We start from the raw sequence: 276,075 nt of genomic DNA on the forward strand, positions 1-276,075 counted from the left end.
TAAGTACTGAGATACATCAGTGAACAAAAGCGAACAGGAAGTCTGGAAAGGTCCCTGACCCAGTCCCAGTGATTGCTACCAGGTGCCCCTTATCATAACGAACTATGTGTTGTGTAGAGCTCATTATAAAGAGGGAAGCAACAGTAGATTTGACACTGCATTTCCGGGACAGACACCCAGAGAGAGTTGACAGCTGCCAGATGGGACTCAAACCCTGTTTGGAAGATTCCTCATTCTGCCCAAGTGCCTCATTTTCATCACTGGAGACCTTTCTTTCTGCCTCGGTAGCCTTCTTCCCCTCTCTCTTCTTCCAGTGTGTCTGAGGTGAGTCCAACCTGTCTGCCTCCCAGGGGTCCTCTCCTGTCATAAAACAAAAGATGTTTCTCAAGTTGAGCTGAGCAGAAGCCAGCCCAGGTCTCTCTCAATGAAGTATACATGAGAACCCAAGGCCTGGGCTGGAAGGTACAGAAAGGTCTAGGGAGTCTAAGGACCTGGATCAGCAGCTCACCATGGACGTGCAAGGTGGTCAGCTTATGGAGCACATGCTGTAGCTCTCGGAAGGTGGGTCTGCGGGTAGCGAGGGGGATATCCCAAAGTCGGGGATCCCCCCGTTGCAGGGGTGCCCCATGGCCTCCGAAGAACAGGGACCGGCCAGAGCGGGGAGCACGCAGCAATATTGTCCCAGCCTCCCCCAGCGCTTTGGCCCAGACTGGCCCTGCCAGCAGGTCACGAACATCCTAGAGAAGAGAGTAACTCAGCCCCGTGCAGCTTCACTTGCTATTTCTAAATCTCCAACCCAAACACCGGCCCACAGATGACGTGTAAGGAATGGGACGCACAAGACAGTAGAGGGGAAGGAGAATGAGAGGACTCCTGGGGAGCCATCCCTAGTCTACCTTCACCTTCCCAGAAATAATGAAGACCAGAGGATACAGGCGTCAAGCTCCCCACTGTAACATTTGATGAAAGGGGACAAAAGGAGAGGAGCAGACCACCAGATCTGTGACACCTAACTCACCTTGTATAACGTGGCTTCATTATAGCGCCTCAGGTTGGCTCCAGCAGAGCGAGAAGCCCCACCCCGGGCATCGCGAATTCCCTGGGCTGTGCCCCGCTTGGCCCGCACTGTGTAGCGGTGAAAGGTTTTGTGGGTCACCACGTCTCTTCTGTAGACAACACAGACCCAGTGCTGGCAACTGGCCCGTACACCCAGGCTAACAGGACCCACTGCATCCTTATACCCCAGGCAGCACCCTCTCACCCTTGGAAAATGGCTCCAGCAAAGTGCCCAGCTGCAGCCATGAGCACCACGCAGTGTCTGGGACCTCCGTTTTGCAGGTTGTGTAGGAGTAGTTCGGGTTCTTGTTGGGGCACCTGGAAGATAGAGGGAGAACACAAACATGCCCATGGCACTCACTGACAGGAAGAAACCCAGTGCCAGTGCTGAGTGTCTTAATATGCATGATCTCATTTCCTACAACCATCCTGAGGCTTGTCTCCCAGTGTTCAGACAAGGAAATCTGAGGCTTATAGAGTACAGGTAGTCAAGATCAAGTGGTAGAACAATTCAAACCTAGATGGGTCTGTTTCCAAACTTAATTCCGTTACGCCTGACCCCCAGATTCAGGCCATGTCAAGCAAGACTGTGCTGTCACTGGTGAGACCCAATCCAACAGGAAGAAAAGTAAGAGATGGCCTGGGCTTAGGGGAGACCTAGGCTGAGTGTACAAAGGCTGTAGTTGGCTACACAACCCGGGTTGCCACTTGCCTGGCGAGGGCCTAGCACACAGCGATAGGCATAAAGAAACTGGCCCTGAGCGTTCTGGAAAAGAACCCGATGAGGGTGGAAGCCTTGGGGTCTGCTGGGCTTCTCAGACCCAGCCCTCTCCTCATCCGGTATCTGCAAGCTGTCCTCACTGGCTGAGTCTGAGTCCTCTGATCCTGAGATGCTGGAAAGATCTCCTGAAAACAACATGAGGTGCACAAGTTTGGTGTTCCATCTTTGGCCTTTCCTCAAGCTCCTAAACCTTCTTCCAACCCCATGTCCTACTCAACATGTCCTACCGGCCATCACCTGTGGAGCTCTGCTTTTCAAAATCCAGGGCAGACAGGCGAGGCTTTTCCTTGAGACGTTGCTTTAGGTTAAACCGATGCCAGTCAAGCTTATAATGTTCCCTCTGGTAGGAGGCAAAGAAAGAGGCTGAATGTGGAAATACGCCCTAGCCTGGCCCTTTGTGGTACACAAGACCAGTGATAGAATTCCAGGAAATATGACCAGGTAATACCAACTGCCTCAGTCAAAACATGGACCTTTATTAATTAAAGACACGTCACACGTCTCCCTCTCCTCACACCCCATGATACTTTTGCTTCCACCCCTTAGCTTTGCACCTCGCTTTCTACCTGTTCCTGGTGGTCGTGGAAGGTCTGGTCACAAGTAGAACAAAATAATTTCTCTGAAATATCCGGGAGACCCTGGAGTGGCTTTCTTTCTGGGCTTGCTCTCTCCCCTGAACATAAATAAGGGGAGGGTAATCAGAGGGGGAAAGGGAGTCCAAATCTGCAGTACCTGGAATTACATTCAGGGTCTGGTATACAAAGGAGAATACAAAAGAAAAAGATGGCACATCCTTTCCTTCAAAGAATTACAATCTGGGAATCATGAGATAAATGGCACAGTAGTCACTTTTCTCAGTAAAGCTATTATGTGAAACAGACATATATCAAACACGTTAACTAAAGGGATTGTTTAGAGTAATCCTGTAGAAAATAATTTTTGGTAACGTTAAAATTATTTTTAACTGCAAAAACCACTTCCCAAACGTCCATTTTTTAAGCTTACATTTCCAATTACAGTGTGGTTTGTTTCAAACTTCAAGAAAAACAGCCAGAGACAAATTAAGGTTGTAAAAATAAAAATAAGTAAATAATTGTTTTACAAATAAACAAATAAAAATTGTTTTACATTCATTAAGAACGACTGATTTGATTGGAAACCAGTTAAATTTGGCCGTATCTAGGAATTTTGAAGTTTTTTGCAGGCAGTGCTGTAAACACGACCAGACGTAAGAAATGACAAGAGCCTTGTTTGGAAACAATTCGGGGGGCCTGTGCGGGAAACAACCCGGAGATTGAGGGAATTGAAGATAAATTTTATCCTGTAGAAAGAGATGTCAGCAAGGGCTCTTAAACCGGGGAATATCAGTAAGAATGTGTTCCCTGGACGAGCAATAAGCTCTAGCCCGTCACGGTCCTCGTGGGTCCTCCCCAAACCTTCCCGGATACCTGGACAGGAAGCCCGCAGAGCCTGGGCCACAGCCTCCCCAGAAGGGCGGCTCACCAGGCTCAGGCCCTGAAGGACCGGAGCATCCGCGCTGAGGTCAAAGAGGGAAACCAACGCAGGAACCTGGGTTGCAGCTGAAATCGGCGACATGGCTGAGCAGAAATTCTTTAGGAGGACCTTCTGGAGCAGAAAGGGGGACAGAAACAGAGCTCCCCAGAGTGCGATCCTACCGCCCGGTCTCCTGCCTGCCTGACTTGGTCTCCCCACGCCGGAAGGCACCTCGGGCCTCAGTCTGGTACCAGGAATCCGCTCTGGGGATTAATACGTGACCCCAGGCCGCTTTCTCAAACCCACAGTCTCGAACCACATAGAGTGAAAGGGGAAGCATCCAACTCCCAAATCGAGTCCAGTAGAGCCAAAATCACTCAGGTTCCCTAAGCGACCGCTCCTCGATACCCGTGCGATGAGCTCCAGCAATGACTAAACCGCGTGCACTCGTCCGCGCCCTCAGAAGCGGCACCAAACGCCCCAGTGAGCCGAGCCGTACGCTCGTTTACAATTCCAAGCCCGGATTTCTGCAACACTACAACAATCTCGTCACTACGGCGCAGCGAAGGGGACAAACGGCGTCGTCCGGGCCTCAGCCCCGCCCCACATGGCGCGTACTATTGGTCCTCTGACGGTCCAAAACCCACCTTGAACCTTTAGTCCCGCCCACGAAGCCGAGAATTGGCCGTCGTGTCTCCACCCCCCATGCTCATTGGCCAGACTGACTGCGGGTGACAGTGAGTGGCAGGCGGCGGGCCTAGGGCTCCGGGTCCGGACGAACCCAGCGGAGCCGACCGAGCCCCTGGAGTCGCTCGGGTCACGGTTCCTGAGGTGAAACGCGAGATCGGTTACTGAACTCCCAAGGGCCGGGCCGGACCTGACGGGGGGGTTGCCCGCGGAGCCTTAAGTGAGCTCACGGCGAGTAACGGGGGACAGGGGCGCCGCGGGAGGGGCGAAGGCGCGCAGCCGGAATGTTTTGATGGCGGGGGCGCGCGGGCGGGGGCGCGCGCGGGCGGCGGGGCCGCGCGCGAGGTTGTCCGCTGTTGGGAGCCGAGCCTTTGGCCTGGTGCCGGGCGACCCTGGGGCGCTCTGGGCTCGGGTCCTGGCGGCTGGGTGTGGGGAGGCAACCCAGCCCACCTGGACGATCCGCTGTCGGACTGGCTCGATTCTTCCACCATCCGCAGGAACCCCTGAGCCCAGGCCCGGCCAGCCAGGGCTCCATGAGCCTGGGTCCACACTGACCCGGTGAGTGTTGAGTTCCCCGAGGGCTTGGTCAGCTCCTTTGGACCCAGGGCTCTCACTAACCCAGGGGGTCCCACTGGGATCCGGCTGGGTCGTGTTCCATGGCCCGAGAGTCTGCACCGACTGGGTGAGTGCTGTCTAGACATGCTTGGCTCTGGGGACCTAGGGACCCCACAGTTCACCCAGGATCTGGGTCTCCACTGACCCAGTCAGGATTTCCCATCCAGCTATGCCTGCCTTTAGTGCTAGGAAAGCAGGGGAAGACGTTGACCAGAAAGGTCCTTTTCAGGAAAGACTTTTCTTGGGTTTTGGATTTGGGGCTTTGAGGACCCTGAGAGGCCTAATTTCAGAGGCTGAGGAGGGGCATTGGAAGAACAGTCCAGAGGAGCTGCCTGACCTCGGGCCTGTACTGACTCAGTCTTGACAGGCTCAGCAAGCCACTTCTTGGGATTCTGGGGTTGGATGAGTGGCCTACGTATAGTAAACCCGAGGAAGGACACCTTGCCCAGTGCCTCTTCCCCAACACAGCTCCCTGCCCCATGCTTGGCCTCCTCTCACTGGAGGCTGGGTTGGTAGGAGGGCTGGGTTTCTTTCTCTCCCCACTCCCCTCTCTCTGGGGCCTGACACCTTCTCCTCCAGCAGCTGCGGAGCCTGGGCATCAAGGGCTGGAGTGGAGCAGACGCTGTCCATGGAGCTGGTAGGGCCATGTGCTTATCTCAAACCTTTGTTTACAAAGTGCTTCCGGACTGCTAGTCTCTTGGGAGACCTGGGTTTCTCCAGGAAGGAGAGGGAAGTCCCCTTAACTCCACTGCATAGAAGATGAAACAGCCCTCCCTGCCCCCCCTCCCCCAAAGCAGCAGAATCTTGCTTTAGTCCAGCCAGACCTCAGTAGACAACTCAGGAAAGGCTCTGGGAAGGCCTGAGCTCCCGGACCCTGAGCTTACTGCTCTCCTTTGGTAACTGCTCTTCTGCCTTTGAGCCGAGAAGACTGGGAGTAGAGACCAAGGCCAGGGATTCTTTCTCACTCTTTGTGGTCTAGTAGGCAGGGCAGCAGACAAGCAGCCCCTGGGTCTGAACTGGATCTCTTCATCATTACTGGCAGGTGGACAGAGTGGACAGGGGGCGGTGGTGATGGCGCAGTTTGACACTGAATACCAGCGCCTTGAGGCCTCCTACAGTGATTCACCCCCTGGGGAGGAGGACCTACTGGTGCACGTCCCTGAGGGGAGTAAATGTGAGTTCTCTGACCCCACAGCGCAGCCGGGGGGGGCGGGGGGTGGCCTGGGGAGAGAGCCGGTGGAGGAGCGCTGAGGAAGCAAGGGGCTCTGGTTCCTTCAGGGCTCTGACATCTCTGCTCCTGTATCCACAGCACCCTGGCACCACATCGAAAACCTTGACCTCTTCTTCTCTCGAATATCCTTTGTGTCTCTGCGTTGAAGCTCTGGGACCCTTAGCCCCTCTCTAAGCCAGGGCCTGGATGGGAAGTTGGGTGGGTTTGATTCTAATCCCCGGAAGGGAGATGGAACTTTTAAGGTTGAAAGAGGCTGGGAAAATAATGATCATTATGGATAATGATAACCCTGCATTTCCCAAGAGCTACGTGCCTTTCACTTGGTGGTGTCAGTTCATAAGGACCTTCTCTAAAGGAGATCTTTCTTTTTGATGGGACGCTAATAACTATAATAATTAATATCTTTTGATTTACTCTGTGTCAGCTCTGTGTTAAATACTTTACACCCATTATCTGATACCTAATAATCCTATGAGACAGGTGCTGTTTTTCCAAAGTACTACTGCAGACAAAAGTTGAGAGAGATTAAGTAAATTTGGCCAAAGGCTAGAAGGTCACAGAGCCAGGAGTTAAGTTCAGGCACATGAGCCCCAAAGTCTGTGCTCCTAATTGCTGTCTCTATCAACCACATTTTTCTTGACAATTATACGTTTATAATCTACACCAGAAGAATGGCTTCACTTGCATGCTCATCGGGGAGATCTTTGAGCTCATGTAAGTCTAAGAAGGGATGGTGATGTGGGAAAGGACTGCATCTTAGTCTTTCCTTTAGCTCAGCCCTGGCACCTGCAGGTGCAGCTCAGTTCCTGACTTGAAACCCTACAGACTAATTTTAGAGTTCAGGGACTAGGTGTGGCACCAAAATTTATAGTCTCATTTTTTCTTCTTCTTTTTTTTTTTTTAATCTTCCAAATCCTCTCTCCTCCACGAGGAGAACTCAAGACTTAATTATTTCGTCAGAGCCCGGATGGAATGGGCGTGGTTCAGTCAGGAGGTCTTAGACTTGTCGGCCACTTAAGAAAAGTGTGTGTTTGGGGCACCTGGGTGGCCCAGTGGGTTAAGCCTCTGCCTTGGGCTCAGGTCATGATCTCAGGGTCCTGGGATTGAGCCCCACATCGGGCTCTCTGCTCAGTGGGGAGCCTGCTTCCCCCTCTCTCTACCTTCCTCTCTGCCTACTTGTGATCTCTCTCTCTGTCAAATAAATAAATAAAATCTTAAAAAAAAAAAAAAAAAGGAAAGAAAAGTGTGTGTTGTGTTCTGCCTTAGTTAAACCTAGGAAGGCAGAACAAAATGCTTTCTAAAAAGAAAAACCCATATGGCCTTGCCAAAGAGGATGCGATTGGGAAACCCTCCTTCAATCAGAAAAGACTGTAAATCCCCTTAGGGCTTCTAAATACTATCTCAAAAGGAAATCAAGGATTGGGTAGCAGAGACCATAATCACAAGATCTTTGCGTGAGTCTAGTAAGTGGTGGCAGAGATTACTAAGCGGGAAGGAAAGCAGGTTAATTGTGTGACGCCCAAGGCTAAGAGCAAAAAGCAGGAGCTGGTTTGGACTGAAGACAGTTCCGGGGGCTGAGCCTCAGAGAGAGCCCACTGGGAGTTCTCCAGCCCCTGCTGGTCCCCAAAGGCTGCTCTCTAATCTTGTTCTGCTGCTTCCAGACTCTTACCTTTTCCCACACTATCTCACTGGTGCCTCTCTGACTCTTGGACCCTCGTCCCAATCCCCCAGGCAGTTCCTCTTTGTGGTTGCCTTCACCACCTTCCTGGTCAGCTGCGTGGACTACGACATCCTCTTTGCCAACAAGATGGTGAACCATAGTCTTCACCCGACCGAGCCCGTCAAGGTCACTCTGCCAGACGCCTTTTTGCCTGCCCAGGTCTGTAGTGCCAGGTAAGGGCCTCAGAGGACCTCAGAGCCAGAGTTCCACCAACAGGTGGGGAATGGAGCGGAGTGGGAGGCACATTCTTTCGAACACAGACTCGGCCTCGGTCTCGCCATCCTTCGGGATAGCATCCTGTCTGCCAAGACTCCTTAGGGGCCACTCCTCGTCCCCTTCCTTTCCCCAACAGGATTCAGGAAAATGGCTCCCTCATCACCATCCTGGTCATCGCGGGTGTGTTCTGGATCCATCGGCTTATCAAGTTCATCTACAACATTTGCTGCTACTGGGAGATCCACTCCTTCTACCTACACGCTCTGCGTATCCCCATGGTGAGACTGGGAAGTGGGGCTGTTCACGCTGCAGCCCAAGGTGCCCTCAGCGGCTGGGGCCAAGTGGGGCGGATCGCTGGGCCTTGGGCATCCCCCTCGTGGCCTGGTGGGTCCGGGAGCCTCCGCTTAAAGGCTCTCCCCAGCTCCACACAGGGTCTCACAGCTACTGCGGGGTGAGGAGGAGGAGTCCTGGGCCACAAGCCCACCTTCCCTGGCGGCCCTCTCTCCCACCCCGCAGTCCGCCCTCCCCTACTGCACGTGGCAGGAAGTACAGGCGCGCATCGTACAGACTCAGAAGGAGCACCAGATCTGCATCCACAAGCGCGAGCTGACCGAGCTGGACATCTACCACCGCATCCTCCGTTTCCAGAACTACATGGTCGCCCTGGTGAACAAGTCCCTCCTGCCTCTGCGCTTCCGCCTGCCAGGCCTGGGGGAGGCTGTCTTCTTCACACGCGGCCTCAAGTACAACTTCGAGCTGATCCTCTTCTGGGGCCCTGGCTCTCTGTTTCTCAATGAATGGAGCCTCAAGGCTGAGTACAAACGTGGGGGACAGCGGCTGGAGTTGGCCCAGCGCCTCAGCAACCGCATCCTGTGGATCGGCATTGCCAACTTCCTGCTGTGCCCCCTCATCCTCATCTGGCAGATCCTCTACGCCTTCTTCAGCTACGCCGAGGTACTGAAGCGGGAGCCCGGGGCCCTCGGGGCGCGCTGCTGGTCCCTCTATGGCCGCTGCTACCTCCGCCACTTCAACGAGCTGGAGCACGAGCTGCAGTCCCGCCTCAGCCGAGGCTACAAGCCCGCCTCCAAGTACATGAACTGCTTCCTGTCCCCGCTGCTGACGTTGCTGGCCAAGAATGGCGCCTTCTTTGCTGGCTCCATCCTGGCCGTGCTCATTGCCCTCACCATCTACGACGAAGACGTGTTGGCCGTGGAGCATGTCCTCACCACCGTCACACTCCTGGGGGTCACCGTGACCGTGTGCAGGTGCGGCCCAGGGTGGCAGGTGGGGCGTGGGGGGGTGGGAGCAAGCCGACTAGTGGCCCCTGGGAGAGGCGGCCCTCTCACTGTGGCCCCGACTTCCGCAGGTCCTTTATCCCAGACCAGCACATGGTGTTCTGCCCTGAGCAGCTGCTCCGCGTGATCCTCGCGCACATTCACTACATGCCTGACCACTGGCAGGGTAATGCCCACCGCTCGCAGACCCGGGACGAGTTTGCCCAGCTCTTCCAGTACAAGGCAGTGAGTGGAGTTGGGAGTTAGGGCCTGTTAGAGACCGGCTGATAGCTCGCTGGTGAGGGCTGGGATCCCGCCAGCTTTCTTGTGACCGCAGTCCCCTTCCTTCCAGGTGTTCATCTTGGAGGAACTGCTGAGTCCCATCGTCACGCCCCTCATCCTTATCTTCTGCCTGCGCCCACGGGCCCTGGAGATCATAGACTTCTTCCGCAATTTCACCGTGGAGGTTGTCGGTGTTGGGGATACCTGCTCCTTTGCTCAGATGGATGTTCGCCAGCACGGGCATCCCCAGGTACTGGGAGAGGATGGGCGCGGATGGCCAGAGGCAATGATGGGGCACACCGTGTCCTTGGGCAGACTGCAAAAAAGACACCGCTCTGAGCCAGCACATCTCGAAAAGGCGGCCCCGTTTCTGGCAGCCAGGCAGGCACCAGAGTACACACTGCTTGGGGAACTAGGAGCTTGGGCTGAATTTTAGCCTTCAGCTGGCACCTCTGGCCAAGTTTGCTTGAGAAAGTCACAAACCAAGCAACTTGGCCAGCATGAGGCTGCTCCTGGGGCGGGGGTCCGCCCCAGGGCCCTGGACGAGATGCCGCAGTCCTGCTCACAGTAGCCTCTTCTATACAGTGGCTGTCCGGTGGGCAGACAGAGGCCTCGGTGTACCAGCAAGCTGAGGACGGGAAGACAGAGCTGTCACTCATGCACTTCGCTATCACCAACCCTGGCTGGCAGCCACCACGTGAGAGCACCGCCTTCCTCGGCTTCCTCAAGGAGCAGGTTCAGCGGGACGGAGCAGCTGCCAGCCTCGCCCAAGGGGGTCTGCTTCCTGAAAATGCTCTCTTTACGTCCATCCAGTCTTTACAATCTGAGTCTGAGGTGTGTCCCTGGGGACTGGGAGGTGACGCTAGGCAGAGTGGACTCCTGGTGCTGGGAGTTGAGGACCAGGCCTGGGACCGAAGGGCCTACCCATTTGGTCAGTCTCCTTCTGTCGGTTCAGTCTGTGCCCTGGGGTTCTGACGTCCAGAATACTGAGGAACCCTGTGGCCTCCTTCTTGCCCTGGGAACCCTACCCACCACTTTCTTTCACAGCCACTGAGCCTTATTGCAAATGTGGTAGCTGGCTCATCCTGCCGGGGTCCCCCACTGCCCAGAGACCTGCAGGGCTCCAGGCACAGGGCCGAAGTCGCCTCTGCCCTGCGCTCTTTTTCCCCTCTGCACCCCGGTCAGGTGCCCACAGGCCGAGCTCCAAGCACCATGACAGGCTCTGGGTGAGTAGAGGTGGGCTGCAGTGGGAGGGCATGGCAGTAGTCCCCCAGGAGCCTCTGCGGGGCTCAGAAATGTTGATGGCCACTGTCTGTGTGTGCCGGATGGGACAGGCTGGACGCCAGGACAGCCAGCTCCGGGAGCAGTGTGTGGGAAGGACAGCTGCAGAGCCTGGTGCTGTCGGAGTATGCATCCACCGAGATGAGCCTGCACGCCCTCTACATGCACCAGGTGAGCCAGTGGGAAGGGGCAGAGCCCTGGAATCGAGGGGGCCGCCGACAGACAGAGGGGTTTAGGCGTGGAAAAGCAAGATGTGGGTTCAGAACCCTTCTCGGCCATTCCCCTTCTCTGATCTGCATTCCCGCATAGACGAGCTTATTGTCATCCGGGGCCTTTATACATTTGTTGTTTCCCTTACCAAGAGTCCACCTCCCTGAGCTAGGCAAATGGCTCCCTCCTTTATTCACGTGTCTGTTCTTACCTCTTCTGTGAGACTATCTGTGGTCATTCTGACCAAAAGAACCTCCCTTGGCCACCCTCCTGAATCTTCCTGCCTTATTTTTCTCCGTAGCATTTATCTGACATATTTGCACTTTTTTCCTTTTTTTATCTTATTGTCTCTAACTCCCTGCCTCCACCCTCCAGCATATAAAGCCATACAGAGGCTGGGACTTTTGTCTGTTTTGTTCACTGCTGTCTTCCCAGCATCTTGAAAGGGCACCTGGCACTTTCTTACATGTGCAGCCAATTCGTAATGGACTCAAATGACTAGGTTCCAGGGATCTGCAGAGAATTTAATCTGTAAGACGTCATATGTGTGGTACACACCATTAACATAGTTACTCTGGGTCGTTGATTCTCAGTGAGGTGGTGAAAATGGGAACTGGGGGATAGCAAGGTGGGGAGCAGTTGTTTCAGATATCCTATTCCCAACTAATGAGCCCCCCCAACCCCCTACCCCCACTTCTCAGCTCCACAAGCAGCAGGCCCAGGCCGAACCTGAGCGGCACGTGTGGCACCGCCGGGAGAGCGATGAGAGTGGGGAGAGTGCCCCTGAAGAGGGGGGAGAGGGTTCCCGGGCCTCCCAACCTATCCCCCGTTCGGCCAGCTATCCCTGTGCTGCAGCCCGGCCCGGAGCACCTGAGACCACCGCCCTGCAGGGGGGCTTCCAGAGGCGCTACGGGGGTATCACAGGTATCAGTGCAAGTCCGGGAGGGTAGAGAGCCTTCAGGGAAAGGTGGCTTTTTGGGGGGCCTCTTGGGGAGGAAGGAGGTCAGAGCGATCAGGCCCAAAGAGACTGAGCCTCACCTCACCCCAGACAGCCCCAGAACCTTTCTCCACATTTTTGTCTGTGCGCATTCTAAGAGTATGTTTACTTGTGTCTCTAGATCCTGGCACAGTACCCCGGGCTCCCTCTCACTTCTCACGGTTGCCTCTCGGAGGGTGGGCCGAAGACGGGCAGGCAGCCTCCAGGCACCCAGAGCCGGTGCCCGAGGAGGGCTCAGAGGATGAGCTGCCCCCTCAGGTGCACAAGGTAAGGGCTCCAGGACCAGACAATGACTACTACTGGAACTAGTAACTTCCAGGCCAAGATCAAAGCCTCCTGTGAAGGAAGGCAGACCTCTCCTACAGAGATACTGTTGGTCCCCCTCCAAAATACACTCCCCTTTCTTGCCTCACTTTCTCTGAAATCTGAGGCTTGGTTTTCCCTACGCTTTCCTTCCCAGGAATCAAGCTTTCATTTGCCTTTATCTCTGATAAAGACTTTTTTTGGTAAGCCGATAGCTGAAGATTATCTCCATTGCTAATGCTTTTCTCTCCACAGGTATAGACGAGGCTGAGGAGCGTCCCTATGTCCCAGGATGGTGGCCGCTGATGCCCCGCCATCCCATCCGCCCGCCACGGAGGGCTCCTCTGAGTGTTGCCTGGCTCCACGTGTGTGGTGTTTGTGTGTCTGTGCCTGGCCAAGGGAAATGCCAACGCTGGGCTTTCCACAGCCCCAGGAGAGAAATGGGGGGCCTAGGAACCAAGGCGCACAGGACTCTAGCCTCATCCCCAGGACCCCCCTTGGCTCAGAGTGTGGTGCTAGAAACTGGTCCCCAGCCCAGCCCCAGTACTGCCACCTTTGCACCCACCCCTGCAAGTCTCCAGAGGACTGCCCACCACAGAAGCTGCCAAGCAGGGAGAACCTGTGCCAACTGTGGAGTGGGGAGGTTGGGCCCCAGCCCTCAACCTCTGCAACCTCCCTCCCCGACCCCGAACAGAAGAGCAGCTCTGGCTGTGGCGCTTACCTCACCCCCAGTTCTCTCCCAGTGCTGCAGCCTGCTCGCCTCTCTCCCGCCTCCTGCACAGGACTGGCATGTGTGCCTCTCACTCCCGTTCTGTTTGCTTTGCTCCCATTCTGTTCAGCTTTTGCTTTGCATTGGTGCGGAGGCCCTGGCTCCCAGCTCCTCTCATGCTATCTTTTGACACTAAGAAAGGAAGGTTTCTAAACTGGCAGGAGCAGGATGGAAATTCTTTGCTGCCCTCTCCCAACTTTTAGGATGGGCTCCTGGGAGAAAGGCCATCCTGGCTCTCATTGCTGCTTAACGTACCCCTTACTGCCTGCACATAGGACGGGCTGGGCTGGTTGTGCCCTTGGCTGTCTACCTCCCAGCAGGAGAGCTCTGGCCTGCCTCCCGCTGTCCCCAACACAGGGACAGGCGTGACAGGAGGCTTAGGCCCTAGGCTTTGAGCTGCCGCATTGCATGCTGGGATCCAGCTCCTACTTTCCTCTCTACCCCTCGCCCAGGTGTAGTCAGCTGCGAGTGTGGTGAACTGTGCCGCCGAAGCTCACAGCGGAAGGCGTAGGAACTGTGTACAGCTTGATAACCCTTAATAAAAAAAGGGACTTTGACCAGGTCGCGGCTTGGTGTCTTGCACCTCTAGTTGTCTCTTCCTGCTAGGATTCTGGGAACAAGTGGGATGTGTGTGATTTTTTCTGATGGCTGGGGACCCGGTCGGGCCCTGTAGGAAAGTGGGGCTGTGCCGTCACTCGGATATAGCGAGCTGACTAGCAGAAGAGTCATTCCCCAGCCCTGCTTCCGTGGAGGTCAAAGTCTCTGGCTGGACGTGCGGTCAGATTTCGCGCCCTGAGCACGTGACTAAACCGGCTCCACCCCCGTGCATTGCCTCTCCCGCGTGCACCCTCTCCCTCCCACCCCTTCAGGGAGGTTGACCAATGGGGGCCCTACGTGAGGCGTGGAGCCGCCCTGGTGGGCCGGACGGCTGCGCGAGGGAGCCGCTCGCGGCTGAAGCCCAGCATTCCTCCCCGCATTCCTCCCCGCCCGGACTCGGCAAGAGGTTCCCGGGCTGCGAGCGAGGGGCGGACTGACGGGCGAAGACGGCGTGCGTGCCCTGCGTGAGTGCGTGGCGGCGGCGCGTGCGCGAAGAGTGGGTAGTGTGGCGGGGCCCACGTGTGTCCCTGCCTGAGACCCCCGCGGCTTGGCGCCCCTCGGCTCCATGACCCGAAACACCCCAGCGTCCGCGCTCCGCCCCGAGCAGCTGGTCCCGTTTGCCCTTCCTGCACTCCCCGCAGTCCCCACAGCCTCGGCCGGCGGCCACGCATCGCCATGGTGATCGTGGGCAACTACTGCGAGGCCGAGGGGCCTTTGGGGCCGGCCTGGGTGCAGGGTGGCCTGAGTCCTTGCTTCTTCTTCACTCTTACGCCCTCGATACTGATGGCCCTGGGGGCTCTGGCCTTGGTGCTAGCCCTGCCTTGCAAGAGCCGAGAGCGGCATGCTGGCGCCCGTGAGGTGTCCTGGAGCTCCGGGCCTCTTGTCGCTCCCTACGTACTGCAGCTGCTTCTGGCCACACTTCAGGTGGCCCTGCCGCTAGCCAGCCTGGTTGGCCGGGTGGGCACTGCCGGGGGCGCCCCGCTGCCAGGCTACCTACTGCTGGCTTCCATACTGGGGACTCTGGCCAGCGCCTGTGGCCTGGGGCTGCTTGTGGTGGAACGTAACCAGGCGTGGCAGAAGCTAGCTATGGGCATCTGGATCGAGTTCAGGCACAGCTTGGGTCTCCTGCTCCTCTGGACTGTGGCATTTACAGCTGAGAACTTGGCCCTTGTGTCATGGAACAGCCCACTGTGGTGGTGGGCACGGGCAGACTTGGGCCAGCAGGTAAGGGACCTCTTGGGGAGAGGAGAATCATGAGTGGCAAGGGCTGGGAAGAAGGATGATATGCCTGGACACAGTGTTCCACACTTTGGGATGCACCTAAGAAAGGGAAAAGGGGGAGGCCTCCTGGCCTGGCTGCTGATAGCCAGCTGGTGGGGTGTGTCTGTGCTGAGTCACTGTATATGTTTTTAAAGCTTCCCTGATGCTGGGTCCCTGACTTGGGTATGTGCCCTGTCCCAGTACCCAGCCCTGTTATAAGTGGTAACAAAGGCATTTTTGGCCTTCTTTGATGCTCTCCGGATACGTTTTTATTCTAGGTTCAGTTTAGCCTGTGGGTGCTGCGGTATGTGGTCTCTGGAGGGCTTTTTATCTTGGGACTCTGGGCCCCTGGACTTCGTCCCCAGTCCTATGCCTTGAAAATTAATGAAGATGATCAAGATGTAGAGAGGAGCGAGGTATACATGAATTTCTGAATCTTAGGGTCTGTCTTACTTTCATTGCCTGTCCTCATTGTTTCCCACCATGATATTTCTTTCCCAAATCTCAGTTTGTGCCCTGTGAGCCTTTCTGACCTCATTGGGGATCACTTGTGGGTCTGAGATAGCTGGGAGCTGTAATCCCATACCTTTTCCCCAGAGGGGTTCGCCTAGGGCACTTCTTTTTGACTTCTGAGCTCCCCGCCCCTACATGTTTCACTATCCTAGGTTCAGTCAACAGAGGCACCACCACGATCTACATGGCAAGACCTGGGCAGGAAGCTCCGCCTACTGAGTGGCTACCTGTGGCCTCAAGGGAGCCCAGTTCTGCAGTTCATTGTGCTCATCTGCCTGGGGCTCATGGGCTTGGAACGGGGACTGAACGTGTTGGTCCCCATCTTCTATAGGGACATAGGTGAGGGGACGAAGAAGTGCCAGCTCAATTTTCTGGTCCTTCATGGGCCACGTGCAAGGTGCAGGCCCTAACCTACAGAGGTGGGGCAGTGCTAGGAGTGGGAGGATGAGAAAGGGGCTGTGGCTGGTGCCTGGAACAGTTTCTCCTGAACAGAGTCCTCAGGGCTGGAATTGGGCTCTGACTTACTGTCTCCGTAGTGAACTTGCTGACTGAGAAGGCCCCTTGGAGCTCCCTGGCCTGGACCGTTACCGTCTATGTCATCCTCAAGTTCCTCCAGGGGGGTGGCACAGGCAGTACAGGTACAAGGGACCCTGCTGTCATCCTGGTTGGCACTGGCCTCTCCCCCTCTTCCTCCCCTAAGCACCCCTCCCCTGGCCTTTTGGTGGTCTCGGGTACCGGGGTACGGGGCTGATGGTGTTTGGCCCCCCAGCTCTACCGAGGCCTCCCCCGGCTCCCCCTAGGCTTCGTGAGCAACCTGCGCACGTTCCTGTGGATTCGGGTGCAGCAGTTCACGTCACGGCAGGTGGAGCTGCGCCTCTTCTCCCACCTGCACGAGCTGTCCCTGCGCTGGCACCTGGGGCGCCGCACCGGGGAGGTGCTGCGGATTGTGGACCGGGGCACATCCAGCGTCACGGGGCTGCTCAGGTGTCAGGAGGGCGGAAACGGAGTAAGGGGCGGCGGGGCTGGAGGAGCAGGCATGAAGGGGGCTGGCTGGAGAAAGCACCCAGCTTCACCTGCCTCTCCATCCTGCTTTATCCTTTTTTTTTTTTTTTAACTTTAAGACAAACATAGGTATGTTATCAAAGTAACACAACTAAACGGAGCAAGTATCTTATAAATTCTGCTCGCTCTTCCAGAGGTTCCCACCCCATCTAGGATGTTGGGTTCTGCTTTTGATACGTTGACATACGTATGTGCACAGCCTCACGGCCCTAACAGGGTGCTGGGGAGGGTTTTCCCAAAATGCATGGGATCACGACATAGGTGTCATTCTCAGAATTGCCTTATCAGCAAAACGGCAGGATGGCAGGATATCTATTCCTGTCCTGCATGAAGAGCCTCCTCGTTCATAACTGACCTGGCGCATCCTGTCCTTGGGGCCTGCTACCTGTTTATTTAGCCGTCCACTGGCTGAGGGGCAATTCAGCTTGCTTCTACTCTGTCACTGAGAAACAAAACCACAAGGAAACTCCGGGGGGCAGAGCGGCTGGCTCCCAGCCCCTAAACTTTCCTTTGTTGTCTGACTTGTCTCCTTAGCTACCTGGTGTTCAACATCCTCCCCACACTGGCTGACATCACCATTGGCATCATCTACTTCAGCATGTTCTTCAACGCCTGGTTTGGCCTCATTGTGTTCCTCTGCATGAGTCTTTATCTCAGTGAGTGCTGCCTGGGGGAAATGTCTCCCCGAAATGCTCCGGGGACTTCCTTGGGTGTGAGTCCTGCCCCTACTCAGCTGGCCCAGTGAGGGGAGGCTGTAGATGAGGGGACTCGAATCAACTCCGGCTGCTCCCTAGCGCGACGGACTGGCCTTCTCAGCCAGGAGAGCCATAGCTCGGCCTGGACAGAGGGCTGGGGAAGGGCAGCCTGGTCACCTTGTGAGTTCACATCACGGAGAAACCTCATCCATGTAACCAGATGCAGCCAGCCCCCAACAGCATTTTCACACACAAGGCCTTGTACAGGTTGCATGGGTGTCTTGGGCACAGCCCCTTTCCTCGGGGACCTAGGGCTCCCTTTGGTACCTGGGTCCCTAGTCACCGTTCGCGTGTATGTGGCAGGTGGCAGACATCCCCCTGTGGTCTCTGTTGTCGGGAGTGATGCCACGCTCTCTTCTTCCCCTTCCTCCCCCTCTTGTCACTCTGCAGTTGTGACCATCGTGGTCACCGAGTGGAGAACGAAGTTTCGACGTGCCATGAACACACAGGAGAACGCTACGCGGGCCCGAGCTGTGGATTCTTTGCTAAACTTTGAGACGGTAATGAAGGCCTTGGTGGTATTAGTGTGAGGCATGGAGGTGTGCGCCAGCGGGGCTGCCAGGGGACCTGGGGTCGGGGAGTGCAGTGGGGAGGGAGTGATGTTTCAAATGAGGACAGACAGACACCCAGCTGGCTCAGTCCGAAGAGCATGCGACTCAGTCTCGGGGTTGTGAGTTTGACCCCCACGTTGGGTGTAGAGAGTACTTAAATACAAGTAAAAGTTAAAAAAAAAAAAAAAAACGAGGTAGGAGGCAGTGGGAATGTGCAAGAAACGATCCAGGCTGCAGGCCGTGTTCAGGCAGCAGCCGTGTCTCACAAGAGTGGCTTGACTTCGTCAGGTGAAGTATTACAACGCGGAGGGTTACGAAGTGGACCGCTATCGAGAGGCCATCCTCAAGTACCAGGTGAGGATGCCCGCTGGACACCTGCTGAGAGCAGCGGCCCAGCCACGCAGAATTGCCAGGGCCAAGAGGAGGATAGCTTTGGGCTGAGAAAATGAGGTCAAAGTTGCCTGGGCTCAGTTTGGATTTGGTGAGAGTGCATATGTGACGTTCCGCTTCCCCCGAACCCCTATGTCATCGCCCCAGGATCTGGAGTGGAAGTCAACGGCTTCTCTGGTTCTACTGAATCAGACCCAGAACCTGGTGATCGGGCTTGGGCTCCTCGCTGGCTCCCTGCTTTGTGCATATTTTGTCAGCGAGCAGAAGCTACAGGTGAGGCCACTGTGCTGGGGACAGGGAAGAGAGGCCCAGGGCCTGTGTCTGGGCCCCCAGTGCCCGGGTGGGAAGCGGGCAGGATGACAGCCCGTAGGCGTCCCGTGACCCCATACTCCCCTCGGATCTCTGCAGGTCGGGGACTTCGTGCTGTTCGGCACCTACATCATCCAGCTGTACATGCCGCTCAACTGGTTTGGCACCTACTACAGGTAACTGACCTCCGACCCTGCCCCGTCTGGGGCGCTCACTGATATCCTCCGCTCCTCGGAGGGGCCCCAGCTGGCGCTGTTCTTGCAGGATGATCCAGACGAACTTCATCGACATGGAGAACATGTTCGACCTGCTGAAAGAGAAGGCAGAAGTGAGTGAAATGCAGGGAGTGGGGCGTGCAGGATGTGGGGGTCTGCACGGTGGCCCGCTGTCTCGGGGATACCAGACCTGTGGTGGCAGCACACACGGGCGGCACTCTCCTAGGTGAAGGACCTGCCTGGAGCAGGGCCCCTGCGCTTCCAGAGGGGCCAGATTGAGTTTGAGAACGTTCACTTCAGCTACTCCAGTGGGTGAGCCTGCCTTCTGCCATCTCCCGGCCCCTGTCCCATCGTCCGTTTACATGTGGCCAACCCAGCTTCTCACCCACCATTGCCTAGAAAGGGAGCCTGAGCTGGGGAGGGGCAGGGCCCAGGAGTAGCTCTGCCGGTGGAAGGGGTCACTGGGAGTGCCACAGGCCTGCTGACCATGCCCACCTTTCCTTGCAGGCGAGAGACCCTGCAGGATGTGTCCTTCACTGTCATGCCCGGACAGACACTGGCCCTGGTGAGAGAAGACCCGGGTATTGGCCCAGACTCCTTGAGTTAACCCACTCCCAGTGCTTCTGGAAGTTTGTGATCCAGGCAGTGGAATCCTGTCACGCAGGCCATAGGATCGAACGTAGCAGCCTCTATGGACACTGGCAGCTTCTTGGACAGTAAGCCTTAAGAGCCAGCAGTCCTAAACATGTCTTCCCTCTGTTTCCACTGCGCCAGGTGGGCCCGTCGGGAGCCGGGAAGAGCACGGTGTTGCGCCTGCTGTTTCGCTTCTACGACATCAGCTCCGGCTGCATCCGAATTGATGGGCAGGACATCTCCCAGGTAGGGTTCCCAGGGAGGAGACTGTGATTTAGGGGCCTGTGTGTGAAAGAAGGGCACTCTGGGGAGTGCTGGCCACTGTCCAGAGAGAGGATGTCACCCCTGCAAAAAGCTGCAGCTGGAGCCCTTGGCCTTCCTCGTGCTATGTGACCTCCCCAAATAAGGGAGTCCGGGCACACAGAGTGTCTTGTTTCTTCACAGACAGAGAAACAGACTCAGGGAGGTTGAGGGATTGGCCCATGCAGCTAGGATCTGGGGCGGTGGTGACAGGGTTCCTGTACCCCCTCCCATGTGCTTCCCCTCCTGCCCCACTAGTAGCCCCGCTCCCTCCAGGCCAGAGGGCAGGTGTGGGGCAGTCTCACAGCCTGGGGCATTTGGTCTCTTGGCTCCAGGTGACCCAGATCTCCCTCCGGTCTCACATTGGAGTCGTGCCCCAGGACACCGTCCTCTTCAACGACACCATTGCCAACAACATCCGCTATGGCTGCATCACTGCTGGGGACGAGGAGGTGATGGCGGCTGCTCAGGCTGCTGGCATCCATGAGGCCATCTTGAATTTCCCTGAAGGTGAGCTGCCCTGCAGAGAGAGCCCCTCCCCTGCCTGATTCAGCCCTACTCCTCCTTCTGACCTCTGCTCCATCCCTTCCTGCTCATCTGGTCACAGAAACCAAATGTAGCCTGTGTGACTTGAGGGAGGTGGGCGATGTTCACAGGATACGAGACACAGGTGGGCGAGCGGGGACTCAAGCTGAGTGGGGGAGAGAAGCAGCGCATTGCCATTGCTCGCACCATCCTCAAGGCTCCAGACATCATTCTGCTGGATGAGGTGAGGGCCCGAGGCTGCCTGCTCCCCTTCTTCCTTCCTGCCCTAGGCCCAGGCCGCTGCTATGGGGCAGTGTCCCATCACGGATAGATAGCGTGAATCCCTGCTTCATAGAGACATTTTACAGTTCTCAAATGCAGAGAAGGTCCTTATTGATTCCCAAGACCTCAGGTAACAGCTTGTATTCTCCTTCTATGGGGATTTTGGGAGGCAGGGCCAGGTTCACCCAGATCTTCTCTGTAGGCAACATCTGCACTGGACACATCTAACGAGAGAGCCATCCAAGCTTCTCTAGCCAAAGTCTGTGCCAATCGCACCACCATCGTAGTGGCGCACAGGTACGGGACCTGGGTGGTGGGTGGCGGGTGGTCACCTGTGTTGTGTACTGCCTAACTCAACTCTGATTCCTCAGGCTCTCAACTGTGGTCGACGCTGACCAGATCCTCGTCTTTAAGGATGGCTGCATTGTGGAGCGAGGACGGTAAGTGAGCCCGCACGACGAGCAAGGCAGGGCCTCTGAACAGGGCCCGAGGAAAAGATGAAATCCCAGGAGTGTTTCAGAGGGATCTCTCGGGCCAATCCCTCTCCTCTCTGTGGACTGGAGGTGAGGACTCTTAGGGTTAAGCGGGTAATAGGGACTTGCACTTTCCTCCTCACCTCAGGCACGAGGCCCTATTGTCCCGAGGCGGCATGTATGCAGACATGTGGCAGCTGCAGCAGCGTGGACAAGAAGAAGTTTCTGAGGACACCAGACCCCCAGAGTGAGGATAGTGACTAAAGCTGCGGCCACGTCCCTCCCAAAGGAGAACTCAGAGAAGAAGAAGATGTATCCCTTCTCCTGGCACATTTCATCCCAGTGAAGGGGTATGGTGCTAGCCATAGCAGAGGAAAAGAACCTTTCAGAAAAGCACTTTTTGGGGAAATAAAAGTGTGGACCATACTAGGATCATTGTGACTCTGGTGTGGGGTACTCTGGGGAGCCTCTACCGTTAGGTCAGGGCAGCATTCTTGATGGGACTCCTCTGGTTTCGGTTGGACAAGAGAAAGAAACACGCCACCTGGAGGTCTTAGTGACTGCCAAGATCCTTTATTCCTTCCAGGCCCCTCCTGGCCCCCTATACATGGGGGCAGCCTCATTGTAAAGGGGATGACAAAATGCAGGGGGCTGTACGGGGCCTGGCCAGCATTCGCCAAGGGCCCACCCACCGGACATTTCTAGCTGCTCTCTCCTGGGCAGCTGGAGAGGCCAGTGGGCCTTCTGCAGTCTCGGCTCCACACGCTGCTCCTCTGGACGCTCCCCGGAGGTGACGTCCTCATCTTCACTCCTGGCTGCTCCCAGCCTCCTCACCCTGTGTACCCTAGAGGTGTGGGGGCCAGAGTCCTCCTCAGCTGAGCCTCCCTCCCCAAGCCCAGGGCCCTAGCACAGGCTGCAGTTGGACGGCTTCAAGCTGCGGCTCTGGGCCTGGAGCAAGGAAAGGGGAAGGAAGGGAAGAAAGGGCATGGTGTCAAGGAAAGGAGGGCCGGTCCTCACTTCAGAGCCTAGTGTGGGCTGGAGTCACACCAAAAACGAAAGGATAACTACCATTCCCAAACTCTCTACCACTTGAAGAAAGCACACACACCCCCCACTCCCCTCCCGGCCAGCCCTGAGCTCTCCCCAGTCCTCATACCTGCTGCCGTCGGTATTCTGCCTCGCTGGCCGACAGGGCCTGTGCTAAAGCTAAGTCTTCTTCCTCCTGAGAACTGGGAGGGAGCAACAGCGCAAGTTGGAGGACAGTAATATCTAAAACACGAGCATCTGATCTGCTAGCATCCCTATGCTGAGCACTTCTGAGTATTCTCAGTCTTCACGTAACCCTACAAGGTAGGTAGCAGTTCTGTCCCATTTTAGAGAAAATCAAGAACCTTTATGGGTTCAAGAACTTGCCAAAGGTCGTAGAGTTAAAAAGCAGAATTTGGAGCCCAACTTCTTAATTATTACTCTCTGTGGGGTTGGAGTAGTCCCACCACAATCCCTCCAAACTGAGCCTTTGCCCACACCCCACCCTCTTTCACCACAGGAGGCACCTTGGGGCCTGGGGTTTGGTCTCTGCCAAGGACAGTTCCAGAGCTCTTTGCAGAGCCTCATCCTCACTCTGCAAAAAAGCAGAAAGACAACCAGTTGCCCTGGACTTTATTCTCCGTAGTGGGGGTTGCTTTGGTCCACTCAAGCTCCACCCAACTCACCAAGCCATTCTGCAGGGCAATCACTGGAGGGGCTGTCCAGGATGGGGACTGGGTTGTTGCTCTACGGCAGACATTCAAGAGGCTGAGATCAGAGATGAGAAGGGAAAAAAAGGGAGAGAAGAACCAGGCAGGCGTGCCTACCTGCTGGGAGAGGTAGATGAAGGCAATGTCCGACTTGGGCTGGGGACGGTGTTTGTAGAAGAAGCCAGACCTTGTGCTCTGGAGATGGCAGCAAGTCTGTAGGGAAGAGACACTCTTGACATGCCTCCAAGAACAGTCAGCTTGCATGCTCCTCCCAGGCCTTACCCAGGAGGTCAGGAGGGAAATTCTCCCAAACAGCCTGGAAAAATACGCATTTGAATAGGAAGCTAAAAGACTCCTCTAGCCAAAGGCAACAGGTTTGAAGCTCCCCAACTTGTAACGGTAGAGGCTGAGTCAGTTCCAAAAGGATGGGATGATTCCTAAAGGCAAGTACTGGACCTGGTTGCAATTACCCTGCCCGGCTGGTGGGGTGACTGTCCCCAGAGCAATCGTGGTCCAGTGGGTGACGGTGCTTGATGCAGAAATTTCGGCCACACCGCTCGCAGGTCAGTTTCATCATTTCTCGCTGTCGGCAGCCAGAGCGTTCGCACTTATTGGTGAAGATCTGAGGTGGAGAGGGAAGGTTTGTCTCTGCTAAGACTCTGACCTCGTTCTCCAATGCCATCGTTAAGAGCTGTTGCGGTTGGCAAGCATCCAAAGTCCCAGCTGAGTCATGGCTAACCCCTCTAACGCTTACCTTACGTTTTTGCTGTGCTGGATCTGAGCGACAGTCTCGGTCGATGTGCTCCCCCACAGCGCGGTCAGGGGGCTCCCCTCTGGCCACAGGCACAGGCGCATTACAGAGTGGGCATACAGGTACCTGGATATCCTAGAGTTAAGGAGCAGGGATCAGTCTGTGGCCCGCTCCCAGTCAAACCAAATCTCTGGTCCTGAAACAGTCTGCCCGAAAGAACCTGGATATACCCCCTATAAACACACAAGGAAACAATGTTTCCAGCACTGAGCCTCAGAAAAACAATAAAGGAGAGGAAATGGGAGACAGAGGGACTCCGGAGATATGCAAGCATCCTCCACCCGCCCCCTCCCACCCTCAGACCGCCCCCTCACCTTTTGGTAAGCAGATCCACAGTGATGCTGGGCGTAGGCCACATGGTCTGCGCAGAAGATGCCGGAGCAGGCGTCGCACTTGAGCGGCAGAAAATCTGCAGGGAGCAGGTCGGATTGCAGGTCCAGCGGGACCTCAGCGTCGTTCCCACTCACTCAGCCTTCCACTCAGGGGAAAGAAAAACGCCTCCCGGTCTGCAACCAACTGCACCCAGTCCTAGGCCACTCTCTCCTAAGCCACGCCCCCCTTGGCCACCGCCCCCCAACTTCGGTCCCCGCCCTCCTCCGGCACTGCCAGCCCCGGAGCCCACCCTTTGCCCCACCTGCAACTCCAAGCCCCTCTCGGCCCGGCCCCGCCCCTCTTGCGCTCCGCCCCTCACCCAAGCGCTGACAGCTCGGCTCGGAACAGTGAGCCCCGAGGTCCGGAAACTCCATCGCCGAGCCGGCCGGGACCTGCTGGCTGAAGAAGCGGTGCTGATCGTGTGGAGGGGTCTCTAGCTCCGGGTCCGGACCACGATCCCGCACTCCAGGGGGCTCCTGCCCCGCCCCTCCCTCTCCCCCTCCCTGCCGGGGCTACCGGAGCCTCAGCCCTTCCCGGCTAGCGACTCCCACTCCTCCCCCGGCGCGCGAGGGCGTGCTGACGTCATCGCGCAGGGCGGGCACGTCCCGCGCAGTCTCCGGGTGGCGGGAGGAGCCGCCCCTGCAGAGCCGAGTCCCGCCCTCCCCGGCCGGGTGAGGCGAGGATGTGGTCGTGCGCGGCTCGGGGCAGGAGGGCGCTGAGTAAGCTCCCGGACGGGCGAAAGCGCCGGCGAGGGCTTGGGTAGTTAGTATCTTGGGGAGGGAGGGTTGGGGGCTGGGGACTTTGCACAATCGGGTCCCGCGCCCGCTCCTCACGCTACCACTCTCGCCCTTTCGTCCACGGCGACGGCTTGCTCTTACTGCCCACGAACTGACGACTTCCATGTTGCCTCGAAGTGCAGATTTCTCCCCAGACCTGCGGATCCTTCCTCCGGGTTTACCTCAGATGCCCTTTCTGTAAGACTTCGCTGACCCTCCCCAGTCCGAGTTTGGAGCACCTGCTGTGTGATCTCCCCGATGGTGTACTGGCGCCCTTTATCGCCTTGTAATAAGCGGTTCACACACGCGCTCGTGAGTGTACGGGGCAGTGAGGGACCACCTCTATCTTGTTCTAGGTCCCCGACGCCCAGCGCAGTGCCTAGGATTCTGTGGTTTTGTTAGGTGGGTTTGATACAATTTCGGAAAATTGTTTTTGGAAGTAAAGTTGTTTTGATACGGGAATGAAGTAAGTTGGGTCGGGATGTCATCATCTCATCTGTCCTCACAGGTGAGAGAACTCAGTAGCTCAGCGGCTGAGGGGCCCCTGCGAGCTTGTTATTAAAAACATAGGAAGAAGCAACTGGATGATATATACCAAGACATGACTCACAGGGCAGTATATATCCATTTCAGATACCCCAGTCCAGGGTGGGCGCGTATTCTTTCAGTCAAAACCTGAAGGGTGAGTGGATGTTGGTTGGCTAGGTGAAGGCTGAAGGAGAAAGGAAGAGGGTGGAAGGAGATGGTATTCCAGGCAGAGGACTCAGCAGGAACAAAGAGCTCGAAATAAGACTGGGAATGAGGTCCTTCAGATGAGCTTTAAGAAAGCTTGGGGCTAGGGGACACCTGGGTGGCTCAGTGGATTAAGCCGATGCCTTCAGCTCAGGTTATGATCTTGGGTCCTGGGATCAAGCCCTGCATGGGGCTCTCTGCTCAGCGGGGAGCCTGCTTCCCTCTCTGCCTGACTCTCTGCCTACTTGTGATCTCTCTCTCTGTCAGATAAATAAATAAAATCCTTTAAAAAAAAAAAAAGAAAGAAAGCTTGGGGCTATACACAACTGATAAATTATTGAACACTACATCTAAAACTAGTGAGGTACTATATGTTGGCTAATATAACTAAAATTAAAATTTTAAAATTTAAATAGAAACAAATTTATTTAATTTAAATAAAAACAAAAAGAACGCTTGGGCATCTGGATCTTAGGTACAGAAAGCAGTCTGGCAGGAAGTGAAGCTGGCGAGCTAGCAGGAGACAAATTAGCTCTCATAGTGAAGGCCACAGCAGTATTGAGAATTTCAACATAAATATGACAAGAGACTAAAATATAGCTTTAAGCAGGGAAGTGACATGATCAGGGTTGTATTTGGGGAAATCACTCTGGGTTCAGCGTGGAGAACAAATCAGGGGAAGTATGAGATTGGAAAAAGGGAGATGGGGGGAGGTGGTGTAATCCAGACAAGAGATGATGATGGCCTGAACCAGAGTGGGGGCAATGCTTAGAATTAATGAGAGCTCAGTAGAGAGTTTAGATATGAGATAGGTATTTTAAAATAAGTAACTTTCCAGTGTATCACTAAAGGGATAAAATGGGGGTGGGGGAATTCTATTCCCAGAGCAATTATAAAGTACTTAAAAATTTTTTTAAAGAAAAATTCCAACCTTATCTGCAGGAAACACTTTGACTTACCTCCATGTAAAAGTTCAGCCAAACATTGGTTTAGTGTATGGAGCACCTTTGGCCATTCTTTAATGGAAATCCTGACAGCTGCTTCCCTCAACCCACCCTCATACCCTGGGGTGGCTCAGGACAGCAATGTTTCTGCCCTCCGGAAGATGATTGGTCTGGGAGTGATTACCTGACATGTACTAGGTATCTAAGTTTGTGTTCCCCTAAAAGCATAGCCTGAGACAAGGATTTGGGCACAGGCGGTTCACATGGGAGGAATTGTAGCCAAAAAGAGGGAGAGACAAGGAAGGAAGGAAAACCAATAAAGAATGTTATTGAGCTGGTTACCACCATGGTAATAGGAGCTCAGTTCCACTGGCAACCAGAGGAGAAACCACGCAGACTGCACCTCAGAATTGTCTTTCTAAAGGGCAGATGGGCGGGGGGGGGGGGGCAGACTCCTGTTTGCCACCAGCTGGGTGTTGCTGCCAGTGGTGGTAACTCTCCACGCCCACTTTGCCGAGCCTGTGCTCATGTGTGCAAGCTGAGCTACGGAGGCTTTACCTTGAGGCAGAGATGGCAAGGCTGGGCTTTGAGGTGGAAAGCCATTAGGGCTTCTGTGAACAGCGCAGCTGAGGTTATAGATGGACTGAGCAAATATGGCACAGGGCACTAGGAACATCTGCTATATTTGGCAATACTTGGCCAATCGTTTCTTTCCCAAAAATTTGGAATTGAGGTCAAGAGAATCAATGTTCAGAAAACCATGGGGCCTGTCACATAACCTATAGTTTGACCCTCTGCCATACTCCCATGCTCTCATACTGACTGGGTAACGGGAAAAGAGATTGTTATCTGCAATATTATGTTTTTACAGTGGGACACCGTGAGCCTCCTAAAAAGAGGTTGATCTTGTAGCTCACCTATATGGGCTTAAGTCATACAGCTGATTCTTTTGCCTCCTCCCAAGTCTACACTCTGACAAAACTGTGGCTAACTGCCATTACCCCTCATTTCACTTTGTTTTAAGACAGTTGTAAGTCATCCTGTTAGAGTCAGGGTATTTCTTAAGGCTTCGTCAGAATCTCTGATCACAATGAGAAGTCAGGCTGATGACATTGTGGAGGCTTCTGAGACAGGTCTACACATCAGGCCCTCTGCCATGGAATTTAGCTTTTGACCTTGGCCCTGTAGAAAGAACATGTTGAAGAGCTTGCCGTTTGTGAATTCCAAAACTCCGTATCTGTGAAATCCAGCCTCAGTTCGGTTAGATTTAAACTTATGAAATAGCTAATATATTTTTAAAAGATTTTATTTATTTATTTGACAGAGAGAAAGATCACAAGTAGGCAGAGAGGCAGGCAGAGAGAGAGGAAGGGAAGCAGGCTCCCTGCTGAGCAGAGAGCCCGGCTCAATAATCCAATCATGAGATCATGACCCGAGCTGAAGGCAGCGGCTTAACCCACCGAGCCACCCAGGCGCCCCTGAAATAGCTAATACTTGACTACTTTTTTTACACTTAAAAATTTTTCATATGGGGCAGCTGGCAGTTTTTCAACTGGCCAGCTCAGTTGGTAGAGTGTGCAACTCTTGATTTTGGGGTTGTGAGTTTGAGCCCCACGTTGGGTATAGAGATTACTTAAAAAAAATAAAATCTTTTGGGGCGCCTGGGTGGCTCAGTGGGTTAGAGCCTCTGCCTTCGGCTCAGGTCATAATCCCAGGGTCCCGGGATCGAGCCCCGCATTGGGCTCTCTGCTCAGCGGAGAGCCTGCTTCCTCCTCTCTCTCTGCCTGCCTCTCTGCCTACTTGTGATCTCTATCTGTCAAATAAATAAATAAAATCTTTAAAAAAAAATAAAATCTTTTAAAAATTTTTTGTATGATTTAGTTTAACCTAAGCAGCATACATCATGGGCAAGAATTGTTTTTCTCTGACCTTCTATCTAATTGTGAGCCTGCTGGGTTTTTGTACCAAGACATGAAGGCAAACAGTTACTGTCTGAGAGTATGGTCTAAGTCCACACACCTTAAAAACAGAGGTGCCAAATGTCTATGTACCTCTGCCCTTCAAACTTTTATTTTCTACTAATCGTATATAAGAAGAGGATATAGATAGGAAATAAGTTACGCTGCCATAACGGGGACTCAAAACCAGTGGCATAAATAAGAAAGAAGTTTAATTTCTTGTTTGTGTAATAATCCAAGGCTAGTATGGAAAAACCTCTCAAAGGCCCAGACACCTCCATTTTGTGCCCCCTTCATCCTAACCTGTTGCCTTTGTCCATGTGGTCCCAAGAGTCCTTGCTCCAGGCAGCAGAATGAAGGAGCGGAAAAGGAAGGCACACCAGTGATTTAGGGGTATGACCCTTTATTTGCATACATCACTTCTGGGCGCTTTGGATGGACTAGCACTAAGTCACAACAGTCATACCTAGCTCCATTGTGCTCATTCCCTCGCTAGGAAATGTAGTCCTCAGCTGGATGGTCACGTGCCCAGATCAAATTTCAATTATTATGTCAGTGAAGGACAACAGATATTAGGAAGAAGACTAGTGTCACAAGGGGGAAATAAACGACACATTTTATGTTACGTGGACCATCTTGAGCTTGAAGTACTAAAGCAGGGTGTGGGTTACTTAACGTCACAGAGCAGCCAAGATTGTAGAAGGCCTCTTACCTCACGTGGTTTGAGGATGAGAACGAGCTCCACTTGACCAGTCCCCTGTCGCAGCGCTCTCTGCTGGTTGTCTACCTAACAGCCTTTCCCAGCTTCCTCCTTGAGGACAAAACCATGATTTTAATCACCCTTGTGTTCTACTTGGATCCCTTTACAGCCTCTGGGATGAATCTTAAATGCCCTAAGTCAGTGTTTCTCAAACTTGTTAACCACTACCAACATTGAATACCCATTTTATAACTACATTTTATAAGCCAACACACTCTCAGAGGCCAAAACTGATACTTGACCTTATTATTAATGTTTGATTTACTCCAATATTCTATTGTTTCATTTTTTTAAAAAATCTCGTTGCCCATTCACTATGTTGATTTCTGCCCCCCCCCCCCAATTAATCGTTTGTAATCTTTGGTTCTGGGGAGAGGGGGAAGCCAAGCTGCTCTAAGCCAATTAAGTTGCCTTCATTCCGCTTGGTTAAAGCATATTACACAATTTGTAATCTGAAAGAAAAATTTATCCTTATCTCTAAAAAAACCCAAAATGATGATCATTCTCTTTAAAAAATATAATGCTAAAAACATAATGCTGGAGGTTTTCTAATAAACCTCATCTAGTGCTCTTGGAAATATAACTGTTGTTATATTTGGCTAACAATCCACTAGTGATAAAAGCACACTTTACACTTTATAGCATTGGGCTGTGGAAATTGATAAAGTGTTGTTCATACATAACTTCAAAGAAACATACATAGCCCTAAAGGCTTTTTTTTTTTTTTTTTTTTTTTTTTGCTTTGTGGAATGTTAATCAGTTTGTAACCAACCTAGTAATTTTGTTCATTTATTGATATACATTTCTTCCTTGAAAACTCCAACTCTTTTGTATTCTTTACCAGGCCCCTCATTCATGATTTAAATAAAACCTTTATATGCACATACTTTTTTTTTTTTAAAGATTTTATTTATTTGACAGAGAGAGAGAGAGAGAGAGAGCACAAGCAGGGGGAGCGACAGAGGGAGACTTCTGAAGGGGGGAGTCAGACACAGGGCTTGACTTCAGGATCCAGGATCATGACTTGAGCTAAAGCCAGACGTTTAACGGACTGAACTACCCAAGTACCCCACACATACTATCTATCCTTTTTTTTTTTTTTTTTTTTTTCTGGTCAGAGAGAGAGCACAAGCAGGGGGAGCAGCAGGCAGAGGGAGAAGCAGGCTCCCCGCTAAGCAAGGAGCCTGATGTAGGACTTGATCCCAGGACCGTGGGATTGTGATCTGAGCCAAAGGCAGACGCTTAACCAACTGAACCACCCAGGCCTCCCTTTCCTATCTATTCAGATGAGAATTTATTTCTGCTCTAAGCATTACCGGTGACATGCAGCATTTAGGAAGTCATTTTCTGACCATGAGTGGAGCCAAGCAGAGAGTACAAGCCAACATGTTGAAGACAGCAGAGAAGAGAGATCCAGGGTCATTGATAAATTCACTACCCTGAGCACCACATCTGGCCTTTCGGTATAGGAGAGTAAGTGTCCTTGTTAGCAAAGCCTTCCGACTCCTACAACCCAAAGCTTCCTCTGTGATGTACCTGTTATGGAAGATCATATTAATAAAAATGAACATTTGATTCCTTCATTTGGAACTTTCTGCTGGCGTATTGTCTACATAAGGTGTTGGCTGTGGTAGTGGCAGCAGAGGGATTTCTGAGCTCCCTAACCAACCTTATAGACTTGCCACTCACAGCTCTAGCAGGACTCGATATACTGACATTATAATCTATGCATTAATAGTCTGTTTACTTGCTTTTAATTTTAAATAAGTTCTAGGGCTTTATAAGTGCTTTTATTTTAAGATATAATCATCCAATTTTAAATCATCCTCTTTGGGGCACCTGGGTGGCTCAGTGGGTTAAAGCCTCTGCCTTTGGCTCAGGTCATGATCCCAGGGTCCCTGAGATGGAGCCCTGCTTCTCCCTCTCTCTCTGTCTGCCTCTCTGCCTACTTGTGATCTCTCTGTCAAATAAATAAATTTTAAAAAATTAAAAATAAAAATATCGTCCTCTTCATGTTAAATTATAATCACTTGGTTTTAAGAAACAATTTTTTCTCTCTACATTCATCTGTGGCTTTAGAATTGTAGGCTTTCAGTTTTTTGGAAACTTGTCTGGAGCAGACTAAACAAAGATAAACACTGTCTCTCTCCCTGCTCCCGCTCCACGGATGCTCAGATAACCAAAGGCTTAGAGAACCCTAAAAATAAAATCTTTGGAGCTCTTTCTTGGGACTTTGCCAAAATGTTTTAACCGTCCGAAGACTTACTTCAGACACCACAGAGACCACAAAAGGGAGGGAAGCTTTGGGTCTTCACTTTTCTCAGACAAGACATCTCCTAACTGATGGGTTACAGTCTAGATTAAGCTTTCCGCGTGGATCAGCAGCCGAGGAGCTTTGGAAGACTTATAGAGGATGTCGAACAGATCCAAGTAACCACTCCCTAACGCAGAGTTTGAATGTAGGGTCCTTGCTTCCTGAATAAAGGAATAAAGAAGAAATTCAACAACATTTCTACCTTGACGGAGCTGTGTCAGAAGGTATCAGTTAATAATCAAGCCCCACGTAAGTCTCTTTCATTGTAGCCCAACAAAGCCTACACAGACCCGATAAGCAGCTTTGTGCTTCAACTGCAAGAGTAACCAGTAACGGAGCAGGAGCCCCTTCCCTGGAACAGCAGGAATCATCTCCTCAGTAACTGAGCACATGGGGGCGGGGCCAAACACAACACCTCTTGTTTCAGGGTCAGCAGGTTTAAAGCAGACAAAGTTAAAGCGAGGATATCTCCAGCGCAATTAGACTCAAATACTAGCTAATGGTATCTGCTCTGTGGTCTTCCTCCTCCTCAATCAGCTCTCAGAGAACGAGGGCATGAAAAAATGGAAAGGAAAACTTACCTGTCCTGTCCTGCTCTTGCGCACCTGTTAGTTTCTTTAATCCCGCATGAAAACCTTTTGAAGGAGAGCTTAATGTGTTCCCATTTTGCAGAGAAGCCAGCTGAGTTTGAGAAGTTCGCTGCTTACGGAAATGGGATCTGGAGCCAGAGTTTTGTGATGCCTTGAGTCCCATGTTATCGCCTGATATAACATTGCCCCCCTGAAATCTACTCTTGTGGCCTTCTTAACAACTGAAAAGAGGAGTCTTAAGTGGTGTTTTCTCAGAGTGTTTGTGGGAAATCCCAAATCTCTCCATTGGTTATCAATAATCAAACACCCTGTCATAGCAAGGTATTTAAGTATCTAAGTGAGAACCAGGATGGGGGAGCTCTTTGGAACGGGCTTCAGATCCCAGGAGATCTGTAGAGCATCCCGACGGCTCTGTCTTCTCCCTGTCTCTGGTACTGTCGGTTGATGTCCTCAAGTGCCCTAGCTATCCTGTGAGCTAATCAGACTCCTACTTCAAATCATAGGACTTTATGGGTGGCACAATGATCTCATATATATATTTGGTTCACTCCACTAAATAATGCCATGGGTGTGCAGAAGGTGAATAACTAACCCATGATCTCTACCCCCAGCTGTTCAATGTCTAGTAGTAAAGACACACAAACAATGGATTCAAAGGGAAAAGCACCCCAATACAGTGGCTTTCAAACTTATTCAGTCTTAACTCACACCAGGAAATATATTTTACACCTCATCCCCGTATACAAAAGTATAAAATAAATGCTATTTAAGGTTCCCTAAATTGATTTCATGACCCACTAATTCATGAAAGTTTTAAAACCAGGCTCTCATGGGTGCACAGAGCCTACAGAACACAGAGAAGGGAGTCAGCAAGGCTCAGGAGCAGGGCCGGGGAGGGACAGTGAGAATTCTCCAGATGGACAAGAATCTAAAGGTGTTCCAGCCACAGGAAGGTCACAGGAAGGGCATCACAAATGTTACAGACTACCCTCACAAGTAAGGCATGGAGAAGACTGAGGCTAGGAAGGTGGAAAAGAGACTTTCTGTTAAATGCAGTAGATGGAACACACACGTTTGATGTTTGTTCCCTTCTCAAACTCCAGTAAAATAGTAATAAAGGAGTGAAGAGAGCTTAAGAAAGAATACATGGAGATATGATTTTTAAAAACCATCTTGACCATCCAACTCTTGGTTTTGGCTCAGGCTGTGATCGCAGGGCCGTTAGATCGAGCCCCACATCAGGCTCTGTGCTCAGCATGGAGTCTGTTGGAGATTCTCTCTCCCCAGGGTCTCTTTGGCAGCACATATACTAATATTGGAATGAGACAGAGATTAGCATGGCTCCTGAGCAAGGATGGCACACAAGTTCATGAAGCATTTTATATTTACCTATTTATTTTCAAATATTTTATTTATTTATTTGACACAGAGAGAGAGAGAGAGAGAGAGAGAGAGAGAGCAGGAACACAAGCAGAGGGAGTGGGAGAGGAAGAAGCAGGCTCCCCACTGAGCAGGGAGCCTGATGCAGGGCTCAATCCCAGAACCCCAGTACCATGACCCTAGCCCAAGGCAGATGCCTAACAACTGAGCCACCCAGGCACCCCAAACTGTTTCATGTTAAAGAAAAAAAAAAAAAAGACTGTCTCCTTCTGCTGCTCTCCACACCTTTCTCTCTCTAAAATAAACAGATAAGTCTTTAAAAAGAAAAAAATCTCAGGGAGGGCACTTCTGGCTGGCTCAGTCAGTGACTCTTGCTCTCAGGGTGATGAATTCAAGCCACAGGTTGGGAGCAGAGCCTACTTAAAAAAAAAAAAAAAAAAGAAAAAGAAAAAAAAAGAAAAGAAAAGAAAAAGAAAGGAAAAGCAAACATCTTGGAAAATGGAAAGGTTATAAAAGAGGGATGACAGGGAAACAAGCCAGTCTGGGCTTCAGGGCCTTGGAAAGGCTTGGGATGGGAAGTGCCAGTTAACTCTGAAGGGAAGATAGAAGGCTGGGGCTGAAAACAGAAGGAGGAGTTGAAGAGCTACATAAGCAGCAGTGGGATTCCCTGATCCCCTCCTCTGACCTGGGAAGCCAAGCAGGAGCATCATCAGTGCTCTGACTCCAACAGAAGGCAGGAGGTACACCCGCCTGAGAATAGACCAGGGGGACTCTGGGATACCCGTCTGCCGGGAGTCGGCTTCTCCCCCACCCCATAAGTAAATAAAAAATAAAAATAAAAATATAGTCACAGAATAAAAAATTTAGGAGGATGGTTGCAATGGAAAGTTGAGAAGATATTTTAGAAAGTAGAACAAAAAAAAGAAAAATAAATGGATAAATAGGAAAGAAAGATGATAAAATCTCAGTCTTGAAGGAGCCAGAGTTGGTCAGGGGGGGAAGTAGGGAACCGTATTCCTGACTGAGACACACAAAGGCCAAGGAGTGACTAATGAGAATGAGGGATTACAAATCCTTGTGCTGTGGTGAAATATCAGATTAGAGGGGGAAATGGGCGGAGACATGAGGCTGAATAGCCAGGTAGCTTTTGTGTTATTTTGAAACGTGTGCTTATAAACATTTAAAGACCTTGGTAAAAGTAGCCTTCAGACTCACACCTTAGTATTTTTTCCATACAGCCAAGGGCAGTATGATTTGGACCAATAGTTCTCAAGTGGGCGTGGCGGGGGGGGGGCGGAGCGCAGTTTTGCTATCAGGGACCATCTGTGAGAGTGGAGGGGAATGGGGGGGAGGGGACTATTGGCATTTAAAGGACGCTTTTATCCATTCTGGATAAACAGGACAGTCCCTATCACCACTGACCAAGAATTATGGGCTCGTAAGGTCAATCAGTAGTACAGTCAATAGTTGAGAAACCCTGATTTAGATGAAATGTAAAATTGGAACCATTCTGAGTGAGTTCAAATCCCAGCCCCTTCAGTATTTATTTTACATAAAACAAGCATTTATTTTTACAGAAAAATGCTCAACATTTTAAAAAGTAGTTTCTGAACACTTTTGAAAGACATACACACAGGGTGCTTGGGTGGCTCAGTGGGTTAAGCACCTGCCTTTGGCTTGAGTCCTGATCCCATGGTCCTGGGATTGAGGCCCATGTCAGGCCCCATGTTGGACTCCCTGCTCAGTGGGGAGTCTGCTTCTCCCTCTGTTCTTCTCCTCCCTCGACTTGCGCTCTCTCTCAAATAAATAAATAAAAGACACATATACACATAACTAAATGTAAAAAAGTAAGTTTAAAAAGCATGGATATTAAATATACACTATTATGTTAATATAATTTATTAAAATATAAAATTAATACATTTCAGAGTAAACACTAAACAGCAGTCCAAATTGAAATGTAGTGATAAATCATGGAAAATAAAATTATTTGCTCCTTTTAAAAATAGTGATCCCTTAAAGAAAATATATCAAGGTGTCACTGGTAAATTTTAAGTATATTTTGCGTGCAAATTTTTGGAGCTGCTGAAAAAGCACTTTCTGGTATGACACCACTCAAGAGAATGTGAGGAGATGAAGTTATAAATCTAACTTCAAATGCAGTTCTCTGACTTCCTTATTCAAATAATTTCATTTCTTGTTTGATAACTTTTTAAAAGTACAGTTGACACACAATGTTACATTAGTTGCAGGTGTACAACGTAGCGATTTCACAAGTGTATACATTTGACTGTGCTCACCACAAGTGTAAGGAGGAGATATTTTTGAGCCAATATTTTTGTTTCTTGAGATAGATGTGATGTTTTTCTTTTGATTTCTGGCAAGCTCTAGTTTTTGTTTCAAAAAACAAGCTTTTGATTTCTAGCCATCTTCTTTAATTTTATTGAATACAGAATGAGATTCTGATGCAGAGACTCAATATTAATTTTAATATTGTCTTGTTCTTAATTCTACTCATTTTGTTTTGTTTTTATTTGACAGAGAGGGAAAGAGAGAGCACAAGAAGGCAGAGTGGCAGGCAGAGGGAGAGGGAGAAGCAGGCTTCCCGCTGAGCAGGGCCTGAGCCAAAGGCAGACACCCAAGGACTGAGCCACCCAGGCACCCCAAGGTCTTTATTATTATTATTTTTTAATGTGTAGGTAATGTGTAGGTAAGCTTGGTATGGCAATTTTAAAATACATTCACAAATTCTTCATTACTTCTCCATTCACAAGTGGGAACTGGACTCAGTGACTTGCTTCTAACAATTCAAGACAGCAGAGGTGATAGTGTGTGACTTTTGACACTAGGTTATACAAAAAAGCATGTGGCTTCCTTCTTGGCTCTCTCTTGGATTACTTGCTCTAGGGAAGGTAGGTGTCTTGTGATCACACTCAACAGAAGAGGTTAGTGTGATAAGGAACAAGAAGTAATTGTGGTTTCTAGGCAACAGCTGCCTAAGGGCAGCAGATACCCTAGCCCCAGTCAAGCTTTCAGATGACTGCAGCCAGTGCACATCTTCAGGGCACCCTTGTAGGAAACTTTGAACCAGAACCACCCAGATACTCCCAGATCCTGATCCTCAGAAATAGTGTGAGATAATGTTTTACGCCACTAAGTTTTGGAGCACTTTGTTATGTGGAAATAGACAATCAATACACTTGGTGTTGACACTTTTTATTGATCTATGACATACAAATGGAAATGTATACAGGTGACTGAATTTTCACAACACTCCCGTATAACCAGCAGTAATACCTTATTTCCTGAACAGGAAATAAGATATTACCACTCTCAAGAAGACCCCTCCAGGGATGCCTGGGTGGCTCAGTCAGTTAAACCATGGCCTTCAGCTCAGGTTATGACCCCAGGGCCCTAGGATTGAGACTCGCATGGGGCTCCTCACTCAGCGGGGAGCCTGCTTCTCCCTCTCTGTCTGCCTGTCACTCTGCCTGCTTATGCTCTCTCTCTCTCTCTGACAAATAAATAAATAAAATCTTAAAAAAAAAAAAAGAAGACCCCTCCAGTTGCTTCTCCCCCACCCCCAAGGGTAGCCACTATCTTGACTTCTAACAATATAAATGTACTTTATAAAAATGGAATCATATAGTATGACTTTATTTGAAAGAGAGAGAGAGTGCACAAGTGGGAGGAGCACAGGGAGAGGGGAGAGAATCTCAAGCAGACTCCTCGATAAGTCTGACCCCAACACAGGGCTCAATTCCACAACCCTGAGATCAGGACCTGAGTCAAAACCAAGGGTCAGACACTCAACCAACTGTGCCACTCAGATGCCCCATACATATATCTTATACTTTTTTGTGTCTAGTTTCTTTTACTCAATATTTTATTTATGAGATCAACACATATTTTCATGCTTAATTATAGTTCATTCATTCTATCTGGTTGTCTGAATATACAGCATTTATCCACTGAATAACAAACTTCTGTGTGTTATAGTTATATGTATTCCTTCCTGACATTGTGCCGTTTCCTTTATCATTCTCTCTCTCTCTCTCTCTCTCTCTACACACACACACACACACACACACACACATCATACATTCACATACTCATTTATTCACATTCTAAATCATTTGATATGATTTGCAGAGAACATAACTCTTCTCCTTTAAAATCTTTAGACTGTCTAACCTAAATATAAGGATATTCTCTTATATAAACAAAGTGAATGTCAAGAAGTTTGATCTTGATGCAATATTTTATGTAATATACAATCCATTTTCAAATTCTACCAGTTGCCCCAAGAGTGTCCTTTATAGTAACTTTTTTTCTCCCACCTAGCCTAGGTGTAACTTTATAGTAACTTTTTTCTCCCACCTAGGATTCCAACCAAGACCATCTCTTGCATTTATTGTAATTTCTCTTTTGTCTCCTTTTTAATCTTGAACAGTTTCTTGGTTTTTCATTGTCTTGTATGAAATGGACAATTTTGAAGGGGATCAACTCATTTTTCACACTTAAAAAAATACTCTGAGATTTCTTTTTAACTTTATCCCATTTCTGCGGAGCCACTTTTTTTTTTTTTTTTTTTCCAATCAAGCACTAATACATATAACTGGATTTTTGTTCAAAATATTTAGTTGAGTTTCAATAGTTTGGTCAAAATTGTTTTTGAAATAATATGATATCTTGATAAAATCACAGAAGATCAAGTCAGTTGGGCAATCTTACTTTAAACTCAGAAAAGCCTTTAGCTCCAAAACAACAAATATGAACTTCTAAATCTAGGTCATTTTCATTGCCTTTGGCCTAGTCCAGGAACAAAGAGCTCGCAAGTCTATGTGAAGGTTACTTTAACTTAGCTACCATCTATGCTAGAAAAATAACAGACAAAGCCAAGGTATCTACTGGCAATGCGTCTGTACCAATCACCACAATCGATTTACATTGGCTGCTTCCAAAGTTCAAACACTTTTGTTTAGGTCAACATACATTTATTGAGCATCTAGTATGTGCCAGGCACTGTGCTAGGTTCTGGGAATATTCAGATGACTAAAATATAGTCCCTGCCTTCAAGAATAAGCATTATAGGGTGCCTGGGTGGCTCAGTGAATTAAGTGTCTGCCTTCAGGTTGGGTCATGATCTCAGGGTCCTGAGATCAAGCCCCACATCAGGCTCTCTGCTCAGCAGGAAGCCTGCTTCCCCCTCTCTCTGCCTGCCTCTCTGCCTGCTTGTGATCTCTGTCTGTCAAATAAATAAATGAAAATTTTTTAAAAAATGAGAATAAGCATTTCAGTGGAAGTTAGACATATACACATATACCTATATATCCTCTATACCACACTTGGATAGAGAAAATGAAGATTGCGTGTGATGCATGGAAAAACAGAAGTACACTGAGGTAACACTAGGAAAGCCAGTCTGATAATGGGGGGGCAGGTGACCTGAGACATCAGGGGAGTCTTCGTAGGTGGAGTATGACCTAAAGTTCATACTAAAAGACAAGTGAAGTGTTTGCCAGAGGGATAAGGTGTGTGTTTGTGTGCAGAGCAGGGGTGGAGGAGGGCAGTACAACCCAGCAGAGGGAAGGACAAACTGTTTGGAGTTTGATACTGTAGTGTAAAAAGCATGACAGGGCATACCCAGTGTTGGCCTCACTGAAATAAATTCCCTTCTCCTTCTCCCTCAAGATTTTATTTATTTATTTATTTGCCAGAAAGAACACAAGTAGAAGCAGCAGCAGGCCGAGGGAGAACAGGCTCCCTGCTGAGGAGGCTGCCGGATACGGGACTGGATCCCAGAACCCTGGGATCATGACATGAGCCGAAAGCAGATGCTTAACTGACTGAGCCATCCGGGTGCCCCCAAATAAATTCCCTTCTCGTTTTACCACCACCGCTGCTGCCACCCAAACAAAACAAAACAAAAAACAAAAAAGGCCAAGAGGGGGAAGGGGCATATCTCAGAGGTTTTTTAACCGTACCAGAAAGCTTGAATGAAAGTTTGTAGAAGGAGAGCCTTTGATCAATATTAAATAGCAGAAAGGTCATCAAATTTGTATTTTAAAATCATCTAGTCACATTTAGAGATATGAATTTCCATGGTGGATAGGAGTGTGAGCAGGGGGGCGACTGGGTGGCTCAGTCATTAAGCGTCTGCCTTCGGCTCAAGTTATGATCCCAGGGTCCTGGGATTAAGCCCCACATGTGGCTCCCTGCTCAGTGGGAAGCCTGCTTCTCCCTCTCCCACTGCCCCTGCTTGTATTCCCTCTCTCACTGTCTCTTTCTCTGTGTCAAATAAATAAATACAATCTTTAAAAAAAAAAAAAGAGTATGGAAAAGGAAATTGTCCTAGTATGTCAGGTAAGCGATGAGGAGGGTGTGACTCAGGGCTGTGGTACAAGTGACAGAATCAAGAAATAACTAGGACATCCAATTAGCTGCAACTGGTAATTGCATATGGAATTAGGGAGAGAAGTAGCCCTTTGTGGTTGGGGGTGCCAGCAAGCAAGACAGAAAATAAGCCTGTTTCAGGGAGTGGGGTGGCAGCGTGGAAAGAGTTTTCTGTATGCGGGGAAGAAAGCACCCATGGGATGTTCAAGTGAGGTGCGTCATTGGGAGTTCCAGGCATGGAGTTGAGCTAAGATGCAGAGGTCATCAGCATGGGAGTGGAAACTGAATGGGTGGACATGAGAAATTGCCCAGGCAGTGAGAAGCAAAATGAACCAGTGACACACTCAGTGACCACCAACATTTAAGGAAGCAGGAGGAGGAAGTCCAAGGAAACTAAAGTCAGCCATTGAAAGCAAAGCCATATGGTGATAGTCCTTCCGTGATGAAATTAACAGTTAATCCTTGATCACATGTACATGTACTCTGTTCTGCAATAACCCTTGACCAGAAAAACAAAATCTGCCCAGCACTGCTACTAATCAAATTCTTTTTGAAGACTTCATTTCTGCCCTCTCAAGTCCTATAGATCACCCTTCAGAGTAGGAAGGCAGCCAATGTGACTCAGCTCAGCTCCCCCTTCTTGGAACCTTCTCTGTTCCCTCCACAGTTCCCCATTGGACCATGTTGAACCTTCATCTCTGATGATCCTTTTCTGAGCGCACTGTAATTTGTCAGCTTGTCCATGAGCCCAGCAAGCCGTCCCTGGCAATATTCTAACCTGTGCAAGGCACGCTACATACAAGTATTACCTCTCTTGCTTCGGAAACGGGATTTCCAGTAATGCAGCCTAAAATTTAGTTTATGGCCAGCCACCTTACACCTTTAGCTGTCGGAATGTCTAGGTAACTAGAGCGCATGGCCCTTCCCTCCAGTGTAAATGTAACCTACTCCTTGCCCCAGCCTGTACTCTACAGGTGATTTTTGTTTAGCCTAAATTATAGGTTTCACATTTCTGCTCATTTTTCTTTCACTCATAGGAAAAGTTTTCTTGTCCCTTTCATCATGGGGCAGAAAATATCCAGGACACCTGTTAATGAAAAAAAAAAACAACTGTAGATAAACATGTAAGAACCACCAGACCAAGGTGAATGTCCAGATTTGACCCTCATGGAACTCTTAATCTATGATGAATGTTTTGATCCAACTGAGACTCCTGGCTTCATCTTCAGACTGTAAGTTTAAGGAGATGGGTTAAAGGTGAGATGTGTGGCAGCCAGTTGGTTCTATTTTTCTTCAATTTCCTATTTGTGGACTAAAACTGTTTTCCTATTCCCTTCTGAAACCTCCAGATGATTAAAAGTTCATGTTCCTTAGAGGCAGAGGACAGGGCCTCAGTCAACTCTAACAGATGATCTCCCAGGCAAAGGTGAAATAAGAGAGAAGGAAAATGACCCCACACACTTAGGAGAGACACGGCATATAAGTCAACCCCCAAAGTCAGGCAGCAAGACAGTCCCTCCAGATGAAGGCAGAAGAGGCCCTCTGCTCAGGTCAGGGTTTTCTCTAATATTGTTCTTCCCCACAAAGAGCAAGGACTGCTAAGTTCACTCTATGAAGCTGAGATAGTAGATTGGCTCTCTATGGCTCCCAAGTCCTTGGACATCTTCCCATTTGTGCCCTTTCAACTGACAGGGGCTTCCTGTTCCAGCACGACTGCTGGAGCCAAACTGCTTGACATCTAGATCCTGACTCCATTACTTACTAGGACTGTGGCCTTCAGGAAGTTAACTCATCTGTAAAATGGAGTTACAAATAGTACGTATCTCAAGATTATGAGGAAAAACATGACTTACTAAATATAAATCACTGGGCTGCCTGGGTGGCTCAGTCGGTTAAGTGTCCAACTCTTGGTTTCAGCTCAGGTCATGGTCGGAGGGTCCTGAGATACAGCCGTCAGACTCTGCGCTCAGAACAGTGAGCCTGAGATTCTTTCCTCCACCCCCTGTCCCTGCAGCCCCCCACCCCCTCCAGCTCCGCCATCCTAGCGCACTCTTAAAAAAAAACCAAAAAACCAAAAAACCCACAAAACATCAATCAGAAGAGTGCTGAGCACATATTATGCCTTCAGTTAGTGTAAGATATTATTCCTTCAGTGTACCTCAGCCTCAAATCAGCTTTGATATGGGCATTAGGTCCTATGTGTTTGGGTCCCCAGGATAGACAAATCATGCCAAGGGAGCGAATCGGTAACACATGGATGGGTAAGGACTTCTGAGGACGTTGTAGGCAGGCTTGTAAAGAACTGTTGCAGCCTTCAATTTCTACCGACTGGGAAGACAAGGCAGTTTCCTCCTGCATATACTTTATTCACACATGCTAAATCTCACTAAACGTATCACACTGTCAGGGAAGAGGACTAGGGGCAAGTTCAGGCTGTTGGGGGAATGCTTGCTTCTGGCCTTTTTTTGCACCAAGGTAAGTCTGTCACCAGGAGCAAGGGGGTTGGGGACACCGGGAGCAGTGAGGAGGGGGGAACAGAGCAGTGTGGGAGGCAGCTCCCAGTGAGGGAGGGAGGGAAGCAGGTAGGCAGGCAGGCAGGCAGGCAGCAGTTCTAGCCAACCAACACTTTATTTTTCCAGTCAACACCCACACAGATGTTACTGTCCACCTCCTGACCCTAACAGGGGGTCCCGTCACACTGGGACCATCTATGGCCCCCAGAGAGCGGTCTCTTTATTCCTTCCTAGGATAGTAGGAAAGCCCTTTGTCCCAACAGGACAGAGCTCCTGCTCACTAACGCAGCACTGGCACACATGCTGTAGGACTCCTGCTCTCCCCCCTCATCAGGGAAGGCCATGTTGAACTAGGACACCGGCGCAGCGGAGCTGACATGGGTGACAGTGGCCTAAGCGCATCACCACTGGCCTGACCCACCACCCCAGTGTTAGTCTGTACCACCCAGACAGGGGCCTCCCAAAAGCTTAGCCACGGCCTGCTGGGAAGGAGGAGCTGGCCAAGAGTGGGGATTGAGCTGCTGAGGACAGGACACAGCCAGGAAATAAAGCAGAGGGAAACATGGGACAGGAGAGAATGATAAAGTGCCCAAACTAAACCACCAGTGGGACACGAGGACAGAGCAGCACAGGTCCCTGAGGATAGGAGGAAAAAAGAAAGGGACAGACCACCAGGGCTTGAAGCATAGTGGAATGAGAAGAGAGATGAGGCAGGGAGGCAAGTGCAGGCTGTGGGAAGGACTTCCCTAGCCCTGTTCACATCCACTAACCCAAGTGTAAAATTATTTACAAACTTAAAACCAGTCCCAGGCACGGGCACCATACCAGGCCTGGGACAGCAGGCAGGCAGGCAGGCAGGCAGGCAGAGGGTGGACTGGCTACCATCTGACAGCCAGCTTCCCCACACATGACCTCTCCCTAGAGCAGGGAAGAGGAAACAGTGACGCCCCTAGCCAGGAAACCCTACTGTGCCTGCAACTCCTTCCCCCACGGCTCATGGCTCTGCCACGGCCTGAGCCTCTTGGTCTGACTGTACCAGAGACAGGGTGTCGGGCCCTAGGGATGCAGGGGGTGGAGCATCAGGGGCCTCTGAGGGTGTTTCTGGCCCCAAGCCCAGCTCAGCATTCAGCTGTTCCAGCTCCCCCTGATCCAGCAATTCGAAGTCCTCAGTGGTGAGTGCCTCCTCTTCCTCAGGGGCAGGAAGGGGCTGGGGCAAGTCCTGGGGAAGAGGTGGGAGCACTGAGGGGGAGGGGACCGGGTCACTTTCAGCAAGGCAAAGTAAGGGTGACAGGGTGCTCGGTGCAGTGGTGAGGTCACCACTCACTGCCTCCGGGCTCAGTGTCTCCACGGGTCCTCCAGGGGAGAGCTTCGCCCCATCTGTGGGAGAGCCCGCCCCATTGAAGTGCGTGTTCACAAAGTGAAGGGGGGATGAGAGCCGAAGCAAGGTTTCCTCGGCTACTACATCTTCCTCCTCCTCCTCCGAGTCCAGATCTTGCCTTGAAAGGGCCTGAGGGAGCCCCAGCAGGTCTTCAGCAGGAGGGGCTGGCTCTGTCTCCTCTCCTTCCCCCAGCTCCCGGCTTAGGGCCTCCTCTGGCTCACTCGGCAGGCTCTGCTGGTCCAAATCTGTGCCAGACACAAAGGGTCAGGAATGGGTGGATGGGCCTGCTGTTCTGAACCATCCCAAAAGGCAATTAGTTCAAGGAGGAGACTCAGGACATGGAATACTGGACCAGGCCTTGGATCTTAAAGTCTTTCAGAAGCTTTAAGTCACATTAGAGGATCAGTTCCCAGAAAAAAATCATTTATGGGGGTGACAACCAGAGAGCACAGCCAATAACCACAACAAAGAACAGGAAGATTGGAGGGGCAAAGGGCTTCTCATACCCTCGGAGACATCAGTTAGCTGTGGAGTTGTGGCCCGGGATACAGAGAAGCCACCACTCTCCAAGATAGAAGCCTCCTCGTCTGACAGCTCTGAGTCTGTAATGGCCAAAGCCAATGCTGTTTTCTTCACATCCACCTGCAGGAGAACCCGAATGACACAACAGGTGAGAAGATAAAAGACAGAATTTTTCAAAAGCACCACCCCCCACCGACTCCCACCCCCTTGAGGAGAAGCTGCTCCAATGCAGATTCTCCTCCAACCTTCTATTTGATATCCCATCTCCCTTGGACCTCACCACCGGGGAGAAGCCGGCCAGTTCCGCTTCACTTTCGCTCTCTGTCTCTGCCAGCGGCTCATCACCTCCGGGGGGTGCGTTCTTCCCCTGCCGCTCTAGAGAAACAAGAACAGCAGGTCAGTGACCAAGCAGAGACAGTGGTGGGGGATGAACACAGCCCAGAAACTGGAAAGTAAGTTCCAGGACATTTCATGAGCCATGCCCCCAATGCCCCCCTTGCAGGACCCCTCCTGGGTATGGGAGCCCCTTACTCTTCTTATCGTGTTTGTGATGCAGGGCGTCAGCTTCTGCCTTCATGCTATAGTCCAACTGCATGAGCAGGGGCTCCAGGCGGGTGTACATCCTCTGGATCAGCTCATGATAAACCACCAGGGGCCACAACAGGATGCTCAGCACTAGGGGGCAGAGGGTTCACTTAGAGCTCCTGAAATCTATTTCATAAGGGCCCCATTTAATCGGTTCCCAAAAAGAAAAGGCCGAAGGCTTTCTGGAGGCTGTACCAACCTCCTCCCTCCACATCTACTACTCTCCTCCCCAGACTACTCTTGCGCTATTACTAACACACCAGCACCCCCTGGAGATCTCCGTAAATGGATAACCAAACAGAGAGAGAGCACCACCCTCCCTTAGAGTCAGTCAGTCTCTTTGATTCAGTCCAGTAAGAGAGGAGAAGAGGGCTTCAAGAAAGGCAGGGGTTAAACCCTACTTACAGATAATGTAGGAAATCATAATCCCCGGAACATAGTGTCCCAGCACAGCCAGCACAGCACAGCCAGAACAAACTCGAGCACAGAACTGCAGAGAAGAGCAGAGGGTCTAAAAGGAATATGCCTCACTTATCTGGGCAAGAAACTGCTGCTCAGCTGATAGAAGGAGGGGTGTATGCCTTCTCAGGATGCAAGCATCCAGTCTAGTCAAGAGGATGCCGAAGACCACCAGTTCAAGAAGTTTACACTAGACATCACCAAACACCTATAATGCAAACTGTTCTGCCCTGACCAGAAACAGTGTAAGCACATCAAACACGTCTTCCCTGAAATGAGACTACTTCTGCACCAAGCTACCACCGGGGAAGGCTGCCTCAGAAAGGCTCCAGCCCTCTTCCTTCAGTGTCTAGCCAGGGATTTCACATTACCCCTCCCCGCCTCCCACCCGCCTCTATTTCCCCACAGTGCAGGAAACTGTTCTAGGGCGTGGAGATTACCTGAGCTGGATTCTGCCTCTTGTACTGCAGCAGCTCCTGCAGGTGAATCTGGAAGGTGAGCCAGCTCTCAGCCAGGTATCTGCACAACTCGGGCACACTCAGCAGGTGCGGCCGGGCGCCTGACCCCGCACCCTCACTGGGGAGACATGACATGACCCCTGGAGGCCTCAGACACCAGCTTCCTAGGCACTCAAATCCCTCTGAGAATGCCAATGAGTTCTTCACTCTGAACGAGCGGACAACCCCACCTCCCAAAGGGAGGCTGTTCTGATCTTGGGGAAGCAAAACCAAGAGTTTCCAACCCTCTGCCCCGTAAAGGAGCAGGTACCCAAACACATAAACAGGAACCCAGGACCAAACTTGTCGCCGGTCCATTTGCTACACTGGGGTCTGTGCCTGCAGAAGCTGCTGTGCACCGTGGTGACACTGGCACCAAAGCAAGATAAGGTTTGGGTATTTGTCTTTAAGAGGTGGCCTGCACTCACCTGTCAGAGTGTGGCTCCTCTGGAGATGACGCTATAAAGAGAGGAAGGAACTAGTTGAGTGGTAGGGCTCTGGGAGACACTCCCCGGGGAAGGAATAGCTGCCCCTACTCTGTATACCCAGAGCACTTTCTTCAGATGGCAGTTGCAGAAAAATTGCATCGTTATGGTTGTTTGTACTTGTATATCTGTTTCCTTTTTATTTTTTTTTTTAAGGATTTTTTAAAAAAAGATTTTATTTATTTATTTGACAGACACAGATCACAAGTAGGCAGAGAGGCAGCCAGAGCGAGAGAGGAGGAATCAGGCTCCCTGCTGAGCAGAGAGCCCGATGCGGGGCTTGATCCCAGGACCCTGAGATCATGACCTGAGCCGAAGGCAGAGGCTTAACCCACAGCCACCCAGGCGCCCGTTTCTTTCTTTAAACTCCATTCTTCTCTTCAAATATTTTATTTTTAAGTAACCTTTATATTCAACATGGGGCCCAAACTTAAAACCCCAAGATCAAGAGTCCCACGCTCTACCAACTGAGCCAATCAAGCACTCCAAACTTCACTCTTTCCAAACACGTTTTATTCATGTTTACATCCCAAGCAGCTCACACAGCCCGACATCTAATTGCTCCTAGAACACCTATTTAGTAGACCCACAGATAACAATAACAAAACAGAACCTAATACTCCCGTGATCCCCAAAACATGCAAAACTCTACCACAAACATAACAGTATTGACTCATTCAGTCTTCACCTCCTTGCTTAGTAAATTTTATCCTCCTTGTTTCATAAAAGAGAAAACTGTTAACAGAAACAGTCTGAGGTTAACAGAAATTGAGTGATTCTTACAAGGTCACATGCATGGCAAATGGCAGAAGCAACAAAACCCAGGTAATGTGGCTCTACAGTCCACACTCTTTAACTACTACACTCACTTAACACTGATTTGAGAGGGAAGAGGGAAATTCTCCATTTCGGGACTGGGGAAGTGGTGGTGCCTGGGAGCTGACTGCCTGCTGTCCATTTTCCCTCCCCTTTCAGCCCACCCAGCGGGGTCAGGCACAAAGCAAGTGCACGACGGGGCTTGCTGAATGAAGTTAACACTCACCTGAGATGTCAGGGAAGAAGCGAGGCTGCCAGAGATCCAGCAGAAAATAGGCCAAAAGTGAGACGCTGAGTAGGAAGAAGGGCCGGAGAGACGACGAAGACAGCAACCTTAGGAAGAAACAGGCACCTCGGCGGTGAGTGGGTGAGAGACTCACGCATCCATCGCCAAAGGCGGAAAAGCGCCCATTGATGGGGGAACGCGAACCTCCAGGCCTAACTCGAAACCCGAGACAGAGGACTGGGGCAACCCCGACGGACAACAGCCGGGGGAAGGGGGTCATTCCACCGGGGCAGGTGTCAACCCTGGGACCGTGAATGGTGCCCCGGGCCCCTCCCGCCCCCGCTCGCCCGCGCTGCCCGGCCCCGCCCCCTCCTCCTCCGCGGCCGTTACCAGAAGAGGCCGTTGAGAGCGGCCGCTGTGACCAGGCTGTGCAGCGGTTTCTCCCACACCAGCAGCCGCTGCGCTGCCGCCAGCACCGCCTCCCAGCCGCGGAGCCGCAGCCACAGCGTCGTGGCCAGGCGGCCCACCGCCTCGGCCGTGGCCGCCTCCTCCTCCGCCTCGCCGGTGGCCTCTCCCATGCCTAGGCTCAGACCCAGGCCCAGGCCGAGGCTCAGGCCCAACCCCGGGCCTCCACCCGCGCCGGTGTTACCACCGCCACCGCCGCTCGCCATGGCCCCGTCGCAGCCGCCGCCCGAGCCCGCGAGGAGCCAGGGCTGCGCGGCCGCCGCCGGGGGCGCGTCAGGCGGAAGGGGGCGCACGCCGCGGAGTGCGCAGCCGAGGCCGCCAAGGCCCGTCACGTGACGGCGGACGGCGGATCCCGTCACGTGACGCACCCTAACCGCCGGGATAGGGAGGCCCGCGCCTGCGCGTTGGAGGTTATCCGGGCGCCTGCTTCTGCGCGGGTGCGTGTTGTGGCTGCTGGAGTCGGGAGTCTCCGTCTGGTTGTTAAGGCACCCTCGTCCGTGGGGCCCGAAGGACTTTATCTCCGCGTTTCCGCACTGTGGCCCGTTTTCTTCTCCCTGTATAGGCAGGCGCCTAGAGAGTCGATACTCCCGATGTGATGCCGACCGAAGGGGCAGGAAGTGGGCTTCCAAATGCCTAGTGTCGCGGGTGGGATCTGCTTCTGCTCGGGAAGGGCGGCGGCTGTCCCATTACTCAGCCCTTGATTTACTGGTCCTCCCAGTTCCCTCCCCTCAGCGGATAAACAAACACCGGCGCGTGACTCGACCGACTCAAAAACAGCTTCACCTACTTCAAAAACTTGTTTCCTCCTCATCGCCTTCTGTAAACTTTACTGCTAGCGCGTATTGGAACTCTTTCCAATCCCTTGCTCAAACGGGAGATCGGGGTTGCGGGGTGAGTTTAAAAATAGAATCCTCTTTAGATGTTTATTTGAGGGAGCATAATACCATTTATTGAGGCTCACAACGTACCAGGTGCTTTATGATCCCTTGTGATCATTTAATTTCTGCAGTAACCCCACAAAATACGTAATTGGGTGTAGAATTCAAGCTAGTGAAAGGAAGGTATACAGCAAAGTTTCTCTGCCACCTTGACCACAGTGCACCCACTGTTTTTTTCTGTATTCTTTCCGATGTTTTGTATGTACATTGTTCTGAGTGTGTATATTTTTCAAAACACTCAGCAGCTACTCATCCTGCATTTTGGTTTTATTCACATTAATTATCTGCATTGCTACGAAAGGGTCATTCGGGCTTGTTCATCCTCGCATGGTTCTCCGGGAATTGTTCCTATTACCCAGACGAGGGGCTTAGCTCTGGGACTCTCCCGGGCTCGGGGCGACCAGGAGGAAGGCGAGCCCGGCTCCTCCGTGGGGGTCGGGGCTGGCGGCTGGGCCCAGCGTGGGGGCAGGAAGTGCCGGGCGCCGAGTCTCCCGCGACACCCCTGCGGCTAGTAAACGCGAGACCGACGCGCGGCGCGGTATTCTAGCTGCACACGCCTGGCAGCCGGGTCTACTCCGCACTGGGTAAGGTGAGCGCCCCGAGCCCCCCAGGCCCGCAACCGGAGCCCGGATCTCGGAGCCGGGAGCCCCGCCCGGGGCGGAACAGGAAGAGGCGCCCGCCAGCCCGGCCCCGCCTGCCGCCGCCGGCGCGAGGACCAGGGGCTGCGCTGGCCAAGGGCGGCGTTCTGCGCTGGGGAGGACGGCGGGCAGGCGAGGGCTCGGCGGCTCCCTCACCACGCGTCCCCTTCCACGTTCGTAGGGCGGCGAGTGGCGGCGCGATGGACCTGGCCGGGCTCCTGCTGGACGAAGAAGGCACCTTCTCCCTCACCGGCTTCCAGGACTTCACGGTGAGAGGGCGGCCCGCCCCCTCCGCGGCCTGTCGGTACTTGAGCTCGGACCCCGGGCGCTCGCCTGGGTACCCGTGTGGGGCTGCCACCTCGCCTGACCGCTGGGTCCGGAAGCCAGGCGGCAGCCGCTCGAGCCTTGCCTACTCGAGGCCCCGGCTCCTTGGGCCCCGAGGGAGAGCGCGGGGTATAGGAATGGAGATAGGGTTAGCCAGCCGGGGACTTGCACGGAGTACCTCTCCTGTGGAGCAGTCAGTGGCGGAGGATTCCTGCCCTCCCCTCTGCCATTTGTGATAGGCTACCCTTGGCATATAACCCGGACAACGGGGCGGGTTAGGGCGTGGGCCCCGCTAGCAGTGGGGTGAGCCTGCTGCCCCGCACCCCACTTCACCCTGAGCCAGGATCTCTATTGTTGCCTTGCCTGGCTTTCACGCTCCAGCACCTGCCGTTTCAGTTCCTCCCCGGGCACCAGAAACTGAGTGCTCGGATCCGAAGGAGACTGTACTATGGCTGGGACTGGGAAGCTGACTGCAGCTTGGAGGAACTCTCCAGCCCCGTGGCAGGTTAGTGTTGCGTGATTGGACAAGTGAGAAGCCTGAAGATGGGGTTGTCAGCAGTCACCAAAATGGGCAGGTGTGTACCCCATGAGCTACACCGTGTGGCCACTGCTAACTTACTGGTACCTGTTATAAGGACTGGCTTTCCAGTCACATTTTTTTCAGTCTAGATGAGTAGAAAACAGTGCTGTCTTACAAATTTATATCATTCTTGATTTGTATATGAGACACACATATGTATCCCAAATTCACAGGGTGTTTATTTCTCAGATGAGTGGGGCAAAAGACAAATCTAGGTGATTTCTTCAGGTGATCCAGAAATAAGCCTCCTTGCTGGAAGGAGCTGAAATGGGCCTTTTGTCTCAGCATGGGAGAATTTGGTCTACGTTGTTACTGTGGTCCTGTCTCTGAGGCTCAGATCATACAGATCAGACTTTTCTGCTGATAGCAGTGGAAACTGGGTGTGCTGGGAGGCAGGGTGGTAAGGGAGGAGTTGTTTTCCTACTCTGGCTTCCTTCTGCCTCCTGCAGACATTGCTGTGGAACTGCTCCAGAAGGCGGCCCCCAGCCCAATTCGCCGACTGCAGAAGAAATACGTAGCTCATGTGTCCCGGTGAGCCTAGAATTGAGGGGGACATGATGAGAGTGTTTGGGTCTTAAAGAGAGGGAAATGGTTATGTCTAAAGAGAAGATGTAAAGACCCAGGGATGCGCATCCTGAGTGGTGAGAGTGGAAAGACTGTTCGGGTTAATTAGGGATCTTTTCCATCACGCAGGGAGGCGTGCATCTCCCCATGTGCTATGATGCTTGCCTTGGTGTACATTGAGCGGCTCCGGCACCGAAACCCCGACTACCTACAGCACGTGTCATCTTCTGACTTGTTTCTGATCTCCATGGTAGGACGCCCCCTCCCCTTCATCTCCCTGGTGAGCCGGGAGCTGGGCGCCAGCTCTTCCCACTCCACTTCTGGTTCCTTTGCAGATGGTGGCCAGTAAGTACCTCTATGACGAAGGGGAGGAGGAGGAGGTATTCAACGATGAATGGGGAGCTGCAGGGGGTGTGGCCGTGCCCACTCTCAACGCCCTGGAGCGGGGCTTCCTGAGTGCCATGGTGAGTGGCCATTCTGTCTCTCACTCAGTTCCTCTGAGCTCATCTTATGTTCCTTTCATCCTCTGCTTTTCTCTGTCAGTGTTCTGTAGTTTCTTTGTTTCTCTTTTTGCCTCTTCTCCTTGTGTCTTTCCTTATTAGTGGCTTCCCTTCCCACCCTTCTGGACCAGCCACAGCCTTTGGAGGTTCCTGGCATGGTGAGGCCAAAAATGGAGCAGCCGCCGCCCCCCAGTTCCTCAGGCCCTACATGTTACATTCTGAGTCAGAGCTTATCTCATGGGGTTCTGATTATTTGTATCCAGACTTCTTCTGCCTCCTGACTCTGAGCTACCTACAGCCCAATCTTAGGATTATTTTCTCTCTTTTCCCTTAATGGAGGATGTTCTGTGAAACCAGATAATGTGGTGTTAAATGAGTTAATATATAAAAGCTCTCGGAACAGTGTAGCACATGGGAAGTGCCAAGTCAGTGTCTGCGGGAGCAGTGCTTGTAGCTGGTGCCGTGGTCCTGGTTGTTAAGTGACAGTGGCTCATCGCTGAAGCTTGCTTGGTGCCCTTGTCTTCCTCCCTGTAGGACTGGCATCTCTACACTGACCCTCGGGAGATCTTTGAGGTGCTGAGCTGGCTGGAGAGCTGGTAGGTTCTAGAGTTGGGCAGGGGGGCTCAAGGGATTTGAGGGGTTAGACCTCAATCATAAGTCGACGGTGGGGGTGGTCTGTGTAACTGGAGGGGGAGGGGGGAGACAGGAAAGAGGAGTGCCCAAGGTAGTGGTTCGTAAACCTGTCTGCCCTCTTTGTAATCACCTTGGGAATGGTGGGAGGCGCTTATTTAAAATACAGATCTCAGTGTCGTGCTCAGCTCCTGGATCGACAGGTAGACTAGGAATGTGCACGTGTAACAGGTTGCCCTGCGTGTCCTGGTGGCTGCCCAGGGGAATGAGGCCACCACCGAGGGCTGTGGAAGGGGTGTAGATGACCTCTGTCTTGCTCCCCTGCCCACAGTGTGGCTGCGCAGCAGGGGCGGCGGCGGGGCTGGTACACCTACACAGACCTGTGTGTGCTGCTGGAGCAGCCGGCCTGGCAGTTGGCCCTGGGCTCCCTCTGCCAGCGCCTGGCAAAGGTGAGGAGGGTTGGAAAGGACAGGGGCCGGGTGTGGGCTGGTGTGTAGGGCGGGATGAGCAAGTGCCGAAGGCCTCAGGAGATGGGGTTTGAGAGTATATGGTGAAAGAGAGCTCTGACTTGAGTAGACAAGCTAAGGGGTGGGCGCATTAAAGACAGAGTGGGTTTTGGGGAAGGGTGTTTGGGTACTGACTCTTCTTACTTTCCCGCAGCTGTCCTGCCTGTTGGCCATGGCGTATGTGAGCAGTGTGGCCTTGGCAGTGGCCTCAGTGGCCGTAATTCACCAGTCCTTGGGCCTGTCCTGCAGCCCTTCACCAGGCCCTCCAGATCTTGGATTGGCCTCCAGGAGCCTCTTGGAACCCTGCACACCTTCTTCCGTGCCGCAGTGCCTGCCATGTCCTATTAACATCTCCAGTGGCCAAGAAGGTGACGCAGGGCTGCGTTCACTGTGGGGCAGTCTCCTGACCTCACTGACTCCTCCATCAGTGCCTCCCCCAGACCCGCCTTCCCCTCCCACTCTTCTCCAGAATTGTCCCCTTTGCCGGAAGCTGCAGAGAGACTCCCCAAGCTGCCATGCCTGCCACCACGTGAACCGTACAGTTCCCACTGGGCCCCCCAAAGCTGGGTACCACTCCCATGGCCTGGCTCCACCCTGGCCCTGGAGCCCAGTGCCCCCGCTGCTCCCTCAGCCCCAGCAGTGTTCCCTCTTCAGTGTCATGGAACTAGCCCGTCTCAAGTCTTTCATTTTCCCAGGCTAGGCAGGCCTCCAGGGAATACATTAAGAGGATCTGGGAGTCCTTGAGAACCTGGAGGGGCAAAGCTTGATTTAGATCCTCTCCGCCTCTCTGGGTCCTCGGCTGGTCCCTGTCCTTCTAGGTGATGAAGCTTAAGGGGTTGTGGGGCAGAAAGACTGAAGGTCGCTCACTCTCCTAGACCTCAGCGGCTGGCTGTTTGCCCAGGGTGGTGAGGGTACCAGGGGAAGCTTTGGCTTGGTGACCAGGGCCATGTCACAACCAGCCAGAGAAGCCCCCATCTTTCTACCTCCCTGGGTTCTAGACTTGCTGTTGAGTTCCCTAGGAAGGAAGGGGAAAGTGGGGTGAGGGACGGAGGGGATGTTGACTGGCGGCCTGTGTGATGTCCCTGAAGCAGGAGAGCCAGGGACGGATAGGGCCAAGGTGGGATCTGCCAAGGGAAGGCAGGGGGAGGTGGGAAACCCTCTCCACACCCATTCCCTGGATGTGGCCTAAAGGAACCAGGGACTACTGACATCTTCAGCCTCACCCTTTTGTCTTCCAGCCTCTTCTTACTACTTTGCTCCTGGCCTTCACTCTCTTCCCGTTCTTCTTCTGGGTGTTCTTTTCACAGGCCACTCTGGCCACTGCTTTGTATCTGGGTTTTTCACGCTTTTGTAGAACTGAGGTTTCAATAAACAGTGTCAGTTGCATGGCCTGGATTCTTAATTCTGCGGCAGCCCTGGAAGAATCCCTCCTCCCCCCACCCCATATCTGGATTCTGAGCTTTTCTACTTCCTGAGCCCGTCATCTTGCAATTCATTCTTCCAGAAACCCATTTTATTTTATTTATTTATTTATTTATTTATTTATTTATTTATTTTTAAAGATTTTATTTATTTATTTGACAGAGAGAGATCACAGTAGACAGAGAGGCAGGCAGAGAGAGAGAGAGGGAAGCAGGCTCCCTGCTCAGGACTCGATCCCAGGACCCTGAGATCATGACCCGAGCCGAAGGCAGCGGCTTAACCCAGGTGCCCCCAGAAACCCATTTTAGAACTTCCCTGTTTGAGAGACGCCTGGGTGGCTCAGTGGGTTGGCAGTCTACTCTTGGTCTGGCTAGGGTCATGACCTCAGGTTTATGAGATTGAGCCCCACATCGGGCTCCATGCTCAGTGGGGAATCTGCTTGAGATTCTCTCTCCCTCTACTTCTGCCCTCCCCTGACTCAAATGTGTGTGCCTGCGTGCTCGCTCTCTCTCCCAAATAAATCTTAAAAAGGGGGGGGGGGTGCCTGGGTGGCTCAGTGGGTTAAAGCCTCTGCCTTCTGCTCAGGTCATGATCCCAGAGTCCTGGAATCGAGCCCCACATTGGGCTCTCTGCTCCGTGGGGAGCCTGCTTCCTCCTCTCTCTCTGCCTGCCTCTCTGCCTACTTGTGATCTCTGTCAAATAAATAAATAAAAATCTTAAAAAAAAACAACAAACTTCCTTGTTATTCAATGATTAGACTCCCATTTCAAAATTAACCCTCAACCCAGCTCCCAGCACCCTGGGGCCCCTAGTGCTGCTTGACTTGGGTGCTGTGGGGCACAGACGGTGACTCTGCCATGCCTGAGGTGGGCCCTGTCTGTCACAAGTTCTGGGGGTCCCCTATCGTGGTGGATCCTGAGAGGTCTAGGGAAGCGTCCTTGGGAAGCTCCAAGGACACCTCTCTCTATCCTGACTTCCGGTCTGTTTGGATGCATGGTGGTAGTTGGTGTTCTTAAGAGAAGTCCAAGGCTGGGTTATCCTTGGAAGAAGGAAAACCTTTCTGGCCCTTGGACAGGGTGTCCGGGACAGGTAGTACTGCCCGTTAGGGGAACTACCTCGAAACATGGAGCATTTTTTTGATGGAGGTAAACATCTGAAGGGATGTAACCTACATTCAGCTGAGCAGCCTGGAAAACTTCAGGCCCCTCCCTTACAAAGAATTCCCAAGACAACTTTTGAACCACCCCCTGCCCCAGGACCTCACATATATGAAAAGCCTGTTTATCTGAACCCAGACCTTTTTAACACGTAAACACCAAATTGTTTTTGCACATTTTGAGAAAGACTCCATTTGCCAGGAATGTACCTACATGTAAATGAAAACCGGACTTTGCTTTGTGCAGCACTTTGCCAAGAACCAGATCATGATTTTGGAACATCAGGTCACCCGCCATGGCGCAGCTTGTGGTACACCAGTGGCCAGGAAAGCAATATCAGTTGGCGTCATAGCTGCTGCATCCAGGTTGATGGTACATAGCGGGTGGGCAGTGGATACCATCGCCTTCTTGTTCAGCTGGGTCCCCCGCTTTCACATAGGAAATACCTACAATCAATCACCTTCATTTCTCCTTCCTGTTGGGGGTGGAAATGGTCTGGAGTTGTGGTCACTGTTGCCATGCACCGTGGAAGGATATTACTCATGCATTTCCTTCCCAGGCAGCCCTGGGGGCTGGGCCCCGGAAAGCTTGAAAACTGGGGTAGCAGTGATCTTTCCAAATCACTGCAAATTTCAGGGTTTCCAGTGAAAAAAGCCTCCAGTGAAAAACCTCCCCAGAATATTTTATAAGTCTTCTTCCCTCCCTCCCCCCGCCTTATCCTGCTTTGCAGAGCTTGGATTGAGATGGAGATTCTTGGGGGGAGGGGTCCAGAACGTGGCTCCCCAGTTAATGGGTGATGGAATTTGTACAAGAGCTGGGCAAAGGTGAAAGGACCTGTCCTGCCCCAAATCCCTCATCCCTTTGCTCCGCTTCACTGACCCTTTCACCCCCTCCCCACTCCAGGCAGCTAACTTCATCCAAACTCTGACCTCTTACACTCTCTACTTAACTCTGGCCCAGGGCAGCCAAGACAAGCAGCAAGCAGGGCAGCATGAGCCGATCATCCCCCCATCCCACCCAACTCCAGTCCATGGGCCTCCAGAATGCCCCGGTTCCCCTGCTGCTGCCGCCGCTGCTGCCGCCACCACCGCCTGATGTACAAAATCCCTCCTCTCACCCTTGGGCCTCTCAGTGTGGGCCTCCTCCCTGGGGCCTCAGCTGTCTTCTGGCTCTGCAGGTAGGCGCAGAAGTGCAAGAGCTGGTTCTGACTGAAGAGGCACTTGGTGGGGAGTAGGAGTGGCATGAGAAACCCTCCGGAAATAGGTATTTCTAACCCTTTTCTGAAGACCACCCTTCCCATTCCTCCCCCTGCAGCATATCTTGGTCCTGGCTTCTCTGCTCTGGGCCTCCCACCTGCTCCTGCTTCCAAGTCTCCCCCCCGGAGAACTCTCGTACTCCCCTGCCCAGCTCTTGGCCTCCAGCCTCTTTTCCTGTGGTGTGTCCACCACCCTGCAAGTCTGGATAGGCAGCAGGTGAGGGGAACTCCCTGGAGAGAAGGGGGCGTGTGTGTGTGTGTGTGTGTGTGTGTGTGTGTGTGTGTGTGTGTGTAGGTGTGTGTGTACTTGTGTGAGTGTAGGAGAGGCCTGAGAAGTTCTTTGAGCTGCCATGCTTTGCTAGACCTGCCAGGGCTGCTGTTCCTACAGGCTCCCTCTTGTCCAGGCTCCATCCTTAGAGTTCCTTGTCCCTGCTCTGGTGCTGACCAGCCAGAAGCTACCTCTGGCCATCCAGACACCTGGAAACTGTGAGCACAGAGCAAGGGCAAGGGGTGAGGGTGGGGTGGGGCTGCCAGTCGGAGCCTCCAGGTGTAGGTGGGTGCAGGATGGAGAGTGGGCAGTGAGGGGAACGGCTAGGCTCTGGAGTCTTGGAGCTGTGCCGAGCCCCAGCTAGGATGGCGGAATACTGGGGTTCTGTCCCACTTATTCTCTCCTCTCCATGCCCCCCACTTTTCCCAGCCTCCCTTGTGCTGCGCCTGTGTCGGGGGTCTGGCTGCCATGGCCTGGGGCTCTGGAACACTTCTCTCAGAGAGGTAAGTGCCTCGGGGTGGGGAAGAGGAGGGCTGCCCGTGCGTTGCCAAGATGGAGGAGGTTCTAGTTTCCAGTTGGTGGGGCCTGAGATGGTCTGGGGGAAGGAGCTGAGGCAGGGACCCACATCTGGAATTTGGAATTCAATAAGAAGTCCAGGTTGACATCAGAAAGGACCAATATCTACCATTTACATTGATGTGGATGGAACTCGAGGGGATTCTGCTAAGTGAAATAAGTCAAGCCGAGAAAGATAATATGGTTTAATTCATATGTGGAATATAAGAAATAGCACGGAGGACCATAGTGGAATAGAGGGAAAACTGAATGGGAAGAAACAAACCATGAGAGACTCTTGACTCTGGGAAACAAACTGAGGGTTTCAGGAGGGGTGGTGGGTGGGGGGTTGGGGGCTGGGGTAACTAGGGGATGGGCATTAAGGAGGAGGGACCATGATGGGATGGGCCATGGGTGTTATATGCAATTAATGAATCAATGAACAGGACATTGAAAACTAATGATATACTATATGTTGGCTAATTGCATTTAAATTAAAAAAAAAGAAGTAGTAGTAGTCCAGGCTGAGGTCAGCTCCACTGAGCAGAATGCTTCCTCTTTGTGCTTTTCTTGACTCCTCCAGGTGTCTGGGGCTGTGGTGGTATCCGGGCTGCTCCAAGGCACCCTGGGGCTGTTGGGGGGGCCTGGCCACTTGTTCCCCCACTGTGGACCTCTGGTGCTGGCTCCCAGCCTGATGGTGGCAGGCTTCTCTGCCCACAGGGAGGTGGCCCTCTTCTGCTCTACTCACTGGGGCCTGGCCTTACTGTACGTAATTCCTGACGGCATGGGGTGGTGGCCAGTGGGTTGTGCGGGCCTGGGGGTGGGCAGAGCAGCTGGCCCTCCTCCCCAACTCAGCAGCTGTCTGAGCAGGGCCGATCCTTCATGGATTTAGAATCCTGAGCTTTTTCTGGATTCATTTGGTCTCCCACTGACCCCTACTCCCCCACCAAGGTATCCACCTTCCTCTCTTCACTGGGGCCCCTTTAAGGGAATTCTACCTTTCCTACCTCCAATACCGCCCTCCCCCCAACAGGATACTTGCTTCCTCTTGCTCCTGAAGCTCCTTCTCTCTCCTAGGCTTATCCTGCTCGTGGTGGTCTGTTCTCAGCACCTGGCCTCCTGCCAGTTACCCCCCTGCCGCTGGAGGCCAGCTTCAAACTCTTCCCCTCAAGCTCCCATTCCCATCTTCCGGCTCCTCTCGGTATGTGGTGGTCTGGGGGAGGGCCAGTTGATGAGAGAAGGACTGGCATAGAACGCTTACTAAGCCTGCTATATCTTTGGCTTCTGCCTGCCCCTCAAGGCTGGCTTGGAAGGTTCTGGGTGGAGGGGCTCTTTCCTGTCTCAGTCTTGCCGCTCAGGTGCTGATGCCGGCGGCCTGTGTGTGGATCATTTCCGCCCTTCTGGGTCTGCACGTCATCCCCCTGGAGCTGTCTGCTTCCCTTGAGGTGCCATGGGTCTGGCTGCCTCACCCAGGTAGGTTTCCTCTTCGTCCTTCACTCTCTGACTCCAATAAAGGGTATATTTCTTCGGACTCGTGATTGAGTGAATTTCATTTGAGTTAAATCCTGTGTTTTCTCAAAACACGCAGGGGAGAGGAGTTGCCAGTCCGAGGAGCAGTGCTGGCCCCTCGTCACAGGTGTTTTGTTGTGTGTTAAGAGACATCTATAAGCCCACCACTCCCTATTGATACCCAATTGCCCAATTTATTCATTTGTTACCACCACCCTCCACAGGCATTTGGGTCAGCGACCTATGTATAAATATTGCTTTTGAGGCATTGTGCACAAATGCCATTCATTTGTCAACTTGATACATGTCTGTTGATTGCTGATTTTGTGCTGGACAGATGATAGGGCACATGGTGATGAATATAACAGACACAGTACCTATACTTATGAAGCTCTGTCTGCTGGGGGATGCAGATACTACTTAGTCATCCAAGCAAGTGTGAAATTGCATGTGGTACGTGTCACAGTGGGGAGGTATGTTGTGTAATGATAGCTTATAATGGAGAATCTGACTTTATCGGACAGATCAGGAAAAATATTCTTGAGGAAGTGATCTTTGAGCTGAGATGTGAGAGATGAATAGCAGCCAACAGGGTGAAGGCAAGGGAGAAGAGCATTCTAGGTAGGGAGAAGAGCCCATGCAAAGGCCCTGTGGTAGCCAGCCACACAGCAAGTACAAGGGCCTGAAACAAGGCCAGCGTATCTGGAGTGAAGGAAGTGAAGCAGAGTGCCGTGAGCGATGAAGCTTTGTAGACCATGGCAAAGGGATGAGTCTTTATCCTGAGTTTGTTGGTTTTGTCCTGACATTATCTTAAAAAATAATGGGCTCTCGAGGATTCTTGTGGCACAGAGCTTTGGAGGCAGGGGGATGCTCCAGACTTGAGTCTGGCCCCAAGGTGGCTCTCTTTCCCTCCCCAGCTGAGTGGGACTGGCCCTTGCTGACACCCAGGGCTCTGGCTGCGGGAATCTCCATGGCTTTGGCAGCCTCTGCCAGCTCCCTGGGCTGCTATGCCCTGTGTGGCCGACTGCTACAGTTGCCATCCCCACCTCCACATGCCTGCAGTCGCGGGCTGAGCCTGGAGGGTCTGGGCAGCGTGCTGGCTGGGCTGTTGGGGAGCCCTATGGGCACTGCCTCCAGCTTCCCCAACGTGGGCACAGTGAGTCTTATCCAGGTATGTGGGTGGGGGTGTGGGGGTGGGTGGGGGCGGGGGAGCTGGAGGTGGGGGCGAGGGGAGGAAACTCACACTGACTGGTTGCCATCTGTGTCCAGCGTTCTGTCAGGAACTCCATATCAATGATCTCATTTAGGGAGGTGCCTAGAAGTGGTAAGGGGCTAGGAGTGGGTGGAAGACACTAAGTCATCACCAAATTCCTTCTGTGCCTCAGGCACTGTACCCAGGCTGGGAGTCATATAAAGTCCCTGATCTCTTGGGCACTTCAGAGGGGGAGAGGCAGACAATTTAAGGAACAAAGTAAGATAGGCATGCCTGGGTGGCTCCCTATCCTGGTTAAGCGTCTGTCTTCAGCTCAGGTCTTGGTCCCAGGGTCCTGGGACTGAGTCCAGCATCAGGCTCCCTGTTCAGCAAAAAGTCTGCTTCTCTCTCTGCCCGCTGCTCCCCCTGCTTGTACTCTCTTTCTCTCTCTTTATGACAAATAAATACATAAAATCTTTTAAAAAAAGGAAAAAAGTAAGATAATTCTAGAGTGATATGTCCTATCAAGAAAACAAAGCATTTAAAAGTTTAAAATATTTTAAAAAGAAAAAGAAAGCAAAGCAGGGTAGTAGTGGGATAGCGGTTGAGAAAAGGAGAAGCCTTCAGGTAGAGTGCTTCTTGGGAGGGTCATGTTTGAGTTGGGTTCCAAATGATGAGAATGCGCCAGCTGGGTAAAACCCTTGGAGAGTCGAGGAAGAGGTGGTGTTTTCTGGCATCTCTTCTTCACCTAGGCTGGCTCTCGAAGAGTGGTATACTTGGTGGGACTGTTCTGCGTGGGGCTTGGGCTCTCCCCGAGGCTGGCCCAGCTCCTCACCGCCATCCCACTGCCTGTGCTTGGTGAGTGGATGTATCAGCAGGCCTGGTATTGAACCAGCACTGACCCTGCTCCCAGGACAGCCCAACTGGCTGGGTGTGGCTGGCCACCTCTCTTTCTGAACAGCATCCCCTGACATATTGATAGCTGTGTGTGTCAGCTGCCCTCATCCCCCCCACCCCCAACATGTTGATCTCTTGACCGGGCTTCTGGCATCATTGGAAAATGAGCCTTTTGGTCGTCCATCTCCATCACCACCTGCCCCACCCTGCAATCCTCTCTGCTATTCTAGCCCTTCCTAACCTCCTTAACTACTTCCTTACGAGACAGGTGGGGTGCTTGGGGTGACCCAGGCCGTGGTTCTGTCTGCTGGATTCTCCAGCTTCCACCTGGCTGATATTGACTCTGGGCGGAATGTCTTCATTGTTGGCTTTTCCATCTTCATGGCCCTGCTGCTGCCAAGATGGCTTCGAGAGGCCCCGGTCCTACTGAGTACAGGTGGGAGAAAGGAGAGGGCTGGGAAGGGGAGTTGGACGGGATTGGGAAACAAGAACTGGAGGCTTGGAGCTCTCCAGACTCCAGGTCCCACACCCTTTTCTGGGCTTTGGCGTAAATAGTTCATCCATTCGTTTAACAAACATTTATTGAGCATCAGACTACCCTCTTAGGAAACAAGGTGCCTCCAGATGTTGCAGTCCAGTGAAAGAGAGAAGACATGTACAGACATAGCAGGAACGGTTCAGATAAGGAGCTGGGTTGCTCGGCAGCAAAAGAGATAGTTTCTGTTTGAGATGATCCAACTTAAATTCTATGGAGAAAGTAACATTGAGCTGGTTTGACTTGAACATATTTAGTGAGAGGAAGCTCATTTCCGGTGGGGAACCATCATAAACAACGACTTAGAAGTAGGAAGACCTAGGGTATTTCCGGGGAGCAGCAAATACCTCAGTTGGTTAGTGCAGTCTAGCCAATAGCAGTGGCACTCAATTGAGGAGGATTTTGCCCCACAGGGAATACTCAGCAATATCCAGAGACATTTTTGGTTCTTACAAACAGAAGAGGGGATTGTTATTGGTATTTAGTGGCTAGAGGGGTTCTGCTAAATATCCCACAAGGCACAGGACAGGCCCCCTCAAACAAAGAATTATCTGGTCCCAAATGTCAGTAGTACTGAGGTTCAGAAAACCAGGCTAGAGCATAGAAGGTAAGAATTGGGAAGTAAGGGGCTCCTGGGTGGCTCAGTTGGTTAAGTGTCTGCCTTTGGCTCAAGTCCCAGTCCCAGTACCCTGGGATCGAGCCCCACATTGGGCTCCCTGCTCAGCAGCAAGTCTGTTTCTTCCTCTCCCTCTGCCTCTCTGCCTGCTTGTGTGAGATCTTTCTCTTAAATAAATACAATCTTAAAAAAAAAAAAAGCAGAAAGTAAGATTAGGGCTTTTATTTATCCATTTATTTATTTTAAAGATTTTTTTTTCAGTTAGAGAAAGAGGTTGCCAGTGGGGGGAGGGGCAGAGGGGGGGAGAGAAAAAGAGAGAGATTCTTCAAGCAGACTCCCCACTGAGCAGGGAGCCTGATGAGGGCTTGATCCCAGGACCCTGAGATCATGACTTGAGCTGAAACTAAGAGTCGGCCGCTTAAACAACTGAACCACCTCAGCACCCCAATGGCTGGGACTTCTAATACCTAACTTTCTGGATCTATCTGGAGGGCATGTGGGTACTCAGAATACAGGATGATGGACTGGGAACTTGTGAGAAGGGCCTAGGTGGGGGAAATAGAGAATAGTGGGACAAAGGTGAAGGAAGATGGGATAACAGTTCAGAAAGACCTGTCCTCAGCCCAAGACGTAGACTTAGATCTAGGAATATAAGACTCATTGACCCTGCACAGGATCAGAGTTCCCTTCCTGCCTGGCCCCAACCCTCTATAGGCTGGAGTCCCTTGGATGTGTTACTGCGCTCGGTGCTTACAGAGCCCATCTTCCTGGCAGGATTCTTGGGCTTCCTTTTAGAGAACACCATTCCTGGTAAGTTGAGGCCAGGCCCCAGCACAGTGGGGAGGAGCCAGGATGTTCTCTCTTCCTGGGTAGAGCAATAGCCTGACAAACCTTTCTTTTGCAGGCACAAGGCTTGAGCGAGGCCTAGGTCAAGGGCTGCAATCTCCTTTCACTGCCCAAGAGGCTCAGCTGCCTCAGAAGTCCAGAGAGAAGGCTGCCAAAGAGTATGAGCTTCCTTTCCCCACCCAAAACTTGCGTAACTGTATCCCCCAGCCCCTCCATTGCCTCTGCCCACTGCCTGAAGACCATGGGAATGAGGAAGGAGGGCCCTCTGAGCCAGGAGAGACAGCTGATTTGTTGCCTGGCTTTGCGGAGCAGTGTCCTGAGTCTAGCCAAGAGCTTGGGTCCCAGTGATTACCGGGAGTCCTACTCCTTCCCTGGTTAGTTTACCGTATCTCCCAGCTTGCTGGAGAGTCAGCTCCCAAGTTCTAATTTCTCCTGAGAAGAAGGTGTGTGTTTGCGCATGTGTGTGTGTGTCTATGAGAAATGGGCCCACCTAAAGGTCTCATTTCCCAATAAATGTGCTGCCCTTCCTTTTCTTAATTAGGCCTAATAACAACAACAAACATTAATTAGGCCTAACTTCCACGTTCCAGGCAAGGGCCACGGTTTAGTGGGCTGTGATCGAATGAATGAGATTCTGCATCTGAACTATCTATGGTCAAACCCCAGCCTTTGCTTAAAAAATATTTATTGAAGGCTTTCCATGTGCAAGGTTCTGGAACTACAGATGCGGATAACATAGGGTCCCTGCCCTCTTAGGGAACCTATCATTATAAAGACCTATGTAATTACTAACTAAAATCTAAGGTTAAGGCGGCCTGTAATAAAAATTAAAACAATGTTATGGAAGCCAAAAGGAAGAAAAAAAATATTTTTAAAAGACTTTATTTATTTATTTGACAGACAGAGATCACAAGTAGGCAGAGAGGCAGGCAGAGAGTGAGAGGGGGAAGCAGGCTCACCGCTGAGCTGGGAGCCGAATGTGGGGCTAAATCCCAGGACCCTGGGATCATGGCCTGAGGCAGAGGCTTTAACCCACTGAGCCACCCAGGCGCCCCAGAAAAAATTAATTCTAATTGTGGATAGAGGCAAACACAGGCTTTCTGAAAAAAGCAGCACCAATCGAGGCCCTGACGGAAGGAGGATTTTTGCTCCTGTAAAGTGGGCGGCGAAAGTATTTCAAGCTTAGGTATCCAGCTGGAGCAAAACCATAAATTGTGCAAAGCAGAAAATGAGTTGAGGGATTTCAAGTTTTTCTGTGGTGATGGAGCATAAATATGGGGCTAAAAGGAAGGAGAAATGAAGACAGGAGAAAGGATGAGGTCAAACGATGGGATTTATGCATTTAAGAAGGATCCTCTCTGAAACGGTTCGAGCGCTGGTGAGGACCAGAGAGATTATCTAGTGAAGTTCAACCTCCTTATTTTATTTATTTTTAAAATATCTATCTGTCGATCGATCTATTTATGGTGGGGGGAGGGGCAGAGGGAGAGGGCGCAGCAGACTCCCTGCTGAGCAAGGATCCGCGGGGCTGGATCCCAGGAACCTCAGATCGTGACCTGAGCTGAAGGCGGCCGCCTAACCGACGGAACTAGGCAGGCGCCCCTCATTAGATTTAAAACAAAACAAGCGGTTGGACAGGTAAGGGAGGGAAGTGATCTTAGTTTACTGACAAGTCCAAATCCAGACAGCCCTCTCCCGAACCTCCTCTGGCATTCTTTTTACTCCGCCAGCGCGACTTCGAGGGGCGCCCACCACCACCTCAGGTCCTATAGCAGCCGGCCAGTCCTGTTCCGGCTCCCCTAGGGCGCGGCGGACCCCCAGCTCTAAGACGTCAATCCGACCGCTCCGAGGGCCCAGATGCCCCGCCCACGTTGGGCCCGGGCCCCGCCCCTCTGTCCCGAAAGGCCTCTACCCTAGGCCTTTCGGTTTGCGCGGGCCAGCCCGCCGCGGGGAGGGCTGGAGCTCTCGCGGCCCCTCACGGTAGGTGGAGCGGGTTTCGAACCGGGGCCGGGACTCGGCCGGCGCCGGGCGGTGAGGGACCCCGGGGACCCTGCGCGGGCGAGCCAGCGGGGACCGGCGCTCGGCCTGAGAGCCGCCGCAGACCTCCGGGGGTGGGCGGGGCGCATGCGCCGCGCGTGCGCAGCCCGCCTTCCGGCGGCGAGGCGGGGTTTGTGAAGCTGCTTGGTGGTGGGGTCCTCGGTGCTGCAAAGGGACTGGTGGTCCGCTTTGTTACCCTCGAGGGGCTCGGAGTCGCGTCTCGGTGCGGCCGGTGCTGTCGAGGGCCGACGGCGAAGGCCCTCGCAGCGAGGCCGGATGGAAACTACGCCGCCAGGCGGGGCTCCTGGGGTGGGGCTGCGGTAAAGCGAGCGAGGGTTGGTCCCCACCAGAGGGCCGGGGCGTGGCCCCGTCTAGACGGTCGCTGGGGCCTTGCTGCCCTCTGCAGGATGACGGGGGAACTGCGCTGAGAGAGGAGCTCTGCCGAGGGGCGGAACTCTGTGCTGACCCGGGTTCTCCGGCGACCTGCTGCTGGCCCTCGACGCTCTCCCGCTTCATTCAAGAATAACGCACGGGCGAATCTAGTTATCGTGACAGTTAAAGGCGGCCTTGAAGGGGGAAAAATGAGATACAGAGGTCTTGGACTCAACAGGACGCGCTTTGTGGGAGCTGCCGACACCAGGTCTGGTGCTGAATGTTTTAGACCTTCCTATGGGGCCTGATCCTGAGCACAGTTTAAATTCCTGCCCCAAACAGGACAAAAAACAATCATGCTGTTTGAGGGTTTTGAGCTCCCAGGCTTTCCGAAGCGATGGGCCAGGATAATCAACCCAATATGGGGCACTCTTAAAAGACATACTGCAGAGCGCCTACAGAGGACAGAAGGGTTTGGCGGCTTCACTTGTTTACTTGCATTTGTGACCTTTCGCAAGGTGGAACTCTATAGTGACGGGGAGCTTACTCATTCCAAGATCCCCTCCCTGTGGTACCAGCCCGTGGGAAGGGACTGATGTCCCATCCTCCAAAGGCAAGGTTGTGAGGCTGCTGCGAATAAAAATCACAACATATACTTTTCACCCAGCTATTGACTGCACAAATTAAGTGTTGTTACAAGACCATGCATCAAAAACTAAGTTATGGTTGGAGGAACTAGGGCTTAGACCGTGATGGAAATGACTGGAGGAACAGAACCGTGTTAATCATGCGAATGAAATCCTAGAAATTTCACTATTTTCTTTATATTCTAAGGCACTCCCCTCACTTCCCTTTGTATTTATAGACTGAAGTGGTGAAGAAGTTGTATCACTCCCCACCAACAGGAAAAATGGTTGAATTTCCTGTACAGTAGCCATAGTTACTGAACATCTACTAGATTAAGACTACAAATTTAGTTGTTGAACCAGAAGAGTTGATTTCCAGAAGTTCTAGGGTGTGATGTCATTGAGGGCAGTACCTTGGGTTAGGGGTGTATGGGGGACGAGTGAAGCAGAAGTTAATTGTTTCCATCTCTGGGAAATGGTGTGCCTTGTTTTTATGTTTTTAGTCATCCAGATTCTTGAAATGGGATTTGGGGTTTTTTTGTTTGCTTCTGGACATAGAGTTTGTTAGCCTTTATTTGTGTGTCATTGATCCCTTTGAGAACTTGACAAATTTGGGGACCTCTTCCTCCCAAATGGTTATCTGTGTGTATGCACAGATTTTGCCTATAATTCCAGAGTGTTCACATGCATAGACTCTAGATTAAGAATCCCTGTCTCTGGGAATGTACGTATCTGTGTATATATAAATATTTAGATATCTATATTATATATTATTATATAATTATTATGTAATAACTATATATAATATTATATATTGTTATACATTGTTATATATTATTACATAATATATGTATTTTATATGTATTTGAAAATCTGAGACCTAGAGTTTCATTTCTAGATAATGATAAAATAATTTGAATTTGCTGCTCATGACACTTCCGACTTACGATGTTTTGTAAGACAAGAACTATTCTTTCTTTTCTAGAAGTTCTGGGAAAGGGTAGCATGGTGTATTTATTAGGAATGTGATAAAGAGACAAGAATGGCTTAGGTTCCCACCTGTTAGAAAGCAGAAATACCGAGACCAACATGCCAACGCTTAAACACTACAGAAGAAAGGTATTTTCATACCCTTTAGGAAGTTAATTTGAAAAATAACATAAAATTCTAATTAGATTTTAGTGGCCAAGAGATAGTAAGCTTATATGTGGGCTGGTTATATGTGGGGTAGGATATAGGGTGTGGGGGGGTAAGAGCTGGTTATATGTGGGGTAGGATATGTGTGTGTGTGGGGGGGTAAGATGCAAATGAATACCTTTTGTCTTATTAGGGAGGAATCCTTCACAAGGCTGATTTGCTGTAGCACTGTTTGTGTGGGGCCACTGTCCCCAGGCCTATAGTGTCCTGGGGTACTTCCCTAAATCCAGATTCTTCTGCAGATGGAGGAGCTGGAGGAAGGCCTACTGATGCAGCCGTGGGCCTGGCTACAACTTGCTGAGAACTCCCTCCTGGCCAAGGCGTATATCACCAGACAGGGGTATGCCTTGCTGGTTTCAGATCTCCAGCAGGTGTGGCATGAACAGGTGGACACTTGTGTGGTCAGCCAACGAGCCAAGGTAAGCATGAAGAGAAGTTCTGCTGCGGGAAGGTAGTAGATATCATTTCTGTCTTAGTGAAGGTCAAGGGTATGTTCACATCAGCCAGCTTGCTGACCTGTAGGTTGCCAAGGGATGAGGAATCATATTGGGACAATTCCAATGTCCTGCCCTTCTACCTAAAGCCCTGAGATCTCTCTCTCTCTTTCTTTTCTTCTCTCTCTCTCTCTCTTTCAAGATTTTATTTATTTATTAGGGAGAGAGAGAGGGAGAAGCAGACTCCCTGCTGAGCAGGGAGCCCAAGGAGGGAATCCATCCGAGGTCTGAGCCCAATAAGAGAATCTGTCCCAGGTTCCTGGGATCATGAGCCGAACCCAAGGCAGATGCTTAACCATCTGAGCCACTCAGGTGCCCCCCCCCCCCGGATCTTTCCATATTGTCTGTGTGTTCATTTTTGCACTGGTTACAGTACAGGGTAGGATGGTGAAGTAGGCCAGTCGCTCTCTGTTTTTGTTTTCTTCTTTCCTGTTCCCCTGTTTTTGTCTTCCCTTCCTCTCAAGCCCACTGTCTTCACTTTAGCCAGAAGTTCCTTTGCTGGGACTTAGGGGAAAGTCGGTTTCCTTTTTGCACCCTTACTCTGTCCAACTAGTGTTGTCTTTTTAGGAGCTGAACAAGCGGCTGACTGCCCCGCCTGCGGCTTTACTCTGTCATCTGGATGAGCTGCTCTGCCCGTTGTTGAAGGACACTGCTTGCCCCAGCAAAGTTAGCTTTGTCTGTGACCGCATGGGCGAGGCACTGATACTGCGGGTGCGCAGTGAGCTCTCAGGTCTTCCCTTTTATTGGAATTTCCACTGCATCCCAGCTAGCCCTTCGCTGGTGAGTGTAATTCAGTTGTGGAGTTGGGGAGGGGAATGCCACCTGCTTTGAGGTGACTCTTGGGTGCTCTTATTTTTTTTAGTTTGACATTTTTCTTTAACCAGAAAACTTTCCTTGCCCAGACAGAAGGCAAAACGGATTCTTGACTGGTACATCCTGTCTTTGCAAAGGGACCAGGCAAAGGTTTGGTTTACCTGCTTTATTGGGTATCTTTATTCATTACTTTATTTAATATTTATGAAGCATCTACTATGGGCTAATTGTTGGGTGTCCAGATCTAAAACAATATAGCCTATACCTAGAGTTCATCATCTAGTGAGAAGACAGACAGGGAATAGGTTAAAATATGGTAAATTCTTTGATTGTGGTAAACTTAGGATGATTAAAGGTCTGAAAAACCTTCTTGAAAAGAGAGGGTTTTTGTTTTGTTTTTTAGTGATGGGGAAAGAGGAGGTGGGAGGGGTAGAGGGAGAGAACAAATCTTTTTTTTTTTAATTCTTTTTAAAGATTTTATTTATTTATTTGACAGAGATCACAAGGAGGCAAAGAGGCAGACAGAGAGAGAGGAGGAAGCAGGCTCCCTGCTGAGCAGAGAGCCCTATGCAGGACTTGATCCTAGTACCCTGAGATCATGACCTGAGCTGAAGGCAGAGGCTTTAACCCACTGAGCCACCAAGGCACCCGGGAGAGAACAAATCTTAAGCAGGCTCCATGCCCTAAGAGAGCCCAACATGGGGCTCGATTCTCACAACGCTGAGATCACGACCTGAGCTGAAATCAAGAGTCAGACACTTAGCCAGCAGGGCCACCCAGGAGCCCCATTGAAGAGAGAGTTTCTGAGCTGAGTTTTGAAGATGAGTAGGAACTAACTGGGGGAAGATCAAGAGGTCATTCTAGGCTAGAGTGCATTTTGAGAGGTGGGGAGATGTATAAGTGTGGGACAAGTAGGGGAATTTCCTGACTGCAGGGAGTTGTGAGAAATGAGGTAGGCAGTGGCCAGATTTTGAGGGATTCTAATGAGTTTGGATTTTACCCTAAAGGCAATGGAGATTCACTGAAAAACTTCAAGCAGGGGTTTAGCATGATTCAATTCATAGTTTATTAACAATTCATAGTTCATTAATAGTTTATTAACAGCAACAGGATCGATAATACACCAGCATTAGATACCTTTCTGAACATTTCTTGTCACTGAATCCTCACGACTGTCCTGCAAAATAAGTAGTATTGTTCCGTCTCCAGAGTAGGAAGCTGAGGCTGAAGTCTCTCCAAAGTCATCCAACTGTTGATTTTAATTGTGTTTTTTGTGAAATTTTCCATCCTTGTGCTAGTCTACATCTTCTGCTCAAAAAACCTTGTCACTTTTTCTAAGCAACACCAGGGGGCGCTGTTCCCTCAATAATGCTTGTTGTGGGACCAACACCTCTTTGCTGCCACAACTAGTCTTTGCTGGTAGCCACAACTAGTCTCACTTTACATCACGCAGCCCTAGAAATTCAGAATAGTGAGACCGAGGACGTAGTTCTGCCAGGAGGCTGAGGGGCTCTAGTAGTTTTTTATTTGCCCCCAAAATAATAAAGTAAAGAATGATGATGTTGTCCCTGAGAATGATATATAAAAGGAAAGTTAGCCCTTCTAGGCAAATTCCTCTAGTTGGGAAGCCGCCATAAGAAAAGAAGCGTCAGTGTTTGGAGTGGAATGAGTCCTGGTTGGCCATGGGGAGAAGTGACCATTGGGTAGTTGGTGAACAATTAGACATTAAGGTAAAATAAAATACTATTAAAAAAAGAAGCATGCCAGCCCAGGGAAACCCCTGAGGCTGAGGAAGCTTTACAGGGAAAATGTTAGAGCCAGCGGACACGGTCAAGGATGTAGGCGGACACTATTTCGGGCTTGTGTGTGTGTCTGTGAGGTCACACAGTCCTAATTTTTGTTTGTTACTCATTCTTGTGATGGTTTTTATTTCATTTTTTTTTCAATGAGCAATTCATGCAAAAGGCAAACATTTCAAATAGAATTGAAGAAGGGTCTAGAGTGAAAAAATAGGTTCTTCTACTCTTCTCTCTAGTCCCTCATTTTCCTTATTTAAAGCAACTACTGATACCATCTTCTTGTGCATTCTTAAAGCCGTAAGTAGGTTCGTATGTACGCAAGTATGTATATATACTTACACCATCAAATACCTATCTGGGTGGACATGTGCCTTTTCATAAATGGCAACATGCCATCCACACTGCTGAGTAGCTTGCTCTTTTCACTTAATTAAAAGTGAAAACTTAAAAACTTAAAAACCGTAACATATTTAGAAAAGCTGCCTTAATATTCTTCACTGGTAACAGAGAGCTTTACTTGATGAATATATCAACATGTATTTAATTGACAGGCTACCGGTAGACACCTACGTTGTTTCCATTCTTTTGTTATTACACATAGTGACTATCCTTGTAATTTACTTTTCCTAAGTGTAGATGTTCGAGTCAATTCCCAGCCGCGGAATATAGCTGAAACAAGGAATGTTTGGGGGCACCTGACTGACTGGGTCGGAAGAACATGTGACTCTTGATCTTGGGGTCATGGGTTTGAGCCTCATATCCGGTATAGAAGTAGCTTAAATAAATAAATAAACTTAGAGGCGCCCGGGTGGCTCAGTGGGTTAAGCCTCTGCCTTCTGCTCAGGTCATGATCTCAGGGTCCTGGGATGGAGTCCCGCATCAGGCTCTCTGCTCAGCAGGGAGCCTGCTTCCTTCTCTCTCTGCCTGCCTCTCTGCCTACTGGTGATCTCTCTGTCAAATAAATAAATAAAATCTTAAAATAAATAAATAAATAAATAAATAGATTGATAGGTAAATAAATAAACTTAAATAAAAGGGAATATTAGTACCTTTAATCTTGGTCCTCTAATGCCAGATTGTCTTCCAGAAAGATTGCACATGTAAATTCCTACCAGTCACGCAGGAGAGTAGGAGAGTACCGCGGGTGGTGGGTTCACGCTAAGTTCTCAGGCTGTGCGGGACAGGATGGGATGGCTAAAGCCTCAGGTCTCTACTTTTCCACTTCCAGCCAGCTTCCTTCGTCCCTTCTTCCTCCTCACTGTTCTTCCTTGTAGCAGATGTCATTTCTTTGGTAGTGTTGCTGTTATCTTTCCTTTCCTAATGTAATTCTTGATATTCCAATTTTTGACTTTCAAATTTGGCCATTTTATAGTTTCTAGGAGTCACAGCCTCAGGTTTTTTTGTTTTGTTTTTTAATTTGTTTTGTTTGTTTGTTTGTTTTGTGGCAGGAAGAGCCCACGGGCTTTGGAGCCCGCAGGACTGAATTTGTCCTTCAGCTCCACCCCTTTGACTATTTGTGTTACCTGGGATAAGTCATTGCATTTTTATGAGGTTTGGCGTCATCATCTGTAAAGTGGAGATGCCAGTCCTCACCTTACTGCTGATTTTAATTGAGCTTTTAGATTAAAGCCAAGACCATACATAGTATTACTTAACTTTAGCATTATTGTGGCCCTTTGAGAGCAAATACTCTGACTCCCTAATTTTTCCTTGAAGAACCTAAGGACCATGAGAGCGCTTGGGATTAAGCCATTTTCACATCTGGGTGCTCCGAGAGTCGGGGCTAGAATCTAGATCTAATTCCCAGTCTGTTGCCCTTGTCGCTATATCCAAACCTGATAGAATAAATCTTGGGATTGCTAACAGCCATTTGGGTCTCCCGCCTCTGGCTTGTCTACGTTTCAATGGGAAATCTGCAGACGAGGGGGGGGGGTATGTTATAAATAGATTTCCTCTGGAAAAGATTGGAAACTCCTGCCTCCTTATCCATCACACTTCCTGACCTCCTTAACTGTTGTGAACTCTTCGGGGGCAGAAGCCTCATGGGGTCACAGTATGTGTTGGGCACACAGTAGGTATTTATTGAATTGACTTGTGAAACCACAACTCTTCATTGTCTTTAAATGAAGGGGTGAGGATCTTCCTCACCTCCCGAAGCACTTCAAGATTTTTCTTTGTAGTTTCTGTGGATTTGCTTTGAAACCCAGTACTTCAACCACAGGCATTGTCCGAACTAACTGATCTCTGATTTAAGTTAGTGTGTTAGTGGGCATCTAACTTTGAAATGAGTTATACTCCAGTGATTCAGAGTGACATAACCAATTCTATGAAATTACTTGAGAAGTTGAAATATTTAACTGCTATTTATTTATTTGGCTATATAGACATCGGAGTCTGATAAATAACTTCTGGCCTTACCATATTTAATTAGACATGACATTGATTAATAACTGTTTCTCATTCTGTTTCATGTTGTCAGATTTACCACCACTCAAAGAGATGTCTGTTAAGGTGGGCTCCCAGAGAGAGGCTGGTTGTCCCTTTAAGGAGTTTCTGTTATTTGAGGGCTGTCACCAGAGGGAAGGCAATGCTCCTTGGTTACCAACTTTGATTACTTTCAGCTCCCCGCTCCAAACACTGACTTGCTTTCATCTGAGGAGTCCCCTGTTTCTCCTCTTGATCTCCCCCAAACGGGATCAAACCTAACCAAACAATTCCTAGGAACGAGGGTTGGGTCTGGAGCAGGTGAATGTTCCCAAAGCAGATCTTTGGTCTCATTTTGAGCGGTACTTCCTGCTTATCCTCAGGATCTGAACTGAGGACCAGGGCCAGCTTGGGGTGTGCAGCATGATGGTGAGAAGTGACGGATGTTTACAACTACATTTGACTTCTGGTCTTCTACTCTGCATCAGTACCCCTGCATTGGCCGGGTCCTGGTGGTGGTGCAGAAGCTGCGGGCTCTAACCCTTACCACCCCCACCTCCCCCAATCTCTTCTCTTGTGCTCTGTCCTTAGAGAAGCCTGGGGGGTGGGCTGACGATGGCCAGTGCTGCCTGTTTTTCTAAAGTTCCATTGGAAACCCACCACCGTCATGTATTACATGTTGTCTGTGGTCGCTTTCCTGCTGCAGCAGTGGAGCTGAGCACTGTGACGGCCTCTATGGGCCCCAGAGCTGAAAATATTGACCCCCTGGCCCATGTGGAATGAGTTGCTGACCTCTGATCTTGGGCATTTCTTCATGGTGACTCCTTGGGCTCATCTCTTTGGGGGAAGGGAAAGGGACCCCCAGAGCCTCTACTAGTCACAAAGAGATGAATGATTCTAGTTACTTTCTTTGGCTAAGGCTTTTTTCTTTCTCAGGCTAGTGGACACCTTGTGCGGGTGGATTATTCTCTATAGTTATACGTTGTTACGTGAGAACACAGTCTCAGCGGCACAATGGTGTGCTCATGCTTGTGTCCTTCTTACCTTGGAAGACACCTAGGAGTGAGGTGTGCTGGCGAGTTTCTTCCTTCCTAGGCTGGCCTCTCGGGGACTGGCTGGTTTCTGTCCTGATGATCTCAGACTTTGTGACCTTCCTGGGAGCAGAGTGAAAGTCTGGGCTCATTCTGGGCTATCGTCAGCCCTGAACTGGCTCGTAATCAGTGTCTGGGTCTAATCCGAGACAGATTCCAAGGCTCTCTACTGTCTGTTGCTTTTTGTCTAATGTTATGCTCCAGCCAGCACACTCTGTTTTAGCCACGCCCACTTTCCTAAAGTTCTACTTGGATCTTCTGCTTTTGTCTCCTGCTCTGTGGAGAGTTGAAGCAACACCTTTCTCTTACCAACCTTTTAAAATCACCACCCCAGGCTGCCTCTCCACGTGTCCTCCTCTGTTCTTCCCACCCTTTTATCTAGGCTACAAAGAAAACCCTTGAACTTCTTTCACCTACCTATTTTGTTACTGTATTGTTACAGTCATGCCAATGGGTTCCTTGCTTATGAAATGGTAAGTTCCGGTGAAAACATTTATTTTGCAGTATTTTTCTAGTTCCTAAAACAGTGGGGAGTACTCCATGCCTGTTGGCTGATTGATATCTCTTGCATGAAAGGTCTCCCAGCATCTGATTCGTCCTCTCATGGGCATGAGTCTGACCTTGCAGTGCCAAGTGAGGGAGCTAGCAACCATGCTTCGTATGAAAGATCTAGAGATCCAGGACTACCAGGAGAGTGGGGCTGTGCTGAGCCGAGGTGAGAGGGCATTCTTTGGGGGTGTTGGGTGGGGAGTGGGACAGATGGTCAAAGGGACTCAGGAAAGGGGAGGGTCATCTGCATTAGAGGGGTACTTCCCCGAGGAGGTGGGGTGCTGGGTCCTGACCGTAACTGGAGACTTGATGCCGGTGACACTTCCCTCTGCCTCAAGGACCCGACTGGCACCCGAGTGACCCATAGATGCTGTAACCCATCCAGCCCTGCCCTGGGCAATGGCAAGGACAGACCTTGGAAAAGGGCCAACAGCTGTATAAAACTGGGGTGTGGGGGCAGGCAACACACACTTGGGACCTTCTGAAGCACAGTTCCAGCTTCAGAATAAAAATTCAGTTCGACCTTCGTCTTTGTGGCAGGAAGAACGCCTAGAGTGTACGCGCCACTGCACATGTCCTGTGTGGTGGATTGCCCTCTCCTCTGCCTCCTGTTCCCTCACATACTTTCATCCCTTCTCCCAGTGAACTCTGGGTGTTGCACGTGTTTGTGCTCCCTCCCCAGAAATCTTGGGCTCTTTTTCTTTTCCTTCTCACAGGCAGGAAACTCATCCTAAGACTAATATTTCTTTTCTGTATCCCTTCTTATTACAGATCGGTTGAAGACAGAGCCATTTGAAGAAAATTCCTTCTTGGAACAATTTATGGTAGAGGTAGAGTATATCACGATAAGGATTTCCTTTCCCCTTGCGCAGTTTTGCTTTATTTTCTCTTTCTAGGTGCCTGAGTACTGACTTGCATTTTGGGTGTTAGGTGGCTTGCATGCTTGGAAAACCTTTCTCTGGATAAGTTGCCTATAGAAAATCTGATAAAACTTGAGATGCCCATGGGGAAGATGGGGTGAAATAAGGGGCAAGAATATAAAAGGCAGAAGTGGGCTGGTCAACATTTGTAAAAACATCTCTCTGTTCACATCCCTAGGAATTTCATTTAGAATTCCCTAACCTTGGAAAGTTTGGTTGACCAGTTGATCCATTTTTGCTTGTTAAGATCTGATCGCAGGTCTGGATTATAGAATGGGGGGGCTAGTCATTATTATTGGTCTGGGCCCCTCCAGTATCCCACAGCAGAGGAAGGTGAAAAGCACAGGATTACCATTTGGGAACTGTCTTGTGGGCACAGTAGGCTGTGGAAAATCACAGTGTTTATACAAGGGGACTGGCAAAGGAATGAATGGGGAGTAGATAATTGTGGCCTGTCAGAAGCTTCTGCCTAGGTTTCCCTTCTAAGGATTAAGCTTGGCCAAAAGAAACATCTATTAAATGCCAAACAGGGGGAGTATTAATAATAGTGACCTTTGATAATACCAGTCAATATTGATCTTCTCCTTCTCTAACTCTTTTAGGACTTGTTGCTTGTACAGTTGGTACCTTAGCATTATTGCCCTTTTTTCTAATTATACATGTGACCCAAGTTGGTGCTTCACTATGTAAGCAAATAATGCTATTATAATATCGTGTTCTGTATAGATCATTCGTATTTCTGTCTTGCCATCTAGGCTACTTTGTAAATCCCTTGTGGACAAGGATTGTGACTCATATTTCTTTTGAATATGAAACTGATATTTTTCCCAGGGCTGGGCAGGAAGAAAGCAGGTGTTTTTGACTTGGAACCTTCTGTTCTGCCTCTGTACATTGGCCGAGCAAAGATGCCATCATGCTTCGGGGCTTAACACTAAGAACAAAAAAGGCAAGTTGAGTGCTGAGTCCATCTACTGAAGCAGTCTAACTCGGGAGAAGAAGAGAAGCTCACACTGTTACATCTTGAAGTAGAATAGATTTCAAGTCTTTATGGGGAAAGAGAGACCATTAAACCTAGACTTGCCACAGAGAGATTTCCTCGGCCATTTTTCTGTCAGATAGCTTCCTCTGTCTCTAAGTGTTCATATTAAGGAGGCTAACACAGGCTGGGGACGACATACTGATTCCCTGCCCCAGCCCCTTAGCTAAACAATGCAAGGCTTATTCTTAGCCCAGCAGAAGGTCCCTTCCTGATCCGGTGCCCACATACCCCTCTAGCTTGGTTTCTTGATATTTTTCATTATGAACTTTATGCTTTAAGTCACAGAGAATGACTTTGGATTGCCAAAATGCCTTCCTCTAGCCTTAACGTCTTGGCATGCATTGTTCCCTTTATCTATAACACCCAGTGCCCTGGCCTTATCTACCTTGTAATTTTCTATTAGTCTTTTAAGTGTGGGCTTTGACTTCTTTGGGAGACTTTTCCAGACTCTCCCTGTAAAGATAATCCTTCTTCCCTGCTGCTGTCCTACCTTGGTTCCTACCTCTGTTTTACCACTTATAACTGTGTGATAGATTCTGGTGTTTATATGTCTGTGAGACTGTGCCTTTCTCCTCTATTGATCTCTGAACGTTTTGGGGACAAGGACTGCATCGAATGCATTTCTATGTCCCCGGTGCCGAACAGACATAAGTCTGTCGAAGAAGATGTTGATAAACGTGTGCTGGGAACGGGGGGGTGAGGGGGATCTCATGAAAGTTGGGGAAATGTGGCCTGTGGATACAGTGCTGCTTGTGACCTCTGTATCTGGGGTCTTGGGTTCTTCTCCTGGTTTATTTTGCAGCTTTGGTTGAATCAGTGCTCCCAGAGCCTCTGTTTTCTCATTTGTCCAATTGGAAGCTCATCTCTTCCATGCTTTGGGGGCAGGGGTGGGGGCAGGACACAACCCTGCAGTTGTGGAATGAGAAAGCATACAGAAGCTCGGGGTAGCCCAGGAGGCGTATTGGTGTTTTGGAATCAATTACTTCATGAATACTGGTCTTCTAAGCCCTGGGTGGACCACACCCAAACCACAGAGACTTAGAGAATTTTATATATCTTCAAAGGATCTGAGAAACAGGTAGCTGTAGTTTTCCATTTCCTGGGTGAAGAAGGTGGGCCTCAGACAGGGTAGGTGACTTGCCTAAGGTCATGTTGCTGTAGCTGGACATTTAGGAGGAGGGATCATCCCTGTTCTGCCGCTCTAATGGGTCGTGTACACCAGTTAGAGGAGGGTTAAGGGCTAGGAGAGTGTGGCATACTCCCAATCTCGCAAGGACAGGATCACTGCACTGTCCTCCAGGATCACGGAGTGTCCCGCGTACCTGCTAGAACCAGCTTCCTCATGGGACTGCAGAATTTCTTATGGCCACTGCACCTTTTCAGTGACTTTGCTTGTCTGGGGTCCTACAAACAGGACACAGAAGGGTCATGGGGTCACCTAAGACAGCTGAAAGGATGTGCCATCAAAATAAGCAACATAGGAAGATAAACAAACCAGGGACAGAAAGCCTGGGACGAAGGTCCGGGGGGACGGGGGGGTGGAGCAGGGCTGATGTCAGAGGGGCCTCACGGTCAGTGCTGGGGTCTGTTTTTCCTGGTTCTAGGAGAGAGGCCATAGAGATAGGGCGCAGAGGGCAGTAGGACAGGGGGGATTCTAGGATACTAGGGCCAGCAAAAATATTTAAGGGTTGACCAGGGGTTATGTCTTCATATTTGGTTCTTTTGTTTTTCCTCCCCTGCCCCCCTAGCCTTGGATTTCGCATTTCCAGGGAGCCCAAGGGGGCCCATCGATGGTGGCCTGACTGGAGGGGGCGTCCTGGCAGTGTTCTTTGGGTCAGCTGGGAGGAGTGGCTGCTGGTGTGCTCTTCATAGAGGGAAGATCCCCACAGAGAGCATCTCCTAGGACTGGGGGTTGGGAGGCACTGTTCAGAGTGGGAGATGAGTCAAGGATTTGGGAATGATTCCTACATGGCCCAGGAACTGCGTGAGCAAAGTTTAGGAGGATGAGGCTGGTGTGGCCTTCTCTCACTCTGGTCCACTGGAGGGAGTTCCTTCCCCCAGCCCTGTCCCCGCCTCCCCCTCTCCATCTGGTTGCCATCAGGCTGTGCGGCTGCTGGCGGGCTCTTTATTTATTTATCCCAGTGTAATGGGGTGAGGAGGGAGCTGGCCTGAGGCTGGCATTCCGAGGCCATGCCACTGAGCCACAGGCGGTTGGCCTGGGTGTGTGAGTCACTGGGGCTGCGTGCTGCTCAAACCAGACGCGGCCAGGCTCAGGGACAGCAGGCAGCCCAAAATAGAGCCCCGCCCTCTGCAGCTGGCAACCTCTGGCCAGGAATCAGCCCTTGACACCAAAACCTGAGCAGTTGCATGAAGTTGGCTTCTTTAAGGGGCGGGGGTTGGGGTGGGCACTTCACAGCGAGATCCTCTCTGTCCCTGTCTTCAGAGGAAAGTATTGGGTCCGCCCGACACTCCCATTGCCGCGTGCCATTTAATCTGTTCAGTGTAATACCTTCACGAATTTTTACCGTGTACTTACAGTTATGTAACTATGGTGGACACTGATTTGCTGGGCGTCCTAAATGGTGCTCAGGCAGATACTTCTAGTTGGGAAGATATTCTTTTCTGCTCTTAGAAAGCTAGGGGTTTTATCAAAGCTGCCTGGGGAAAGAGGAGGAGTCATTTAACCTGGAGATTGCCTTCTGGTTGATTTCATCCATGGAGGACAGCTTCTGCTCGGTTTCCTCAGCTGGCGTCCCACGCTTCACCTGCCACTTCAATGTTAGTGTCACTCAAGACTGTGTCCTTCTCGCCTCGCTCTTCTCTCTCTGGGTCGTCTCATCCAGATCTCTCTTGGAACTGTCACTCGTATGCCACCGAGGGCCAATTTTCTATCTTCATTAGGCAGCCCACATTTCTTTCTGCACTTTTATTTGACTTCTACTTGGATATTCCACATTGTAGCACCCTACCCATGTCCAAAATAGACCCCCTACACCTCCCTACACCTCAGAAGAGATCGAATTGTCTTCCGGCATTCCTTATCTTGGGGAATCATACCCGTATCCATTCAGCTTTTGAAGCTGGGAACTTGGGAGGTACCTGCTTTTCTCTTTGTCCTGATTTCCAAAGCCTAACTCGTCAGCTGTCCCTTGAATCTGCTCTCCTCTCTTCTGGCATCCATTGCTAAGAGTAGCAGCTATCCCCCCCACCCCCCGGCCCACAACATTTTCTGGTTCTGGTCTGCCCTTCCAGCAGCCTCCTGACTTGTCACACGGTCAGTCCTTACTCCTCTTCCAGTCGAGTCTGTATTACAGCAGAGTGGTGTCTTTGAAACAGAAACTGCAAGCCGATTGCTTGGTCATTCAGTGGTTCCACCTCCTGGCATGGCACACGAGGTCGTTCATGCTTTGGTCCCCTTGCCCTCTGCAGCCTGATTCGTGGCCACTCTGGCACACGGAAGTCTTGATGCCCATACATCCCTTGACCAGTTTGCCTGGACTTCTCTTCCCTCTTGTGCTCGAGACAGACCCCTACTCAACTTTCCTGACTGCACAGACTTCATCCCTCTCGTGAGTTTTCCATGAGCGTTTTTCCTTTCCTCAGCCCTCTTCTTTCAGGCGCTGGCATACTCTCTTGCTGTTCCCAAAGCCTCCAGTACAGACCTCTGCCATAGCGTTTGGCATAAGCGAGGATATGGAAATGAAAAGGACGGATAGGGAGGCGGGAAAACTGAGTTGGCCCATCTACCCTCATTTAGGTTTTTTTTTCGTAAAGCTTGTGACTTCCTTCTCCTCAATGTTTTCTTAACGTGGCTTCCATACTATGAAACCCTTCTGCTTTTTTCCCTACTTCATTGGTTTGCTCCTTCTCAGAATCTCTTGCTGGTTCTTCTTCTCCCTTACCTTTTTTTTTTTTTTTAAGTAATCTCTACACCCAACACAGGGCTGAACTCACAGCCCTGACACCCCAGGATCAAGAGTCCCATGCTCCTTTGACTGAGGCAGCCGGGCACCCCTCCCTTACCTCTTAATGTGGGAGTGCCCCAGGATTCCGTCCTCGGTGCTCTTATCTTTTTTCACTTGAGTGATCTCAGGGAGTCCCCTGGCTTTCACTTCCGCCTTGTTGGCCAGTCCCGGATTTAATCTCTATTCTTAGACCTCGCCCCCAAACTCTGGACTGCCTGCGCAACATTTCCACATGGAAGTCCGATAGAATCTCAAACTCAGCATGTCCAAACCTGAACTTCTTCTTCTTCTTTTTTTTTTTTTTAATTTTTATTTATTTATTTATTTATTTATTTATTTAACAGACAGAGATCACAAGTAGGCGGAGAGGCAGGCAGAGAGAGAGGGGGAAGCAGGCTCCCCGCTCAGCAGAGAGCCCGATGCGGGGCCCCATCCCAGGACCCAGGGACCATGACCTGAGCCGGAGGCAGAGGCTTAACCCACTGAGCCACCCAGGCGCCCCCAAACCTGAACTTCTAATCTTACCCCCCAAATTTGCTGTTCCAACAACCTCCTCCCCTTTCAGCTGATGGAAACGTCACCCTTTCACTTGCCAGGGCCTCAGACCTTGGAGTCATCCTTGACTTCTGTCTTTCTCTCACACCCCGCATCTGGCCCATCAGGAAATCTTGTTTGCTCTGCCTTCAGAGTACACCCATAATTTCAACTCTGCTGCTGCCATTCTGGTCTGAGCCACAGCTGTCTCTTTCTTGCTTCATTGCAATAGTGTCTTTACTGATGTCCCTGCTGCTCCCTACGCGCCTTTCTGGCCCATTACCCACAGAGCAATCTTAATAAAACACAGATCGCATCGTGATACTCCCCTGCTCAACCTTCTTCATTGGCTTCACATTACACTTCTTGAGTAAAACCCAAAGGCCTTACGGTGGCCTACAAAGCCCTACGGGATCGGGACCTCATTACCTTCCTGCCCTCATCTACTGCTTTCTTCTTTTCTTCCCTGCGCCCGCAGGGGCTGCTTGCTGGTTTTCTAGCTCTCTAACACCACCTACCTTTGGTTCTTTCTGCTTCCTGTTTCCTCGGCCTGGAATGTTCTTTCTTCAGACACCTGTGTGGCCAACCCCCTCACTTCCTTTATTTCTGGATTAGTTCTCTATTGCTTTATAACCAATTACCCCCAAACGGCATGGTTTAAAACAACAAACGGTTGTGGAGGGCCAGGAATTTGCAAGCAGCTTTGCAAGGTGATTTGGGTTCCGGGTCTCTCGTGAAGTTGTAGTCAAGATGCTGGCTGGGAGGGGCGGAGAAATGACTTCCAGGCTCTCTCATATGGCTGTTGGCTGGAGGTGCCATTGCCCTGTCACAGGGCTGCTCCCATGACATGGTCCTGGCCTCCTCTGAAGCAGAAGATCCCAGAGATAGCCCAAGACCAAAATGGAAATGACAGCCTTTTTATAACCTAATCCCAGGAGTCACAGCACCTCACCCTCTTGCTGTAATCTTTCCGTTGGAAGTGAAGCACCAAGTTCCGGCCACACTCAAAGGGGAGGTTAACTAAGCTCTACTTCTTAAGGAGAGATGTGTCTAAAATACAGTATGCGGTTTTGTTCCAATGTCACCTTCACAATGGAGTTTACAGTGACTATCCTGTTTAAAACTGTAAGCCACATCCTTGCCCCTCAGCACACGGCTCTACTTGTAATTTTTTCCGTAGCACTCATCTTCCAACATATAGGAAAATTTCCTTATTTCCTTACATTCATCGTTCATGGTATCTTCCCCCACTGTTAGAACATGCAGGTGAGCAAGGACAAGGATGGGTATTTTGTGCCCTGGTTTATCCAAAGTGCATAGAACAGTGCCTCTGCACACAGTAGGCACTCAGTAAATACTTGTTGAGTGGATGAGGCCATCTTAACTTCCTTCTTCTCTTTATTTTCCAGATCTTACAAATAGGCTGTGAATTCATCACCTGTTGGTAGCCTAAGACCCAGATAGCCCTGGGGCAACTAGACGAGTAACCTAAGGAGAGAATTGCCTAAGGAGAGAATGTCAGATTGCCATTCTCCTAGCCGCCTGTTTAATGGGAGATAGTCCCAATTTGGGGATGAACTATAAGCCCTGAGTCTTTTTTTAAATTTAAAGATATTATTTATTTATTTGACACAGAGAGAGAGATCACAAGTAGCCAGAGAGGCAGGCAGTGGTGGAGGGGAAGCAGGCTCCCTGATGAGCAAAGAGCCCCATGCGGGGCTCGATTCCAGACCCTGAGATCATGACCTGAGCCGAAGGCAGAGGCATAACCCACTGAGCCACCCAGGTGCCCCAAACCTTGAATCTTTTATTCCTGAGAGCCCCCAAAGCCTCTCTTTTAGACCCAGTAAAGAAATTAGATATCTCAAAAACCAAAAGAAGGAGAGCCTACCAAAATCCTGGAAAGAACATTAGTCATACAGCCAAAAGCAAGTTAGTAAGTTTCCTCTTTCCTCACTCTTTCCTCTCCCTGGGCTCTTCCTCCACAGTTAGCAGGGCTGCCCAAGCCTGGTATTCAGTATGTCGAAGAAGATACAGGACTTGGTGTATGTTTCTTCCGTATCCCTCATGGGCATTGTAAAGCAGTGTAAGTCTCGGGGCGTGAGACTGTCCTGTCTTTCATCATGTACATCCGTTCTCCCGTCTAGAGAAAATTGCAGTGAATTCATTCTTCCCGGATTCAGCGTTGGACGTGTGTCCGGTGCCTGGTTCTGTGGACATACACGGGACGATAATACAATCACCAGAGCTCGCTGTGCTTGATGAATGATAGTAAGGGCCATAGTTGTGGAGTCATTGGAAAAACTCCCTGCAAAAGGCAGGACTTGATCTGGACTTTCATGTTGGTTTGGGGTTTTGCTAGGGAAATAGGTGGAAGGCATTTTAGCTGGGAAACACATGGGTGAAGGGTGTAAGTCATAATGAATGGGTGAGGATTAGCAGAAAATAGGTTAGCAAGATAAGAACTCGAGGCTAGTTTGTTTGGGGGCTTTAAATGCTGGGCTGGAAGTTTGGTAGTGTATTCTGAAGGTAAATGTATTTCAGCTTTTTTTCCCCACTGGGAATCCATTTATTTGCTATTTTCAGTGCAGTTATGAATATCTATCATTACATGCTGTGACTCTCAAACAGGCTCATCTCCCAAGAAGGAGCTGGGGTCTTCCTTCTTGCAGTTATTAATTACTGTTGTAGATAGTGGGAAGCCGTGGAAAGTTTTGGCTGGAGAATTGACATATGAAAGCGATCTTTGGGAAGATTAGGCTGTCGGTGGTATGCCTATGTGAGCAGAAGAATAGTGGTCCTATTGACAGACTAGGAAAACCATGGGTGGGGCTCAATTAAATCTAATCTTGGGCATACAAAGGAATGGTTTTCCTTATTTAAAGCACAAATCCACCAGTATTTGAGCTCTGGAATGAAGATCTCCAGGGAGGAAGGGATGGCTGCATGTATTTCTCAGCTACATTTCTTGGGAATTTTGCCTCCTCTTTGGGGTTTTTTCAGTGTGGTTCCTGTAGGCACCATTGAACCCCACTACCAGTGGCTACCACCTCTTTTCTTTTTGGCCCCAGAATATATTAAAAGGCCTCCTTATTGATTTTCCAATTATAGGGTATTATAGGGGCTTATACTTTCAAAAGAAAACTTATCAAAAACCTGAGGCAAACAAAAAGGAAATCAATATAAAAATACAAATGGGAGGGGCGCCTGGGTGGCTCAGTGGGTTAAACCTCTGCCTTGGGCTCAGGTCATGATCCCAGGGTCCTGGGATTGAGCCCCGCATCGGGCTTTTTGCTCAGCGGAGAGCCTGCTTCCCCCTCTCTCTCTACCTACCTCTCTGTCTACTTGTGATTTCTCTCTCTGTCAAATAAATAAATAAAATCTTTAAAAAAAAATACAAATGGGATAAAATTACTCATAGCCAAGAGATAGATTTCTGATTCTGGGAGTCCTGATAGTGAAGGACTTGATCAGCTTCCCAATTCTCATATCCTAAAAGCCTCAAAATCAAGTGTTACTCACACAGATGCCTCCAGGGGACAGACAGACGTACAATGTAGATATGTGGTCTGGGTGTAAGACAACAGAGATTTGTAGGGGTCTGTGGAAAACTGGATTGCGTATGCACCCTGTATCTAGATCCCGACAGGCTAGCACAGCTTACCAGACACTGTTCTGGGGGCTTGTATAGTTTACTTCATTGAAAGGAAGTTTCCAACTCCTGAAATGAAAGCTGGTTTTTATTTGTTTGCTTAGCTCCACTGAATCCACTATTAGTCTCTCATTTGGTTTCATTCTCATTTCCAGTTTGAGAAATCTGCTTAGTTCAGAATTGAGCTGTGAGGCAGTGATGACTGAGATCTTATTTCTGGCAAACATCTAGCCTCCTTCGGCCTGAACTGTAAGCTTCTACTACTTCTGGAGCATTTTTGCGAGATCCACATAGTTGAGTCTCTCTCTTCTTCCCCTGGTAGAGGAAGGGTTTCATAAAAGTCCATTCATTTCATTATGATGATTAAACAGTGCTCTAGTCTCTCTCTCTCTATATATAAAGATGGCTTCTATATAATCTGAGTTTGTTTAAAAATATAAGATGAAAGTCTTTTTCCCATACATTTTGGATTTAAATTGATTATAGGACCTACAAGTGGCAGTGCTCTGGGAAGTGATGACACAGTAGTGTTGAAGCTTTGGTTGAGAAAACCTATAGAAATGGAGAGGAGAAATATTTGAAATTACAAGAATGGACCTTTCTTTCTTTTCTTTTCTTTTTTTTTTTTTTTTTTTTTTGGCTGGGAAGAGCACAGAGAAAAGAACAAAAGTCCAGTGGATGAGATTTGGGGAACAATTCTCATTGGAAGGAGTCATAGGAGCCAGTGAAGGAAGTGCAAGCAGATAGGAGGAGAATCTGAACAGAGTAGAAATTAACCAAGAAAAGGGAACAGATGGTTAATCGCGCGTATCTGTGCATGTGCCAAACACAGTGGCTGGGTGCTTCATCTAACTTATAACTTTTAATCCTTACAGCAAACCTATGAGGTTGGTGGTCTTATTCTCATTTTAAAGATAAAGAAGCAGGGGCTCAAGGGCTAAGTAGTTTGTTTCAGGTCAGCTCACCCGATTTGCTCCTAGTTGTTTACTCAAGTCCCATGTTCTTCCCGCCACCTGGAGGTGACCCACAATGCCACATGTGGGAAAGAGGATGGGTGCCTGTCCGTCCGAAGAAAGACCATAGGCCATCTGTGATCTTGGACAGCATCTGCAAATTTGCAGGCAGCCAGAGAATCAGTTGATAAGGCAATGAAGACAATGAGTCTAGAACTCTCACCCAGAGAAGCTGCACGATGAAAAGGCAGTGACAGCCAGCTGCTGAGCTACCGGTGGCTTGAGCAAAGCCCCTTCTGAAGATGAAAAGATGCATGTGTGTCTGAAAGCAAAGGAGAAGCCACTGGAAAGGGACAGACTTAAGCTAGTGAAGAGACAACCATGTGAAAACAGGGAGCTGCGGAGCTGCATGTCCGGGGGGGGAGAAATAATCTTTCCTCTGAGAGTTGTAGATGGTGGGAAGGCATGGGTGATGTTTAGAAGCAGATGACTTGATTTCTGCCTGTTTCCATCCTCTTTCCCCAGGAGACGTAGCCTTTTCAGTTAAGAATTTTAAAGTCCTTCCCAAGGACATTTAGTTCTACTGACTTAAACAGAGAATTGGATGGTCCTGTGACTTTTGTGACTTTTCTGTTAAGGATGGAAGTAGCGAAACTGACAAGTAGAAGTATCAGCTGAAACTGACAAGTACAAGTATCAGCCATGTTCTTTGCCTCTTCTGAGCTCCCATGTCACTTTGTGTCTTTACTCCCTCACTTATCATAGCAGTACCTTGTAGGCAGGAAGTACACAGTAACCAGTGGTTGTAGCTTAAAGGCCTTGGCTTTGGAAGATTCTCTCACATTGGTAAATGTTGTCTCTGGTTATAGAAACAAAGAGGGAAGACAAAGGTATCAAATGATTTACCTTTAAGTTTTCCTGATGTGTCGGCTTCATAACTTTAGCTTTATCTCTGTTCTTTTATTATGGCCTTCCCTTTCTTTTGGACAGTGAGTCACACTGAAAAGTGAGAGACTGAGTCCCACAGATGAGCACGTTAGCTGTCTGATGTGTGCAGAACAAGACGTCAGGATTCACAGGCATCCTTATTATCTGCCTTAAGGGGCTCATCAAGGGAGAAATTGCCAGAAAGTCTCAGGAAGAATTTTTTCCCCCATTCTGTATGGGAGATCTTCACTGTATTTGATTTTGTACTTAGAAGTTTAAACTCTATGTGGATGGGACGTTTTAAGCACCATTGAGAATATTAAACGTTGTGGAATCATGCTGGAAAGTAAAAACATGGTTTCTGCCCTGGAAAGATGGACTTTTGGGGGAGATCAGACCACTGAAACTTACATATATGCAAAGGATTTTCCAAATACACAAACTCTGTGTTAGCACAGAGGGAGAAAAAATAGATTGATTTGGATGGGCTCTGGGCTCCGTAGCAGGCTAGTTTGGAAGAGGTACTTCTGGAAGAGGCGAATCTTGAGCTCAGAGTGTGAAAGGATTTTGTGTGGCTGCCGAGCTAGGTGTTTTATTCAGTTACACAATCTGAGAGGCTCTTCCTATGTGTGGTGGTTTGAGGGAATCCTTGAAAAGCTCCTTGCTTTCTGTTACTCCTACCCTGGAAGCCTGAGCAGCTCTGAGGCCATACAATGGAGAATCTTTGACCCCACAGAACCCCTTCCAGTTTGGTATGGGTGAAGCTAGGAATGGGGCGGAGCTTTGAGACAGGATGGCGGTACCCCTTGGTCTAAAGAAGGAATAACTGACAATGGTCTTAGCATTCAGTTTGCCCAGCCTCAGCAGCAGGGGGGAAGAACAGAGGGAAGTTGTGCAATTTAGTGGATACCAAAGGAGGGACACCTCAATACTCCCAGCAGAGTACTCTCTCCCATCTCCCCCCAGTTTTGGGCTAAGCTCTGATATTGAGGTAAATGAGAATCAATAGGAAACAGATGAGATTAGCTATCTACAGAAGCGACCTGTCCTCCTGTTTGTAAATATAGTGCTTATGAGATTCAGTTACAAGTCTTGACAAGGGCTGAGGTGAGTCCCTCAATGAAGGCAATTGTGGCATCTCAGATATATGTAGAGAAGATTAGGGCCATGGGATTTGAGGAGCTGGTAGGGACTTTATCAATCTAAGAATATATTGAACCTTTTTGTTGGGCTTTTGAGGAGATTAGGCCCCACAAAGACAAAAGAACTCTCGAGTAGACCGACAGTGGTAGATCTTGACACCAGGACCCAGGGCTCTGACCTTCTGGTCCAGTGTCACTCCATCATGCCCCATAGCCTTGCCACATGCTACACAGCCGCACTTGGAACTTTAGGTGGGCAGTAGGCAAGACTGAGACCCGTTTGTGAGCGTTACGGAGATTCCGCTTACGCAAGAGATGGAAAACCGGGTCCATGGCTAGAGAGCTCTGCCCTGAGGATGGCCTTCTCTCTTCCTCCACATCGCTTTCTTCCAACCTTTGGTCTTGCACACCTCTAGGCTCTTGTAAGCCATTCGAGAAAAACTGTTGTGTAATTATTTTATGAGGTCTGAGGAGGAGATGTACTAGCAGAGGGGAAGAGTGGTATAGAATTAAAAAATGAGAATGAAAGAGTGTCCATTTATCAATGTATCTAGCACGATGCCAAAGCAGTGATGTAGTAGGACAGGGATGAATGTCTAGTTTTCTCCACAGTATATAGGAACTCTCCCATAAAGTCATTTGCTATTTTCTCTGCCTTTTATTCTTCATCACTGATACAGCCCCAGCCTTATAACCCAATACACCAGCATTTTAATTTCTAAAGCGGTGTCCTGTGATTTTATTTAATTTTATTATTTTTTTTAATTTTATTTATTTATTTGACAGAGATCACAGGTAGGCAGAGAGGCAGGCAGAGAGAGGGAGGGGGAAGTAGGCTCTCAGCTGAGCAGAGAGCCTGATGCGGGGCTTGATCCCAGGACCCAGAGATCATGACCTGAGCTGAAGACAGAGGCTTAACCCTTAACTAAAGCATTAACAAATGCTTTAGTTAGCATTTGTCATTTATCCCTAACTGGACTAATGGAAACTGCACTGGGGACTCCAGACCTTTGGTAACCCGTACAAAGTACAGACTTCCTCTGAGATGCTGCTTGAACCGCTACTCGGGGGCTCTCCAGTCCATATACCTGTCTGTGTAACACCCCTGACATTGGATAGCGGGGCCTTCTCTAACCATCTTAGAGGATCAAGCTGGGTTAGAAGCAGTCAAGTAAGTACTCAGGTAGGGCTTACTGGAGGTCCTGCCTTTTGTTCAGTGCCCTACAAGGGCCCTACAACCCCTTTCGTTGAACCTAACACGAATACTAAGAAAACCTGCCATCAATTTTCGGGCTTTGCCCAGCTGGAGAAGCCCTTTGGGTGGTGAGTGGAGGTGTGGAAGTTCTGTCTTGGAGGGGGTCTCTGTCCGCACTCTCATAGTTTATAGTTTACTTGACTCCATCCGCCAGTGGACAAGAGACGGGTCGGCCCCTTTTGTGCTCTTCGTTTCCTCACACCCATTTTAGGAAACTGAGTGTCAGAAGACTTCCCGGAGTTCTGCTTACTGGGTCTAGAGAGCCCTCATTGCTCATGGTCCCAAGGATTGGTTCTAGCTACACCGACCCAGTCAGACCCACTTGGATCAGCCAGCAGTGGGATTCAGACCAGTAACCTGTCTCTCCTGCAACCGTTCCTCTTTCAGGCCTCAAAGCCCGAATCAAGTGACTCTTGTACCAGCCCCATATCAGGGCTCAGAATGTCCGTTTTCACTGTGTGTCCTCGTATATAAATATAGGTCTCTCTCGATGTAAAAAGTGAGAGAGTCTGTAAGTTGCCTTTTTTTTTTCTATACCCCCTTTCATGGGGCAAACTAATGAGATGCATATCATTAAAGACCCGATGTTTTGTGGGACGGAGCCTTTTAAACTGGATGTGCCTGGCTTAGTCATGGCAAATATTTACCAAAAAAAAAAAAAAAAAGGGACATACCATATAAAATTAGAGTTCTGAAAATAGTACTGAGAGAGGGAGAAAGAAAAAAAAGAAGGAAAAAAAAAAAAAAAAGAGCCAGGACAGAAAATACAGGCCAGTCTGTTTGGGGAAAAGGGAAAAAAGAGATAAAATGAGAGAAACCTCGGCAGTAAAAACAGCATCTTGGTAAACAGACTATAAAAAAAACTGTGACCTGCTTTCTGGCAGCCCTGGCGGCTGTCGAGCGGGCGAAGGTGGCAGAGCTGGCGTCTGTGTGGACACACGGTGCCCGGGGCGCACGGCTCCCCTGGCCGCGCGGGGCGTTAAATTTAGCCACATAATGATGGGCCTGAGGACAGCCTCTTGTTGACCACACCATAATTACTGCTTCGCTTTATGAATTTTATTTTGCTTATTCTGTTTCCTCCTTCTTTGGTGTGAAGGGGGCCTGGAGTGGGGGGGAGTCCCCCTCCCCTTCCTGGACAAATAAGTCTTCATAGAAACTTGGGTACCCGGGCCATCAGGGTAAAGAGAGCCACCCTTGATTAACCAGAAAGGGAGAAGGGTTTCTGGACCCCAAAGCTCTTGATTTTTAGATTGTGATTTAATGTCTGAGTGGAACCTGCTTAGCCCGGTTTCTCCCTGATTTCAGAGAAACTGTCCTGAAGTCGCTGGTCTTAAAAGGCACGTCCACGTGAATCTGGGAGGTTGACAACCTGACTCCGTTTAGAAAACCCCAGGAGGGAGGCTCCCAAGTGTTGTTGGGTTTTTTCCCTCTTTGGTCCGAGGCTCCCTTGGTAGCTACTTAGAAATTCAGTTTTGACAACATCTTGCGTAAAGAGATACATTGTTTTATGTAGATCTTGGTCTTGGTGATAACAGGGTTCTTGAAGCTGAGGATCTAATATAATCAACTCTGTTCAAGTAATACAAAAATACTTGTTTAGAATATTCTGTGAAAATCTCAAGTGTCATTCTTTGGGAGCACTTGACGCCGATCTTCTCGGTTTTAGAGTTAAAACAGCATAGTTTGCTAGAGCATCCCATGGCCTCTGTCAGAATGGTGCTCTGAGGCTTCTGGCTTTATCTGTAACTCTAGGGAAGGGCCAGGAGCCTGTGGTCTCAGACCCGAGGTACCACCCGAGGGGAGAGAGAGTAGGCTGTGGAGAGGGTGTCAGAGTGTCGCGTGGAGTAGGTATTGGGTCATTGGGGGTGACGTTCTTGAATGGTGACCTAGGCTGGCAGCTACCTATGGCCCCACAGTGGCCCTCCAGCTGAGGAAGTGGTGGAAAAGGAAAAGCAAACAGGGGTTGTGGTCAGGGTACCGGCTTGTCTGTCGCTGGCCAGGACTGTCTTGTTTGTGTGTGAGGGCCGGTTGGGCTCCTCCCGAAGCCAGGCAAGAACGTGTCAAGGAGAGGCTTCTTGCAGTTCTTGTTTTCCCAAAACAAAGGAAACTCCTTGCATTGCTGGAAGTCGCGTGCTTGGATGCTGAGTTTGTTACTGCCTGATAACCTGGCCGCCAACTCCTGCCCTCCTCTTCACCCCATGCAGCCAGCGGCTTAGCGGGGGAAGCTTCCTGTTCCTCCTCTGAGGCAGTGGATTCACACCCTATTGTACCCAGAAAGGGGGAAAGAAGGAAGAGGTAGCCTCCTGTCCCCAAACCCACCCTCTGCTCTTCCCATGGAACCTTCTAGAACAGTGCGTCTCAGAGTAATCTGGCACATGGTCTTACTGTGCATGACTGATGTGACAAGTTCAACAGTACATAGACCATTCTGTGCCCTGTTCACTGAGAGCAGTCTTATTGACCAAGTGTCCAGATGTCACGGTGATGTCAAATTGCAACGAGAGTTTGTAAATGCTTATTTTATTCAATTTCCACACTTCCCTCATCATGGGCTAGCTGCATAGAGTATATGGAGCAGCCCCAGTTTGCCGACCACACTTTGAATAGCAATGTTCTAGAACTGTAAGGCCCAGTGAGTTGGAGTTATTTCTTAAGGGACATAGAGGTCCTGAACCTGTTCGTGGGGAGGAATAGAATTTTTAAAAAAGATTTTATTTATTTATTTTGAGTAAGAGAGAGAGAGTATGAGCAGGAAGAGAGGCAGAGGCAGAGGGAGAGAGAATCTCCAGCAGATTTCACACTGAGCACAGAGCCCAGTGCAGGGCTGCGTCCCACAACTGTGTGATCCCAACCTGAGCCGAAGCTGAGAGTCTAACGCCCGACTGTCGGAGCCACCAGGTGAACCTGGAAAAAGGAATTCTCAAGGAAATTTCAGGCAGTAAGGAACAATATGATCTCAGTTGCCAGGTCATGCCAGGAGCTCCAGTGCTTGGGTGGAAGTTCGAACTGACTGATTAGAGGTTTCTTTCCTGGTGCCAAGGTTCGGTGATTTTCATGCTAAGTGGTATAGCCAAGAGGCGAAATTAACAGCCTGGATGATTTTCCTGCAGGGTGGTGATTCTAAGTCTTCAGTGGCAGCTCTAGATGACTTACTGAGGTAAAGAAAGAAAAGGAGGGGATGTTTTCCGTAGGGTTCAATTACCAGTCCGTCATTTTCGTCTAGATATGAGGTCTTTCTTATACAGATCGATCATGTGTTTGGTCAGCATTATCTTAGTCTTCTGTTAGGAGGCCACCAAATTGTTTCCAGAGGTTGAGAGATCTAGGATTGAGGAGAAAAGTAAATATTGGCAGAGTTGGTGGAATTCAAGTAAGAGATAAGGGCTGGGCCTTGGATTAGAACCGTGGGATATTGGCAGGGTCACTTGACAGGCCTAGTTGGAGAATGGGGGCTCACAGCCCAGGGCTGGAGGACAGCGGGGTGGAGGGGACTGGCCACGCAGTGAAAGGTTTGTCTTTGCCAGAAAGAGCAATAGGGCACTGAGAGAGAGGACTGTTTGGAAAGTAAGCCAGGAATTTAAAGGACTGGAGAATTTCCGGGAGAGGGGGAGTGGGAACCTGCTAGGTTCCATCCTTGCTGAAGGACAGAAGGAAGAGAAGTAAGCCCAGACTCACCTCTGTGCCTCTTCTCTTTTTAACACCCCACTCACCCCAGGGATCTGCAATCAGGAAAAGAAACCAGGTAGAAGCTGCTGATTAAATCTTATCACGTGTCCCTGCTTAAAACTCCTCGGTGGCTCCCTCTTGACCTTAGGATAAAGTCCAACCTCCTTAATAAAACCATTAAGGCCCTTTATGATCTGGTCTCTATTTACCTCCCCCAGCTTCATCTCCCACTCTTCTGCTAGGCCACACTCCCTCCTCATCCACACTTCTACCCTCTACCCTCCTTCCTAAATCTACACTCGAGGCACAGATCCCTGCTGTCAGTTCCCAGAGCCCTTTATTCTCTGTCTTATCTCTAGTCCTTGGCACATGGTGTTCCCTCTGGGAAGTCCCTGCCACCACCAGCAGACCTTTTCACCTGGATAACTCCTGTTCCTTGTCTGGATTTCAGCAGAGACATCACTTCCTCTGGGGAATTTTCCCTGGCCCTCTGAGTTCAATTTAGCTGCCTTTCTTGTGTGTCCCTTTATTTGCTCTCATAGGCCCTGTCACTCTGCATTATAATTATTTATCTGGCTCCCTGCTCCCCCTTACCCCCCCAGGGGTAAGTTCCCCAAGGGCAGGGATATTATCAGTGTTATTTAACTTGTTGTGGGTACTCAGTACATTTTGTGGTGTGTTACATATTCTGCAGAGACATTTTGCTTTTGTTGTTTAATTTCATTCTCTTTTAACTAGCAAGTGAAATGAGCAGACTTTATTGAGAAAAATTCAACACAAATATGTCAATCACCTACTCAGATAAAAAGAAGACACAAATCGACATAATTATTATTATTATTTTTCTTTACTCCACTAGGGCTGCTTCCAGGTAAAGAGGAATAATGGCTTAGTTCAGAGAAATTAAGAGGTGCAGTGTCCCGCAAGTAATTGCTATTGAAACCAGAGCCTCATCCTTTCACTTTCTAGCATAGAGCTTTTCTTCCTGCTATTATTTCTAATGAAATATATTTGAGAAGAGAGGCTACTCAGAGAGGAAAAAAGCACTCCTGTAACTCTTCTTTAATCTGCCCCCTGCCCCCCTGCCAAAATACAGGGCCAAGCATCAAACTGAATTACCATCACATCGCAGGGCAAGGAAAAGCATCAGGACTGTGAGACATGGAAATGTCTCTGAGACACAGTTGGAGGGGAATCCTCAGTCTTGGAGAAGGATCTGAGAAACACTGATCTTCTTCGGCTGCCAAAATGTTTTCCTCGGGGCTGCCTTGAGAACGGGACAGTCTAGTGGGGTGAGGACAGAGCTGGGGGGCCTGGGGAGACCCTTGCTGGCCCTCTTCCAACTCTGGCCATTTCTCAGCCACTGAGCCAGTGAGGTGGATGAGCTAGAACATTTCAGGCTGCCTCTCAGCCCTTTCTAATTCTTCAGCTCCTGGGAGCTGGAAGGAACGGGTATCGCCCGGATCAGCGGAAGCCTAGTCTGTAGGCAGAGCTGGCCACAAGGCCAGGTTCAAAATTACTCCTGTGTCCTGGCCTTGGGGCAGGGAAGAGCATGGCCTGGGTTCTCTCACCAACAGGGACCAGTAAATTCGAGCCATAAGGGGACCCAGACGCTCTTTGTCCAGCAATGTTTTCCCAGTGTCTCCTGGGGAGTGATTCAGGGCCAAGGTGACAGTGGGTTTGGAGCCCAGATGAAAGGATCGCAGGGACCACAAGACAAGATCCCTTGTGTGGTGGCCGGCTAGAAAGAGGAGGGAGGGAGTGTGTGTGGAGGTCAGTGACGCAACTCTCCTGGCTTGCAGGGACGGAGGAGAAGGCTCGCGGTGTGTCTCCTTATAAAGAGGCCCTCACCACATGAAGCAGGGGAGAAGGTGGTCCCACAGTGAGTCACCCAGGAAGGGACGCTGTGTGCCCAGAGCTCAGAAGAGAGGACTTGTGGATTTCCCACTCTTTCCTTCTATGATTTTAGGCGTCATATGGTTGCTTTAGCCATTCGGGCCGTGCTGCTTCCCGTCCGGCCTTCTAACCTAGTCCTTCTCCTCACTCTGCACTGTCCCTGACATGCCTGGGTTTTAATCTTATCAATTTTTTCTTGATTTCTGTAGTTGGGTTTTTTCTTGCTTTTTTTAAAACTCTGAAGTTTGATCTCTGCTGATTTCAAGAAACCCCAACCATACCCCAACCATTGTATTTGCCTTTGAGAAGATAGCTGAGCAGTTCTTTGCCAAGCGCGGTTGTTCCTAGATTGTGTTTGCTCTCCCTCTTATCTTCAACCAAGGCAGGTATCATATCCTGGACTGGAATCTGAAGGGATTCGAGGGGGGGGCCCTGGATCCAATTGCCCCTCAGTTGAAAGCAGCTCTCGTCTGGCCTTTATTGAGGTCTGGGACTGCACAGTGCTCTGGGGAGTGTCCCTGTAATCAGCCAGCCACCAGCCCCACACTGCCTTGTAATAAAGCACTCTATATTTGTTCTGTTTATAGTCTCCTCTGTAATAATGCCACAGCCCTCACTGCTCTCTTTCTTTGGGGAGATTTTCTGGGTAATAGAAAATTTTGAAATGTTAAAGAGGGTTATAGACTCTGAAAATGTTTTTATCTAGGATGTGTCTCAGGTTGGGAAGACGCCCGGGAAGGCCGGGCAACCAGTGAGCTCTCGTGGGGAGGAGCGTGTTGTGGTGAGCATGGTGTGTGTGTGTGTGTGTGTGTGTGTGTGTGTGTGTGTGTGTAAGGCACTGTGGCTTTAGGGCCCATGCATGTGGAGGGGGGTGTGTGGGAGCAGCCATGGGTGCGTGCTCTGTGGTCACGGAAGGTGTGGAGCGCGCTGCCCTCATGCCGGTGGCGAGTGGAGAGCGTGGTTGGGAGTGGGGTGGGCCGTGTGCAGGAGGGGCCCATGCAGGGATGGAAACCCCTGTTTTTTCAAGTTTCAAAACTGTCAGGTATGGAGGATGCCGAGACCTAGGAGTGGGGCCTCAGGATGGAACATTCCATTCATTCTTTGAGCTGTCTCCCCTTTCCTCTGGTCCCCAGCTACAGGCTTCTGCCATCCTGTCCTTCTCCTCCTCCCACTTCCTTGTGTCTTTCTCTGTTAGCTGGGAAGAAGGCAGAGACAGAGGGTTAGGAGAGGGGGTGAACTGTAGGCCGCCTTGGTCTAGGTTGGCGAGAGCGGGCCGGACGTTCCAGGCTGCGGACTTCAAAGTTGACCTGTGTGATGAGTCCTGGGAGCTGTCCTCACCAGGGCTCCTGCTAACAATTCCGATTCCTCCTTTTTCCCTCCCAAGTCTCTACCTCTGCCCACCCCCACCCCCCGGATTCTATAAATACTTTATTATATGGCACTAGTAAAACTTCAAGTATTTCTTTTTATTAGAGCTACATAATATGGTAATTGTGTGACAGAACACAGCTCCCGTGCGCGGTCCCCACCCGCTTCCTAGGTGTGGCTTCTCACCGCCTTGGCTTGGGCTGGGCCCACAGGCCTCTCTGTCCTCTGGAGGGTGTGCGAAGGGGGCTGGGACCACTTTTCACACAGAGCTAAGGGGTGAAGGCCTTTGAGTAGGACCAGGCCAGAGGAGTAAAGGGGTGCTTTTCAAGTTTTAAGCCGACTGTCTTGCTGTGTGAGTACAGCAAGGATCTTATTATTAGCATTAATTCCAACCAGTGCAGGAGGCCACTCGACCTGCCTTTACTTTTAATGACGTTTGTCAGGGGCCATAGAAGGTTTTGAATTGAGACCGGACCAGGGCTCCATGGGTTTCTTTAGTTGACTCTGGTTCATGGTACTTTTATAAAATTTACTTTTAAGAGCAGTCATCATTCTCTGATGAGCTCCCGAATCCCTGGGTTCAGAATCGGGTTCTAAAAGAACCCAATCCCTCCCATCTCCTGCTTCTTCAGGCCTAGAACATCTTTCTTCTTAAACCCAAGTCGTTGGCCTCTGTGTCCACTAGTCTCGTGGGAGGTGTGGGCCTGGAAACACCACAGTCCATCCTTCTTTCCTTACTGTTATCATGTGACCTGCTAATGGTGCATTTTGTCACCTAATTGAACCTTATTGTTTGATTCTGATTTTTGGCCAACGAGAACTGACTTTGAACTTTCCCTTTATCCTCCATTGTAGCTATTGTATCAGTGCCCTCCCCACCCCCACCCAGTTCCTCCCTGCATTGCACGGGACGTCTCTGCATCCTTACTTCTGTGAAGCCTGAGGACTGGGGTTTCTGCCCGGGTAGCAGCTAACAGAGCCCTCGGTGCCAGGGACACGGGCACAATGTTTAGTCCTTTCTTAACTGCCTCTGTGCCCAGTGTTTGCATAGGGGCCAACCCCCAAACTAGGCTCTGCCATGCACTCTTTACTCCCCATGGAGACCTATGGGCATATGCTCTTCACACATTTTGGGCCTAGCCAAGGTTAATATTAGGCCTTCTAGCTGGGCTGCTGTTCCCGAAAGCCACAGGGTGTTGTTAATATTCATGTGACCGCAGAGGCTCATTAATATTCATGAGGTATCTGCCGTCTTCCTTTAGGCCCTTCGCTCGGAGAAAACAGGAATGATTAGAGTTTCTAGAACTTAAAACTAACCCTATTTCCTGGAGTCTCTTGAGGAGGAGGCAAACCTTAAGAGTAAATGTCTGGGCCAAGGGAAAAAGGAGTTTTCATGCCAATATCCTAAACTGGTCTAACAACTTAGTGGCACTGGGCTGGATGGCTGTTCATGTTATCATCCTTATCCAGTGTTTATTGAATGCCACTGGGCTTAGGTTCTTGTACAAGGCCCTGCGGGGAGTAGGAGACTAGCACTGTGAGGTTCTCAGTGATAACGGACATGATTCTGGCCCCACGCAGCCTGGAAGAGTAGGGGACACAGGTGTGGACGTACCTGTAGCTCAAGGTGAGGGTCCCATGCTAAATAAAACTGGGTGCCCAATGCAGAGGTGGGGATGCAGGAGAAAGTCCTTCTCTGTGGGGAGCTCTTGAGAGGAGCATGAACCTAGGAAAGTGAAGGAGAATTTTCTGTGACTCCCTCGATAACCCTCAGCGAGCCATAGAGCCACCCCCCGTGCCCATCCTGGACTCCCTGCTTACCCACCATGCCTCCCTTCCCTTTTGTCAGATGTCTTAGCTAGTCCAATATCATATTTACTAGAATTTCTTTCCTGTGAAGTATCCTTCTACTTCCTAGATGGACTCTTTTCTTTCTTTCTTTTTTTTTTTTTTCCTGAAAAACTTAACTAGTAAGAGCTCTCAACTGTGATACAGTCTTTAGCAAGTTTGGGTATTCAAAATGATGACCATAATCCTGGGTTCTGTGATTGAAAGAAGACATGAGAGCGCGAGATTGCCCTCCCATCATAGATTAGCACTAGTTGGCCTCTTAGGATTCTGGTGTCGTGCTTGAAAGTTGCGTGGGATTTTTGTGCCCAGAGGAACAGCAGGACAATAGTAAATGGAAACAGAACTTAAAAAGGAAAAAAGTATCCAAGGAAAATGGGATTATTTAATTCGGAGAGTCAATTGGTAGCTCATTCTTTTAAATATGAACAACTGGTACATGCAGAATGGTAAAGAACTTTTCTGCTTTTCCTTCAAGAGTCTGTGAGAAAGAATGAACTTGGGTTATAGCAATAGGATATAGTTGAAGTAGAGAGAAGACTTTTTTTTTTTTTTTTTTAACCTGCCTGGAATGTGACCAGGGAAGCTTGGAAACTCCCTTCCTAGAATTCTTCAGGCGTCTTTCCCTCCCAACAGGTGTAGCATATTAACCACTCTTCTGCACACAGTCCTCACCCCCTCTGTACATCCAGTCTTTTCTGCCCTCTCCGCGTTTCTTCATTCCGTTTCTTTACGAAGTCTGCTCATACTTTTGGTTTTGATCTTCGCTGCTCACACAGGTGTTCTGTGAGATGAGCGAGAGAGATCGCCAGCCGACCTTCATCAATCAGGCTGAAGGTGCTGCCGTAGAAGCTCTGTGAGAACAGAAACCTTCTTACTCCCCCCCCCCCCCTCCAATGTGTGCCTGGTCTGTAGTAGGCACTGCAGAAATATTTGTTAAGTGGATGAACAAATGTTTAGATTTTTGAGATGAACCGACTTCTCCATGAGCTTTATGCTTTATGAACATGTTTGCCCAGACCATAGTGAGGGCCCCAGGAATGAGAACGCTGTGCAGAATACTGAAGGTGTTGCTGTTGGGTGACAGCGTTTTCATTCTGCTGTTTGATGACAAAAGGATCATGCCATCTTGGTGCAAAATTAGAATGTCTACCTAAACCCCAGAAAACCCAGACGGGGTAATATAGAAATAATTTTAAAATGTTACTTAAAATGTAGGGAATTTATTAAGTAGAGATAAGGCTTGTTGAGTATTCACTGTTCTCAAGTCAGCAAGATGCTGGGAGAAGGAACTTCCCAGACTAATGGCTGTTAAGACAACCTGACACCCAGCGATGGGGGTCTGGCTATTGGATTCCTAAGACATCGGTCCCAGGAAGCAGTATAGGGGCGGGGCACCAGTCCATTGTGCTACATCAGAATGGTCCCTTTGGTGGAAGTTATGGTTGCACTTCTCTTGGGTTCTATTCCTTTAGGGCTTAGGAGGAATTCAAGGTAAATTTGAGGTTCATCCGGTTTTAAGATCTAAACTATGCATGCATCAGGAACGGGCAGCAGGTGGCGCCAAAACATTGTCATGCTTGCCCGGGCTCCGGGAAAGACTCCGGATGGATAGACAGAAGGATTGTCTTTTGACCCGGGGACAGGGAGAGGGAGACTGGCTACCTTCGTCATTGCTCAGGGAAGGAATCTCTAAGGGCTAAAGTCTGCCAGTTCCCCACCACCCAGGATCTGTCCCTCTGACCGTCCTACTTTGGCAAGAGGATTGGTGGGCAGAGAGGGATCCCAGCCAATCAGAGTGGCAGAACAGCCCGTTTGCTTTCTGTCCCTGGCATCCCTGTGTCTCCTTTGGGGCCTGATTCTACCAGGCAGCATGGTTTCCGAGGCTCTCGCCTCATTCTGTCAGCCTCTTTTTGCTTTCCGTCAGCGTGTTCCTAAATGAGGACAGATGCCCATCTGAGGACACTTTTATTGTCTCAGGACACTCTTCTTATGGATAGATTTCTTTTGCTTGCCTGTCCCCCTCCCCAGTTTCTCTTGTTGGGGGCGGGCGCTGGAAGTGGGGAGAGGGTGGTAGGGAAGGGAGAACACTGGCCCCTGGACGAATTTAAACTGGGGCGTGCTGGCGGGGAGAGCGGAGGATGAACGAGCCAGTCCCGTCAAGGCTCCCCAGTTCTGAGAAGGAGCAGGGCACTGTCCCGAGGGCAGGAAGCAGGGTTAAGACTGGAACTCGGAGGCTCGGTGGCTGTGGTTCCCTCCACCCTGACTGATTCCCCCCGCTGAGCCATTAGCTCTCTCCCAGCATTGTCCCTGACGCCCCCAATTTCCCCACTCCCTTCCCAAACCCGCCGGGCTGTCTCCAACCTTCATTCCTTGAGCTTGTTCCCTGGGCCTCCCCCTTCCCTGGGGCGGGTTTAAGGGCTGGGCGGAGCTGTCCGCCCGAATCCCCTGTGGCCCCTTTGGTTCCTGGTTCTATATATATCCCTGTCCTTCTCTGCGAGGGTTTGATACGGCTTTATGGGCATTTCCATCCGCTTCACAGGCACAGCCGTCACAGAGGCGTGTTTCACCCGAGAAACCTCAGTGGAGCCTGGCCTGTGGCGGACTCAGTCTGGCCCCTGAATCAAGGCTCTCTTCTCTTCCTGCCCTCCCCCTACCCCTCCCCCTTCCATCTCCCACTACCTACCCCCAAGTGAATAACAGAGCTCTGGGGAGCCCTCCACCTCGTGGGCAGGGCATTTTGGAGCCCCAGAGACTCGTGGAGAATTCTTTAGTGTCCCTTTCTTCCCTGCGTTAGTCAGGAAAGGTATGGACCCTGCCTTCTGGCTGAGACTGCCGTGATAGGGCGTTCTGGCGTTTCTCAAAAAGAGTGGAACCTAGTGGGTGCTGGCAGGTTCTCTCGAGGCAAATGAAGAGAAAAAAGAACCTTTATAGACTGAGGCTGGAGGAGCCAATGACGATGAGGAGGGTCAGGAGCAGAACTGGGTCATAGGAGTTCAAGGAGACAAAGGGACAAGGGTCCTTAAGACAATAGGTAGGAAAGAATACACCCCCAGGGGACTACTTTGGCCAGGAGATGAAAAGGTGGAAGCCGGTCTAGAAAGGGAAAGTTTGCATGGAATAAAGGAGGAACCTGTTAACTCGGACTAAAATTTGCATAGGGAAGTTATAGACCCCGTCCCCCATTTTAGGATGTCTAATACCTCAAATCATCATAAGGGCAATGTTTTCATACCTGCTGAATGCCAGGCCCAGGCCCTCTGTCTGTAAATCTTGTTACTCTTCACAGCCTTCTGAAGAGTTGTTATTTCCCATGGGACGGAGAGCAAACCGGAGCTTCAGAGAATGACTTGGCCTGAGTCACGCGGCTGGCCCATATGCGTGCGATGCAGCTAGCCTTCGAAGCCGTTCAGCTGAACCCCAAGCCCCTGCTCTTTCCCCTACACCGTACTCCCACTCAGGGGAGCCCACGAGAAGGTGACAAAGCTGATTCTGACTTCATTTGTGGTCTAAATGATATTTAGCTTCTTTCCGTTATTTAAAATATTCACCTTTCCACATGGTCTCTAAACCTGACACCTGTGTTTACTTGTGAGTTTCTCTGACATTCTGGCTGCGTCTTCGAGCCTGGGAATTCCCAGGGCACCAGGATGCTTGGCTATGCCCCATGAAGGATTGGCACATCTGTGTGTACATCTCTTTGTTCTTACCCAGCTGAGCTCGGGCGTGAAGGCCAGCTCCCTGTTGTTGCCTAGACGCCTTCATGCCTGGCTCAGAGACCTCTGTCCATTTGTGACTCTGCTGTCCAGCGCGGCCTGGCTAGGTATTTTCTTTTCCCTGTGATGTTTACTGTTCTTTCGTGGGATTTCAGATTTCCATGATGGCGGAAGGCTTGTAAATTGCAAGGGTGGGGAAGGGTGGCTGTGGCGGGAGCCCGGGCCAGGCCAGGTCGAGCCAGCAGCACAGACAGCTTTTATAATGGTGTGCAGGGCGAGGAGGCTTGTAAAGGCGATGCAGGCAGATAGGGGGATAAATCATGCAAGCAGTGGGCAGGGTGGTGAGCCGAGGTTAGGAATTAACTTTGTGTTGGATGGAGCCCAGGTTGTGGGATGGGAAGGGAGGCCTCCCTTCTTTTCCTCTCCCTCAGCTCTCTTCTTTGCCTCTCCTTTCTGTTGGCCCTATTCACTGCAGGCTGTGACATGTTTGCCCTAGCCCTTCCTGTCCCTCCTCCAAGTTGCCTGAACTAAATCAACAAGGGAGAAGGTACCCCAGACCAAGGGAAGAAGGCCCTTCGTGCTTCTACCAATCAGACTGCTTTGTTTCATTGCAAACAGGGAATGGCTCTAGGTGTCCCCTTCCTTCCTATAGCCATGGAGGAGCACGCCCATCCCTGGTGCCTTTCTGCTTATTCTCAGGGAGTAGGGCCTCGACCTAGAAAATGGGCTGGAATCCGCTGGGATGATGAAGAAAGCATTAAAGGCCTTGCCAGCTGTTCTGAGCGTCCCTATCTTGACCTAGGGTCTCGGTCCACCCGAGCCAGGGTGCAGACCTGGGCTGGCTTCTTTGACGGCTGAGACTTCATTTGGGAATTGTGCTTCACGATGGCTCCTTTTTCTGTCTGTGTCATGTCTGGACATGCGAGGGGAGCCGGGAGAGATGCCGCATGAGTGGTCAGACTGGACTTGGTGTCCAGAAAGGAGCCAAGGTTGGATGTTCTCTGACAACGCATCCGTGCATATCTAGTGACTGAGTGTTTCTAGGCGGGTACTTAAAGCGGGGAAGGTATTTAAATGCTAGAGTTGTGTCTGTTAGAAGGGTCTCTGTTTCTCCTTATAGCCCTTTGTGCAATGCTTTGCAGACGGTGGGTGATCGATGGGTGTTTGGGACACTCAGCCTTGGCTCGGGACTGGCACGATGCCTCCGGCCCTGGGCCCTCTTCTCCCATTCCCTGCTTCCCCTCCAACCTCTCTCACCAATAACTGTTCCCCTAATCATCACAGCTTTCAAGGGGACAGCTCAGCCCAAACTAAAGTCATTGACTTCATTTCTTCCTCCCCGGATCTGTAATAACAGCGCTGCCACTTTCCTTTCTAATTAGGCCCTAATTGAAAACTGGTTGCATCTGGACTTTTCTTCTTCTGTTCTGCTGTTTAGTTCCAGTGGTGGAAAAACATTCAACTGAGGTTTGGGTTTTTCCTTTGCGCCCACCCCCCCCCATTTTTTTTTTTTCTTCTCCTCCACCTCCTCCTTTTTTTTTTTTTTAATATGGTAGGATTCTTTCAGAAAAGCTGTCCCCGGCCTGTTGGAGCCCCACTCACAAACCCCAGCCTTCTCCTAGAAGACCGGGTCTTTTCAAGTGGTTTGCGTTGAACACGTCGGAGGCCCCCAATGCCTGTGACAGTTTCTGTTAATTATAGAGGCTCTTTTCCCCTCTCACATTAGTCAAAGGAGTTTTGTGTGTTTTAACAGCGTTTTCCCTTGGCTTGAATAAGACTCTGTTCAGACATTTCCTAGGGCTGGTGAGTCGGCAGCCCTCCCTGGGACCCGGTAGCAATGTTTCCTTATTGGCTTCTCTCAGGGCTTCAAAGATCACGGTGGAGGGATGCTTCCTAGTGTGCTTGAAATGTCGTTGGTTCTGGATTAGGGACCAAGTTCCTACCCCATCAAAAACTTCTACGGTGTCTGGGCTTTGGGCCTAAAATGGGTGTGCCCTTGCGTGCGGAGAGGTTCCTCAGATCTCTTCCTGCACTCTGCTCCCTGCCTTATCCAGTCCCCATGTCAGAGTCCCCTTCTTGTCCTTGCTGTCCTTGTTGGGCTACATCAGAGCATTTCTGGGGACCCTGGGTTTCATTCTTTGTTTTCCAGGCCTTATAAGCATTACGGCTTGTGTAGGGCTTTGGAGCGCTTATGCTGCTGTCATCTTAATATTAAGGCAACCTTCTGTCTCGACGCCCCGAGGAAGAACATGTCACCTGCTTGGGTTGGGCCAAGGCATTCCAAACAGAAATCAGCATGGGCACGTGGTCTGCTTAGGGACTTCTCTGAGAAGACCAGGCCACCAGTTGGTGAGGAGAGAGCAGGAGCTGACTGAAACAGTATTTGACTAGAATCCTGTGTGGGGCTGCATGTTGTTGAATTTAGGCTGCTTGAATTTCGTCTGGGAGAGGATCAGCAGGGTCTCACAGGTGGAGCTGTGCGTAGGAGGTCAGGGGAACCCTCGCAGGTAAAGTGTCCTTGGACACATGTGTTATAATTGCTGGATGATAATCACTTGTCCCATTCAGGCTTTATTAGTTTTGTTTTGTTTTGTTTTGTTTTTCAGAGATCTACTGAGTACTGTGTGTTTCTCCTTAAGAATATTTTGCCTTTTTTTAATGTTTTTTTTTTTTTTAAGATTTTATTCATTTATTTGACAGAGACAGAAATCACAAGTAGACAGAGAGGCAGGCAGAATGAGGAAGGAAAGCAGGCTCCCTGCTGAGCAGAGAGCCCGATGCAGGGCTTGATCCCAGGACCCTGAGATCATGACCTGAGCTGAAGGCAGAGGCTTTAACCCACTGAGCCACCCAGGTGCCCCAGTATTTTGCCTTTTTTAATTTTTATTTTTTTTAAAGATTCTGTTTATTTGAGAGACAGAGAGAGAGCATGAGCTAGGGAGAGAGGGGCAGATGGAGAGGGAGAACAGGCTCCCCGCTGAGCAGGGAGCCTGATGCGGGGCTGGATCCCAGAACCCTGAAACCATGAACTGAGCCGAAGACAGATGCTTAACCAACTGAGTCATCTAGGAGCCCCATATTTTGCCTTGTTTAAAAAAAATTTGTTTTTAAGATTTTATTTATTTATTTGACAGACAGAGATCACAAGCAGGCAGAGAGGCAGGCAGAGAGAGAGGAGGAAGCAGGTCCCCCACTGAGCAGAGAGCCTGATGCAGGCTTGATCCCAGAACCCTGAGACCACGACCCGAGCCGAAGGCAGAGGCTTCAACCCACTGAGCCATCCAGGCGCCCCTAGAAAAAATTTGTTTTTAAGTAATCTCTGTACCCAACAGGTGGCCCGAACTCACAACCCCGGAGATCAAGAGTCATGTGCTCCACCAACTGAGCCAGCTGGGCACCTCAAGAATATTTTGCTTTTGAAGGTGCTTGGGCTCAGCTCCTGAACTATTTTCCTAGCCTAGAAACCTCCCTGTCTGAGGCATTGATTTTCTTTGGTTGAAAACTCGGTGGGAGGAGGATCTTGAGGGAGTCATAGACCCACCAGCTCTGTTCAGGGCTCCTCTGGTCAGCTCTGGCTCTTGCAGGGAGAGGATGGACTTTCTTGGGGTAATAAATTAGTGACAGTCTTGACTATGGTACCTCTCATTTCTCTTTTTCCAGAAGCGTGGGATAGTTGAAGCTACTGTCCATTCTGGCTATAGCTTAGTGGGTCTGGCAGGGAGTCAGGCTCCTCCTGGGAAGGTCCGCGAGCTCAGTTTCTCTGTGGTTTACAGAAGATGGAGGTAAGACCTATGGAGGGGAGTCACTCACTGCTGGGAAAGATGGGGTGCAGTGAGGAGAGGCTCTCTATTCACGTTCGAAAAACAAGAGCTTTGGAAGCCCAGGGTGGCAGGACCCAGAGTCCCTTCTGCAGGAGAACAAAACCATAGGAAGAGAGTTATGGAAATTCAGTGATTACATTTTTAAAAAAATTCTTGGATCGGAATTCAAGGGAGCTGGTTCCCCACACGGAGTCTCATTTCCCCACTTTCTTCCCGTTTTCTTTCCTGTCTGTCTCCCCCTCCCCAATCTGTTTGGAGTCTGCTCCTCAGCACATATTCGGGCACCGAATGCAAAACATCTCCCTGCCTTGTGACCACAGAGACTGCAGCGTTGGAAATTCTTCCTGAGTTGCTGACATGGTTGTGCTGTACATTGCTTCTATTTTATGGCACACGTTTAACAATATAAACTGTAATATATTAAGGTAAAACATTGAACAAGCGAAACAGAGTCAGAAGATACGAGCGACCTGTGTTTGGTTAGCAACGAGGAGGCAAAGGGCTCTCAAGTCATCCCTGCCTGCTGCTTGCGCCGTGAGGGACAGACACTCGTCTCTCCTTTTAAGGTGTAACGGGTGAACAGCGCACCACGGAAGGCTGCAGGAGCTCTCCGGGACCCCCGGCGATGAAGAAGATTTTGGCAAAATCTTTTCAAATGTTTTTCCTAGTATTTTTATCTGAAATACTTAGATATTGTGATTCCTGGTGGCACAGATGCAAGGATTTGGGGGAGGGTTGTTTTCGTGCCCTACTATATAGAGATTGGGTCCAGACTTTTTGTGATTATTATTATCGATTGTGAAAGCCATGAGTATAAGGAAAATATAAAGGAGGGTGAGGACATCAGAGGTTTGGAACAGAACAAAGTTACCCAGCATCTGTGATGTTTGTTCCTTAAAAAAAAAAAAAAAGTGGGTTGCCAGAGATCAGCTTTCAGGGAAATAGCACTGATGAGTCCTTTTCTCCCCCTTTGTATCTGGACCTTTGAAGCTGGCGGTGTAGCTACTGGGGCCAGTTTCAGCAAGCTGGCCTCCCTGTTATCTGTCAGCCAGGGAAGGATTTAGTCCTCTGCCTGTAGGAGGCTTTTAGCAAGTTCAGGGGCAGAAGCTCAAGTTCCCCTTCTGACCACTGGCTTTTTCTTCGAGGCAATTCATTGGGTAGTTCGCAGTGGAAAGGTGCATGGTTAGCTGGATCGAATTAATAAAAATAATGACATATCTGGGTCAAGTTTATGGTCAGCCCAGTGCTTTCACTGACATTGTCTTCTTTGGGTTCTGTCTTTGTAAATCAGAGTGAGGTTTCTGTATCGTTGCGCCTATTTTATCGATGAGAAACCGGGGTCTGGAGTTTGCCAAGGCCACATAGCGAGTAAGCAACAGAGCCAAGACTCACACCGGGTCAGTTTAGACGGTTCCATTAGGTTAAGTTGGTCACCTGGTCTTCTAGCTTATGACTCTTGGTTTGACCAAGGGCCAGGGTTCAAAAGGGTAAGCTCCCCAGTGTTCCCTCCATTCTGTTTCAATCTCTGTCATATTTCTCCCTATTTTTAGCAATTCTTTTTCTTTCTGACACTTCCTTTTTCCTCTCTCTCCCTACTTTTCTGATGCCCCCCCACCACCCCTCTCACTCCCCTTCAGAGGCTGCCTTATTTGCTTTCTTAGAAATTCCTCTCGCAGGCTTTTGGGAACTTTGACCTACCTGTAGTCACTGCCTTTCAGAGAGTGTTTAAAACATCTCCTGCCCCTCTTATTCATCCCCCACCCCCAAAGCATGGCCTCACCCCATCCCGCCGTCGTGCCGGCCAAGCGCGTGGGGCAGCTGTGGTTAGTCCCATTTATAAAACTGGTAAATACGGGACCGGTTTCTGTCCCCTCCAAAGGTCAATATTTGTGCAGAGTTTAATTTTAACTTAACAAGCAGTTGTTTTCTGCAGCTGCCCTGGTGTGTTGTGTTGTGTGTGCTCTCCTTCCCCCCTTCCCATTGACTGTGCGTGTCTCTGTGTGTGTGTCTGGATTCCCACTGGAGGCTCGGGGCTGGTCTTCAGAACCTGCAGCCCTCGGGCCTGGCCAGCTCCGTCTCATGGAGGGCATTTGGGCTGAAGCCGGGGGGTGGGGGTGGGAGGGTGTGTCTAGATAAAGGGCGGTGGGCCGAGCATGGGGAGATGGACATTTTCAGGGGTCTGGGGACAAAGAACACCCTTCAGTCTTCAGGAATCCTAATGTATCACCATAGCTTCCTTTGCAGGAGAGATTCTAGAATGTAGGATTTGAGAGAAATGGTCCCTTCCTGTAAAATCTACACTGTCCCCTGCTTTGCTTTTTGAGGAGTGTTAGACCCATATCCTGGGTGCTCATGTAGGCAGCTGCTTCTTGAGTTGGATGAAGGGAATAGGTAAGATAATCTTGTGATGCCTCTTCCCACTTCTACTATCCTGTGATTTTATCAAGAATCATAACGCATTGGATTGTATAGCAAGAGTAAATTCGATTCCAGTTTCTAGCTTCAGAATCCTTTAAAAACTGGTTTTTGGGGCGCCTGGGTGGCTCAGTCTGTAAAGCTTCTGCCTTTGGCTCAGGTCACGATCCCAGGGTCTTGGGATCGAGCCCTGTAGTCACAAGTGGGCCCCCTGCTTGGCAGGGAACCTGCTTCTCCCTCTGCCTTCTGCTCCCCTCCACCTGCTTTCTCTGTGCTTTCTCTCTCTCTCTGACAAATAAATACATAAAGTCTTCAAAACAAAACAAAACTGGTTCTTGAGCTAGTCATTTCCCCCCTCTGGCCCTTAGTTAAGGTGCTAGGGCCTTTGCTCCTTACAAGGATTTTGTGTGAATGGATGAGATTTTTATTTAAAAGAAATCTGAGCTGTTTAAAGAAAGAGAAACACTTTACTACTCGGCTCATCTTACCCACCCGTGTCTCCTTTCATCAAGCTGTATCAGTTTTTTCTGCTTGTGAGCATGTCCCTGGCTAGGACAGTTGAGTCTGGCAGGCAATCAGCCCAACTCCTCTGAATTGGAGAAGGAGGGCCTCTGAGCACCACGGTGACCACCGCCTGGCTCTTCCTGGAACACACTGGGCACAAGGCCCTTCACGCTTGCTGGTCCCCCGGCAGAGAATGTTCTTTCCCCAGATATCCTCATGGCCGGTTCCTTCTCTTCCTTCAGGAAGCTGAGGACTTCCGGGCCACCCTATCTAAAATTTCATCCCCACCTCCAGCCCCGCCCCCACCAGCACTTTCTGTCCCCCCCACCCCGCCCCACTCTGTTTTTCTCCTCAGCGTTTATCACAACCCAACATGCCACAGATTTTACTTTTTTATTAGGTTGTTTTTCCCCTGTGGAGGCATAGATTCTCGATGAGGGCAGAGAATTTTGTCTGTGTGTTCACCGCGGTCTCCCCTGTGCCCCTAGAGCAATGTCTGGCACATGTAAGCTCTCGAAACGTTATTTGTTGACTACATGGAAGGAAGGAAGGGAGGGAAGGAGAAGTAGGCTCCCTAAACTGATGGTTCTTCACAGGGGGTATGTAACCCCTAGGGGAGGCAGCCAGGATGCTTTGGAGGCCTTTTCAGACGATTCCTATCCTTACCAAAAAATTTCTGATATGTGCTCCCTCTCTCCCCGGGATGGCGAAGAACCAGGGCATAACGACCCGTAGTTACCGATGAAAATATGCGGTATGCCTCATGTGTGTTGGGTGGAAGAAAGTCGAGAACCACTGTCCTCCGCCAGCCCCACAGGCCTGTCCCTCCGGGCCTGTGACTCGCAGACAACTCTCCCGGCCAGGAGGAGATTGGTTGTTTCTGTCCCCTTCCCTACCTTCCCCTACCTCGTCTATATGCCCAGCCTCTACCCTCCCTGCCCCTCCCCTTTCCCTTCTTCTGGGCCAGACACCCACCCGCTGTAGTCGGGACACAGAGAGCCCTTGACGGCAGCAAGCGCTTCTTGTGACATCAACCCTGTGGCTTTAGGGGGAAGGCTGTGGCTCCAGGTCCCCAAGGGAGGGGGCTGTTTTCCTCTTCTTGATCGTTCACGTTGGTGCCCGTCTGACTTATAAACTTTAATGGCCAGTTTTAAAGGTTACTGCCATGGGGCACCTTTGTTGCCAGTTTTAGTTTTTTAATTTGGAAACTTTTTTTTCCCCTTGTGGTCTTGGGAGGAAAGATTTGGGGCCATTTGGGGCTGGGAATTGGTATTTGTGGGTGATGATGAGATAGCTCAGCAGCGTTCTGGTTCTGGCTCCAATAACCAGAATCCTTGGCATGTTACCCACCCGCCCAAAGGAACCCCAAGTCAAGAAGGGGAGGACTGACACCGAGATGTGTCATCTTGGGTAGTCATGGTCAAGGTTATATAGGGGGCTGTGAGTCTGTTGGGCTGTCTGGGATGAGAGGTAAGCCTAGCTTGGGCACTGGGGCGCTGGGCAAGGAAGGACAGTTCACACTCTTACTCTAACCTGTAACTCTCTCCTCACTTCTGGCCCCAGCCCTTTGCTCCCAAGGTGAAGAGTAGATAGGTTTCACTGGGATGGACATGAGGCTTCAGATACAGAATTAAAAGTCAAGGATGAGGCCCACTAGGGGTGTCCCCAGTGTACCACAGATACAGAACTGACAGAGAAAACCTTGCTGAGTCTTTTTGCCAAGTTTTTGTTTTTTTGTGTGTATGTCCCTTGTGCCTTTAATTAAAAAAAAAAAAAAAAAAAAAAAAAAGAGGAGCTTTTCTCCTCTTCTCAGGATAACTTCACAAAGCCCCATATGTCAGAAAATAATCACTGCTCATCTTAGAGTCATCTCCATTCTTAGGGGGAAATAATGTTATATAGAATGATACACAGATAATAGCATGTTGGAATCAGAAGGAATTATTTAGAGCATCCTAAGAAACCCATCCTGTTCAGGGCTCTGTCTGAAACTTCGTCTGAAATTTCAAATGTATTTGGTGGGTGTTAGAAAAGAAGTTTTGGAGGCTTAATGCTGAGCACACCCCCTCCGTGGGTACCTTCTTTTGTTGCAGAGTAGTAAAACAAATAAACGGGTAGGTCTTCCAGCAAAGAGACCCCCAAACAGGGCAGGCATCCCAATCTCCAGATACTTACACATCTACTAAAAGAGATACGCTCTTTGCTGGACTGTTCACAGTGTCTTTGGTGGCCAAACCCATATCTCCCCTCTCTAGTATTTGAATGGGTGAGCCTGAAACTGGGATTCAACTTTGGATGAACTTGAAGAATTCAGGAAAGGATGCCTGCTATTGAAGGAGGGGATAGCACAGCTCTCCAAGATACACAGTCTGAGGGCAGACCCTCTGCACGGTTCTGGTACCTTCTTCAGGACCTATAATATAGGGTCTTGGATTCAGATCCCACTCCTGGCTGTTCTTCCTGGGCCGGACAAAGCCGGATTTGCTGCCTTTTCCCTGTGTTGCAAGGGCGGGGGAGGAGATGGGGGGGATTGGCTCAGGGCTGGGCCACAATTAGTGACCTGGAAGCTGGGCTGGGCACCCAGAGGCTATAAATAGAAGACATGGAGCAGTCGCTGAGCGGATTCGAAGCCCAGCCAGACTAGCCGCGTTTCAAGTGGTCTGGGTGGGATTTTTTTTTTCCCTCTGTTAACCGTTTGTACATCTGGTTTCCTCAGTGTTGGTGGGGGCAAAGGAGGGTGGGGTAGTGAGCAGAACCAAAGGTTCATATATGGAGTTGCTTCTTGGCTAGTTTTGCCATATGTGTGTCTTGGATCTTCTTGGGCCCTTAGGACTGGAAGGGCCTTGGGAATATAGGAACGGCAGCTGCCGGGAGCTAACTCTCAGAGTAGGGCGTGTGGGGCGGGAAAAGCACGAAGGGATGCTGGTGTTCCTGGGCAGGGACAGAGCACAGTGTCACACAGAGCACCGGATTTGGGGATAGCCTGGGACTTACATCTCAGGATCCTACGGAACAGTCCCCTTGTCACAGCCAAGCCCAACCTCCTTCCTCACAGTCATTTGCCAATTCTCGCTTCTCTGGGACGGTTCTGCTGCCTGCCCTGGATGTGAGGACAGAACACTCTGATTTGAGGTGGAGTTCTTCCACTTATCTCTGTGTCCCTGGACATATTATTTAAGCTCCCCGGGCTTCTGTTTACTTCGTAAGTCAAAGAGCAGTTTCGATGGGATATACCTCATGGTTCCTTCTAGATTTTATGACCCCTTCCATTGATTTCAGTCGGGCCATTTCAGCGTTTCTTCTTCAGGAAGAAGAGGCGCCTCTGCCAGGAAGCCTTCCCAGAATCTTATCTTCAAGCTCTTACTATGCAGACCATTTGCAGATAGATAATGCAGCCTATTTTTTTTTTTTTTTTGCTGCATATGTCACGTGTTGTTTTGCAGTGATTTTTTGTGCAATGTGCACGTATTTCTGTTTTGTCTCTTCAAGTAGATTACAAGTTCTTTGAAGCGGGAAGCCGTATCTTCTCTATCCCGCCTGCTCAGTACTTACCGTGAATGTCATAGGCACTGTTGGCATCCACGGAGACTTCCTGAGAGCGGGCAGGCAGACGTGCAGGAGAATGGGGAGAAATGCATGTGTTTTCAGCAGACACCACTTTTAGAGGTGGCTTTGTTAGAGTAAAACGGAAAGCAGCGAATGAGGACCCAGAAGGGAGATATCATGGGTTTTACAGGATGGCGGGGAAGGGGTTTGGGCCCACCGCTGCACTGATTCCCTCCTCCCCCTTTTCTCTTCTCTTGAAGATGCTTTTCCCTTACAGGTGAAGTACAAATCCGTAGTTGGGTTTTTGGTGTGTGGGGGGGCAGTTTGGATACTGCTTAGTAACACAGAGCTCGGGGCTGCATTCTGCAATGCGGTAAAAGGGCTTTGTGTGTTACAGGCGTGGGCTTTTTGTTTTAGGTTTCGGGTCTTCTCACCGCAAGAATCCATCTGTTTGTAGACCTCCTTTTGGCCTGACAGTGAAGGTAATCACACTTGTTGGTATCTGTGAAAACGTACGTGACGGTGACGTGGTTGTTTGAGTCCAAGGAGAGCAGCGTGTCCCGTGGTTGGCTTTCTGGTCACAGGGCTTTGACCTTCCATGCCACGCTTCATCCTTTCCCCTACTTTCAGCCCTTCGGCGCAGGCTAAACAATTCCTCCCCTCTTGGGTGTTTACTCTATCCCAGCGTTAGCAGAAGATTACCATATGTGGTCCCAGACGTCACTTAGGCCATCTGCCCCGTGTGCCCCTCATCACTGGCTCTGTTTTCACCCTGCCCTCCCCCTCCCCACGCCAGCTTTGTTCCTCTTCCTGGCACTCCCTCAGACTTCTCTCGGCAGCTCTGGTGCCTGAGGGCCCGAGGCTGAGTGCGTGAACCAGGCAAGTCTCTCAGGCCATTGCTCTGTCTTCAAGGCACGCCCTCCAGCCCCAGGATTTGAGGCAAAGAACTTTGTTTTGTTGGTATCTTTCTTTCGGTTCATTCATATAATATTTATCGAGCATCTATTAGATGCTGGCTTTTTATTAGACACCAAGAGTGTCATTCTGTTTTATTAAACTTAGCAGACGTTTAAGTAATGACTGTTTATAAGGCATTATGTTAAAAGATGGGGTTTCCAGAATCACCAAATCCTTCAAGAACCTGACCCTCAAGGAGCTTATAACCCAGTGGAAGGGTCAGACACAGCAATACAGAGTACAAACAAAAACAAAAACAAACTGAACTACAACATAATGCAGAATGAAATGAGAGCAGATACAGATCTGAGTGATGGGCTTTGGAAGCCAAGAATGAAAAAGGTTTAATTCTGGCGTTTTGGAGGAGGTGGGGTTGCGGAGAGTGGGAAGGGAGCTCAGGGAAGACTAAGAAAGAGAAGACATTTGTGTGGGACCTTGAAGGCTGAGAATTTCCCTGAGTAGAGAATGTGAAGATGGCTATTAGACCAAGTGAACAGCATTCCTTCTTTCTTTCTAGAAATGTGTTTTGTTTTGTTTTGTTTTGGGGGTGGCAGGGAGAATGGGAAAAGGGCAGAACAGCATTTATTCCTCCTCTGAGTATTTTTGAGTGCCTACTATGAGTCAGTCACTGTGCTAGAAGCAGGGATGGAACAGTGACTTAAACAAAGTCATTGCTCTTATGGAACTCACAGTCTCCTGAGTTGTCACGCTGAATGTGGCATTGTTTTCCTCTGTCCGTATTATCATTTGCCATACTTCTAACTGTATTGAGTCCTTTGAACTAAAAAATATGATGGCTCTTAACTCTGGGTATTGTCTTCTCCTTATTCGGTGCCATCTACATCCTTCTAGATTGCTTCTTCTGAGCCAGGTCAGTAACTGAGACTAGATTCCATACAAATCTTAGGCAGTCGTAACCACTGATACTTTTGATAAGCACCCAGTGTCACTGGAAGATTCTGAGGCATCTTCTATTTTCGTGTTATTTGTATTTTACAACAACATACTGGTGAATTCTTTGAAAACTGATAATCTGTGCAAGTAACAAATGGTAAACATTAAACTAGAAAATGCAATTACCCAGAATATCTCCTTCTCTAGCAAGCAAGTGATTGGCATTCATGATCATGTTTATCGTGGCTGCATCTGTCCCGTTGCTTTCAGTTACTATGCTGATTCTCAGGGCCCATCTTCTGCCCAGCTGATGTATGTTTCTGTTTTACTCATGGTCTCCTCATGGCTTTAAGCCATTTTAATTTGGTCAAGTTAAGCCTTTCTTCCCAAGTCTGCAATTGCCTTTGCCTCAATTCTAAGAGAGGCTGACAGTAGGAATGAATCCAAAATTCCATTCATTTTACATTCACCACATCTGGGTTTCTTTTAGCATCATTTTCCCCCTTGAGAACATTTTCAAGGTTCTCCTAATTTTCTAGTGTTTTTTTTTTTTTTTTTTTTTGGTGGGGGGAGTGCCTCTTGGAAGATTACTCAGAAGTTTCCAAGGACTGATTATCTAGTCTTGAGTCTATTTCTGCCTGTTCCTACCTTCTCTGCCCCCTCCTCTAGTTTAGTAAAGTCATTTTCCTTTCCTGTCTTCATTTACCATGTAGGCATCTTATCCTTGAGACCCGAATTCTGGGCAATACTTATCCTCTGTTCCCCTTTGTTTCCTGGGGGCCACCCTTGATTCTCCGAAGAGTAGCTTTGGGATAATCTTGCGTTCTTTTGTAAGGGTGCCCTCTAGATAGAGCAGCGGTTCATCTTCATGTCTCCCCATTTCATCTCAGTGACCCTCGTTCTGTCTGTTCTGGAGATTTTGAGCTCTACTTCTGCGGTCGTCAACACGGTTCTCAACCACTAGGGGGTACTCTGTTTCCCTGAGCTCTGCGGGCCCAACTGCGGGAAGAAATCGGCCATTTCCTTCAGACAGTCTGTATCTGGTCCAGCACCACCACATTCAGCCCTCCAGGTTGTGGACTGAGCAACTCCAAGGAGCTCCATTCACATTAAGTATGATGCCCCTGAGCCATGCGACACAGTGGCCCTGCCTTTAGTTCACCCAAGTCAATGTCAGGATTTTTTTTTTTTTTTTAACTTTAGGCAAAAGAGAACCAAAAATACCAAAATCAGACCCCCCCCCCTCAAAAAAAAAGTTTAGGTGGGAACAAATTCTTTCCCACACTGTCATTACATTATTCATATAGGTGATGCAAGTTCTGTTGAACAAACACCTTACATATGGGTGCTCTGCCGCTGGGCAGACTTGGCTTTGAATCCTGACCTCACCAGCCACTGCCTATAGGACATTGGTTGAGCAAGTCACACTGTTGTCTACATGGGGGCTTCAGAGTCAGGTAGTCTGGATTCAAAACATTCAGTTACTAGATGTGCAACTTCAAGAAAGCTACTTCAGTTACCTGGTCTCAGTTTCTTTTTGTGGAAAAAGGATCTATCTGTGCCCTCTATGGAGTTTTAAGAGCTCAGGAAGATAGCCTACTTGAGTACTTTTCATGGTGTGGCACACAGTGAACATTCCAGAGTATTGGTTATGTGTCTAATGATTATCATCCTCAGATATCTTTCCATTCAGCAGTCAGTATATTTAACGAAGATGCTATCTTTTTGGTTCCGTGTGTCTGCATATAAAGGAATCCGAAAACAGTTCTCAAACTGACATATTGTCCCCCACTAAAGAGAGCAAACAGAACAAAATAGCGTTCACATTAAAGCAAGGATGAGATCTTCTTCTGTCAGTCAGCAAAAACAAATAAATTATTGTATCTTTGGCAAGATTATGGGGAATTGGGCATTCTTCATACAATTGTAGTGGGAATACAGGTTGATACATTATTTTTGGAGGGCAGGGTTTTTTGGCAGTATCAGCTCTATCAGCTCTATTTTTTTTTTAATTTTAAAACTTTATTTCTGCAAAGCCAATCAACAAGTGTTGGAGGGGGAAAGTGTAAAAGCTATTCTTGCATATTTGGGAACAGCAAGCACTTAGTTTGAGAAAATAAGGACTTAAAATAGTTGAACCAAAGGCAGTACCCTGCTACTTGTATTTTAAAACAACAGTGATGTTCTTTCTTAAACAACATTCCTTTCTTCCCTAAAAGCTACAATATGATACAGTCCGCAATAGCTCACTTGAAAGTGCTAGAATCAGAAGGTAAAGAACACCATATGCCAACCCACTTACATTTCCTCCTATACAATTCAGCAGGTAGGAATGGGATCTGTAGAATTAGTAATGTGTGAACACTTGTGCACGAGTATGTTGAAAGCTGTGTTGTTTTCTTTCTTTCTTTCTTTCTTTTTTTTTTTTTTTTTTGAAGATTTTATTTATTTGACAAACATAGATCACAAGTAGCCAGAGAGGCTGGCAGGCAGAGAGAGAGGAAGGGAATCAGGCTCCCCGCTGAGCAGAGAGCCCTACATGGGCCTTGACCCCAGGATCCCGGGACCATGACCTGAGCTGAAGGCAGAGGCCTCAACCCACTGAGCCACCCAGGCACCGAGCAGTGTTGTTTCTAATGGAGAAAATTGGAAACAGTTTAAACTCCCTTTGTTGTGTAAATATGAAAAAATTGTAGTTTATCCACACAATGTAGTACAATGAAGCCTTTAAAAAAATGAGGTTGATCTATATGTAGGTCATTCTTGAAAAGACAGCCATCATATACTAGTAAGTGACAAAAAGCAAAATGCGTAAGAATATATGCAGTTTGGTCCCATTTGGGGGGAGAAGACACCTCTGTACATGTACATTTATATAAGAATAGAAAAAAGATTGTTCACAATGGTTACCTCTGAAGAATGGGTTTGGAGGCAAAGTGAACAGCATCTTTTACTGTTATGTCTACAGGTCCATAGTGTTGAAACTGAAATGTTAAGTATTATCTAAGTGTTAAAAGTCAGAATGTCATTTTGTAATTTTTTGAAAAGGAAGAAAGGGTAGTGGATAAATTTACCCAGCTCCAATTCCTTATCGTGATAGAGTTCTTTGCTGTTTCTTAATTTGATTGATTCAGCTTCCCCGGCTTCCAGGTTCCCTTTCTTAACCCTGACTGGCTTGGGGTGATTCTCAGTCCATCTGGGAATTCACCACATTCTGATCCTCTTCCAGAGCGTAAGCACGAGATCAGGTCTTCTGGATTCTTGGCCATGATCCATTGCTTCTTTAGAGGTCTTCCGCCCCTCTTAGATCACCCTAATTTTGAATCCCCCAAGAAGGAAGGCACTTGCCTGATGGACCACAGAAATCCCACCTAGGGCTTTAGGCCTATCTGCATGAACCTTACTCAAGCTTCCTTCTTCTGGAAGATTTCCTTAGCTCCCAGGTTTTTGAAAAACCTGCTCTCATCTCTTGATAGATGTGTGTCTGTTTGGTTGGCTTCCTCAATAAAGCTGGTGCTGTTCTTTGGGGAAGTGAAGGTGATCCTCTTGTTCTAGACCACGTCTAGCCTAGGGTTCGTAATTACAGCGTGACTGCTAGTGACATGCACCCTATTCCCGGCAGATTTGTACCTTCTGTCCACGTTCTTGCTAAAATAACAGGAAGCTCCCTTCTCTTGTTTTGAAGATGTGTGTCCACTAAGCCACCACTCTCCTTAGTGGACCTCCTACCAGATTCCACCTTCCAGTTTGAGGGACACGCCTTGCACTTCCCTCTGTCTTCTTTTCCCAGCCTTCCCCAGTTCCTGAACCCTTCCACTGTGCCTTCTGGAACTAATAGTGTATCATCAGCAAAATTGCCTTTATGTTTAGTCTCTTCTCTGAGCACTCCTTTCCCTTCTTGCTCACAAACCTGGCTTTCACAGAGGATACTTCTTTATCTGCTGTCCTCTCACATTGTCCTCTTGCCCCTGAATATGGTGGTGGGATATGTGTCTTCCATGCTTCTCATTGCTGCTTTCTGACCGTTCTCCCTCCTCTTCCCTAAAAAGCCCAGTTTGGGCTCTCTGGTCAGAGTATACCCGCCAGTATGCATTTGTTGTGGTGTAGTGACTCTGAGTCATTGCCATTTGTTTCTTGAGGACTTTAGCTCCTGACTCAAGGACACTTTCTCCAGTCTTCCCTAATTATCTTGACTTCTGCTCTGTCTCATTCACTGATTTTCTGTGGTCATACTCTAGAGCAATGCTTCTCAACACAGGGAGGTTTTGCCCACAGGGAACATTTGGCAATGTCTGGAGACATGTTTGGTTGTCATAACTTGAGAGATACTGCTGGCATCTAGTAGTCATGGGTAGTGTCCAGGGATACAGCTCAACACCCTATAGTAGGCAGAATGCCTTCCAACCCCTGCCTCCATGGCCAAACATTGTTTAGGCCAGAGTGGCTGCTGTTTAGAAACTCTGCCCTTGAGTCCATTCTAGACCTTGTCATGGCTAATAATGGCAACCAGTCCATCATCTCAATTTTATATGTCTTACTTTCCAACCACTTCTTCCTCTTACTCTTCCAACTGTCTTTCTCTACCTCAACTCAACCTTCCTTGAATCCCGCAGGGACCTCCAGTCCATTGATCTTACCTTCCTTTTTATTGTCCTGGCTCCTTTGATGTCCTGCTTCCCTTCTTTACTCCACTTCTGTGGTCAGTCATTAGAATCACTTCCTTGCCTGTGTTGTCGACCCGATTGCCCATCTTTTGTTTATAGGTAAACCTAACTTTTTGGCCTCTTCCGTAGCTGCATATATAGCCAAACATGGTTAGTTCAGGAAACAACAACAACAACAAAATAACCATAACAGTCATGCTGACTGCTTCCATTTAAATTCTTGATGTCCTACTCCTGATTTTGGCTCAGGCCATGATCTCAGGGTCATGAGATTGAGCCCTGCATCAGGCTCCAAGCTGGGAGTGGAGCCTGCTTAAGGTTCTTTCTCTCCCTCTCCCACCAACTGCCCCCCACCCCTTTCTCTATTTCTGACTCTCAGCAGAGGAATGAATAAATTCTTGACCATGAACCTCAAATGTACTCTTAATACCGCCAGGCGTTCTTGTTGTAGTTCCCTGACCCAGTCCCTCTCCCATCATTTCCCACCTTCCTCTCTTTCCTCAAGCCACCTTGACCCTGCTTCCTGTTTTGCTGGGAAAAAAAATAAGTCATCGGAGGTGAACTTTAACAGATTTGCAGCACTGCTTCTACTCCCTGTTAACATCTGTACCCTCATACACTGCCTTTCTACCTGTTTGCATGGAAAAATTCACCATCTGCCCATCTAAAGGCAGTTCGTCATTTGTGCATTGGATTCTAGGTCACCTATCAAGGAAATTGCTCCAGTAATTCTCCCTCTCTAACTTTTTGCTTTCTACAGGCTCATCATATTAGCACACAAATGTGCTATTATTTTTCCCACCTCAGAAAACCTCCTCTTGATAACCCCACTTTGCCCACCAGTTACCAGCCCGCTTCTTTGCCTGCTTTCCTATGGAACTCTTTACAAGAGTTGTCTATTTTCATTGTGTGCAGTCCCTCACTTCCTGGTCTCTCTAACCATTTCAGTGGGGTTTTGACTCCTTATCACTCTCCTGAAGTTGTTCTCAAAAAGGTCAAGACTGACTTTCTCGTTGCAAAATCCAGTAGTTCTTGGTTCTCCTCTTATTTGGACTACAGTCAGCCTTTCATACAGTCGGCCAGCCAGTCCTTCTTGACACAGTTTCTTCATTTGCTTCCAGAGATGTGTACTTTACTGGCCTTATTTTTCTGTTTCTATCCTCTGTTTCTTCTTTGCAATCTCCTTTGATGTTTTCCTTTTTTCTGTACCAAGGCTCTTTGTTTTCCAAGGTTCCATCCTTGGTTCTCTTCTGTTCTCTACCTGCCTTCCCTCTGTTGGTGATTACATTTAATCTCATGGCTTTAAGCCATTTTTATGCCTGTATCTCCAGCCCAGATCTTCCCAAACTCTAGACTTGTGTCTCCAGCTGCTTGTTCAATATTGCCAATGGAAAGTCTGATAGACAATTCAAACTCAGCACATTCAAATGGAACTACTGATTTCTCCCGCTCTCCCCAGCACACCTATGCCAAGCACGTTCCTCCTTTAACCTTCCCTTCTTAGTTGATGGCAACTCTGTCCTTCCACTTATTTGAATTAAAAAGCAATTTGGGGTCATGTTAATTAACTCTTATTTCTCATCCAGTCCATCAGGAAATTCTGTTGGCTCTTCTTTCAAGATAGATTACAGGCTCTTCTTCTGCTTCTTCCACCTTGATCGGAGCCATCTTCAATTTTTGCTCAGATGACTGTCGTAGACTCCTAACTTGTCTCTGTAACATCCACTCTGGCTCTCCTATAGTCTCTTCTTAATTTGGAAGCTGGGCTGACCCTTTGAAGTTCTAAGTTAGCCACTTCTTGGCTCCAAACCCTGCAAAGGCTTCCCATGTCACTTCAAGTAAAAGCAGTCCTCACCATGGCTGAGGAGTTCCTGGATGTCTGACCTCCATAGCTTCTCCGACTTACCTTATGGTAAGTCTTACCTTCTGCCTCTTACCTTATGGCAGCTTCTCAAAGCTTCTCTTCTTGGGCCCAACCCAGGTGGAGTTGAACTGGTACATTCATAGCTTTTCCCAGGATTTCTCTGCTTTTCTGCCTTCAGGACTCCAATCTCTTATTCCCTTACTTCCCTCTAGACCCATTGACCATCTTACTGTTCTTTCAGTACCCTGTGTACACTCTCCCCTTAAGCCTTTGCACTAGCTGTTCCCTCTGTTTCCAGCACTTGTCTCTCAGATCCTCATGAACTAAATCTCTCGGGTCCTTCCGATGTTTGCTCAGATGTCATCTCGTCAAAGTCCCCCTCCCCCACCTGCCCTATTTAAAATGGCCATTCACCCCTCCATCCCTACACTCCCAACTCCTTATCCTACTCTTCTTCCTGCCCCCACTCCTCTCCTTGGCACCCAACATTCTTTAACATACTATTTTTTATTAGTGATCTTTCAGCACTAAAATATAGGTGCCACAGGGCAAGAATTGTTTTACGTTGTGTTCATTTTTGCAGCCAGGAACGGTACCTGGAATACGGCAGGCCCCGGTGCCTATCTGTTGAATTAATGTCCATCTAGTTTTAGGCATGGTCACAGAGCACGGATGACTGACAGGTTAAGTCCCATGAGTAGTAATTTCATCTCTCCAGCACCTTGTATTTACAGAATCTTTCTTGGCTCATTACCAACTCTTCTACCTCGTCAGGGGGCCCCCAGCCCCTCCTCCACCTGGGGGACTAGTCTGGCAAAATTCTACCAACTTTATACAGTCGAGAGTGACCAAAATAGCAAGACGTTGGTCCTCTCACTTTCCTCCCACCCTGAATGATTTAGAAAAAAAGAAATCTTAGAGCTCCGTGTTTCCTTTCCCAAATGACCCTTTCTCAGTTTGATTCCTTGATTTCTGGGCTTTAGGATCCTGTTTTTGGAAGTGTTTCTGGATGAAGCAAAATGCTTTGCATCCAGGAACGCCTGAGTAAGTAAGTCTCCACTTCTCTCCCCTAATCTAAATTTTGATTTACTGAGCCTCTTACCTTATGGCAGCTTCTCAAAGCTTCTCTTCTTGGGCCCAACCCAGGTGGAGTTGAACTGGTACATTCATAGCTTTTCCCAGGATTTCTCTGCTTTTCTGCCTTTAGGACTCCTTATGACCTCTGTGAACATATTTCTCACTTATGTCTTACTTCCTTGAAAAGTGCCCCTTAACTCCTTTCATACTTTTCTTTCTTTCTTTCTTTTTTTAATAAAGATTTTTATTTATTTATTTCTTAGAGTGTGAGAGAGAACACAGGCAGGCAGAGTGGCAGGCCGAGGCAGAGGGAGAACCAGGAGCCCAATGCAGGACTCAATCCCAGGACACTGGGAAGGCAGCTGGCTGCTTAACCTACTGAGTCACCAAGGCATCCCATCACACTTTTCTGATGGCATTTTAAATTTACTTTTTAAAAAAGTTATTTATTAATTTTAGATGGGGGCAGAGGGGCAGAAGGAGAGGGAGAGAGTTTCTCAAGAAGACTCCGCTCTATGCACGTAGCCTTACATGGGGCTTGATCTCACGACCCTGAGATCACAACTTGAGTGGAAACCAAGAGTCAGATGCTTAACGGACTGCGTGCCACCCAGGCACCCCTCTGACTGCATTTTTAATGGTGCCCACATCCCTCCTCTCTGAACTACATCCCAGGTTATTAGGAATTTGATTGGAGAAGCTGACTCCTGCTTTCGATGTGGCTACCCCTATTCACTGTTGGCTCTTGTTGTGGTGGGGAGACTCTTCCTGAACCAGATCAGGCCTAGGCACAGGAAGCAGGCAGGGGCTAAAGGGTCTGTGTAAACTAAGGTTCTGATTGTGTGGGGAATGAGCTGCATGAAGGCCAGCTATGAAGTGACCGTTAGGAGTAAAGCATTGTGCCCACGTGCCAAGAGCTGCAGTGAGTCACTTTAGCACTCAGGGTTCTTGGTGGAAGATATGCCCCTCAAGACCTGGGGACCTGGCCTCCTGGGCTAGCCATCTATGTGCTGCCCGGTCTCTTTTTATCATGGTTGGCTTTTATTTCCTTGCCTTCTCTGCTTTATTCTCCCACAGATCTTACAGAAGCCACCTCAGTAGTTAGACACAGTGGAAGTAGAAGTGGAGGATAGCGGACTGGGGCAGGTGTCTCCTCAGCCTTTCTCCCGTGTCCATGACCCTCCTTCCCTTTGGAGGAAGGGGCCGATCCAGTCCCTCGTCCCTTGGCCCTTCCTTGAGAGTCTCCCTCAGGTGCCCTTCTGCTCTGGCTAGTGGCCTTCAGAGTGGGATTGCGCTGGGGGCTGTTGCTCCCTGGGGTGGGAATCAGAGGGAATAAAATTTCTCCCCCACCCTCTTCCTCTGTTTTGGTGGGTTGGAGGGCCAAAACCTTGACAGTTAGTGTTTTATTATCAGCAGGTGTTCAAGATGCCCTGTAACCAGAGCCTAAGTTCGGTCCTTCCTTCATGCCCTCACCTGGAGATGAACCCTGGAGTAGCTCTTCTGTTCCCTAGGGTCAGCCTGGTGTCAGGGCTGCCTGTCCTCCCTAACTGAGCCTGAGGATGGCGGTTTAGCAAACTCAGGGGGAATTTTAAACCCACAAGGTTATGGCTTCCTGCAAGGAAGTGGGGAGTGTATCAGTAGGAAGCGCTAAATTAGGTAACCAGGGCATCCTGTCCTCCTCAGTGAAACCTAGATCCGAGAGAGTGTGAGATGTCATTCCCTAGAAATGACCTTAGAGGACATGGACAGTAGCCAGGAGAGATGACAAGGAGTGGAGAGAAGTCCTGGGCCGAGGGACCGAAGTCTCAGGAAGACTGGAGCCTCAGGCCTGATCTCATCCATTTAAGATGATTTCCTTCCCATCAGACCTGTCAAGACCTGACTCCCGCTTCTCTCCTCCTCCAGACCATGCCTCCCGCCACCCACCCTCTGCTCCCCCATAGTGTGGCCACACTCCTCTTCCAAGTCGAGCTCAAACTTGAAGCTTATCTTTCAACCTCCACTTTTGTCTCCCTGTACTCCTCCTCCCCTGGTAGCTCCTTAGGCCCCACTCAGTTTTTCCTAGGCAGTCACTGGATTTTAGAGTCCTCACTGGGGGAGGACACTTGGAGGTCACGTCCCTCCAGGGCCCCCCCAGCCATGACTTTAGCAGGTGCCCTGTTGGGAATGTGTATTTTGAGTTAAACTGGTGGCCAGTGACTGGGACCTAGCAGTCGAGCTGCTAGCCCTTCAGCTTCCTAACCAGCAACCTGCCAGGTTTCTTGTCTTTCTGGAAAGTGACTTTGTATCCAGACTTTTTTTTTTTTTTTCTACAACCTCAGGTTCCTTGGAATCCCCGCCCTTCCTTAGACTCAGAGTCCAGAGGGCCAGGAACTGGTTCAAGTCTGGAGAGCACATCCCTCAACGGACCTATGTTCTTGGACTCGGGTAGTCACTGCAGTTGTTGCGTTAAATAATTTTCACGTTTTCACTGGGGTGTTTGATTTATTCTGGTTATCACTGTGTCTTTTAAGCTATTTCCACTATAAAATATTTGGTACCTATGAAAGAAAATATATGACGTATTTAAGGTATAAAGGGTAAGAAAACAAACACTGTGTACCCACCAGCCACTGTATTTTTAAGCAATTAACAGTAATATTCAGTTCCTTTGCCCTCGCATGTCCTTTCCTGTTTACCCTCAGTGGATTAAGAACAGTGGGAAGAGCAGCTGGAGAGCCTTGAGGGTCATTCTGTGCCCTTCTCCACAGAAGCAGCCCTGGGCCTACATCCGTCTAGTGGAGTTCAGGCGCTGACCATGAGTGTTACTTTTGTAACAGGAAAACTGTGCAGGACACAGTTTATCCCTCAGGACACAGTCCATCCCTGCCCCCATCAAATGGGATGTCTAAATATTTAAGATGCATTTCCCCAGAGGACCTCTGACAGCTTTGGTTTCCTCTTCTGGGCATTTCTGTCTCCCTCTTCCCGTGCCCTCCCCAAACCTAAAGATCAACAATGGTTCAGGTAGTTCCAGGAGTCTTCTTTGATTTTCCGTCCTGTTCCATTTCGTCTGGCTCCTACCAGCTAAATATCTAGAGATAAACCAGACTGCCCAGGTTGGCCTGCCAGGGTTGGCCCCAGAGGCAGAGGACAAGCCACTTTTCCTCTTCCCCAGAGCCACTGGACATGAATTAAGGTTGCATGTAGTCTCCACTGTTAAGGAGCTTATAATCCAGTGGAGTGTTAATATACACAAATATACAAAACACATTATAGACTCAGAGTAAGTTAATTCATTTAACTATTATCTTGGCATATGCAACTGACAAATCACTGACCTCTACCCCTGAAACTAATAATACACTACAGATTAATTAAATAAAGTTAAATAAAATAAATAAGTAAATAAATATTATCCTGGCAATTAATTGGAAGGAAAAAAAAATCCTTCATTAGCTTGAGTGAAAGGAAAATTTACTGAAGAGACACTGGGAGATCTCTTGGTCCCTGATTTTAGGACACTTAACCATGCCTCACAGCAGCTGGAAAGATGGCTCTTACTCTGGGATCTCAAGATCACTCCTTTATGGCCCTCATGCCGACCTGCTGGCCAGTTTGTTTTCTCCTACCATAAACTATTAACTGGCATGTGACTTTGGCTTGCATTATGGTTCACTCTGACTACCTCTGTGTGACCTTTCTAGCTAAGTATCTGCTGTTATCCAGTGAAAGTCTCTACAGCAGTTTCTTACCCGGGGGTCCATGCTTCCCTTGAACACTCATGTTTTGCAATTCAAGGTTTCGGGGCACCTGGGTGGCTCAGTCAGTTAAGCATTGGCCTTTAGCTCAGTTCATGGTGTCAGGGTCCCAGGATCGAGTCCCACGTTGGGCTCCCGCCTCAGCTTGGTCGGCCTGTCCCTATCTCTCTGCCTTTCCCCCCGCTCATGCTTTCTCTCTTTCTCAAATAAATAAACCTTAAAAAAAGAAAAAAAAAGAATTCAGGATTTCATGAATTGGACGGGGTGAGGGGGTGGAATTACAGCCTTATCTTCAGTAACCTGTAACTAGAATTTGGCATTTCTTCTATTATAAATATAAGGAAAACCCACTACTGCATTAGCGGCATCTATGATTTTTGTCACTGACAGAAATCACAGATACTTTCCCGTCATTTTATAGTGGCTGCTGATATCATGGGATATAGCTTATGTTCATCACTGTTTGAAATTAGGACTTATTAGACCCACTACTAGATCTTGTCATTTAAGATATTCATAAAGAAGCATATATATTATCACAGCACTCACGTAAAAAATATTTGAATAACAGCATTTCGATTCATTGGTTTTCTTTGTAATAATCTGTGTTTTATTGTATGTATTTGAAAAGAGTCGTCAGGCTTCGCTGGACTGTGTAGGAGTCCGTGACACCCAAAAAAGGCTAAGAATCCATCCTGTGTGGCTTTTGGGTCACAAACCTGATGGAGATAATCTGATTGGTCTAGGGATTGGGTTCTCTTGGGTCATGTGTTCACCCTTGACCTCATTAGCTGAGGTCAGGGGATGTGGGTCCAGCAGCACAGATTTGACCCCCTCATCTTGCCCTTTTTAGTGGGGCACTGTGGGTGAACAGGACGCATTTCCAAAGAAGGGGGCTTAGCTGAGCTAGCCACCTTAATTTTCTTTGAAGTCATTTGTATTTGATACAGAGAACAGTTTTTTTCCATAGCCATATTGTACCACCTAGCTAGGAAATCCATGCTGTGGGTGCACCTGACTGGTTCACTTGGTAGAGCGTGCATCTCTTGATCTCTGGGTTGTGAGTTCAAGCCCCATGTCGGGTGTAGACATTGCTTAAAAATAAAGTCTTTCAAAAAATGTGCTATTGATCATCAAAGAAACCAGTAGAATGTGGATAGATCAATATGAATCCAGAAAGAGATCTACGGATGGTTTACGTGGTATCGTATCAGTATGGCAAGGAAACACAGTTTGTATTTGAAATAATAGTAAAATTTAAATGCTGAGTGAAAAAAAAAATTCTCCTCTTCTTCCCACCAGGATCATGGATCCTGGGAGAAGCAGCCTTGCCACATACGTTTTCTCCAAATTATAGGTTCCATGTTCAATCTGTCATAGATGGGCTTGGCATATTCTTCCAGGATATGCAATCTTTGTGCCAGGAAAACAACACAGTACTCACTCTCTGCTCAAAGAGGGGCAAGGGAGTTTAGTGCTGAGGACACGCATTCTTCTAACCTGGGGCTGAGTTAGGAATTTGAGTGCAGAGATTTCCAGACAATCTCCTTTTCCTGAGGCAATATCACGCATATTTAGCTGCACAGTCTCATTCCCTGCCTGACACCGTTTCTCCTTGCTGGTTTTCCTGCATTCACGCCAGTAATTCTGACAGATCTGGTAGCAGTGATGTCGGCTGGGGGCTGTTAGCTGGCCGGTTCTTGTAGATCTCCCTCCTATTTTCAACTCAATACCCTGGTCTGAATTAACGGACCTGTCTGTCCTCTGGCCCCACCCTCCAGACCCAACCCATGGCATTGCCTGTGCAGGCCTCCAGCACTGGTTAAGAGGAAAGAATCTGGGGGCAGGGTTGGGACATAGCTGACAAGGACGAGAAATCCTGCCTGCTTTTCCGCTGTTCTCAAGGCAGACTGGGCATAGACCTGTATCACAGAACTGAGCAGATTTTGCTGACCCCACAATCATTCACTTCTTTCTTTGGTCCTAGAATTATCTGGCTCAGAGAAGGTGCCAAGTAAGTGAATAAATATATTGGTTTCTGTGGCTTGAGATTTTTTTTCCTTGATCCTGCTTTCGGGAATTATCTCCTGCTATTAAGCAAGGATTTATTCCGTGTGCGCGTGCACGTGTGTGTGTGTGTGTGTGTGTGTGTGTACACTCCCTTGTTTATTTAATAAAGAATTTAAAGCAGCTTTTTAAATAATCCTTTGAATCTTACTATCTCCCAGTTGCAGTCCTGGGAAACAGTGTTCCCTTTACCTATTCCTGGAGAACTTGCAGCAGAATGTATTTACTGGAGTCTAATTCAGCATCCCCAGACCTCAGGCTGCCTTGTTAAGGCATTTGCTGTTAGCAAATGGCCTTTGGGATGAAGTCAGGCTCAGTGATAGAGAACCTCAGACTGTGGGAAGCTGCCATCTGAAAATCTCAGGGCATTGAACTTGAAAGGTGCTCAGGACACAGAATCTCCAAGTCTACTTATTCCTTCTCTGCAGGACTTAAGGAGACTCTCTTCTCCCTCCCCGACCTCCAATCCCACCCCCTCCCCCAGTCGGTACATACTTTGCTCGATACCAGTAGGTTTTGCTCCTACGAGCTGATATGAAGAGCTTAAAAAAAAAAAAAAAAGGAGCCAGATATGGCTTTGAGGTTGTGCTGTGTGCCCCAACTTAAACCCTGCTGGGTCATGGGAATCTAGAGCTGTAGAAGGAAGAAGAACTAAGAAGTCCCCAGAGTTCCAGCCTCTTGCTTTTTGGATTCAGTGAGAGATTGGCAGTCCAGGGCCCAGATCTTTAACTGGGCTCACCAAAAGAAGGTCATCAGCCAGGACTGGAGTCAACTTCCATCCCAAAGCTCTGCAGCAAACACAGATTGTAGGCTCCATGAGGCCATGTCTGTGCCCCCAGACTGAGTGCCCAGCACGTACTGCAGAGCCTGGCACATAATAGACTCTGGGTAAATATTTGCAGAATGAACCTGAACTCTAGGAACGCACAACCTGGTCAAGGAGATAGAAAATGAATAAACAAATAAACCTTTGAAAGTTATTGTAATTGCTTTGAGGGAAAAGAATAGACTTCTCTAAGGGCAGACACTGGATGACGTGATGGGGGGCCTGAAGAAGTGGCATTTAAACTGAGACCTGAAAGATGGGATGGGTCCAGCTTTGACGCCAGTGGAGGACAGAGATCCAGGAGGTGCCGGGGGACAGAGATCTAGGAGATGTTGGAGAACAGATGTAGGAGGTGCCTTTACCGCCGGCTGGCTAGAAGTCATGCCGAGGAGAAAGTCTGCATGCCTATGTATTTAGAGTCTTGGAGGCTATTTATAGACAAAAAGGAGGGTCTACTGTTGGTTCCTGGTTAGTGTGTTCACCACGTCCCCCGCCCACCCTGTTCCTCATATATCCAGCTTTGTTTTATAATGCTCTAGACTTAGGGCTGTTGACTGGGAATCAAAGGCTCCAGTGTGTGCTGGCCAGGAAGAACAATTTGTTTATGCGTCTCACTCCTCCACTGGACTGTGAGCTTCTTGAAGGCAGTGAACTCCATCTTATCCTCAGGACAGGGCATGCTCTATGATGGAGTCCACAATTTGGTTGAATGGTCAAGTGAATCGTACTGCTGATAGCTGTTGAGTGCTTTCTATGTGTCAGGAAGCGGAACAGGCACCTCCCATGTACTAGCTCATCCTCGTGATGACTCCGTAATGCAGTCCTAGTATTATTGCCAACATGTCACTGGAGAACCAAAGGCTCATTAGCAAGATAAAGTGATGGATTTGGGATTTGGGCGGAAGCACTTGACTCCAGAGCCCATACTGTCCAGCTGAATTAAAATGCTTCTGGTTGCCTTCAAGGAGCAGAGATTGCTTGGAATGCTCAAGGGAATGGGACTAACACATTACACACATGATCTCATTTAACACTTCTCCCAACAACCCTCATCAATAGGAATTATTTTACTTGTTTTATAGAGAGGAAATTGAGGCTCAGAGAGATTAAGTCAGGGGGCACCTGGGGGGCTCAGTCAGTTGAGTGTCTGACTCTTGGTTTTGGCTCAAGTCACAATCTCTTGGTCATGGAACTAAGTCCCACCCCCAACCCCGCTGCCCTCCCCCACCCGGCCTTGAGCTCTACACTTAGCACGAATCTGCTTCAGATTCTCTCTCCTGCTCACTCTCTCTCTAATAAATAAATAAAATCTTCTTAAAATATTTAATTGATTTATTTATTTGAGAGAGAGAGCGCACAAGCAGGGTGAAGGGCAGAGGGAGAAGCAGACTCCCACAGAGTGGGGAACCCGATGTGAGATTTGATCCTGGGATTCTGGGGTCATGACGAGAGCCGAAGGCAGACCCTTAACTGACTGAGCCACCAAGGTGCCCTAAATAAAATCTTTTTTTAAAAATATAATTTAAAGAAAGAGAGATTAAGTCACTTAGCTAAGATAATAAAACGAATATGTAAATGGTGGTCTTATTTTCAGAGCCAGGCCCGCAGGACTATAGAGCCTATGGTCTGTCCCCGTTCTGTGCTAACTCCCAGTCACTCACTCACTGGGCAGGAATCTGCCATGCTCACTGGGTTAATGTCCTATAAGTGTTTTTCAGGCCTGTTGGGAGCCTGAGAGTCTCTTCCTCAAAGAGGAAACAGAGTGGAGAATGGGAAGCGGATAGAGGGAGGGCAGAGACTTTATCTTTTTTTAAAAAATCCTTTTTAAAAATTGAGTTATAATTCTTGTACCATAACATTTACCAGAAGCAGGCAATTCACTGGTTTTACTCTATTCACAAGGCTGTGGAGCCATAGCTACTATTTTAATTCCAGAACCTTTTCATCGCCCTGAAAAAAAAGAATCCCCGTACTGATCTGCAGTCATTCCTTATTTCCTCCTACGCCCCCCAACCCCAGCTCTTGGACTCGCTAATCTACTTGGTCTCTACATAGATTTGCCTATTCTGAATATTTTACACAAATGGAATGATACAAGATGTGGTCTTTTGTGTCTGGCTTCTTTCACTTAGGCTTGTGTTTTCCAGATTCATCCTCTGAGGGATGAAGTATCGTCCTTCATTTAAAAAAAAAAAAAAAAGATTTATTTATTTATTCGACAGAGATCACAAGTGGGCAGAGAGGTAGGCGGGGGGGGGGGGGGAGACAGGCTCCCTGCTAAGCAGAGAGTCCTATACAGGGCCCGAACCCAGTACCCTGGGATCATGACCTGAGCTGAAGACAGAGGCTTTAACCCACTGAGCCACCCTTCATTCCTTTTTATGGCAGAATAATATGCCATTATATGGGTCTCGTGCCTTTTGTTTATCCGTTCATCAGCTGATGGACGCTTGTGCTGTTTCAACTCTGGGGTTATTTTGAATAATGCTGCTGTGAACATGCATGCACAAGTTTTTGTATGAACATATGTTTTCAGTTCTCTCTGGTGGAGACCTCACAGTGTAATTGCTAGGTCATATAGTAACTTTACCCTTAACTGTTTGAGGAACTGCCAAATTGCTTTTCAGGGTAGTTTATCTTTTATTAATAAATGTCTTAACTTGAAGTATAAGATATATACAGAAAAGTACCCATATCATCAGCGTGGGGCTCGAAGAATTATTACAAAGCACACATGGCCACATAATCAGTACCCCGCCAGGAACTAGGAAGTTTCCAGTACTCAGTATGTACCACCTCTGAAGGATAAGTACTGTCCTGGCTTCTGATGTGACCAATTATTGTGGCCCATTTTGAGCTTCATAGGAATGGAATTCTATGGTACATACTCCTTTGGGTGTGACTTCTCTCCCTCAACGAAATGTTCACAAAGTTTCTCCATGTTGCGGTGACCAGCGCTGTGTTCCTTTTCATTTCCGGATAATAGATCATTGTCAGACCACACCACAATTCATTTATGTGTTTCAGTGGGGTGTGTACATAGACTTGGAAGGGTTGCTTCACGGTTATACACGTTTTCAGACTTAGTAGAGACTGCCGAACAGTTTTCCAAAGTGACTGTGAACTTGGACTCACACAAGAACTCTCTGAGAGTTCTGGTTGTACCACATCCTTGGCAACACTTGTATCATCTGTCCCTTCCCTTTCAGCCATCCTAGTAAATACGTGGCTGTGCACTAGTTTCATATTGATTTTTAAGAGCTTTTCATGTATTCGCCGTTGATTCTGGAAACGAGTCCTTCATTGGTTATGTGCATTGCTGGCCTTCCCTCCCGTTCTGTAGCTTGTTGTTTTTCTCCTAACAGTGTCTGCTGATGAGCGGAGAGGTTCCTAATCCTAGTGGGGTCCAGTGTATCAGTCTTTTCCCTTGTGATTTGTGTCCCATTCAATCTTTACCTACCTAAGGTCATGAAGATCAGGCCCTTATCACGAATGTGTGTGTGTGTGTAGATGGGTGCATATGGTGAGGCGGTATATCCCCTACAGAGTAAGATTTCTGAGGTGGACAGGACATGGTGTCTCCCTACAGGGAGTAGGTAGCAGGCAGGGTGGGGGCGTCGGGGGGAGCTCGTGAGATGACAGCCACCACGGGCTTGTGTTCCCAGCTGTCAAGCGTGTAATCTGGAGTGAAAGAGAATCCCTTTAGTGGTTCAGGTCCTACAGAGAGTACTAGCAGATCCTCTAAATCACCTCTGTGCCCCGGGGACCCAGCTGACTCTCCTCTGTTCTCCCCTCGAACATGGGGGCGGGGTGGGGGGGTGCAGGGGAATGGGAAAAAAAAGAAATTTTTACTCCCGAACAGTGCTCATGGCCCAGGGCAGGGATCCGGAACTTTCAGAGCCAGGTGCCTGCCTCATAGTTGTGATTTTGGTTGTTATTAAACCTTAGGCCTTTTCTCTCTGATCTGTACCGCACGGCTGCATCTGCATCTGGGAAGAGGATGGTGAGGTGGCTGAACGCGGGAGAGGCACTCTTGACCATCCTTCAGACTGCTGGTCTCCCAGCCCGGCGGCCGGAGCCCCTCCCTGAGCCCTCGCGGACAGGAGCTGCTTGTTCTTGGAGCAGGAGCAGGGGCCGCTGCTGCAGTTCCTGAGGGGTTGGAGGATTCCTCCCCCCCAGGAAACCGCTTTGGTCCCCCAGCCCCTGTGCTGCTTGTTAGGCGCTCCCCAGACTAGAAAGCCCCGGTTTGTGCTGGGGCTGGGTGGGGCTTCGGGGACAGTTTCGCTCGGGCCTGCATAGGGGAGGGGTGGCTGTGGAGCGAGCAGAGGGTCACAGCTCAGGCTGTACCATTCGCTTGTCACCTTGAGAAGTTCCACCTTGTCTGGCAAAACCCCCTTTCAGAGGCAGCCACCACAAAGGGCTCTTATGAGCTCAGCGGCCCCTGCCCCCACCTCCACTTCCACTCCCTTTCCCATTATTTTTCTTTTGGGGCAGAGCTGAGGGGCCTTCCTGCTATGACTTTGAGGGGCTGAACTCCTTTTAAAAGGAGACGTAGAGTCTTGAGCCTCCGTGTACCAGAGACTCCTTTTGCGGGTTTTCTAGCATCATCAGAGGACCCTTCAGGCCTGGAGTCTGGAGGGCCTCACAGTCTTTTTCCTCTCGCAGCGTCTTGGGCTGTTTGGGGATTTAAGAAGCAGGTGAGGGCTGGCTTCTAGTACTAGGCCTCAGAGTGGGGACAGCAGCCTGCTTCTGGGGACGTGGGAGGGGGCAGAAGGGAGGGATACCTATCTCCCTGGGGGACTCTAGGACTTAGTGTGGCCTGGAGTTGGGCCTCCTAGGTCTTCTACTTAGCGTTCTGCCACTTTCTAGCTGTGGCCTTAGTTCAGTCACTTAACCACTCTGAGCCTTTATTTTCTCATATATACAATGAGAATGATCTTCGTGCCTAGCTGATAGGACTACTGTGGAGATTGAGATAATCCATTAAAATGCTTATTACTCTAGTACCTAATACATGAAAGCATCCCAAAATGTTAATTTTACTGATATTATTCAAGCTGTCTGTTTGAAGTTTTTTTTTTGTTGTTTTTTTTTTTTTTTTTTAAAGAGAGATTGACAGAGAGCATAAGCAGTAGGGAGAGGGAGAAGCAGGCTCCCTGCTGAGCAGAGAGCCCAATGTGGGACTCCATCCAAGGACCCTGGGATCATAACCTGAGCCAAAGGCAGACACTTAACCAACTGAGCCACCCAGAGGCCCCCAGGCCATCTGTTTGGACATCTCTCTCATAGCTCTCTTACCATCTCTGTCTCTTCTGACCATATAGCTAAGGGAGCTAGCTGGGCCTCCAGAGGAACCAGAAAAATCTGAATAATATAAGTAGGACTGGACTTTATCTCAGACTGTTTTGAACTCTGCACATATCTTATCTCCATTGCATTTCCGGCACCATGAGAAAGAGAGAGAGAGGCGGCAAAATGATCCCATTAGAAGGGCAGGCTGCAAAGGGAGTGATTTCATTTGACCGGACTGGTACCTGCATTACACGTGCAACGGTGCAGCCACCGCCTCCCTCCTCCCCCCGATCTTGTTTCAGCCTGGGGAGGGTCAAGGAGGTCTGCAGTGAATCCGCAGGCTCCTAAACACAAGATTAAGTTCAGGCTTGTCTGTGGCTTCTCCTTTGCAGAGCTTGGCACTGAGCAGGCGGGGGCGGGGCTCTGGAGCTGGGAGGCTAGGGGCCACAGGGGGAGCAGTGCCAGGTCAGCGGAGGCACCCAGAATGGTCAGCAGAGGCCTGATGTGGCCTAGACCCAAACAAAGCTAAACCAGACCAAACACAGGAGCAGCCCCAGCTATCGGGTCCTCACGTGCCGTGTTCAAGGGCAGCATGCCTTGTGTGCATAGGGTGCCGTGTGCTCTCCCACATCAGCAAGATTTGCAATCAGTGGGCTGAGAGACCCCACAGGGTATTCTGTGAGGGAGCAGACAGAGCCTGGAACTTGGCTGAAACTTTTAGATGAGCCAGCCAGCCGCCGTGGAATAATCATGGGGAGGGAGGAGGAAGAGGGAGCTGGTTGTCTCTGGAAAACCCGGACACCACCACCCTGTCTCTTCTGTGTCCTAGTAGCGATTTATTTTTTTCTCCCAGACTCTGAAGAAATGCAGAGATTAATCCCATGCAGACACATTGGTCTGTTCACCACGCGGGTGGCGTCGCTGAAGCTCGTTTTCTTCTAGTTCAGGAGCCTTTGTTGAGTGTGTTGGTTTGCACGTGGCAGGGTGGAGCCTCTTGCACGAGGCTCATTTGGGGTCAGGAAGGGGCAGTGAGAAAGGGTCCCACCCTCAAGCCAAAGTGTCCTCAGAAAGGGGGGGCTTAGTTGGGATGCTTATGCTGGAGTGTTCTGGGGAGCAAGCTGCCTGTGCTCCGTGTGCCTCTGGAGAGGTTGGCTTTCCTCCACCACGCCGCGGACAGAAAGAGGGGAGGGGGGTGGAAGTGAGACCTGCACCTCTTGGGGAGGTCCTGAACTCTGGGGGAGCAAACGAGATCTTCCAGAAGCAACAGAGCAGTGTGCGGGGAGATAAGGAGACATATTTCTCGAACGGGCAACCTTTATATTACTGTGTGTGACCCTTCCCACAATCTCTTGAAAGTACGTGTCGGTAGCTGTCCTCACTTCTTTGGTGAGGAACATAGCCACTGACTGGCACAGCGGGGACTTAAAGCTAGGACCCGCTGGTGCAGAAGCCACACTGCCGTGGTCCTCCCCAGAGTCTGAGCAGGGGGCTCGTGTGGCAATGGTGGGCAGGGAATGACCGGCGGGTTACCAGCCAGGGTTTCCACAACCGTGGGTCCCTGCTCTGGGCTTTGATTAGTCACTGAGTTGTTGGAAGAGCGTATGCTTTGGGGTGCAGTGGGAAAGTGTTCATAACTTGGTCAGACCTATAGTATTAAGGCTTCTCTTGAACCTCCTTGGCCCAGGCGAGAAGAGTCCCAGTGTGCCTTGCAGGGGAAAGGGACAGACATTTCTTGGGTACTTACTCTACCCTCTCATTTATCCCTGCACGAACCCTGACATCAGATTGTTAGTCTCTGCAGCCCCTCCCTGTCCATCTAGCCATCGCTCCGTCTCTCTCTCTCTCTCTCAAGAATCAGACCTTGATTGAGTATAATAACTTGCCCAGAGTGTTCCCATCAGCAGATAGACCTAAGGTACAAATCCAAGTCTTTGGGCTCTCACGCCAGAACGTAAAGCTTGTTTCTACTTCTCTTTTTTCTTCTAAGAACTTTTCTCCCTAATCCCCAGAAGATCTTAGTGCTTCCTCTTTGAGTGAGAAGCCGCTTTTGACTTTCTCTTTTTAAACCGTGATACTTCCCCTGGGCTTTGGCTTCATCTTTCCTTCTCCTCTCACCCTTTTGCTACTAACGCTGAGTCTGTGTTGTGGACGCAGGGGTCATTTCAGGTTTTCTTTGGTCTAGGGATTTATTTTAGGTTTCTGGGTCATCCCCCTGTGACATCTACTTTCTGCCCTGGAGCGGAGTGATCCTTGAGTGTCTCAAACACTATGTCTACTCCATCAGCAAATCCTGGCTGGCCATGCCTTCAGATACCCCCCCAAATCTGGTCATTCCACTGCCCCCAGCCCCAGACTCCCACCGCCTTCCACCTGATCACCCTAGCAGCCTTCTAACAGGTCTGCCCACTTCTTCCGTGCCTGCCCTTCAGCACTCAAAGGGATGCTTTTTAAATGTAAATCAGACCGTTTCCCTCCTCTGTGAGCTCTTGTGGCTCCCCATCTTACAAACAGAACCTAATATACTACATTAACTCATGATTTCAAATAAACACCCAGACACATATGCTCCAACCTGCCAGGCTCATCCTCTGATACGAGGTGACCATCTAATTGATCGTGCAAACTGGGACCTAATAAGAGAGAAAGGGACACCTGTTAATAAACAGCACCCAGCGTGAGCCAGGGCTAGACCCACGCAAACTGGGAATCTTGGTCTCCTGACCCAGATAGCCACGTGGATCATTCTCCCGCTTCTGTTTGGGTCTTTTAAAAAGGTTACTCTCTCAGCAGGGCCTTCTTTGGCCTCTGTTCAGAACAGGAACACATCCCCGCGCCTCTCCCCTGACGCCTGTGCTCATTTGTTTCTTCTCCGCGACGCTGTCACCATCTGAGTGTTTGAATCAGCTCTGTGTGTGTTGTGGTTTCCGCTCCCTAGACTGTAGACTTCAAGAGGGCAGGGGATTTTTTTTTTAATCTCTTGTTCAGTCTGTCCTAAACCCAGCAACTCAGTCATCCTGAGCACCATAGAGGGTCAGTAAATATTTGTTGGGTGAATGGACTGAGGGTGGAGAGGAGCGCCCGGCAGGAGACCTGTCGGTTAGAGTCTTTCCCTTTAGAATCCTCATCCTAAACCATTTTTCTTGTTCTTCTCTATTTATTTTGGTAACCCTTTGGTAATGTGAAACCTTAGAAGAATTTTCCAGTGTGCCCTTAACCCTATGCTGAGCTACTGATGAAAATGTCCATGCTTTCCTAAAGGAAGGCTTGAGCACTCCCCAGGACGGGGAGTTGGTGAGTGCTACCTGTAGAGTTCACCAGGTTGCGAGAGAAAAGCTGTGTGTTTGGGGCATTGCCCCCTGCGTGTGCTCCTGTGATAACTGGGGGCTTCACCGACTCCTGGGGCTGATGCCAGTCCTGAAGACCTGCTCAAGGCTGATGCTGGGGGGTTCCAGTTTGCGTGGTTCTGCTGGCTCTTTTGTCCCCTACACCTGTCCCCTGGGCTGTGGGCCAATATAGAGTAGGATGAGCACTGTGTCAGGGTTCAGCCTTTCCTTACTTGGATTCCAAAGGTTTCTTTTCTGAAACAGCCTCAGGGAAAGGAGGGATGGAATTGGGGTGGGGGAGAGAGTAGAGTGGGGAATCTGACTTCTTTCTTTCTTTCTTTTTTCTTTGAAGATTTTTTTCTTTATTTATTTATCCGAGAGAAAAAGAGAGAAAGCTTGAGAGAAAAGAGAGAGAGCACAAGCAGGGGGAGTGGCAGGCAGAGGGAGTAGCAGTTTCCCCGCTGAGCAGAAAGCCCGGTGCAGGACACATTCCCAGGACCCTGAGATCCTGGCCTGAGCCAAAGGCAGGCGCTTAACTGACTGAGCCACCCAGGGACCTCCTGAGCTCTAATTTCTAATGGAAAGCCACAACGGGGATCTCTCCAGCAGATCCTGCTGGGGTCAGAGAGCAGGAGGGAGCCTTGGAATCACTGGGAGTGAGTTTGAGATCTCACCAGTGGCGATGGGAGTTGCAGACACATCTCCACTAAAGAAGGGAATTTGGGTGCTGGGACCAGAAATGGGCTGCAGTAGGAAAAGAAGGGGAAATAAAGTGCCCTATAGGATTTCTGTAGCTTTGGTTTTCCTAAAGCTTCTGATACGGCCAGACGGTGGGGGCCAAAGTCCCAGGGAACTGGAGATAGGAGAGAAATGCTTCTCTGTTTTGCCTAATGAAAGGTCACAGTCTAGCAGTTCAGTTAGTGAAGGGCTTCGAAATGGAGCAGAAACCTACAAAGGCAAACTCAGAGGATGCCTCTGAGCCCTCACTCTTGATTCAGTATTCATTCAGAGCCAAGAAAGCCTTGGCAAGCATGGGTATAGCAGAGAAAGCCACTTTGTGAAACAAAAGGAAACTTCCGGGGCATATCCTTTGTCAGAACACCCAGCCAGCCCTTAGCAATCTAGCCTCCTGGTCTTATTTCCCATGAGATACGTCGACATATCCTGTCTTTTCACACCTTTGTGCTTCAAATACTTCCCCACATTCGCAGTCTAAGGGAGGAGGCTGGCTGTATGTCACCCCCCACCCCCACCAACTCCCGCCCCAGGCTTTTTGCTGGACAGTCAGAACTCCTCCTTTTCTTTTTCTCCGGTTCTCATTACCCTTTATTTCTAACTCTGATAGCATAACCCTTGGAAAAAAAAACCGTGAAATCTGCCTATTCCTTGCACCTGAATATAAACCCTTTGAGGCAAGGACGGTGACTTCTTCATCTTTGACTAACTCGGCCCTGTTCTGAGGGGGGAAAGGTGCATCTCTTTTCCCTCACCCTAGTCCTGCAGTCCCTAACACACGGTAGGATCTCAGGGGCTTTCTGCTGCGTAGAAGTGGTTCTGGGTCGATCAGATGAACGCAGTCCGCAGTAGACCAGCCTGTGTCTTCTTCCCCTCCCCACTCCGCGCAGTGACCCGCTCTGTGGCTGGTACACCTTGCTCCTGGCTCCTTCGTACTTTTATGGCAGGGGGCACTGCTGTTTGCTTTTCTTAGTCCTGACCCCACTGTTCTCCCTTTGATCTCCGCTGCCTGCCCCAGCTCGCTCCTGCCATTGTCCTGCCCACGGAGCTAATGTTTCTCCTTTTCAAGCTCGGGCCTCTCCACCTCCTCTTCCTTGTACACTCTGAGGATAATGCCATCACGGAAGCAGTGATGCTGGGGATGGCTGGACTGAGAGATGGCCTCAGGCCCACCAAGGGTTCCAGGTGGGGTCAGCTTTTCTGGTAGAACGTCTGGATTCTCTGCTCACTTCTCTCTTGTCGCCTGAGGGAGCTTGTTCCTGAGCTGGCGGGGAATTGAGGCGAGTGATCTGTGATGGGAGCCACAGGTGGCTGTGGCCCTAGGAAAGGCTGTGTGGCTCCTGTGACTAAAATTCTGCTGTTTAGAGAAGGAAAGAGGGTAGTAATACGCCTCGGCCCTGAGGTCAGCCTGTTTGGGTTCTAATCCTGCGGAGCTGTTTACTAGTTGGACCATGTCAGTAAGATGGGGTTACACTAGTGCCTACCATGTTGATGTACCCCGACCCCAGTCCAGGTGCCAGGGAAACAGCAGGAAAAAAATAAAATGGGTCAATACATTTAAATTCTTAGAACAGTGTCTAGCACATAGGAGAGAATGCAGCAAATATACCACTGTTCTCTTTCTTTTGTTTTTAAAAGATTTTACTTATTTATTAGAGAGAGAGAGAGTATGAGCTGGGGGACAGGCAGAGGGAGGGGGAGAAGCAGGCTCCCTGCTGAGCAGAGAATCAGGATGTGGGACTTGATCCCAGGACCCTGAGATCCTGACTTGAGCCAAAGGCAGACGCTCAACAGACTGAGCCACCCAGGCGCCCCCCAGTATTCTCTTTCTAGTACTTTTCCGAGAGTACTCCGGTGGGATAACTTCCGGCAACACCTGCAGGACCAGATCTCTTGAGATGGGGAAAGATCTGGAGGAAGGTCCAGGATATCAGTTCTGTATTTGGGCGTAGGCTCGGGACGCACCAGCTTTAGTGGCCTTTCATTTCTGCCACTTTGTCTGGAGACTCAGTTCGGGATGCGGCTGAAGAGCGCCCTAAAAAACGTAGGTGTCTGTCTGGTTCCATAGAAGGGGCAGGAGGGCAGGAGGGTGAGGAATGGGTTAGCGGAGACTCTGCCTCGTCCATCTGTACCGGCAGCACCCGGCCTCCAGAGCCCGGCGTGCAGGAGCCTGGGAGAGGCCACGTTCCCGGAGCCATCTGAAGGAGGTCCTGGAGATGGGAGAGATAGGGAAGGAGAACAGCTGTTGGCCTGTCCACGGTCGGGGCTCTCTGTCTGCGGAGAAGAGGACCTGTTTTCAGAGAACGTGGCTTGGGGAGGCTGAAATTAAGGAGAGTGAGGGGAGATGGAGGTGTATGGCCTGATAGTTTACCCACCGCCCCCCAACCTCCCCACACCCCCGACACCCCCCACCCGCTTCCTGTTTACTCCTCAGGGCCCTTTCACTCCTGCGGTGATAGCTGGTCAGAAGCAAAGTTCTGACTTTATCTGTGGTTTCCAGTGAGAGTCCAAGCCTGACGGAGTCCTGACGGACCAGGCTCGGAGCACAAGTGCATGCTGCGTTTCCTGGGGGTCCGCTCCCACCATCCTTGGGGAGAGATAATCCTGACTGTGGTTCAGCAGCTGCTTGCCTGCTTCTCCTGCTTTCTCTCTTTCATCCTTCCCCCTCGGCGGCTTCTCAGAAACGAATGCCTTTATAGCACAGAGCACGTGCCCTTGACGCGAGCTGTGGGTCCGCCCAGGGTTCTCAGGTGGGCGCACTGTGAGCTACTGGCACGGCTTCCCTCTGAGGCCAGCTAGCTTGGCCGGGAACCAGGACAGTCTGCCTGCACAGGTGAAGGCATCCTGGGCCCTTTCCAAGATTGCGAAGCGCAGCCAGGTTTGGGACCCCTGGATACCGGACGCCTTCATCTCGTTTTTACTGCCCTTGCTTCCGTCTCCAGCCGTCACTTCAAGTCTGTTAAGCCGAGTGCGTGAAACTTGAACTAGGCAAGGCATTTTCCTGTGGATATAAATCCACGGTTCATTCACAGCGAAGGAAACAGGTACATAGGGTGTGATGAGAGCAGGATTTCTCAACTTTCTCCCCTCCTCATCTTGCTCAGGAACCTAAGGCACTTTTGCCTAATCCCTACCCCTCAGGAAATTTTAATACCACAGGGAGAGCAAAATTCTATTTGTGTACTGTATGTAGACATTTCATACTTTAAAAGAGTAAGATTTTTTCACCCCTCAAGAGCCAGTTTTCTCCGCTCTTGGGGGAATGATCGCCCCCATTTGTGGGTTTGTGGATTGCTACGTAAAAAGGCTGGGAAGCCTCCAAATCTTTGCACACTTTAGTCCCCCCGCTGACCAAGCACCACAGCTCCATAATTCAGTCTTGTCTCTCAGTCTTTCTTATTTTGCTCTTTCTCCCCTTTCCTGCATTTCATCCTGATTCTCTCTCTAGTGTGGAACTTTAGGAGGGAACGTAAGTAGAAAGGTGATCTGTACAGCTCAGGGACAATTTAAGTAAGATGATTTCCTAAAACAGTCCTCTCAGAGGTCATTCCTTTGAAAGAAAGGCCCTAGAGACTCTTGGGCAGATACCCCAGGGGCATTCATGGGAAAACACAATAGGTATTGGGGGAATTAAAGATGTGCTTTCAGAGTTGCCTTTCAGAGAAGACCTCACAAGAGGTCTTTATACTGTTCCCAACAAGGTATGCATATGTTGGATCAAACTTCCCTGTATAAATTCTCTTATGGTTGATGCCACTTCTGCCAATGGGATATCAATCTGCTTTTCTCTGGCAATGTAGTGTAACCAATGACAGCGTCTCCTCTCCCCTCTAGAAACTACCAGAGGCATGCAGTATAGGTGACGGGAGATCCTTTGTCATGAACTTACAGAGTCTGTATACAGCGGTCACCAGACAAGAGATCCAAGTGAGACAGAAACATCCCGGCAGCGGTGAGTAGCTCCGGAAGTACTTGGTCTCCCTGGGGTTAGAGTTCCGCCCTCCAATATGGTAGCTCTCGCATCTTGTGAATATTTCAGTTAAATACAAATGAAACGAAATGAAAAATTCCTCTCCTCCTTTGCTGTAGCCATACTTGAAATGCTCAGTAGCCCCACGTGGCCGGCAGCTACCAGGTCGGACAGGGCAGAAGAAGAACATTTCTATCATTGCAGAAACCTCCACTGACACTGGTCTGAACTTTCAGCGTAGAAGCAGGGCTTCCCGAGAGTCAGCTGGAGGTTGGACTTGTAGCTACTTCTGTCTGTTTATATTATTAATCCTGAACTCTGACCTCAATCAGAATGCTTGCTTAATGCTAATGCCTCCCTGGTAAGAAGAAGGTATTTACCACAGTCTTCCCTTGATTGTTCTGATTTCAGGAGATCCTCAGCCCTCAAGCAGCACCTCCCCACAAGGGACAGAAAACCAACTTCTGAACGAGCCAGAAGAGCCAGTCTCCTCAGCACCATCCCTCCCAGTGCCCGAGAAAGAGCCCACAGTGAGTCACGTACCTGCAGCCCCTGAGCCAAAAGTCCTTGAACTTGTCACCTCATTAACCATACTGGAGGATATGTGTGACCAGGCCACCAGATGACGGATTTCTGGGAGGCAGTCATGGTCTTTCACATCTTCCCTTGATACTTCCTCTTTGCCATTCCTGTACTGAGTGAAGGACCTTGACTCCTTTTCTTCCTTATCCCACTTCCACTGATGGTCTGGGAGGTTGTTCCCTGGGGGAGGAAGGGATGTACGCAGGGCACGGAGTCTTAGATCACATTCCTTGCCTGACACAGCCTTCAGAACACCTGTGTCAGCCCCTCACCCCCACCAGAGCCACGGGAGCAAAGAAGTTCTTCTCCTGACTTAAGTGGATCTGTTCAAAACCTCTGTTAACTCAGGTTCCTTTTCTTTCTAGGGTCCTTCAGGCCCTGTGCAGAGACCTCAGCTGTCAAAGGTCAAGAGGAAAAAGCTAAGGGGGCTCTTCAGTTAGCCCATCACTGTCTCGACTGCTGAGGACGGACTAGAAGAGCTTCCTCGTGTCACCTTGAGAGGAGCTCCCGTCGCAGCAACATCTGTGACACAGAGTTATATAGTCAGAGCACTCCACCCCCCGACAAGGCTGAGATAACAGAAGTTCACACAGACAGGCCTGGGTACTCTTAACCCAGGGAATCTTGGCTCTACCCATTGGGCACTGGCCTTCCCTAGCCAAGTGGAAGCCAGCTTCCGAGAGTCCCAGACCTTCCTCTCTTTTGTTAAAGGTTCTCCAGACCGAGGATCCTACCATGGACTCTAGGCATGGAGGCCAAGTCAGCAAAAAGGCACAATGCTCTCAGGAAGCCTTGTCCACCTTTCTCAAGAGCCCCTAGTCAACCCCAGGTGCTCCTCAGAGACCCAGTTCTCTCTTAAGCATGGAATAAAAAGCACTCACACTCCCCTGCTTTTGAGATTGCTTATTCTGGGGAACATAGAACCAACATCTTTCACTCTACTGGGCCCCACCCATTGTTGTCTCTAGATGAAGTTCAGGCCCTTGATCTGCTCCTTCAGATTCTTCTCATGCTTCTCTCGTTGTGGCCAGTGCTAAGCCTCCATTTGGGACCTTTGATCTCGAGAACTCTTTCCGTGGTGGGCACAACACAGCACAGATCGCTGCCGCTCTCCTTTGCCCAACATCATGTAGGGTTTTTTTTGTTTTTTGGGGTTTTTTTTTTTTTTTTTGTCTGTTTCCAAGGCATAGACAACAGACTAAACCACAGTCTGGGATCAAAATTATAAAGAGCTCTGAGCACAAGGGCTGAGGTAGTTTCGCACTGGAGTGGGAGAGACTTCATGCCACTTCAAATAACATGGCAACTAGGAAAACTTGAAAAGGTAGGACGGCAGGGAGCAGGAATGGGCACAGAGTTCTCTGAGACAACAGAACTGGCCTAGAGAATGAACAGTGCCTTAGCAGGAAGAAGGGCAAAGTTTCTATGAGGAAGGAAACATCCTAGGGAGAAAGTCAACTCTTTGGACAGATCAGGCAAGATTTAGCATCCCAGGATTGGTAAAGTCCCTTGGGCTTTCCGGCTAGGTTCTCCTTACTAGGTAAGACCCTCTGGAACACGACTTCGGAGAGACAGGAAGGAAAGTCGAGCTCAAATGTTCACGGGGAGCTGTCGGGTGGAGGGAGGTGTCGGGGCAGGACCCATGGAGGCCTGGCCTAGTTTGTTTACTTATGGTCAAATGCCTTCCCATCCCCACGCCTTCCCTGTCTGGGACGGGTGTTTCTGTCCTTACGTCAGGTCATGGGGAAGAGGACAACCCAAGCAATAATAAAATAATAATGATTATAAGGAGAACAGCACAGATATAAGCAGCTAACAGGTACTAAGCAGTTAATGCACACCAGGTGCCCTGATAAGTGCCTCACATTGAATTCTCACGGCATCAGAGAGGGAAGATACTGTTCACCCACTTGGAAATAGAGTCTGGAAGCGATTAAGTGACTTATCAAAGGTCACACAGCTAATAAGTAACAGCCAGCATTTAAACGGAGACTGCAGAGTTCTTAGCCGTGTGTTTGCACTGACCAACGTTCTCTGTTCTCCGGGAAGGGTGCTAGGCCTTCTTTCTTTCTTCTGCTATGACCCTCCTTCTCCCAAGGCTCTGCCTCCTTTCAGTAGGATCTCCTGGTTGCCACTGGCTCCTCACAGCCAGGGGCTCTCAGTACTCCAGGGGCCCCATGCTTTCACCCGACCAGGAGAGTCTGTGGGCTCCCCCAGGGCTCGTTCCCAGGCACCACCAATAACGGCTTCTGGACCACAGCACCCTAAGACGCGCCCCACCATCCGGACTGTCATCGAAGTGAACTGGGGACTATGTACAAACAAGCCCTCAGGTGGCTCACTCTGTTCCCTGGTTTCTTTCTGGCATAATTTAGACAAGCTAGATTTCGGTATCGATGAGGTATGAGACCACAAGGAAAGTGGGAAGACTTCTCCAGCAAGCTGAGTCGGGGGAAGTAAGGGTTCTTCACCTTGGATAATCCCTCTGTGTTAAGACCACAGTGTCAAGAGCATGCATTTTTTTTTTTTTTTTAATTAAAAAAAAAAAAAAATGGAGCCCACTGAGGAACTTGAACTCACAGCCCTGAGATCGAGTCAGAGGCTCAACAAACAGAGCCACTCAGGTGCCCCAAGAGCATGCATTTTTTATCAGAGAGGGCCCAGGCAGTTGTGAATCCCCTGAAATTGTGAATAAAATGCTAAGAGCATAACTTTTTTGCATTTTCGAAAGAATGTGGGACTTTTTAAAGTCACACATTACTTTTAAGTAAGTAAGAGCACACCTAAGCGATCTCCCTGCCACCGCACTGTCCCCTTCACCCCAAAGTTTGCTGCCTGCGTAGGGATTTGCCTAAACATATCCTTCGAGAAGCAGTGCTCCCAGAGGCTCTGCCCTGGGTGGGTATCCTTCCCCTCCGAGCTAGGGGTGGTGATTGAGAATCCTGGGGGCAACTCCAGGGAAATCCCAGCCTCTACAAATTGGCCTGGCCAGGCTGTACTCCAGCCCTGCCCCCTGGCTTGGGCCCCTCCCCAGGCCCCCAGCCTGGCCCAACCCCCACCCCACATGCACATAAAAGGGTCGAATTCTCGTGGCTGCTCCATAAATTTTATTCCGTAAATATTAGTTTTCCCTGTGTTTAATAAAGCAGTGGCCCACCTCCCCGCCTACCCGCCCGCTCCCCGGGGCCGGGGCTGGGGCCAGGGCTGGCTGTTGGGAGAAGGGACTCTTTCAATTGCTTTGGAGTATTTTTAGAAAAAAAAATAATATAAGGTGGTTTACAGGAGCAAGCCAGCAAACCAGGAGCAGGACTAGGGACCTCGAGGAAGTTCTTGCAATTTGACCTAAAAATAGGGAAATAGCGCCACCTAGGCTGCCAGGCCTATTTGGCCTCGTGGACGGGCGCCCCTGCCCCCCACAGTCAGCTGGGACAGGCAAGCTCTTTGCTGGAAGAGAAATCTTCGTCTCTTAGCCGGCCAACTGGGCAGCACCTCCTTCGGCCGGGCCTGACTGAGGGCTTCCCAGCAGCCTTGAGGGCAGCGCCCTGGCCACCGCCTGGAAAAAAATCCCACCGGGGTCATTCTCTGCTCTGTCACGTCTCCTAGATCAAGGAGTGTTTCCAAAAGCTAGAAAAGTTATTGAGAAGGGAAAAAGGAGTTTCTAGTCTGCATGTTCCCACTGAATCTGGAGGAGCTGACCCTGGAATTTCTGGAGTGTAAGGAAGCAAAGAGATCAGTGCTCCTACGGTTCCGGACGAGGAAAAAATCTGTCGCTTCCCCGGGGTCTGATGAACTTCACCTCCACGGAACACTTGGGGGGAAGGAGAGAAGGTCAAGACTCCCAAATACTCAGCCCTACTGCTTCTTAATTTTATCTAGTGGTACATTTGAATTCCCACGTCTTGCCTTCCTGTTCGCTGAAACCTCCCATCTCCCCCAGCTCTTACCTCCGCTCCTCGACTGGGCGGCTGGGAGTTGAGCCCGTCTGCCTCTGGATAGCAACATTGGGGGGGGGGGGGGTGGAAAAGGCCACAGCTTGGTCTGGTTCTCCTTCTGTCCACCATTATGCTGTCCCTCGTGTTCTCCTATTTACAAAACTAGGAAGATCTGCTCCCCAGAGTACAGGGGAACCCTAAAATCCTCTTAATAACCCATCCTCACGATGTAATAAGCTCTTTCTCTGTTCTGCCTACCCCCTCGCTATTTGAGCTATTAATGTCATCTGTGTTATACACCTATTTCCTGTGTGCGTTCTGTTTTCATCCTTTCATACTCTCAAGGAGTAAAAATACACTTTGAGAACAGAGTCCGCTTTTGACCCTAATTCAGAAAATATCACCATGGTGGGATTATACTAGCAAACGGTGCAACTTCATGTTAACTGGGTTTTGATAAGATCCGGATGTATGCTTTTCTTTCCTTTTTGAAGTAATCTCTACACCCAACATGGGGCTCGAACTCGCAACCCCAGGATCAGGAGTTACACGCTCTACCCACTGAGCCGGCCAGGCCCCCCAGGATGTGTGCTTTCCTAAGCTCTGCTTTGAAGTATTTTCTATATTGTAGTTTTCACAAAGAAGAAACCCTTCAAAAGGAGTAGTGACCTACTACAGGAAGACCCCCGCCTCGGAGCCAGAGCCTTGGCTCTGGATTCCTAGACCCTGTTCCCGATATCAGTAAATACGTGGGCTCACCGACTTGCACTGGATTATGCTGGGCACTCAGTTATGGAGAGGAACGATGGAAGTGGGGGGGGGGGAGTCCCACTTTGGAGGGAGAGATCTCCCAAACCGCCACGACCTTCTGGAAGCTGCGAGTTAATCTTGTTGCTCCTTACTGCTGTATTCCTCCCCGCACCCTACCCCCCCCCCGCCCCCGCATCGGACAGGGCATCAGAAGACCCCATCCTGAGGGGAAACATCCAGACAGGGAGAGTCTGAATTAGCTTGTGTGCGTGCACATGGGTGACACAGAGGGACCTAAGGGGTCCCTCGTTCCTTGAGCTGCAAGCCCAGCTGTCCTCTGTCTGTTGTTCCGTCTCCCGAGGTGCTGCCTTATGGTGGTTCCTCAACTCTGGGGTCTCATTTCTTTACCCTGGCTTCCAGGAAGTCATGACATGGCACCAAAGCCTTCCAGCAAAGGCTCCTTTGCTCTTCCAAGCTGTTAAGTCCTACCCGTGCTTGGTCTCTCTCTCTCTGGGAGCCCAGAACATTCTGCTGGACCCTCTACACTCCCGGACCCTTTGAATGTGGCTAGCCTCTCAGCAGCTAACTCTCATGGGTTCCTGAGAGTCTGGGCCAGCTCAGGGGAACCCGGAAGAGGCACTGGAAGGACTCCAGGGTGTGGGGAGCACATAGCCATTGACTCACCTGGGAAGATTGTACCAGGATTACCTGTCCTGCTGGGCCGAGGGCCAGGAGTTAAAGGAGCATTTGCGATGCCACACTCGTCCTCCCCTCACTTTGGGTCCCCAAACAGAAGCGGGGCTAGAACTGGGGAGGAGGGCTTGGGGGCTGCTGGGAGTCCCTTCTGAAATCTGGGTGTTATATTTACTTTTTCATATTGGCAGCTGGAAGGGGAAGCCCATCCCAGCTCGGCATTGTTGTCTAACATGGTTAATCAGATTCTATAATCCTGCTGTGGAAATATTGGGCCTCACTCAAAACAATAGAGACCAAGAATATTGTGGTTAAACTTCAACCAACTGCCTCCCTGGCCTGTTTGCCTAACCCCTACCCCCCTCTCCCGGGCCAGAGTCCTCCTCGCTTTATGGACCCCTGATAGGATCGACAGGAGAAGGGAGAATGGAGTAGGGTAAGGGTAACCCTCTTGACTAGCCTTCCATCCAGCTTCCCCCTCCCACCCCAAGCCTTGAAGGGTAAGCAGGATGGTGCGCTGAGTCGGTGCTGGGGGGCGGGGAGTGGGGGAAGCCCTGCAGGGTCTGGGTCTGTGGCCAGCGGTCAAGCACAGTACTGCCGGGGGTCCTGGGAGGAAGGAGCATGTTAAGATATCCTTTATTCAAGACTAAAAGATCTGCTACCACGGGAGGAGGAAAGCCTGCCAGTTTCATTTACAACTGCTGCCTGGCGCTGCCCAGGGCACGCGGCAGTACCGATGGGTCCCATGTCACATATGGGAGGAACAGGAAGGCCCTGGCTGGGGGAAGAGGTATTGCCAGAAAGGATTTCTTTTTCATTAGTTACCGGATATGACAATAATGTAGAGTCATACTCTGATGATGTGTGGATGTGACCCAAATAACCTACCTTGAGTGGTTTTCTGCTGGTGCTAATGTCCATTACGTTGCTCTTTTTAATAAGTACCAGTTCAGAGTGGCAGGGTAATTTACACAATTGGAAGAGGAGGACAGAGGGAATAGAGGGCCTAGGCAATGGCCACGTGGAATCGAAAGGAGATGCAGGGTCTGGATTGTCTAAAGGGAAAATTAACGCAGCAGTGTTTGGCCAAAGGCAGACGACGTTCCTCCTGCGGACACTAGGGCACCTGGTTTAAGAAATGGCCAACTCTGAGTTTGTCCCCCGCTGTCACCTTGCCTTTAGAGGTGTCACAGCCAGTGAGCTGAGGTACAGTGAGGCCCAGCGCCAGCAACTTGGACTATTGAACGGTCAAAGTGTAGGCGCATTTTTAGGATTGGAAGAATGAAAATAGTAGAACTGTGCCAAACGAAACTTACTTGATCATGTCATATCGGGCGAGGATGGAACACCAGGAGGGAGCCTTTGATGTTTCTCACTGAGGGTGCTGTGTGGCAATTTGGGGACCGGCATGGCTCCTGTGGGTCCTCCCCCAAAGCCATTTTAAAGCAGGAACTGGTTTAAAACTGGCAGAAGGACACCTGGAAAATAGTTCTTGGGAGTGAGACTCTAAGATGTGTGTATGCTCCCGAAGAGGAATCTTGAAATCACCCTAATGGCCATCATCAGATGGCATTGAAGCTGGTACAAATCAAGATGATCTAAAGATGATGTTGAAAACACTTCAACAGTTAAGTAAGTTGGACAACTAGTGGAGAGAAGTCAGTGGGAAGAAAGATGACCCAGTGGAAGCTCCAGAGGATGGGCCGTGGTTTGGACCTGGAAGGGAGACGTCGGAAGCCAGGCCAGTTGGTTAAACCTTGTGTGGTATATAGACTGGGACTGTCAATGGGAAAGTCCACCAGGGTGTTCCAAAACATCCCAAAGGAATTCAAAGAAAGGCAAAGGTTTGTAGAAACTATATCAGGAATGAAATAATTAAAAAAAAAAAACATATTCCACAAGAAACAGCACAATTAAACATGCATTAATTCAAGCCCTGTATATGTTGAGTGCTGACCCCGCAGCATCCCCACCAATCGGGGATGTTCTGCTACTTGCTTTCTGGCCACAGAGATGTCGCTTCTGTTTTCAAGAAGCCTCCCATCCCAAGACGATAGTGAAGGGATAGTTGTTTTCAACTATACAAAGTAGAAAGTGGAGAGCCACGCCCATGTCTCTTTTTAAAAAATGTTTAAAAGAATCCTATCTATTATTTTATTATTTATTTGTATATATATTTTTTCATTTTTATTACTGGCTTTTATTTTTACCAGACTATATTGTGTCCATATTTACATATCAAACACTAATCTCTTTAAGGGTAAATTATCTTCAGTATGAGCATTATACAAAGCTTGAAAATTATACTCATGATTAGAGAGCAGAAAACCAGGCTTACTCTGTTTCTTCCCCCAGCTTCGTCCTTGATCACGCTGGTCTCCTTGCTATTTCTTTAATATGCAAGCATGTAAGGTCTTTCTTTGCTTTCTCTGCTCCAGAATGCGCTTCCCTACACATCTGCTTGTTTGAAGACCTCACATCTTTCGGGTCTTGACTCAAGCCACACTCAGGGAGACCTCCACTGATCACCTTACTTACCAGAGTGACCTACCTCCCAACCTCACACCCTCCCCACAAACAGGCTGCCCTCCCACTCCTTCTCCTCCCTTCCACGGTTTGTGCTGATGTTCCTTCAGGTTCCCCAGTAACACATTGTGCAACTTCGTTATTTTTAAATGTCAGTATCCCTAATGCTTCCCCACTAGACTATACAGCTCCACAAGGGCAGGGCTCTCTTCTCGTTTCTCTGATTCTCTCACATCTCAAGCAATTCAGGTCATGTTTGACACTCTCTAGGGGCTCAACACGACTCGTGGTGTGAATATCTAAAGAAAGATGAACACACACACACACACACACACACACACCCCACACACACCACTGTCCACCCCAGCGGTATCTTGAAGGGGTTTTAGAAACTTGTGGACACAAACGAATTTCATCTTTTTGGTTTGGAGCAACCTGTCAGAAAGAGAGAGTGGGGCCGAATGCCATTGTGTGAGCTAGAACCACAATGGAATGGAGCTGTCATTTTGCAGAAACTAAGAACACAAGTTAGAAGAAACAAGTGACAAGATACCTTCTTGCTTTCTTTGGCTGTACATCCCCAGTATCCTCAGAATGCTATCTGTACCAAGAGAGACTGGTGAGAGAGGGGGAGAGGGCCATTTCAAACCCAGTTACAGAAAGCATCCCAAGAGCATCGTTTGAGTATTAAAAGAGTAGTACCTTCTCCCGTACCAAACATTCACTGAACTAGTATTTTCCAAGACTCCCTTGAAGCAACTAATTTCTTCCCAAATAGAGACACTGGGGTTGAAATAAAGCTTGTTAGTTAACAAACATGTTATTATCCATATACAGAAATATATTTGTATGTGTGTCTTTCAGTCTATAAGAGTTTACCACAGTCCTTAGTTTCTGATTTGCAGGGAGCAGGGGACCTCTTCTAATATTGCTACTTTTTCCCTGCATTTTCAAAATCATCAAAGCAAGGTCTTTAATGCTGGAATCTCTCTGAAATGCCTGTAATGAGCTTATTGTTAGGGGAAGGTAACTTGACATTCTCATTTCTGATCAGCAGCTGGCTTTGAAAGCATTTGAGTGGCTCTAATTGGATCTCCAAAATGTGCTCTGGACTGATCTGAGGCTTGAAAGACAGGCCTGCTACCATTTCTGCATGTGGGCCAAATTTGGTGGAGTTGCTAACCTCTTTAAAAAGATCAGGGGTATGGGGCACCCGGGTGGCTCAGTTGGTTAAGCGACTGCCTTCAGCTCAGGTCATGGAGTCCCAGGATAGAGTCCCACATCAGGCTCCCTGCTCAGCAGGGAATCTGCTTCTCCCTTTGACCCTCCCCCTTCTCATTCTCTCTCTCTCTCAAACAAATAAATAAAAATCTTTTTTTAAAAATCAAAGGTACAGGGGCGCCTGCCTGGCTTAGTCGGTAGAGTGGAAACTCTTGATCTCAGGACTATGAGTTTGACCCCCACGTTGGGTGTAGAGCCTACTTAAAAAAATCAACAGAAATCAGAATGATCCCAACCAGCTGGGGAAATGGTCAAAGATACGAGGTGTTAAAAATCCAAGATAAAGGTAACAAAAGAGTCCCCTAGATTTAGAGAGAAAATGAGTGTCTTGAACAGAGGCCAACAACCCAGTGTGCTTGCCCCAGGAATCACAAAGAAATGGGGTTATTATGGAGTAAAACCGGTCTGGATTCCAACTCCAACTCCCTCGCTTACAAGCTCTGAATCTTAGTAGTTCCTCATTCGTAAAACGAAGATAATGGTGTCAATTTCATAAGGCTTTAGTGAAGGTTACATCAGATCGCAGTGGAACCTCCCCCCTTCCTAGATTGTCCAGCTTGGGTTTTCATTATCACTGTGCCATCATCTGTGTTTGAGCCACAGCCCATCTCTGAGTTTCCTCTTCATTCTTTTCCTCTTCATTCTTCCCCTCCTTCAAAACGGATATCTTTCAAGAGGTCTAACCCCATCACCAGTTGGAATTAGAGCACCTATGAAATAGATATCAAAATCATCTAAAGATGATGAAAAACATTTCAACAGTTCAGTCACTGGGACAACTAGCGGGAGAGGTCAATGGGAAGAAAAGATCCCAGGCTAACAGCTTCCCAGTTCCATACCCTTCTAGGCCCAGATCTACTAACTTCTCTAGTTTATAATGCATTATTCTGTACTCATTCAGGAGTGGTATTCACTGCTTCGTAACTGTCTTTTATTTTCATGATTTATTTTTGAGGTTAGATAGTAAATTTCTTGAGAAAAACAACGGTGTCTTTGACTTTCTGTTTGCATTCTCTGTCTTTATGTGCCCATCACGCTGTTGTGCACAAGGTAGATGATCCCTCAGAGAAAGAATCCTCTTAATCCCACTGCTGTCTCGGGACACACAAGTAGGAGCAGCAGAGTATGAGCAGCTGGATGGATGCTACTCCCCTTGGACGGATGATAGGAATCAGACAGCCGCTGTTGCTAGCCAACCCAACGGAGGATAATGACACAAAAGCTTTGTAGTTTACAGCTTATACTTGTACTGTACAGCTTATACTTTTAACCCTCTCAACAGTCCTCCGAGGTAACTGATAAGCTTTTCACTTGATACATGAGAAAACTAAAATTTAGAGAAGTCAAGTGACTTACCCAAGGCCACATGGGTAGAAGGTATCAGAGACCACGTTCGGGTGCAGATCGGCCGATTCCAGGCCTGGTGCTCTTTCCATGAGCCGGGGCTGCTGTGCCCTGAGTCACCGGCAGGTATTCAACTAACAGCATTCCTGAAACTTGTCTTGTTGTGGTTCGGCTCCCATGGATTTAGAGCAAGATTGATCTGGGCAAGTGGCAGGACTAAGAGGAAAATACGGACCAGCGCAGATTATGTGTGTGATTCTGTGGATATACACACACGTCTGTACACACGCACATACCTACACACACCTGTACAAATAGATGACAAGCTGCACGTGGTATTTGTACTACAGTGTTAATTTCAAGATGGAGTAAATATACTAGCATAGTAGTCTAATAAACAGATAGTAAAACCTTTAAATTTTCATTTAAGTAATCTCTACACCCAACATAGGGCTGGAACTCATGTCCCTGAGATCAAGAGTCCCACACTCTACTGAGTGAACCATCCAGGTGCCCCCAACAGATATGTTTAAATTATCCGGTTCTATGGTGTCTTTTCCTCCTTCTCCTCTTTCTTTCCGACCTAGTTTTCCAACGTGCACTCTAGTAAGCAAAAAAGAAATCAGCATATCCAAAGAAATAGATTTTACTTTGTTCTTTGCAAAATCCAGACGATTGAGGGGGCGAAGGGGTCTAGAGGTGGGAGAAGGAAAGTGATTTTACCAATAGGCCCAGGACTCAGATGTGAGGTGCCCTCATCAGGCTCTGTTGCCGCTGCTTAAACTCCAGGCCATTGCTGGCCCCGGGAGTGGCACACCTTGGTTCTCCAGTTTATTGGCAACAGGATCTACCAGTGACCAGAAAAAGGAGCAGGCTGCATTTGCTTCTGGATGGATGAGCGTAAGTGCAAAGCTACCCCACATCTACTGAACGGCTAAGAACATGGGCAGCCAAGCCATCTTGGGCCCCAGTTGGGATCGAAAGTGCTCCAGGATCACTGCCGTGGAAATGACGATGCTTTACTTACGGGCCTCTTCCCCACCCTCCTTCCACTGCAGGTGACCGGATGGATGCAGATCTGAATTTGAGATTGAGATCCTGAACCACCACTGTGTCCTGAGAAAAAAGTGTAAGTTCAGAGTGAAGAAGCTCCGGGGTTCAAATGACCGTGGGACCCCAAACAAGTAACTTTATCTTTAGAGCCTTAGGGTTGTAGATCAGTAATGTGAGAATAATAACTGCCATGGGCAGGGGGTTGTTGGGAAGATGTGACTAAGTGCTTAAGGTAAGTGTCATAGAGAACAGACTTGATAAATATCAGCCACGCCCCCCCTCCCCTGCTTCTCCCAGTCCACACCCTGAGCTCTGCTCCTAAGTTAGCCAGGCAGAGGAGGGACTGGACTTGGTGGAGCCCTGATCTCAACCAACAAGGTTACACTGTGGTAAGGGCACCCCCATGCGAGGAGCACTCCCAATGCCAAACTCTCTCAGCACTGATGAGTGCTTTTTTGACACAGATCAGGTCTTTACCAGAGATCTGTATTCCACAGGGTCACAGTTTAAGAAGGGAAGTGAGAGGAAGAATGGCAAAGTTAATACATGGTTAGAAGTTTGAGCCTCTAAGAGAATCTTAAATTGTCTTTCACTTGGAGAAAAGAAGGTTGAAAGTGAATTTAACAAACTCTTCGAGACTGAAGTTGGTTAATGGCCTTGATCTCTAAGACCAGGAAAAAAAAAAAAAAAAAAAAAAGGGAAAGGAGTTGAATTTGCATTAGAGAGGAAGGAAGAAAGACAGACTGAATTGAAGGCAAAACTGCTCTAGATGATTATTACATAACACATTGGCACAGGTGACCCTGGAAGCCTATGGGGTGGTCTTCTTTAGAGCTCCATAAGAAGAGGTCCCCAGTTAGTCTGGATGGGGAGAGGTGCTGGCCTGGCTGAGTAGTCTGCCCTGGAAATCAGGGGAAGAGGGGCAGACAGGTGGGGAATATCGCAGGGATATCTTCTGAGCCCCGGAAAATATGCCTTAAAGCTCTCTGAGAGCTTTCAAGGAAAAGAAACAACATCAGAGTGGTCTGAGACTGGGAGACAGAATCCAAATACCAAGGAAGGAAGAACCCAGTGTAGGGAACATGGGGCAAAGGGGAGGAAAAGAAACAGCCCATCCTGTATCCAAGTCTACTTCTGGTGGCGTCATTATAACTTCCCTTCTGTGGGCCTCAGTTTCCTTTTCTATAAATGAAGTGATTGGATTAAGCACTACCTTGAGTCCTCAGCAATTCTGAACTTCTGTTCACAAAATCGACCCAGAGAACACATGAGCACATCTGTGAAAAGCCACCACCATCCAAACCCCCGGGCTGTACTGGTGGCAGAAGACAGAGGGCCAGCACACCAATGCGGGAGAGGGTTGGGGCTCTGGGGTCAGACCCAGGTAGAGGGTCGAGGATTTGAATTCCTCTCTGCTCCTCAGCCAGAAACTAGTTGTTCATCTTCTTTGAACTACAAAATCTTCCTTTGTAAACCAGGAATAATAATAGCCTCATTAAGGGATGTGAGTTTAAATTAGATAATGCAACTAGAATACTTGGTATAATAATATCTACTAGCTTCTGTGCCTTGGGCACCTATCAGCAAAACGGTACTTATTGTGTTAGTATTCTTGGATCGAGCATTTTAAAATCTATTTCTATCTCTACTGAATGTTAGGATATATTGCAACCGAATCATATCATTTGTTGCGATGGTGGCATTTGTCTTTAACATATTTGCCTTCTCTTGTTTTTGCAGAATAAATTCGAATTCATTCAGCTTTCCTGAAAGGCATATTAAAATAGGTACACAATCCATGCTTCTCTGGCTGCCTCTGCGTATTCTCTGTTCTTTCTAATTTGTCAAGTAGAAATAACAGAGTAATTGTCCAGCGCGCCAGCAGCTCTAAATCGCTGAGATGGTCCTTGGTAAGTCCCTGTATCCGAGACCTGTGCTGCCCCTCTCCGCGGTGGTCATTTTCTCCAGGATTCTGGCGGTTTCACCATTAGCAACTCTTCTCGGCATCTTGGCCCCTCCCTTTGCAACTTCAGTTTGCTCTCTTTAATAGTGTTTCCAACTCAAAACCCCCTCTCCGACTCTTTGTGAGGCTGGATGCCCCATTCCTACGCTGCACACCTGGGGGTCATAGGATGTGCGCCGGGTTGATAGGGAATTCAGTGCACCGAGCCCAGAAGGCGCGTCTCCTGGGCCAGGGCGGGGCCCCAGGTTAGGAGCGGCCTCCTGCCTTTTGGCTTTACTTCCCCGCAGGGGACACCGTAGGCGGCTGTGCGGTCCCGCCACTGCCCCCCGCCCCTCGCGTCCGGCCGCGCCGTGGGTTGCGGTCTCTGTGGGGGTGGCAGCTCCTGTCCGGGAGGTTTGCGTCTGGCGGGGCACCCCGGAGCCGCGGGGAACCCAGAGGCGAGGCCCAGGCGGGGTGGGGCGCGTCCGGGCGGGGAGGGCGAACTCAGGCAGCACAGGGGGCGCCGAGGGCAGCGGGCGGGCGGACGCAGCGGAGGAGCGAGCGGGACGAGGGCTGGCTGGTGCCGGGGCCGCCCGCCCGAGGGGGAGGAGGCTGTGCCGCCCTTGCTGCAGGTTCGCTGTCGAGCGCACAGGAGGCAGGGACATGGGTAGGGTGCGGTCTGCGCGGGGCCCGAGCCCGGATCTCTTCCATTTCCCCTCTCACTCGGCCCCGAGCTGCGCCGCAGACGGCAGCAGCTCCCGCTCCGCCCGAGCCGCCTGACCGCCGGGCCGGGGTGCTAACCGCGGGGCCCGGCAGCCCCGCCGGCCAGCCCAGCCCAGCCCGGCGGCCCGCAGCCCCGCCGCCCGCCGCCCCCCGCCGCCGCCGCGTTGCCAAAACAAACGGGCCGGCCTATTTATTGGCGGCCGGCGAGCCGGGCAGCTCAGAGTCGAGGCGCCGAGGGGGACAGCGCGCCGCCACCAGCCAGGGCCCCGGGCCCCCGCCCCGCACCTGAGTCCCGCCGGCCCTGCGCCGCGCCGCGGCAGCCCATGGCGCCCCCGCCTGGAGTCCCCCGGAGCCAGCCGGACGCCTGAGTCCCCCCAGCGCTCCCGTCGACTCGCTCGCCCACCAGCCCACCAGGCGCCCTCGCCGGCCTCTTGCTCGGGCTCCCCGGCCATGTCTCCCGCCCGGCTCCGGCCCCGACTGCAGTTCTGCCTGCTCCTGCTGCTGCTGCTGGTGCCGGCGGCGCGGGGCTGCGGGCCGGGCCGGGTGGTGGGCAGCCGGCGGCGGCCGCCGCGCAAGCTCGTGCCGCTCGCCTACAAGCAGTTCAGCCCCAACGTGCCCGAGAAGACCCTGGGCGCCAGCGGGCGCTATGAAGGCAAGATCGCGCGCAGCTCGGAGCGCTTCAAGGAGCTCACCCCCAACTACAATCCCGACATCATCTTCAAGGACGAGGAGAACACGGGCGCCGACCGCCTCATGACCCAGGTGAGCGCGACCCGCCCTCGCAGGGCGCCGCCGCCGAAGCACCGCCACCTGCCCGGCCCTCCCCGCCCCCCTGGCACCTTTTCTCGACTGGCTGGCACGCCCCCTGGCACCTGCCCCTCTCGCCAAGCCCGGCCGTCTGCTGCCCAAGATGGGCCGGCCAGGGGTCTCCGGGGAGAGCGCGGACATCCGCGAACCCGCCGGAGGCTGTGAGGAGAGCTCCACGCCTCCAAGCGCCACGGCGCAGCCGGGTGGCGGCAGCTTCTCTGGCCCGGAGTGCAGGCAGCTGAGGTCAGACGCGGCACCCGGAGGTACCTGGCCGCCACCACCTCCCGTGCCTCCGGGACCCACTCAGTCCCTCCGGGCCTAACCTTCCTCACGGCTGCGCCCCTCTCCTTTTGAAGCCATCGGGCACCCCAAAGGCGAAGAAGCTGTGGGCGCAGAGGGCCTTTCCTTCCCGCGCGCTTGTGGTCCGCTGCGCTGCCCCCTCCTGGAGTAGCGTCCCCCCTGGGTCTGGTCTTAGGGACAGCGGGAAGAGTTGGGCTGGGAGGCGGAGGTGGAAAAGGGAACTTGCCCGGCGAGCCCACGTGTCTGTCCCGAGAGCTGAATGGCCCAGCTGCGGTTAAGGGTGGGGTGCCGGGAACTTTGGGCTCTGGGAACGAACTTGGGGGATCCCCTGGGCTTGGTGGCCGGCCGGGGAGGGCTGAAAGAGAAGAGCCACGATGCCCGCCTGGGAAGGCCGGGAGCAGAGCTGACGCTAGCTAGTCTCTGCAAGCGCGGAAGAGGACACGCTCAGCCCACGCTCTTGGGGGGCAAACTTTCTTTCCTGCAGCCTGGGTCCCAAGGAATCAGAAACCTTCGTCCCCTTCCTCAGTGGTGTCCCTGGGCTGCCCCCGCAGGCAGGGAGCCTGCTCGTTAGGTGCTCTGGGAAGAGCAGCTCCAGCACAACCCTCAGCCTGCGCCCTGGCGCCGGGGCTGGCCGGCCGGTGTCGGGGCCGAAGGTTGGCTGGTGGCCGGGCCGGGCCGGGCGCCGAGGAATGCAGATAAGGATCCGGGCCACGGGCTGGGCAATCATTGACAGCGCGCGCGGGCTCTGGACCGAGGGGGGGGGAGGGGGAGAGGGGCGGGGAGCAGGGGCCTGCGGGGCCGCCGTAGGTGGGGGGCTAGAAGCCTGGAGGCAAGGAGCACGCAGAGCTCCCTCCCTGGGCAGTGAGCGCCCCCCCAGGTAGGCTGCTGGCCCTAGAGGTTGGCCAAACCTTGGGCTATAGCTGCTGTTGGCTCCTGGGAGACCCGAGTCCAAGGGTCTGTGGGGCCTGGGCTCTCCCAGGTGGGGCACCGGCTGCCCAGGCGTGGCAGGCCCCGCACCCAGTCAAGGACTGTGAAAGGGACCCCTCTCTCACATGCCCCTCCCCCCAGTCAACTGTAGGGTCCTTTGGGCTGTAGGCATGGTGGGAGTTACCACAGACAGATGAGCTCTCTGGTCCTTCCCGGTAGGCCAGGGCACAGCTCAACTCCCGCCCCCATGTGAGACAGAGCGCAGAGCTGGCTTGCTGAGATCAGAGGCTCGTTTCCTCGGATCCCTTCTCTGATAGGGGCCACGCAGAGGTGCTCATGACTCTGGACTCAGGGAGAACGTGTCCTGGGATTATCAACCCCAGGGGCTCCCCATGCATCGGGAGACGCTTCCTGTCGCCCTCCATCTGGCCGGGCTGTGAGCTAGCATTTCCATCAGCTTCTGGTTCCCCTGCTTCCCCATCCTCCGATCCATTGCTGGAGGCTTTTGGATCTTCAGTAGCAGCAGGAATTGAAAGGAAGAACTCTTTCAAAGGCGCTGGAGAGATCCAGGCAGCCCGGGATTCCCCTCCAACACACCTCCACGCTGCTGGGGCCCTCTGCACCTGCCGTCCTTCAGGGCTGGGATTGGGGGGCTTCAGCCCTGAGGCTACGGTGACACCTACTGGGCACCTCCGGCCTTGCATGCCTAGCAGTCCTGCCGGAGGCAGTTGGCTTTGCTACCACTTCCCCCCACCCCCCACCCTGCTAGCAAAGGGCGGTTTCTGGTCTCCAGGGCCTTGGTGGGACAGGGGGACTGGGTGCTGGAAGAGTAGCCCCATCTGTGGAGGGATGGGTGGCCCGATCTGAGGGGAGGGAGTGCAAAGAGGAGGGGCCACTTATCAGAGAAGGTCGCCCAAGGGTGGACCTCCCGCGGGGCCCTCGGGATTTGTGGCGCCACCATGCGGTCCAGGTCCCTGGAGCAGCCAGATGCTAGAATGCAAGGAAACAAGTTAGGGCTCTTTGTTCTTAAGAGACAGGGATAGAGCACCTCCCCGGTTTCCCAACTCAGGCAGATGATCTGGGAGAGGCCTGGCATGCAGGTCAGCATTTCCCCCTAACTCCATGTGCTTTCCTCTTGCAGCGCTGCAAGGACCGCCTGAACTCTCTGGCCATCTCAGTGATGAACCAGTGGCCTGGTGTGAAGCTGCGAGTGACTGAAGGCTGGGACGAGGACGGTCACCACTCGGAGGAGTCGCTGCACTACGAGGGCCGCGCAGTGGACATTACTACTTCAGACCGCGACCGCAATAAGTATGGACTGCTGGCTCGCCTGGCCGTGGAGGCCGGCTTCGACTGGGTGTATTACGAGTCCAAGGCCCACGTGCATTGCTCCGTCAAGTCCGGTGAGCCGCTGCCTGGGGGCTGGGCCCGGGGCCGGGGCCGCAGGGCGTGGGCAGGCACAGGGCTCGCTGCTGCCCGGAAGGTGAAGAGGCCGGCCAGGGGATGGAGGAGGGGACCCCAGGGAAGAAGACGTCTGCGGCGCTCCCCGCTGCTGCTGCTGACCACCTGCTCGTCCCGTCCCTGGTAGTGTCATGGCAGGAGCCTAGGGAGACAGGGCCTGTCCCAGCGCTGCTGGGGGCCGGCCTTGCAGTCCGCAGTCCAGAGCCTGCCGCAGGAAGTGCAAGCCAGAGCAAGCTGGACAGATGGAAGCCAGGCTGTGACAGAGATGGCCTCCCCACTCAGCTGACTCAGAATGGAAGCGGGTGGTGGGACCAGGGGCCGGGGCCAGGGCGTGCCCAGACACCAGCCTGCCTGACCAGGAGCCAGGAGCCCAGAGATTCAGAATCCACAACCCTGCGGCAGGTCAGGCCCTTTAGGGCACTTCCTATGCTCCCCCCCGGGGGGGGGGGTGCAGGTGTCCCCAACCTCTCCCCCCCAGGGCCCTGAAGCTGGACATTTTGGGGCAAAGCCAGCCACGAGGGCCAGAATAAACAGAGTGGACTCAATAAAGTGGATTTTCCCAGATTGGCCGCCTTGTTGATCCAAATGGGCAGGCATGGGGGCCTCGCCCCTCCCTCGACCTTGTCAACAACCCTGTCACCTACACTGAACCCAGTCACAGATGCTTCAAAAGTTTCCTGCATGACGGCCAGCCTAGCCCCACCAGGCTGTAGGCACCGGGCCATAGTCGACACTTGAAGACCTGGCACACTGAGACCAGGCCCACTGCTTCCTATTCCCAGACCCACTGGGGCACACCATGGGGCCCCCACCCCTGCCCTCCCCTCGGGCACTTGTCCACCAGTGGTATCTGCTTCAAGTCACGTCCACCCTGCACCTGTGAAACACTGGTCTGGGGCCAACTCCCCAAGTGGCCACCTCCATCCTCATTCCTGACCCCCAACACTGCCCTCCATGCCACTCCCCAGTGCCACCATGTCCTGTCCCCACACAAGGACCCAGCACACGAACTGAAGACGGTGATTTTACCCTTGCCAGTGAGCCAGGCCCTGGCCTGACTGTCTGCTCCGAGGCTCCCCAGACATCTGTGTTTGTGCATGGCCGGTCCTCCTCTCACTTCCTTATGGACTCTGAGGTTCAGCTCTGGCCCAGAACTTGGGGAGTCCATCTGAGAGGGCAATTTGGGGGGAGTGTCTGAGCAAAGAGTGAGAAATAACGGGACCTCCCGACCCCAGAGGAGCTAAGTGCCTTCTCCACGGAGACTGCTGCTTGCCGAGTGTCAGGTCACGGCTGACTGCTGCCCATCTCAGACAATCCTGGTCCTCTCTGACAGCCTCAAGGCACTGTCAGGATGGAGGGCAGGTGGGAGCTTTCCCTGGGCTTTAGAGGGGCCCTTTCCTCCTCACCCGTGGGTCTCAGCACACTGAGTCCACTCCTCTCGCTGGCAAAGGCTTTGATTGGGTGGCAGTGGGGGAAGGCAGGAAGATGACATCGTGGGCTGGGGTGGATTCAAGGCTGCATGGGACTGGGGGGGTGTGTGTGGAGCAGAGCTGGTGTACGGTGAGTGGTGGCAGGGGGCAGCCTGGGAGTGAGAAGCGCTCTGGGGAGGGGTGCTCTGACAGAGTAGTAATACCTTTGTGTCCCTTCTTCCCACAGAGCACTCAGCTGCGGCCAAGACAGGAGGCTGCTTTCCTGCTGGAGCCCAGGTGCGCCTAGAGAGTGGGGCACGTGTGGCCTTATCAGCCGTGAGGCCTGGAGACCGGGTGCTGGCCATGGGGGAGGATGGGAACCCCACCTTCAGTGACGTGCTCATTTTCCTGGACCGTGAGCCAGACAGGCTGAGGGCCTTCCAGGTCATCGAGACCCAGGACCCCCCGCGCCGCCTGGCACTCACGCCTGCCCACCTGCTCTTCACCTCCAACAATCACACGGAACCAGCGGCCCACTTCCGGGCCACCTTTGCCAGCCAAGTGCAGCCTGGCCAGTACGTGCTGGTGGCTGGGGTGCCAGGCCTGCAGGCCGCCCGAGTGGCGGCTGTCTCCACACACGTGGCAGTGGGGGCCTACGCCCCACTAACCAGACACGGGACGCTGGTGGTGGAGGATGTGGTGGCTTCCTGCTTTGCGGCCGTGGCCGACCACCGTCTGGCTCAGTTGGCCTTTTGGCCCCTGCGATTGTTTCACAGCTCGGTGTGGGGCAGCTGGACCCCGGGAGAGGGCGTGCACTGGTACCCTCGGCTGCTCTACCGTCTGGGACGGCTCCTTCTGGAAGAGGGCAGTTTCCACTCACTGGGCATGGCCGGGCCAGGGAGCTGAAAAGTCCCCTTGGCTGCCCTCCCACAGCTTCCTGACTTGGTCCAAAGGCCTCCTTGCTAGTAGCAGGGCACTGGTGCTGGACGGGACCTGAGTCGGCGGGGCACTGGTTCCCACCATCTCCTCTTTCACGGAGACACACCATTGCAGCTTCATTGGGCAGTGCCAGTGTCGACCACCCATCCCACTTTGATGCAGTGACAGGGTTGAAAGCCCAGCTGGTTGGTAGGGGTGGGAGGGGCTGGTCTAGCCTTCTACCCTAGAGACCTCAAGGCTGGCAGAGCGGGGCCAACCCAGCCAGCTCTCCCTTCGACTTTTCATACCTGTCTCCCCTGCGGGGGAAGACCCGTTCTATCTGTCTTAGGCCCCTTGTAGGTGGGCTTGTCCCTCAGTTGATGCTGCTAGATTCCCTGGGAGCCAGCAGGGAGCTGGCTGGACTCGACATCAGCTGCCCAGAACCGAGAAGGCCGTAGGGTAGGGCAGCCAGCCTGGCCATCATGAGGCAGGACCTTCCTTTCCGGACACACTCCTCGGGACGCCTCCAGAGACTGTTGCTATCAGCGGGAGGAGTTCTGGGTTTCAGCCAATGTGATCACAGCGCCCGGGAACCTGGGGAGGGGGTTGGATGTCCTCCAGCCCCAGCCTGAGCTAAGCTCCCTCTTCTGCTGAACCACGACCCCCACTCCCCCTCCGGTCAGTCTCCCCCCCACCTTATTTATTGGCACGGAGCGGGAAGCCCATGGGAGAATTTGGGGGATGTTTTGGTCTTTTCTTCCTTTTGTAATAAAAATTATTTAAGTTGTTAGAGCTGTGGAGTCTAGGATGCTGAGTGGGGCCAATACACAGTCTGGACCCATGGGTGGGTCTGTCCGGGATGTGCTCACCTTCCTCTGTGGACAGAACCTCCCATGCTCCCACCATCTCTGCAGGCCCTCCTCATCCAGCAGCCCAGCAAAGCCTCCCCCTACACACACACACACCCGGCCCCAGAGAGCTGGGCTCGGCGCTAGGCAAGGCCTTTCACGTGCTGACCTCCAACTTTGCCTTAAACACCACTGGACCAGAGAGAAAACTGAGGTAACTAGCCCAGGGCCCCATTACTCCTCTCAAACCACCTCACTGTGCCTAGTCAAGGCCCTTTTCCCGCTTGCTCCAGACTTTCTCGGGGCCTGGGGTTCTCTTCCTTCAGTGAGAATAATGGACCACGATACAAGAAGATTCTGTAGAATTCGCATCTGCCTTGTGGCCCATTCTGACTTCTGGGATAACTCAGGGGTCCCTAATCTAGCAGGTCTCAAACCTCAGAGCTCCCTCTGCAGTGTGTTTAAAAATGATTCCTGGCTCCACTCAAACAATTCTGCTGTAACAGATCCAGACAAGGCACAGGAGCTTTTCACAAACACACCCAACATGGCTGATGGCCCATGGATGGCCCTTGGAGAAACATGGCTTAGTCTAGAGAAGGCCCAGTTGGTTGCCCAGACAAGATGACCCCCTTCTTCATTTTCTCTTGGTCTCTCGAGCCCAAGGCTGTTTTTTCTGAGCTGATCTCACTACAAATAGCCAAGATGCCCAGATCCAGTGGTATATTTGTGAAATTGTCAGACATTTCATAAGCCAGTTGAAATAGGCCACGGCAGGAGAATTCACACCATGGAAACGAGTGTACGCTCCGAAGTAGAGTTCCCCCAACCATGGAGAGCCAGTTGCTAAAACACACCAGTTTCTCCCCTCCACCTCAGGGATGACTGCTTGGACTCTTACCTCACCCTTCCTCCATCTCCATGGAGGAAAACACCGGAGAAAACCTCATTGCTCTGGAAGCTGTGTCATCTGGGAGGAAATAGGGTCCCCCAGGCAATAATGACAACTGCTGTTGTCTGGTGCAGACTAACCATCACTATGCATTGTTCTGAGTGCTTTATAGGAAGCTACTTAATTCTGGTAACAACCTTATGCGATGTATGATTTCATATTATCATGTTCCAGATGAGCACAGAAGCACAGGGAGGTTAAGTAACTTGCCCGAGGTGACGGAGCAAGGGACAGAAGCAGGATTCAAACCCATGCATCTTGGCCTTTGGGCCCAGTTTTGACCACAAGGTTTTTCCCTTGGTGAACCTGGGTTCTCTCTGGAAGACACTCTCAGCATTTCAGGCCCGGAAGTCAGCTTTGTCAGCACATGTAGAATGGACTCATGGGCAGACGCTCATGAACCAGGTTCACAGGGACGGAATGGCCATGAACTCGTCTACAGTGAAAAACAGAAGATCAAGGTCAAGATACTCTTGTCTGTTTGTTTGTACATTCTCTCACTTACAGACATTCTTCGTGGGGGTGGGGGAGAGGCAGAGAGAGAGAGAAAGAAAGGGAGGGAGAGAGGGAAGAGGGAGGGGGAGGAAGAAAGAGAGGCTTTCCCCCATGAGGTCCAGCAGCTTCTCTTACTAGGCCTGAGTACACTCTGTCCTGCAGACACAGAGCCATTTGGTGTCCCCAGACCTTTCTGTTCTAGATGGGTTTCCTCAGGAAACATTCATTCTCCAGACAAAGAAGGCTCCAAAGATTCAGAAAGAAATTTATCTGAATCCAGACCCTCAAAAACCAACCTTGGGGTGGATGTGGGACCCTGTGGCTTTTCCAAGAATTCTGGGACCAGACCTGGGCACAATGTGCGAGCGGGGAGACATGGGGAGACAGCCTGGGAAGATATCTTCCACCTTTACAGGATGATTGGGGCCCCAATCCCTTCCCCCCAAACCCACCTCGTCCCAGCATCTATAATGCCAAGGCCCAGAGGAGAGTCAGCCATGCTGCCCAGGCAGCTACTGATCCAATGTCTGCCTCTCTTCTCAAGGTCAAGTGCAGCCCCCAAAGCTCCTGTGTCCACAATTATGACCTGCATTCATGTGTTTGGTCCTCATTCACTGGATACTCTTGTGTTGGGTCCCATGCTAGGGTGATGGGAAGTGGTAGTCCCCGCCATGGGGAACCCTTGGGTGATGGGAAGCAGCATGGGGAGACATGCCCATGCTGTGTGCTGGGTCCTGTGGCCAGCATCTCACAGGGGCTATGGGAGTGCCATGGAGAGGTGGGGAGCTAAGAGGGCTTCCTGGAGGCAAGGATGCTACAGGTAGGGCAAGGAGGCCTTTGCATTGTGGGTCTGTAAAGGAACGGATCCAGGCTGAGGACAAAGCACATGCAAAAGTGTGGGGGCTTAAGGGAGCCTGGGGTCTTGAAAGAACTGCCAGGCCAGTGTCACAAATCTATGTGGGCATGGCCAAACTGAAGTAGAGAGGTAGGCAAGGGTCAAATGACACAGGGCCTTCTCCTGGTTTCCCAAGGCTAGTCTAAGTGGGTTCAAGGGAGCCTGGGGCTCCTATTTTCTCTGCCTGCCCACCCCCCATCAGGAGTGCATGGGGAAGAGATTCAAAATCATCCCGCACAGCCCAGTCCAGGCGAAATGCAACACCCTTGTCTGAGTCCACAAGTCCTCAGGGAGAAATGGAGCTATGGAGAACTGGAGTGTTGGGGTACCGGAGACAAAGTGGGGAATCTGGCTGGGAGGCCTATGGAGCTGCCTGGACGGACTGCCCTCAACACAGGGGCCTCTACACCTGGCTCTCCTACTTGTCTGGGCCCCCTCAGGTACCCACTCAGGTACCCCCTGAGGTACCCACTCCCCAAGCTGTCCTTGCAGCCTCCTCTCTCCGGTTTGGAAAGACCCGGTGACCCTGGGGATGGCTTTTCTGAACCTGCGTGGGCCTGCCCTTACCTGAGGATGCTGCCCTGGGGATGGTTTCTGACAGTCTGCAGCGCTGGTCTGGGATGGGCCTAGCAGAACGCACCGATCCTTTAGGCAGCCAGGCCTGTGGCGGGGGGCCAGCAGCCCGTGTGGGGACTGGAAATAGGAGCCGCTCCCTGAAAAAATTTAACAAATCTCTCCCTCCCCATCCTGCAAAGAGATCCAACTAGAAAACGCAACTCCTCTGGCCTGGTGCCAGCAAGCCTGTTTAGGTGAGAGCCTGGCGCAGGGGGCACGCCAGGATACCAGCACACCCAAATTTCAGCTCCAGCTGTCCTGCCCAGCCTAGAACCCGTCTGTAATGTACAACTTGTACAACTTTAGCCCAGGAGGCCAGCAGGGGCCTCTGCCAGGCTCAGAGGATTCCCCGCCTGCAATTAAAGTTTGGAGAGAAGTTCCCCACAGTGTCACATGGGAGGAAGCAGAGGGCAATTAGACAGGAGTGAGGACTGGAGGAGCTCAATGACCCCGGTGACCGGGGACTTCCTGGAAGGGGTTTTGGGCTGCCGCCTTCCAGGTCAAGTGACGGGGTCAAGGGTAGGTGGTGGAGTGATTCCCTGAGAAGATGCAGGGCATGCTCAGGAACTGGGAACTGGTGTGTTTGGTGGGCGGTGGGGGGGGGGGCGCTAAAGGTGCCAGGAGGGGAAATGGGAGCTGGGCTGGGGATTGGGGGACACTGTGCCTCATGGAAGAGATCTAGCTGCTTGCCTGGTGGGAGGGCTAGAGCAGGAAATGCCCCAAAGAAGTCAGAACGGTGGGTCCTGTGGGAAGGCACAGGTCCTGCTCCCCACACAGGAGGGTGTTCCCTCTGCAGAAAAACTTTTCTGGTAGGGGTTGGAGGCAGCGGCTCCCTCACCCCATGCCCTCTGCCCACTGGGTGGAATGTGCCTGATGGGGCTCAGCCCCATGTCCCACACCCCAACCTGATTCTCAAAGCCTCTTTGTTCCATGGGACTGAGTTGCGGCCAGCCCGGATCTGATAAGGCCTGTGGGGCAGATAGTGGCCCGCCTGCATGCTGCACCGCCCCAAGCCACACCCTGGCCACCTCGCACGCACAGGGCATGGGGCCCCAGCAGTGCCGAGATGCAGGGGGCTTCCTGGCCAGGTTAGGGTCAGGAAGCCTCAACTTGTAGGCTGGCCCTCCCTGAAGTCCATTTAAGACCCCTCTCATCCGCACGGGGGAATTGGGTTAAGAGAATTATCCCCATTTCAGAAATCAAGTCTCCAAGAGGGAAAATAACTTGCCCCTGGTTGTTTCTTTCATCATCAGGAGCATCGACTGTGCTAAGTCTGTTATTCGCATTATCTTTTAAAGTCCTAACAGCCTATGAAGTGAGGTTGTTCCTAATTCCTACTTTGCAGAGAAGAAACTGGGGCCAGAGAGGTGAAGTCACCTGCCCAAGGACACGCAGTAGCAGCGTCCAGATCAGGTGCTCTTCAGCCTCAAACTAAAGAAGGTAGGAACTGATGAGTCACCATCCCAGAAGAATGGGAGGAATGCACTTCAGCTTCAACCTAAAAGATCTGGTGGGGCCGGGGGTGGCCAAGAACCCATTAGGGAAGGTGGTTCTAGAGGACTAATGTTCTAGAAGCTGTGAGAGGATCCTGTGCTGGTGGGAGTGGCAATGGTTAAAGTATGTCCACAAATTACTTGACACTTCTCTCCCCTTGGAAAAGGCCATATAACTTCTGCCTGGTTCTACCATGAGATTGCCAGGCTAGAGAGGCTACAGATAGGTGTTCCTGTCCCTAGGCTAGCCCAGCTCCCAGACCACAGCACCATCTTGGAAGTCGCAGTCCAGAGGAACTTAGAGAGGGCGGCCCTGGCCCGCATCTGAAAGGCTCTAAGTAAGAACTGCCTGGCCAAGCCCTTCCTGAACTCTCAACCCACAAAACCATAAGCAAAATAAAATAAAGGTTTGTGTATTTGGAACTTCGAATTTTTGGAATGATTTCTTACACAGTGATGGTAACCAGAACCAAGGGCAAAGAGGGGATGGGAATAGATGAACATATCTTCTGAGGTCTTTAATGCTTTTCCACAAAAGCTTTTAAAAATGGAGTCATGGGGGAAAAAATGGAGTCATGGGGTGCCTGGGTGGCTCAGTTGATTAAATGTCCTACTCTTGATTTGGCTCAGGTCATGATCTCTTGGGTCCTGAGATCAAGTCTTGTGTTGGACTCTGGGCTCAGTGTAGAGTCTCCTTGAGTTTCTCTCTCTTCCACTCCCTTTGCCCCTCCCCCCACTCATGCACACGCTCTCTGCCTCTCTCTAACGTAAATATATAAATTTTTTAAAAATGGAGTCACTATTGGGCTGGAGGAGGTGTGATGCCTCTTTATCTTTTTTTTTTTTCCCTAAGTTTTTATTTAAGTAATCTCTACACCCAGCATGGGTCTTGAACTCACAGCCCTGAGATCGAGAGTTGCATGCCCTTCCAGCTAAGCCATTTAGGTGCCCCAACTCTTAGTCATCTAAAGCAGCAGCATGGGAGGACACACTGATTTGGACTGAACTAAGGGCAGATAGAGATGCAGACAAAGGGGAAGGTTGGATAAGCAGATCTCTCCATACTCAACTGATTAGAAGTATGTTATGTATCCATTTTAGGGGGAGGATCTCTGATGATAGCAAACTCCTGGAGGAGTGAAGAGCCTTCTATAAGGAAGGAAGCTCATGAGTCTGGCCTAGTAGGTGGTAAGGAGTCATCATAGACAAATGAAAGGAATTCTGTTAGAGACTTTTAAAAAGCCCAATTGTTAGATGTTGAAAAAAGTGCTCAATGGTTGGGGCCAGACAAGAGAGATGAGCTGGACCCTTCTGTGGAGAGTTGCTGGCCAGATTTTCTCAGAGTGCCCCTGCACACAGAAACTAGCAGGGGCTCAACAAGAAGGTCCCTAAAAATGGGCAAGAAACACCCTGTTGTCCTTATAAACTCCAGGTGTATTTGCATTTGGCTTCTGCACATGCTTCCAAGTGCCCGACTTAAGAAGACCCAGGGGAAAGTGACCAGGCAGGATCTAGGGAATGGGTGTGTCTCAGGGGAGTGGCTGGGAGTGTAGGGGTAAGAAAGGTTAACTTCAAGGACAGATTTCTTCATTTTTGAATGCTTTTTTGTTGTTTTTTGTGCAAAATGGTGGTTTTATTAAAGCTTGGGGACAGGTCCTGTGAGCAGAAAGAGCTGCTACACCTGCGGAGTTGTGAGAGGTGGTTCATTACACACTGTGGGGCTGGGGGAGTTCTTAATCCTAGAGAAGCAAAAGATGGACATGATCAAAATCTAATAAAGAGAGGAAAGTAGTAGGTTAACAGTGGACAATCCTGACACTGCTTTGGCCAAGTAACCAAAGTTAACATCACCAATGTTGCATACGGATATCAATCATGTGCTCTCTGATATAATGCCTTGAGAAGAGCATATCCCCTCTGTATTATGCTTCCCATTAATATGTACCTTACTCTAATCACACGAAACAAACCCAAGATTGAACAGCATTCTACAAAATAACTAAAAGTACTCTTTAAGAGAGTCATGGTCATAAAAGACAAGAAAAGACTCAGGAAATGCCCCAGGGAAGGTCCTGAATTGGATACTGAAATAGGAAAAGGATATTAGTGGACAAGCTGTGAAATCTAAAAAATTCTCTACTTTCTAAACATTTTTAAAGGATTTTATTTATTTATTTGACAGACAGAGATCATAAGTAGGCAGAGAGGCAGGCAGAGAGAGAGAGTGGGGGAGGGGGAAGAAGGCTCCCAGCTGAGCAGAGAGCCTGACGCAGGACTTGATCCCAGGACCCTGAAATCATGACCTGAGCCGAAGGCAGAAGCTTAACCCGCTGAGCCACCCAGGTGCCCCAAATTCTTTACTTTCATTAATAGTGTGTGTTGTACCAGAGTTAATTTTCTTAGTTTTGATAAATATTCTATAGTCATATAAGATGCTAACCTAAGGGGATGTTGCATGAAGCATTAATGAGAACTCTATGTACTACTTTTGTGATGCTTCCATATATCTATAACCAACTCAAAGTTCTTAAGATTAAAAAAATAGTCAGGAGCTCATGGACCAGGCAAGTGTGGGCTTCCTTACCATCTTTGAAGTCCAAGTCAATTTTCACACCCTAAGGAGGGCAGCTGCACTGTGCCAGTGGTCATATTATGATATTTTTACTTGAGAAAGAGCCCTGATCAGAAATGGATTGGAAAAGGGTTTGAGGAATTAAATAGGATGGAAAGTCACAGACTAATGATGTTCTTCCTCTATTTAAAACATGTAATAATGCAGGCTTTGCTAAGTTCCTTAATTTTTTTAAATCACACTTAAACCTCACAACCTTTTGAGGTAGGTGTTTGTTTTCCCTGTTTACAGATGGGCAGACTTGGTCATATAGAAGCAAAAGAACAAGATTGTAGAGCTGAGAGTTGGTGGGGTTGGGATTCAAATCCAAACTTTTTTACTCCAGAGTTTGTTCTTAATCACTCCACTGTACTATCTTTTCAAGGATGACCCTCATTCAGTTCATACCTCAGGGGTTCCACACTTGGGTGGATCAGAGTGGTGGGGATAGAAGGCAAGGGAAGGGGATGGCATCAGATGGGTTGGTCAGCTAGAGCTGTCCATGGTGCTGGCCAGAGAAGTGTGCAGCTGGAGAGAGGAGGAGGAGGTTTAAAGGAAGACAGCTGGGAAAGCTAACACACAGAAGGAACACTGCTCAGACTAGAAAAAGAGAGCAGTTAGACCTGGTGACTGATTCTTCACCAATGAGGAGACCTTCAAGGGGAGATACTTCAAGTTTTGGCCAGAAATAATAAACTAGGAGCCTCTGCTCAGTTGTTAAACGTCTCCCTTCAGCTCAGGTCATCCTTCCCCGGGCTCCCCGCTCAGCAGAGGCATTCTTCTCTCTCTCTCACTCCCCCTGCTTGTGTTTCCTCTCTAGTTGTCTCTCTCTATTAATTAAATAAACTCTTAAAAATAGAGAAATGTGTAAACAGCAGATGGTGAGGTGGGACTTTTCCTCAGGTTTCTCTTGCAACTATTACTATTCACTATAGCTATTGTTAAAAATGTGGAGATACTTCAGTACCAGTCACTTGCTGAGGTCTCTACTGCTGTGGCTGCTCTCTCTGTCCCCTCACCATACTCCCAGCTCTCCCTATGACCCAACAACAAAAGGGTTAAAGCCTGGCAAAATGGGAGCAACTAGGACCCTGGCTCTGGCTCTGAGGCCAGCTGGTATCCATACTCATAGCTTGGCATCCATACTTTACCAATTGTTAAGAATTTTGAATACTATCCTTGTTTGCCCCCATTTTACAGATGAAGAAAGTCAGCCTCTGGAATGTTTAATAATTTGCCTGAAATCACCCAGCTCTCAGATGGTAAAACCTGGATTGAAGTCAAGTCTCCTGGGATTAAACCTCATGTCTTTTTCCCTTGATCCCACTAATGTTGGCTTGCATGTCTATCTACCCTTTGGTGGGGACAATGAATGGAAAGAGCAAATTATCTAGGGAGTTTGGGTTGGCATAAAACTGTAGAAAACCCTCTGTGGGGTGGGGTGGGGGGCATCCTAAGCAGAATGGAACTCTTTCATTGATATGATATGACTGTCTGGCTCCTACCCCCTACCAGTTTTGTGTGTTGGCAGCCCTTTCAGGCTGGAGGGGCCCTCAACCTCTTGATTCAGGCTCCCCACCCCCAGCAGTTTCAGAGGACCATGGCACGCTAATGCAGAGAGTGCCCCATGACTGCTCATAGATCCAGCCCCCAAACCACCTAAGTGGCCCTCTTAGCTGCAGCTTTCTCTCACTCTTCACCCTTCAGGCTGGGCTTGGAAGACTTACCTAATTTCAGAAGTCAGAAATTTCCATGGGAGGACTCATCTCCTCATCTCTCCCCGCCCCCCAAGTTAAGTACATCTTGAATGTAGAGCTGATTTCAGAACCAACACTGGAAATGAAGTCAGAGTGCAGGGAAGGAAGATGGGAGGGGACTTCGCAAGTTCTGGAGATGCGTTGACTTGCCAACTGGACAGAAAGTCACCCTGGTAGCTCCTTTCATCTTTCTCCATCCTAGAGCACCAAGGCAGGCTCCTTATTATAGAAACAAAAGAGGGGGATGTGGAGAGAAGAAAAACTTCCTGCCTCTCCAGTGTGGAGCAGAGGCTGGGAGATGGTAGGAGGGGAGGGTGCACAGAAAACTGAATGGCTTAATTATAGGGACCTCCCACTTGGTGAGTGACCATCATCTGTGCATGCACATGCGGCTAACTTTATTGTCTACCATGTGTCAAATACTTTTTACATGTCTGACCACTCTGTTGCTACACCAGCCTTTTTAAAAAGGTTTTTAAAAGATTTTATAATTTATTTATTTGCCAGAGAGAGAAAGAGAGTGCACAAGTCAGGGGAGAGACAGGCAGAGGGAGAAGCGACTCCCTGCTGATCAAGGAGCCCAATGCAGGACTCACTTCCAGGACCCTGGGATCATGACCTGAGTGGAAGGCAGATGCTTAATCAACAGAGTCACCCAGGCATTCCATTTTCCAAAAGAATTTATTTATTTGAAAGCAAGAGAGCGAGCATGAGTAGGGGAAGGGGGAGAGGCAGAGAGGGAGAAGCAGACTCCATGATGAGCAGGGAGGCCAACCTGGGACTCCATCCCAGGGCACTGAGACTGAGCCACCCAGACATCCGCTATATGAGTCTTGTGATAATTATTCCCAGGTAACAGTTGAGGAAACTGAGGCTCTGAGAGGTCATATAACTTGTTCAAGATCACACAGTCAGTAAGTGAGAGTCAGGATTAATCTCAGGTCTGACTTCCCAGCCCAGAATCTCCTCAATTCTATTTGTTGGGAGAAGGGAGGGAGGACTTAGATAAGATATATTTGAGTGTGCTGAAGCCCAAATTACTGAATGTGTGCTTTATCCTTATTATCTCCAATAAGGTTTCTACACAAAAGGATTCAAGTCCTTCTTCCTCCTTTTCTCCCACATCCTGGTCCTCATCGACTACCTGAATCATCACCCACCCTTGTTCACAGCCTTGAACCCAACAGCATCCACCCTGTTGTCTTTCTTGGGTCCATGGAAGATACAGTCACCAAGACCTAGCACCCATTTTTTCCCATGGGTTCTGGGCTCTTGGAAAGGGGGACTTCCAGAGCAAATCCAACCTCCTCTCTCCTCCTGAGACTCAACCTTTTGCCACACCCCTTTCCACGCTGTTTGCCCCTTGGAGCAAAGTCCAGCTTGGACCTCTCCCTGGGAGTCCACTCTATCAGTCAAGGTCAGAGCTCTCCAGCAGAATTTTCAGCAGGCAGTCAGAGACCCATAGAAGTGGAGCCCACAGGGTGGGGACAAGGAATCCACCAAAGTTTGGGCACACCAGAGCTGTGGAGGGACACTCCTTTAGTGAAAAGGCACAAGGGCACATGGCTCCTAGCATGATCTTTTTTACCTTCTTCAGGTTTTGCTGCTGGGATTACTGAGGCCACCACCAAGCCCTCTCAGCAGAGTCACTGCTCCTATTTCTTTTCAGTCTAAGAATGGAAAAACAGGTCTCTTTCCCTGTCCCGCTGAGTCAGGCTGACCATTTCAAAAAGAGTTTAGAGGAAAACAAAAAGGAAATCATTATAGAAACAACAAACAGCATAGACATTGTCACGTCCAAAGTGCAGATTTCAGATTCTGAGAATAACATTAAAACTGGTGAAAACCTCACTGAGTTACACATTCCTTGATCCCAACAAAATCCCAGACTTAATGGTGCTGGCATAACTTCATGAGCCCCCCTGGCCTGCCTCTTCCCTCCAGTTCACTCAGCTGCTGGCCATGTGATTTTCCAGGCCAACTCAGGCCACTTTGTCATCTTAGTCCATCCACTGTTTACTTTCACAAGTAAGTGCCAACTTTCCCAAAATGAGAGTTTATTTTCTGGGTTTACCCTGAGACTCACTAAGATCTCTCCCTGTAACACCACCCCCATCACTGTCCTGGGTGGTGAAACATCTTTAACTGCCCACCAGTGAACTTTGAGGCTTTCGGCTTCACCCACCTAAGGAGTCTTCACCAAATTAGAGCTGTTACAAAGAAAACCACAGACCCAAAATGGTGTCCCTTGGGCCAAGTTTCAACCTCTCCCAGAAATGTAGTCTTAACGGGTCAGACAGGAATTTTCTGGTCAGCACCAATGAGGTCATCTATCACAGGTACCCTCTCCAACCCCCAAAAGGCAATCTGTAATAAGAGCCCCTGTCCTTCCCCATAAGAGAAGGCCACCTTACCTGGAAAAAAAAAATCCTTTTCTTTTGCTAATAGCATCTTGACGCACCCTCCTGCCTGTATAAACCTTCCATTTTGCACAACTCCCTGGAGCTCCCCTCTACTTGTAGATGGGATGCGGCCCAATTCATAAATCCATTTTAGAAAACCAACTGGATTATAAGTAATAATTATTTATTACTTAAAGTTTACCCCCTTGAATTTTTGTTGTTCTACAGAACTTTTCCACAAAGCAAATGTGGACAAATCAACAAATGGGCTTCCAAGAATCCACATTAGCGTACCAGCGCCTTCTTCAACCATTAACCTTCAGATCCCCAGAAAGGAGTTGGTTTGCTGCCAGGGAGGAGGAAATGCCGGCAGAACACGGATAGGTCACTTTCTCTCCCACCTGCAAAAGGAATCCAGTCGTAAAGCAATATGCAAATGAGAAATAACTACTGGGTGCTTTTAAGTTCACAGTCGCAATCACAGACTGAAGTTCCGGTTGAGATTCTGACCCTACGTCACCATCGCGCGGCCGGAAAGAACTGGAACGGCTCCCACTCCGGGGGCGAGCCCACGGAGTAACCTCCTGTGAATTTGGTTGCCTACTAAAATAAGGGTTGCGAGGACGTCACGACAAGTAGGAGACCATACATTCCATGTCGCGACTGATAGAAGCTCAGGGACTACTAGAAGGGAAAACCAGAGAATACAAAAAGGGTAAGCATTAAAATAGGCCGGCTCTTTCGCCTTCCGTGAACCTTGACTCCTTCGGGATGCCGTCGTTGTCCTGGGATACCGAGAGACGCCGTGCCCTGAGCGTCCTGTCTCTATGGAGACGACAATATGGCGGCGGAGTGAGTTCCGAGAGTTGGTCCCAGGATCTGGGGAACCGCGCGAGTGGCGACCGAAGGTATCTGTCCTGGAAGACCACCTCCTTTGGGAAGTTGTGGCCGGGGGTCCTCTTCATGTCCCTTAGAGATCCCGTAGGACTGAGACTTGGGTGAGATCAGCCTGGGGATCTCCTAGAGAAGGGAGGAACGAACTTAAGTATTTTTATCACTTCACTTTATCAATTTCTTTTCCACTCCACACTAGGCCACTTTTCCAGTGGTCATCTTAGGAATGTTTACGTTGGAAATGAGGCAAATAAAGGAAGCTGATGATATATATTTTTCTAAAGTCCTCAAGATTAGAAAATTGGATTTAAAAACAACCCCTAACTGGCCCAGGGTCTTCACAGTCGCTGTAGATGGGTGTCTTTTGGAAGAGTAGCTCAACCGAGTATGGAAGTTATAATTATTAACTACAGTAACACTGGCTCATCTATGGCTTTTTCAAATCCCCTATTTCATCCCAGCTTCACATCAACTTTGTGAAGTAAGATAACCTTTATTTAGTGAGGAGAAACTTATCCATCTCAACCAGCCTGAGCCAATGCAGCCCTCCTTGCTCCAGGAGCAAAGCTCTCTTCCCTAAGCCCTAAGACCTGATCTAGACCAAATTTCTACCCCCATCATCTCTAATTTCTTCTACAGCTGTTGACTGGAGATTTTTTTAGAGCTCTGAGGCAGTGGTATCTATGGAATCCCCTGAAGTCACAGACTTGACTGAGTCAGGCTGGACAACAAAGCCATCCAATAGCCAAAAAGTAATGGGACTCTCCTCCCTGTCTCCCCAGCTGACATTTCTTTGATTCCATCTGAACATCCTCTTTACAGTGGAAGAGAGGGGCCTCCCCTGTCTTGTTCATTGCTTAGCACTGCACATATATAATAGCTGCTCAGTAAAAGCTTTGTGAGTGAATGAATGAATGAGTCAGTGAGTGGAACTAAGATATTCTCCAGAGGTTTTGAAGGTGTTGCCAATTAGGAAAAACTGAATCAACAGAATCTTTTGCTTTGGATGGTGATGCGGAGGGGATGGGAGAGTGTCTGATGAAACTGTGTAAATTTCTAGAGGATAACCATAAAATTATTGACTAAAATGTAATATGTTGTAATAAGGAGTTAAAAGTTGAACCCCAAACTTGAAAAGAGGTGTTTTTTTTTTTGTTAAGTAGGCTGCATTCCACAATGGAGTCCAACGTAGGACTTGAACTCACAACCCTGAGATCAAGACCCTGAGCTGGGGTCGACAAACACTTAACCAACTGAGCCACCCAGGTGCCTCGAAGAGAGAGAATTTAAGACAAATAAAAGACAGCTTGCATCTCACCATAAATTGTTTTTAAAGATTAAAATATATAAGGGACACCTGGCTGGCTCAGTTGGTGGAACATGTGACTCTTGACCCCAGCTTTGTGAGTTTGAGCCCCACGTTGAGTGTAGAGATTACTTAAAAATAAAATCTTAAAAAATAAAATAAAATACATGAGAAGGCCTTCCAACACTGCTTGGTGTATAATTTCTCACTAAATGTCAGTAAAAGTCGTTGCTATTTTTGAGATTGTTATTCGAAGAGGTGGGGAAAGACACTGAGTAGTCTGAAAAATATACATATGTTCAAAAAGGTATTAGATTGATGCTGTCCAATATAGTAGCCACACCTGGGTGTGTGTGTGCTAAAGGAAGTCCCCTAAGGAAGAGGGGGTTTGGAGTTTAGGTCCCATGTGTGTTCCCTAGAGCAAGACCAAACATCCTTTTGAATATTTGGTGAAAGCTGTGGACACTTTCCTTGGGAAAAAAGCACTTCTCCATATATATGACATTTTGCATATGGTTTGCATATTAAATTTGCATATATTTGCCTATAATTTCCAGCTGCAGTCTCTCCCTGGATCCCTCTGCTCTAGAAGTTGACTTGCTTATCTCTGGATTGAGTGGCTATTTCAGTGAATGCTTACTTTAAACCTGGACTGCAGGTTGCATACTGATAGAAAAAACCTGAAAGACCAATAACTATCCAATCTCATTCACCTCTTCTTTGCCCCTTCTTCGCAGAGGAGGCAAGACACGTTCAGAAGAAACAAGTAGAGGGCAAAAGCCAGCTAAAGGTAATGCATGTGCCTCACTCCCTCGGGGCTTCCTGAGAAATGCCATGCATGGCCATGGCAGGCCTCATCCCTGGGTCCCTCTCCTGAATGGGGAGTTTCTAGGCTCCTGGGTCAAGCACTGGATCTTAGATTCAGGCTCATTGCTCGTGGAGCCACTTCCTGCCTCCTTGCCACAGCTGGAAAGTGGGCCCTTCTTTGATAATGAGAGCATCAGTGAGTCTACTCCACAAGCCTCTTTCTTTGATGTCTCTGTCTCCCCTCTGGTCTCTTCCTAGCTCCCCATTGGCAGGAACTTCTGGCTCAGCCAGAGTGCTCCCCTTGGACTTGTGTTCTAGGTGGCTGATGCTCTTCCAGGCAGCCCCAAGCTCCCTGACGCAGATTAGGGACAGCGGGGACTGTACCATGAACTCTGGGTCCTGTCTGAGTGCCAGTACAGCGGCCATGGCCACCATCACTGGCAGCAGTGTGGCGCTAAGCGTCTGCAGCAGCAGCAACACCAGTGCCCGGGTGAGTCCATGACCAGGGTGGGTAGGGCAGGGGGACAACAGGGCAGGGGGCAAGAAGGCAGGGGGCGGGGTAGGAGTCCGGAAGGACCTGACTCCTCTGTCCAAACCCCAACCCTATACCCTGCATACATGGAGCACCACGCCACCTGGAGAGGTGCCAGTCAGAGCTGAGAGAGTAGTCAAGGGTTCTCTCTTCCCTCAGAAAGTTCTCCTGGGCTTGACCCTGTGTGCGTGACCCAGATGTGGATGTTGCTGACTTTTTTGCAGCTCTCGGGTGTCTCTCTGTGACATTGCAGTGGCAGGGGTGGAAGGTAGTTGTCTAGGAGTGTTTGGGGTGTGTGACTGTGTGGGGTGCCGCATGTGTCTGTGTTGTGCATGCATTCTTGTGTCTCTCTAGATACAGTGGTGCTTGCCTTCGCTTCCCTGAGGACTGTGGGGTCATCATCTCACTCCCTCCCTCTGGGCCATTCTGGGCTTGTCTACCCCATGTTTCTTTGCCACCCTTCCCTACTCTGCCTGAGCTGGCAGGAGATTGGAAGTAGAGTGGAAGGGAGGGGCCAGAGTATTTCTCTCCCCCACCCCCACCCCCGGCTTTTGAGACAGTAGTCCCATCAGCAGCTGCATCTCCCCATGACCCCAGTCCCCACCCGAAAGGCGTCAGGGCTCTGAGAAGCCCAGCACCTCCCCTAACCAAGCACAGCAGCCCTTTCTTGATGTTGCTAGCTTCTGGGCACTTCACTATACCTTGGTTGTGCATTAAATTCCTCATTTTAAACACCCACGGTGGCTTCTGTTTTCCTGACTGGACCTGACTGATGTCCCAACTGATATTACCGTAAATTACCCTTTCCCACCCATGTCACCTTTCCTCCATGGGCTGACCAGGAAAGAAAATACCACATTGGCCACCTGACACTCTGTAAATATTTAAACTAAGAGTGTAAGCTCCAAGAGAGAAGAGATGCAACTATCTTGTTCACTGTTGTGGTCCTGGTGCCTAGCACAATGTCTGGCATGTGGTATGTAGTCACCAAATATTTGTCCAACAGATGAATATATCTTTATTTTAAGTAACAACATGGAAGCAATACTTGCCCAAAGATAACGTAACATGGCGGTAAGGGGAGTGTTCATCGCAAAGACTGTGGTAGGAAGAGGTATCTTGCTCATATTCTCTTCACCTTGGCTTTGCCCCTCCATCCCCCTCCCTTCTCAGGTAGATGGGGCTAGAGATCAGCTTGGGAAGGATTTTCCATGATTGATGGGAAGCGTTGGCACACAGCTCCTCTAGCATCGTCAGGAGCAGCCCTTGGAGTGGCCCCACATCACCGTGGGGGGTGGAGGTTTCTTGCAGGCAGATTGACTCCTTCCCCTGCTCTACCAGGCAGTTGAGGGATGGGAGAGGGAATGGTAGAGTATTCTCGTCATCTCCAAAATTGTGCAGGATAGACCACTCCAGCTATGAAAGACTTCTGCAGCAAAAGCATAAAAGCATAGGATGGGAAGGAGGGAAAGGACAAGGCAACATCAGAGAGGACTGGTATCTTTAGGTGCACTGAGGAACAGAGCAGACTAAGACTGCTCAGTATCGGATGGAGTGGTCCAGGGACGGCTGTAGGGGCGGGGTCACGGAAAATCTAGTTGGAAAACCATCGCCATGACCTCAGAAACAGTGATATCTGACTCCAGGGCTTACTGCCCCTCACCGTCTCTCTCCAAGACCATCCCCCAAGGGCCAGCGGTGGGGTAATTCCTTACTTCCTGGAGAAGGGAGATCTTTGCCTCTTCTCTGGGTATTTGAATCTTACCCTGTTAACATGTCCTTTCTTCTCCTCCTTTTCCCTGACATCTGGACAGCCATCCAGCTTGATGGACACTCGCGTGTGCTTCTCAAAGAAGCGAGACAAAGTGAAGAAGAGAGTCATCTGGGGCATTGAGGTGGCCGAGGTACTGCAGTGGAAAGGTTGGACATTAGGGAAGGAGGTCACCAAGAACCTAGCTCTGAAAAACGTGTCCTTGAAAACCCAGAAGATGGTGTACAGGTATGAGTATCAGGGATCAGAGATCCAGCCCCTGAGCCCTCAAGCCCCCCAGTCACTCTTTAGAAAACAAACTTTAAAATTTTCATATAAAATTAGGGGACTTTGAATGGCTCGGTCAGTTAAGAGTCAACTCTTGGTTTCGGCTCCGGTCATGATCTCAGGGTTGTGAGATCAACCTTGCACCCAGCTCCTTGCTCAGCGGGGAGTCTGCTGGAGAGTCTCTCTGCCTCTCCTTGCACCCCCCCTCCCCAACGCGTTCTCTGTCTCTCTCTAAAATAAATAAATATATCTTTTCAAAAATTTAAGTTATCATTTAAAATTAGAAGAGCATATAAAACAGGCACAGTTTGAATAATTATTGAAAGAGGAGCCCTCATGACCAGATTACTAATAGAATAGTACGTGTCTGAAGCTGACCTTCTCCCATGGTGTGTCACTCCCCTGTCGAAACACCTTCACAACCATAAAAGTAACCACCCTCTTGACTTAAAGATTTCCTTGCTTTTCTCTAAAGAAGGGACTTACCACCTATGTATGCATCCCTAGATGATATAGTTTAATTTTACCTTCTTAACAAACTTGATATAAGTAGAATAGTATGGCATATTTTTTTTTATCTCCTTGGGTTTTGTTAAGTTACGTTATGTTTGGAAGACTCATCTGCATGTGACCATAGTTCATTCTTGGTCATCACAGTATAATATTCCAACAGATGCTTATATTGTAATATATTATCCATTCTTCTGCTGAGGGATGTTTGGGTTATTTCTGGTCTGGGACTGTGATCAGCATTCATGTATAGATCTTCACCTGCAGGTTTTTTCCTAGGGTAGATACATAGGAGGAGAATTGCTGTGACCTAGAGCATGTCCATTCTTGCCTTTTATAGAAACTCTTCTCTAAAGTATTCATTCATATTTCTGTTCCCACCAGCCAAGCACGAATTCCCCCACCTCCGCAATTTTACCAACCAAAGCTATTGTCAGAATTTAAAATATTTCCAACAGTGGTGATTTTTTTGTGGCTCTGATTTACATTTCCCTGCTTGTCGACACAGCTAAGTGTCTTTCGTGTGCTATTGGCCATTTCATTGGTGGAATTCCTATTTAAGACTGGACTCACTTTTCTCTTAGATTGTCTTTTTTTTTTTTTTAATGAACTTCACCCTCACACAAGGCTCAAACTCACAACCCCTAGATCAAGAGTCCCATGCCAGGTGCCCCTGTCTTTTTTTCAAATAGAAGTTCTTATTGCTACTAATCTTTTGTCAGTCATGTGTTGTAACTATCTCCTCCCACCTGTGACTTGTCTTTTCATTTATTTACCATGTCTTTTGAAAAATTGAAGTTCTTCATTTCAAAGGAATCAAATGTATCAATCTTTTTAGGTTATGATTGATGCTGCTTTTAAAAAGTCCTTCTCGGGATGCCTGGGTGGCTCAGTTGGTTAAGCAGCTGCTTTCGGCTCAGGTCATGATCCCAGCGTCCTGGGATCGAGTCCCACATCAGGCTCCTTGCTCCGCAGGCAGCCTGCTTCTCCCTCTCCCTCTGACTCTGCCTTCCACTCTGTCTGCCTGTGCTCGCTCTCGCTCTCTCTCTGACAAATAAATAAATAAATAAATCTTTAAAAAAAAAAAAATTAAAAAAAAAAATAAAAAGTCCTTCTCTCCCACTGCCTAGGTCATGAAGACACTATCCTATAGTATCTTCTTTTTTTTTAAGATTTTATTTATTTAGGGGTGCCTGGGTGGCTCAGTGGGTTAAGCTTCTGCCTTCCGCTCAGGTCATGATCCCAGATTCCTGGGATCGAGCCCCGCATTGGGCTCTGCTCAGCAGGGAGCCTGCTTCGCCCTCTCTCTCTCTCTGCCTGCCTGTCTGCCTACTTATGATCTCTCTCTCTGTCAAGTAAATAAGTAAAATCTTTTTTAAAACAGATTTTTTTAAAAAATCTGTTTTAAAAATCTTTAAAAAAAGATTTTATTTTTTAAAGATTTTCTTTTTTAAAAACAAAGTTTTTTTTAAAAAATCTTTTTAAAAAATCTTAAAAAAAATGATTTTATTTATTTACTTCACAGAGAGAGAGAGACAGCAAGAGAGGGAACACAAGCAGGGGGAGTGGGAGAAGGAGAAGCAGGCTTCCTGCTGAGCAGGGAGCCCTATGCAGAGGTCGATCCCAGGACCCTCAATCCCAGGACCCTGGGATCATGACACAGGCTGAAGGCAGATGCTTAACAACTGAGCTACCCAGGCGCCCCTCCTATAGTATCTTCTAAAGATGATGGTTTTGCTTTTCATGTTTGTCTTTAATCTACGCAGAACTGATTTTTGTGAATGATGTTATTTTATTTATTTATTTATTTATTGAATGGTTTCAAGTAGGGATCCGATGATGCTTTTCTTCAAACAAATGTCTAAATATCCCCAAGCCATTTGTTGAAAAGTTCACGCTTTCCCTGATGATCTCCTCCTCCACTGATGTTTATCCTTGTTTGTTTGTGATCTTAATGTGAACAATTCCAACATATCACCATTGGTTTGGATGTTTCCTGTGGCTTTTGGTTTTGACTTGGGTTTTTTAAAGATTTTATCAGGTTAAGGACATTCCCTTCTATTCCTACTTTGCTGAGAGTTTTTCTCATAAACAAGTTGAAGGTTACCTAATATTTTTCTTTATTGAGATGATCATTTGATTTTTTTTTCTGCCTTAATTTGTTAACCTGGTGGAGTACATTAATTGATTTCCTCTGCTAAACCAACCATGTATTTCCTGGAGCAAACTCAACTTTGTTATAATTCTTTCTATACATTGCTAAATTCCTTTGGCTCTCTCCTTTTGTTTATGAGAGAGATAAACCTATACTTTTTCATTCCTCTCCTGCTTCTGTTAGATTTTGGTAACAGTGTTACAGTGGATCCGTATATTTGGGGAACTTTTTTCCCTTATTTTATATTACTGGGAAGGTAAGCCTGGGCTTATTTTTTTTTTCAAAGATTTTATTTATTTATTTGACATAGAGAGATCACAAGCAGGCAGAGAGAGAGAAAGCAGGCTCCCCGCTGAGCAGAGAGCCCAATGCGGGGCTCGATCCCAGGATTCTGAGATCATGACCCAAGCCGAAGGCAGCAGCTTAACCCACTGAGCCACCCAGGCACCCTAACTGGGCTTATTTTTTATCAAATGCTGTGAAGCCATCCAACTTAGTGTTTTCTCTGTGGGAAGATTTTACTTATTTATTTGAGAGAGAGGGAGAATGAGAGAGCACAGCAGGGGGAGCAACAGAGGCGGAGGAGAAGCAGGGTCCCCACTAAGCAGGGAACCCCATGCGGGGCTCCATCCTAGGACCCTGCAATCATGACCAGAGCCGAAGGCAGATGCTTAACTGAGTGAGCTACCCAAGCACCCCTCTATGGGAAGATTCTTAACTACTTATTTAATGGCTTTGATGATTTTAGGTAGGATGGCCATAAAGTGAATTATCTAATTATTGAGTCCACTTTGGTAAGTTATTGTTTCCTAGAAATGGGTTTATGTCATCTAAACTTGAACATTTTTTAACTTTTAATTTATATATTTGACAGAGATCACAGCAGGCAGAGAGGCAGGCAGAGAGAGAGGAAGGGAAGCAGGCCCCCTGCTGAGCAGAGAGCCCAATGTGGAGCTCAGTCCCAGGACCCTGAGATCATGACCTGAGCGGAAGGCAGAGGCTTAACCCACTGAGCCATCCAGTGCCCGTAAACTTGAACATTTATTGGTACAGAGTTATTGGTAGTATCATCTTCCTGTGACTATTTCAGAAGTCTGCACTATCTACTGTTTTGAGACTCCACAGCCTTGCCTAGATCTCGGCTTGGATAGGCACCGTGGCCCCTCTGGTCTCAGCCTTGGTTTCCCTCAGCTCAGTGCGCCAGGATTTTTCTTGTTATCTGAGCCCTGATCGTGAAATGCTTAAGCCCCGGCTCTCTCCTGCAGGCCCCCCAAGACCAAGTTCTTCTTCACCGTCATCCCCCTGCCCATCTTGCTGAGCCCAGGCATAACCTTCACACTCCCCATTATCTTCCGGCCTCTGGAAGAGGTAAGGTCTGCCACTGAGAGGGGGCGGTCAGGGAGGGACATGGGCACCGTGACCTTGGAATAGGAAGCAGAGCAGAGCAGCAAAAAGAACCCCCCTCCCCCACCAAGACACACACACACACCCATCCTGCCAGCTTCAGAAGCTCCAGCTTGGGAAACCCTGGAGAGGCTCCGAGCCTGAACTCATTGGACAGCAGAAGGGATCCCAGTCGGATGTTGGAGGCTAGTCTGTGCTACTCTATTGGCCACAAGCCTTAGATTCCTTACCCTTAATCTCTTCCTACTCTCAGAACATTCCCCCAAATACTTTGGTCCTCGCAAAAGAGGCCCCTGATCTCTAAGACCAAGACAGTGTGAGAGGAAAAGTACCCAGCTCTCCTCGGACACTGATGGGGGGAGGGCATGATCCAGCCCCGCCCTCAGCGACTGTGTTGGGGGCAGAACCAATAGCAGGAGGGGTGGAGGGGGGGGGGATTGTGGTCCCTGAACACCATACACTTACCACGGATATGTGACTGCCTCCGGCCCCCCCACCTCCCACATTGCAGAAGGAGTATGTGGACCAGCTCTGGTTTGAGAAAGAAGAGGGAATGTTCTATGTGGACCTGAGGGCCACCCTGCCTCGCCACAGTCTGATCTGCCCACCGTCCCTACAGTTGCCCATGTGTGCTGTGGGGGACACAGCTGAGGCCTGGTTCTGCCTGGAAAATGTGGGGTGAGGGGAGCAGCTGAGGCTCAGAGGTGGGGAGAGTGAGCTCGGTGAGGAGGGTGCCAGGATGCTGTTGGGGGAGGGGAGGAAGAGAAGGGCCCAGCATCTCTGGGTCTTTCTAAAATAGAGACAGGGGTCCAAATGAGCCCAGGGGCTCTGATCTGCAACCCCCCGCCCTCTCCAGGGACCTGCCCACCTTCTTCACCTGGGAGTTCCCCAGCCCATTCCATATACTGCCCACCACGGGCCTGCTGGAGCCAGGCCAGGCCTCCTACATCAAGGTGACATTTCATCCCCTTTTGGCTATCCTCTATGAAGCTCAGGCCACATGCTGGTACGGAGAGGGCAGCAAGCAAAAAAGCAGCATCCAGCTGCAGGCTGTGGGTGAGGCCGACCTCTCACTTGTCCTGAGTCCCCCTGCTGCCCCTTCTGGGTCTCAGAGCCTCAGGGTGCACCCCCGCACCTCCCCTGCTGGCCTGTCCTCCACAGGACCTCCACCAGCTTCCCCCACCCCCCCACCCCCCCAGCCCTGCAGGCTTTGCCTTTTCTTTGCCTTCCTTGGTGTGGCAGACCAGTGCTTCCCTGGGGATCCCTGCCTTCTTCAAGGGACAGTTCAGCTGGGGCAACAGAGACCCTGGTGGGTTTCTTCCCAAGACTCCCCGTCTCTACCCCAGCCAAGTGTGCACAACTGCTGGTGAGCATAAAGCAGAAGCGCCCAGAGGACCAGGATGCTGAAGGCGCCCAGAAAGTGCTGCACTTCGGCACGGTCGCCGTGGGCTGCACCGCGGAGAGGCAGATCAAGCTTTACAACCCTTCGGCGGTATGCCTCCTGTTGTGGGAGGGTCGGGGGGTGAGCAGGCAGGACCACAGGACCAGATGCTTCTAAGACCCCCCCCTTTACAAAGTGCCCTCTTCCTCTCCATGCCTTTGGCCCCAAGCCTCACATAACTCACGTCTGTTGATACACGCATGTGTCAACAGGTGTCCTCTCTTCTCAGCTGGGGACTGGGCTGGGGTATCCCTTGACACCCCCAGAGCAACTCCAAGAGCAGCCCTAAGGGGGTCCTACCCCCAGGACCACAGCTAGCCTTTCTGATACCTTCGGGGAAAGAAAAGAGTATCCACCAGGCTGTCCCAGTGCCTAGCACATAGCTTGGCCTCTTCTTTCCTCTTGGTGAGGTGGCCTCTGTACTCAAACTGACAAGTAGGGCACAGGATGGACTTCGGCTGTCCTCACCTGCTCAGTCATGCACTTTGGTAAGGACAGCTGCCTCACCCTGTGACCTGACCCTTCTGCCCCTCCCTGGTCCCACAGGTGAGCGCCCCCTTCCGGATCGAAGTAGCCCCAGACATGCTGGCCAAAGATCATGCCTTCTCATGCCCCACTACCAATGGCATTGTGCCTCCAGGCGGGAAGAAGTTAGTGTCAGTGTCCTTCCACCCTGAGACCTTGGACGTCAGAACTATTGACTACTTGTCCATCATGCCCTCTGGCTGTGCCTCCCAAACCCTGCTCAAAGTCGTTGGTTTCTGTAGAGGTACTGGCCACCCTAGGACAGCGCACTGCCTCTGGGGACAGGAGCAGCCCCCATTTAGGACTGGGAAGGGATCTTGGCCTGCTTGAAAGGCCTGGTGCCTCCATGCCCTTCAGCCTGGGTGTCTGCTGCCCCCTGGTGGGCTCAGTGTGGAATCAGTTTTGGACGCCCAGAGATAATATTCTTGCCCTCACCCCCTGGTGAACTTGGAGGTCAGCTCGGGTTGCTGGGGCTCAGCCTTCTGTCTCCAGGAATTGCCACCTTCCATTAGGGGACTTCTTCTGAGATATCCTCAGGGAGGCTGATAGCCCAGCCCCACCCAGGTGGCAGGGCTCACAGGAGTCCCATCTCCACTCAGGTCCTGATGTGTCCCTGCAACACAACTGTGTCAACTTCAGCTGGGTCAACCTTGGACAGTTCTCGGAGCAGCCCCTGTGGATTGAGAACAAGTCGGACTGCACAGCCTACTTCCAGTTTGCCATTGACTGCCAAGAGAGTGTCTTCGGCATCAGACCGGCCTTTGGGACTCTGGTGGGCAAGGCCCGTATGACCCTGCACTGTGCCTTCCGGCCCACTCACCCCATCATCTACTCCCGGCGAGTGGCCTGTCTCATCCACCACCAGGTGAGCAGTGGGGGAAGAGGCGAGGAGAGGCTCTCCTGGGACTTGGAGGAGCCAACCTGAGGCCCAGTGATGAAGACAGTGCTTGGCGATCACTCTTTTGTATTCAGGAAACTCTACTTGGATTATCTCTGCCAGGGCCGGGCCAAGGGCATAGGAAGGCTCACTCCAGACCAGGTCAAGGGCTTTTCTGCTGCTGCTGCTGCTGCTGCTGCTGCTGCTGCTTCTGCCAATGGGATGGGGAGAGGGGGGACTGGACTCAGAGTAGAGAGCCTTAAAGTCAGGACCCAACTCAGGGCCATGGGCAAGGTTATCCAAATCGTACCTTGACCAGCTGGCATCTGGCCCAGGTGGCAAGCGGGGGCTAAAGTCTAGCCTCATACAGATGCATGTTATAGGACCCCCTGTTCCTGGACCTGATTGGGACCTGCCACTCAGACAGCACCAAGCCAGCCATCCTGAGGCCACAGCATCTGGCTTGGTACCGCACGCACCTGGCACGGGGCCTGACGTTCTACCCTCCCGACATCTTGAGCACGTTGCTGAGGGAGAAGAAGCTGGAGCAGGATAAGAATGGGGCCCTCAGGATTCCCACCGAGGTTTGATGGACCACTTGGGGCCTCCCACAGATAGGCTCCCTTCTCTAGGTCCATGCTCCCTTCTCCAGAAATTCTTAGCGAGCCGTGTTCCCCCAGAGCCCTGTGGGTGCCATTAGTAGTTGGGGATGACCTGTGTGGATCCCTGTCATCTTTTCCAGAAAGGGGCACGCAAATGAGGGGCAGTGGCAGGAGAAATGGCAGTTGGGCCCCCGCTCACTTGTCTCTCCCCACACAGGACCTGGCGGACGTGTCATCCCCGAAGTATCCTCTCATTTCCCCCATGACTGAGTACTTCTTCGATGGCACCAATGACAGAGCCATCTTCCCCCCACCGGTCAGCATAGAGCCCACGGAGGTGGACTTTGGTGCCTGCCCCGGGCCTGAGAACCCCAACCCTGTCCCCCTGTGCTTGATGAACCACACCAAGGGCAAGATCACGGTGGTCTGGACACATAGGTCTGATTGTCCCTTCTGGGTGACCCCAGATACCTTCAGTGTGCCTCCACTGAAGTCCATGGCCATGCGCCTGCACTTCCATCCACCTGACCCCAACTGCTTGTACGCCGCGGAGCTCGAGGCCTTCGCTGTCTATAAGGTGTGTGCGGGCAGAAGAGATCAGGGGAGGGCCTCCGGTCTGCCCTGGAGCTTGAATGGCAAGGTGGGGTTGCAGGAAGTGGCGGGAGCCCCTAGAGGATCCTTCCTCTCTGTGCCAGGCTCCTCTTTGGCCACACTCCACAGTCCTTACTGGTTTGTCTTCTCCAAGGCTTATCGGCTGCCTTGGCCAAGGGGTTCTTGGCCCATCTGACTGCCTCTAGTGCTTGTGTCACCCCTGTACCCCACACCCAGTCAAGAGAGAACTCAGCTGGGGTCCAGCCCTTTGGGAAAACTCACCACACAAGGAGTCACTCCCTGGAGCTCCTGACTTCTCTCTAGTCCTTGAAGTAGGGAGTGGTCCATCCAGAAGAACTATGGGCAGGAACCAGAGCCTGGGAGACCAAGTCAGGGGAGCCGGATAATTAGGCGGGGGCGGTGGGGGGAGCTTCTAGCATGACCTCCCTTGGCCAGGGAACTTGGACCATAGGCTGTGCTCAGCCCAGCCTCTTGGTCACAGATGCTGGTCACTCCCTCATCTCTGGTCCTGCTTTTTCCCTTCCTTATTGGCTCTGCCTATGCTGCTATTCTCTGCCAGGGGCCAGGGTGCCAGGAATGAGAAATTAGCATCCCTTATCAGCTCTGTGACCCTGGGCAAGTCCTTTAATGTCCCTGATGCCCTGGTCTTTTCATCTAAAAGTGTGGGGCCATATCTGAACTTTTGAGAAGGCTTTCCAAAGCTAAGACTTTAATTGCCTCCGCTCTAATATCTTGGCAGCGGGGGGTGGGGGGCAGGGAGATATGGAGGATTTAGGAATAAGGCTGTGGACACCTGGCTTTGCCAAGTCTGACCCATCCAGATTGTTAGGCTACTGGCTCTGGCCCGGCCCTGTCTGCTACAGCAGCCACCAGCCACACATGGCCACCGAACACCCAAAAGGTGGCCAGTTCAAATGAGATATATCATAAGAGACCCACCGGCTTTCAAAAACTTAGCGCCAAAAGAATGTAAGGTATCTCACGCATCACTTATATGTTGATTTTGGGTTGAAGTGGTAAGATTTGGGATCCGTTGGGATAAATAAGTCATATCGCTGAGATTGCCACCTTCCATTAGGGGACTCCTTCTGAGATATCCTCAGGGAGGCTGATAGCCCAGCCTCTAACTTCTTCCCGCCTGGAGGCACGTCGTTTCACTTTGAGACTGGCTGCTAGAACACGTAAAACTACCTTTGTGGCTTGCCTTCGTGGCTCGTGTCCTGTTTCTTTTGGCGGGCGCATCTCTAGGCCGCCACATTCCTGCAGGAGAAATGCTGTCCTCACACCCCTGCCTCGGCCCCAGCCTGCTGCTGCTGTGGTTATGACAGAGCCTCCTTGCGGGAGTGCCGAGCACGGCCCCTGTGCCCTGTGGTCAGAGCCGTTAAGGTGGCTGTTCTCTGTTCTCTGTTCTCTGTTCTCTGCGCTGTCTTCCCAGGGAGACCCTGTCTTCTCTCTGTGCCTGGTGTGGGACTCCTGTAGCACAGTGGGGCAGGATAGGGGGCCCCGCAGGGTCGGACATGGGACTCTCAGCTCGTCCACTGGTCTGGCCCCCTGTGCAGGTTCTGCAGAGCTATAATAACATCGAGGAGGACTGCACCGTGTGTCCCTCCTGGTGCCTGACAGTCCATGCACGAGGCCACAGCTATCGTGCTGCCTTGGAACACCCTGTCCCTCAGTATTCTCTGCATGCCCCCAAGGTGAGCATGGCCCCAGCGGCAGTGGGAGGTAGGACAGGGGAGTTTGGCCTTGGTCCGGTCCATACTCTGCCGGCCTTGCATACATCCCAACACCCTCCCAGGCCATCCCACCCTCCCCACCGCATGGCTCCCCGGGCATGGAGGGCTCTCTTGGGGGCCAGTCTGGTTTCGGACCCCTGGCCGCTCCTTGCTCCATCTGGAATACTCGCCGGCTATCTCGCACTGAGATTGAAGATTCTCTGGCTCCTTCATTTGTCTGTGCCTTGTTTGCTAAGCACCTGCTCAGGGATCTGACCCTCCCACCATGAGCCCCTGGCCTTGGAGATTGCCCAGGCTCCTGTGGGTCACAGAGCCAGACCCTTGGTTTCCTGAGTCATAATTCCCAGGCCTCTCCGAAGAACCATTGGAGGTCATGTCTGACCCGAGCAGCCAGATGACAGAAGGCTTAAAAGCATCAAGCCTGGACCCAGACGACCGAGTTCCAGTCCTGGTCTCTCCTTCCACAACTCTTCCCGGTCTCCCTGACCTTTGTCATCCTTTCTGTCCATCTCCCCTGCCCTCATGCCTCATATTGCTGGAAAGGCACCCCTCCAGGGCCCTGTGCTGCCCCCCCCACCAGCTGCACTTCTGCTCTCCAATCCCCACCTGACTTCACCACCTGAGATTCAGCTCAAGTCCCTTCCTGACTGCATGGGGTTCCCCTCCCTGACCCCCGTCTCTTTCTCATGGCTGGTTCCATCCCAGCAGTGTTTTACGTCTGTCCATCTGATTCTGGGCCTGTGTTGCCCAACCCCCCGCCCACCCGCCACCTCACAGGCGGGCATGTCTGTCCCAGCTGGGTGGGCGCCCTGTCCGAGATCTCAGGCCTTATACGATATGGCTGGCCTAGTTCTTACCCTGCAGCTGATCATACCCTCCGCGCTTCAGGAATGTTTAGAAGCTGGGAATTCTGGGGCTTTCCCCTTGTCAAAGAGGGGCCAAGGGGTTCCTCTCAGCTCTCTGTAAGAGAGTTATCTAGAAGGGACTGCTGATCCCAGAGCTTCTGGACCAGGATCTCTGAAAGTGAATTCTCCAAAGGATGACTTGTGGGCACCCTAAAATGAAAGACCTCCTTAACTCTGCGGAGGAAGTCTCAGATGACTGTTTCCTGGGCTCACTTCCCTACGGCCGCTCCCTCTCCCTGTCTGGAGGTCTCTGGAGGACAGAATCATTTTTTGGTGCCAAGCTGTGTCCCTCTGTTCCCTGCTCGCAGGGGAGTGACTGGGATGTGTGGAGGTATCTTGGCTCTCCTTGAAGACAGGCCCAGCCAAGCCCACACAGACTTCCCTGAGCCCCCGGGCATCTGGACTACCGAGAGATGTGGCTCACGTGTGGGTCAGTGGGGTGAGGGAGGAGGAAGCATATAGATCTGAGCGTGGATCCCTCTTGTGCACCCCAGCTCTTTGCTGCAGTGTCCGCCGGTGAACCCTCCTACCGTAGCCTGCTCTTGATCAACAAAGGCTCCATGATGTTGACCTTCAACTTGGCCCCCCAGAGCAGCTCAGACATCTCCCTGCGGCCCAGTTCAGGCCTCGTGGCCCCCAGGGCCCACCAGATCTTCCTCATCTGTACCTACCCTAAGGGCAACTGCTGGAAGCAACACCTTTTCTACTTACAGTTTAATTTTTGTCCCCAGTATCTCAAGGTAAAAGGCAAGGCTAGGGGACTGGGTCCTGAGGAATGGGCCGTAGTCTGGGGCTTTCCTTCTCAAAGCCAGATTCTGGGTTGGCCTCTAAATCTCCCCTAAAGTAGCCAAGGGGCTGCTTCTCTCCCCTCCCCCCAGGAAGTGCCCTAGGAGGGCAAAGACCCCTTGGCCCCATTTGTGAAGAGCTCCCCACCCTCAGGCCCAGCATGTCGACCTCAAGGTGTCTGGGACAAGAAAAGGGATGCAGAGGTCCCAAAGAAATGAGTGGGGGCAAAATAAGACTCATTGCAGGTTGCAGAGGGAGGTGTGGGGTTGGGCTGGAAAAGGAGCCAGGCTGGTGGGCCCACATCTGGCCCATGAAATGATCGGTACCTCCTGTCTCGGTCCCTGGGTTCTTTTCAAGAACCATCTCTTGGGTCGGTCTCCACCTACTCTGCCTTGACAGAAGCTGCCTGTGCCCAGGCTGGAGGAGGGCCTTTTGCCTTTCCTCCCAGGGGAAAAGCTGCCCACCCGTGGCCTCTCAGACATTTGGGGGAGCCGGGGCAGCGGAGTGACATCCGGTCCCTGCCCTCCCTCCCCCGGCCCTAGGAGGTAAGCATGCAGAGCCGGGAGGAGCCCCTACAGCTAAAGCTGGACACCTCTAAGAGCGTGTTCTTCAAGCCCACCTGGGTGGGCTGCTCCTCCACCAGCCTCTTCACCTTCCGTAACCCCTCGCGTCTGCCCCTGGAGTTTGAATGGAGGATTTCCCAACCTTATGGAAAGATCCTGGCCGTCCAGCCTGTGCGGGGGCTTATCCAGCCCAGCGAGAGCATTGTGAGTGCCCCGCCCTGCTGCTGCCCCCGCCACCCCTGTGCTCCCATCTGCATGCTCCCCGCACCCTGCCCACAGCCAAGGCTCACACTGGAGAGAGTCTACGTTGAGCTGGGGCTGCTGTCTCTAAGGAGATCCAAGGTCACCTTCATCTCTTACTCACGCCTCTCCGGGGGCCGGACTTATAGTGTGCACCCTCCCATTTATTCCATAACCACCTCCCCCGCCTTACAAGCAGGTGGGACAGCTGCCATGGTCTTAGCCCCCATTTTACAAAGAAGAATTGAAACTTAGAGAAGAGAAAGCCATTTATGAATATTACAAATGAGGAGGTGGAGAGCTGGCACTTGAAACACTTTCAAGGGGCAAGTCCTCTCTCCATCCGTGGTCCCCAAAGCTGCAAGATCGCTGCGAGGTGGTTTGGGGCCAGGTGGGTGCGTATCATGAAGGCGTGAGGAAGGGGAGTCCTCAGCAGCAGTCCGAAGGGGGGTACTGGCTGGGACCCAAACTAGCAGAGCCCCATTTCCTGGTCTAGGGCCATACAGACAAGTTGGGGAGGCCGGACACCAGAACCACCAACACATGGTGTCTGGAAGAACCCAGGTGGTAGTCAGGGAGGCCAGAGACAGCATAGGCTCTGGAGTTGGCTTCAGGAGCTCACACTCCAGCTCCCACCAAACCCCTCGTCAGCCTTGTGACCTGCGGCAAGTTACCCCACTTCTCTGTCTCCGGTGTGTCATCAGAAAATGAGGTACTAAATAATACCACTTACCTCGTGGGGATAAAGGATGGAGAGGCTGAAGGAATGAACATAAAATCCGATGTGTGGGAAGTGCCCAACACAGGGTTATCACTCAGAGGTACCATAGCTTGGTCCCCCACTGTGGGATCTCCTGTGGCCAGGAGTCTGGGCAAGGGGTTTTGGAGACCCCACGCAGGGATGATCTCTGTGACCCCAGACGCTGACATGGACCTTCAGCCCTCTGGAGGAGACCAAGTACCTGTTCCGAGTGGGGATGTGGGTCTGGGAAGCCGATCTGCCCCCAAACACCAAGCCCCCCGCCACCACCCACTACATGCTCAGGCTGGTGGGCATGGGCATCACCAGCAGCCTCTCCGTGAGTAGGAGAACCCTGGCAGGTGGGGCTGGGGAGCTGCGGGCCGGGGCACAGGTGGGAGGGAAGGCCCCAGGGTGCCCGACTCCAAGAGGGCAAGGGATGGGAGCCATCCAGCCCTCTGGCCCTGTACTCCCTCATCAATTCTCTGAGGCCAGGGGTGGGGAAGCCAGGGCTGTGGCCGGCTGACTCTGGCCCTCAGGTGAAGGAAAAGGAGCTGGAATTCGGGAACGTGCTGGTGAACAGCAAGCAGTCCAGATCGCTGAAGCTTCTGAATGATGGCAACTGCACCCTTTATTATCGCCTGTTCCTGGAGCAGTGCAGCCCTCAGGTCGTGGACAACGGGCCTCTTGGTACTCGAGCCCGGGCCAGGGCTGGGGCCAGGGAGGCAAGCAGGGAGGGACGATGGTTAACCAGATCATGCTTTGGCGGAAGGCAGAGCAGGGCTTAAAACTTGGTGCTTCCACCTTTTAGATGTGTGGCATGGGGTGGGTGACTCTCTGAGCCTCAGCTGCCTCATCTATAAAATGGGACGATTGCCAGCACCTGCCTCCCAGGGCTGCAAGGCAGAGTGAAGTGCTTAGCAGATGCCAGTGACACAAAACGTGGTTTCCTCTGTCTGCTCTGGGAAGAGGGACTCTGCTCCCTGTTTTCCTGGCTCTGGGCCTGCTCTCTAGCCAGTACTCTGCGCCCAGGGGAGGGTATGTGGAAAGGAGCAGGAGGAGAGGCTGGGACTCTCTGGCCTGCACTGAGGGCTTCTTCTGTCCTTGACCCCACCGGGGTCATCCCTGAGCAGCCCTGCAGCTGGACCGCACAGAGGGGAGCCTGCCACCCCGGTCCCAGGACACTATCTGCTTGACCGCTTGTCCCCACCAGCGCTCCCAGTACTGCTGGAAGATCAGCTATGCTCTCCTCTCGCACAGAGGTACGTGGGCCACCTGAGAGGATAGGGGGCGGACTGTGTGAGCAGGACCTGGGGTGGGCGGGTGCCAGCGATCCAGACAGTGCCAGCAGGGTGTGCGTTAGCATGGTGGGATGTGCTGGGGTGACTGGTGTGTATGCCTCATAATGACCACATCCGTCTACACAGATGTCCATGTATGTGTGTGCACATGTGCAAAAAAAAAAAAAAAAAAAAGGCTGATGCGTATTAGTTACCCCATGAATGAATTTTGAAAACGTTACGCCAGGTGAAAAAAGCCAATCACCAAAACCCCACATATTGTATGATTCTGTTTATGTGAGATGTCCAGCCAGGACAGGCAACTCTATAGAGACAGAAAGTAGATCAGTGGTGGCTGGGGGATGGTGTCGGGGGAGGGGACCGGGGAGTGACAGCTTTTTGGTACCAGGCTTCTTTTGGGGGTGATGGAAATGTTCTAAATTAGATAGTGGTGATGGTGGCACAGCTATGAATACAGGACAAATCTGGATTGTATGGGTTAAAAGTGTTAATTTCATGATATATAAATTCTACCTCAATAAAGCCATTAGTGAGAGTCAGTGTGCAAACAAGCGACAACACCCAGTGAGCACCACAAGGCACACAGAGCATTTCAGACAATGCCTGACACATAGAAAGTACCAGACGAGGCTTGGCTGTTCTGGAAAGGTCCCAGAGCCTGGGAGATATCCGCTCCTCCTGACAAGGGTCCTGGGAAGGTGGCCAGGGATCCTACATGCTCAGCCTGCATGCTGGGGCCCAGGACAGCAGAGAGGTGAGGCCACTCCTCACGTCCACACCTCTCTCCCCTAGATAACAAGGCTGGGAAGAGGCAGGAGCTGTGTTGCGTCTTCCTGATGGCTGTGTACCCCTTGCTCTCCATCCTGGATGTCTGCCCCGTGGGCAGCGCCAAGGGCATCACCCGGAAACACCTGTGGCGCCTCTTCTCCCTAGACACGCTCAACAGTTACTTGGAGCGTGACCCCACCCCCCAAGAGCTCACCTACAAGGTGCCCACCCAGCACAGGTGAGGTGGGCTCAGGGCGGGGGCAGGGTCTATCTGGGGTGTTCTTGGAGCTCTCTGCCCACACCCTCCCCCCGGCACCAGGACCTATCTATGGAGTGTCTCCCCATCCCCCCCCCCCCAAATTCTTTCCATCTCTGGAGTGGCCTGAAGAAGTCAGGGATGAGCTCAAGGTCACAAATGCTAGCCCACCCCAGTCCCCGAGTCCCAGATTCTCCAATTCTCACCGACAGGAAGATGATTGCTTGGCCAGCCATCCGCCCCTGGTGAGGGGTTCCGTACTGTCTGCCTCTGTCTCTGAGTCTGAGTCTCTGCTTCACACAGCACAAGCCAGATCCCCACTGTCTTCACCCATCTGAAGCTCGACTTCAACTTCGGGGCGGCGCCAATGGAGGCCCCACCCTCAGTGGTGCTCCTGGCCCTGAAGAACCGTGGAGTGGTGTCCCTGGACTGGTATGGGGGGCTGGGAGGGGGCTGCTGGGGGGGCCCGGGAGGCAGGTGCTGGAGGCCATCTCTGGCTCCAGGTGGACCTAGCTGTCTGGTGCCTGTGAGCAGTGGATCCCCTCCTTCATGGGGTGGGGAGGCCAGTGTGGGATTGGGATCATCCTTCAGTGCTCCAAACCTGTCACTGCCCGGAGACATGGCCTTAGGCTCAAGAGTGGGAGAGGCTGATGGAGACTGGCATGGTCATCCTAATTACTTAATGAGTGAGAGTTGTCCTATGGGCTCCTGCTGTGTGCCAGGTACCAATTTATGAGACTTTTCTCCTCCAAGCCTCACACCAACCCCAGGGGGAAAAAACCCTCCTCTGCTGACTTTTTCAGATGGAGGCTAAGGCCACTCATCCATTAGCAGGCAGAGCCGGGTTCAAAGCCAGAGTGGTACCAGTTAGATGGCAAGAAGTCTTCAGAGTGCCTCCATGTCCCAGGCACTGTTCTAGGCAGTGGGGCACCCCCAGTAGAGTTTCAGTCCAGGGAGGCCAAGCCTGTATGGGGCTGAGTGAAGATCTCTGGTGGGGAAGGACAGGGACAGGCTGCCACCAAGCTGGTGTTGGGGAGGAAGACGTGGCTGAAGAAGTCACGTGGGCTGTGGGAAGGCTGGAGGCCGGCCACAGGGCAAGCTGCGCCTCTCTGGTCACAGCAGCCCAGGCCTGGAGCTCTGAGCCTGCCAAGCATGGCCCTTCCTGTGCTTGACTTTCCTCCTGTCGGGGCCCAAACTTGTGCCCAATAAACATCCTGTTTCCATGCCAGAGCTTTTTCTTGTTCTTCCTCCCCACCGCTGCCACGCGTCTCGACTTCCTAGTAAATTTCCTTTTGATGACTTCTAACTTTTCTTGCCTAAACGGAAGTGACAAAGAAGTGTACCCACTGGGGTCAGGCTTGAGAGAGATGACCAGGGGCATGGCGGGGGCTGGGGTGGGGTGTTTCTGCGATCTCAGGAACCTTCCTACCTGAGCAGAGTCTTGGGGTGAGGGCTAAGCTGGAGGGGAAGCAAGCAGGGAGGCTGGCTCCTGTCTGAGAAGGGCCAGGACTATGAGTAGCTGAGGGCTCCTGGCCCTGATGACTTGAAGCTTGGCAGACAGGGCTGCTAGCCAGGTGGAGCAGGCCCGGGGCCCGCCAGAGCTCCAGATCCACCATTCCCTGAGGCTACTGGTGTGGCCAGGAGCCAGGCACTACAGGAAAAGCGGCGTTAGTCCATCCTGGCGCAGAACAGGGTATTTTGGTGGATTATGCATGCAAGTGTGTTTGTGTAGGAGCAAGCCAGCTCACACTCTCTGTGGAGAGAGTCCAGGTGGCTGGAAACCGAGGTGGGAGGAAACCCAGGCAAGGGGCCCACTGAGCTGAGCCCATCCATCAGGAGATCATCTGAGGTTCAGGAAGGCAGTCCGTGCTTCTTCCAGGAGTCCAAGCACAGCGAACCTTCCTTGGAAGGCTTGACTCTCCTAGGTTTTTTGTGTTGTTGTGTTTCCTTTCAATTTCTTAGAAGGCTATTTTTGAAACTTCTAGCTGGTCTTTGCTGAGCTCATAAAGAACAGACTGAAGGTTTTATTCCTGCCAAGATCAGTAAGAAATGGGGAGTGTGGACTTGGCCTGGAGGCAGCCGCAGGCAGGACAGAGCGAGAACCCCAAGAGGGAGGGGGAGCATCGGAGGGAAGAGGAGCCTAGAGTGGCCTTCCCCGCTCCCTCCGGGTCTTCTCCCCCGATGCCTCTGCTCCGGCCCAGGAAGGTGGAAGGCCTTACCAACATCAGATACTCAGGCTAACACCTCCTGGTCCCTGGTCCCTCCTGGTCCCTGCGTTCATTAAGTCTTGGCTAAACGTTTACTGGGGCCTTCTAGGCCCAGGCTCCCGACATGGCCCTCAGAATCGAGGTGCCGACAGGTCCAAGCCTGGCCCCCCAAGAGCTGCAGGGGTCTGAGGCAGGGTGATGTGGGCTGAAGAAAGCTACAACTGAGCTAGACCAGCAGCTTAGGGAGAAGACACAGAGAGGCTGCAGAGAACCTTCCAGACAGGGATGCCTGGATGGCTCAGTCGGTTAAGCATCTGTCTCCGGCTCCAGTCATGATTCCAGGGCCCTGGGATCAAGTCCCTGTTGGGTTCCCTGCTCGGCTGGAAGCCGGCTTCTCCCTCTGCCTGCTGCTCCTCCTGCTTGTGCTTGCTTTCTCTCTCTCCCTCTGACAAATAAATAAAATCTTTAAATAAAATGGTGGTGGGTAGGGGGTAAGAACCTTCCAGACAGAGGGCCTGGTATGTACATGAGTAAGAGAAAAGGGCTCAGCCCACCTAGAGTGTTGACAGAGGAGGAGAATGGGGTCCCGGATGTGCCTGGGAAGGCAGACAAGGGCCACGGCATCGGGACCTTTCTCCTAAGAGTGTGGCCTTCTTCCTGAGGGCATGGTGGTGATGAAACGGGGACAGGGGACAAAGACATGATCTGCCTTCGAGACCTGCCACTCTGGTCTAGGGTGTGGAGTGCAGGGAGAGAAATGGCCTCGGAGCCTGAGGCAGGGGAGCCAGCAAGGGCGCCCCCACTAAGGGACTGGCAGGGAAAAAGGGGTCAGGATTATTGGGAGGGGGACTGAGCAAGGGCAGCGAGGGAAACAGAGGTGTCGAAACTACCCAGATAACCCCAAAGTAGCAAGATCTCCACTTGTGCCGCTGATCAGTATCCCCTGGATGAAGTGAGGAAGCAGTTTATTCACCTGTCAAAAGACACAAAGCAAGCAACTCTCCGGCTCCCGCTGCATGTCTGCTCCTCTGGGGGTGATGGAGGGTTTGTGGGGGGCTTCCACCCCCAGCCCCTGTGCCATCCACATGTGAACACAGCCCAGGGTTATTCTGTTTCCCTTGAATTTTTTTTTTACAGTATTGGCACGATGCTGTGCATACTGCTTTCTGTTAGATCATTAACATTTTCACTCAGCATTACGCCCATAACATTCCCTTCAGATCAATGCAGATCAGTGCATAAAACTAACTCTTTTTTAAAAGATTTTTTATTGATTCATTTGAGAGAGATTGTGTGTGCAAAAGAGAGAACATGAGCAGGGGTAGGGGGAAGGGAAGTGGGAGAAGCAGACTCCCTGATGAGCAGGGAGCCCGATGCGGGACTGGATTCCAGGACCCTGACCTGAGTCCAAGGTAGACGCTTAACCCACTCACCCACCCAGGCGCCCCTTAACTCTTTCTCTGTAATATTTGGCATAATATTCTGTAATATGAATGGCCCTGAAGTTATTAAACTCCTCCGGTATTGGATGACATTAGTTGTTCCCAGGGGTTTTTCTTTCCCCCACTACAAAGAAAGTTGTAACAAACATCCGTGTGCACGTGTGTGTGTGTGTTGCTGTGCACACGTGTGTCAGCATGAGCATGTGCACGCATACCTTTATTCCTGCAGGTTAGTTCCCCAGGAGAAAATTCCCGAGTCAAAGGGCTCATGCAGTTTTTATTCTAGTAGATGCTGTCAAAATTCCCACAGCAGAAAGTGGTAGCCGTGCCTTCTCTCCTTTCCTGTTTGAAGGTGTCTGTTCTTTCAAAACTTCCAGTGTTGAGTGGAACTGTTTATCACATTCCTTTATTTTATTTTACTTTATTTATTTGACAGAGAGAGACACAGCGAGAGAGGGAATACAAGCAGGGGGAGTGGACGAGGGAGAAGCAGGCTTCCCGCTGAGCAGGGAGCCCAGTGCAGGGCTCGATCCCAGGAACATGACCAGGGAACATGATCAGGGAACATGACCTGAACCGAAGGCAGAAGCCTAATGACTGAGCCACCCAGGCACCCCATGTTTATCACATTTCTGATGTGAAACTATTTTAAGACTGATTCAAGGGAGGGGCGTCTGGGTGGCTCAGTGGGTTAAAGCCTCTGCCTTCAACTCAGGTCATGATCTCAGGTCCTGGGATCAAGCCCCGCATCGGGCTCTCTGCTCAGCGGGGAGCCTACTTCCCTCTCTCTCTCTCTCTCTCTCTGCCTGCCTCTCTGCCTGCTTGTGTTCTCTCTCTGTGTCGAATAAATAAATTAATTAATTTTTTTTAAAAAAAGAAAATTCCATTAAAAAAAAAAAAAGACTGATTCAAGGGAGTCTAGGTTTGCGGTTTCCTCCATTCTTTGAGCATTTCCACTTTGACTGCTCCCTGTTCCTGCCATCTGCCCAGTTTGAGGCCAGTTCTCTGCTGTGTATCTGCAAGCAGAGGGGTCCTCCTTTTCAGATTATAACTCGGGGACCCCTTCACCTCTCGCTATGTTAACCAGCTTGAGGGCAGTATGCACTTTCTCACAACATGAGGCATTTGGGGGACATGAATTCTATGCCCAGACTTGCTCTAGATTCGAGAACACCAGCCCTGCTGGGGCATCTGTTCTCCGCCCCAGGCTCACACTGGCCTAGACACCCTCCTGCTGAACGGAGGGGGGCTGGTATGTGCTGCCGGCATTTGTAGGTGCTTCAAATGGCCCTCCCTAAGGGCTTTGTCACACAACCATCCCCCTGGGCTTAGTGACTAGCTAGCTCAAAGTTACCCATATACACGGGTTGTCCCCCTTGACTCCTGTCCCTGACAATGGAAGCCCCAGTCTCCACTTTCCACTCCATCACCAAGGACCTGCTGCCATTTCTGGGTTTGGGTTTGGGGTCGTTATGAAGTGAGAGTCCGCTAGAGCCATGTTTTCTCAGCCACGTGTGGGGCAGCTTGCCAAATCGGGTAGGGGAGGGAGGGAGTAGGGGAGGTCTCCTGGGAGGCCTCCATCCACTCCGCCTGCTGTGTAGAGCTCCCACCTCTCTGTTCTAAAAGGCTTGCACACCCTCTTCCAGGGCCTTCCTCTTTCCAAGTGACCAGCAGATTGACATGGAGTTGTGGGCGCAGCAAGCGGAGTTTGACGCCACTGAGCTCCACCAAATGCGTGTGCAGGACAACTGCGTATTCTCCATCAGCCCCAAGGCTGGGAGCCTGAGTCCTGGGCAGGAGCAGGTGGTGGAACTCAAATACAGGTGCTCCTCCCATGCCTGTCCACACTTCCCGTCCTGGAGACCCACCCCACCCCCTGCTTTCCCTGTGCTCCCAGAGTAGCTCCTCCTTGGACTCTGGTGACTCCACCACCAGGGTGCGCACCGCCAAGGGAGGACCCTGTCCAACCACTTGGCAGGGAGGCTTCATGTCTCTCTTGCCCTATCCCAGCTCGGGGGGGTTCCTTCCACACTCTCCCAGGGGCTGGCCCCCTCAAAGCTACAGGCACTTTGCTCTCCTGCGGGTACTGGGGCTCTGTAACTTCAGCCCAGACTCTCCTCCCTTCCAGCCACGTGTTCATTGGCACTGATCGCCTCCCAGTGCTCTTCAAGGTGTCCCACGGCCGGGAGATCCTGGTGAGACCCTCGACCTCATTCTGTCCTGGACACCCGAGAGAGGAGCAGGGAACTGTGCCCCTGGGGATCTAGGGTCCAGAACTTTGGGCTGGGTGCTTCTGTTCCTCCTGGGGAAGGATGCTACTCATGGGCTTTCTATTTCCAGCTAAATTTCATAGGTGTGACAGTGAAGCTGGAGCAAAAGTACGTGCACTTCACCTCCACTAGCCACGAGTTCGTCCCTGTCCCCATTGGCAACACACTGCCCCCAAGGCAGGTGAGTGGTCTACGTTGTCCCAGTTACCAAGAAGCCTAAGCATTGATCTGTGTGTATCTGCATCAGCCCTCTACAGGGTAACAAAGACCTTGCCCTCCAGAAGTCCTCACGCTGAGAGGTGGGGCTACAGGTCAAACACTGAGTTGGGGTAACTGAGAATGATCCAAGATGAGAGGCTTCTGCTTCCTGGTGCCTGGTGCAAAGCCCTTTGCCTCATTCCCATGTTCTCATGCAAAAGCAGGGGGTTCTCTCCCCTAGCATAGGATTCTTTGAACTTCTTTGACCAGGAATCACACGAATATATTTTGGATAATAATCCCATAAGTACGCAACATATACTTAAAACAAAATATCACAAATTAGTATGCACACTACTACATGCAAAGTGTTCAGATGTTTTCCATTTTTACTTTTTTCTGTTCCACCTGCTAAATTGCTTTCATGACCTGCTTACTAATAGGTCTCAGCCCCAGGTTGAAAATTGCTGCTCCAGGAAGGACGTTTTTCTGAAGTGTGAAAAACTAGACTATGAATCCTTGCGAAGCTATAGAATTTTCTTTATCAAGTGGAGGGAATTGGATTCCTTTGCTCTGAACATGTACACTGGAAATCTCCCAGAGGGGGATGTAGTATTTCCCCAAACATGTCATGGCTGTGAAATTTCTTTTTTTTTTTAAACATTTTTTTAAAGACTTTATTTATTTATTTGAAAGACAGAGATCACAAGCAGGCAGAGAGGCAGGCAGAGAGAGAGGAAGGGAAGCAGGCTCCCCCTGAGAAGACAGCTGGATTCGGGGCTCGATCCCAGGACCCTGGGATCATGACCTGAGCTGAAGGCAGAGGCTTTAACCCACTGAGCCACCCAGGTGCCCCAGCTGTGAAATTTCTAACCATTTAGAAATCCTTGTATTTCTGAACAGAAGTCTCTGGTCGTGCAGCCTAGAGTCAGAGGAATGGGCTTTCCGGACCTGGGAGACCATCCTTTACCCTACTGGCTTCCTGGAAGCCCCCCTGCCCCCCACCAGGCCAAGGCTACAGAGGCCCAGGTCCTTGAAAAGGAAAGCACTGATTGGTGCCCCCTGGAGAGCTTTCCTGAGAGACTAGACCACTTCCCTGTGGGGTCCTGAACATAGACACTGGAAAATGCCCCCAGATCTAGAGCCAGGAGACCCAACTATGCCTCCAAGCAATCTCCAGAACTGGCCAAGCTTCCTCTTTCATTCATGAGAGGATGATAGACGGTGGCCTGGACCCATGAGAGGACAGCAGAAGTAGAAGTGAACAGATTTAATTTACCTTTTGGAGGCAAAATCGTAGGGACTTGCTCGGGCTAGCTTGAGAACGTAGGAGAAAGACAGGGATTGAGCTGTAATGAATTCCTAGTTGGAGCATTTACTGAAAGGAGGTGCACTCCGAGGCAGTAGGGAGGTAGAAATAGGCTTTCTAGTGAAGAGTTGGGTTTTTACCAAATTTGAGATGTCTGTGAGACGATCAGTGGCTGGCAAGGGGGCAGGAAGGGTTTGGGAAGCGGAAGTCGGATACCAGGTGGATACCAGGTCTGAAGCTTGGACGTGGCCCAGGCTAGAGAAATAAAATCAGCATATTCAGGAGTGCGTGCTGGGAAAGATGAGGAGACAAGACCTAGGTCCAGATGAACTGTTTGCTCTCTCTGACTTCCATTTTCCTATCCTAAAATGAAGGCTTGGACCAGAAGATCTTGGGTTTCTTCCAGGACATTCTGTGATTCCCACACTTTGGAGTTAGTCCTGGGGGACATCATAGCTTCCTTCCCCTCCCTCCTCTGCCTTTAAGCAGGACTGCCTCTAAGGGCAGACGTGGAAAGTGGCAGCCTCCCGGAGGGTTAGAACGAGAGCCTGAAGGGCTAGAAGGGTGCGTGCATGGACAGTTCTGTAAATCCCCATGCTAGAGACACAAGTGTTAGTGTTGTCTTATACCTTGACAAAAGTAAATGAATAGCAAATAAGGATTACAGGTTATCCTAAAATGTCCCAGACTGAAAATGCAGTTACATACTTCTTGGATGATCAGGCCATAATGGAAATCAGAGGTGGTTAGGGGGCTCTGGAGTGGTAAAGTCACATCATGGAGATCAGTCTGTCTTCCCACCTTGGACATAGAATCCCAGGCTCTCTATGCTGCAAACCCTGATCTGGTGTGGAAACTTCATTATTCCTGCCCCCCTTGCAGATTTATGAACTGTATAATGGTGGCTCGGTGCCTGTGACATACGAGATCCAGACCAACATCCTGTCGCAGGTTCAGGAAAAAAATTTCGATCACCCCATCTTCTGCTGCCTCAATCCCCATGGAGAGATCCAGCCGGGCACAACTGCTCAGGTCTTGTGGATCTTCTCCCCTATTGAGGCCAAGACCTACATGGTGAGCCGCAGCCTGGGCTGAGTAAGGGCGGGGGTTGGTGTTGGCTTCCCTCAGCAAGCCTTGCTCTGACCAGTCCATTCCCCACCCTCCTAACTTCCTAGGTAGATGTACCCATACATATCCTGGGATGGAACTCAGCCATCATCCGCTTCCAGGGAGTGGGCTATGACCCCCAGGTCATGGGGGACACAGCCCCATTCCACAACATCTCCTCTTGGGACGACCACTCCATACATTCCAGGCTGATGGTTCCTGGACAGGTAGGGGTAGGGAGGTGGAAGGCCTGAGGCCTAGGAGGAGCCTGAGGGCCCCCCGGGCCAGGGCAGAGGGAAGTTGGGAAGGAAATGTGATAGAGGTGATAAGGGAGGGATACAGAAGTAAAGCCTGGAACTTGACCCCATCAAGCAGGCAGGACTGGCTCCATGAGAGGCTTACCCTGCCCCCTAGTGCCCACAGGTGTTCCTGCTCAAGTCACTCAGGGAATTGGGATGGGGATTTTGGAAGGGATAGAAGGAAGCTCTCCCATTTTAGGGCTGTAAAGTATTATCTTCACACAGAACAGTCCCTCCCTGGACCTAGATGGATTTTGCCATAAAATATCTAGGGTCAATAACCCCATCTTTAGTTCAAACACACCCCACTGTTGGGACGTCTGACCCATTCATTCATCCACCCAGCTGTCCATCTCCTCCCAGTGGCCCACATGCTCATGTTTTTTAAAGATTTTATTTATTTATTTGACATAGAGAGATCGCAGAGAGGCAGGCAGAGAGAGAGAGAAAGGGAAGCATGCTCCCTGTCAAGCAGAGAGCCTGATGCAGGACTCGATCCCAGGACCCTGAGATCATCACCAAAAGCCAAAAGCAGAATCTTAACCCACTGAGCCACCCAGGCTCCCCCCACATGCTCATTTACTCATCCACCCAACCATCTGCTCACTCACTTCTCCATCCATCCTTCCGTACAGCCACCCAGTTGCTATACACCTATACATTGGCCTGTCCAGCCTTCCACTCCTACCCTCTCTGGACTCTAACTGCATGACGAGCACTTTGGAGGCCCTGAGGACACAAAGAAGAGCCAGACAAAGTCCCAGCCCTGGAGACATTCAGGGTCTGGACAGAGAGGAAGTGTCCCTCCCATGTGACCTCAGTCTTTCCAGAGCCCCTACTGTTCTGTTCCCATTGACAATGCCAACTGCTGATCTCCCCCCACACACCATTAATCTACAAGCATTCTTCAGGGATTCAAATTATGGTGGCTTTAGTTCTCTAAGCAAATTCTGATTTCTCAGCCCTCCCAAGCCTATTTTAATGGTCAAAAGCATAAGCTTTAGGGTGAGACTGTCTGGGTTTATCCCCACTGTGCCTATAAGATACCTTTGGACAAATTCTTTATGCTCTCTAAACCTTAGCAGCACTGGCTGTAAAGTGGGGCGACAATAATACGTGTATCACGGGGGCATGGTGAGGATCAAATGCCTGTGAACTGCCTACCCTGACGCTTGCCGAAGGCACTCGGTAACTTCACCTCCCCAAGTGGCTGTTGTGTTGTCTCCACAAACAGAACGTCTTCCTGTCCCAGTCCCATATCTCCCTGGGAAACATACCTGTGCAGAGCAAGTGCAGCCGCCTGCTGTTCCTCAACAACATCTCCAAGAGTGAGACAATTGACTTTGAGTGGCAGCTGCAGCCTCTAGAGTTTGGGGAGGTGAGAGTCCCATATTTCCAGAGAATCAGAACCTCTAGCAGGACTCCAGGCCCACCTTATTCCACCCCATCCTGTCCTATCTTGTCCTATTTCACCCCACCTAGCCCCTCCCCTCCCCATCCCATACCGCCCCGTCCTGCCCACCCCATTTCATCCCACTCTATCCCATCCCTGTGAAGCTCCAGAGACCCCTTCCCCCAAACAAACAGGTGTCTGTGAGTCCCATGACAGGAAAGGTGGCTCCTGAAGAGACGATTCCCTTTGTGGTGACCCTGAAGGCCTCAGTGCATGCCAGCTTCTACAGCACGGACCTGGTGTGCAAGGTAGGACCAGCATCAGAAAGAAGCCGGGATGGAGCATAGCTCTCAGTACTGGGATGTGGCGTTGGGGGTGGTGGTGGTCTATGAGATCCCCAGACCTTTACTGAAAGGCAGGAGCCAGCCCCTGGAAGAGTGAGGGGTCCACAGCACACAGGTCCTCCAGACCTTGGCCTTCTCCCTCCTTGTCCTGGGCTACAGGTATACCGACAGAAACTCCTAAACCAATACCATAAGGAACTACAGGAGTGGAAGGACGAGGAAATACGGCAGGAAGTGGAGTTCACCATCACAGATAGGAAAGGGAAGGTGAGTGGGCCTTGAACATCACAGATCTTTCTGATTGGCCTTACCAGAGGGGAGAGAGGTGGGGGTGTGAGGTGGTTCTACATGCAAAACTGGCCAGCCTGTCCTAGATCAGCTTGCTTCCATTAGCAGAGCATCTCCCCAAGAGACGCTGTTCTGTACACAGAAGACTGGCTGACCATTCCCAGCCTCGTGTAGCCAGTGTTTAATGGGTGCCTGCTAAGTGCTGGGCACCGGGGAGCCAAAGGAGGCAAGACAGCTCACCTTCTGATGGAAAACGGTGTGGGACAGGGGTTTCAGAGGCAGACTCTGGAGACAAGTTGCCCAGTTTCTATTCTTGGCTTTGAAGATTTCTAGTTCTGAGATCTTGGTCAAGTCACTTATTGTCTCTGTTCCCTTAACTATAAAATAGGGGTAATGTGTCATCTGGGATGGAGTTCAAAATAATCCAGGAGTGCCTGATGGCGCAGTCAGGGAAGCGTCCGATTCTTGATTTCAGCTCAGGTCATGATCTCAGGCTCTGCCCTCAGCAGGGAGTGGGGTTGAGATGCTCTCCCTCTGCCTCTGCCCCTCCCCCAACTCACTCGTGTATGCGCAGGTGCTCTCTCAAATAAATAAATCTTTTTTTTTAACTTATTTATTTGACAGAGAGAGATCACAAGTAGGCAGAGAGGCAGATAGGGGGTGGGCTGGAGGCAGGCCCCCCACTGAGCAGAGAGCCCGACACAGGGATCGATCCCAGGACCCTGGGATCATGACCTGAGCCAAGCCGAAGGCAGAGGCTTTAGCCCACTGAGCTACCCAGGTGCCCCTAAATAAACAAATCTTAAACAAAAATCCAGAAGTGGGGCACAGATGAGACAAGACTGGCCGTGACCTGCTGATTGTTGAAGCTGGGTGGACTCTTGGTACATTCTCTCTACTTTCCAATGCATTTGAAATTTTCCATATTAAGAAGGTTAAAAACAAAAGTTTAAAAAATATTTTGAATGCAAGTAAAATAGTGTCCGCTTCGCAGCACTGTTGTGAGGATCGAATGAGTTAAAGCCTGCGAAGTGCCTATAACAGTGCCTGGTACCCAGGAAGCACACACTAAGCAGGCTATTCCTATCTGTAGGGGAGCCGGAGAGTAAAGGTGAGACCACACAGCCCTCTTGGTTCCTCCCCCAGCTTCCCAGCCTCCCTGGGCTGCTATTCTTTTTTTAATTTTTTTTTAAGATTTTATTTATCCATTTGACAGAGATCACAAATAGGCAGAGAGGCAGGCGGGGGCTGGGGAAGCAGGCTCCCCGATGAGCAGAGAGCCCGATGAGTGCTCCATCCCAGGACCCTGGGATCATGACCTGAGCTAAAGGCAGAGGCTTTAACCCACCGAGCCACTCAGGCGCCCCTGGGCTGCTATTCTTGCACCTTGCTCACCTCTGTCCTCACCACACTCAGCCCCCAGGGAGGCTCTGCTCCCCTCTGAAGCTCTGGCCTAACTATGAGGGCACAACCTCCTGTCTGGAGGGTGTGGGAGAAGGGATTTCTGGATTAAATCTTAATAAAGGAGAGAATTTCCTTATCGCACTGAACTGCAAAGTTCCAAGGCACAAGGACAAGCACCCTTGGTACAGTCTGCGTATATTTGCTCACACCTCCTTTTTTTCCTTCAGCTGGGTGATCTGATTTTCCTTGTCTGCGGGCAGCACTTCCCTAAGGAAGGTCCTGGAAGGAGGTGTGGCTGGGAGGTGGGGGAGATCAGGAGGGCAGCAGGTCCTGGCATTGGCTGCTGGCACCTCCCCACCCCCCACCTCGTGGGTTGGCAGAAAGGGTAAGAAGAGGGAAGCCCCTCCAGTCTTCTTATACCCTAAGTACGGGTCTCTTTGCTTCCATAGAGAGAAGAATATTGTAGAGCCTGTGCCCCTAAGAGGAAGTACAAGGTGAGCTCATATGCCCCGTCTCCTTGGGATAAATTGAGCGGTCCTTTCTTTTTTTTTTTTTTTTTTAAGATTTTATTTATTTATTTGACAGAGAGAGAGATCACAAGTAGGCAGAGAGGCAGGCAGAGGTGGGGGGGAGGAAGCAGGCTCCCTGCTGAGCAGAGAGCCTGATGCGGGGCTGGATCCCAGGACCCTGGGATCATGACCTGAGCTGAAGGCAGAGGCTTTAACCCACTGAGCCACCCAGGTGCCCCTTTCTTGCTCCCAGAGATACTCCCAACTGCTGGTCCAGCCTCCTGGAAGGGAGGGATGGAAGTACCAATGGGCGGGGTCACGCTTCGATTTGGCTCCAAAGGCCTGGTTGGGGGGCTAGAGATCCATCGGTGAGGGAGTGACATCCCCAAATCCTTGTCATCCACGTCTCTCCCTTTCCAAAGACGCTGCCCCCCATCAAGAGTCAGCAGCCTCTCAACCGGCCTGTCAGCTGGAAACTTAAGATCCCAAAGAAGAAGATATTGTGGCCCCGTCCCCAGCCGCCCTCGCCAGGCATGCTGTGCTTGAGCCTCACGGCCCGTGCTCATGCCCCCGACGACTTCCTGGCCAACTGCTCTGGCTTTCCCCAGCACTTCCTGCACCGGTGAATTCTCAGGCAGGGAGGGGGTTTCTGCTGCTTGGGAACCCACCTGGGCTTCTTGCCCTTCCTCCTTCCTTACCTTTCCAACTTGGAGCCTCTCCAGGTCCTGTGCTGACCCTGGGGTTTGGGCTTTGGTCCCCATATGCCATAGCATTACATTTGGGCCAAAGCGGTGGGCTGTCCCAAGCTCATCTATGTTCTGACTGGATGGCCACCGCCACTGCTCATGACACCCCCCACCCAGCATGGTGGCTTTCCCAGGCCACTCAGAATGTCATGGCCTGCTCCAGGGAGCTGCCAAAGAGGAAATACCACAAGGAGGAAAAGTTGGAGTCTTCTGAGGAAGAAGCCCAAGACAAGTGGGCCCCCATCTCCAAGCAGGAGAAGCAGCTCCTGATCGACTGTCTCACCACCATCATCAGGTGATCTCACCAGCTTGGCCAGCCAGTTCTGTGTCCACCCATGGCCCCTGAAGTCCCAGCCCTTCCTTTCCTGAAAAATAGAACTTCCCCACAAGATCCTTCTACTGGTGGCCCCAGGCCCTGCAGGATGGGGCAGCTCTAATGGAGCTTGCTAGAAGGATCCTCAGGGCTGGATCCTGAGTTCTGTCCTGTCCAGGGCTAGTAGATAAGGTCTGAGCCAGTTCACTGTCTCCCTGGGGTTCCTGTCCCTTATCTGCGTAACTCTGACCTCCTGGCTCTGCCTCTAAGATCCCATGGAGCTCAGAGATGCCTTCCTCCAAAGGAGGGGTGGGCGGGGCAACTGACTCAGGGCTGGCCTCCCCCACCAATCACCCATTTGTAGACACAAAAGTCAGGAACTGCCCCTTGAGGCTTGGCTCTGAAGCCAGAGCCCCACAGGGGGTGTAAAGTCCCCCTGGCAAGCCATCTTGGGGAGGACCTCCTCCTCCTGCCTTCCACACAGGGGTCTGCTAGAAGACAAGATATTCCATGAAGCCGTGGACCAAAGCCTGGTGGAGAAGATGCCTTACTTCTGCCAGTTCTGGAATGAGCAGTCAGCCAAGATCACGGCCCAGAGCAACACCCTGCAGTTAGCACCTGTCCTGTCTCCATCCTCCAGCAGCAGGGAGGCCAGCAGAGACAAGGAGTCTGAGGAGGACAAACTGAGGCGGGACAAGAAAGTGGGGGAAGAGGAGGAGGAGAGTGGAGAGGAAGAGGAGGAGCTGGACGAGGAAGAGGAGGAAGAAGAGGAGATAGAGGAGGAGGAGACAGGCAAGGGGGAGCAGGAGGAGGGGGCGAAGGAAGAGAAGTCGTCCTGGTCGGAGACTGAGCCCACACTGCAGCCCACATCCCAGGAGTCCCTGAAATGGCAGTGGCAGCAGCAGCTGAAGGTCATGGTGAAGGAGGAACAAGAGCAGGATGAGAAGGAGACCATCAGCCGGTGAGCAGCCAGACCTGGCTGAGGGTTCACAAGGCAGGTGTGTGCAGAAGGATCCCAGGAGGCCATGGTGCGCTGGGAGCCAGCCTCTGTCTGGATGCAAGGCTCTTCCCAGCTCAGCGTTCAGTGACATCCCGCTGGTGCCTTAAGGCCTTCAGCGAGGTATTTACAGAATGCCGATCTGGGCTTTAGTTATTCCCTCCCAGACCCGGCTATTAAACCATTTTCTAGCACACCACTTCCAGGGCATAGTTGAATGGATTTCTAGAGCCAGGAGAGAAGTGCCAGCTTTTCCTGGAGGGACTTTGCCTGGGGCTGCTCTGTGGCCCTTCCTGTCTGCTTTGGGATCCCTTTAGGCCCTACCCAGTCCCTTGGGCACCTCCTCACAGGTTGATGCCTCTCCCCGGGACCTGGCTCTGAGATGGGACGGACAACTGCCTGGGTTCCCAGCCCACCACTTGTTCCAGCGGCAGGATGTTTGGCCACTTGGTCCCTTTGAGCCACAGTTAGAGCGTCTGTAGAGTTGGAACAAGGATGCCTTATAGTGCTGGGCGGGCGGGGAGTGGGATGAGAATCCACGTAGACTGAGCCCAGGGCGCACACGGCACAGCACGGAAGAGGCCCGCGGAGAACACGAGCGCTGTCGATGGCGGTGCTGACACCCGCGTCCTGCCCCCATCCCCGCCCCGCAGGCTCCCAGCGTTCGCCAACCTGCAGGAGGCGCTGCTGGAGAACATGATCCAGAACATCCTGGTGGAGGCGAGCCGCGGGGAGGTGGTGCTCACCTCGCGGCCGCGCGTCATCGCCCTGCCGCCGCTCAGCCCTTCCAGGTGTGGGCGCCGACTGTGCCGGAGGGGCGCGAGGGCCGCGAGGGGCGGCAGGGGCGGGTAAGCTCGGCCCGAAGGCTCTCTCCTACCTCCCTCTGGGGCTTTCTGTCTTCCAGGATTGAGACTCCCGACTTGCTTTCGGCGGCGCCCCTTGGGCTGCAGCAGGCCGAGGTGTCCCGCCTGGTGGTGCCGCCCCTTAGCGACTCTTTGAGGATGCCACACCCCAGCCCCGCCGACTTGCGGCCCTCCGTGCCCCCCTCTCCACTGCCCGGCCACTAAAGCATATAGCCTTCTGTATCTGCCTTCACTTTATTTACCCGACGCAAAAGGAATTCTCGAGGGCGCTCTGGGAGGGACAGATGGTTGGAGTGGCTGAGGTGGATTGCGGCGACCCGTTGCAGACTTGGGGGTGGGGAGGTTGCTTCTCTCCACTCCGCAGCATAGCCGGGCCAGAGTTCTGGCCGCTTGCTGCTGGGCGCTGGACGGGGTTTGGCCAGTGGAGGGCGCTTCGGGCGGGCCTAATTAGCCTTTGCTGCGCATTGCCTGGCGGACAGAAACTGAGCGCCAGGCGGTATCCGCGCAGCAGCAGGTGGCTGCAAGGCGAGGTGACCACCCCTCCCCTTTCCCTGTTGCTTCTGCTCCTGGGCTTGGCCCCCTCCACCACCGGCCTTTTCTCAGTATCTGTCTGGCTCCGGGGACTGAGCTAAGAGGCTGAGAAGGAAGGGAAACCGAGGCACATCGCAGAGCGCTAAGAGCTACCCTTTGGGATGCGGGCTGAGGTCACAGCTAGACAGTGGCCCACAGGCCCTACTAAGCGACTCCCATCGCGAATCTGAATCCCCAGCCCAGGTGATGAACCACCTTCCCTAGGATACCCACCTCGCGCTCCCCCTAACCTCCCCCCGGCGGCCTCTGTCCTCAGCTCCTCCCCCGCCTTCCAGGCAGGTGGGTGGAAAAGTGACATCTGGTGTTGTTCCAGAGGCGCCCAGGTCCCCGACACCCCCCCTTCTACCCCGCGGCCAAGGCCTCGGAAGAGCTCCTGCCCCAGAGCCCAGGCGGGGGTGGGGAGGGGGAAGGGGTGCTCCGCCTCCTCTGAGTCAATATTTGCTCCAAGCAAACGGGCGCCCGGACAGGTGTGAGCGTGTGTGCGTGCGTGTGTGTGTGTGTGTGTGTGTGTGTGTGTAGGGGCGGGGACTGAACAGGCCGTATAAGAGCGCGCGGAGCCCAGGCTCCCGCACAAGCTCCGGGGAGTAGGCTGGGGACCAAACCAAGCAGGGCCCGGCCAGGTGAAGGGTGACCAGGAAGGGAGGAAGGGAGGGGCTGACCAGGTGCGCACCTGCGGTGCCGCCTCGGCCGGCTACGTGTCAGCCGCAGACGCGCGCAGGTGAGGGCGGCGGCCAGCGGCGCGCGGTGTGGCACTGCGTTCGCAGAAGACCAGGACCTGGAGATCGCCCACGGCCTCAGCCAGGCCCCCGGCCTTCCGCTCCGGCCCCGCGACGAGCCCCTCGCACAAACCGGACCTGAGCGTTTTGTTCGTTCGGCTCGCGTGAGGCAGGGGTGGCCTCTCAGCACCCGCCCGGGGGCCGGGCCCGACCGCCACGCAGGCACCTGCCGCCACCGCCGCCGCCATACGGGTCGGAGAGGCTGCGCGCCGCTCCCAGAGGAGATCCGGCTCCCATCCGGCCCGCCCTCCCTGCCTGGTCCTGCCTGAAACTCATGGGCTGCCCGGCTTGATTCGGGTCATTTGGGCCAGCCTAGCAGGCTCCACCGGGTGGCATAAGGGGCTGTGGCAGGAACAGGAGCCCTTCCGGAGGTGGAAACCCAGCTTCTAGTCCCGCTCTGTCCCAGCGACTTCTATGGTCTTGGGCAAGTCATTTCCCAGCCTCTCCGCGGTTTTCCCCTTTGCTCCATGAGAGCCCCGCAAATCCTGATTTCTGGCTTCTAGCAATAATTCTGAGCCACCCGACCTGGGAAGCTGGAGGCCCTCAAGGGGTTGGAGCGGTAGCTGTGAGTTGTGGAAAATCTGGGTTGGGGGGACTATGGCCAGGTGAAGATCAAGTGTGCTTCTCCAGATCTGTTTGGGGCTGACATCCCAAGGGTTCACTCCCTGCCATCTCCCTGGCCCCTCTGTCTTCCCGTGTGGGAGACACACAGACAGACTGATTGAAAAGGACACACTCAGGGTCCAGTAGCCCTTGCCAGATGGGGTCCCCAGGGAAAGCAGCACACCCCCTTTCCCAAACTCCATAATCCCGTTGCTGCCTGTTTCAGGCAGCTACAGATGGGGTGAGAGTGGGTGTGAAGGGCCCTCTTCTTAGGCAGGAGAACCCAAACATGAGACAGATCGGCCACCTTGTGCAGGGATTCCAAAGGCTAAGATCTGACATGGGGGAGGGGGTGGAGACTGCCCTAGACCCTGGCCTCCTGCCTCCAGAGTCTAGAACTGAGGGTTCCCCATGCAGCCTGAGGCCAGTCTGAGCCCTTAGCTGAGTCTCCGTCCTTTGACTCTGGTGTCCTCCATTCCTCCTCCCCCAAATGGATGGTGATGCTGGTCTAGCCCCAGAGAGGAACTAGTTGTAGTTGGCAAGTGGAGGAAAGCCTCAGCAGTGAGAAGCTACAGTTTCCCCTTAAGGTGAGGAAGCATCATGGGGTAGGGACTCTACCACTACACACCCAGGCAGGGGTCACCCCCCTCCCGGGGGGGGGGGGGGGCGGAGAGAGAACGAGGGTTGGGTTGAGAGTCACTGGTCCCTTCCAGCTCCATCTTGGATGTTCCTGGAGGTACTGGCCTGTCCCTTCTACCTGTCCCTTCTACCCCATCAGCCCCAGCCTCCTACCCGCAGGCAGGCTCCAAGGGATCTGCTGAGTCCTCCCTGCAGAGAAAGGGAGGGGGAGGGGGTGAGATGGCTTGACAGATTCCAGACTGTTCTGGGAGGGGGCGGACCTCAGCAGCCCTGGAGAGGGAGGTATCAATGTTCCCCAGGCTGGGGGGTGTGTGCAGCCCCCTTCCTGCTCTCCCTGACCAGGCTTCTGTCCTGGACCTAGCCCTCTGCTGCTTTCCTCTGGCACTGAATGATTTGCCTGTCCGGGGTTGGGCCTGCCTCCCCCACCACCCCCACCCCCGCACATCTTCCCTGTGTCTGTGGGGCTTCCTCTTTTCTCCCTAATCGTGGAAGGGGGCTGGAGCTCTCCACCTCTGGCTGGGATTTCAGATCTTGGGGTGCACAATGAAGAGATCTCCCCCATGAAATGATCCTCATCTGCACAGTCATTGGGGGGGCGTGTTTGGGAAGAATGAGGCCACCAAGGGTTGGGTCTGCCCTTGTGACTGAGAGCCACTTGCCTTTCCCCTCCCCCCAAGACCCAATTTCCCCAGACCTCCAACCCCTATCCCCAAGACCCGCATTTCCTGACCGAGGCTAGCGATCAGGCCTCCCATCCAAGTCCCTCCTCCCAGCTAGGCCAGGGGCGGAGACTCCAGGCGCCGGGCTGGCCCGCAGGTGCGGGGCTTGGGGAGGGGGGATTGCTCAGCAGCTGGTGTTCGAGCAGTCCCTTACCCCTCCCCCTTCCTGCTCCCAGCCAGAGCCTGCTTCCTGTCATCCCCGTCAGCACCCCAGGCGGGGGAGGGGACAGGTAGTGGAGGAAGAGGAAAAAGGGACTGTGCAGTTGGAGCGTGGACAGCCTCGGGACTGGGAGAGCCGAGGAGAAATGGGGAGGGGAGGAGAGTGGAAAACACAAGCAGGGCGGGAGGACAGCCCCCCCCCCCGTCCCCCTTGAAAGCCAGAGGTAGGAAGAGGGCAGAGAAAAACCATAGAAGAAGAACAGAGGCAACCAGACACAACCAGGGATGTACAATTCTGAGAGATGTAAAGATGCCAGGTCAAAGGTCAGGGTAATCGGAGGTGGAAGGCTTGGTGTGTGCAGAGGTAGCGGTCCACCAAGTGAAAACAGCCTCCATCCCCACATTGGGTGAAATTACCCCCAAGAAAGGAGAGAGAGGTGGCTTCTACAGCCAGAGCTGGGTGTAGGGCTGATATGCCCCTCCCTTGGGAGACCCATCGCTCCCCATTAAAGGGCAAAAGATGAAGAGGGGCCAGGCTCAGACCCTGCTGGACACTGAGCAGTGAGGGGCATGGGTCGGACCCCATCTCTGCCCTTTGCTTTCTTGGCTACAGCTGTAGAGACAGCTTCTGCAGCTGCCCTAACCCCCTACCCACCTACTGGTTGTGGTCCAGCCTTGGAACCTCTGCCCAGGGTCTAGGTGAGAGTCAGGGGACCTGGGAGTGGAGGCACCATTGGGGGGGGGGTTGCTCATAACCAACTGCTAATCCCCATCCGGCCAAGGCAGGTCCAGAGCCTCACTGACCTTCTTAGAGATTAGTCCCCATGGCGACCTTGGCAACTCGCCCCCTCACTCTGGCTTGGTGGTGGTGTGCAGAGGCTGGTTGGTGAGGGGAGGGATCGAGCCTTTCTGAGGCATCACAGGATCAGAGCTGTCAGGGTTAAGAGCCCCCCCCCACCAAGATAAGCAGTTAGGACAAAATTGGGGCCTCAAGAGAGGGAGTGACCGGCCCAAGGGCACATATGGAGCCAGAAAAACCCCAAGACCAGAAGGCAGGTCTCCAGTTCCACTCCCAAGTGCTTTCTCCAGAAGGGCAGAGGAAAAGAAATTGAGATACCCCCCCCCCTTCGACCTTCCCAAACCTCCCAAACTGAGATCAGGAGAAGAGTTACTTGAATGCTGGGAGGGAGGAAGGCTCCCCATCCTGAGGGCTTCTACAAGGCCAATGTGGGAAGGGGCCTGCAGATCCCAGAGCTGTGCTTGCTGCCCTGACTCCAGCCTCCCTCCCTGCTAGGCCTGGGGGTGTGGGGAGCAGGGGGAAACCAAGCAGCAAAGCCAGTCATAATCACAACTACAAGGGCAATAATAGAGAACATCTATTGGGTAAGTAGCACAGGCCCGTTCTGTTTCTACGTGCTTTTAAGTCTTCACAACAGCTTTTAAGACTATGGTTCCCATTTTACAGAAGGAAAAACTGAGGAGAAGAGTGCCAATGATAAGCAGTGGAGCTTGGATTCGAACCCAGGCAGCAGTGTAGGACTCCAGGGCACTTTTAAGCTTCCAATGTGTGTCTGATCTTGGGCAGGTGACTGAACAGCCTTCTCTCCTTCTCTCGGACACTGGTGACCATGGAACGGGATAGGTGGGAGTGTAAGTGACAAGGGCATACTCCTGCGTGACTCCGACACCCAGCACAGAGGGGCATGTGGCACATTTTATTAAATGTTTGAGGAACAAATGAGTGAATAAGCGTCTGACTGTACATGAGTGTGACTTTGGGGGTTTGTTGAATCCTAGAAGAGTGCTCATACTCTCCTAGTCTAAGTGTCCCGGTGCCTGGAACTGCGTGAATGCGTCTTTGCAGCCCTCGGCCCCCCCCCCGGCCATGGCTTTGTGTCTGGGGAGGGGGTGAGGGAGGAAGCTGCCTCCCATGTCTCTGGATGGTAGCCAGCCCCGTGTCCCCACTGAGGGACAGAGAAGAGGGGCTCTGTTTCTAGCAGGGAAGGACAATGGGTGTGCGGGTGGGCCTCCCAGCCCCTCAGGACCCCCCCTCTTTTGGGCCAGCTGTCGGACCCTGCCTGGACTGAGCTGATCTCTCATTCAGTTATCTCTGTCTCCCAGGAAACCAGACCTCACAGCCCCAGGGAAGGTGCTAGTCTGCCGGTTCCAGGCTCCAGACCTGGGTGGGGGTGAGGGGAGGGAGGGAGGAGGAGCAGGGCTGCAGAGGAGAGGCTGGTGAGGGGACCTGGGGAGCAGGAGGGAGCCCTTCACAGAATTTGCATCTTCAGTCACCGAAGCCCTGGCTGATTTCCCAGGGAAATCAGGAGGAGTAAGGGATGGGAGCAGTTCGGCTTGAGGAGAAGACATTGGTGCTTCTAAGCTGCCCAGCAGGACAGAGAAGTAGGGCTGTCCAAGGATGGGGCTTTAAGTGAGAGAGATGTCTCTGGGCATTCTCAGGGAGCCTTTATATGGGATAGAGACCTGGGTGGGCACCCAGGATCAGGTTGAGGGGTTCTTTATCAGATCTGTATGTCCACGTATGGGAAGGGGCTCTGAGTGAGATCTGAGGGTCTCAGATCCTGAGGACACAAGACTGAGTCTGAGGGTTTCTCTGTGGGATCTTAAGTTACCATGTGGGATTTGTGTTTTGGTAGAATTGTGGGGAGGACGGTCCTGAAGATTTCTCTATGGGAGCAAAAGTCCCCATATGAGATATGAGATGAAGGACTGGGGTGGGGGGATGGGGAGATCTTTGAGGGTGATGAGATCCCTATGAGATCTTGAGGTCTCTTGGAAGTTTAGATTTGGGGACACTATTTTTTCTTTTCTTAGCTTCCCCCTCCACACCCAAAGGCTGAGGCTGTGGATGGGGAGGAGGTGGGAGTGAGCGCTGAGCTGGCAAACAAAGCCACCTGTGCACCCATCCTTCAGGAAGCTCTCAGTGCAACTGATCTAGGAAAACAAACAGGACCAGCTGCCGGGGGAGAGGGGGTGCTAAGAGGCGAGTGGGTGGGGGGAAGCTGGGGGGCTGGAGCTGGATCAGCCTCATGGAGAAAGGAGGCTGGGAGGGGGTCCATAGCACAAAAAAGGGACAAGTGTCCCAGAGTCCCATTCTAGCACATGAGGCAGGGCCACCTGACAGGCCCGTCTTCTTCAGTGGCTCCTTCTTCCCTTCTTGCGCAGCTTGGAAACCCAGAGCCAGGAGGAAGGTCTGGGGGATGTGGGGACCCTGAGAGAGGGCTAGACAACTGGCTACTGGTGGCCTCGTTGGGTGTGCCCATTTCTGAGAGAGCTGGTCACAGACAGCTGGAACTAAAGGCCATGGGCTGGGGGCCCCCACACACCATTTTTTCTGATGAGGAAACTGAGGTACACAGGAGGGAAGAGGCTGGCTAGTGCCTCACAGCTTCTTAGAGCAGAGCCAAGGTCAGGATTTTAGGCTAGAAAGGTGCCCTGTCTCACACGAAGGGTCTCCAAGTCCCAGCTGGACAGCTCATTCTAATCGGGACCTCAGCTGTTATTACCTCCCCCACCACTTTCCTGACCACACACGCGCGCGCGCGCCTCTTGTAGCTGCAGCGTATAGTCCTCTGGCCAACAGCTGGATTGGAAACTGCCCACCCAGGTGGAACCCTGATCCCAGGGCCGCGCCCAGGCCCCCAGCTCCAGCTCCCGCAGACGCAGCGTCCATCCTCTGACAGACACCCGCTCACCCTCGAGGCTAACACCGGATGCCCGCGTCGCCGACCAGCGCAGACGCACAGCCAGACGCTCTCGCTCCTCGCGCGCGCCGCCCCTCGGACCTCAGCCTCCCACCGACTCCCGCTTCCATCCCACCCTACCTTGCCGGCTTCCCACCCAGCGCGGTCCGCCTGCGCCTCCTGGCGGCCGAATCTAGAATTGCCCGATAGAGACGGAGGAGGGAGGGAAAGGGAGGGAAGAAAAAATTCGGTTCTCCCCTCCCGCCGCGTCTGTAGTTCCCACTTGTGAGCCCAAGGGCAAGGGCCAGGACACGAAGAATCCAGAACGGGCTCTGGCCTCCCTCGACAGTCTGGGTTTCTCCCTTATGGATTTGGGGGAAATTATTCCCTATTTGTATTTATCCAAACCCCCTCTGGGGTAGGGAGTTGGGGGACTGGGTGTGCTTCCGACCCCATCCTCCAGTCAAGCCTGGCTGTGGTCGTCCTTGCGGTGACGCAAACCTTACTAACCTGGATTCTACTCCTCCTGTTTTAGGGCGCTTTACTCTTGGCATTCACCTTCATATGCCTTATGACCCTCAAGAGCAATTCCTCACCACTGAAGAGAGACCCAACGGGGGCTCCAGTGGCTCCCAGCGCTTGTTCTCAGCACTCCATAAGTAGAGTGGGCAAACCCTTACCTTTGCTCTCACTGGGGAATTTCCTCTATGCTCCTTCCCCCATGGACATTTGGCCCAGCCTGACCACCTTGTTCCCTCACTCAATTTTTATTGAGCACCTGCTCTGTGTCCAGGACTGTGCTGGGTTTGAGGATAACAACAAGATTGATGTGACCCCTGCCTCCTTTAATGTAGCTTACACTCTAGTAAGGGAGACTCTCAGTGCACCCACGAATGCTCATAAACAAAAGATGATCGACTTTACAGAATGATAAACAACGTAAGGAAAAGAGTCTGATATGATGAACAGTAAGTGCCAGGAACAGCATCACCCAGGAGGTAACAGGTAGTGGGAGGCTCTGAGGTGGGAATGAACGTGGCCATTGGGAGAAAGGAGGGCTGGCCAGCATTGTAGATTGCCAGGAGCTGGGGCTGCTGCTTCTGGCCAATGAGTCCTTTTAGTCACAGGACGTTGAGCAGTAAGAGCATTGGCTCTGGAGTCAAGGGATTTAGGTTCTAATCGTCCTCTGACACTGGCTGCGGGAATGTGGAGGGGGCCCCCTAGTGCCTCAGTTTCCACGTCTGTATGTCCAAGCCTGCCTCACTGGACTGTTGTTGAGTCTATAAAGAAGGCACTTGGCTCATGGGAACAACAAAATAGTAGTTCCCTTTTCACTCTCCCCTCCACTTCTGCTGAAATACCCGTTCCATTAAGGGAAACTCACGATTTTGCCAGAAGTCTTTGTGCCTTATTGACGGGTATGGCTATGATGGTTAGGAAATTCGGCTGTAAATTGGGAGGAAATGTCCTCCCTGCAGCTTCCGTGGAGGCTCCAAGCTTTTCCTCCTCCTTCCCCGCCCCACTCTCTACCTTTCTCCCCAACACACACGCACACACACGCACACACACACACGCGCGCGCGCGCGCCACTAGGATTGAGAACAAGAGCCTAGAAACTTCAGGTCCTGACCGGAGTCTCCAGAGCCGGGAACTCTGGCGACTGGGAGCGTAGCGCTGAGGTTGAAACATTCTACCTACAGTGAGCCGCTCCCTTAGTTACTATTATTTCTAAGCGCTTCCTAAATCCGCGCCCTCCGTAGGGCGGTTTACGTTTCCTGAGCTCAGCGCCGCCTTGCGGCGAGTCCTGGTTATTGCTTTCTCTTGGCCTCTCTGCCCAAGTAAACTCCGGGAGCGCCGAGCCGGGAGTTGAGCGCTGGTCTGGGAACTCAAGCTTGGGAGGAAAGGAGCCACAGTGGGAAAGAAGACCGAGGGTATGAGGAAAGTCTCTTGCGGAGAGCCGCGTCTGATCCCGTCCAGCGTCGCTCGAAAGAGGTAGGAGGTGGAGTTTAGACGTTGGGAAGAACTCCCGAGCCTCAAGTCAAGAATTTGAGGTCTTAGCCGGGTGGCCTGGTACCCGGGTACCCTGGTACCCGGAGGTACCAGAGTGGCCTGGTACTTCCATCACTAATGGGCTAGGCCAGGGAGGGCGCATTCTGCCCAGAGGTCGCGAGCGCTTTGCCTGACTCAGGCCCCCCAAAAAGAAAAAGCGGAGTCAGCCTCAGCTGCGGCGGGCGCAGGATGTATGCCTCAGCACTTTCTATTGTGATTCCCGAGGGCTGGGGCCAGATTGACTGCTTCGGGAAAGGCCTGGGCTCCCCCAGAGGACACCAGAACTGACCGCAGCCTGCCCGCTGACTCAGCTCCCCCACCCCAGCGAAAGAGAATGCGGGAGGGGGGCGAGGCCCATTATAAAGACCCGCACGCCCGGCCCACGCGCAGCCTCTCCGATTTCCGTCAGTACAGCCCTCACCCCACCCGGTGAATACTCGGGCTGGGTCAGGGTGTCTCCGGGGCGGGAGAGGGCGAGGTGACGGAGATCCGCTAGCAGCCCGGGTCCGCCAGGTGTTCTTCACCCTGTCCCAGCCCGGGTTGGGCGGGTCTGGGCCCCGAAGGGCGCCTGTCAGACGCTGAACCTTTGGTCCTGCCCTTCTCGCCCGCAGCGGCATGAGCAGCGCCCCCGCGCCGGGCCCGGCGCCCGCCAGCCTCACACTCTGGGACGAGGAGGACTTCCAGGGCCGCCGCTGCCGGCTGCTGAGCGACTGCGCGAACATCGCCGAGCGCGGAGGCCTGCGCAGGGTGCGCTCTGTCAAGGTGGAAAATGGCGCGTGAGTGTCGGTCCAGGAACCGCCAGGCTGCGTTGGGGGGCGCCGGGATCCCCTGGCCTAAGCTCCAAGCCTGCGACCTCAGCTCTCGGCCCTCCTTTCCCTAGACTGTTAGCCCTGCCTGGGACTGAGCGACCCACATAGGGAATCCCTTGGCCTCCCCAGAACTCGCCATACGCCATAAGACAAAATGTGTGAACCAAAGAGATAAAGGCGACTGACAACACTTTGCGGGTGCCGGGTGGAACCAGCCTGAACCCTGAAGCGGTTCCTAGTGTAGTTATTTCCTATTTAGAGTTTTTCTCTGTGCAGTTAGATGGCTCTGCGCTAAATCCCTTCCTCTCGCTCCACCCTGGTCTCTGAGAGCCTGGGGCCCCCTGACTACTGCAGGTTGTTGCTATCACGGGTCGCTACTGCAGGTTGGGCAACGGGGGCGTCCTACACCTACCTTTGCAAGCACCTAAATCCTCAGGGTAGGAACTCTTGGTCGGGTGATCTTCAGAAGCTGGAAAATTCCTTCCAACCAGCAGAGCCTAAGCTGGAAGTCTGGGTCTCTCAAATCCTGGATAGCGAGCTTTAGGGTCTTCAGCTTCTAGAGGGGGCCAGATTGTCATGAGCTGTGTATGTCAGGGTAAGGGCCTGGGGTTGAAGAAAAAGACTGGTTTCAGTCTTCTCTAACACAATAGGGTTGAGAGTGGGGAGGAAGGTGTGAGGCTGGGGTAGATGCCTCCCACGTTCCTTTATCTTTCCCCAGTTGGGTGGCCTTTGAGTACCCCGACTTCCAGGGACAGCAGTTCATTCTGGAGAAGGGTGACTATCCTCGCTGGAGTGCCTGGAGCGGCAGTGGAGGCCATCACAGTGACCAGCTGCTCTCCTTCCGCCCAGTGCTCTGCGCAGTAAGCACAGCAGCCCCCCACCCCCCCCCACACAACCTAGCTCCTAGCTTCAGACCCTGACTCCACCATGGCACCTCAGAAAGGCTGTCCAGTCACTGTATGGGGACATATAAATACAATTCCTAGATAGGTGGTGCCGGCATTACTTCCCAGAACCAGAAGTATATCTACAAGTTCAAAAAGTGGGCCCAAGTCAGGTACCCAAAATCAGCACCACGGACAGCACCAAGACTGAGCTTGAGCACCTATGGATCTTCACTTCGTGTCCTCCACACCTATGAGAGAGTGCCTCTGTCATCACACAGTCCTGTAAGGCTGGGGTGGCTGCTGTTAGCCTCATACACAGGTGTGGAAATGGGGCTCAGAAGGAGCCTTTGGACACAAGAGTTAACATGAAGACGAGACTAGAACTCAATTCGGGGATCATTGGAGAAAAGGGGTCAGTCTCTGTGTGTATGTATGTGGAGTAAGGGTTGGCAATGAATCAAATAAGTCCCTGGAGGGCGGGATCTCATTTCTCACTTGTGCTGACTTAAGTACCATTTGTTGAGGCCTGTGGCTGAGAGGTAGAGGGCAAAGAGCAAATGCTGACTTAGCTTAATTTCTCCATTCCAGGAGAGGAAGACTCTAGGGCTATGGAAGGCAAGACCCAACCAACACTGATCCCTGCCCTGTCTGTTCTGACTCTGTCATCCCTTAGCTGGATTCAGTCCTTTGCGAGACTGTACCCAAGGTCCTGGCAAGGAGATTGAGTAGTCAATGAGGCCTTTAGGAAAATTATCTTGGTTAATGGGCCAAATTTCTCTCGGGATCTCTGATTTGCCTTCTGCAAATAGGTCCATATTATAAGATGCCCTCTAGCCTTGACCTGGAAGGGTCTCTGGGGAAACCCTCAGTTTCCGCACCTCCAGTCAAAGCCACAGAAGGGACTAGGCTGGGGACTTCTAAACATCCCAGCTTCCCAGATTGTTATGGATATGATGGACTGATTTCTGGGAATGTCTGTGGAGCCAAAGTGTCTGCACAGCTGTGTTGGGAGGGAAGATGGGGAAAATAGGACTGAGAATGTACCCATTAACACTTCTTTGGAGGGCCTGACCTGTCCACCACCACCTTTCAGAATCACAGTGACAGCCGTGTGACACTGTTCGAGGGGGAGAACTTCCAGGGCAGCAAGTTTGAACTCAGCGATGACTACCCATCCCTGCCCTCCATGGGCTGGGCCAGCAAGGATGTGGGTTCCCTCAAAGTCAGCTCTGGAGCGTGAGTCCTGGGACTGGAACAAAGGAGATGAGAAGAGAAGGGAGGCAATTGTCATCAGGGAGGGAGGTTGGGAAAGGTGATGGTGTGCTAAGAGACATGGTAAAGAGATGCTGGGAGCTGAGAGATGGGGGAAGTGAGATGATGGAGACAGACTGTGGGGTCAGGCAGTAGGAGATAGGAGTCAGGGAGCCAATGTGGAGATAGAGGAAAGGATTTTTTAAAAGATGGATGAAGAGGCAATGGAGGGTGGGAATAGGGGACAAGGGGAGGACTATGATAAGAAGACCTGGAGCAGTGGGCAGGGCAAGAAGAGATCCATGTAGGGAAAGTTGAAGCAATGGTTTTGGAGCTGGGGGGCAGGGGCTGAGAAAGGAGGGCTACTAATGGGGGACATTGGTGGGGATGCAGGCAGAGGCTGCTTTACCACCCTTGTGCTCTCACTGGCCTAGGTGGGTGGCCTACCAGTACCCAGGCTACCGGGGCTACCAGTATGTACTGGAGCGGGACCGGCACAGTGGGGAGTTCCGTACCTACAGTGAATTCGGCACACAGGCCCACACCGGGCTGCTGCAGTCCATTCGAAGAGTCCAGCATTAAGCTTCACTGCCTTGTCACTTCTCCTGAGGACCCTCAATAAAGGCTCCTGAACCTGCCTGCCCCTCTTGCCTCTTTCTTGATGTCTTGCTTTGTAATCTTCATCCTAATTCTTCTTAAGGTCCTTGACTGCCAACCTGACCCTCCTCTCAAGCTTTAGGATTCTTGACTATGGAGCATGAACGGGCTGAGGATATATGTGACTAGACCCTGATAGGGCTAAGAAAACTACTGGTAAGAATCCTGGGGATCCTGTTAAATACAACCAGTCTCACACCTCTCCTTGGTCAAGGCTGATGAGCTTGGGCCATGTGTACATGATGCATTTGTCATCCTCTGGTTCAGGTGCACACAGTTGTACAGCAGGGCTCATAGCTGAATTTCAACCACCTGGGCCAGGCACCTGCATGCCTGCACAGCAGGACCTCTTTAACGGTATGCAGAGCTCCCCAGCATATTTCCAGCCTTTCTCTTTGCCCTGGCTCCCTATCCAACTGAGCAAACCGTGCATCTTTTTCCCAGCTTTATAGAATTTCTGCTTTATAAAGAAGCAAAACTGTAAGAGGAGAGATGGATGAGAGGTCCCACTGCCTCCCAGGGCCTTCTAAAGGGGAGACTTTCTCTGAGTGGAGCCCCCAGATCCTTTGTCTGAATCTTAACAATCCCATCATGATATTGAGCTCTGGCATTGACCAAGCATTTTCATACCCTTCCTCTCAGCTGTTCCAAAGAACCCTCTCTTCATTCTTCCTCTCCCTCCCCTCTCTTTGGAGGATTGGTGAGTTGGAGAGGCCACTCCTCAACCACTGACCACAGTGAGCCTGGATTCTGGAGCAGGTGGCAGAAGCCCTCAGGCATCCTGGGGCTGAGTGGTAGCAGCACCAGAGCCCCTGGCACCAGTGCAGGTTCTACCCAGTTCCCCATTTGGCCCAGTTAATGACACACATGATCCCACATAGGCAGGGCCCTCAAAGCCCTTGGGACTCCCCTTATTCTGTCACTCAGGGATGCTTGTGACTTCAAGCCCATAGGGGACCTATCAATAAGGAGGAATGGCCCAGGTCATTGCCCAAACCCAGAGAAGGTAACCAATATTGGAGAACAGTTAGACTTGGACTTGAGCCATTCCCAGGGGTCCACCTGTGCAAAGTCAGGCATCTGCTCCTGTGGGAAGAGCCCTGGACTAGAAGTCAGAACATCTGGGATCTAATCATATAGCATCCTTGAACCTCTATTCCCTCACTTGTAAAGTGGGGCTATTGATCCCTACCTTGTTGGTCTCACGGAGTTGTGAGGATTCAAGGAGAAACCACTAAAAATGCTTGTGGTATTATGAAAAAGCACTTGGGCAGTCCAAGTAGGGCCTTCATTCTCCTGCACTGGTCCCCCACCACCATGGATTCCAGGGTAGGGTCGAGGGAGCAAGGGACAGAATTCTGAATAGGGTATGAGTTCTGCTTTCTAAATGGATGGGTTCTAGAGCCCATGACCCTGTTGCATTTGGTTCCTCTAAAACCTTCCATACTTAATCCATTTCATCAATCAGGAAGGAAGCTGGGCTGTCTGAGAGGGAGAAGGCTTGATGAGATCATCCAAATGACCAGTGACAAAACAGGGCTTGAACCCTGGGCTCTTGATCCTAAATTCAGACTGTTAAGGGAAGGCTGACCAGAACTGGGGTTAAAAGCCTCAGGCCTCAGCAGAACCCCACACTTCTGTGGGCCCCAAAAGAGTCTGGAGTTCCTGCCTGGTCACAGACTCCTAACTATCCCTTTGGAGAATGGTAATAGTAATAATAGCTTAATGTTTAGAGCCTGTCTGAGTGGTCAGCATGGGCTATATAAGCCTCATAATTCTGTATGGTAGATACTGTAATTTCATTTTATAGATGTAGAGACTAACTTCCCCCAAAGTCATACAACTAAGAAATGAGGGAACCAGAGTTGAACCTAGAACCCATACAAATGAGCCTCAGAGCCCAGCAGCCCTTCTCCCCTCTTCCTGCTTTGCAGGGGTAAGAATGGGCAAAAGGAGATCTACTATCTCCCATTCCTTTTGGAGGGTATGTGGCTGCTGGGAAGAGTCAGCAAGATTGCTTCAGGAATGGCAGTGGGAGCTTGAATAGGACACTCCCTGTTTCTAGGACTGAGTGTTCCCGTCTGTACAACTAGGGAGTTGAGAGAGCTAATATTTGCTGCAGCCTTTGTCAATACAAACCTTCTAGGGTTTCCTGGACCTAGGGGTCCAACTCTGCTTCCCACACTGGTGCCTAAGGAGTAGGGGCTTAGAGGCCAAGCTAGGAGTGTTCTCACTTTTCCAACCTCCTCCTATTCTAGACAGGTTGATGGTCAGCAAAAACCTGTGGGTCTGGGACCCAGCCAGGTGGGAGGAGGATGGAGAAGAAGCTGCCTGGGACTCATCCATTGGCTGCACTAAGCCAAGGCCAAAGGGGATGAAAGAGGCCATCCCCTTTCTGATGCAGCCAAGACCCAGGGACAGTGGGCTGGAGGGGGAGCACCTCTCAACCTCTTTCCAGAGCTCACCTACCCCTTCAGCACCTGAGTCCTCTGTGAGGCAGAGACACAGAGCCTGAGCTGTTGATCAGCAGTCTGGAGCTGAGATATCTGGATAGACCTCCAGCTCTGAGCACCTGTCCCTTCTGTCTGTCTCAGCCTTCTGCTGAGAGCATTGAATGAACCCCACTGCCTCCCCACTCTCTCAGCTCTGGCCTCCTGCTCATCATTTTCTATCTGGGAAAGAAATAAGAAGGCATGAAGGAAAGAGATTGGAACCTCATCTCCACCTCCAAGGCCCTCCCCTCTCTCGTGAAGTCCTGGGTTTGGTCTCCAGCAAACATCCTAATCTCTTATCTTTCTCCCCACCCCACCCCCTGCCTGCAATTTCTCATCTACATCTTCCTTTAGGGTCCTGGACTCTGCCTCCCTCACTCCTCCTTCAACAAAGGCGAACACTCCAGCAATTGCAGCAAGTGAGGAATGAACCTGGGCCCTGCAGAACTCTTCAAGTTGGACTCTCTAGCCATCATCAGTCAGACACCACAGGATCATGGATCCTGCAGGAAATTTGCCCACTCTGATCCATGTGCTCTGGAGTCCCAGGCCTCCTCACCTCCTGAGCTCAAGCAGCAAGAGAGAAAGGCCTTCAGATTACCAATTCTGACACTAGCCATCAGGTGCTGCCTGGCTGCAGGTGGGTTCCTAAGCCCAGTGCCTCATCTGCAGCTAGCATCCCTCCTTAGCTAGCCTCTTTTGAGCCAGGAAGCCCCACAGGTCCTCAGAGACTTCAGGCCCCCTGGGAACCACATCAGCTTTGCTAATACACAGTCAGTGTCTTTGGAAGGGATTTCAGCCTCCACACCTCCCCTGGGTTGGAGACCTTATACAATACACAACGCTGTTTCCGTCATTCTACTCCTGCTAGAGCAAGGTGCCAACTGCAGCCTGGTTCAGGGACAACCAGGAGGCCAGTAGTTGAGATGGTGGATGGTAGGCTGGCATGACAGGGGATGGGGAAGGATGGAAGAGCAATTCTTCTGGGGGAAATGGAAGGGGGCTCCTGAGCCTCCTGCCTGACACAAATTGTCAGGACCAAATAAATGAAAAAAGGAGGGGAAGGAGAGACATAGGACAGAGAGAGAGTAGAGACAGGAAGCGGGACGGCACTGAAGAGGCTAGATGAGGGAGAAGGAGAGACCTAGAAAGGGGGAGGAAAGATAAACCGCTAGAAGTTGTCGGGGGAAGACCCGGCGCTGGCCCAGAGGCCTGGAAAGGCAAGAAACGGGCCAAAGCAAGAGGGAGACGGGGAAGGAGATCCGGTCTCTAGGGAAGAGCAGAGAGTGAGAGAGGAGGAGGAGGGAGGAGGCTCAGGGAGGAGGAGGGAGCGGAGATAACGGGAGCAACTGCTGCCCGGGCCGGGAGCGGAGCGACAGGCGAGAGGGAGGGAAGCGGAAATTTAAAAGTGAAGATGCAGATAACGCAGCCTGGAGACGGGAACCCGGGTGGGGGTGGGGGGAGAAGGGGGAGGAGAGTGGGGCGGTGATGGGGGCTGCAATGGGCGGGAGGAGGGGCTGTGGCCCCTGGGGTCCAAGGTGGGGCCGGGTACCCTGCCCCATCGCTGTTTGCTGAGAGTCAAGGAGGCGGAAAAGAAATGCGCTCCCGACCCCTATCAGAGTGGGAGGCCCAAGCCCATCCCCCGCGCGTCTCCCGGGTTGCGGGGCGCTGGGGGCTGCTGGGCGCGCTTGGCTGCGGCGCGGCGTGTTGGAGACTTTATTGCGATCGGGCGATAAGAGGGGCGGGGGCGGGGTCCGGGGGGCCGAGGCAGCTTCGCTTTAATTAAAACGGAAATTGCGGCCCCTGCCCGCGCGGGGGGCCGGAGGGTTCCAGGCAGCCTGGTAGCTGGGAGCATCGCTCCAGGACCCCCTCCATCCCCCGCCACACCCGGGCAGCCCCCTCCCGCCAGGCCCTGTCGGACCCGCGCCGTCTCCTTGTCACCCGCGGTTGCCTCGGGCGGGGATCGGTGCCCCGAGCGCAAAGCCTGACGCGTCCCCCTTTCTCATCCCCACCCCCACCTCCCACCACCCAGTCCCTGGCGGCGATGAGACAGAGCGGCGCCTCCCAGCCCCTGCTGATCAACATGTACCTGCCAGGTACCAGGGACCAGCCAGGGGCTGGAGGCACCAGGACCTGGGGCCGGAAGTTTGGGTTCGGGCATGGGAAGGGGTTGCTGGGGTCCAAGGGAACTGAACGCGGTCCAGAGACTAGGATTGCTGGGAGGACTGAGCAATGTAGGGCACTGGGGGACCTTAAAGGCAGATGGAGAGCTTTAGGGTTTTAGTGTGAGGTCTAAGGACTCAAAGTGAGGAGACTGGGAACCTGGGAGGCCGAGGGCGCGAGCTCAGCGGCTGAGGGAGCCTGGTAGGGGAAGCAGGAGTCTTCGGTGTGGCAGGGGACTGACTCAGTGCGCGTTCAGCGTTGGGAAGCTGCGGTCAGCTGAGCGTCGCCCCAGCGCCCTCGTGGCTCCTCACCTCCGTGCTCCGAGCGTTCCCACCAGCCCAGCCTTCCAGGCGCCCTCCTCTCTTCTCGGATGGGCTCCGGGCGCTCCCGCTCCGCTGGCGCACTCCCTGCTCGGCTTTATAAGGCTCCCGCCGGCCCGTTCGGAAAGCGGATTTCCTTTTTCCTGGACGCGTTTCCTGACTTGGGCGTTATGGAGGGGCTCCGCGCGGCGCGCGCCCGGGCCAGGCTCGGGGAGGAGGAGCTGGCAGCTCGAGCCCCTAGCCTCGCACCCAGGAACCAACCCTCCACCCCCCACCCTCGGAGCCTTGGCCGGGAGCCCTCTCGGTCAAGCCCACAATCTCCGCCCGAGTCCTCCTGACTGTTTTTTTCCTGCTGCTACAGATCCCGTCGGAGACGGTCTCTTCAAGGAAGGAAAGAGCCCCGGTTGGGGGCCGCTGAGCCCGGCTGTACAGAAAGGTGAGCTGGCCCGAAAGCAGGGGATGGGGGGTGGAGACAGTGGATGGAGGCTGGGGCACCTACCCCAGAATTACAGGTGCCACCACTAGGAGATCGGAGGGTAGAAGGGATGTGCAATGCGGTATGACTGTGGAGAGGCTGAGGGGAGGGGGTATTCATTTGGCCTTTGGTTCCACTCCAGTATATTCTGAGTCCCAGAGCTGGACCTACACACCAGGGCAGAGGGAGAGGATCCTGGCCCTTGGCCTTTTTACACTGAGGGGCCAGGACCCGGGTGCTTGGTGTCCTTCCCCTCTTGGCAGCAGGAACACAAGGCGGGGGCCACATCCTGGCAAAGGGTAATTACTCCCTGGCCACTCCACCCCTTCTCCCCACTAGCACTGGGCCAGCACCTACCAGCCTCACTGGCCCAGGCCTGCCAGGCTCTAGGGGCCAAGTCGGCTGGGCCACTGATGTTGATTCTCAGGTTCGCTGAATTACTCTTGGCTTTGCCTTGTTGGTTTCAGAGCCTGGCTGGCCCTCCAGGCAAAGGCTCTCCACAGCCTCCCCCCGCCCCACCCCAGTATCCAGATCTCACCAAGTTACAGTAACCATAATGACAATGTTAGCAACTGCTTTTTCCAAAAGGGAATGTGACTCCCAAGGAGAATGGGTTTCTGAGCCTCTGATGTCGGTCTGCATGGGAGCCAGCTGTGCATTTTAACCTAAACCTTCCCTTAACTGTCCCTTGATCCTGACCTTAGAGCTCCCGACCTGGAGTCAGGCAGCTACTCGCTGAGCTGGTGTGGAGAGACTGGGGTTGAAATGATGGTGAGGGCCAGCATCTGGGTTCAGAGCAAGTGGTTGAGAGAGGAAGAGAGGTCCACCAGGCTTGATTTGAATCAATAATCAGACGACTTTGAGCAAAATTATTTTTCCCCCCTCTCCTAAAAGAGAGTGAGAAGAAGTCAGTGTATCAAAATTTTTCTCCACTTGTCTGACTGAGGCTGCAAAACAGGGGAGTGGGAATTCTTGGGCAGCCCTCTCTTTCATCACCATCCGGGAAAATCCTGCTTGGAGCTTCCAGCAACCCCCAAATCGGGACCGCCTGACCCCATGATCCCAGAGATGGCCAAAGATGAGAGGTGGCAGGGAGTCAAGCCCAGCGGCTTTCTGGTCTTATCTCCTCTCTTCAGAGCTGTGCATCGCGCCCCAAAGTAGAACACCTTCCCATGCTGGGAATCCCGGCTGTTCCGAAAACTGGAACCCCTAGTAGCGCCAGCGCGGCGCTCCGCACCCCGATCCTGAAGAGAGTGGGGAGCCTTCAGAGTCTGACCCTCCTCGCACGCTTCGGGGGCCACTGCCCCCATTCCTGTCTGACTGGTACCGCCAGAAAGCCAGCCTCCACCTCTTCTCCACCTCAGGCGGGGCCAATCCAACTTTGTCCTTTGGCCTAGGCCTTGTGTAGTGGCCGGTTGGTCCCGTGGCACCGGGGTCTCTCTTCCCCCGGATTTGCGGACATGGTCCAGCTGGGATGTGGCCGTCTAAGCACCTGCGCAGACTACCCTGTGCGGTCCCGTAGGTTCCTCTCTGCTCCGAATAAGGGCGCAGGCTCACGGTGGCAACAGAGGCCGGTGTTCAGCCCTTGCTGGCTTCCCAGAGTCGCGGGCCCCGGTACGCCGCTGCCTCCACGCCGAGGAGGCTGTGCTTCGCCCCCCTCCCCAATTCTCACAAAGCCTGGAGCCCGCGGGGCTTCGTCCTTCTAAGAGGGAGAGCCCTGCTTCCATTGTGCAGAAGCACGGGAAAGGCTCAGGACCGCTGGGCCCATCAGCCCCTCCCCGGCCAGGCGCTGCAGCGGCGCTCGGCTACCCGGTCCCTACCCAACGCGCCCTTTTCCCCTACCCGACGCCGGTTCCCACCAGCCCCCCGCAGTCTGCCGCCTCACCTCTTGCCCTCCCTCCTACCTCCGCCGTCCCTTCCCTGACTGCCCGCCCCCTCCCCACAGGCAGCGGGCAGATCCAGCTGTGGCAGTTTCTGCTGGAGCTCCTGGCGGACCGCGCCAACGCCGGCTGCATCGCGTGGGAGGGCGGCCACGGCGAGTTCAAGCTCACAGACCCAGACGAGGTGGCGCGGCGCTGGGGCGAGCGCAAGAGCAAGCCCAACATGAACTATGACAAGCTGAGCCGCGCGCTGCGCTACTACTACGACAAGAACATCATGAGCAAGGTGCACGGCAAGCGCTACGCCTACCGCTTCGACTTCCAGGGTCTGGCCCAGGCCTGCCAGCCGCCTCCGGCGCACGCCCACGCCGCCGCTGCCGCCGCGGCTGCAGCTGCAGCCGCCCAGGACGGCGCGCTCTACAAGCTGCCTGCAGGTCTCGCCCCGCTGCCCTTCCCGGGCCTCTCCAAACTCAACCTTATGGCCGCCTCGGCCGGCGTCGCGCCCGCGGGCTTCTCCTACTGGCCGGGCCCGGGCCCCGCCGCCACCGCCGCCGCCGCCACCGCAGCCCTCTACCCCAGCCCCGGCTTGCAGCCCCCGCCCGGGCCCTTCGGAGCGGTGGCCGCCGCCTCGCACTTGGGGGGCCACTACCACTAGACGGGGCGGCCCTGTGCCGCGCGGCCTCTCCCGGGCGCCCAGAGCCTCGCTCGGTCCCATCCACACCCGGGAAAGGGGCCGGGAGCCTCCCCGACCGTTTCTGTCATCTTAGATTTTCCTCCGTCGCAGCACCCAGCCCCTGGGGGGAAGGAACCTGAAGCCTCCTCCGTCTTCTTTTAACTTTGTATTTGCCACCGCCTCCCGCCACCTCGTCGTACCCGCCCCCGCCCCGGCTTTCTTTACCTTCCAACTTCATGGCCCCAGAGCCCTCAAGGGGGTTGCGGGACCTCCCGTGTCTTTTTCTGCCCTCCACCTGTACTTCTGCCTGGCTCCTGGAAGCCCCTTCCGTTCTGACCTCTCTTTTTCGAATTCCAAGTCTTTTCTCGTTTTTTCTTTCTCCCACCGAGCGGCCCCGTCCTAGAGTGATAGCGGCCTCACACAGCCCACCTGCTCCTTGACCTCCGGGACTTCACCGGGTTTGGTGAGGCTCCCTGGCCCTGGGACTCATCTAGGTAGCTTCCGCGCCCCCCCCCTTTCCTCTCTCTCTCTCTCTCTCTCTCCCTCTCTCTCTCTCCCTCTCTCTGGATGGCCTGGTGTGTTTCTATTCCCTTCTAGACCCATTAAAGCTCCCAAGCTCCCTACTGCCTCCTCTTTGTGTTCTTTGATGCACCTGAACCTTTTTTCAGGGGGAAAGGAGATGCCCAGCTTAGGCCTGAGCAGAAAGGCTTTACAAGGAAGAGTTGGAGAGAATGAGGAGGCCAAAGCCGACTTGGGTGCTACAGGGGGCAGGGGAGTCTCTGGTGGGTGGGCTTGGCCCAAGAGGGAGACCGCCCTAGTGTAGCAGCCCCACCGGACTGACCGCGGGGCAGTGGATCCCAACCTGCCTCACCCTGCCTTCCACCTGCCCCTTCACCTCACCCCATCCCACCCTCCATCCCAGCCTGTCTCATCTGCAGGCCGTCTCAACCTTTCCTGTCTCCAGTTAGTCTCCTTCCCCACCTGCCCTGCCCTCCCCAGCCGACCCTCTGACTTTCTCTCGCTCTCCTTCACAAGCCCCCCCCCCCGCCCCTCTATCTCCAACGCTATCTCTTCTGTGGATCTGCCTCCCGATTTTCAGAAAGACCGAGACATCTCCCCACCCTACCCCTCGCTCTCCGCCTCGGGTTCCGCACCTGCGGCCACCCACAGTGGCTTGGTGAGGCACCCTCCTTCTCTCGGGTGGCGCGCGCCCTCTGCTGGTCGGAGGAGGTAACCCAGGGCCGGGTTTTACCGCTACATCCGGACTTAGCCTGGTGAAGCCTCAGGTGTCCGGTCTCCCAGCGTCCAGGTGGACCCCCAGGCTTCCAGGCTTTCTTTGATCTTCAAAGAGGAGGGCAAAGGGGAACCTCGGCCCTGCCTCCCTCAAGAAGTCCTGGAAGTGGCTCAAGTGTGTCATTCTGTTGCCCGCCCCCGCTTTTTAAAAGATTTTATTTATTTGTGAGAAAGAGTGCGCCTGAATAGAGGGAGGGGCAGAGGAAGTGGGACAGCAGGCTCCCCGCTCAGCGGGGAACCCGACGTGGACTTCATCCCAGCACCCTCGGATCACGCCCCCTTAAAGCCGAAGGCAAACGCTTAATAGCTGGGCCCTTCTCCTCCCCCCCCTGGAGGCCCTTCTGAATCCTGCACGCACTGGGACCATGGCCTTTATGCTCTCTCAAGAGGCTTTTTTTAAATAAAGATTTTTATTTATTTATTTGACAGAGATCATTAGCAGACAGAGAGGCAGGCAGAGAGAGAGGTGGGTAAGCAGGCTCCCTGCTGCGCAGAGAGCCGGATGCGGGGCTCGGTCCCAGGACCCTGGGATCATGACCTGAGCCAAAGGCAGAGGCTTTAACCCACTGAGCCACCGAGGCACACCTCTTGAGAGAGGCTTTTTACAAAAACTATTGGCCGGAAAACTGCCTTAAACAGGTTCCGTTAGATGAAACAACACCTGGGCAGGTGAGTGAGGCGATTGCTCCGACCTTGGGCTGCACATCAAGGCAAGCCCCCACCCCTTCCCCCATGGTCTTGGTACTTCTTTCCCAAGGTTCCTTCGGGTTGCTGGTTGAAGGGAGAACACCCTGGGCTCCCAGAGGAGGCCGAGGAGATCTCCTTGTGCGCTGTGGGTGGGAAGGGGATTGCAGATGGAAGGCGCACAATTTGGTACAGGAGGGCTGAGATGTTTTTCCCCAAAGAGTGTTGATGAAGTGATCAAAGTCCACCTAGGGAAAGAGTGTTTATTCTTTTTCATTTTATTTTCACTTAACTTTTTCCTGGTTGTCCAAATAACACATACTTGGCATAGGAAATTTGGAAGATACACACATATGGCCTTCATTAAATATGAATTGGACAAAGGGGGGAATGAAGCATGGGGGGGGGAAATGACCTACAGGCCCATTACACTGAGGTCACTATTCATATCTCTTTGACATAATTCCTTTCCTTTTCACTATGCCTTTTAGAATTTAATGGCACCCTACTTTAGTCACCTAATATCCTAATATGAGCCTGTTCCATCTCATTACGCCCTATAGACCTCATGAGGTGGAAGAGCGGACTCACGCATTCCAAGGGGGCGAGTCCCACGTTGTAAGGGCCTTGGTGACTTGGAGAGAGGAGGGAAGGACCTCTTTGCAGGGGGCAGGAAGCTGGGAAGGAGAACAGATTCACTGGAGAGACAGAACCGAGATCCAGAAAGATCTGGGCTGCTGAGAATCATGGGCTAAATGTAACAAGGTGAAATTTTCTGGCAGGGAGGGTGAGGCCCTGCTCTTAGATCTTTAAATGAAAGGACAGAAGGTCAGAGTGTGAGGCGTGGCAAGAAGTGGCTCAGGAGAGCCTGTGTATAAATTAGTGGCTTCTTAGCATAATATTAAATGGGAGGCTGAAGGTGGAATGCAGAAAAATCATTGTGATCTGAAGTGGTATTGATGGAGCTACAGGAGTGAAGGTGAAGGAAATGACCCACTTGCACTAGTAGTTGTGCCCCGGGTATACTGGACACAGTGTCTAGAGAACAATCCCGAGAGAACACCAGATGGAGAACATACAGCATAGTGGGCTCGGGCCGTGAGAAGAGAGAAAGCTGGAGAACCAACCACAATGAGAGACGTAATCTGGAAATCACACTGGGGAAAGCGACATGAGGGCTGTCCTCAATTACTCCAAGAGCTGGCTTGTGACAGAGGATCTGGATGTATGTATGTGACAAAAGGCAGTATTGGGACGCGTGGTAGGAAGCTACGTATAGAGAAATGTGCCAGTTTGATTTGGAAGGAAGGCAGTTGTCAGTACTCAGCAGCCCCTTCCCTAGGGGGTTGGGGAGGCAGAGACAAGATAACATCTCCAACCTTGAGACTCTTCAAGTCCTGGGAGTCAGCTGGTAAGGGTGGGATTTCAGGCACGTTGAGGAGCCGAGGGGAGGTGCCCCTAGATTAGAGGCTCTTAATCCCTAGGAAATCACATCCTTTTTTTTTTTTTAAGATTTTATTTATTTATTTGACAGAGATCACAACTAGGCAGAGAGGCAGGCAGAGAGAGAGGGGGAAGCAGGCTCCCCGCTGCTCAGAGAGCCAGATGCGGGGCTCCGTCCCAGGACCCTGGGATCATGACCTGAGCCGAAGGCAGAGGCTTTAACCCACTGAACCACCCAGGCGCCCCAGGAAATCACATCCTTAAAGCCACCTGCCCCTCTGTTTTTTCCTACACTCAGGGCCAGTTTGGAAGCTAAGATACAAGATTGGGAATCAGAAAACATGAACTCCAGTCCCAGTATGGCAACTCTCTTGCTTCATCATCTTTGGGCAATCACATCTCTTCTCTGGGATTCTATTGTGTCTCCTTAAAATGAGGCTCAACCAGGGATTTGAGAATTCTACTTGGTGGAACCTCAGAGGTCACCTAGATTTTCTCTGTCCAAAAAGAAGAAGAGTTGGAAAATGACTCTCCAAGGTGATTTCTAAGGTTGTGTCCAGCCCCTGAATCCCATAGATGGGTGTTCTCTTCTCTAGGTCATCTCAGGCCTGGCTATAGCTCTGCCTCGGTGATGTTTCCAAGCCCTGAGCTACTGTGATCTTGAGATGACTCTATTCCACCTCAAGTCCCAAAGAAGCCACACTCTTATTTATTTACTTTGAAGATTTTATTTATCCATTTGACGCAGACAGAAAGAGAGAGCGAGCATATAAGCAGGGGAAACAGGAGAGGGAGATGCAAGCTCCTTCCTGAGCAGGGAGCCTGATGCAGGAGTTTGGGGGGCTCAATCCCAGGACCTCAGGATCAAGACCTGAGCCCAAGGCAGATGCTTTGACCGACTGAGCCACCCAGGTGCCCTGAAGCCACACTCATCTTCCTGATGTTTCAGGTCTGTCCTCATGGACCCTTAACCCCTTGATCCTTGGCCTTCGAGGATCCTGACCCTATCATTGCTTCTCTTTCCCATTCCAAAGTCCAGTTCCTCTTGCATTCCCTGAAGTCCTGAGCCTTTTCTTCATCTCCTTATTCATGTCACTGGTGAAAATATGACTCACTCCCCATCTCCCCACTCCCATCCCCCCAAACTATTTGCTTCTGTTACAGAGTTTATAAAACACTTACACATCCATTGTTTTGCTGGTCCCCTCCAAGATCAGGGAGGAAGACAGGGCCTGCTAGAAGGATAAATAAACCAAGGCACAAGAGGTTAAGAGACTTGGCCAAAGTCTCAGATTTGTTGACCTGTGTCTTCTGGTTTCTCTCGCAAGTCTTTTCCCAGGGCTGAGTGGTTTCTCCATTGTCCTGAGTGGCCCTTGATCACCTTCTTTGCAGGATCCTCCCCCACCCCGAGCCAGGATTACACACACCTGTGTCTCCTCCACAGGTGGAGCATAGCGTGTGTGCCATGTCACCAAGCTCTGCTTGCAGATGGACTCAGAAGCCTGGATAGCATGTGGCATGAGAACATCTGTGTCTACACCACCTGATACTTGCATGGTCACAGAGGCACATATTAGTTCAGGGGACCACAGATAAACATCGAAATGGGCTTCTGTGCTGTCCTTTTCTCAGACCCTTCTGCTTTTCTGGACTTCATCTTTTTCCAACATGTCTTTAAGATGCATGGAACTTCAGGTTTTTCCCCAACCTGTTTATAATCTGTATCAGTTAAACTTGCTGATAATAAAAAGAGCAGTCCTACCATTCACTGAACCTGACTCTGCCGGGCTACGCCCTATGCCAATGCTTTTCATGTGGCATCTCCTCTGAGTGGTCCACAACCTTGTGAGGTGGGGGTGGTTACCTCCCCTTCCAGATGAGGAAGCTCAGGCTCGGAGAAGTCAGGTGGCTGACTTAGCCCATGATTTCTGAGCTCAAGTCTTCAACATCATACCAGATTCCCTCCTGCTGGGCCTTCCTGGAGAGCCTCTTCCTCATGTGGATGGGACCTGCTGCTTACCCATATCAGGTGTACTCTTGTCTGATTGTCGTGGCAGAAGGTGGATGGTTATGAAGAGAAGATTGACAGCTTGTCTTATGAGTCCTTATTTAGGGCCTCCATCTGGTAAAGAACAAATCGGAGACTGTTTTGTTGCCCCCTTGTCTTTTGCAGGGCTTCACCTTCTTACTTGTGTTCCTACAAGCTTGGAGTAGATCACTGTACTCTGGGGTGAGGCCAGGGGTTTGACTGTACCTTGCCTTTGGTGGCATTTCCTATCTTAGTTTTGTCAGTGGTATTTCTCCCTGACTCTCCTCTGTCTTAGAATGGCGGGTTTCATCTGTAGAGACGAGTGACCCACTGTCCCATTGACTGTGACTTTTTCTATTTCTGAGAATTCTCTCACTGGATGCTGCCTGCTATTTCTGTCTTTCCTTTCTCTGTAGACAGAGGCAACATAGTATGGGGGGGAGGGAGGAACAAGAGCTCTGCGGCTCTGGGTTTGGGTGCTGGCTCCCTCCCTTACTAGCTGTGTGACCTCAAGCACGTTGCTTTTGTACTTTGTGCAATTATCCTATCTGCAAAGTGGATTTGCTAGTAACAGAACCTACTGTATAGGGCTGAAGGATGAAATGATTACATAAGTACCTTATTACATATCAGTATTTTCTATTATTAGACAAACCAACAAAACTACCCAAAACAAGGCAAGAACCTGCCTCTTCCCCTCTAGTGCCAATCAGATGCTGCTGTATGTTATGGGAGGAACTTGAGTGGCCACAGCTACTTTTTTAGGCCAATCCAGACCTTGTCCTGGGCCCATCTGCTGAGCTTCTCTTGACGGGTGATGGGGCCACACCACTGTCACATGGGTCAGCCTCCTATACTCAGTGCATTCTCCATTTCTTCTTGCGGCAATACTGAATCTAGAATTAGAGCATGTCAGCTAGTTATCAGCCTTGTGACTTTGGAAGTCGGTCTGTACTCTTTGGAGACTTCGTTTTCTCTTCGAAACTGTGGACAGGGGGCGCCTGGGTGGCTCCGTTGGGTAAGCCTTCGACGAAGGTCATGGTCCCAGGGTCGTGGGATTGAGCGCCACATTGGGTTCCTTGCTCAGGAGGGAGTCTGTTTCTCCCTCTCCCTCTGCCCCCGCTCATGCTCTCTTTATCTCAAATAAATAAATAAAATCTTTAAAAAATAGATAAAATAAAATGTGGGCAATACTAATACTTATTACCCATTGTCATCATGTAGATTAAATAAGAATAATATTAGCAATATGGGACACCTGGATGGCTCAGTCGGTTAAGTGTCTGACTCTTGATTTCAACTCGGGTCATGATCTCAGGGTCATGAGATCAAGCCCCACGTCGGTCTCTGTACTCAGGGTGGAGTCTGCTTGAGATTCTCTCTCTCCCTCTACCCCTCCTCCTGCGCGCTCTCTCTCTCTCTCTCAAATAAATACATAAATTTTAAAAAGAATAATATTAGCAATAGCACCTAACGTACTTCTCACACTTATCACCACCTAAATAATATCCTAATATTATTCCTCTCAGTGTAGCAGAAATAGCGAGCTTTCCTCCCACTCCCGCCCCAAGTTGCATGCTCCTTACTTCACATAGTAGGGTTCTCACTGGGAAGTGATTGCCCAGCCAGGGTCGAATTTTCCAGCTCTCCTTACATTTTGGTGGGAATCATGTGGCTTGTTTCTGCCAACAAAATATGAATGGAAATGATAGTATGTGTCGCCGTTAGGCCCAAGCCCTTAGAAATGGATGTGCCGTTTCCATACTGTCTTATTTCCTTTCTGCCTTCTGGGTTCATAGGAGAGCTCATTCCTAAGAGAAGGCAGAGCTACCACATGGTTGGATCCTGGTTCCTAAAAACCCCATGGAAAGAAGTCACCCATCAACATGCATTACGCTATTCCCTGAAGTTTGCAGGATTTCTTGTTATAGCAACTAACGTTACCGTAACTGATATCCAAATCACAAAGCTTCACAACAATCCTCTGAAATAGACATTATGATGTCCCCCACTTCATAGATGTGGAAACTGAGGCACAGAGGGGTTAAGCCTGAAGTCCCACAGTGAAAAAGAGCAGAGCAGACTCTGTACCCAGTCTCATTTCAGAAGCAGTGAGTTCTCTTAACCACTAAGGATGTGAAAGAGCTTTATACACTGAAGCCTCATAGAAATAATAATAATAATAATAATAATAATAATAATGGCTAATACTTATTGAACACTTACATGCCAGGCACTGTTTACAGATCTTTATGTTTGAGGTACCTGGACGGCACCCCAGTGGGTTAAACCTCTGCCTTCAGCTCAGGTCAGGATCCCAGGGTCCTGGGATCGAACCCTGCATCAGGCTCTCCGCTAAGCGTGGAGCCTGCTTCTCCCCACCTCCGCCTGCCTTTCTGCTTAGTTATGACCTCTGTCTGTCAAATAAATATATAAAAATCTTTTTCAAAAAGATCTTTAGGGGCGCCTGGGTGGCTCAGTGGTTTGGGCTGCTGCCTTCGGCTCAGGTCATGATCTCAGGGTCCTGGGATCGAGCCCTGCATCAGGCTCTCTGCTCCGCAGGAAGCCTGCTTCTCTCTCTCTCTCTGCCTGCCTCTCTGCCTACTTGTGATCTCTGTCTGTCAAATAAATAAATAAAATCTTAAAAAAAAAAAGATCTTTATGTTCATTTAATCCTTATGACCCTCTGTAGTTGCTTTTAATATTATTCCTACTCTGTAGATGAGGAAAACTAAGGCACAAAATGTTAAAGAACTTGCTTGGGGTCACAGCATTGCTAGAGGTATGATTCAAACCTAGCAGCCAGCTCACCCCTTTCCCCACCCCTTCATCCCTTATCATCTCTCATGGAAGAATGAGTGGATCCTAAGATTCTGAGAGGCCCAGGAAGTGGTGGGACTATAGCTTGCGCCCAAACCCCAGCCCAACCCCAGGACAAGTTCCAAATCCAGCACTTACCATGGGTTCCAGACAAAGACAGTGAGTAATGCCTATCAGAAGTCTTGTGGCCAATTGTGACCTTTGAATTTATCTCAAATGACATGATAGAGTAGAAGGAACCCAAATGGACATGGATACAAACCCAGCCTTTATGTACTCTCGTTGGAACAGAGAAGGCTACTTGCTCTCTCTGAGACTCAGTGACCTCATCTGTAGAATGGAGATGCTGATTATGCCCACCTTGTTGGTTTGCTGCAAGGACAGAGCATGTGCCTAAAGAGTCTAGTGCACAGAGTTGCTTCCCAAGTGTTACCCCCACCCCTAGCATCAACCAGCTCAGAACACAGCGCTTCCCTGTGAGCTCAAACCCTCTCCCACCAGTCTCATCCTTTAGTCCTCCAGTCTTGCCTCCTCCAAGTGTACCTACCCTTAGTCTCTTTCCATGAGTCAGAGAAGCTCCTTCCTTGAGTTTCTGAGAGATCAAGGGATGGAGGAGTAGTTGAAGGAGACTGGAAGGCCAGACCCTGAGCATGAACATCAGGTTCCTTTTTCTGGAAGAGGAGGACATGTTGCTTAGCAACACAGCAGGAAGTTATCAGGGCAGCTTCAGGCTGTGCTGTCTTTTTTATCCTGCAGCATGGGGATGTCTGAGGTGACACCAGATGGGGAGATGAGTGGGAAAAGCAGGGAAGGGTCTGTGGTCTGACAGCAACCTCTGGACCTCATCCTCTCTCCCTGTGATTCACCATACCTTTACCCTTTACCCTTGGCTTTCTACTTTTGACACACAGAGGCAGAGAGACAAGTTCTGGGTCCATCTTGCACACACTTGTATGCAATGACCACTTCCATGACCATGCATCTAAAACTCAGGATCACCTTATGTGAACTGCACATTACAGTTTACAAGACACACCCATAAACAAGATTTCACCCGATACTTACAACAGCTTCTTTAGTTCCTTTATGACAGGGGGCAAAGTCTCAAGGTCCCACCGTGAGGAAATAGCGTGGCCCAAATTTGCTGCAAATCTCAAAATATTTCCATTACATGTTGAAGCATGGATGTTAAGACAGGCATTGTCACATGCTTGTACGCACCCGATTCTATATCCGTACAGTTTGAAAGTTCTTCATGCCTAGTGTCCCAAGATGCCCCCAAATGCACCTGCCCCCCATCCCTGGTCACAAAGCAGGTACAATATAGATGCAAGGTTCCCTGCTGGCAAGAGCCAGCCTGGGGCTAGGGGCTCCTTAGAGTGTGGAATCCCAAGAGAGACCTGTCCTGGTGGCCCAGAGGCCTCAACTCAGGAATGCTGCTGGGCTGGGCCTGGTTGGCATAAATGTCTACATACCAGAAGCTGAAGCAAGTCCCTTGGCTGGCATTCTATAGAGATGCACGTGGGTCCCACTGGAACCTTGCCTGCAGCAAGGAGTAAACACATGTCACCAAGGTCATGGATAGCTCATGGGAGGTTCAGGTCTCCAGAGCTCCCCACTGCCTCAGGAGCCAGCAGAGCTGGTCAGAACAGCCCTGGGCTCCAATCTGGACTGTGTCTTGGTCCCTTATTCCCTCTGTCAATGTTTATTAATAATGCTGATTACCATAGCAATGGCTGTTACCCCAACAACAATAATATTGTCAGGCCTGTTGAGCCACAACACATCTGAAATCCTTGTTTCCATCTGATAGATGAGAAAACCAAAGTCAGAGAGGTTGAATAACTTAAATTAATGATCAAATAGGGACTCAAACCTCTGATTCGCAGAATTTTATTCTGTGCATCACATCACACTGCCTTTACATGTTAGGAGAGAGTGGGGAAGGAGGAGTAGCAAAGGAAAAAATTCAGCCACTCCATCCTTCGTTGTCAAACTGCACATGCCCAGGACCATGTTGGTCTCAATAAATGTGAAATAGTGACAGTTTCCATGTTTGTCTCTGGTTGTCAGCAAGTAGACAAATGCCTCAGAACAGGCAATTTGAATAATTATTTTGATTAAGGCTTTGTCAACTTCCAAAAAATTATTTGAGATGACTTACTATATAGCAATATACACAAAATGGAATGTTCAGTTTTAAAAGACAATAAAAAAGCAGTTGGTGAAATATGAGAAATATTCCCCTAAGTCAAGAACAAGGCAAATAAATCTGTTTTACCCCTTCTAACCTTACCCCTGCCACTGCTGGACATTCTGCTAAAGGTCCTAGTCAATGCAATAAGACAAGAAAAGATATATTTTGTATGCAAATCTTGGAAAGGAAGATATTAAAATGTCCTTGTTTGCAGATGGTATGGCTGCCAACAGATCCAAATGAACATGAAACTAATGAAACTTATATATCCAGTAACATATAAGATTAACATACAAAAACATATGGTTATCCTATAACTCTATGAAAATAAGGGAAGTCATTGGGAATACTAGATTTACAACAGCAATAAAAGATATGTTCCTAAAAAACCTAATGAAAAACGTGGAAACATCTAAATGAGGAAAACGACTAAGCTCCACTAAGGAATATAAAAGAAGACCTGAATGAAAGGAACACTTAGCCTGTTCCTGGATAGAATGACTCAATATTGCAAAATGCTAAATCTGTCCAAGTTGGTCTCCAAGAGTAATACAGTCCCTGACAGGCTTGGTTCTAAAGTTCTTCTGGACTATGCTTAAGAACAGCCTGGACAATTTTAGCACAAGAATAATGAGCATACAGCAAAGCTGCAGTTATTAAAGATGTGGTTTGGCATAGAATAGCTAGGTAGATCAACAGAACTGAGTAGAGCTTTGAAACAGACCCATGTACATGTGGGAATTTCATAAAAGATAAAGCTCGCATTCACTATAGGGAAAAGAAAACTGTTCAAAGGTTGGCATAACTCATTATTCATTTGAGAAAACACAGTTCATAACTCTACTTCTAGCCACATATAGAAATAAATTCCAAAATAGATTAAAGAGTGAAAGTATACTTGTCTACTTGCTGACAACCAGAGACAAACATGGAAACTGTCACTATTTCACATTTATTGAGACCTGACTTAATGCCAGGCCCTGTGTTAGTTTTCATTGTTTAAAGAAAGGATGTGAATAAGTTCATGTGAAGAGAAAAATTTCCCCTAAGTTCATTATTTGAATAAGGGATAATGGGTCTTCTATGGCATTTATGCCAAAGATAGAGGAGTGTTCTTTAAAGAGCCTTCGAGGGATCCTTGTTAAGAGTGTGTATGCGTATCCATGCTCTGTGTGTGTTCATTCACCAAATGGGCTGCCTGTGTGCCCACAGTGCTAGATAGGTACCTAATTTTACTTGTCCAGCATAGGACATTCTTAAATTCTCAGGATTTGGAAAGAGTTTGAGGAGAGGGAAGGGAGTGAAGAGACTCTGGAGATGTGTGAGAGAGGTGGGGGTAGGGCTGCTCAGCCACTGCCCAGCCTCACTTTTTCCCTTCCTTCCATCCTCCATCCTTTCCTCCCTCCTCCCTACCTTCCTTCCCTCCTTCCTCCTACCCTCCCTCCTTCCCTCCCTTATTTCTCTATTCCTCTTTTTCTTCCTTCATGATTTTCCTTCCTTTTTAAGGGAATCATAATAATATTCATTGAAACAAACTAGGAAACTTAGAAAAATACTAAGAAGACAGTAAAACTGATCATTTAAAAATCCCACCACTTAGGGAGAGCAACACTAATATTTCAGTAAACATCTTAAAAGTGTCTATTGCTGCACACATGCACACATTCAGACACACACACGCAGAATCATTCTGTGCAGATCTATTGGCTCCCTACTGTGTGCCCAGCACTATGCTAGGTACAGAAAATCTAGCAGTGAACAAGACAGACATTTTATTGGGAGGATACAAAATAAATAAGCAACAAAAAATAATTGGGGGGACAAATGCTGTGAAGAAAATAAATCAGGGGTAGGAGGGAAGGTGACTATGGGGCAGGCTGAGATGAATTCATCAAGAAGAGGTGGCTATTAAGCCAAGATCTGAATGACATGAAGAGGGCAGCAATTTAAAGCTTTCTCTCTCTCTCTCTCCCTCTTACACAAATAGAACTATATTATATTGTTTTTAACCAGATATTTTCACTTTATGGTGGTCATTTTTCATGTCAACAAATATAGATTGATGTGTCATTTTTAATGGCCCATAATATCCCAACAAATATCGATTTATTGCAATTTACTTAATCTCTTACTGTTACATCCAATTTTTTTTATTATTATAGACAATGTTACAATAAACATCCTTATGTCCTTTTCCACTTATTATCTTAGGGCAAATTTCTGGAAATGTGAAGCTGGGTCAAAGGGCACTCTGCCTTTCACATTTTGATCCCTAGCCAAGCAGCTCTCCGAAAAGACTGAACTAATACATATATATACATATATATATGTGTGTGTGTGTGTGTATAATCTCCCAGTATGAGAAAGTGCACATCTCCTCTTTTTTTAAAAAGGATTTTTATGTATTTATTTGAGAGAGAGAGAGTACAAGGTGGGGAGGGTCAGAAGAAGAAGCAGACTCCCCACTGAGCAGGGAGCCCAGTGTGGGACTAAGTCCCAGGACTCAAGGATCATGACCTGAGCCGAAGCAGTCACTCAACCAACTGAGCTTCCCAGGCTTCCACATCTCATGTTCTTATTATGGTTGGCATTTTCCATTTCTATAATCTTTGTTAATATAAGACAAGGAATCTCCCATTACTCTTTTGACTTGAATTTCCTGGTCAATGGCGAAGTCTCTTTCTATGCATTTATTAATTACTTACATTTTTGACATGAATGACATCTACATAGTTTCGATTAATTTTCTACTGAAAATAAATTTTGCTGCAAATATGTTCTCTCAGCTTGCCATTTGTCTTTTAATTTTATTTGCGGTTGCTCTTTCTCTATTTCTCCAACATTCAAAAGCTGAAATGGAGATGAATCAATGAATCAGATTCATGGAGATGAATCAGATGAATCAATCTTTTCCTTCAAGGTTTATGCCAAAAGAAATGTTCAGCACCCAACCCAAGATGCACTATTAATAATACTAACAAATAATTCTTGTTTTCTCTAAATATTTTTATTTAATATTTGACTATTACCATATATTAACTACTACTTTCTAATTATGCAAACAACATACTAACACATTTTTATTATAAAAATTAAATGCCACAGATAAGGTGAATGTCCTCTGGACAAAATCAATCCCAGTTCTTCCAGAAGTCATTTATTAAGAGTGATGTATATCTTTCTCAACTTCTATTACACACACATACACACACACAAATTAAGGTTTAGTTTTGTCTTGCTTTGCATAAATTATATTGTACTATACATATTGTTATGCAACTTTCAATGATACTATATGTTTTGTATATCTTTCCTCACTACATCTAGTCTAATTCATTCTTTTTAACTGAATAATATAGTATTCAGTAATTTGGCTGTATCAAACCTTATTTAACCCCTAACATACTGGTGAATATTTATGTCATTCTAATTTATCTCTATCCAAACAATAACACAATAAAAATATCTTTATCATATCTTTTGTGCACATATTCAAGTATTTCTCCAAGGTCAATACTAGAAATCAGAATTCATGAATACAAAGGTATGAATCTAAATTTTTAGTAGGTATTTTTAAACTGTCTCCTTTTCTTTGGGGGTCCTGGGTGGCTCAGTCAGTTAAGCGTCTGTCTTTGGCTTGGGTCATGATCCCAGAGTCCTAGGATGGAGTCCTGTCCTGGGATCGAGTCCAGCATCAGGCACCTTGCTCAGTGCGGAGCCTGATTCTCCCTCTGGCAGCCCTCCTCCCCTGCCAGTTGTGCTCTCTTTCTCTAGAATCAATAAATAAAATCTTAAAAAAAAGAAAGAAAGAAAGAAAGAAAGAAAGAAAGAAAGAAAGAAAGAAAGAAATTGTCTCCTCTTCTAAGGATTTTATAGCTTTTTTCTTTACATTGAAAAACAACAATCTGGAATTTATTTTGGTGATAAAGAATGAGGAATAATTGACCTTTTTTCTTCATATGAATGACTACCCAGTTGTACAAAATCATGTGCTGACTAATCCATATTTCCTAATGGATTTGAAATGGTGCCTTTACCATATATTGAATTCCTATGTATGCCAGAGTTTAGCTTTGTAATATCTATTCTGTTGTCTATTCCTAAGTCAGTGCCATATATGTTAACTACCTTAGTTCTATAATACATTTAAGTATCTGGTAGGGCAAACCCTCCATCATTACTCTTCTTTCTTATGCTTTACTTGATATTCTATGTTTTTCTGAGATCACATGTAATTTTTTAAAGGAGTAAAATGTTGAGGGGCACCTGGGTGGCTCAGCGGATTAAGGACTCTGCCTTCGGCTCAGGTCATGATCCCAGGGTTCTGGGATTGAGCCCCACATCGGGCTCTCTGCTCAATGGGGAGCCTGCTTCCTCCTCTCTCTCTGCCTGCCTCTCTGCCTACTTGTGATCTCTGTCAAATAAATAAATAAAATCTTTTTTAAAAAAAGGAGTAAAATGTTGAAAGATTAATGGAATGGATGATAAGCCCTCTTTCCTTTTAGGTAGTCATATATAAAAATGCACACAGAGAAACTAATTTTATGATTTATGGACTAGAAGCTAAATATCAATCACAGTGGACTATGACCATGGGGTATAAAGAAATGGGGTAGGGGAATTTTAAGAAAAGGGAATAACTACTGTAGGCAATATCTCTAAATAGAAATAGACATTAGGAGCAGCTAACTACTAAAGAAATAGTGGGAAAAATACAGGCGAGGGGGGAACCCTTGAAAATTCAAGCTAGATTGGGGGAATTTTAATCCAGACACTAAGAGGTTAAACCTAAGATAGAGGAAAGAAAAAAAAAAATAGGGGTGGGGGTTGCTGGAGTAAAAGTTAGCCACCCAGCCTGTAAGTGCAACAGAGAGACTGAGTCCAAATCTCAACAATGTATTAAACTAAGTTCAACTAAAGTGATGAATCCTGAGACTATCCCTATTTCGCACCCAATTTTTCATCACCGAACTGAAACAATTTTTCTACCCCGCATTTATGTGCTGTCTTAGGGTCACTGACAGCAAATTTTGTTTAACCATGTATAAAGGAATCAGGAGCACCACTTAAAGTGGAGCTATGAAGATAGTCAGCCCTCCATACCTAGCTGTCACCTGTCTTGGTCATGGTGGCGTGGCCAGAGGGGTTGCTGTGGCAGCCTCTGTTGTCAAAATCTTCCAGAGATGCGCATCTGGGGGCCTAAGGCAGAGTCCCCATAGGCTGAGGCCATAGATGTCCCCTTAGATATTGCCAGATGCACTGTTTGCTGGGTACTCTGTCTGGCAGGCAAAGCAGTTACCATGACAACCAACGCCCCCACGCCCAAGTCTGAGATTTTTTTTTTTTTTAATTCTCCTTTCCCATTAAATACCAAGGTATTCCAGGGACAGGAAAGCATAGCTCTGCGGACAGAATGTCCTCTGCTCCAGGAAGAGGGGCAGAGAAGTAGGCAGTGGCGATGTGTACATGTTATGTCTGAAGGAGCCTTCATCAGTATAAATGTATATGTACCTGCTTTCTGGGTTAAAATGTATGTCTTTGGTTGTATCCACGAAACAAATTGTCAGATCACTGTTTAACCACACATTCGCTTTCCTGCTTCCCTCCCCTCTCTGTTGCTCCAGTGCTGGGAGAGTCACTCCAGTAGTCCTTTGCCAGGGGGAAGTGCTGAGTCATGGCTCCAGCTGGGTTTCTGTATCCTGTTCTCCATCTCCATTCTTTCCTCAGTCGACCCCTCACCCAGGTTGGGCTCTTTCTAGAGCTCTGAGCCCTCTTCACCACTACCCTCCTCAGCCTGGACTCACTTTCCTGAGGTTCACTTCTGGGCAGTAAAGAGAAGGCACCTTCCTCTGTTTCTGCACTTTCTCCTTTCTCACCTTGCCTTCTGAGAAGACTGAGCCTTTCTCCATGTGACCACCCCTCCCTTAGAAAACCGGAGTCTGAACAGGTTTGACCCAGCAGGCTAATTATTCCATGTATTCCTCCTCCATGCTGATCCTTCTCCAGTCCTTTACCCCCTAATCGGATTGTGGCAGTGTTCATGCTTTGGGGCATGGCAAGGAAAGTGAGATTTATTTTGACACCACGCACTGAGACTTTTTTCTCATTCTAAGTCTCCAAGTGCCAGACCACAGGTTCTTAGTTTGTGTGTGTGTGTGTGTGTGTGTGTGTAGGAAAGGGAGGATATTGTGTCTATGGATTCAGGGGCAGTACCTAGTGATCCCACCAAGAGCAGGACGTTTGGGGGTCTCGGTAGGCTCTCTGGTTTCTCTTTCCCACCCACCTTAGACTCTTCTAACGCAGAAGTTCTAATAAAGGAGTCTTGTTAACTAGTTCCAAATAAGGCAGCCTAGGATTATTTCCTCCGCTAGAGTGGGGAGAGTGGAAAGGCGGCCCCGCCCGCTCAGTCTGGTTACTATGGCGACAGCCGCGGGGTGACCCAAGTGCTCCTCCCTCCCTCCTCCCAAACCCAGAAAGATGACGGCACCGCGCTGACTGCGCCAAATTCCAGCCAATGGGTGGCTGCTCCCGCCTTCCCTTCCGCCAACTCTCCCCTTCCTTCCCTCCCTCCCCCCCGGAATTCGATTCACAAATCTGGGCTCGGGATTTCCGGCTCCAGGCCGGGTGCAAGGGCGCTGGGCCGAGATCGGGGTAGAGTCGCGGTCTGTCCTGTTAGGAGGGCAAATGGAAGCCGGTATTCTTGGGTTCTCGGGCCAGACTCCTGTAATTCACCACCAGAAGAGATCACAACCTACTTTCAAATTATTCGGAAAATCTAGTTGAAGCTGAGCCTGCAACTCCTCCTGCCCCTACAAGCCCCACCCTGCCCACAGCGCGCCAGTCAGCACCACGGACAGCGAACCAGTACCTAGTCTCCCGCCCCTCGCGGGGTTCTGACTCCTCATCCTCGAGGTCTGGCTGCAACTAGGGACGCCAGAGACGCCAGCACTCTGCTGGAGCCAGGCCTCATGGGCCAATGAAACTGAATGGGGGCGCTTAGCCACGTGGCTAAGAAGGCATCGGGACAGGAGTCTCAGGCTAAAGAGCTTAGTTCTCTTCTTTCAAACCCTAAGAAAGGCACCTGTCTCCCAGGCTGTCTGTGTCCTAGCCTCCCTGGGGATAAAGGGCCAGGCCTGAACCTTAAGCAGGGTTGGACTTCCCAAGGCTATCCTGGGTAGGCGGGTGAATAAAATGGCCTTGAAACAACCAAGGGAATTGGAGGAGGGGTGTGGAGCTGAGTGTGTGTGTGTCAGGCCCCACCTGAGAGTGGTGAGCACAGACTTGGTCAGGCCTCACTAGACTCTAGACAGTATATATAGCAGGGAGAGATGGAGGAAGAGAAAAGCAGCTACTGTAACTAGCTAGTTCTACCTCAACGGTCTACTTTGTAAAGGGTATAACTTTTGCTGTCTTCATTATTCAATCCCTAAATGGCCTGGGCATTAATGAAGAGTTAGGTGAGACAAGATGGATTCAGCTTTATCATCAGGCCTCAACCTTTGGCTACTAAAGTCTCTGTAAAATGGAAGCCAATGTGAGGGCGGGATACGGAAAGAGTAGCAGTTCTCAGGGACCCATCCTCCCCAGTAGACCCTTGGGGGTCCTCCTGCCCTGTGACTGTTTCACTCCTGATCCCACTCCCTCCCTCCCGGGGCCCAAAGAAAGGCCGGCGCAAAACCATCTGCAGGCGCTTCCAGCGCTTTATAGTTCTCTCCGGGACAGACGGACAGACAGACAGTGCAGCCCGCGCCGTCGGCCCGCATCATTGGCACCTTGGACACGGCACCAGGCCCAACCCAGTCCCTGGTACCTTCCCGGGAAGATTCCGGTCCGGCCTCAAATCAGCACCTCAGACAGCTCCCGGCCCAACACCCACCCTCCCCCCTCCCTCTGGAAACAACCAAATAAATTAAAAGGGGAGGAACAAAACACCCAAAGATACGGAAGAGGGGTACCCCTCCCCCAGAGTAAGAAGAGTTTCTGTCTCCTCCCGCCCTTCCGCTGAGGCGCCGTCGCCGCCGGGATGGCCTCCTAGGTTGATTTTGCTCCCAAACCTCGGCCTCCTGAAGCCGGCATCTCCCTCCCCCCCCCCCCAACTCCCGGCATGCAACACGTTGGAAAAGGTAGGGACAGGAGGTGGGGGTGGGGCGAAGGACCATCCTGGTTGTTGTCTGGGCTCCTGGGGCTGCAGTTTCTCCCCGCACCGAAGTCAGTCCAAATCAAGAATTGATATTCCCTTTGGTCTGGGAAAGGGGATATGGGGTGCTCAGTAGGGGGAAGGAATGCAAGCTGACATAGGCGGGGGGGTGGGGGTGAGCAGACAGGAGGGAAGATGGTGACACATGTCAGAAGCAAGGAAAAGAGAACGAGAAGGGGAGATGGGGACACGGGTGCAGAAAGAGAAAGGGGAAAGGGGGGCAATGATAGTCGGATAGGGGGTAAGCTGGAGACGGAAATACACACCAAGGGTACGGAAAATGGAAAGGCAGAGAGGGAGATGTGAAGGCAGACAGGAGGAAAGATGAAGATACAGGAAGGAGGCGAGCAAACGGTCAAAATCGAGGGAGATGGATTTACAGACACACACGGAAGGGAAGGAGGAGACCCAGGTAGAATTGGAGAGATGGGGGCACAGGCAGACAGAAAGGGTGAGGTTGGGGGTCCCCCTCCCGCGCTCATCCCCCACCCCCACCCTGTGCCCAGCAAATCCAGAGCCGCGGCCTCTGGCGTCCTGGCCTCCACCTTCCCCTGCGGGACAGGGGCGGCTCCTCCTCCGGCCACGGCACGGAGCGGCGGTAACAGCGGCGGCGGCTTGATGGTCCCGGGGGCTCCGAGTGCGTGTCAGGGGCTGGGGCGGGGTGCGGGCGCGGCCCTTGGGAATCCCTAGCGGTCCAGGTTCATAGTCCAGTGCTTGGCTCCGGTCGCGCAGCTGTCCCTGGCGGCCGAGGAGGAGGCGGGGGCCGCGGGCGCCCCCCCGCTGGGTGGACCCCCGACGCCCGCGGCGGCCTCGCCCTCGTTCTTGAGGTCTTGAAAGACCTGCGTGAAGAAGTGGGGGTCGGCGTTGAGCCGCAGCATCTGGGGGCTGAGCCGCTGGATGAGGCGCAGGCAGCGTTGCCAGAAGCGCTCCTTGTCGGGCTCCACGAGGAAGGGCTTGAGCGGGTATGAGATCTCGTTGCCCATGTAGGAGTAGGCGAGGTAGAGGCAGGTGAGGAAGGCGGCCTGCAGCTCGGCGGCCGACGCCAGCTCATCCCCGCGCAGCGACTCGCGGCACAGCAGGTACACGAACACCAGGTTGGCGGGCGTAATGAAGGCCTGGTCTTGCCAGCCCTGCAGCAGCAGCGAGCGGTCCACTCCGCGGAACCAGCCCACCAGCTCGCCCGGGCTCAGCTCCTTGAGGCGGTAGCAGCGTCGGCACACGAAATCGCCCAGGCAGCGCAGCAGCTCGCCGGTGGACGCCTGCACGATGACCCGCCGCGGCGAGCCGCCAGGCACCGGCGGCGCCGCTTGAGGGGCTGGGGGTGGCGGCGGCGGCGGCTTTCCCCCGCCCGAACCCGGCGGCGGGGCGGCCGCGCTGCCCCCCGACGGCGGCTCGCAGGTGGCGGCGGCCGCCGGCACGGTGGGCACCGGCACCGCCAGTGGCTTGTTGGCGCCGCCGCCGTCTGGGGGGTCCCGGCCCTTGCGGAGAAGGTTCTCGCGGTTGCGTTGCTGGACCAGGGGGTCGGGGCCAGTGGACGCCGGCTTGGGCGTCACCTTCTTGCTGCCTTTCTTCTTCTTGGCGGACGCGGCCACCAGGCGCTTCCAGGTAAGCGCGGAGATGAGCACTGACGGCCGCTTGAGTCGGCTCTCGCCTTTGCCGCCCTTGCCTGCTGGCGGCGCCCCGTAGCCCCCCAGAGCCTCGTCCCCCGCGGGCGGCGCTTTCTTCTTCTCTTCGGGCAGCCCGCCGGGCCTCCGGCCCTTGGCCGAAGAGGCGGGGGAAAGAGACAGCACCGTGCCCATCCTGCAGAGCGGGGCCGGCGCCCGGGCCCCGGTGGGAACCGCGGGCGGCGCCGCTGTCGCCGCCGCCTCTGCTGCAGCCCCCGGAGACCCGGCGGTGGGGGGCCTAGCCCCGGCCCGGGCGCGGGAACTGGCAGGGGAAGGTGGTTGCTTGGCTGCTCCGCGGCGGTTGCTCGGAGTCTGAGCTGCGCCAGCTGCAGCGTCAGCCCCACCCCTTGGACCCCGTCTTTAGCCGCGCCGCGCCCCGCCTCACGCAGCCAATCCTCACTCGAGTTGCCCTTCTGACCGGCAGCTCCTCTGGCCAATAGAAGCTCGCATACCAATCTCAAGTCCCGCCCTACCCCCCACCCTCTGTCTACGGTCCTTTCCCTTCCCCAGAAAGGGGAAAGGGGGAGGAGGTGGCCCTGGTTCCAAGGGCCTCCTCAGGGTCAGAGCTGGGGAAAGGGGTCTGGCGGCTCCCACTCCCCCTCACATCGCCCCTCCCTCGCCCCCGCAAATCCTAAGGCCCTGGGTCAGCTTGTTTTGATGTATTGGATGGCGGTGGCAGAGAAGCGATGGGAACAGCCTCTCCCCCTTTTTGGTTATGTGCTGGGGGCAGCGTGGGCAGTGAGTGCTTCCCCAGGGCGCCCCACGACCTGCGGGGTCGAACTACTCTGGGCTTCTCCAATATGGCCACAGGTGGATTACAATCTCTTAGCTCTCCTCTCCTCCCTTCCTTCCATGAGGCCACCATGATGGGCTTGTGGGGGAGTTCAGTAGGTGTGTTCTTGCTCTACCTGTGATGGGGTCCCGGTGGGGCGCGGACCTACCTGCAGATCACAAGTCCCCTCCTTGGGGGCCTTTGCTTTGGGGGCGGTCAGACCCTCAGCTAGATGCCCCAGTCTGCCGTTTGCTGACCTGGTTCTCTGTAGCTCGGTGTGTAGGGGGACACCATAGTCTCTGGTCCCTGGGTGGCTCCTCTCCTGCTCTTCTTCCCCACCAACACACCCTGATCTCACACTTGGATGAGTGATGAATGATTAGTTCCTGGAGAAGTGCTGGAAATTGGATGGGTTGGTCTCCTGAGGCTCAGACAGAGCCTGGTCTCCTGAGGAGGCAGGACCTCCTGGGCAGAGGGAGGCCCAAGAGGGTTGACCCAACCTCGAGCTTAACCCTGGTCCAGGTTGAAGTGAGCTTTCATTGTTAAATTCTTCCTGCCATTCAGGTCCCAACTGTCTGGACCCCCCACTAAAAGATACTAGGCTGGGTCCTGCCCATTTCTCTCTGTTCCCCCCTCAGCACCCACAAGGCCTTTGTCCTCTGGGCCTTACCTGCAGGTCCCGAGCCCACCTGGTTCTGGAGCTGTTCTACGAACCTTACAGGACAGTGTCCACCTTTCTCCAGGCTTGCTCCCTGTAGCTCCCCAACATGAAATTCTTCCAACTTTTTAAGTGGGCCTTGGAGGTGGGTATGATGGGGAGAGAAACCTGGGCTATGTATTCAGCAAAACCCTCAGAATTATCCTTGGAGTCACTTCTGTGTTCTTCGTAGACCACCAAAATGACTTCCAGAGACCACTGCTGTCAGTCTGTGTGTATGCGCATGTGTGGGTGTGGCTTCATCCATATAGGCTGTTCCAGAATTCCCTTAGGCTGCAGCTGCTGCCACCAGAGGCACCTGCTTTTCTCAGCTCTCCCACAGCCCCTGCTCACTCACACCTTCCTGGAGGCTTATGGTCTGGTTGTCTCGATTCCCTATCTCTTTACCACCCTACACACGCAGACTTGTACCTCCTTCCTGACTCAGCACCCAATGTGCCCTTCTCAGCAAGGTGTCTCCTGGTCCCTTGAGATCTGATCATTACTCCCCTCCTTGAAGCCTGACCTAACCTATACAACCTCTCCTTCTCCCCCTAGTTGCAAAAAAACAAAAACAAAAACAAAAAACGGTTTCCTCTTTTCAGCTCCTGTAATTGGTCCTACTTCCTCCTACAAGGCCTTCTGAGTCAGCCTTTATCTGACACCCAAGAAACAGTAGGTTCACCGGTAGTTAAGGACAGGTTGCACAGAGACTGAGTTGCCCTAGCAGAAACCTGTGGGTCTGAATGGCACATGGGTCCTCCCAGCTCTAGTCCCAGGAGTCCCTTACTGACGTAAGGCCTATTACTGGTGTCATGTAGGATAAGATCTTCTATCTGTACAACACCCACAGATGCGACCACCATGATACCCCGACTCCAGGCTCAGTTGTGACCTTCTAGTGTTCCCTGGGTCAGAACAAAGAATTCTCTTTCCTGCTTCAGGATCCCCCAAACAGGTTCTGCCCCCACCAAGGACTTAAAAGGTCTTACTCCCCTTCTCAATCTTCATCTCGTCCCAAGTCAGACCTTCTCTCTGGTTCACATTTTCCACCCTTCTACCTCGGTTATCTTTCTTGAATCTCTGAGCTCCTACCACTGGGCCAGTACCCTTCCTCAAACCACTACCTCGCCTCCTTCCATCCTACTCTTGAAAATCCACCTCCTCCAAGAAGCCTATTTGGACTGATGGCAAGGGACCCAGTGCTCTTCCTGACATCAGTCTTTCTAATCTCTTTTCCCAACAACAGCTGCTGTATGACAACTTGTTCACAGGCTGGGCTGAGTCCTGAGTCAAAGATGTGCGAAATGAATATGGATGGAATTTTTAAAGGAAGCAGACAAAATAGTCAAAACAGATCCATAAAAAAAAATAACAACATTTCTGTTATTAAAAAAGAACACAAACATTAGTGGAGGGGAGAGGGGGATTCTTTTTCTACAGGCTGGAGGCCAAGGGAAATAAGAAAGACTCCAGGGAGAAGGTAGGCTTTACAGAAGGGCAGCGCCTCCCCACCACATTGCAGGTGTACTTTTCCAGTCGGGTTATGTTTATGTCTATATTCTGTGATTGATTCAATTATCTGTATTAGGATCTGTAAGTCACTTCTCATCCGTCCATTTCTTTCTTTTTTTTTTTTTAAGATTTTATTTATTTGACACACAGAGAGTCACACTGAGAACAGGGAGGAATACAAGCAGGGGGAGTGGGAGAGGGAAGCCGCTTCCCACTGAGTAGGGAGCCTGATGTGGGGCTCGATACCAGGACCCTGAGATCATGACCTGAGCCGAAAGCAGATGCTGAACTACTGACCCACCCAGGCACCCCTCATCCGTCCATTTCTCATGGATGTGTGTGCTTCTCTGGGCCAGGGCTGGCTGTATCAGCCTCCCCTTAGCTGAGATCTCCCCGTACCCCACCGAGGCCAGGCTCCTTGTCTGTCTCCATCACTTGGTAGGTTACCTAGAACAGTGCCCTGTCCAGATAGATGGTTATTCCTGAAGGCCCTTTAAGGCAAGAACTATAGGCGTAGGTCAAGAATTGGAAGGCTTGGATCAGGGTATTAGCCTATGTAGGAACACAGCCTTATCATTGACGATTACCACCAACTCCACCTTAGAGATGAGCCCTTCACTGACCCATCCTGGGAAGATGAGCCCCATCTTTTAGGGAACATCTCCAGGTAATGCTGCTCAGACTCCTCTGCCCTTTGGCTATTTTTATCTCCTTCTCTGAGAGGCCAATAGTCTAGGAAGCAGGAGGTAGGGGTTCCAGTCATTTCAGCTCTCTGGGCCTCCTTTTCTTCATATTAAGATGTAGGGATTCTATACATGTTACTTTTATTATTGGACAATGAATATTAAAGACATCAGATAACATCTTGGAGATTGGACTTAAAAAAAAAAAAAGGATTCTTAAAGCCTCTTCCAATTCTACAATTCTGACTCTAAATAAAACCCATCCTATGAATTTGTTTCATTTTCTAGCTCCAGCCCTGTTTGGTTCTCCCTAGTCTGTTTCTGCCTGATGGGCTCAGGTTTGTTTGTGCATGGCATCCCTGAGGCCTGTCCTTCTGCGGTTTAGCCAGGGAGAGGAAAAGGAGCCTGCTCAGGCTCACAGTCATGCAAATCTCCCTAGGTCCCTCCAGACTTTAATGGGGCCCCTGTAAAGTTTGGAGACAAAGGACAGGATGCCAAGGTGGTCCAGGGTCTCCCTAGTAGACATTAAGGCTGGAGGCTCCACAACCTACAGTCATTGCATCCTATGTCCCCAAGGGACCCCTACACAGAGGCTGATGACAAGGAAGGTTCTTAGAACAGCCAGCGTGGAGACCCAGCCTGGACATCTGAATGCTTGGTCCTGCTGCTTGCACCCCTTCTCTGAGCCAGGATCCCCACCTCAGGGTCTCAGCTCCTGAGGTGTGCAAAGGGGGGGGGGGGATATGCACCTGCCCGCCCTTCCTTCCCTCTCCCAAAGACCTTAGAACAGAAGAGCTGGGGTGGAGGGAAGCAAGGCCCCAAGAGGCAGTGGAGGGAAAACTCTTCCCCAGGAGACAGTGGGGAGTGGGGAAGGGGGATGAGCAGAGAGAAGAGATGAACCTGACAAAGGAGATACTGCCCACGGTCAGAAGAAGCAGAGATACTGCCCCACGTTCTCCCATCCTTCCCACTGAAGCAGGCTCCTTGCCAGAAGGACTTAACCGAGGAGGCCAAATGGAGGTTTCTTAGAACAGAGAAGGGAGTGGAAAGCATAGTTGAGGAAGAAGTGCCCTGGGGTAGTTGAGGAAGAAGTGCCCTGGGGCAGGGAGAGGCGGAATGATGCTGAGATGCTGGATTAGGGGTTGGAGGGCTCCTTTTCCTTTCCGTAGGCTCTGCCTCCTTCCTTAATACAGCCTTGGTCTCCCTTTCAGGTTAGCAGTGTCAACCCCCCTCATCCTTACCCCTGGATCTTCTCTCCCCAGTGCCCCCACTCCTGCCTTCACCTCCATGGTCTCCACCTGAGCCCAGCTTTCTCCTTCCAATCCTTCCAGCTCCCTTCAGGAGCTTTATTTCTTAGTCCATTTTGTCCTGCCCCCGCCAAGCCCTTTCGCCCCTCCTCCCTTTCGTGCCCACCACAAACATCACCCCCCACTCTGTCTCCTCCCTGCCCCTGCGGGTACCCAGCATAGCACTCCAGATGTAGGAGCAGATCAAGAAGGGCGGGGGTGGTGGCTGTTGCTTTTCTGGGATATTCTTAGCCTGTCTGGGGGCTGGAGCTGGAATCAGTGTTTCCATCTCAACTAGGCAGGTGGCTGCAGGGAAACTGCTCCTGTGACTGGGTCTTCATCTCGTTCCAGGTCCCTTTCCTTGTCCTCCTATGTCTCCCTTCCACTCTGTGGGCACAGACCCCTGTACCCTGAGGTGGGGGCTTCCCTCCACCCTGGCCTAGTCCCAGGGAGGTCTCAAAACCCTGCTCTTGGAGACTGTTGGGGAAAAGAAGGCCTTTGAGAACTCGAGGTCAGATGTTCCCTGGATCCACACACAGCCTTTGCCCCTCTGCCCCAAGGTGGGCTTCCTTCTGCCCCGACAACCCCTGCTTGGTGTTTGGTCCATAGACTCTAGTCGTGACCATGAGAGCCTTTCTTATCTCAGAATACAGGACTTCTTCAGGGGCCCTGGAGTTGTAGAAGCTCTCTCTTTTTTTTTTTTTTCTTTTTTAAGATTTTTATTTATTTGTTTGACAGAGATCACAAGTAGGCAGAGAGGCAGGCAGAGAGAGAGAGGAGGAAGCAGGCTCCCTGCAGAGCAGAGAGCCTGATGTGGGATCCCAGGACCCTGGGATCATGACCTGAGCCGAAGGCAGAGGCTTTAACCCACTGAGCCACGTAGGCGCCCTTAGCAGCTGTCTCTTGAGAGAGTCAGAGCCCTGGGGTCCAGGCCTCTTTGGGGATTGAGTAAGGGGCTTTCTGGCCAGATTCCTCTGTTGGCAGAGGGAGGTGAAAAATAGATCTTACTCCTTCATAAATAGCACAGAATATATTTGTCACCTTAAAAGAGACAGATAGTATGGGGGTTCCTATGTGGGCCCTAGAGACATGCAGGTCTGGATTCAAACACAGTCCCTCCACTTACGAGCTGGGAGACTTGGGACAATTTCTTAATTCTTTTGAGGTCTATAAAAGTAGACCATCACAGAAGTGTTGTAAGATTTTACTGATCTGGGCACCTAGGTGGCTCAGTCGGTTAAGCATCTGACTTTGGCTCAGGTCATGGTCCCACAACCCTGGGATCAAGGCTCACAGGGGGCTCTCTGCTCAGCGGGGCGTCTGCCCCTCCCCCATGATCGTGATCTCTTTCTTCAGCTCTCTCTCTCAAATAAATAAATAAATAAAATCTTGAAAAAAAAAAAGATTTTATTGACTTTCACAATGCCCCACAATGCTTGTATATTCTGTGGGCATGGTGCTTGGTGTTCATAAATGTGGGTTATTACAAATTACATTCTCACCATTATTTTTACGGAACAGGAGGGGTTCGCTTGACCTGTCCCTTTATCATGTTTTGTTTGGTTTTGTTTTTTCCTCATAAGAACATTCTTCATTACTGTCAGGATAGTACCATCATTACTTTGGGTTTGGTTGAGACCAAAATTGACACCATTCTTTCTTTTTGGCTATTGTACTGGTGGCTATCTTACTCGGACTGTCCCCTGGGGCAAGGCCGGTGGCTTGATTTGATTCCTGAGGTCCTGAAGTCCTGGCAGCATACCAGGTACTTGTCCCCTTCTCTGGTCCAGTGTGGGCCTCATTAATTTGGTGAACCTCAATGCTCTTGGGTGGCTCAGTTCGTGAAGCGTCTGCCTTCAGCCCATGTCATGATTCGAGGGTCCTGGGATCAGGCCCTGCATCTGGTTTTCTGCTCAGCGGGGAGCCTGCTTCTCCCTCTCCCTCTGCCCCTCGCCCCTGCTCTCCTCTCGCTCACACTGGCTCTCTCAAATAAATAAAATCTTTTTTAAAAATTGTGTGTGTGTGGGGGGGGGGTGTGAGCCTCTGTGTGTCTGTTGTGTGCCAGGCACCGTCCTGTGTTTTTTCAGGGGGCACGCTCTGGATACTCCTCATATCCCCGCTGTCTTTCCAAAGCTCTAGAGACTCCATGTAGTCAGTTTCAGTTTTCAAGGGCTTTTGAGAAAGTGTTCTGCAAAGTTATAAAATCTGCATTAGCAAATACTGCTTGAGAAATTGTAGCCTATGAGGTCCCGGGCTATGTGCTGGGACCAGGAAAAAAAAATGTGAGGTAGGACTTCAGATTTCAACGAACATACAACAGAGATGATAGAGACATGAGCAGTAATACTAGTAAACTGACCGGTGTCCTGTGATCAGCTAGGGAGGATGGGATTGGACCAGTGGGCTAATCCTGCCCATCCCCCCACCCCACCCCCACCCCCACCTTCCACCACCATAGCTAATCTCCGGCTTGTCCTGAATTCTCAAGGGTAAGCACCTACTGGCAGGGAGTCAAAATCAAGTTAACTAAGTTCCAGTTTCGCCGTCTCTTATTGAGTTCTCCCCAGCCCATGGCCTTCCCTGTCTGACCCCAAGCTGGGATGATGATAAACACCATTTGCAGGGCAGACCAGGGCCTCAGCAAGTCCCTGCTTGCAGTGACAGACTCCCACCCTTGGAGCAGGAGGTGTAATGTGTTACTGTGCACTCGTGAAGAGCCCCAGTGGGTCTGTTAACTGGCCCAACATCGTAGGAGACACTTCTGTTCATCTCCTACTTGTCTGGGATGAGGGACAGGTGGGGGATGGGCTGTGAAACACGTTCATTAATTTACACTTCCATCTCCCTGATCTCAAAATATAAAGACAATCCTTTATTTTCACTTCCTCTGAGTATAAAAAAAGCAGTTCTAACTTTATAAGCTAGAGCCCCACATAGACTCACTTTTGATTTTGAGTGTGGAGAAGAGTAAGAAAGTTGTCCACTGGATTAGTTAGTAGTTCCTAAACTGCTCTGCTCAGCAGAACCACCCTGGGTTGGCGCAGGCAGGGGGGGGGGGCACTTCGTAAAAATACAATTTCTGGACTCTACCTCAGACCTATGGAATCATAATTTCTTCAGGTGGACTTAAGGTGGCATCATTATCAGAAATTTTTAAGAGGGAGAAGAAAATTCTGGCAGAAGGCTAGATCCCACGTGTTCTGTCTTGCCCCACTATGGTTGTTGTTAGCCAAGCACCCTCTGGTGAAAAATATATATATATATCCTTATTTGCCTTTGGGAAACCCTTTCTTTAACACTCCCAATCCATGTGGGTTTTACCTGCCTAGATTTAAGACAAACCCAACCAGCTGCTGTCCTGGTCCCAGTGGATCAGGGATGAGCTGGTGGCCCAAGCCAGTCCAATGAGACTCAGTTCTTGAAGTTTTTCTAGAACTACTGGGAACAAGGTTCTTCTTTCCCCTCTGAGGTTGCTCAGCTGGTGGGATGAAAGCCTTGAGATGCTGGACCCCACTTGGGGAGAGGTCATCTGAATGAAAGCACAGAGCAAGAGTCAACAGATGGAGAGAGACATTCCTGATGTGATTCTAGCTGCTGGATCCAGCTGGGCGTGATATAGAGCTATAATCCAGTAAATGTCCTTCCTCCTCACTCCCCCCCCCCCCACTGCCAATTTTAAGGTTATTTGAGTTACAAACCTAACATTTGCAAGCAAAACAATCCTACCTAATGAACTTACTTCTGGAAATTTGTTGGTAACTTCGGAGAAGTTCATGTTTGGTCTTAATGACTGAGGAGGGTGGTCTCTGACATCTGGTTGTCTGTGAAGGACTGAATCTGGAAGAGACACGGTTGATCTGCCCTGGCCTGTTTCCTACTAGATTCCTCAGACCTCTTGTCCAAACCATAGCTGGTGACTGGAGTTCAACACGTCCCAGTGTCCCTTGCTCAAAGTAAAAGCCTTGGGACTGGAAAGCCTTTCCCTCCAACATGTACAACTGTCAAGTCTTCTTCCTGGAAGGCTGCCAGCTTGCATTCCTTAGGTATCAGCTTTCTGCTCAGATAAGAAATCTGATGCTTCACCCTCCATCATGCTTCTGAATCAAGTTTGCTCCAACCAGTGTAAGAGGTGGCTGTGGCCAACACAGAATCATTCATTATCATCAGGGCCATTAGCACAGTGTCTCTTGGGGGGGCTGGGGTAGGGGTGGCTTTGAATTTTAAGCTGCCCCAGGATGATTTTTTTTTTTTAAGATTTTATTTATTTATTTGAGAGAGAGAGAGATCACAAGTAGGCAGAGAGGCAGGCAGAGGGCGGGAGGGGGGAGGCAGGCTACCTGCTGAGCAGAGACCCTGATGTGGGGCTTGCTCCCAGGACCCTGAGATCATGATCTGGGCCAAAGGCAGAGGCTTAACGCACTGAGATGCCCAGGAGCCCCTGCCCCAGGATTCTTGTCCAGGACTCCAGAACTCCTTGTCTGGTCTGCCTCTGAGGAGCTTTCTGGGGGAGAGAGGGCAGTTAGGATGCCAGTCAAACCAAAATTTTCAATTACCACGTGGTTCATATCTGACATTTTTTTTTTTTTTAACTCCAAGGTTATTTACTTTTAGATTGTTTGTGGATTATTCTTCAGTGGGACAATATTTTCCTATCCCACTCTGTGGTCCAAACACTTTTTTTTTTTTTTTTTTTTTTTTTAAAAGCGGGAGAAGCAGACTCTCCACTGAGCAGGGAGTCTATGTCAGGCTCGATCCCAGAACCGTGATGTAAATCTGAATTAGATTCAGTTCAGATCGTGATGTGAACTGAAGTCAGACGCCTAACTGACTGAGCCACGCAGGTGCCCCTAAATACACATTCTTTTTTTTTTTTCTTTTAAAGATTTTATTTATTTGACAGATAGAGATCGCAGGTAGGCAGAGAGAGAGGAAGGGAAGCAGACTCCCCACTAAGCAGAGAGCCCAATGTGGGGCTCAATTTCAGGACCCCGGGACCATGACCCGAGCTGAAGGCAGAGGCTTTAACCTACTGAGCCACCCAGGTGCTCCTAAATACACATTCTTGATGGTGATTCTACGTGACTTGGGCATCCACTCATAATTCATCTTTCCATTCATGCATTCAACACAAATTTGAGTGTGTGGAAGTTTATTTTCCTTTTTCTTTTCATAAATTAAATCCAACTTCTAGCACATCCCTACTGAGTGGAGAGAATGTAATCTTAGCTGTTGTGGGGACTCTACCTCCTCCCAAAGGTGACAAGAAATTTCCAGAAAACAAAAGGTGTCCTTTGGGGACACTCATTGTCCAAGCCCAAAGGGCATCTCAAAGTCTGTCGTGTCTACTTTTTCTAGGCTATAACCGAGAGTCAGGAATCTTTAAAAGTGGTTATAAAAATATGTGAGACACAAAAAAGGTATAAAAAAAAAACATGTCCACCTCCTAGTTCAAATAAAATACTACCTACAGTTTAATCCCCTTATCTTCTCCTCCCCAGCAGCCCCCTACCACCAACCACCCAAGAGAATGAATAACATTCTGGATTTGGTGTTTGTCTTTTCCATCCATTTCTTTATTCTCTTACTGCCTGTGTAGATCCTGATTAAGCAAATGTGTGTGTTATTGCTACATAACAATTACCATAAACTTAAACATGAAGAGGCTTAAAACAACATTTATTCATTAGCTTCCTTCTGTAGGACAGAAGTCCAGGCAGGCTTGGTTTGGTTCTCTACTTAGAATTTTACAAGACCCATCAAGGCGGGTTTTCTTACATGGAGACTCTGGGCAAGAGGTTTTTGGCAGTTACAGGATTGAAGTCCTCATTTCCTTGTGGGCTGTTAGCTGGAGGCTGCTCACAAGTCAACAATTGTGCATCCAATCCTGATCACACTTGAAATATCTCTTATTTCCCCTTCTTTGACAGGCTGAAGAAAACTTCTTGCTTCAAAAGAGTATGATTGGGTTAGTAAGACTCCCCCAAATAGGCTGCCTATTTTAAGGTCAACTGATCAGTAACTTCAGTTATATCTGCAAAATCCCCTGTCCCATATAATGTAACAGAATCATGGCAGTCACATGGAGAAGGGGGAACATGGAGGCATCTTTGAATCCTATATTCTATCTTGGTATCTAGGTATTTTTCTTTCCCTCTATCTTTCGAGGGGCGGTTGTCCATATTTTAGCTTTATACAAGTGAAACCATGCTACATTAATCTGAAACTTTGTTTTTTTGCCTTGTATTAAGTTTGTAAGATTCATCCTTATTGATGTTGGCCTTTACTACTGCATAACATTTCAGTATGTGAGTAAATTTTAATGTATCTGATCTCCTGGTGACAGATACTTAGGTAGTTTTTAATTGTTTATGATTATACATGATGTTGTTAGAATATATTATATATATCTCTGGTGTACATGGGCAGCCATTTCTCTAGCAATACATCGGTAGTGAAATTGCTGGGGTATTGGGCAAGTACATTTCAATGTTGCTAGATAGTTCTCAGTTGGTGTCTCTCTCTTTTTTTCAAGATTTTATTTACTTGACAGAGAGAGAGAGAGAGAGAGAGAGCGAACACAAGCAAGAGGGAGTGGAAGAGGGAGAAGCAGGCTTCCCATGGAGCAGGGAACCCAATGTGGAGCTCGATTCCAGGGCCCTGGGATCATGACCTGAGCCGAAGGCAGACACCCAATGACTAAGCCACCCAGGTGCCCCACTCAGTTGTTCTCTTAAGGAGCTGTACTAATCCACAGCCCCCACCAGCAATGGACATTCCCACTGCCCCACATTCTCATCAACTTGTGATACTGTCCGATTATGTGAAATAACTCATAGGGACATATGAACTTTATGTATTAGAGAAATATTTGTGAAGTGGCATTGCATGCCAGGCAGGGAACAAAATAGACAAAATTGTCATTTTATAGAATTTCATCCCATGGAAAAGGCAAACACACACACACACACACATACACACACACACACACGTCGCCTACTTGAGATCCCTACCTGGATACTTAGCATCTTGACGAATCAAAAATCACTCCTTTTGGATACCCCCAAAACTACTCCTGCTCTTACCCCCATCTCTGTTAACAGCCATTGTAGTCCTCTCATTGGTTAGAGCAAAAGCTTTGGGGTTACCCTTAACTCCTCTTTTTATTTCACAACCATATGTAATCCATCAGCAAATCTCCATAGTTCTGTCTCAAAATATCCAGAATCCCACCACCACGACTCCTCTGTCTCTACCTCTGTCTTTACCTCCTGCCTGTTTTTTTTTTTTTACTTTTATTTTTATTTACTTATTTGTTATTTATCAGAGAGAAAGGGAGAGCACAACCAGGGGGAGGGGCAGAGGGAGAAGCAGACTCCCCGCTGAACAGGGAGCCCAATGTGGGACTTGATCCCAGGACCCCAGGATCATGAAGAAGGCAGGCACCTAACCGACAGAGACATCCAGGTGCCCATCTTGCTTGATTAATGGCAACAGACTCCTAACCGGTCTTCTTACTTCTTCCTTCCCTACAATTTATTCTCAGAATGACAGCTAGAGCACATCTGTTAAATGAAGGCCAGATCATGTTACTCCTATCCTTCAAACCCTCCAATGGCCCCTTGCTTCTTCCAAGTAAAGGCCAAAGTCTTTACTATGACCTCTAAGGGGCTAAGAGGTAGATTGAAAATGGTCACAAATTCTTTGACACTCCTCTTGTTAAGAAGCACATTGATGGCCACCAGATGTGACAGTGAAGCCATTTTGGACCCTACAGATTAACACATCTGCCATCTGAACACCAGAGTGACTTCAGTTGATGCCACATGGAGCAGAAAAATCACCCAGTTGAGTCCTGTCCAAATTCCTGGCCCATGAGTTATGAAATATTTTTTTTAAATGGTTGCTGTTTTAAGCCACCAAATTTGAGATAATTTCTTTTTTTTTTTTTAAGATTTTATTTATTTGACAGACAGAGCTCACAAGTAGGCAGAGAGGCAGGCAGAGAGAGAGGGGGAAGCAGGCTCCCTGCTGAGCAGAGAGCCCAATGCGGAGCTCGATCCCAGGACCCTGGGATCATGACCCGAGCTGAAGGCAGAGGCTTTAACCAACTGAGCCACCCAGGCACCCCTGAGATAATTTCTTATGAAGAAATAGATAACCAAAGGAGCCTAACTAGCCTTCCCCTTCCCTTGATCTCTATAGCCTATGACTTCTACTACCTTTCAACTTTCTTACTCCTTTCTGGTCCTACTTGCCTCCTTGCAATTCCTCAAACCCTCTAGAAAAAGCTTCTGCCAAGGACCTTTGCATATGCTGTTCCCAGTGTTAATTCTTCCGTATACACATTAAAAAAAAGCTGGATCGGGGCGCCTGGGTGGCTCAGAGGGTTAAGCCTCTGCCCTCGGCTCAGGTCATGATCTCGGGGTTTTGGGATTGAGCCCCACATCAGGCTCTCTGCTCAGCAGGGAGCCTGCTTCCTCCTCCTCTCTCTCTGCCTGCCTCTCTGTCTACTTGTGATCTCTGTCTATCAAATAAATAAATAAAATCTTAAAAAAAAAAGCTGGATCATACTATAACTACTGTTTTGGATATTTTAATACAGATAATAATAATAGATAATATTCATCTTTCTATTAGAATAAATCTGCCATAATACTTTTAATGGACATCTGGTGTTCAATTATGCAGATATTTGTTTTACCAATATTTCTTTTATGAAAATTTTCTAATATGGCACAAATCGAAGAACCACAGTGAAAGTCCATATATTTGCCATCTACAGTCTATAATTAACCTTTTACTACACTTGCTTTATCACATATCTATTCCTCTATCCAACTTCTTTTCTTTTTTTTTTTTTTAAGATTTTATTTATTTATTTGGCAGAGAGACAGTAAGAGAGGGAAACAAGAGAGGGAGAGGCAGGCTTCCCACTGAGCAGGGAGCCTGATGCGGGGCTTGATCCCAGGACCCCGGGATCATGACCTGAGCCGAAGGCAGATGCTTAACAACTGAGCCACCCAGGCACCCTATACAACTTCTTTTCCAAACTACATTTCAGGGACGCCTGGGTGGCTCAGTTGGTTGGGCAGCTGCCTTCGGCTCAGGTCATGATCCCAGCGTCCTGGGATCGAGTCCCACATCGGGCTCCTTGCTCAGCGGGGAGCCTGCTTCTGCCTCTGCCTGCCATTCTGTCTGCCTGTGCTCGCTCTCTCCCCTTCTCTCTCTCTGATAAATAAATAAAATCTTAAAAAAAAAGAAAAAAATGCTGGCAAACTACATTTCAAAATAAGTAAGGTCATGGTTTTTTTGATAGGTTTGTCCATTATAGTATCTCCAGCACCTACAACAGTGCCTGGCAAAAAAATAAGCATTCTATAAATATTTAAATCAATAAACTCAAGAAAACTGTGAAAATTTATATAGCTCAGTAAATCATGTTATACAAACATAATGAGAGACTCAAGACAGACGTCCCTCTCTCCAGGAAGCCTTCCTTGAATGACCCCTATCCCCTGCCAAGCTAGGTTGAAGATCTTTCTCTGTGGTCCCATAATATCTGGGATTGGAGCATCCGTCTCATTGTATTTAAAGCGTTGTATTATCATCATTTTGTATATCTATTTCCTGTAGATGGTGAGCCTCTTGAAGGCAAGGACAATTTCTCATTTGCCTTTGTACCCCAATGCCTAGTACAATCCCTTACCTAGTAAATTATAAAATGGCTAATATGTATTGAGTTCATACCACAGGGGCATATGCTGTTTTTTTTTTTTTTAAGATTTTATTTATTTATTTGACAGGCAGAGATCACAAGTAGGCAGAGAGGCAGGCAGAGAGAGAGGAGGAAGCAGGCTCCCCGCTGTGCAGGAAGCCCGACGTGGGGCTCGACCCCAGGACCCTGAGATCATGACCTGAGCCCCCCAGGTGCCCCTGCAGGCATTTCTACACATGGTTCATTATTAACTCATTCTGGTGTGAGACTGTCTTCCAGAATCATGACTAGTGCCCACTCACCATACCAACAAACGCATATGTGAGATCAGAGCTTATGTGGCAAAATGGACATGCCTTATAGTACCTAGCACAGAAAGTGTATAAGTAAGGAAAACAAACAAGGCTTGAAATGTGGGGAGCCAGAAGTTTGTCTGTGAAAGAGTCTTCAAATCATCAGGTACGTAAAATTGTAAATAGAGAATTCAGTTCTCATAGACACAAAAATGGAACTTCTCTCTTGTCAGGAATATATTTGATTATGCCCTGAAATCACATAGCTCATACATGAAGGGTATTTGGTAGCAGTTTTTCCAAATTAAACAACTCTTTTTAAAAAAATATTTTATTTAGGGGCGCCTAAATAAAATAAAAATATTTTATTTAGGTCGAAGCCTTTGCCTTCGGCTCAGGTCATGATCCCAGGGTCCTGGGATGGAGCCCCACATCGGGCTCTCTGCTCAGTGGGGAGCCTGCTTCGCCCTCTCTCTCTCTCTCTCTCTCTCTCTCTGCCTGCCTCTCTGCCTCCTTGTGATCTCTGTCTGTCAAATAAATAAATAAAATCTTTTAAAAATGTATTTTATTTATTTGACAGAGAGATCACAAGGAGGCAGAGAGGCAGGCAGGCAGGGGCGGGAAGCAGGCTCCCTGCTAAGCAGAGAGCCCAATGTGGGGCTCGATCCTAGGACCCCAGGATCTGACCCAAGCCAAAGGCAGAGGCTTAACCCATGGAGCCACCCAGGCACCTCTAGAAAACACTCTTAAAAACTGACATGACAATGACTTTTGACAATGATTTTTGAAGCCAAAATAAACTTTTTTTTTCCAAAGTAAACTCTTTAAAGCTAAAAAAGTTATTTTGATCACCCATGCTAGAGGAAGAACTAAATTATCTTTCCATTCTTTCTTAGACACTGTATTACAAAATTGTTGTCATGTACAGATGTGATCACAGAGTATTCAGCCAAGAAATGTAGTTTAAAAGTATTACAGGATATTTAAAAAAATTGTTAATTTTTCCAGATTTTGTGATATTTGTGTCAGCTTTTTAGAGTTTAGAATTTATGATTTCATTTCTCATTCTAAATAAATATTCAGGGGCGCTTGGGTGGCTCAGTGGGTTAAAGCCTCTGCCTTCGGCCAGGTCATGATCCCAGGGTCCTGGGATCGAGCCCCGCATTGGGCTTTCTGCTCAGCAGGGAACCTGCTTCCCTTCCTCTCTCTCTGCCTGCCTTTCTGCCTACTTGTGATCTCTGTCTTTCAAATAAATAAATAAAATCTTAAAAAAAAAATTCTAAATAAATATTCACTTTCTGGCCTAGTATTATACTCATAATTTTGTCAACTTTTCCTTTCTTTTTTTAAAAATTTTATTTATTTGTTTGACAGACAGAGATCACAAGTAGGCAGAGAGGCAGGCACAGAGAGAGGAGGAAGCAGGCTCCCCGCTGAGCAGAGAGCCCGATGTGGGGCTCGATCCCAGAACCCTGAGATCATGACCTGAGCTGAAGGCAGAGGCTTAACCCACTAAGCCCCCCAGATGCCCCTTGTCATCTTTTTCTTAATAGAGGTTCCAAGATTATATAACCTTTAGACCCTTTACACTTATCTTAAATAAGATACTGGCAATTTCACTCCTAGGATTATACCCAATAAATGCACATCTATTCACTCTAAGACATATATTAAACTTAGCAAGGATACTGAAATAGCCCCATACTGGAAGCTACCCTAATGCCATTATATTAGCTATCTATTGCTGCATTTAAAAAAAAAAAAAAAAACCACTCTAAGACTTAGCGGCTTAAAATGACAAGCATTTATTCTCTCTGAGCCTCTGAGATCAGGTATTTGGGAGTGGCTTAGCTGGATGGTTCTCTGAGTTAGTTCTCTTCTGAGGTTACAAAGAGGGAACTGAAGTCCTTTGGAGACTTTACTAGGGCTGGAAGACCCTTAGCCAAGCTCAGTAAGTGGCTGTTGGAAGGAAGCCTCAGTTCCTTGGGGGGTTGAGGTCTAACTGTGGGGGTGGGGGGTGGCAGAACGGCCCACATTATATCTCTTTTGGTCCTTGCCTTGATTTTCCTCCTCAGAGATTTCTATATACTGTGTTGACTCTTACTTGCCTATCTTTAATATTTGTAACTGTCCTTTTTTGAATCTTTTTTATCTTTTTAATTTCATTTTAATTTTTAAGGTTTTCTTTCTTTTTGCCTTCCATTTCTCTTCAGGTTCTATGTACTCTGTTAATTCACTCAAGCATTTTTTCTAGTGTAGCCTTTCCTTCTGAAATTACTTTTTCATTTCTAACTCTCTTTCAAGTTCTGTCACCTCATTTCAGATCGTCTCTAACTGCATCCTTCATATTTGTGTACTTAGCTGTATGTATATTATATGTCCATAGAAAGCCTACCCTTGTATTAGGTTCTCCAGAGAAACAAAGCTAATAAGACGTGTGTGTATATATACAAAAAAAAAAAAAAAAAGTGGGAGAGAAAAATGGGGAGATTTATCTTAAGGAAATGCTCACTTATCTTAAGACAAGAGTAATTACGGAGGCTGTTAAGTCCAAAGTCTCCAGGGTAGACCCGCATGTGAACACCCAAAGAAGAGCCGATGTTACAGTTCAAGTCTGAAGGCTGTCTTAAAATTAGCCATACACCCCCTAAAAAGAACCTTAACATGAACTTGTAGATGAGACTGAGAAGCTAAGTAACTTGCCCAAGAGAGCAGCTAGAGTAGTGGTAGAACTGAGTCTCCTTGAGGCCAGAGTCCACGGTCTTTTCACTATACCAGGCAAAAGGTGTTCTTTGGGGTCTGGTCCTATCTTCCCTGCTACTTTGCAGGTCCAAGAACACCATCCTCTTCCATAAAGAGCTGCAATGGCTTCTGAGTGTTCTCACTTGCTTTTGCTTTCCACAAAGCAGGTAGAGTGATTATCTCAAGATGGAAATCTGCTTCCATCATCTAGAACACTTCAGTGTGTGCCACTGTCTTAGTCCATTTGAGTTGCTGTAGCAAAAATACCATAGACTAATGGTAGACGAGACTAACGGTAGACTAGACTAATGGCTTAAACAACAAACATGTTATTTCTCACAGTTCTGGAGAGTCAGAAGTCCAAGATCAAGGTGCCAGCAGATTTGGTGTCTGGTGAGAGCCCACTTCCTTGTTCATAGTTGAGTCTTCTCACTATCATCCCCTGGTGGAAGGGGTAAGAGCGCTCACTAGAGCCTCTCCTGTAGGGACACCAGTGTCACTCCTGAGGGATTTACCCTCATGACTTACTAATTACTTCCCAAAGGCTCTACCTCCTAATACCGTTAGGGGTTGGGATTTCAACATATAAATTTTGGGGAGATAAAAAAATCCAGACCCTAACAGTCACTAAGAATACAGGTACAACTTCTATACTAAAGACCAAAAAGCTATAGTTTAAGCAAGTTAGAAATTTATCAACTTGTCACATATAGTCTAACAGTCCAGGGCTATGGCTGCTCCATGGTGACAGGGAGACAATTTTTCTCTATCTTGTTGCTTTGCTGTCCTCAGCAGATGGCGTCCATCTCGTGGTCTAGGATAACTCCTCTCGCCCCAACCATAAGTCTATACTCTAAGCCAGAGAGAAGAAAATAGTAGGAAATGGAAGCCTTCCCTTTTGCTCACAACCCATTAGTCAGATGTGGTCCCATGGGCAAATCTATATACAAAGAAATTCAGAAAATGTCTTTAACTGGCATGTACCAAGCAAAACTCTGGGGTCCAAATTCAAAAAATAGAGGGAAAATGGGTATTGGGAGACAAATAAGACTCTATGCCACACAAGGTTTTCCACTGATTTTATAAAAAATACTTTCCATGTCTCTTGGCTTTCCCTTGCCATGTTCCAGTCTCACCTCCTAACACACCTCTGTCATTCTCTGCCCTCCAACCACACTGATGTTTCCAGTTCTTGAGCGTTCTGTTCTCCTGCCCCTGTTCTCCTGCCCCGCAACACTCTGGGCCTTTGCAGGAACTGTTCCTTCTGCCTGGCACACCCTTCTCCCACATCACTTAATTAGCTTCCACTCATTCTTCAGAGGTTTGCTCAAATGCCACTTCCTCAGGCAGGCCTTCCCTGATCCCACTCTAATATAGGTAAGACTCTTATCTACCAGGAACCCTTCCTCTGTAATACTCAGTCCAGTTGTAATTATACACCTATTTGACAATTATTCAATTGCCACCCCCTGCTCTAGACTACAAATCAATAAGACCAAGGCCATTTCAGTTTTGCTCCCCACTGTATCCTTAGCACCTAGCAGAGTACAGCGGGAAAATACTTGTTTTTCTTGGGGGGGGGGGGAGGACAAATGAGTTACAGTGAGGACTTAAAATTGTTTGAATGATACCAACAGGGCAATTTCAGCTATGTGGACAAGTTCTCAGACCACATGGCTTGGTCTAGACTTATCACCTCTGCAGTCATGACAGCAAGTGTGGATTATCTGGGTCCTCCTGTGCACAAAGAATGGTGGTTCGAATTCCACGGTGTAAGGTTTGGTATAAGGTATTCGGTGCATTGCCCTCTTGCCTCCTGACTGCAAATAGATTCTACCAGGCAAACGTTTTTGCTTTGATCAGATTATATCAAGAAAGAAAGCGGGCAGGTTGAACCCTGCCACATTGTATTTCTGCACAGGAATCCCCACAGCTTTATCATGCGAATGACTGGCTTTATTCAGCGGTCCGGAGTTCAGAACACCCAGATCCAGACACCAAGGAAGCACTTGGGAGTTCCCACTGAAGTTAAAACAAAATATCTGCAAGTCACAGATTTAACTCCCTCTTCTGCAGTATTCCAGGTCCTCTGGAATAAAGACCTCTGTAGACCTCAGAATTACGTGTCTGGATGCTTTTGGCTACAAGTCACAGAATGCTCCTTCTCAGCTGGCTGAAACAGGAAGGAGTTTCTCATCCCACATCACAAGAAGTCTGGAGGCAGGGAAGCCCAGGGTTCTTTATTCACTGGAACACTCCACAGAGGCCTCGAATTCTTTCCATTCCCATTATACAGGAATGGTTCTGTCCCCTTGTTTTTTCATTTGACCATCATTGCAAACAGTATGCTGATGGCCACTTTATTTCTTTTTAAAACAAAGAGTATCTCATTTTAAGGAGATATCATAATTTATTTATGATATAATAAGTAAATATAATAAATAAATATATATAATATAAAAATAAATATAATAAATAAATATATATATAATTTATTTAACCAGTCTCCTCTAGATGAATATTTGTTTCCTGTCTTTTCCTATTACAATGATGCGATACATACTTGTGCTTAAGTTATTTCATGTGTGAGTGAATGCATCTGAAGATAAATTCCTAGAAGTGAAATTGCTGGATCCCAAGATATATGCAGCATTTGTAATTTTGACATATGTGGCCAATTTGCCTTCCATACAGGCTGTACCGATTTATAGCCCCCTCCCCTAATGTGTACAGCAGCACTTGAAATCTTTCTGACACCAGAACTTAAGAGTGGAAAAACTATGGTAGATATCTGAATGGTTCTTGCATAGAGAAACAGTAAGTGGGATGCTTATCAACTCAGTCGTTTTAACTGGTTAGCAGCATAAGCTTTGACACTTCTTTCCGATAAATCATTAATCCCTGTGGACGCCCCCACCTCCCCATTGTCTGTGCAGGCCAGGCTGTCCCTGCGCAGTCCCTGTTTCTGCACTTAGCCCTAAACTTGGCCGTTCTGCCCACAAATGACTCTTCCCTAGTCTTCTCCCGGGCTCCACCTGGCCATGTCCTAGTCCTCCACTAAACATTATGTGACACCTCCAGACAGAATGAGTCACCCTTCTCTGCTCCTAGAGACTTTTGTTCAGACCTCAGGGATAGCACGAATCACCTACAATGTAATCATCCACTTACCTGTCTCCCACACTATGCTCAAGGGTAGAAACTTCACCCTCATCTTTCAACCAGCATCTCCCCACAGGGTACCTGGCACATAAGGGGTTCACAGTAAAGGTAAGCTGAAATGAAATTCAGCGAGGACACAGGGAGGGAGTACCCACTGGCAAACCTAACAGTATTTGTCTTTCTCCTTTTCTGATAGTGTTGCCGAGAGGGTAAAAATACAGATTTTCCGAGTATTTCTTTATTTTTCTGTTTCTGGATTTCCTTCCTTCTTCTGGAATCTATTCTGTTCTCTGCTGTGTCCTCAGTGGCTAGAACAGTGCTTGGGAGAAAACAGGCCTTTCATAAGCCAGTTGTGAAAGGAATGGCTATCTCTGAGCAGAAGGCAAGGCAGCTGATACTTTTGTCCCTGTATCCCAGGTATGCCATCTCCTTTTCTAGGGGGTGCTCAGTCCCACAGTTCTTCTGGTTGACTGGAAAGCGTCAGCTGGTTCTGGAGTTGGGAGCATCACCAGGAGGTGACCATGAAGGTCCTGCTCTTCGCTGGATGCCCTCCTGCCTGAATACATCTATTTCATTCCTGTAAAAATGTCTTCCTCTGATCCAGTCCTGAGAGCTGAAAGTAGGCTGTCAGAACTCTGAATCAGGAAAATATGGTGGCCCACTCTCTTTGACTATATTAGTGCCCATTGGCCAGTATTTGGCTGACACTCCTAGGTGCCCCAATTCTGCTGAGTCTGAATTTTCATACACTCACTTGTGACTTTGTTCTGTAAACTGCTTCTGGGGACCTTTATCTGAAGTAGCAACTATGAAAAAAAAAAAAAGAGTGGCAACTAGGGATTCTCCTTACTGATCCATTTCTGTGCATGTAACTCAGTTTTATGAAGCAAAACAATATATGGCAGAGGAATACAGAGGTGTTAAAATTATGAAGATAATTGTGGATGCTAGAAGATAACTAACACAGAAGACAGGTAGAAGTTGTCTTTGTGGAGCGAGGAGGATATGATCGCAGAAGGGCTCACAGAGAGCATACAAGACCCTTTCGGTATTCAGTTTCTTAACTTGAGTAGTGGATGCATGGACATTCACCAGGCTATTAATCCTTAAACTGTACATATTCATATAATATGCTTAAGTGTACATGATGTATTTCTTTTTCTTTCTTTTTTTTTTTTTTAAGAAAACCACTATAAAAGAGAAAGGAAGAGAGAAGGAAGGAAGGATGGAGGGAGTGGGGGGGGAAACTGGATCAGTTCATGGGAAAGAGCACGTCAATGTCAAATTCCCATTTTTGGCTAACATGATTCAGCATCTAGGAGGATAATCTCAACAATTATTCAGCGGATCAGTTTATTTAATTTATGAACTATGCATTAATTCATGCTCAAAATCAAACATTCTAAGCTTCTCTCCTCAGAATATCTTCCACACTAAAATTATCTATGCTGTGGTTTTAGGGAACAGAATTTCCTACAGAATCTTTACCTTATTGTAGCTGCTCCTGGAGCAAGGGTGGGACAACCATACAGAAATCAACTCTTTAGTTTCCGTCTTAAAATTAACTCTGCTCCCCTTCCCCCCTCAAGTTAACTATCACCTTCAACACATATCCCAAGTATAGACACTCTTGCTGACAATACAAAATATCATTCTCTCAATACTAGGGTTCTTTTAAGATTTTATTTATTTGAGAAAGAAAGGGAGCACAAGCAGGGGGAGCAGCAGAGGGAGAGGGAGAAGCAGGCTCCCTACTGAGCAGGGAGCCTGGTGCAGGGCTCAATCCTAGGACCCTGGGATCATGACCTGAGCCAAAGGCAGATGCTTAACCAACTGAACCATTCAGGCACCCCACAATACTAGGGTTCTTAATTTTTAATTACTTTCAACCATTTATATCAAAGCCTTGCTGAAACAGATTATTTTTAACCCCAGAAGTGGCCAAGGGGTAGAGTGCATGGTATGTCAACAGTCTATGGTTTCTTAAATATAGATCTCTGTCCTGTTACCACTCTATAACCTTGTCCTCACTCCATGCAAACAGAGCTATTAGATCAGGATTGGGTACCAGCTTATAGACAGACAATCTAGAGGTGGGCTAGTGGCCTGTCCATATTTGTTAAATAAACGAATGAATGGATGACTATGATGTAGCCTGGCATAAGAACTTTGCCCAAGAGAATCAACCATGTCTGAACTCCATCAATCATTCACTCTCTTGTGGAGCTGATACTGACATGCAGAAGTTGGAAGCTGATGACAGTTGAGAAACTGAGTGAACACACAAAGAGGTAGCAGGTCAGCAGTTTTGAAGCCACATGGAAGAAGTCATGAGTAGGAAAAACCAAGAACAAACAATATTCAGAGAAGAGTTTGAAGAGGTTGGTTGCCAGCAGGAGTAGGAGAATTAAAAAAACAAGGTAAGTTTCCACAATGTCAAGGAACGGAAGCCTTTCTGATATTGTAGGTATGACAACTATAATCTTGTCACAAATTTTACTTAAGGTCCAGTCACCCTGTGGTGCCTGGGTGGCTCAATAGGTTAAGCCTCCCAAGTTTTGATTTTGGCTCAGGTCATGGTCTCAGGATAGTGAGATCGACCCTGACATGGGGCTCTGCACTCAGTGAAGTCTGCTTGAGAAACTCTCTCCCTCTGCTCCTCCCTACCTTGCACTATAAATAAATAAATAAAATTAAATCAAATCAAATCTTAAAAAAAGAAAAAAGGTCCTAAGTCACCTTGTAGTTCTCAAAATATGTCCTGGGCTACATAAGGATTAGCTCTTCTTGGTTTCTTATGAAATGTTCACTCATCTTCTTGCCATATGTAGTCTTAGAATAAAACATCATCCAACAGACAGAATGGGAGAAGATATTTGCAAGTGACGTATCAAAGGGCTAGTACCCCAAATCTGTAAAGAACTTATCAAACTCAATGTCCAAAGAACAGACAGTCCAATCAAGAAATGGGCTGAAGTGAGGTGCCTGGGTGGCTCAGTGGGTTAAGCCTCTGCCTTCGGCTCAGGTCATGATCTCAGGATCCTGGGATCAAGCCCTACATCAGGCTCTGTGTTCAGCAGGGAGCCTGCTTCCCCCTCTCTCTCTGCCTGCCTCTCTGACCACTCGTGATCTCTCTGTCAAATAAATAAATACAATCTTTAAAAAAAAAAAAAAAGAAAAAGAAATGGGCAGAAGACATGAACAGACATTTCTGAAAAGAAGATATCCAAATGGCCAACACATGAAAAAGTACTCAACATCACTCAGCATCAGGGAAATACAAATCAAATCCAGTGAGATACCACCTCACACCAGTCAGAATGGCTAAAATTAACAAGTCAGGAAATCACAGATGTTGGCAAGGATGCAGAGAAAGAGGAACCCTCCTACACTGTTGGTGGAAATGCAAGCTGGGGCAGCCACTCTGGAAAACAGTATGAAGTTTCCTCAAAAAGTTGAAAATAGAGCTACCCTATAACCCAGCAATTGCACTACTGAATATTTACCCTAAAGATACAAAGGTAGTGATCCAAAGGGGCACATGCACCTGAATATTTATAGCAGCAATGTCCACGATAGCCAAACTATGGAAAGAGCCTAGATGTCTATCAACAGATGAATGGATAAAGAAGATGTTTTATATGTGTGTGTGTGTGTGTGTATAAATATATATATAGGAATAATATGCCACTATCAAAAAAATCTTGCCATTTGCAACGACATGAATGGAACTAGAGGTTTGGTACCCAAGCAAAGATTACTTGGCTTACAAAGAAGCAGAAAAATATCCTCTAAAAGGAAGAAAAAAAATTAATCAAATCCAACCCAGAACTGATATGGATTTTAGGATCAGCAGACAAGGTCATTAAAAGTTGTTTTAACTGGGGTGCCTGGGTGGTTCAGTGGGTTAAAGCCTCTGCCTTCGGCTCAGGTTGTGATCCCAGGCTCCTGGGATCAAGCCCTACATCAGGCTCTCTGCTCAGTGGGGAGCCTGCCTCCCCTCCCCTTCTGCCTGCCTCTCTGCCTACCTGTGATCTGTCTGTCAAATAAATAAATAAAATCTTTTTAAAAAAAGTTATTGTAACTGTATTACATATGTTCAATGGTTAAGTGAACACATGGAAGAAAGTTCCCCCCCCCCAAATATTTTATTTATTTATTTGACAGAGAGAGAGATCACAAGTAGGTAGAGCAGAAGGCAGAGAGAGAGGGGGAAGCAGGTTCTCCG

General features: G+C 50.4%; 13 protein-coding genes and 4 long non-coding RNA genes across 53 annotated transcripts in view; 9 read left to right on the plus strand and 8 right to left on the minus strand.

Annotated features, from left to right (window-relative positions):
* Positions 1-3,906, minus strand: part of ANKZF1 (ankyrin repeat and zinc finger peptidyl tRNA hydrolase 1) — a 6,132-nt gene extending 2,226 nt beyond the window's left edge. The window contains exons 1-8 of one of the 5 annotated variants that reach the window (XM_082691479.1): positions 3,286-3,906; positions 2,404-2,510; positions 2,075-2,177; positions 1,769-1,962; positions 1,262-1,374; positions 1,019-1,166; positions 509-737; positions 214-360 (exon numbers count right to left, since the gene is read on the minus strand). In XM_082691479.1, the coding sequence (XP_082547605.1) occupies positions 214-360; positions 509-737; positions 1,019-1,166; positions 1,262-1,374; positions 1,769-1,962; positions 2,075-2,177; positions 2,404-2,510; positions 3,286-3,433 (1,189 nt within the window). In that variant the 5' untranslated portion in view covers positions 3,434-3,906. Of the gene's footprint in view, positions 1-213; positions 361-508; positions 738-1,018; positions 1,167-1,261; positions 1,375-1,768; positions 1,963-2,064; positions 2,178-2,403; positions 2,511-3,285 lie in introns of all 5 variants that reach the window. The other 4 variants (XM_082691482.1, XM_082691481.1, XM_082691480.1 and 1 more) reach the window with 4 other exon arrangements.
* A 131-nt stretch (positions 3,907-4,037) lies between these two features.
* On the plus strand, positions 4,038-13,476 carry ATG9A (autophagy related 9A). 17 transcript variants are annotated; one of them, XM_082691147.1, is made up of 17 exons: positions 4,050-4,162; positions 4,516-4,576; positions 5,216-5,270; positions 5,676-5,807; positions 5,943-5,986; positions 6,514-6,578; positions 7,596-7,757; positions 7,937-8,078; positions 8,317-9,065; positions 9,167-9,320; positions 9,427-9,606; positions 9,942-10,190; positions 10,404-10,582; positions 10,691-10,808; positions 11,549-11,771; positions 11,966-12,111; positions 12,403-13,476. In XM_082691147.1, the coding sequence occupies exons 4-17, from the start codon at positions 5,705-5,707 to the stop codon at positions 12,406-12,408; spliced, it is 2,520 nt and encodes an 839-aa protein (XP_082547273.1). In that variant the 5' UTR covers positions 4,050-4,162; positions 4,516-4,576; positions 5,216-5,270; positions 5,676-5,704; the 3' UTR covers positions 12,409-13,476. The 17 variants fall into 17 exon arrangements, with proteins under 17 accessions (XP_082547280.1, XP_082547271.1, XP_082547273.1 ...); XM_082691150.1 differs by having other exon boundaries at positions 4,059-4,162; positions 4,516-4,700; XM_082691158.1 differs by having other exon boundaries at positions 4,061-4,238; positions 4,516-4,700; positions 5,213-5,270.
* Positions 13,477-13,495: 19 nt separating this feature from the next.
* On the plus strand, positions 13,496-21,207 carry ABCB6 (ATP binding cassette subfamily B member 6 (LAN blood group)). 2 transcript variants are annotated; one of them, XR_014300650.1, is made up of 19 exons: positions 13,496-14,737; positions 15,052-15,189; positions 15,439-15,625; positions 15,823-15,924; positions 16,087-16,270; positions 16,883-17,004; positions 17,494-17,603; positions 17,943-18,008; positions 18,192-18,317; positions 18,453-18,529; positions 18,618-18,681; positions 18,795-18,880; positions 19,076-19,133; positions 19,343-19,447; positions 19,837-20,011; positions 20,109-20,270; positions 20,511-20,605; positions 20,680-20,748; positions 20,930-21,207. XR_014300650.1 is itself a non-coding variant. In XM_082691144.1 (19 exons), exons 1-19 carry the CDS (start codon positions 14,189-14,191, stop codon positions 21,030-21,032), a joined length of 2,529 nt encoding a protein of 842 aa, XP_082547270.1. In that variant the 5' UTR covers positions 13,496-14,188; the 3' UTR covers positions 21,033-21,207. The 2 variants fall into 2 exon arrangements, 1 of the variants encoding a protein (XP_082547270.1); XM_082691144.1 differs by having other exon boundaries at positions 20,158-20,270.
* Positions 21,208-21,338: 131 nt separating this feature from the next.
* Positions 21,339-24,287, minus strand: ZFAND2B (zinc finger AN1-type containing 2B). 2 transcript variants are annotated; one of them, XM_082691163.1, is made up of 9 exons: positions 24,020-24,287; positions 23,643-23,737; positions 23,272-23,403; positions 22,988-23,139; positions 22,635-22,730; positions 22,494-22,554; positions 22,335-22,402; positions 21,938-22,010; positions 21,339-21,729 (listed from the first exon to the last, which is right to left on the minus strand). In XM_082691163.1, the coding sequence occupies exons 1-9, from the start codon at positions 24,072-24,074 to the stop codon at positions 21,685-21,687; spliced, it is 777 nt and encodes a 258-aa protein (XP_082547289.1). In that variant the 5' UTR covers positions 24,075-24,287; the 3' UTR covers positions 21,339-21,684. The 2 variants fall into 2 exon arrangements, with proteins under 2 accessions (XP_082547289.1, XP_082547288.1); XM_082691162.1 differs by having other exon boundaries at positions 22,494-22,575; positions 24,020-24,284.
* A 17,608-nt stretch (positions 24,288-41,895) lies between these two features.
* On the minus strand, positions 41,896-47,702 carry RETREG2 (reticulophagy regulator family member 2; the record flags this gene model as incomplete). Its single annotated transcript, XM_082691487.1, has 9 exons — positions 41,896-43,686; positions 43,948-44,083; positions 44,244-44,338; positions 44,495-44,638; positions 44,954-45,038; positions 45,448-45,583; positions 45,933-45,963; positions 47,032-47,138; positions 47,422-47,702. 9 exons carry the CDS (start codon positions 47,700-47,702, stop codon positions 43,058-43,060), a joined length of 1,644 nt encoding a protein of 547 aa, XP_082547613.1. The 3' UTR covers positions 41,896-43,057.
* A 149-nt stretch (positions 47,703-47,851) lies between these two features.
* On the plus strand, positions 47,852-53,562 carry CNPPD1 (cyclin Pas1/PHO80 domain containing 1). Of its 4 annotated transcripts, none has more exons than XM_082691530.1 (9): positions 47,852-47,933; positions 49,254-49,341; positions 49,793-49,901; positions 50,426-50,507; positions 50,670-50,790; positions 50,876-51,004; positions 51,575-51,636; positions 52,002-52,119; positions 52,331-53,562. In XM_082691530.1, exons 2-9 carry the CDS (start codon positions 49,273-49,275, stop codon positions 52,874-52,876), a joined length of 1,236 nt encoding a protein of 411 aa, XP_082547656.1. In that variant the 5' UTR covers positions 47,852-47,933; positions 49,254-49,272; the 3' UTR covers positions 52,877-53,562. The 4 variants fall into 4 exon arrangements, with proteins under 4 accessions (XP_082547656.1, XP_082547653.1, XP_082547654.1 ...); XM_082691527.1 differs by lacking the exon at positions 47,852-47,933 and adding an exon at positions 48,256-48,387; XM_082691528.1 differs by lacking the exon at positions 47,852-47,933 and adding an exon at positions 48,386-49,023.
* Positions 53,563-55,003: 1,441 nt separating this feature from the next.
* On the plus strand, positions 55,004-63,299 carry SLC23A3 (solute carrier family 23 member 3). The gene is made up of 13 exons (XM_082691484.1): positions 55,004-55,120; positions 55,716-55,932; positions 56,070-56,227; positions 56,399-56,496; positions 56,708-56,781; positions 57,417-57,598; positions 57,911-58,034; positions 58,192-58,306; positions 59,260-59,513; positions 60,287-60,392; positions 60,700-60,867; positions 62,297-62,392; positions 62,487-63,299. The coding sequence occupies exons 1-13, from the start codon at positions 55,023-55,025 to the stop codon at positions 62,774-62,776; spliced, it is 1,980 nt and encodes a 659-aa protein (XP_082547610.1). The 5' UTR covers positions 55,004-55,022; the 3' UTR covers positions 62,777-63,299.
* NHEJ1 (non-homologous end joining factor 1) lies at positions 62,566-141,876 on the plus strand. 4 transcript variants are annotated; one of them, XM_082691555.1, is made up of 8 exons: positions 62,566-62,586; positions 66,903-67,079; positions 67,722-67,934; positions 73,858-73,996; positions 74,602-74,660; positions 140,274-140,391; positions 140,821-140,939; positions 141,357-141,876. In XM_082691555.1, the coding sequence occupies exons 2-8, from the start codon at positions 66,903-66,905 to the stop codon at positions 141,429-141,431; spliced, it is 900 nt and encodes a 299-aa protein (XP_082547681.1). In that variant the 5' UTR covers positions 62,566-62,586; the 3' UTR covers positions 141,432-141,876. The 4 variants fall into 4 exon arrangements, with proteins under 4 accessions (XP_082547681.1, XP_082547679.1, XP_082547680.1 ...); XM_082691553.1 differs by lacking the exon at positions 62,566-62,586 and adding an exon at positions 63,972-64,408; XM_082691554.1 differs by lacking the exon at positions 62,566-62,586 and adding an exon at positions 64,571-65,105.
* LOC309844542 lies at positions 88,147-100,474 on the minus strand. Its single transcript, XR_014300749.1, has 4 exons — positions 100,234-100,474; positions 96,766-96,876; positions 91,896-91,939; positions 88,147-91,542 (listed from the first exon to the last, which is right to left on the minus strand). It is a non-coding gene; the product is annotated as an uncharacterized lncRNA (long non-coding RNA).
* Positions 137,483-156,013, minus strand: LOC309844541. Of its 4 annotated transcripts, XR_014300745.1 has the most exons (6): positions 155,928-156,013; positions 152,545-152,633; positions 151,530-151,733; positions 147,683-147,844; positions 140,953-141,171; positions 137,483-138,649 (listed from the first exon to the last, which is right to left on the minus strand). It is a non-coding gene; the product is annotated as an uncharacterized lncRNA (long non-coding RNA). The 4 variants fall into 4 exon arrangements; XR_014300746.1 differs by lacking the exon at positions 147,683-147,844 and having other exon boundaries at positions 137,484-138,649; XR_014300747.1 differs by lacking the exons at positions 137,483-138,649; positions 140,953-141,171 and adding an exon at positions 146,381-147,492.
* On the plus strand, positions 154,317-161,849 carry IHH (Indian hedgehog signaling molecule). The gene is made up of 3 exons (XM_082691531.1): positions 154,317-155,997; positions 158,411-158,672; positions 160,387-161,849. Exons 1-3 carry the CDS (start codon positions 155,686-155,688, stop codon positions 161,043-161,045), a joined length of 1,233 nt encoding a protein of 410 aa, XP_082547657.1. The 5' UTR covers positions 154,317-155,685; the 3' UTR covers positions 161,046-161,849.
* Positions 161,850-173,616: 11,767 nt separating this feature from the next.
* On the plus strand, positions 173,617-210,033 carry CFAP65 (cilia and flagella associated protein 65). Of its 5 annotated transcripts, none has more exons than XM_082691444.1 (34): positions 173,617-173,840; positions 176,063-176,115; positions 176,451-176,622; positions 178,479-178,663; positions 182,633-182,735; positions 183,283-183,449; positions 183,628-183,827; positions 184,118-184,263; positions 184,759-184,981; positions 185,337-185,602; positions 185,998-186,198; positions 186,434-186,793; positions 188,388-188,525; positions 189,964-190,209; positions 190,798-191,022; positions 191,979-192,137; positions 192,337-192,487; positions 192,931-193,059; positions 193,891-194,104; positions 194,426-194,554; positions 199,418-199,594; positions 199,900-199,966; positions 200,112-200,222; positions 202,431-202,622; positions 202,724-202,882; positions 204,189-204,332; positions 204,542-204,655; positions 204,851-204,958; positions 206,833-206,877; positions 207,315-207,514; positions 207,802-207,933; positions 208,436-208,912; positions 209,602-209,739; positions 209,853-210,033. In XM_082691444.1, the coding sequence occupies exons 3-34, from the start codon at positions 176,458-176,460 to the stop codon at positions 210,013-210,015; spliced, it is 5,634 nt and encodes a 1,877-aa protein (XP_082547570.1). In that variant the 5' UTR covers positions 173,617-173,840; positions 176,063-176,115; positions 176,451-176,457; the 3' UTR covers positions 210,016-210,033. The 5 variants fall into 5 exon arrangements, with proteins under 5 accessions (XP_082547570.1, XP_082547567.1, XP_082547569.1 ...); XM_082691443.1 differs by lacking the exon at positions 173,617-173,840 and adding an exon at positions 173,938-174,033; XM_082691442.1 differs by lacking the exon at positions 173,617-173,840 and adding an exon at positions 173,947-174,123.
* A 7,974-nt stretch (positions 210,034-218,007) lies between these two features.
* On the plus strand, positions 218,008-222,622 carry CRYBA2 (crystallin beta A2). Of its 2 annotated transcripts, none has more exons than XM_082691561.1 (5): positions 218,008-218,991; positions 219,660-219,824; positions 220,576-220,717; positions 221,838-221,980; positions 222,430-222,622. In XM_082691561.1, exons 1-5 carry the CDS (start codon positions 218,933-218,935, stop codon positions 222,575-222,577), a joined length of 657 nt encoding a protein of 218 aa, XP_082547687.1. In that variant the 5' UTR covers positions 218,008-218,932; the 3' UTR covers positions 222,578-222,622. The 2 variants fall into 2 exon arrangements, with proteins under 2 accessions (XP_082547687.1, XP_082547686.1); XM_082691560.1 differs by lacking the exon at positions 218,008-218,991 and adding an exon at positions 219,043-219,477.
* Positions 219,706-227,708, minus strand: LOC309844543. Its single transcript, XR_014300750.1, has 3 exons — positions 227,619-227,708; positions 220,270-220,460; positions 219,706-219,802 (listed from the first exon to the last, which is right to left on the minus strand). It is a non-coding gene; the product is annotated as an uncharacterized lncRNA (long non-coding RNA).
* On the plus strand, positions 227,165-231,188 carry FEV (FEV transcription factor, ETS family member). The gene is made up of 3 exons (XM_082691559.1): positions 227,165-227,240; positions 227,989-228,063; positions 230,048-231,188. The coding sequence occupies exons 1-3, from the start codon at positions 227,189-227,191 to the stop codon at positions 230,635-230,637; spliced, it is 717 nt and encodes a 238-aa protein (XP_082547685.1). The 5' UTR covers positions 227,165-227,188; the 3' UTR covers positions 230,638-231,188.
* Positions 231,189-248,803: 17,615 nt separating this feature from the next.
* Positions 248,804-251,311, minus strand: CDK5R2 (cyclin dependent kinase 5 regulatory subunit 2). Its single transcript, XM_082690432.1, has one exon. It carries the CDS (start codon positions 251,115-251,117, stop codon positions 250,005-250,007), a length of 1,113 nt encoding a protein of 370 aa, XP_082546558.1. The 5' UTR covers positions 251,118-251,311; the 3' UTR covers positions 248,804-250,004.
* A 10,175-nt stretch (positions 251,312-261,486) lies between these two features.
* Positions 261,487-276,075, minus strand: part of LOC309843483 — a 21,446-nt gene continuing 6,857 nt past the window's right edge. The window contains exon 2 of the long non-coding RNA XR_014300155.1: positions 261,487-261,880. This is a non-coding gene — a long non-coding RNA (uncharacterized lncRNA). The remainder of the gene's footprint in view (positions 261,881-276,075) is intronic.

Source organism: Mustela nivalis (genome assembly GCF_964662115.1).
Source record: "Mustela nivalis genome assembly, chromosome: 11".
In the NCBI taxonomy this organism is placed as follows: domain Eukaryota; kingdom Metazoa; phylum Chordata; class Mammalia; order Carnivora; family Mustelidae; genus Mustela; species Mustela nivalis.

Excerpts from the sequence above, each read along its gene's own strand:
- ZFAND2B (XM_082691162.1), bottom strand. The coding sequence starts at position 24,074 with ATGGAGTTTCCGGACCTCGGGGCTCACTGTTCCGAGCCGAGCTGTCAG. Across the intron at positions 22,576-22,634 it reads TCATCTACCTCTCCCAGCAG|CCTCTTGAATGTCTGCCGTA; the intron begins GTAGGCACGCCT and ends CTCTGATCTCAG. Across the intron at positions 22,011-22,334 it reads ACCAAACCCCAGGCCCCAAG|TTCTCAGGAGGAAGAAGACT; the intron begins GTGCCTCCTGTG and ends GCTCCCTCCCAG.
- ATG9A (XM_082691154.1), top strand. The coding sequence starts at position 5,705 with ATGGCGCAGTTTGACACTGAATACCAGCGCCTTGAGGCCTCCTACAGT. Across the intron at positions 8,079-8,316 it reads ACGCTCTGCGTATCCCCATG|TCCGCCCTCCCCTACTGCAC; the intron begins GTGAGACTGGGA and ends CCCACCCCGCAG. Across the intron at positions 9,321-9,426 it reads AGCTCTTCCAGTACAAGGCA|GTGTTCATCTTGGAGGAACT; the intron begins GTGAGTGGAGTT and ends CCTTCCTTCCAG.
- CDK5R2 (XM_082690432.1), bottom strand. The coding sequence starts at position 251,117 with ATGGGCACGGTGCTGTCTCTTTCCCCCGCCTCTTCGGCCAAGGGCCGG.
- SLC23A3 (XM_082691484.1), top strand. The coding sequence starts at position 55,023 with ATGATTTTGGAACATCAGGTCACCCGCCATGGCGCAGCTTGTGGTACA. Across the intron at positions 55,121-55,715 it reads GTCATAGCTGCTGCATCCAG|GGCAGCCAAGACAAGCAGCA; the intron begins GTTGATGGTACA and ends ACTCTGGCCCAG. Across the intron at positions 60,868-62,296 it reads CCCGGTCCTACTGAGTACAG|GCTGGAGTCCCTTGGATGTG; the intron begins GTGGGAGAAAGG and ends AACCCTCTATAG.
- NHEJ1 (XM_082691555.1), top strand. The coding sequence starts at position 66,903 with ATGGAGGAGCTGGAGGAAGGCCTACTGATGCAGCCGTGGGCCTGGCTA. Across the intron at positions 74,661-140,273 it reads TGGAACAATTTATGGTAGAG|AAACTACCAGAGGCATGCAG; the intron begins GTAGAGTATATC and ends TCTCCCCTCTAG. Across the intron at positions 140,940-141,356 it reads TGCCCGAGAAAGAGCCCACA|GGTCCTTCAGGCCCTGTGCA; the intron begins GTGAGTCACGTA and ends TTTTCTTTCTAG.
- FEV (XM_082691559.1), top strand. The coding sequence starts at position 227,189 with ATGAGACAGAGCGGCGCCTCCCAGCCCCTGCTGATCAACATGTACCTG. Across the intron at positions 227,241-227,988 it reads GATCAACATGTACCTGCCAG|ATCCCGTCGGAGACGGTCTC; the intron begins GTACCAGGGACC and ends CTGCTGCTACAG. Across the intron at positions 228,064-230,047 it reads GAGCCCGGCTGTACAGAAAG|GCAGCGGGCAGATCCAGCTG; the intron begins GTGAGCTGGCCC and ends CCCTCCCCACAG.
- ABCB6 (XM_082691144.1), top strand. The coding sequence starts at position 14,189 with ATGGTGATCGTGGGCAACTACTGCGAGGCCGAGGGGCCTTTGGGGCCG. Across the intron at positions 15,626-15,822 it reads CATCTTCTATAGGGACATAG|TGAACTTGCTGACTGAGAAG; the intron begins GTGAGGGGACGA and ends CTGTCTCCGTAG. Across the intron at positions 18,881-19,075 it reads CACTTCAGCTACTCCAGTGG|GCGAGAGACCCTGCAGGATG; the intron begins GTGAGCCTGCCT and ends CTTTCCTTGCAG.
- CFAP65 (XM_082691441.1), top strand. The coding sequence starts at position 173,897 with ATGCCGTCGTTGTCCTGGGATACCGAGAGACGCCGTGCCCTGAGCGTC. Across the intron at positions 176,623-178,478 it reads GCAGCAACACCAGTGCCCGG|CCATCCAGCTTGATGGACAC; the intron begins GTGAGTCCATGA and ends ACATCTGGACAG. Across the intron at positions 184,982-185,336 it reads AGTCGTTGGTTTCTGTAGAG|GTCCTGATGTGTCCCTGCAA; the intron begins GTACTGGCCACC and ends ATCTCCACTCAG.
- IHH (XM_082691531.1), top strand. The coding sequence starts at position 155,686 with ATGTCTCCCGCCCGGCTCCGGCCCCGACTGCAGTTCTGCCTGCTCCTG. Across the intron at positions 155,998-158,410 it reads CCGACCGCCTCATGACCCAG|CGCTGCAAGGACCGCCTGAA; the intron begins GTGAGCGCGACC and ends TTCCTCTTGCAG. Across the intron at positions 158,673-160,386 it reads GCATTGCTCCGTCAAGTCCG|AGCACTCAGCTGCGGCCAAG; the intron begins GTGAGCCGCTGC and ends TTCTTCCCACAG.
- CNPPD1 (XM_082691530.1), top strand. The coding sequence starts at position 49,273 with ATGGACCTGGCCGGGCTCCTGCTGGACGAAGAAGGCACCTTCTCCCTC. Across the intron at positions 50,508-50,669 it reads TACGTAGCTCATGTGTCCCG|GGAGGCGTGCATCTCCCCAT; the intron begins GTGAGCCTAGAA and ends TCCATCACGCAG. Across the intron at positions 51,637-52,001 it reads CTGAGCTGGCTGGAGAGCTG|TGTGGCTGCGCAGCAGGGGC; the intron begins GTAGGTTCTAGA and ends CCCTGCCCACAG.
- CRYBA2 (XM_082691560.1), top strand. The coding sequence starts at position 219,383 with ATGCGGGAGGGGGGCGAGGCCCATTATAAAGACCCGCACGCCCGGCCC. Across the intron at positions 219,478-219,659 it reads TACAGCCCTCACCCCACCCG|CGGCATGAGCAGCGCCCCCG; the intron begins GTGAATACTCGG and ends TCTCGCCCGCAG. Across the intron at positions 220,718-221,837 it reads TCCGCCCAGTGCTCTGCGCA|AATCACAGTGACAGCCGTGT; the intron begins GTAAGCACAGCA and ends ACCACCTTTCAG.